Source organism: Scyliorhinus torazame, chromosome 15 (assembly GCF_047496885.1).
Source record: "Scyliorhinus torazame isolate Kashiwa2021f chromosome 15, sScyTor2.1, whole genome shotgun sequence".
NCBI classification, from domain to species: Eukaryota; Metazoa; Chordata; class Chondrichthyes; order Carcharhiniformes; family Scyliorhinidae; genus Scyliorhinus; species Scyliorhinus torazame.
The window spans coordinates 103,129,149-103,417,506 of NC_092721.1; the positions used below are offsets into that span (position 1 = coordinate 103,129,149).

The 288,358-nt window shown below is 46.6% G+C and overlaps 1 protein-coding gene across 16 annotated transcripts; it reads left to right on the top strand.

Annotated features, from left to right (window-relative positions):
- The first annotated feature begins 24,189 nt into the window (after positions 1-24,189).
- On the top strand, positions 24,190-242,236 carry sytl2a (synaptotagmin-like 2a). 16 transcript variants are annotated; one of them, XM_072476505.1, is made up of 20 exons: positions 52,974-53,101; positions 82,766-83,189; positions 108,403-108,554; positions 113,856-113,976; positions 124,519-124,594; positions 156,847-156,955; positions 172,287-173,162; positions 175,635-177,881; positions 177,972-178,397; positions 184,791-184,889; positions 193,115-193,168; positions 195,565-195,653; positions 199,138-199,251; positions 204,235-204,404; positions 207,180-207,282; positions 210,912-211,073; positions 213,781-213,856; positions 213,938-214,028; positions 215,086-215,291; positions 239,988-242,236. In XM_072476505.1, exons 2-20 carry the CDS (start codon positions 83,089-83,091, stop codon positions 240,134-240,136), a joined length of 5,421 nt encoding a protein of 1,806 aa, XP_072332606.1. In that variant the 5' UTR covers positions 52,974-53,101; positions 82,766-83,088; the 3' UTR covers positions 240,137-242,236. The 16 variants fall into 16 exon arrangements, with proteins under 16 accessions (XP_072332603.1, XP_072332606.1, XP_072332610.1 ...); XM_072476509.1 differs by having other exon boundaries at positions 175,635-175,706; XM_072476510.1 differs by having other exon boundaries at positions 175,635-175,706; positions 184,794-184,889.
- The last annotated feature ends 46,122 nt before the right edge of the window (positions 242,237-288,358 follow it).

Below are 288,358 nucleotides of genomic sequence, written 5' to 3' on the forward strand. Positions count from 1 at the left end.
GGGACATGACACCCGCAAATCCCTCCCAGTACCCCCTAAGCTTAGGGCATGCCCAAAACATGTGAGTGTGGTTCGCTGGTCCTCCCGCGCATCTAGCGCACTTGTCCTCTACCCCAAAGAATTTGCTCATCTGAGCCACCGAATTTGCTCATCTGAGCCACTGAGTGGGCCCGGTGAATGACCTTAAATTGAATCAGGCCAAGCCTGGCACATGTTGCGGTTGAGTTTACCCTACTCAGAGTTTCCGCCCATACCCCGCCCTCCATCTCCCCGCCAAGTTCCTTCTCCCATTTGAGTTTTAGTTCCTCCGTCTAGGACTCTTTCCCCTTCATGAGCACCTTGTAAATATCCGAGACTCTACCCTCTCCTCCTTCTCCTCTAGAGACTATTCTGTCCTGGATCCCTATTGGCGGGAGGCGTGGGAAGGATGGGACCTGTCTGTGTATAAAGTCCCGCACTTGTACGTACCTGAAGTAATTTCCCCTTATCAGCCCAAATTTCTCCTCCAAAGCCCTCATGCTCGCAAAGCTCCCCTCCAGGAACATATCAACCACCCTCCTCACCCCCGCCCGCCGCCATGTTCGAAACCCACCAACCATGTACCCGGGGGCGAATCGATGGTTATCACATATCGGAGCCCAGAACGATGCACCCACGTCCCCTACTTGTTTCCTCCACTGGCCCCATATCCACAGGGCCGCCCCCACTGGTGGAGTACCTGGCCGTCGAAAGCGTTGGGGAGCCGTGACCAGGGCTGCCAGGCTGGTGCCCCTGCACGAAACCGCCTCCACCCGCTCCCAAATAGACCCCGTACCCACCATCCATTTCCTTATCATGGCTATGTTAGCCGCCCAGTAATAATTGATCAGATTCGGCAACGCCAGTCCCCCCTCGCTGCGGTTCCTTTCAAGCATCGCCTTCCTAACCCGTGGGGATTTTCCCGCCCAGACAAAGCACATAATAATGTTGCTGGTCCTTTTAAAGAAGGACTGCGGGATAAAGATTGGGAGGCACTGAAAAATGAACAGGAATCTTGGGAGGATTGTCATGTTTACCATCTGCACCCTCCCCGCAAGTGATAGTGGGAGTGCATCCCATCTCCGAAACTCCCTCTTCATTTGTTCCACCACTCTAGTCAAATTTAACTTATGCAACCTGCCCCAGTCTCGTGCCACCTGTATCCCCAAGTACCGGAAACTTTCCTCCACCAGCCTAAATGGCAGCTCCTTCAGCCTATTCTCCTGGCCCCTTGCCTGCACCACAAACATCTCACTCTTGGTCATATTTAATTTGTACCCTGAGAACCGGCCAAACTTTCTCAATGTTTCCAGTATATTGTCCATCCCGGCCAGTGGGTCCGACACGTACAGGAGCAAGTCGTCTGCATAGAGAGAGACCTTGTGCTCCACCCCCGCCATCCCCTAGTCATTCCCTTCCACCCCTTCGCAGCTCTCAGGGCAATCGCCAACGGTCCTAGGGCCAGCGCGAACAGCAACGGGGTAAGTGGGCATCCCTGTCTTGTCCCGCGGTGTAGTCTGAAATAGTCTGACGTTGTCCTGTTCGTCCTTAAAAGTGATGTCTTGATGAGAAAATGGAGACCTTTACATATGCAAGCGGATGAAAAGTGGGCAGAAGTTCATCAAGTAGTATTGCCGGTAGCGTATAGAAAGGAGGTGTTGCGAGTTGCACATGAGGTACCAGTGGGAGGTCATTTGGGAAGAAAGAAAACTCAAGCTAAAATCCAGAAACATTTTTATTGGCCCGGACTACATAAAGATGTAGTTAAATTTTGTCAATCATGTCACACATGTCAAGTGATAGGGAAACCTCATGCAGTGATAAAACCAGCATACTTAATACCCAGTCCAGCATTTGAGGAACCTTTTACACGGGTCCTAATTGATTGCGTAGGACCGCTTCCTAAAACAAAAAGTGGGAATCAATATCTTCTGACTATAATGGATGTGTCTACTAGGTTTCCAGAGGCCATTCCAGTACGTAATATTACAGCTAAAAAGATTGTGGAGGAGTTACTTAAATTCTTTACTAGATATGGACTACCCACAGAAATACAATCGGATCAAGGATCAAGTTTTACCTCGAGGTTATTCAAAGAAGTTATGGATAGCTTCGGAATAAAACAATTCAAATCAACTGCGTACCATTCAGAATCGCAGGGAGCGTTAGAAAGGTGGCACCAGACATTAAAGACAATGTTGAGGCCTTATTGTCATGATTATCCAGAGGATTGGGATAAAGGAATTCCATTCGTACTGTTTGCAATTAGGGATGCACCTAATGAGTCAACCAATTTTAGTCCTTTTGAACTAATTTTTGGTCATGAGGTAAGAGGACCACTTAAATTGATTAAGGAAAAATTGGTGAGTGAGAAATCGGAAATTACTTAATTGGATTAAGTGTCAAATTTTAGGGAACGATTAAATAGAGCAGGTGAATTGGCTGGACAACATTTAAAAGTTGCACAAAATGTGATGGGATGATAGCGGACAGGAAATCCAAAGTTCATAGTTTTTGCCAGTGGAAATAAAGTTTGAGTGTTGTTACTAGTGGCAGGTGAACCCTTAAAAGCAAGGTTTTGTGGACCTTATCAGATTGAAAGGAAATTAAGTGAGGTGAATTATGTGATAAAAACACCAGATAGAAGGAAGACTCGCCGTGTGAATATGCTTAAAAGGTACTTTGAAAGGGAAGGAGAGGAAAAGGAGGAGGTTTTAATGATTCTAACTCAAAGTGACGAACCAAATCCAGATGACTGTGACTTTGACATACCTCAAATTAAATTGGAAAACGAGGATGTTCTTAAAAATTGGGATAAATTGTTGAGTTACCTTCCAGAGGAAAAACAGACTGACCTGAAAGAGTTATTGATATCACGTGGGCAAGTTTGTAGAGATAAATTGGGAAATACTAAAATGGTTATGCATGATGTAGATGTGGGAAATGCTGTTCCAATCAAACAACATCCATACAGACTTAACCCTTTAAAATTGGTACAGGTTAACAAAAAGATTGAGAGTGTGCTTAAAAATGGCATAATTGAAGTGGGTTGCAGCCAATGGAGCTCACCCATAGTGATGGTACCAAAACCAGACGGTACCCAACGGTTGTGTGTGGACTATAGAAAGGTTAATGCAGTTATAAGAACGGACTCTTATCCTATCCCACGTTTGGAGGATTGCATTGAGAAAGTGGGACAATCAGCTTTTATTTCCAAACTGGATTTACTTAAAGGTTACTGGCAGGTACCTTTATCCGAAAGGGTGAAGGAGATTTCAGCTTTTGTGACTCCAGATGATATATACCAATTCAAGGTCGTGCCATTTGGCATGAAAAACGCCCCAGCCACATTTCAACGGTTAACTAACAAAGTTGTTTCAGGATTACCCAATTGTGCGGTATACATCGACGATCTGGTAATTTTCAGCCAGACATGGAAAGAACATTTGAAACATCTGATGGAGTTATTCGATCGACTTCAGGAGGTGGGTTTGGTGATAAACCTAGCTAAAAGTGAATTTGGTCATACAATCGGACGGGGTCGAATGGTCCCACAGAATGTGAAAACAAAAGTTATTGGGGAGTTTCCGATTCCCTCGACACGATGGGATTTTACCGGAAATTTGTACCGAATTTCAGTAGCGTGGTCGCTCTACTGACGGACTTGCTCAAGAAGCGTAATACATTCCAGTGGACAGCAGAGTGTCAACAGGCATTTGACGGCCTGAAGGCTGTGTTAATCACTGCTCCTGTGTTAGCCATCCCAACTTATACAAAACCATTCAAAGCGGTGGTTGATGCGAGTGATGTGGGGGTAGGTGCGGTGCTTCTACAAGACGACGACGAAGGGCTAGAGCGGCCTATTGGTTATTTTTCAAAGAAATTGAATTCTCATCAGAAAAAGCATTCAATGAGTGAGAAGGAGACGTTGAGTTTGGTGCTAGCTTTGCAACATTTTCACATTTAGACAAAACTAAAACACACCCTGCAGCAAACAGCCTAAAATGAAAGTAAAAAACTGACAGCCAGCTCCACCCACACTCTGACATCACTGATAAACACCCATTTCTTAAAGGTACATTTCTTAAACACCCATTTCTTAAAGGTACTCTCACATGACACCACATGTGAGTGTCCTCCCCGTGTGTGCGTGGGTTTCCTGCGGGTGCTCCGGTTTCCTCCCACAGTCCAAAGATGTGCAGGTGAGGTGGATTGGCCATGATAAATTGCCCTTAGTGTCCAAAATTGCCCTTAGTGTTGGGTGGGGTTACTGGGTTATGGGGATAGGGTGGAGGTGTTGACCTTGGGTAGGGTGCTCTTTCCAAGAGCCGGTGCAGACTTGATGGGCCGAATGGCCTCCTTCTGCACTGTAAATTCTCTGAAATTCTATGAAATGTGATGTCTGACACCATTATATATACTGATCATAATCCATTAACATTTTTGGAGCGATTCTGGAATAACAATGCAAGGCTGTTTCGCTGGAGTTTATTGTTACAGCCATTTCATTTTAAAAAAGCACATGTGGCAGGATGAGAAAACGTGTTAGCCGATGCTTTGTCATGAATGTAATGAACAGAAGCAGTTTCAGTTGGAAGAAGAAGAACGAAAAACAATTGGACTATATTATTATACCTTTTTGCTTGTGTTGTTATTTTGAAACAGAAAAGTATATTTACTGTGTGCATTTCTTAAAGGATAGTGAAAAGGTGAAAAATGAAACCGTCTTGAAGTTGATGGTTTATTTTTTTTTCTTGGGGGCTGGTGTCATGTGAGAGTACCTTTCAGAAACGGGTGTTTAAGAAATGTACCTTTAAGAAATGGGTGTTTATTAGTGATGTCAGAGTGTGGGTGGAGCTGGGTTGTCTGTCAGCTTTTTACTTTTGTTTTAGGCTGTTTGCTGCAGGGTGTGTTTTAGTTTTGTTTTCAGAGCTGGATAGCTGCAGTCACAGCCAGAAGGGGTATTAGTCTCTCTCTCTGTAATCTAAAAACTGTAAATCGATCCTTTGGTGATTTAAAACTAATAAATGTTCTCAGTAGTGACTTTAACCTGATGTGCTTCTGTTAAAAGTTCTTTCTTAAGTCTTATGGATGTTAAAAGGACAGCTTAAGGATGACTTAGTGTTGTATTATTTGGGGGTTGCATTTGAATTAATGCTTGCTCAGATGTTCACTGTATGTTTTAAAAAGGTTAACTTGAGTTCATAGAATAAACATTGTTTTGCTTTAAAAAATACTTTTCCATTTCTGCTGTACTACACCTGCAGAGTGGGCCGTGTGCTCCCCATACCACAATCTATTAAAAGTTGTGGGTCAGGTGAACTTCATGATGCACTTTGGGGTTCTCTAAACTCTGGCCCATAACAGCAGGAGGAATTAATCTCTCTGCTACAGTGTGGGCCATTTTCTCTTTAGCTACATGGTAAGCTGCCATGTAAGAAGTTTTGTCGTTCAATGCAACATTTCTGCTGAGGACTTCAGCTGATGATTTAAGTCAATGTGGAAAAGTGTGAGGTTATGCACTTTGGAAGGAGGAATGGAGGCAGACTATTTTCTAAATGGGGAAATGCTTAGTAAATCAGAAGCACAAAGGGACTTGGGAGTCCTTGTTCAAGATTCTCTTATTAATGTGCAGGCTCAGTCGGCACTTAGGAAGGCAAATACAATGTTAGCATTCATGTTGAGAGGGCTAGAGTACACGACCAGGGATGTACTTCCGAGGCTGTATAAGGCTCTGGTCAGACCCCATTTGGAGTATTGTGAGCATTTTTGGGCCCGTATCTAAGGAAGGATATGCTGCCTTTGGAAAGGTCCAGAGGAGGTTCACAAGAATGATTCCTGGAATGAAGAGCTTGTCATATGAGGAACGGGTGAGGGCTCTGGGTTTGTACTCATTGGAGTTTAGAAGGATGAGGGGGGATCTTACTGAAACTTACAGGATACTGTGAGGCCTGGATAGAGTGAAAGTAGAGAGAATGTTTCCACTTGTTGGAAGAACTAGAAGCAGAGGACACAATCTCAGACTAAAGGGAGGATCCCTTAAAACAGAGATGAGGAGGAATTTCTTCGGCCAGAGGGTGGTGAATCTGTTGGACTCTTTGCCGCAGAAGGCTGTGGAGCCCAAATCAATGAGTATCTTTGAGACAGAGATGGGATAGGTTCTTGATTAATAAGGGGATCAGGGGTTATAGGGAGAAGTCTGGAGAATGGGGACGAGAAAAATATCAGCCATGATTGAATGGCGGAGCAGACTCGATTGGCCGAGTGGCCTAATTCTGCTCCTATGTCTTCTGGCCTAAGTTCTCGCTGCATCCTTTGAAAAAATTCAAGAGGTTGGCCCTCAAACTCTCCATGTGAGTCTTCAAATGTTTTGAGGGTTTTAAACATTCACCAGAGGCCCAGGAGCTCACACCAGCACTTCTTTGCCCTGCTGGGGATTCTCCTGAACAGCTCACACCACCACTGCTTTATCCTGCTATGGATTCTCTTGAGCCACTCACTCCAGCAAGTTTAGTTGTGAGATCCTGGCCTGTTGGTTTCTGGCCCTCTCTTCCTTATTACGAAACAATCCATTTTAAATTCTTCAGTCCTGATGCTTGTTTGCAGCTAACAAAATGGAGGAATTGCAATCGCACCCAAAGCACGTGACGTCAATGTTCGGGCTGCATGACCTGCTCTCTGCCGTCGCCTCAGGCAGGAAAACTGCATCGAATTTTTTTTAAAAATCTTCTTCTAAGTCAGCGCACTGACATCAGGAGGACGTGGTCTTTCTCATTGGGCCTGCGCACTGATGAGTGAGCACGCATGCGCAGCACAACCGACATTCTGAAAGCTGGTCGCACCTGGCATTCTTAAAAGCTGGCAGCTGTGGCCGTTGGCCATTAATTCCCCGATCGGGAAGGCCACGATGCATAGCTTCTTGACCCTCCGAACACCTGCCCACGACCCCACTATGGGTCACGACCCCGACTTTGAAAATGACTGCGATAGACGATTCTGGGTCTCTAACATACAGCAGCAAATCATCTGCATATAACGACACCCTGGGGACGATTCTCCGAGCCCGGAAAATTGAGGTGCGGAGAATCGGCGCCTTGCGCTGGCGCATTTGGTGCGGTGCCGGCCGCAGGCCGGAATTGGCGGGGCCGCCGATTCTCCGGCCCAGATGGGCCGAGCGGCCGCGCCGATATGACAGAGTCCCGCTGGCGCCATTCACCCCTGGTCGCTCCCTGCGGGAACCCTGCGGGGGGGGGGGGGAGGGGGGCTTCTTCACCGGGGGGGGGCCTCCGATGGGGTCTGGCCCACCGATCGGCGGGCCGACCTCTCCCCCCTCCCCTGGGCCTGCTTCCTGGCGCACCGGCCCCTGAACACCGACTCCATGTTGAGTTGGGGCCAGCATGCTAAAGAAGTCCCCCGCGCATGCGCGGCCCAACTGCACTTGCGTGGGTTGGCACGGCGCCCATTTGGTGCCGCGAAAGGAGGCTGGAGCGGGCTGAACCGCTCCAGTGCCGTGCTGGCCCTCTGTGGAGGTCAGAATCGGTAGTACCAGGGCCCGATTCACACCGTCATGAAATGCGACGGCATTCACGACGGCGCAAACACTTGGGCTCCATATCGGAGAATCGCCCCACCTATATTCCACCCCACTATCCTCACACAGCAGACCACGATTATGTGGGACACCCTCTGAGGAGAGCACTGCAGAGCCCCACCTGAGCCATGAGTACATCAGAAGTGCATCTTCAGGATACCAATCATCTGCTCAATGATGGATCGTGTCAACCTATGTGCTGTATTATACCTCTTCTAATCGTTCTGAGGACGAGGCACGGGTGTTATGAGCCATCATTTGAGCGAGTACCTCTTGTCCCCAAGCAGCCAGCCTGTAATCACCAAGGTCCTTCCAATATGTCAGTCAGGATGTTTGAGTCATGCGAACTTCCAGGGTATCTGGCACAAATGTGCTTCTGATGATCACACACCTGTTGAATGTTCAAGGAGTGCAATCTTTTCTTGTTAATGAACATCAGGGGTTGCTGCCATAGAGCCCTCAAAGCCACACTTGTGCAATCGATTACACCTTGTACCCTAGGGAAGCTTGATTTAGCCACACACCTCACAAATCTAACAGCTTGGCCAGCTTCATTGAATGCGAACTTCACATTATGATGACCCTTCTATAGAGGGCATCTGCCATTGACTTAATACATGTATGTGCAAACAGTCAGCCAATGTTATGCCATAGAGCTACATCTGCATTACTAGTTTTTCGCTGATACAGCCTTGCTGTTGAGGTGCATATCCTCAGTTCTAGGTGACCAAGATGCCACCATGATAGTTGACATCTCAATCCCACAGAAGTTAGAAGAGTTTAGAACACGTTCATGAAATATGCCACCGTATGAACATACAAAGGTATGAACATACAAAATACGAGTAGGCAATTCAGCCCCAAGAGCCAGCTCCATATTCAATAAGTTCATGGCTGATTGGATTGTGCTGAGTTCCACATTCCCCATCGACCAATAATCTTTGATTCCCTTACATAACAAGAATCGATCTACCTCCACCTTAAAAATATTCAGTGTTCCCACTTTCACAGCCTTCTGAGGAAGAGTTCCAAAGTCGTGCAACCCTCGGAGAGAAAAAATTCTCCTCATCTCTGTCCGATTAGGGGGACCCGAATTTTAAATCAGTAAGTTATACACTTACCCACAAGAGGAAACATCCTTTCAATACCATTCACGATGTTATATACTTCAATCAAGTCCCCTCAATCCTCTAAACACTAATGGAAACAAATCCATCCTTTCCAACCTATCCTCATAAAACAACCATTCATTCCAGGTATCAATCTAGTAAACACCCTCTGAAATGCCTCCTATGTATTTACATCCTTCCTTAAATAAGGAGACCAAAACTGCACACAGTATTTGAGATACGGTCTCACCAACGTCCTCTATATCTGAAGCATAACATCCTTACTTTTATTTTGAATTCCTCTTGTAATAAAGGGTAGCATTCCATTAGCCTTTAAAAAAAATAAATATGTTCATTCAAATTTTTCCAACAAAATGTTTTAGCAAACAAGCCCCCCCCCCCCCCCCCCCCATAACATAAAGAAGAAAGAACACAAACACCACAATCAAAAATAATAAACGACATATACATTGGGTTTCTCCCGCATATATTAACCCCCCCATATGACATTCAAAAGTACCCTTGGGGAAACCCCCCTCCCCCCACCCGCCCAAATACCCCCCCGAAAGAGACACCCCCCCTCCCCCACCCCCCGGGTTGCTGCTGCTGACCTCCTCCTAGCACTCCCCGAGATAGTCTAGGAACGGTTGCCACCGCCTGAAGAACCCCTGCACAGAGCCTCGTAAGGCAAACTTTATCCTCGCCAGCTTAATGAACCCTGCCATGTCGTTTATCCAGGCTTCCACACTGGGGGGCTTCGCATCCTTCCATACTAACAAGATCCTCCGCCGGGCTACCAGGGACGCAAAGGCCAGGATACCGGCCTCTTTCGCCTCCTGCACTCCCGGCTCTTCCGTTACCCCAAATAGTGCCAACCCTCAACTCGGCTTGACCTGGACTTTCACCACCTTGGACATAGTCCTCGCGAAACCCCTCCAGAACCCATCCAGCGCCGGGCACGACCAGAACATGTGGACGTGGTTCGCCGGGCTTCCCGAGCACCTCCCACATCTATCCTCCACCCCAAAGAACCTACTCATCCTCGCCCCTGTCATATGCGCTCTGTGAACAAGCTTGAATTGTATTAGGCTGAGCCTGGCGCAAGAGGAGGAAGAATTAACCCTACTCAGGGCATCAGCCCACAGACCCTCATCAATCTCCTACCCAAGCTCCTCCTCCCACTTGCCCTTTAGCTCCTCTACCGAAACCTGCTCCTCTTTTTTCATCTCTTGATAGATCACCAAAACCTTGCCTTCTCCGGCCCATACACCCAAAATCACCCTGTCCTGAATCCTCTGTGCCGGGAGCAACGGGAATTCCCTCACCTGCCGCCTCACAAACGCCCTCACTTGCATATACCTGAACGCATTTCCCGGGGGTAACCCAAACTTCTCCTCCAGCGCCCCTAGGCTCGCAAACGTCCCATCTATAAACAGGTCCCCCATTCTTCTGATCCCTGCCCGATGCCAGCTCCGAAACCCCCCATCCATCCTTCCCGGGATGAACCGATGGTTCTCCCGAATCGGGGACCAAACCGAGGCTCCCATCTCGCCCCTATGCCGTTTCCACTGCCCCCAGATCTTCAACGTTGTCACCACCAACGGACTCGTGCCCCTGCAGGACGCCATCTCTAACCTCTTCCACGCCGCCCCCTCTCCCTCTGTTACCCACTTACGGATCATCGCCACGTTGGCTGCCCAATAGTAGCCGCACAGATTCGTCAGCGCAAGCCCTCCCTGTCCCTGCTATGCTCCAGAAACACCCTCTTTACCCTCGGGGTCTTATTTGCCCACACGAAACCCATGATGCTCCTACCTACCCGTTTTAAAAAGGCCTTGGTAATCACAATGGGAAGGCACTGGAAGACAAAGAGAAACCTCAGGAGGACCATCATTTTAACCGACTGTACCCTGCCCGCTAGCGAGAGTGGCAGCACATCCCATCTTTTGACATCCTCCTCCATCTGCTCCACCAACCGCGTCAAATTGAGCTTGTACAGGGCCCCCCAGCTCCCAGCCACCTGGATCCCCAAGTACCGAAAGTTCCTTTCCGCCCTCTTCAATGGTAGGTCGTCTATCCCCCTTCTCTGGTCCCCTGGATGCAGCACAAAGAGCTCACTTTTCCCTACGTTGAGCTTATAGCCCGAGAAGTCCCCAAACTCCCTTAGTATCCGCATGACCTCCACCATCCCGTCCACTGGATCTGCCACATACAGCAACAGGTCGTCCGCATACAGCGACACCCGATGTTCCTCTTCCCCCGGACCAGTCCCCTCCATTTCCTGGACTCCCTTAGTGCCATGGCCAAAGCTCAATTGCCAATGCAAACAACAAGGGGGCCAGGGGGCACCCCTGCCTCGTCCCTCGGTACAGCCGAAAGTGCTCCGACCTCCGCCGATTCGTAGCCACACTCGCCACCTGGGCTCTATATAGGAACCTGACCCAACTGATAAACCCCTCCCCGAACCGAAACCTCCGCAGCACTTCCCAAAGATACTCCCACTCCACCCGGTCGAAGGCCTTCTCTGCGTCCATAGCTGCCACTACCTCCGCCTCTCCCTCCACCGATGGCATCATAATCACGTTGAGGAGCCTCCGCACATTAGTGTTTAGCTGCCTGCCCTTTACAAATCCCGTCTGGTCCTCATGAATCACCCCAGGGGCACAGTCCTCAATTCTCGTAGCCAGCACTTTTGCCAGCAACTTAGCATCCACATGAAGGAGCGAGATCGGTCTATACGACCCACATTGCAGCGGGTCCTTCTCCCGCTTCAGAATCAGTGAGATCAGCGCCCCGGACATTGTCGGGGGCAGGGTCCCCCTCTCCCTTGCCTCATTGAAGGGGGCAGCACAGTAGCATTGTGGATAGCACAATTGCTTCACAGCTCCAGGGTCCCAGGTTCGATTCCGGCTTGGGACACTGTCTGTGCGGAGTCTGCACATCCTCCCCGTGTGTGCGTGGGTTTCCTCCGGGTACTCCGGTTTCCTCCCACAGTCCAAAGATGTGCGGGTTAGGTGGATTGGCCATGATAAATTACCCATAGTGTCCAAAATTGCCCTTAGTGTTGGGTGGGGTTACTGGGTTATGGGGATGGGGTGGAGGTGTTGATCTTGGGTGGGGTGCTCTTTCCAAGAGCCGGTGTGGACTCGATGGGCCGAATGGCCACTTTCTGCACTGTAAATTCTATGATGATTGAAAGTCCTCACTAACAACGGGCCTAGCAGGTCCACATATTTCCCATAAAATTTGACCGGGAACCCATCCGGCCCCGGGGCCTTCCCCGCCTGTATGTTCCCCAATCCTTTAACCAGCTCCTCCAACCCAATTGGCACCCCTAAACTAGCCACCTCCTGCTCCTCCACCCTCGGGTACCTCAGTTGATCCAAAAATCGTTGCATCCCCTCTTCCCCCGCTGGGGGCTCAGATCTGTACAGCTCCTCATAGAAGTCTTTAAATACCTCATTTACTCTCACCGCACTCCGCACCGTATTCCCGCTGCTATCCTTAACTGCACCTATCTCCCTCGCTGCCACCCTCTTACGGAGCTGGTGTGCCAGCATCCGGCTCGCCTTCTCCCCATACTCGTACGTCGCCCTCTGTGCTTTCCTCCACTGTGCCTCTGCTTTCACTGTGGTCAACAGGTCAAACTCCGTCTGGAGGCTTCGCCGCTCCCTAAGTAGTCCCTCCTCGGGGGCCTCTGCATATCTCCTATCCACCCTTAATATCTCCCCCACCAATCTCTCCCTCTCCCTGCCCTCTCTCTTCTCCCTGTGGGCCCTAATGGAGATTAACTCTCCCCTGACCACCGCCTTCAATGCCTCCCAGACTACCCCCACCTGCACCTCTCCATTGTCATTGGCCTCCAAGTATCTCTCAATGCACCCCCAGACCCTCCCACACACCTCCTCATCCGCCAGTAATCCCACATCAAGACGCCACAGCGGGTGCTGGTCCCTCTCCTCTCCTAACTCCAGCTCCACCCAGTGCGGGGCGTGGTCTGAGATGGCTATGGCTGAATACTCCGTTCCTTCCACTTTCGGGATAGCGCCCTACTCAAAACAAAAAAATCTATCCGGGAGTAGGCTCTATGTACATGGGAAAAGAATGAGAATTCCCTGGCCAGGGGCCTAGCAAACCTCCATGGATCCACTCCCCCCATCTGGTCCATAAACCCCCTAAGCACCTTGGCCGCAGCCGGCCTCTTCCCCATCTTGGATCTGGAGCGATCTTATGCTGGATCCAGCACCGTGTTGAAACCCCCCCCCCCATTTTCAAGCTTCCTGCCTCCAGGTCCGGAAACCGACCCAGCATAAGACCATAAGACCATAAGACATAGGAGCGGAAGTAAGGAATTCAGCCCATCGAGTCCACTCCACCATTCAATCATGGCTGATTTCAACTCCATTTACCCGCTCTCTCTCCATAGCCCTTAATTCCTCGAGAGATCAAGAATTTATCAACTTCTGTCTTAAAGACACTCAACGTCCTGGCCTCCACCGCCCTCTGTGGCAATGAATTCCACAGACCCACCACTCTCTGGCTGAAGAAATTTCTCCTCATCTCTGTTCTAAAGTGACTCCCTTTTATTCTAAGGCTGTGCCCCCGGGTCCTAGTCTCCCCTGCTAATGGAAACAACTTTCCTACATCCACCCTATCTAAGCCATTCATTATCTTGTAAGTTTCTATTAGATCTCCCCTCAACCTCCTAAACTCCAATGAATATAATCCCAGGATCCTCAGACGTTCATCGTATGTTACCATTCCTGGGATCATCCGTGTGAATCTCCGCTGGACCCGCTCCAGTGCCAGTATGTCCTTCCTGAGGTGTGGGGCCCAAAATTGCTCACAGTATTCTAAATGAGGCCTAACTAATGCTTTATAAAGCTTCAGAAGTACATCCCTGCTTTTATATTCCAAGCCTCTTGAGATGAATGACAACATTGCATTTGCTTTCTTAATTACGGACTCAACCTGCAAGTTTACCTTCAGAGAATCCTGGACTAGGACTCCCAAGTCCCTTTGCACTTCAGCATTATGAATTTTGTCACCGTTTAGAAAATAGTCCATGCCTCTATTCTTTTTTCCAAAGTGCAAGACCTCGCACTTGCCACGTTGAATTTCATCAACCATTTCTTGGACCACTCTCCTAAACTGTCTAAATCTTTCTGCAGCCTCCCCACCTCCTCCATACTACCTGCCCCTCCACCTATCTTTGTATCATCAGCAAACTTAGCCAGAATGCCCCCAGTCCCGGCATCTAGATCGTTAATATATAAAGAGAACAGCTGTGGCCCCAACACTGAACCCTGCGGGACACCACTCGTCACCGGTTGCCATTCCGAAAAAGAACCTTTTATCCCAACTCTCTGTCATCTGCCTGACAGCCAATCGTCAATCCATGTTAGTACCTTGCCTCGAATACCATGGGCCCTTATTTTACTCAGCAATCTCCCGTGAGGCACCTTATCAAAGGCCTTTTGGATGTCAAGATAGATAACACCCATTGGCTCTCCTTGGTCTAACCTATTTGTTATCTCTTCAAAGAACTCTAACAGGTTTGTCAGGCACGACCTCCCCTTACTAAATCCATGCTGACTTGTCCTAATCCGACCCTGCACTTCCAAGAATTTAGAAATCTCATCCTTAACAATGGATTCCAGAATCTTGCCAACAACTGAGGTTAGGCTAATTGGCCTATAATGTTCCATCTTTTTCCTTGTTACCTTCTTGAACAGGGGGGTTACAACAGCGATTTTCAAATCCTCTGGGACTTTCCCTGACTCCAGTGACTTTTGAAAGATCAGAACTAACGCCTCCACTATTTCTTCAGCTATCTCCTTTAGAACTCTAGGATGTAGCCCATCTGGACCAGGAGATTTATCAATTTTTAGACCTCTTAGTTTCTCTAGCACTTTCTCCTTTGTGATGGCTACCATATTCAACTCTGCCCCCTGACTCTCCTGAATTGTTGGGATATTACTCATGTCTTCTACTGTGAAGACTGACGCAAAGTACTTATTTAGTTCCTCAGCTATTTCCTCGTCTCCCATCACTAGATTACCAGTGTCATTTTGGAGCGGCCCAATGTCAACTTTTGCCTCCCGTTTGTTTTTAATGTATTTAAAGAAACTTTTACTATCATTCCTAATGTTACTGGCTAGCCTACCTTCATAATTGATCCTCTCTTTCCTTCTTTCTCTCTTTGTTATCCTCTGTTTGTTTTTGTAGCCTTCCCAATCTTCTGACTTCCCACTACTCTTTGCCACATTATAGGCTTTCTCTTTTGCTTTGATGCATTCCCTAACTTCCTTTGTCAGCCATGGCTGCCTAATCCCCCCTCTGATAACCTTTCTTTTCTTTGGGATGAACCTCTGTACTGTGTCCTCAATTACTCTCAGAAACTCCTGCCATTGCTGTTCTACTGTCTTTCCCACTAGGCTCTGCTCCCAGTCGATTTTCGTCAGTTCCTCCCTCATGCCCTTGTAGTTACCTTTATTTAACTGTAACACCTTTACATCTGATTCTACCTTCTTTCTTTCAAATTGGAGATTGAATTCTACCATATTATGATCACTGCCTCCTAAGTGTTCCCTTACTTTAAGATCTTTAATCAAGTCTGGCTCATTACATAACACTAAGTCCAGAATGGCCTGTTCCCTCATGGGCTCCATCACAAGCTGTTCCAAAAAGCCCTCCTGTAAACATTCAATGAATTCCCTTTCCTTGGGTCCACTGGCAGCATTATTTACCCAGTCCACCTGCATATTGAAGTCCCCCATGATCACTGTGACCTTGCCTCTCTGACATGCACTTTCTATTTTGTGGTGCATTTTGTGCCCCCGGTCCTGACCACTGTTAGGAGGCCTGTACATAACTCCCATTGTGGTGTTTTTGCCTTTGTGGTTCCTCAACTCTACCCACACAGACTCCACATCATCTGACCCTATGTCGTTTAGTGCTATTGATTTAATTTCATTCCTAATTAACAAGGCAACCCCGCCCCCTCTGCCCACCTCTCTGTCTTTTCGATAGGTTGTGAATCCCTGGATGTTTAAATGCCAGTCCTGAACCCCCTGCAACCATGTCTCTGTGATGCCTACCACATCATACCTGCCAGTCACAATCTGGGCCACAAGCTCATCTACCTTGTTCCGTACACTGCGCGCATTTAAATATAGCACCTTTAATTCTCTATTGACCGTCCCTTTTTGTTTTCTTAGTGTGGTGGACCTTGGTTTACTGAGCCTTTCCATACACTGTGTCATATTTTGTGGGATGGGGACTATCGTAACCTCTCCTGAGTTTTGTCTTTTCGTGCTTTATTGTATTCCTAAGCAGCTACGCTTCCCACTGATTACTTCACCTCTTGGTTCCCTGACTTTCCCTTCCCCCCCAATCTCTAGTTTAAAGTCCTATTGACCACCCTATTTACTCTTTTCGCCAGAACACTGGTCCCAGCTCGGTTCAGATGGAGACCATCCCAACGGTATAGGCCCCCCCTGTCCCAAAACTGATGCCAGTGTCCCATGAAAAGGAACCCCTCTTTCCCACACCACTCTTTCAGCCACGTGTTAACTTCTCTTATTCTTGCCTCCCTATGCCAATTTGCACGTGGCTCGGGCAGTAATCCGGAGATTATGACCCTTGAGGACCTGTTTTTTAATTTGAATCCTAGCTCTTTATAATCTCTAAACAGGTCCTCTTTCCTAGACTTGCCTATGTTGTTGGTACCGACATGGACCACAACAACTGGATCCTCCCTCTCCAGTATCCTTTCAAGCCGGTCAGAAATGTCCCGCACCCTAGCACCGGGCAGGCAACATACCATGCGGGACTCTTTATCCTGCTCACAAAGGATACTATCTATCCCCCTGATAATAGAATCCCCTACAACTACAACTTGCCTATTTACTCCCTCCCCTTGAATGGCCTGCTGAACCATGGTGCCTTTGTCAGCTGACTCATCCTTCCTGCAGCCCTGTTCGCCATCCACACAGGGAGTAAGTGCCTCATACCTGTTGGACAGGGTCAAGGGCTGAGGCTCCTGAGTTCCTGACTGCTGGTTCCCTTTACCTGCCTGACTTGCAGTCACACCCTGCTGTCCCTGGCCACTGGCAGGATTTAAATTACTTACTCAGACAGGTGTGACTGCCTGCTGAAACACAGTGTCCAGGTAAGTCTCCCCCTCCCGGATGTGCCTCAGTGTTTGAAGCTCAGACTCCAGCTCATCAACTCTGAGCCGGAACTCTTCGAGCAGCCAACACTTACTGCAGATGTGGTCGCTGCAGCTTGCAATGGGATCTGCCAGCTCCCACATCAAGCAGCTCAAGCACATCGCCTGACCAGCCATCATTAATGAATTAATTAGTTTAATTTAAGTTTACGAGCTTAGCTGTGTTTTTTTAAAATTTGGGGCAGATTTGCTATCAACCAATCAGATCACAGCTTCCCTCTGACGTCACTTTTGAAAAAAAAACTGGAAAACAGGAAGTTACCGTTAGGTTTTTATACTCACAGAGACTGCTCCTCCTCCTCCGAACGGCTCCCGAAATTAGGCCCGAAGAAAGAGAGAGAACAAAACAGTCGGGAAAAAGCACCTTCTCCCACTCTTCACCGAATTACCTCACTGCACCAAATTACCAAATTCTCACTCTGTCTGTGTCTCACTCACTCAGGCTGTGTCTCCTTGACCTGTGCAATGCTTACTAATGTGCGCTTTCTGTCTGTCTTTTATACAGCATGCGCTTCATAAATCCGGCATTATCCCAGTTCGGGGCGTATACGTTTACCAGTACCACCCACACCCCCTGCAACCTACCGCTCACCATCACATATCGACCTCCATTATCCACTACAATATTCTTGGCCTCAAACAACACCCGCTTCCCCACCAGTATTGCCACCCCTCTTTGCATCCAGCCCCGAATGGAATACCTGTCCTACCCATCCCTTTCTCAACCTGACCTGGTCTGCCACCTTCAAATGTGTCTCCTGAAGCATGACCACGTCTGCCTTCAGTCCCTTTAAGTGCGCGAACACTCGTGCCCCCTTAACCGGCCTATTCAGGCCCCTCACATTCCAAGTTATCAGCCGGATTGGGGGGCCTCTCACCCCCCCCCCCCCCCCCCCCGCTGACTAGCCATCTCCTTTTCTAGGCCAGTCACGTGCCCGCGCCTCCCGCACCCTCCAGTCCCCCAGACGGCGGACCCCCGCCCCGACCACCTCTCCTATTTCCAGTTCCCCATTGGCCAATGCAGCAGCAACCCTATACCCCCCTCCCCCCTCCCCCCACTAGACCCATGTCCAGCTCTTTTGCTCCCCCCATAACACTCCCGTAAGTCAGCTGACTCCTGCTGACCCCGGCCTCTCCCGCCTTCCCATCGACCCCCCCAGTGTGGGAATTCCCCCACTCCCTCCTCCCTAGCAGTCAGTGTGCGCTCCTCCGACCCCCGCCGTCCTTCCCTAGCGCGGGAAAAAGCCCGCGTATTCCTGAGCCGGCCCTGCTCCCTCTGGCGCAGCTCCTTTTGCGGCCTTATCTCAATTCTCCCATCCCCGGGCCTCCCCTCCCTCCAACACCGGTGCCCACACTCTCCCCATCAAATCCCTTCACCCATCCCCATCCAGCACCCAACCAAGGGAACATTCCCTACACGTAGTTAAAACCATATATACAGCAGACATCCCCCCCACAACCACAGACCCTCAATTTGAGTCCAACTTTTCAGTCTGTATAAAGCTCCAAGCCTCCTCAGGCGTTTCGAAATAGTGGTGCCAATCTTGGAATGTGACCCACAATCGCGCTGGCTGCAGCATACCGAACTTCACCCCCTTCCGATGGAGCACCGCCTTGGCCCGATTAAAGCCAGCTCTCTTCTTGGTCACCTCCTGGTAGATTCGGATCTCCGTGTTCTCCCACCTGCTGCTACGCTCTTTCTTGGCCCATCTCAGGACACACTCTCTATCCATAAAGCAGTGAAACCTCACCACTACAGCCCTTGGCGGCTCGTTGGCCTTGGGTCTCCTTGCCAGGACCCGATGAGCCCCATTTAGCTCCAGGGGCCTCGGGAAAGCTCCCGCGCCCATCAGCGAATTGAGCATGGTGCTCACATATGCCCCGGTATCGGGCCCCTCAACTCCTTCAGGGAGACCCAGAATCCGAAGATTCTTCCTCCTCGACCTATTCTCCAGGTCCTCAAATCTTTCCGCCCACCTCTTGTGCAGCACCTCGTGTGCCCCACCTTCACTGCCAGGCCCATGATCTCATCCTCGTTCTCCGAGGCTTTCTGCCGCACCTCCCGGATCGCCGCCCCCTGGGCCCTCTGGGTCTCCACTAACTTCTCAATCGCCGCCTTCATTGGTGCCAGCATTTCTGTCTTCAGCTCCTCAAAGCAGCGTTTAAGAAACTCCTGCTGCTCCTGCGACCACTGCGCCCATGCTGCTTGGTCTCCACCCGTCGCCATCTTGCTTTTTCTCCCTCTCACTTTTTGCTGCTCCAAGATGCCTTTTTTCACCGCTCCACTCCTGGTCCAATCCATATACTGTCGGGGGGACCTTGCTGTCACCTTCCCACACTGGAAGCCGTCGAACAAGTGCCATTGGGGCCCCTCTAGAGATCCCTAAAGTCGGTTCCCGGCGGGAGCTGATGAACGTGCGACCTATTCAGGCATGGCCGCAACCGGAAGTTCTCCCATTAGCCTTCTTGATTACATGCTGCACCTGCATACTCACCTTTTGTGACTCACGCATGAAAAACAAAGGCTCTCCTGCAATCTCTGATCTGGATGCTGATCAAGCTCAATTTGTACTTCATCAATGACTGGGTGCCTTTTGGCTTGTCATCCATGCCATTGGAGATTGCAATTTGGAGGTTTCCATTTATGACCTGGCAGACATGCAGCAGCTGCACATTCTTAATTGTTGCCTACATTTTCATTCTTGCTGACCTCACTGTTAATTCTCAAATAGAGCGACAATATTGCAAAATCAATTACTCCTGCAGTCTCTTGTTAAAGTGAACCTAAATGCAATGGCTCCAATTGCACCTTGTTGAGGAAGTCTTCATCTTTTCCCTCTGCTCTGATTCTATTTAAACATTGAAACCCTAAGGAATTTGAGGGTGCCTCCTGAAAGGTCCCACAGTCCAACTGTGGACTCCTCTCTCGCTGCCTCAGACACTTTTCTAGTTTCGATTTCTAACGAAGCAACAACTTTCGGTTTTCAAGATGGTGGTGTTGCATTTTTATTTTGAGACCTACTTCAACCCTTTCATTGTTCAGGTCCCAACAATCTTTCTGGAACCCCAGGTGGCAGGGTGGCACTACAGGAGCATGGTGGCACAGTGGTTAACACTGCTGCCTCACAGTGTCAGTGCCTGGGTACGATTCCAGCCTTGGGTCACTGTCTGTGCAGAGTCTGTACGTTCTCCCTGTGTCTGTGTGGGTTTCCTCCGGGTGCTCCGGTTTTCTTCCACAGTCCAAAGATGTGCAGGTTATGGAGTTATGGGGATAGGGTGTTGGAGTGGGCCGAGGTCTTTCAGGGGTTGGTTCAGACTCGTTAGGCCGAATGGCCTCCTTCTGCATTGTAGAATTCTATGGATTCTATGTGCTGGTTGACCTCCCTCCGGTTTTTTCTCAGTCTCTCTCTGTATCCTAGGGAGGACTGGGTTCCGACTGACTCTTCCTTGAGGTTGAGTTTCTACTTTGGGTCTCTCTCTTTATTCCTCTTTGGAGCTATTGGAATGAGTAGAGTCAATAATGGTGCTCGCTGAGGTAAGGCTGAGTAATCTGTGGTTGTTTTGTTGTGGAGAGGGATTGTTCTTGGTATCCTCTCTGTGATGAAGGATGGTGTGGGGTGGTAGTGTATGGTTCTGGGTCAGTTCGGGCGCACCTCCCTTGGGGTTTTTTCTCTCTTTTTTTCCTCAACCGGGTGATCCGGTCCGATGGTTTGTGGCAGGTTCCCCTGGTCGTACCGGGTAGGAGAGAATCGGACCTCCATCCCAGGGCCCCCAATTGTTGGGTGTCTTGATGGTAATTCTTCTCCTTGGGATGGGGTCTCCTTGGTTTGGGCTGGCGTAATTATCCTTTTCTTCCTAGTATAAGTGGGGATGGTGCATTGCCCCAGATGGGGTGGGAGAGGTGTGGGTTTGGCTGGGGTGCGGGTTTTGGGGTGGGATGTGCTGGAGGTTCTTGGGAATAGTTTCCTGTGTGTCGGGATTTACTGGGCTGGGCCAAGTTTGGTGCTATGGCTGATATCCTGTTCCCCCTGGGGGCTTGGGCTCAAAGGCACTTCATAGGGACATCCTGAGAGGTTGGGTTTTGCATCTTCGGTGCTCTGGGGCCTCGGAATGAGCCACGTCCTGTGGTTTGGTGGACATCCTGCTGGCCCACTGGATGGGGCTATGGGGGCGGCTGAGAGAGACTGGTCAATAAGGGCAGAGAGAGAATAACTTGAAGGAACAGTGAGGCATGTAAGTGTGTATGTGTGAGAGAGAGAGGTGAGTGTGTTTGTGTGAGAAAGGTGAGTTTGTGCGTGTGAGAGAGAGGTGAGTGTGTCTGAGGGGTGAGTGTGTGTGTTCATATGAGAGAGGTTAGAGTATGTGTGTGTGAGAGAGAGAGAGGTGAGTGTGTTTGTGTGAGAAAGGTGAGTATGTGCGTGTGAGAGAGAGGTGAGTGTGTCTGAGGGGTGAGTGTGTGTGTTCATATGAGAGAGGTTAGAGTATGTGTGTGTGAGAGAGAGAGAGGTGAGTGTGTTTGTGAGAGAAAGGTTAGTGTGTGTGTGTGAGAGAGAGAAGCGAGCATGTGAGAGCGAAATGCGAGTATTTGTGTGTGTGAGAGGTGTGTGTGAGAGAGAGAGCGAGAGAGGTTAGTGTGTCTGTGAGGAGAGAGAGAGGTTAGTGTGTGTGAGAGAGAGAGGTGAGTGTGTGTGAGTGTGAGCGATAGAGGTGAGTGTGCGTGTGTGAGAGAAGTGAGCGTGTGAGAGCGAAATGCGAGTATTTGTGTGTGTGAGGTGTGTGTGTGAGGTGTGTGTGTGAGGTGTGTGTGTGTGAGAGGTGTGTGTGTGTGTGTGAGAGGTGTGTGTGTGAGAGGTGTGTGTGTGAGAGGTGTGTGTGTGAGAGGTGTGTGTGTGAGGTGTGTGTGTGAGAGGTGTGTGTGTGAGAGGTGTGTGTGTGTGAGAGGTGTGTGTGAGAGCTGTGTGTGTGTGTGTGTGTGTGAGAGGTGTGTGTGTGTGAGGTGTGAGAGGTGTGTGTGTGAGAGGTGTGTGTGTGAGAGGTGTGTGTGTGAGAGGTGTGTGTGTGAGAGGTGTGTGAGTGAGAGGTGTGTGTGTGAGAGGTGTGTGTGTGTGAGAGGTGTGTGTGTGTGTGAGGTGCGTGTGTGTGTGAGAGATGTGTGTGCGTGTGTGTGAGAGGTGTGTGTGTGTGAGGTGTGCGTGTGAGAGGTGTGTGTGTGAGAGAGGTGCATGTGTGAGAGAGGTGCGTGTGTGAGAGAGGTGTGTGTGTGTGAGAAGTGAGAGAGAGGTGAGTGTGTGTGAGAGGTGTGTGAGGTGAGAGATGTATGTGTGAGGTGAGAGGTGTGTGTGTGAGGTGAGTGTGTGTGAGGTGAGTGTGTGTGAGAGGTGAGAGGTGTGTGTGAGGTGAGTGTGAGGTGAGGTAGAATTTCATAGAATTTACAGTGCAGAAGGAGGCCATTCGGCCCATCGAGTCTGCACCGGCTCTTGGAAAGAGCACCCTACCCAAGGTCAACACCTCCCCCCTATCCCCATAACCCAGTACCCCCTCCCAACACTAAGGGCAATTTTGGACACTAAGGGCAATTTATCACGGCCAATCCACCTAACCTGCACATCTTTGGACTGTGGGAGGAAACCGGAGCACCCGGAGGAAACCCACGCACACACGGGGAGGATGTGCAGACTCCGCACAGACAGTGACCCAAGCCGGAATCGAACCTGGGACCCTGGTGCTGTGAAGCAATTGTGCTATCCACAATGCTACCATGCTGCCCGTGTGTGAGGTGAGAGGTGTGTGTTTGAGGTGAGAGGCGTGTGTGTGTGTGTGAGAGGGGTGTGTGTGTGAGAGGTGAGAGAGAGGTGAGTGTGTGTGAGAGGTGAGAGAAGTGTGTATAGAAATACCCCACAGCAGGTTCCATAGCTGGAAACATTTCGTGAGAAATACCCCACAGCAGGTTCCATAGCTGGAAACATTTCGTGAGAAATGCTGTGGGATATTTCTATACATGAGACACCAAATAAATGCAAGCTGTTATTGTTGCATCCTTTCTCTTTAAACCACACCAGCCTTTGAGAGACTTTTTGTCCAGGCTCAGTGCTGGATGTCTGTTTCTATTTGTTATCATTATGACATAGGCCAATGCGATGTGAAGATGTTGTTGTGGAGTTATATTGGAAACCTTTCAGAGTGCAGAGGTTGAGTAAGGCCTAGCAGAAAACCAAAGACAACCATTAGAGAATACTGGAACTTGAGGCCAGTGGTTGCCTGTGTTTTCTGGTGCAAGGCAAATCTCAAGTTAAAATACAATTATTTACATTGATGTGTCATCCTGAGTAATATACTGAAACTAGACATTAGAATGTAATCCTATTGGATGTATGACCAAGGAAATTTAAATGAGTATTGCTTTCCTTAAGAGACTATCAAAAAGTATGATCCTAGGTACAATATTTGTGGCTTTTTTGCTGCGTTGAAAATTATTTCCAAGAACTGTATTTGCATGCAGTATGAGATAATCAAATTCCTAAGATAACTAAATCTTCACCAAGCCCAGCTTTGTTTTTTTGGAATTCATGGGGCATTCCTGTATGTGCAGTTCTGGTTTGAACACATTTTTGTCTGACCCAACCCTTCAGGTACAACAAGATTCCACTGTACGTTTCAGAGGTAACAAGTACTACTTTTTGTCAGTCTATGGAAGCCGGTGCATTCTTTTGTTTTCCAGCATAAGTTTTGGAACATTCATGATACATTTAACATTAAGAAATATGTTTCATTATGTAAGTAGGGCAACAAAACATTGATGCATGTTATCTCTGAACGTTTTTAAAGTTGAATTTTATATGACTCCTCCTTTTGCAAATTTTTTTTGTTTTGGCTTGCACTATCTACTTAAGCCACACCTAGAAATATCAACACATCCAAATACCTTTGAATCAACAAACATACAATTTATGTCACCTTTATACAAGGTGCTAACAAATTGTATTTAACTATAGCATGTTCTAATATTAACAGGTATCGGTTTTGACTTTAATGTATTGCTCCATTGGAATGTTTGCAGGTTTTCATGGGAATTAAATGCATAACTTCCTGTTTGCAAAACCTGTTCATCCTTTCAGGGACTGACCTGAGGGTAATAATGTGGTACTAGTGCAATGGCAGCATGACACCTGCTTTTTGAAACCAGTGTACACCTGTAGTATCTTTAGCATTGTTTAATTATTTAATTATAATTTTTGCACAGATGCATTGGGCCCTTGTCCACGGCCTGAAGGACGTCAAATACTGCACTGCATATGCGCAACCTGTTCCATGTACGGAATTCCCGAGGCTCGTCGGGACTTGGATTCGCTGCCCCCACTGGGGAACAAGGTAAGCTTGGCCTTCCTATAGGTTAACCAAGCCTCAAGTCATGCCAATATATTACCGTAAATTCCAAGCTCTTTACCTTGCATATTAACCTTTTGAGTGGCAACATATCGAAATCCAAATATACTTCATCTACTGCCTTTCTCTTAACTATGCTAGTAGTTACATCTTTAAAAACTCTAATAAATATTTTAAATACGACTTTCCATTAATTTAACTATGATGGCTTTGCCTGATGTTACTATGATTTTCTAAGTACATTGTTAATAGTCCAGTTGCGGCGATGACTAGCTAAGCCGCACGTTTCGGCGGCTCCAGCTCCAACGGACCTTCGGGCTCTTTTAAGAGCCCCAACGGGAAATTTTCGCGCGACGAAACCCGGTGTGGGGTGAGTGAGTAGGGAGTCCCCCCCCCCAACAAAAGAGGAAAATATCGGCAGCGGCGGCTGCAGCGCGAGGAATCCTCGACGAGAGGGACAGAAAGGGAGAAGACAAGATGGCGGCGGAGAAAGCCCAGGCGGCATGAGGGCCCGAGCAAGATGAAATCTTGAGACGGTGTGTGGAGCTACTAAAGAGGGAGGTGCTGACCCCGATGCTACAGGCAATTGAGGGGCTCAAGGAGGCACAAAGGACCCAGGAGACAGAGCTCCGCGTGGTGGAGCAGAAGGTGACGGATAATGAGGACGAGATCCTGGGCCTGGCGGTCAAAACACAGACGCACGAGGCGCTCCACAAAAGATGCATTGAAAGGATTGAGGCCATAGAAAACAGAGCGCGAAGGAAGAACCTTCGGATACTGGGTCTCCCTGAGGGAGTGGAAGGAGCGGATTGCGGGGCTTATGTAAGCACGATGCTAAGCTCGTTGATGGGAGCTGAGGCCCCTGCGGGCCCCTTAGAGGTGGAGGGGGCACATCGGATCCCGGCGAGAAGACCAAAAGCGGGAGAACCACCTAGGGCGACAATCGTGCGATTTCACCGCTTTAAAGACAGAGAAGAGGTCCTGAGATGGGCTAAAAAAGTACGGAGTAGCAGATGGGAGAATGCAGTGGTACGGGTGTACCAGGATTGGAGTGCGGAGGTGGCGAGAAGGAGGGCGAGTTTTAACCGAGCCAAGGAGGTGTTACACAAAAAGAAGGTGAAGTTCGGGATGCTGCAGCCGGCACGACTATGGGTCACGTACCAGGAGAGACATCACTATTTTGAAACGGCGGAAGAAGCATGGACCTTTATTAAAGAGGAGAAATTGGATCGGAACTGAGGGACTGATACTGTAGGGAATGTTATTGTCGATGTAAATAGAGAAGTTAATTGGGAAGGGGGGAGACACTAAGAAATGTGGGCGCCGGTGAGGGGGGAAAGAAGGGACATAGGCGGAGAATGAGGAATGGGAGTGGGAGGGGAAGGGAGCTGCGCCACAAAAGGCGGGTCAGATAAAGGGATGTTTCCGCGCCAGAAAGATAATGGCGGGAAGACAGGCGCAAGGCAGATGGGAGTTCCCCTCACGGGGGGGGTCAAGGAGGGAGCAAGAGTAGCCGGGGTCAGTTGAAGTCAGCTGACTTGCGGAAGTAATATGGGGGGAGCAATCACGCTAGAAGGGGATCTAGCGGGGGGGGGGGGGGGGGGGAGGGGGGGGAGAGGGGGGGATAACTGGGTTGCTGCTGCGGAAATCAAAGAGGAAATGGCTAAAGAGTGGGTGGATGGGGATGGAATGCGACGCCTGGGGAGCGAGTGGGAGCGCGGAGGAGGGATACGGGACTGGCCTAGAGAAGGTGATGGCTAGTCGCCACGGGAAGGGGGCAGGTAGCCCCCTAGTGAGGCTGATCACGTGGAACGTGAGAGGCCTGAATGGACCGATTAAAAGGGCCCGAGTGCTTGCGCATTTGAAAGGACTAAGGGCAGACGTGGCTATGCTCCAGGAGACGCACCTGAAGGTGGCGGACCAAGTTAGGTTAAGGAAAGGATGGGTGGGACAGGTGTTCCACTCAGGACTAGATGTGAAGTATAGAGGGGTGGCCATATTGGTGGGGAAACGGGTAGCATTTGAAGCAAGGAGCACTGTAGCAGATAGCGGAGGTAGATATGTAATGGTGAGTGGCAGGCTGGAGGGAATGGAGGTCGTGCTGGTTAATGAGGAGGGACTGTACAGGGAGAGGAGACGACTCCAGACGGAGTTTGACCTCCTGACCACCAGAAAGGCGGAGGTGCTGTGGAGGAAGGCACAGGGGAGGAGGTATGAATATGGGGAAAAGGCTAGTCGCCTGCTGGCCCATCAGCTGCGAAAGAGGACAGCGGCGAGGGAGATAGGGGGAATTAGAGACGAAAAGGGAGCTATGGTGCGGAGAGCAGGGAAGATAAACGAGGTGTTCAAGACCTTTTATGAGGGACTGTATAGGTCCCAACCCCCGGAGGGAGAGGAGGGGATGCGGCAGTTCCTGGATCAATTGAGGTTTCCGAGGGTGGAGGAGCAGGAGGTGGAAGGCCTGGGGGCACCGATTGGGGTGGACGAGGTTATTAAGGGGCTGGGGAATATGCAGGCAGGGAAGGCTCTGGGACCAGACGGGTTCCCGGTGGAATTTTATAGAAAGTACGTGGACGTGTTGGCCCCGCTGTTGGTGAGGACGTTTAATGAGGCCAGGGAAGGAGGGACTTTACCCTCGACAATGTCGGAGGCGACGATATTGCTAATTCTGAAGCGGGATAAAGATCCGTTGCAGTGCGGGTCCTATAGACCTATTTCATTATTGAATGTGGACGCCAAATTGCTGGCAAAGGTACTGGCATCGAGGATAGAGGACTGTGTCCCAGGGGTGGTGCGCGAAGACCAGACAGGGTTCGTAAAGGGGAGACAACTGAATGTCAACGTGCGACGACTATTAGGGGTGATAATGATGCCCCCAGTGGAGGGGGAGGCAGAGATAGTGGCGGCAATGGATGCAGAGAAGGCATTTGATAGGGTGGAGTGGGAGTACTTATGGGAGGTGCTAAGGAGGTTTGGGTTCGGGAATGGGTTTATTAGCTGGGTCAAACTCCTTTATGGGGCCCCAACGGCAAGTGTGGTCACGGGTCGGCAAAGATCGGAGTATTTCCGACTATATAGGGGAACAAGACAGGGATGCCCGCTATCTCCATTGTTGTTCGCGTTGGCAATTGAACCTCTGGCCATGGCGTTGACTCCAGGAAATGGAGAGGGGTGATTAGAGGGGGAGAAGAACACCGAGTGTCGCTATACGCAGATGACCTACTGTTGTATGTGACGGACCCAGTGGGGGGGATGACAGAGGTCATGCAGATATTGAGGGAGTTCAGAGATTTCTCGGGATATAGGCTTAACATGGGGAAGAGTGAACTATTCGTGATACACCCTGGGGACCAGAGTAGAGAGATAGAAGGCCTGCCTCTAAGGAAAGTGGAAAGAAACTTCCGATACCTGGGGATTCGGATCGCTAGGAGCTGGGGAACCTTACACAGACTTAATCTGACACGATTGGTAGAACAAATGGAGGAGGACTTCAAGAGGTGGGACATGCAGCCTCTGTCGTTGGCGGGCAGGGTGCAGGCAATTAAGGTGATGGTCCTCCCGAGGTTCTTATTTGTATTTCAATGTCTCCCTATACTAATCACTAAGACCTTTTTTAAAAAAAATAGACAGGACCATCACGAGCTTCGTGTGGGCAGGGAAAGTCCCGAGGGTAAGAAGGGGGTTCCTACAACGTAGCAGAGACAGAGGAGGATTGGCGCTACCGAATTTGGGCGCCTACTATTGGGCCGCCAATGTGGCGATGATTCGTAAATGGATGATGGAGGGAGAGGGAGCGGCGTGGAAAAGACTGGAGAGAAAGTCCTGTAAAGGGACGAGCCTAGAGGCGCTGGTGACGGCGCCGCTACCGCTCTCACCAAAAAAGTTTACCACGAACCCAGTGGTGGCGGCAACATTGAATATTTGGGGACAATGGAGGAGACAGAGAGGTGCGCGGGGAGCCCTAGTGGGGTTCCCAATCAGGAACAACCACAGGTTTGCCCCAGGAAGGATGGATGGAGGATTTCAGAGCTGGCACCAGTTGGGAATTAGGAGGGTGGGAGATTTATTTATAGATGGGACGTTTGCGAGCTTGGGAGCATTGGAGGAAAAGTATAAGTTGCACGGGGAAACTTCCTTAGATATATGCAGGTGAGGGTGTTCACAAGGCAACAGGTGAGGGAATTTCCACTGCTCCCGGCACAGGGGATCCAGGACAGAGTGCTTTAGGGGGTGTGGGTCGGGGAGGGCAAGGTGTCAGAGATATACCGAGAGATGAGGGAAGAGGGGGAGGAGCTGGTGGGCGAGTTAAAAGGAAAGTGGGAAGAGCTAGGGGAGGAGATAGAGGAGGGTATGTGGGCGGATGCCCGAAGCAGGGTAAATTCCTCTTCCTCGTGCACCAGGCTTAGCCTGATTCAATTCAAGGTGCTACATAGAGCACACATAACGGGAGAAAGATTGAGCAGGTTCTTTGGAGTGGAGGACAAGTGTGGGAGGTGCGGCGGAAGCCCGGCAAACCACGCACATATGTTTTGGTCGTGCCCGGCACTGGAGGGGTATTGGAAGGGAGTGACGGGAGTGATCTCGAAGGTGGTGAAGATCCGGGTCAAACCAGGCTGGGGGCTAGCTTTATTTGGAGTTGCGGATGAGCCGGGAGTGCAGGAGGCGAAAGAGGCCGACGTTGTGGCCTTTGCGTCCCTAGTAGCCCGGCGTAGGAATTTACTCATGTGGAAGGAAGCAAAACCCCCCGGACTGGAGGCCTGGATAAACGATATGGCGGGGTTCATAAAATTGGAGCAGATGAAGTTTGCGCTGAGAGGATCGGCTCAAGGGTTCACCAGGCGGTGGCAGCCATTCCTCGACGCTCCTAGGGGAACGTAAGAGGGAAGACAAATGACCAGCAGCAGCAACCCAGGGGGGAGGGGGGGAGTGGGGGGGGGGGGGGATGGAAAGTTTTAGTTTATGTTAAATGATTAGTTTACCATGTTGATTAGACATTTGTTCACTGTTAAATTTTCTTTTTTGTTATGTTTGATTTGTAAGGGGAAAAAATTGTGATCGAAAAATTTTCAATAAAATATATTTTTAAAAAAAGACTTCCTTAATAATACATTCCAGCATTTTCCCAATTACTGATGTCAGCTTAACTGGCCAGCAGTTCCCTCTTTTCTCCCTCCCTTCTTTCTTGAATAGTGGTGTTACATTTATTAACTGCTAATCTACTGGGACAGTTGTAGAATCTTGGGAATTTTAGGAATTTGTAACCAGCGCATCTATTTTCGCTACAGCTATCAGCTTTAGGAGCAGCACAGCAGCACAATGGGTAGCACTGTTACTTCACCATGCCAGGGTCCCAGGTTCGATTCCCCGCTTGGGTCACTGTCTGTACGGAGTCTGCACGTTTTCCCTGTGTCTGCGTGGGTTTCTTCGGGTGCTCCAGTTTCCTCCCACAAGTCCCGCAAGACATGCTGTTAAGCGAATTGGACATTCTGAATTCTCCCTCTGTATCAGAACAGGTGGCGACTAGGGACTTTTCACAGTCGCTTCATTGCAGTGTTAATGTAAGCCTACTTGTGACAATAAAGATTATTAAAAGATCACTTTTAGAACCCTTGGATGTAGGTCATCAAGTCCTGCAAATTTTTCAGATATTATCCCCTTAAAGTTCTCCATTACTTTTTCTCTGCTGATATTAATTACTTCCATTTACCCACTCTTATTAGCCTCTTGGTTTTCCTCTATTTCTGGTATGTAATTTGCTCTTCAATTGTGTCTTCTTTTTGTTCAATGTCTCTACCATTTCCTGATTTCCCAAGATAATTTCTCTTGTCTTTGCTCTGAGGTACCAACATTTACTTTAGCTACTCTCCTCCTTTTGATATACTTTTTGAACAATGTATTTAAATGTTTACCACTATTTAGTTATAACCATTCCCTTCAGTCTATTTACTCAAGAAACCCTAGCCAACTCTCCCCTCATATCTATGTAATTCACTTAATTTAAGTTTAAATTTCCAGTTTGGATTATGCCACTTTCGAAATTAAAATGGAATCCTGTTGCATTAGGATCATGGATCTTTTACTATGAGATTAGTCGTTAACCTTGCCTCAGTGCCCAATACTAGACCTAGAGTGGGTGAGATAGCTTTATCACTATTTGGTTCCACAACATATTGTTCCTGACAGAAAGGATAGCAAACCCGTCCTTCCCCAAAGGAGATTTGGTTTCTCCTGTGATTTGGCACAGCAGTCTGGAGCTGTTCACTGCTCCTCTCGACATCTCACGTACATCTACATGTAGGAGTCCTGCTCCCTCAGAAAACCATCAGCAGTCAGCAATGGGTATTGCTTCTCTCAGCAAAAGACTAGCTAAGTGCAGGTGATGGCCTCCATATTCTAGACATTGCTCTGTGTGAATCTGCCAGCCCAAAATAGTTTTGAAAAGGATAAGTTTGCTGTGGGTACCTCATACCCATGATGGAAACCTCAAAAAGTGGGCCGAGGTGTTTCTGATATAGTCAAATAGCACAGAAACCTTATCTCCCACGACAAAGTTGTCAACCTCTGCCATCTACAACCGTTTTCTTTCGTGAAAAATCTAACCAGTAGTAAAATCATTGACCGGAAAGCATTCAAAGTTTTTATTTCTTTTCAAACACGCAATAAAAAAATCAATGAATTAAATGTAAATTAGGAAAAATGTTTAAATATTTGCATTAGACTTTAAATTCCCCTTTAGGAAATTTCTTCCATGTGTGCCCCACAGATATCTATCTCTGGCATAACGGAAGGCCTGCTGACTTGCACCACATCATCAGGCTAGTGCATAGTGCATGATGCTCTGGGAGTGTACCCATGCAGTGTATCCAGGTCAGTGGCAAAGCCCAATATCCATCCTGAAAACAGCATCTGATAATATCCTACATCAAACAGCAACAACAATGCATTCATTCAGGAGGTTCACTGTAGTTGCAGAAGGGTGCAATGGTGAATCACTGAGTGTGACTGAGCAGAAAAAAAACAAAATTGACAGTTAAGCAGGTGCAACTTGTTTGCCAGAGAGCTGCTGAGTGTTTGGACTTCAGACAGGTTACCTACAAATAACTTGCCATCACTCATTTGATGATGTGCCAAGCAGCCTATAACATTTGTGATATATATTGAGGAGTCCACAATGTTAAACTGTGCAAAGATTCACAATAATCTCACCAGACTACAGAGTCTTCCTGGACAATCTGCAATGGAGCTTTCTCCTTGCCTGAGACCCTCAGTTCAGGCTTAGTGTCCATAAAAACTCTGACTGGGGTTGCACAGATCATGTGTTCTCATCTACAGCAGCACCATGTTGAGCAATCAGGTTAAAAGAACCATCATACAGAATTTCAACAACCTTATTATTGCCTAGTAGTCCATCCCCTCACAGTACTCTAGCCATACTCAGCCGTTCCTAGCAAAAGGGAGGGCAGAAACTGGGAAAGATGCTGTCTTGCATGGTGACTCCGAATCTGTGCCACCCATCTGTATCACTGAAATTGCCTTAGAAATCATGCGGGCCCAGGTAGGCATACAGCAATACCCCAAATCCCATGTAGTTGCAGGGTTATCCACTAATCCAGCACAAGATATTACTGGACCATTTCATTCCATTAAAGTGGCTATTATGCAACTGCCAACCACATTAATTCCTCTTGCCTTAGGGAAGCACTTGTATGAAGTACAGGATTAAGAAGTAGAAGACACACCACATATTATTGTCACTAGAGTCACATTGAACAGATATGCACCAGAAAATATTATAATAAATAAAATTTGGATTGACTGCCACTTGGAGTTCATTTGGGATGAGAAAGAATAAGTTGATATTTCATTGATTTTAATGAATGATTCAGGATATTTGCAGGGATCTAATATTGCGGCAGAGCACCAGGCACATGTGCAGATAACTATTGTGCATTGTATAATTCAGCCACTTGACCAACAGTGCAGCAAAAACAGTGCAGGATAAATGGAACGGCTGTGTAGTTATCACGTATGGCTACAATTTGAGATCCTCTTCTGCCATTTTTCTGAGGCTGGCTCTCCTATATTACCTGTTCCATTCTAATACCCATTTCAGGATGAAGTATTGTAAAGTGAAGCTGGCTATAAGAATTTTGGTAATTTAGTAGCACAAGACTTCCCTCATGTGTGATCTCTTGCTGTATAGTGGTTAGCATTATGGCTTCACAGTGCCAGGGTCCCAGGTTCGATTCCCGGCTTGGGACGGTCTGTGCGGACGGTTTGCATGTTCTCCCCGTGTCTACGTGGGTTTCCTCCGGGTGCTCCAGCTTCCTCCCACAAGACCCGAAAGACGTGCTGTTAGGTGGATTGGACATTCTGAATTCTCCCTCTGTGTACCCAAATAGGTGCAGTAATGTGGCGACTAGGGGCTTTTGTCAGTAACTTCATTGCAGTGTTAATGTAAGCCTATTTGTGACAATAAAGATTATTATTATAATGATCTGTTGCACTAAGAGTCTGGCAATTCTATGTAGCTCATTTTATCTTTCTTCAGATGTCGTCCACTGATGTTTTAAAGAAAGAACAGGCCAGAGTTCCAGTGAATAACATTAGTCCACTAGCAGCAATCTGTCCATTCATTCTTCCTGGCCTTTGAAGTAATGGCCGCACCTAAAATATATTAGCAGAAACTTGAGTATTGGACATTAATTTGTACCTACAACCACCAATATTTGCACATTCATGGAGTCGAAACATTTTTGTTCATGAAAGGAAATTATATTATTATAGGAAGCCATATGCAACAGATTAGTAATGCTCTGTACTTTGAGGAATCCAACCTAAAGGTAAATGCACAAGTTACTTCATGTTACCACAGAAGTTACTGAAATCCCTGATCAAGGCAAACAATCCATTTGGCACCTGCCTGATGCAGCAGGCCATTGCCAATTCTAAGAATGGAAGATATCCCCTGCTGTTGTTTGGAAAGAATCAGTCGCAAAATAAATTCAAGCAGTACTCAACTTGAAAACCGCTGACAGTTCTGCCCCTTTCCATGACGTTCGCCTTTTGGTGCACACCATCCAATCCTGCATTGTGGATGCATGACGCACAGCCGGAAACAAAGCGAGTCCAGCGCCCTCCATCGCCACAGTTGTTGGAGGATTCTTTGAACTTTGGGGAGGAAAAGGATATCATAACCCGCACCGGACTTACAAAATGGCAATGAATAAACTCCCTGTGAGCCTCGCTGAATATGAGCTCCCCTGTTATAGGGCATTCCTAAACCATGTGTAGCTAAAGTTCTGTCTAAAGTCGGCCAGTTTGGGTACCAACATAGAGGAGAGACCCGGTTGGCATCTTTCGTGCTGTGTAAATAATAGTTATTGTAATAAAACTTTATTTATTTTGACAATTCGGTGTGGACTTCCTTCGTGGTCTTCCAAAGTGCCACTATCCATATTGCCTCTCCCCTGAGTGCCTTTATTATGTCTGCCTTTGCCTGTCCCAGTGTTCCTACATAGTGCTACCCTGGTAGATTCAACATAGCTGGTGGAATCTGCTGACTTTCAGTGGAGGACACTGCAATCGGCTTTGGAAAATGACTTTGAGCAACTCTGACCATCAAGTTACAGACTTCACCATCTCAGCAGTGAGTGATTGACAGGCTACTGCAAGAGCACTGGAAATATGGCAAGGGTGAGAGGACAAAGGTTGTCATCCTGAGAGAGTATGGCAGCTTCATGCTCCATGGAAACCACTGCCACTTTCAGGGGTCATTGCCTCAGTAACCCTAGTATTCTACTGGAGGACAAACTTCTGGAATGCTGTGACATTGTGGCAGCTCCTTTCCATATTGGAATCCACAGTTATGGTGGCAGTAACCTGGCAAGTCCGAATAGCAGGCAAACAGGACCACCAGCTGATCACAAAGAAGACAGCAAAAGCAAGGTGGGTACTGGACTGGTCAGTTGGCACACTCCAATACTCTTTTACAGGTCTTGGTCATTGTGATGGTCCATAATATAGCCCTGCAGAGAAGTGCAGACTTTGAGGATAGTTAGGCTGTGGAGAATGACAACTAATTGAGAGAGAAGGGAGGAGACAACAGAGAAGGAGGAAGGGAGGAGACAACAGAGAAGGAGGAAGTGAAGGTGGAGAGAGATGATGCTGAACAAAGAAATTCCTGACTGCACAAAAAGGTTGCCAGGCATGTTTGGGTTGTGAAGGGCTCATGAGGATACCATGAATGTCCGGGATCTCCTGATTCAGGGAGATATTGTGAGACCCTCTGATCCTGGTTGAGGAGGCAGGGAAAGGAGTCTGAGCTATTTGTGCCAACACATGCGTGCAAAACACAGCCGGGACCATCTACTCATTTACCACCAATAAAAGAAGCAAATATAACCCAGAGGTTTTGTCCTCATTGTGGAGGATCCCATTATGTTTTTCACCACCTCATACCATTCGTCTTGCTACAACCACAATAAGAGGAGTCCGAGACATTTGACTTAATATATCATCATTTCTAACATTCAAAGGGAGGAAAATAATGCACAGTAACAGTAAGAAGACTAGTGACACATTCAAATGCTCCATACGGTGCAATGGCCTCCATACTCAACCATTCCTATGTGCTGCTTCCCTTGTGGCCTCGGAGGGAATGGAGGCAGTCTGCTCATTTGTCTCTGTTATTGGTTGAGACGCATGGCTCGATTTGACCGGGAAATAGTCTTCCTGTCAATTAAGGACTTGTCCTGTGAAAATCGTAACTTTAATAAATTTCTTCCTGGAGGCAGGTTTCTGACCCAAAATCCAGCATGGCTCCAGTTTCCCACCTCCATGGCCAAACTTTCCAGACCGTAGGATTAACTTTCACAAACTAAACCAAGCATGACCCTGAACTGATCAATAAGGTAATTTGGATTGATACAAGAAAGAAAACATACTTTCCAAAATATTTTTGGGAACACTACAGGAAGAGTGGGTTGGCAGATGGGGAAGAGGGAGAACCATCCCTGCAGATGTTAAACATAGCAGCGAGAACCTTTTCCTGAGTTGTAATGGTACAATGACTTCAGGGAAGATGTGAGAACCATAAAGGATGTAACTGAATATGAGCTTTAAATAGTTAACATATCCAATGCGTATTTCCTTTAGGTTGAATTAGGTTAAATTGAAAAGACTCCAGTGGCTTGGCTTTTTGTGTCACTTGACTATCCAACTTAGTTTCCAGCATTTTCTGTTTTAGTTTTAAATGTTGACTATCAGCCTGTGACACACCTCCTGCGGAGAGAGAAATAGAGTTGACATGTCAAGACAACGCCTTTTCAGCAAAACTGATGAACCAAGTGAACATAGCTAGACTTGTCTGTGAGCTCACTGTATAATATCTTATTGTCTCGATTTACTCGAATAGAGTGATCACCTGTGTGAGTGGCATCCCATGAATCATCACATATTCAGAAAAGAGGTAAGGAAGGGAAAAAACATTATTGGATTCCGGAAGGTTTATACGCCATTATTATTTGCTGTACGCGAAGGATCTTGCTAATGTGGAAGGAGGCGAAGCCCCCCAGCGTGGAGGCCTGGATAAATGATATGGCTGGGTTTATCAAGTTGGAAAGGATAAAGTTTGCTTTGAGAGGGTCTGCGCAGGGGTTCTACGGGCGGTGGCAACCGTTCCTAGACCATCTCGCGGAGCGTTAGATGAAGGTCGGACAGTAGCAGTAGCAACCTGGGGTGGGGGGGGGGAGGGGGGGACATCGTTCGTGGGGCGGGGGGGGGGGGGGGAGGGGAGGGAGTGGGGGGGGTTTCTTTGGGGGGCATTTGAGCAAGGAAACACATGAATGATCCGGAAACTGACATGTACGGGATGAATCCAATGTACAAAGTTCTGTATCTTATTGACGTGCCATGTTCATGTCTTGCCACGCGAGTTCTCTTTCTTTTTTTTTGTTACGGGGGGGGGGGGGCGGTTTTCTTTGTAAGGTGGAAAATATTGTTGAAATTTTTTTAATAAAAACATATTAAAAAAAATAAAAATAAAAATTATTTGCTGTACATTTTAAAACAGATTGACAAAAAAAATATTCAAATTCAACGAGGCTACTTCCGTTTCCCCACAAATAACATTAGTGGGAGATTGGTAGGACCCCAGGGAAATGCCATAAATGGCCATTTTCTCCATTCCCTGCTAATTCTGGGAGTCTCTTGCTGGAGTCCAGTAGTACTTCAGTGGAATCACAGGGCCATTCTTTGATTTTTAGAAAGAGATGATTCACACCCAACTAACCTAAAAGGCTTATCCAGTGAAAACGATGCTGACTAGGAAGGTCCCAGGTTTTATTTCTGTTCTGTGCTGAGTTAGTTCAAGAGTGTGGTGAAGGGACTACAATTAATCTTGTTTTGCGCCTTCCAGTGGGTGTGATGAAGTGCTCTCCACTTGTCTGATGATTGCCATTTCAACAACACATAAGAAGCTCAAAAGCATCCAGGACAGAGCAGCCTGCTTAATTGGCATCCCATCCACCACCATAAACATTCATTCCCTCCACCACTGGTGCATCATGGCAATGTGTATTAATCACAACACGCACTGCAGCAATTCACTACGTTTCCTTTGACAGCACTTTGCAAACCTGTGACCGTTGCCACCTAGAAGAACAAGGGCAACAGCCACATGGGAACACCATTACCTGCAAGTTATCCTCTTAGCGGCATACCATCCTGAATTGGAAATAAAGCACTGATCCTTCACTGCTTTTGGTGATTGTTCTTTTTAGGGCAATACAGCAGAGTAAGGGTTACCAGGTTTGGGTGACCAATTGAGACTCCATGGGGAATTACCCCAGTGGAAGGAGTTCTCCTTGCAGAGGTACTTTGGAATTAGCTACAAACATGCGGCACTTGAAGATCACGTTGTTCCACTAATGAAGTCTCTGAGAGTGCATCATTACACTACTGCTGGGTCAAAAACCTGGAACCCCAACTCCCTCCCTAACAGTACCTGCAGTAGTAGGCCTGCAATGGTTGAAAAAAGTGGCACACCACCAGCTTCTCAATGGCATTTAGGGATAGGTAATAAATGCTGATCTTGTCAGAAATGGCCACATCCCATGAATGGATTAAAAAAATCTGATGAATTTCCATGAATTTGCAAATAGCAAAAGTGAAGCTTATATTTCTGAAGAATAGTTTCGTATTAATGAGGATTACAAGTACTGGCAAGTAGAATTAAGTGGCATAATTACAGATTTCATATTACTGAGCGAAACTTTCATCTGATTGTTTATTCTGCATTGCAACCATAACTCATTACGTCTCTGATTGCGGAAGGAGAATGTTTCGCTTTCATTACATGGGGGTGGAGTATATATATACTTCTTTAAAATGGGACATGGGTATCTGCTGATAACAATGCACAATTATAATATGAAGTTATGGTGTTTGGCATTTAATATAAATGAGTACATATTTAATTATTTTTTACATAAAAACTGTTCATGAAAAGCCCTAATAGAAAAATGGTCTTATTTTTCTCCTTTTCTCTGAGGCATTGCTTTTAACTGCCGTACTGTTCATCAGAGCTGTTTGTCCTCTGCTGTACAAAAGGATCTGGGTGTCCTTGTATATAAATCACAAAAAGACAGGATGCAGATACACCAATTAATTGGAAAGGCAAATTAAATGTTGGGCTTTATTGCAAGGAGTATGGAGCATAAAAGTAGGAAAGTCTTGCCACAACTGTACAGCGCATTGATTTACCAATTTTGGTTGTCTTACATAAAGAGGGACATACTTGCATTGGAAGCAGTTCAGAGCAGGTTCACTAGGCTGATTCGTGGGATGAGGGCTTGTTTTATGAGGAATGATTGAGCAGGTTGGGACTATATATAAACGTTTTGAAGAATGATCTTATTGAAACAAAAGATGCTAAGGGGTATTGACAGGATGGATACTGTGGGGATGAGCATGATCCTCTGGCCACTCTGTGCCGGAAAAGCAGCTCGCCGCGCGCAGCTTGGCTGGTGAAAGCCGGAAGACCCTGCTCCTGGGATCTACCCGGCTCGCAACATTTCGTGAAATTCAATGCAATCTCGTGAGATCTTGCAAGGGGAATCCTGCCCACAATGGGCTGGATCACTTTTTAGCAAATCCGCATATTAGAGCAAGGCAGTAAGCCTTACTCTGTTGTGCAGATTCCTGACGTACCTGAGGTTTTGTGATTCAATCCCTTTGCCTCGGGAACCTCGGTCAAGCGCCGTTTGGTACTGCTCTACAAACGTGCACCAGACGGAACAGCACTCATGGGGGTCTCCAAGGGGATCGGAGGCCCTCAGCTGCATGCCCTTTGGGAAGGCACTGCTGGTGCCACATGGGTGCCAGCCTGGCACTGCCATGGTGCCCAGGTGGCACTGCCATCTGGCAAGGGCACTGCCAGGGTGCCAGGTTGGCACTGCCAAGCTGGAATTCTTTGTGCACGTGCGTTCGGGCCGGGATTGCCCATTGTAGGTGTTGAGGGGTGTGGGAGGGGTGGAACGGGGAACTCTCCCATGTTGCGTTTGGGCTGCGGGTGAGGTCAGGGATTCTTTTCCAGGCCTCGAGGATCAGGACGAAACAGTGTTCCGGCGGGCGGAGCTCTTCATTGTAAAAACTGGGCCTATGTGCCGCCTCGGCCGTGATGCACTATCAATTACCACAAAGACGAGAGTAGTGGAATAATCGAGGCTTTATTGAGCAAAGATGTTGTGCCTCCTGTAGCTGCCACCAGAATGGCTGCAGCACCGGCGAGCACACACATTTATACACCGTCTACTGGGCGGAGCCAGCAGGCAGGGATTTACCCATGTACCTCTAATATACGTGTCTTACCGTAATACTTATAATACTGCTAGTGGTGACTGCCACATTCACCCTCTGTTAAAAAAAGAGTCCGGCGGGGGTGGTGGAAAAAGAATTACAAGTTCAGTCTGTCGGGGGCCTTGACCCTCCTCTGCGATCGCCTCAGTTCTGGTGGTGATGTGGGCGCCGACTTGGTCACCTGTGACTCCAGGAGCGTGTTGTCCTTGTCTTCGTCACCCCTGAGTGGAACCAATGGGAGGACGGATCCTCCTGGGGCGGGGGCTGCGGTGAGGTTCGCTGGGGGGAGGGGGAGTGGCGCAGTGGTGAATGAGGCAACCGGGGGGGTGGCGGTGTCAGGTCTGGGGCCGTGGGTGGGGATCCAGCGGGTGCCAGATCCCGGAGGGAGACTGTGTCCTGGCGCCCGTCGGGGTGTGCCACGTAGGCGTACTGCGGGTTCGCATGTAGGAGGTGGACCCTTTTGACCAAAGGGTCCGACTTATGGGTCCGCACATGCTTGCGAAGGAGGACGGTTCCGGGAACTGTCAGCAATGTTGGGAGCGAGACCCCAGAGTTGGACTTCCTGGGGAAGGCAAAGAGACGTTCATGAGGGGTCTCGTTAGTCGCGGTGCAGAGGAGCGATCGGATGGAGTGGAGCGCGTCGGGGAGGACCTTCTGCCAGCGGGAGACCGGGAGATTTTTAGACCGCGAAGCCAGCAGGAAGGCCTTCCAGACTATCCCATTCTCCCTCTCCACCTGTCCACTGTCCGATACATCGCTCTCGACCTGAAAGTCGGAGTCGTCGACTGCGTGCATCGTGGCCTTGGCGATGTCTGCCTTGATGTGGTTGAAGGCCTGGCGGGCCTCAGCCATCAGGGGAAAAACTGTGGACTGAATGAGTGGGCAGGCCTTGTCCGCATAATTAGGGGCCCACTGGGCAAAGTAGGAGAAAAACCCCAGGCATCAATTCAGGGCCTTGGGGCAGTGGGGGAGGGGGAGTTCCATGAGGGGGCGCATGCGGTCGGGGTCAGGCCCTAGAACTTCATTTTCCACGACATAACCAAGGATGGCTAAGCAGTTGGTGCGGAACACGCATTTCTCCTTATTGTACGTGAGGTGAAGGAGTTTGGCGGTCTGGAGGACTTTTTGGAGGTTAGCGTTGTTGTCCTGCTGATCGTGGCCGCAGATGGTGACGTTATCTAGGTACGGGAAGGTGGCCCGCAGTCCGTACCGGTCAACCATTCGGTCCATCTCACGTTGGAAGATCGAGACCCCATTAGTGACGCCAAAGAGAACACTTAGGAAGTGATAGAGGCGGCCATCTTCTTCGAACGCAGTGTATTGGCGGTCCTCCGGGCAGATGGGGAGCTGGTGGTAGGTGGACTTCAGGTCCACTGTGGAAAAGACCTGATACTGCGCAATCTGACTGACCATGTCAGATATGCGTGGGAGGGGGTACGTGTCGAGCTGCGTGTACCGATTGATGATCTGACTGTAGTGAATGACCATCCTGTGCTTCTCCCCAGTCTTCACTGCTACCACTTGAGCTCTCCAGGGGCTGTTGCTGGCCTTAATGACCCCTTCCCGCAGAAGCCGTTGGACCTCCGACCTGATGAAGGTCCTGACCTGGGCACTGTACCGTCTGCTCCTGGTGGCGACGGGTTTGCAATCCGGGGCGAGGTTCACAAACAAGGAAGGTGGATTGACCTTAAGGGTCGTGAGGCCGCACATGGTGAGGGGGGTAGGGGTCCGCCGAATTTTAAGGTTAAGCTTTGGAGGTGGTACTGGAAGTCCAGGCCGACTAACTGGGCAGCGCAGAGGTGGGGGAGGACCTAGAGCCGGAAGTTGCAAAACTCTACACCTTGGACGGTGAGGATCGCGATGCAATACCCCCGGATTTCCATGGAATGGGATTCGGGTAACGGGTGTACCGCGAGGGAGCAGCGCCTTACAGTCGTTGGGTGGATGAAGCTCTCTGTGTTCCCGGAGTCAAAAAGACAGGTCATCTCGTGCCCATCGATTTTCACCGTCGTTGTTGCCGTCGCGAGGTTGCAGGGCCGGGACTGATCCAAGGTGATCGAGGTGAGCCGCGGCAGATGCTGGGAGGTCCCGGGCTTGTCAGCGGTGGTGGAGGTAACGGCAGGCGATGAACGGCCAGACGAGCAGGGATCCTGAGGCGCCGTCCAAAATGATGCTGAAGATGGCGGCGCACATGGGGCGTACATGGTGGACGGCATCAAAGATGGCGGCGCCCATGGGCCGCACGTGGCCTGCGGAGAAGAAGATGGCGGCGCCCACGGGCTGTACGTGGCTTGCGAGGAGGAAAATGGCGGCACCCCTGGGTCGCACGTGGGGGTGCAGGAACGCGGGCCTGGAAACAGCGGCGACCGATCGGGCCTGGCAAACAGAAACAAAGTGTCCCTTCTTTCCACATCCATTGCAGGTCGCGTTCCGCGCTGGGCAGCACTGCCGGGGGTGTTTGTGCTGCCCACAAAAATAGCACTTGGGCCCCCCAGGGTTGGCTGGATGCCGCGCGGCGCAGGCTTGCGGTGAGCTGCAGTCGGCAGCTGGTGGGGCCCACGATGCCCAAGAGGGTGCCGCGCGGTCAGGGGCTTACGACTGGGCGTCAAGGGAGGCCACTTCTAACGAGTTTGCGAGCTGCCTAATTCCCGCAAGATCAAGTGTACCCCCTTCCAGTAGGTGCTAGCGGCCGTACGCAGACCTCATGCCCGTAACGAAGGCGTCTCGGATTAACAATTCTGTGTGCTGGACTGCCGAAATTGCCTGGCAGTCACAGTTCCTCCCCAGCATATGCAGGGCATGCCAGAAATCGTCCAGAGACTCACCGGGGAGTTGCTGTCTCATGGAGAGGAGGTGGCTGGCGTATAGTTGGTTGACTGGCCGAATGTAATGTCCATCCAGGAGCTCCATCGCTTCGGAGTATGTGGGCACATCCCGGATGAGAGGAAAAATGTCAGGGCTCACCCGTGAATAAAGGACTTGGAGCTTCTGCACGTCCGAGGGTTCCTCAGCAGATGTTCGGAGGTAGCTTTCGAAGCAGGCTAGCCAGTGGTCAAAAGTGGATGTAGCATTGGCTGCTTGAGGGCTCAGCTGCAGGCGATCAGGCTTGATGCGAAAATCCATCGTTTTAAAAATCTTTGCTCAATAAATCGATGCACTATCAATTACCACAAAGACGAGAGTAGTGGAATAATCGAGGCTTTATTGAGCAAAGATGTTGTGCCTTCTGTAGCTGGAACCAGAATGGCTGCAGCACCGGCGAGCACACACATTTATACACCGCCTACTGGGCGGAGCCAGCAGGCAGGGATTTACCCATGTACCTCTAATATACGGGCCTTACCGTAATACATATAATACTGCTCGTGGTGACTACCACAGGCCGTGCATTCCCTGTTCAGGCCCCTTATTCAAAGCGAGTCGCGTTGAATAGCCATGTGTCTCTCGGCACTGCGAGTGCTGGGAAACACGCAGCTAAATATGCCCACTCGGGGACTTTGTTCCCTTTTGGAAAGATCCGATGTTTCCTCCCATCAGGAGAATCTAGAACTAGGAGGCACAGTTTAAAAATAAGGCATCTCCCATTTAAGATCGCGATGAGGAAGAACTTCTTCTCTCAGAGTGTCATCAGGGTTTGGAAGTTTCTTCCCCAGTGAACAGTGGTGGCTGGTTCACTGAATACATACTAGGCTGATTTAAAAAGAATTTTGGTTGACAAAAGATCAAAGGATATGGCAGGCAGGGAAGTGGAGTAAAGGTCACAATCAGATCAGCTATGATCACACTGAGTGGCGGAGCAGGCTCGAGAGACCAAATGGCCTACTCCAACTCCTATTACTCATGTTCACTTACTGCTACTCTCGTTGAAATCAGCTAAGAAACCATTGGCTACAAATTGCACATGAGCCATTCTGGTGTACAGCTCAGTGACATCAAATTTTCTCACATTTTATAACAATCTGTAGTTTTAGCTACAGAAATTGAGGTAAGGTAACATTACAACCCCAAATTCAACCTGCCTGCCCAATACAAATGTTTGTCGTAGCTGTTAAAATGATAGTTTGTCACTAAACATCATGGGCGGGATTCTCCCAGGCCCACGCCGGGCCGGAGAATCTCCGCGAACGGGCCACGCCGCCCCGATTCCGGCGTGGTTAGCGCGGCGCCGCTCTACATGGCCGGCCTGCCGATTCTCCGGCCCCGATGGGCCGAGCGGCCGTATGAAAGGAGCCAAGTCCTGCCAGCGCCGTTCTAACCGGCGCAACTGCGCATGCGCGGATCCCGCGGAGCCCAGTTCGCGTCGGGATCTGCAGCTGGAGCGACACGGACCGCACCAACGCCGTGCTGGCTCCCTGTAGGGGCCAGAATTAGATGTGGGAGTGGCCCGTTCACGCCGTTGTAAAACCCGACGGTGTTTACGACGGCGTGGACACTCTGCCGCGGGATTGGAGAATCTCGCCCCATGTTCCTACAATGTTTGCAGCCTTGTCATATAAAAAATTGGCATATTTCCAGATCCACAGTACAATCTGCGGCCAGAATTTGCCTAGTTTTGTTCAATGTTATTTTAAGGTTTCTTTTTAGGGTCAGTGACATAAGAGTGCTTCCCTTGGCTTCAACCTTGGCCATCCTCTGCTTAGGGCTTCCCTCCCTCCACTGACTTTGATTGGCACAACAACCCCCATCTCCCAGTCACTAATTTTTCCAAAACACGTTTCCTTAGCCCTGCATTATATCTATTTCCCACTCTCATCCATCGGCCTCAAAATCATCCCCATCAGCTTTGGGCAAGAGTCAGCATCAAGATATTTCAAATGAAATTGGAGTGTAAAATTCTTCCAGGTTTCATGCTGGTGTTTTCGAAGGCACTTCCCTCTCAACCAGGCTCCTGCATCCTGCCTTCAAGCACTGGTTAACCAGTATTAGCTTCGGTATTAGCAAAGAGCATTGGAGCAGCTAATTGGGGAATAGGCATTATATGATGGGATGGAACCAACAATGTTTCGGGTATGAAAGACCATTCCTGTGATGGATTCACTCATTTTTAATTTTGTTTTAGAAAATATTTTATTGAAGCATTTGTAATTTTCACAGTTTATCACATTAACATTTCTTAAACAACCACGCGGGCCGACACATGCAAAACACCTAAGTGAACAAAAAACAGAAAACAACGTCCCCGACTACCCCCACCCTATTCCTTAATTACCCGTATACTAAGTTCCCTGTCCTTATCTAACATTGCCATGCCTCCTGTTTTCCTCCCCCCCCCCCCCTCCCTTCCCCTCCCCTCTTACTGCTGACGTTCAATTTTCCTTGAAGACATGGATGAACGGTTGCCATCTCCAGGCGAACCCCTGAGTTGATCCTCTCAAGGCGGACTTCAATTTTTCCAGGCTGAGAAACCCGGCCATGTCGCTGACCCACACTCCTGCCTTCGGGGGCTCAGAGTCCCTCCATCCCAGCAAAATCTGTCTCTGGGCCACTAGGGAGGAGAAGGTCAGGACACTCTCTTTCACCCTCCTTCATCTCGTTTCACTCTCTTTCACCCTCCTTCGTCTCGTTTCACTCTCTTTCACCCTCCTTCATCTCGTTTCACTCTCTTTAACCCTCCTTCATCTCGTTTCACTCTCTTGGCCCCTGGATCTTCCGATACCCCAAATATTGCCAGTTCTGGACTTGGAGTTACCCTCCCCTCCAGGACTTCTGACATAACGCCCGCAAATCCCTGCCAGAAAGAATCCCCTCAATTTCGGACATGCCCAGAACATATGTACATGGTTAGCCAGGCTAGCCCCACACCGCCCACATCTGTCCTCCACCTCCTCAAAGAACCTGCTCATCTGGGCTACCGTCATGTGGGCCTGTGGACCACCTTGAACTGGATCAAGCTAAGTCTGGCACATGACGAGAATGAATCGACTCTCTTCAAGGCTTTTTCCCACAGTTCAATTTCCAGCTCTCTTCCCAGCTCCTCTTCCCACTTCCTCTTCACCTCTCTGATAGGGGCCCCTGCCCACTCCATCAACTCCTTGTATATCTCCGAAACCCTCCCCTCTCCAACCCCTGTTTTTGACAATACCTTGGCCTGAAGTCCCCTCAGGGGGAGGCGAGGAAAGCTTCGAACCTGCCTCCGTACAAAGATCCGTCACCTGTAGGTACCGAAACCCGTTCCCAACCGGCAACTCAAACTCCTCCTCTAAGGCCTCCAGGCTCGGGAAACCCTCCTGAATGAAGAGATGCTCAAATCTCTCAATCCCTGCCCGCTGCCATCTCTTAAAGCCCCCATCCAGCCCCCCCCGGGGCAAACCGGTGGTTGTCACAAATCGGTGACCACACTGACGTCCCCTCCAATCTCATGTGCTGCAATCCCAACACCCTCAGGGCCTCCACCACTACAGGGCTTGTAGAGTACCGAGCCGGCGAGAACGGCAGAGGCGCCGTTAGTAAAGCCTCCAAACCCGTACCCTTGCAGGATGCCGCTTCCACTCTCTCCCAAACCGACATCTCCCCCACTTCCTGACCATCGATAAGTTGGCCGCCCAGTAATAGTTAATAAAGCTCGGGAGAGCCAAGCCCCCCTCTCCGCCACCCCGTTCCAGGAGTGCCTTCTTTACACTCGGGGTTTTACCCGCCCACACACAACCCGATATGATGGATTCACTCATTATGTCATTGTGAACTTTTATTTATTTAATTCACAAATCATTAGATTCTACTTTGACAAAGGGTCATCTGAGCTCAAAACATTAGCTCTTTTCTCTCCCTACAGATGCTGTAGACCTGTTGAGATTTTCCAGCATTTTCTCTTTGGTATTAAATTCTACTTTGCAGGTATTACTCATTTGAGTAAATATTATTCCACATTGCTATCCATGTAGCTTTCGAGATACCAGAACCCACAATGTTGTGGAGGTGCTAATTATGTCTGTGGGATCCTCAAGCCTTACTTTCTCTAATAATGAAAGAATAAATGTGATACATTGTGACATTCAATAATGCTATTTTATTGATCTTAATAACAATAAATATAGTGTTTTCTTTTTAACATTAAAACAAAATACTGGAAATCTGAAATATAACCAGAAAATGCTGGAAATACTCAGTAGGTCTGGCAGCAGGAGTGAAGAAACACAATGGGAGCGATTTTTCAGTCCAGTTCGACGTGCGTGCAAATCCTGTAAATACCGTTATGGCTGCTAACTTGTGAGAGGACAATAATGGGATTTGCAGTGGCGAGATCTCAGTTTGAGATCTTCCACCCCCCCTCCTCCCAACCAGTTTTATTACTAACAATAACAACATCTGTAAACTGGTGACTGTGGTTCGTTCATTACCCTCTAACCTGTGGACCTAGCCCTAACACGATCTTGGAGAAGCACTCAGCACATGGTGGATGTCTGAGTGGCTTGCTGTGAGCTCTGTGCCCTGAGCTGTCTCCTGCTGGAATGAGCGGGAAGTGTGTTCCCCGTTTTATAGTGTGTATACTCTTGCCTGTGATTGGCTGTGATGTTGTGTGTGTATTGATTGGTCCGTTGATCTGTCCATCAGTGTGTATGTATGTTTGCACCATGATGTTTATCTGAATATCATGACAGGACCCTGGCGCTGTGTAGCAACAGTGCTAACCATTGTGCTACTGAGCCGCCCAGGTAATCGCCTCTCCTCCCCCAGCTGGCTGTGTAATCGCATCTCCTCCCCCAGCTGATTGTGTAATCGCCTCTCCTCCCCCAGATGACTGTGTAATCGCCCCTCCTCCCCCATCTGACTGTGTAATTGCCCCTCCTCCCCCAGCTGGCTGTGTATTCGCACCTCCTCCCCCTGCTGGCTGTGTAATCGCCCCTCCTCTTCGCACAGCTGGCTGTGTATTTGCCCCTCCTCTTCGCCCAACTGGCTGTGTAATTGCCTCTCCTCGCCCTGCTGGCTGTGTAATCGCCCCTCCTCTTCGCCCAGCTTGCTGTGTAATCGCCCCTCCTCCTCGCCCTGCTGGCTGTGTAATCGGTCCTCCTCCTCGCCCCGCTGGCTGTGTAATCGCCCCCCCTCCCCCAGCTGATTGTATAGTCGCCTCTCCTCCTCGCCCTGCTGGTTGTGTAATCGCCCCTCCTCTTCGCCCAGCTGGCTGTATTCGCCCCTCCTCCTCGCCCAGCTGGCTGTGTAATTGCCCCTCCTCGCCCTGCTGGTTGTGTAATCGCCCCTCCTCCTCGCCCTGCTGGCTGTGTAATCGCCCCTCCTCTTCGCCCACCTGGCTATATTCGCCCCATCTCCTCGCCCAACTGGCTGTGTCATTGCCCCTCCTCCTCCACCTGCTGGCTGTGTAATCGCACCTCCTCCCCCTGCTGGCTGTGTAATTGCCCCTCCTCTTTGATCAGCTGGCTGTGTAATCAGCCCTCCTCCTCACCTATCTGGCTGTGTAATCGCCCCTCCTCTCCCCACTGGCTGTGTAATTGCCCCTCCTTGCCCAGATGGCTGGGTAATCGTCCCTCCTCCTCCCCCAGCTGATTGTATAATTGCCCCTTCTCTTCGCCCAGCTGGCTGTGTAATCGCCCCTCCTCCCCAAGCTGGCTGTGTAATTGTCCCTCCTTTTCGCCCAGCTGTCTGTGTAATCGCCCCTCCTCCTCGCCCAGCTGGCTGTGTAATCTCCCCTCCTCGCCTGCTGACTGTATAATCACCCCCCCTCCTCGCCCAGCTGGCTGTGTAATCGCCCCTCCTCCCCAAGCTGGCTGTGTAATCACCCCTCCTCCTCGCCCAACTGGCTGTGTGATCACCCCTCCTCCTCGCCCAGCTGGCTGTGTAATCGCCCCTCCTCCTCTCCCAGCTGGCTGTGTAATCGCCCCTCCTCCCCAAGCTGGATGTGTAATCGCCCCTCCTTGCCTTGCTGATTGTGTAATCGTCCCTCCTCCTCTCCCAGCTGGTTGTGTAATCTCCCCTCCTCGCCCGGTGGCTGTGTAATCTCCCCTCCTCGCCAAAATGGCTGTGTAATCCCCCCTCCTCTTCACCCAGCTTGCTGTGTAAACGCCCCTCCTCTTCGCCCAGCTGGCTGTGTAATCGCCCCTCCTCTTCACCCAGCTGGCTGTGTAATCGCCCCTCCTCTTCGCCCAGCTGGCTGTGTAATCGCCCCTCCTCTTCGCCCAGCTGGCTGTGTAATCTCCCCTTCTCGCCCTGCTGGCTGTGTAATTGTGGTAAACACCACTGGTAACACATTGCATGTATTACGGCACTGCCCGTGTATTACAGGTACCACAGTAAATCCCAGCCTGCTGGCTCCTCCCAGCAGGCGGCGTATAAAAATGTATGCTCTCCTGCGCTGATCCCATTCTGGTTCCAGCTGCAGGAGGCTCAACACCTTGTGCAATAAAGCCTCAATACTTCACCATTCTTGTCTTGTGGTAATTGACGGTACATCAATTTATTGCACAAGATTTTAAAAGTTGAACATCTTAATCAAGCCTGATTGCCTGGAGCTGAGCCCTCACGCAACCAACGCCACGTCCACCTTCGACCACTGGCTAGCCTGCTTCGAAGGCTACCTCAGGACAGCCGCTGAAGAACTCTCGGACCCACAGAAGCTCCAAGTCCTCTACTCACGGGTGAACCCTCAACTTTTTCTCCTCATCCGGGATGCGCCCATCTACACAGAAGCGATGACGCTACTAAAGGGACACTACATTAAGTCGGTGTATCAAGTGTACGCCAGGCACCTCCTGGCCACGAGACGGCAACTCCCGGGGGAAACTCTGGATGATTTCTTGCGGGCTCTACAGATTCTGGGTCAGAACTGTGACTGCCAGGCAGTTTCGGCAGTCCATCACACCGAACTACTAATCAGAAACGCTTATGTCACGAGCATCAATTCTACGTACGTTCGCCAGCGACTATTGGAAGGGGGAAACGCTCGATCTTGCAGGGACTGTGCAACTTGCTAATTCCCTAGAAGTGGTCTCCGGTAATCTGGAGGCCTCCACCTCCGACCGCGCGGCACCCTCGTGGGTATAGTGGGCCCCACCAGCTGCCGATTCGAGTACACCGCATGCCTGCGCCGCGCGGCAGCCAGCCAACTCCGGGGGGCCCAAATGTTACTTTTGTGGCCAGAGCAAACACCCCAGGCAGCGCTGCCCGGCGCAGAGCACAACCTGCAACGGGTGCGGGAAGAAGGGCCACTTTGTTTCCATTTGCCAGGCCCGGTCGGTCGCCGCTGTTTCCAGGCCCGGCATTATTACACCCCCACGTGCGATCCAGGGGCGCCGCCATCTTCTCCACCACAGGCCACATGCGGCATCTTTGATGCCGCCCGCCATTTGCGCCCCGTGGGCACCGCCATCTACGGTGCCATTTTGGACCACGCCTCAGGACCCCTGCTCGTCTGGCCGTTCGCTGCCCGCTGATACCTCCGCCACCGCTGATTAGCCCGGGACCTCCCAACATCTTCCGCAGCTCGACTCCATCACCCTTGATCAGTCTCGGCCCCGCAACCTCGCGACCGCTACGACGACGGTAAAGATCAACGGGCACGAGCCGACCTGCCTCTTTGACTCCGGGAGCACAGAGAGTTTCACCCACCCTGCTACGGTAAGGCGCTGCTCTTCCGGTACTCCCCGTCACCCAGAAAATCTCCCTGGCCTCCGGATCCCATTCCGTGCAAATCTGGGGGTATGTGTCGCGATCCTCACCGTTGAGGGCGTAGAGTACAGCAACTTCAGGCTCTACCTCCTCCCCCATCTGTGCGCGGCCTTGTTACTAGGTCTTGATTTTCAATGCCACCTCCAAAGCCTCACTTTGAAATTCGGCGGACCCCTGCCCCCCTCACCATCTGCGGCCTCATGACCCTTAAGGTCGATCCACCTTCACTTTTTGCAAGCCTCACCCTGGACTGTAAGCCCTTCGCCACCAGGAGCAGACGGTACAGTGCCCAGGACAGGACCTTCATCAGGTCGGAGGTCCAACGGCTTCTGTGGGAGGGGATCATTGAGGCCAGCAACAGCCCTTGGAGAGCTCAAGTGATGGCAGTGAAAACTGGGGAGAAGCACAGGATGGTCATTGACTACAGTCAAGACCACCAACCGATACACGCAGCTCAACGCGTATCCCCTCCCACGCATATCTGACATGGTCAATCAGATTGCGCAGTATCGAGTCTTCTCCACAGTAGACTTGAAGTCCGCCTACCACCAGCTCCCCATCTGCCTGGAGGACCGCCAATACACTGCGTTCGAAGCAGATGGCCGCCTCTATCATTTCCTTAGAGTTCCCTTCGGCATCGCCAATGGGGTCTCGGTCTTCCAGCGAGAGATGGACCGAATGGTTGACCACTATGGGCTGCGGGCCACCTTCCCGTACCTAGATAATGTCACCATCTGCGGCCACGACCAGCAGGACCACGACGCAAACCTCCAAAAATTCCTCCATACCGCCAAACTCCTTAACCTCACCTACAATAAGGAGAAATGCGTGTTCCGCACCAACCGCTTAGCCATCCTTGGCTACGTAGTGGAAAATTGAGTCCTAGGGCCCGACCCTGACCACATGCGCCCGCTCCTGGAACTCCCTCTCCCCCACTGCCCCAAGACCCTGAAACGATGCCTGGGTTCTTTTTCATATTATGCCCAGTGAGTCCCTAATTATGCGGACAAGGCCCGCCCACTCATCAAGTCCACAGTTTTTCTCCTGACGGCTGAGGCCCGCCAGGCCTTCAACCGCATCAAGGCGGACATCGCCAAGGCCACGATGCACGCAGTCGATGAGACCCCCCCCCTTTCAGGTGGAGAGCGATGCATCAGACGTAGCTCTGGCCGCCACCCTCAACCAGGCGAGCAGACCCGTGGTTTTCTTTTCCCGCACCCTCCATGCCTCTGAAATCCGGCACTCCTCTGTCGAAAAGGAGGCCCAAGCCATTGTGGAAGCTGTGCATCATTGGCGGCATTACCTGGCCGGCAGGAGATTCACTCTCCTCACTGACCAATGGTCGGTTGCCTTCATGTTTAACAATACACAGCGGGGCAAGATCAAAAATGACAAGATCTTGAGGTGGAGGATCGAGCTCTCCACCTATAACTATGAGATCTTGTATCGCCCGGGGAAGCTTAATGAGCCCCCAGATGCCCTGTCACGCGGTACATGTGCCAGCGCACAAGTGGACTGACTCCGGGCACTCCACAATGACCTCTGCCAACCAGGGGTCACCCGGTTCTTCCATTTTGTCAATGCCCGCAACCTGCCCTACTCCATTGAGGCGGTCAGGACCGTAACCAGAGACTGCCAAGTCTGCGCAGAGTGCAAGCCGCACTTCTACCGGCCAGATAGAGCGCACCTGGTGAAGGCCTCCCGCCCATTTGAGTGCCTCAGCATGGACTTCAAAGGGCCCCTCCCCTCCACCGACCGCAACGTGTACTTCCTCAATGTAATTGATGAGTACTCCCGGTTCCCTTTCGCCATCCCATGCCCCGACATGACTTCTGCCACGGTCATCAAGGCCCTGCACAGCATTTTCACTCTGTTTGGTTTCCCCACCTACATCCACAGCGATCGGGGATCCTCTTTCATGAGTGATGAGCTGCGCCAGTTCCTGCTCAGTAAAGGCATCGCCTCGATCAGGACGACCAGCTACAATCCCCAGGGAAACGGGCAGGTGGAGAGGGAGAACGGGACGGACTGGAAGGCTGTCCTGCTGGCCCTTCGGTCTAGAAATCTCCTGGTCTCCTGCTGGCAGGAGGTCCTGCCAGATGTGCTCCACTCCATCCGGTCGCTCCTGTGCACCGCTACTAATGAGACCCCTCACGAACGTATAAAAGTGTAAGCTCTCCTGCGCTGCTCCCATTCTGGTTCCAGCTGCAGGAGGCACAACATCTTGTGCAATAAAGCCTCGATTGTTTCACCATTCTCATCTTGTGGTAATTGACGGTACATCAGTAATCGCCCCTCCGCTTCGCCCAGCTGGCTGTGTAATTGCGCCACCTCATCTGAAGGTCCTCCTGCTTCTTGGACGTAGCCCAATTCCTGTGGTGCAGTGTTTGCATATCAAACCGGTCATGGTCAAGGTTTGAAGCCATATCCTGTTGCTAATCTGGATTGTGTCAAATGGTGAGGCCCACAGCAATGGAGAGAGATCCTACTAGGGAAAATAGAAGGGTTACACACCTGAAGGTTACATGGGGCATTGGCAAAGGCTCTGACTGATCTTGTATCCCTCCCTATTGTAAAAAAAAAGGGAAGAAATTCAGTTTGGGGGTCTTTGTCTGTGGTTTCCTTTACATTTATCTGTGAAAAGCTTTGGACTTTTGTTTACAGTAAAGGTGTATTCAAGATGCAGACTATTGGAGCAGAATGAAGTGGGGATTGACACTTGCTGGTAAAACGAGCTAGGGAGTGCTTGATGCAGGCAATCCTAAAAGTGGAAGTTGAGAGCTCTTGTATTTTAACAATCATGAAAACATTTGGAGGAATACAACAACAGGCCTTCGAGATTCAACGTTTGACTGTAACTCGCCGAATTGATCCGTTACAACTCATCGGGGAAGAAAGATTCGAACCAAATAATCGTCAGTTTCGATAATCGATGTGAAACAAGTTGTGGGGAATAAACTGAAATACTAATGGGATGTTTTCCGCGGGGAAGAGCCATTACCAGTCCGCTATGTAAATGCTGTTTCATCATCTCCGAACTGTTTATTTACCTGAGTTTGTTTGGGGATCAGGCATTAGGTGGAGAATCCAGGTCAGAATCCATTTCAGTTATTGCATGCGACCGTGCCTAGTTGGGTGTGAGTGTCATAGGAATGCGGTGTGTTAATTAGTCTGTAGGGTGGAGACTGCAGATTGGTTAGCCCTTGCTGAATGCACTTAGATTTGTTTTTGCTTCAACATCCTCTTGACAAGTTCACGGAGGGTTTCTTGTTGCTCGCTGGCTTTGAGAAGGTAAATGTTTAGCGCAGGCACCAGCTTAAACGTTTCTGATGTGTTATCTGTGACTTGTGATGTTTTTCTTTGGACGAAGTTTGTATTGGTGAGTCAAGTGTGCTTGTTTGATCATGAAAAGTGTTAATGTTGGATGGGTAATACTCGCGGCAGGTTAGTACGCATATGGGTTTACGGATTAACAGTGACGGGAGCAACAACATGTGAAAATTAGCTTTTGACTAACTTGTTTAAAGGCACATTTATACATGGAACTTGTATGTTTACAATCGAAATGCGCACAATCTAACAGTCACTGTTCATCCAGGAAGCAAGAGGACCTACATTAGAAATAACTTTTGGAAAGAACTGCCCCTTTCTACAAGTACTTTTCCAAACCACCCACATCGTTTTTGCGTAAAGTAAGATTGTTCGCTGTGAAACTGACACCATTTGTATATTTCTTTTTAATGAAAGTGAAACAGTTTCATTTTTAACTTAATGCATCAGAGTAAGCTATTTTAACCATGAATTTAATAATTCTTATCTGTTTCAAATGTTGAATCTGTAATGACATGCCTCATTCATTCTGGAATACTGTGCGATATTGGGTTACATTATTGTTGGTTCCCTTTTAAACTAGGGTCCTTTCTGCCTTTCCAACTAGTTGCTTGCCACTGGGAGTTCTCCAGATTTCCTTGCCCTGGCCAAGGCCACCAAAAAAAAATCTTTTATAAAAAATAAAAAAAAATTTGTTTTAGAGTACCCAATTATTTTTTCCAATTAAGGGCAATTTAGCGTGGCCAATCCACCCAACCTGCACATCTTTGGGTTGTGGGGATGAAACCCACGCAGACATGGGGAGAATGTGCAAACCCCACACAGACAGTGACTCAGGGCTGGGATTGAACCCGGGTCCTCTGCACCGTAGGCAGCAGTGTTAATTGCTGCGCCACCGTGTCGTACAAATCTTGAACTTTTTTATTTGTTCTTGGGATGTGTATTTCTGGTAAACACTAATTACCCTTGAGAAAGTAGTGGTGAGCTGCCTCCTTGAACTGCTGCAGTCCATCTAGTTTGGGGTCACCCACAGTACTGTTAGGTTGGGAGTTCCTAGGTTTTTTTGAGCTACTGACAACAAAGGAATGACTATGATTTGTCTAGGTGGTATGTGGCTTGCAGCAGAATTTGTGTCTGGTGGCATTCCTATCTGCCTGCTGCCCTTGCTCTTGTGGAGGTTGTAGGTTTAGAAGGTGCTGTTGAAGGAGACTTGGCAAGTTGCTACAGTGCCTCTTTAGATAACAGAGTAAGCTTGATTTGATTTGATTTATTATTGTCACATGTGTTAGTATACAGTGAAAAGTATTGTTTCTTGCATGCTATGCAGACAACGCATACCGTTCATAGGGAAGGAAGGAGAGACTACAGAATATAATGTTACAGTATTGGCTAGGGTGTAGAGAATAGATCAACTTAATACGAGGTAGGTCCATTCAAAAGTCTGATGGCAGCAGGGAAGAAGGTGTTCTTGAGTTGGTTGATACGTGACCTCAAACTTTTGTATCTTTTTCCTGACGGAAGAAGGTGGAAGAGAGTATGATAGGGGTGTGTGGGGTCCTTAATTATGCTGGTTGCCTTTCCGAGGCAGCAGGAATTATCGACAGAGTCAATGGATGGGAGGCTGGTTTGCGTGATAGACTGGGTTACATTCACAATCTTTTGCAGTTTCCTGCGGTCTTGGGCAGAGCAGGAACCATACCAAGCTGTAATACAACAAGAAAGAATGCTTTCTATGGTGCATCTGTAAAAGCTGGTGAGAGTTCTAACTAACATGCCAAATTTCCTTAGTCTTCTGAGAAAGTAGAGTCGTTGGTGGGCTTTCTTAACTATAGTGTCGGCATGGGAGGACCAGGGCAGGTTGTTGGTAATCTGGACACCTAAAAACCTGAAGCCCCCGACCCTTTCTACTTCGTTCCCAATTGATGTAGACATAGGCATGTCCTCCACTACTTTTCCTGAAGTCGATGACAATCTCCTGCCACTGTGCTAGTGGTGAAAGGAGTAAATGTTATATGTCAACCACTGTGTGGCATGAATGTTACTTGTCACTTAGCAGTTGCAAAATCCCTGAGCTTTGACAAAGGGTCATCTGGTCTCGAAACGTTACCTCTCTTCTCTCCTTACAGATGCTGCCAGACCTGCTGAGAATTTCCAGCGTTTTCTCTTTTGGTTGCAATAATGGAATTATGCTGTGTGCAATTTTGCTCTCTTTACTAAGGAAGGACACACTTGCCTTGGAGGGATTGCAATGCTGGTTTGCTAAACTGATTCCTGGGCTGGGGGGATTGCCCCATGAGGGATTCAGCAGTTTAGGCTTGTAGTCTCTCTAGAGTTTAGAATTTTATCTCACTGAAACATGCAACATTCTTCAGGAACTTGATGGTGGATGCTTCCCCTGTTTGGGTGTCCAGGACTAGAGATAACAGTCTTCGAGAAAGGGGTCAGCTATTTAGAACTGAGGTGAGAGAAATTTCTTCATTCAAGAGATTGTAAGTCTTTAAATTCTTTATCCTAGAAAGCAGTAGATGCTTAGTTGTTGAGTATATTCAAGTCAGAGATTGAAAATTAAGAAACCTCGGTAAAAAGAATGAAATAGATCAAAAGCTGTAGCTTGGGTGTTAAATTGGGGTTTTAAAATATCTGTAGATTGTGAAATTGCGTGCTTTGAATTGTTATGCACTGAAACTGCAGGTTTCTGTTTGGATTTCCAAACAATTGTATTGTTGATCGGATGACTAATGCCTTCATCGTACACTGACTCAGTCATATATGCGAGCATGAAAATTAAATTTGCAACTATGTTTCAAGTTATGCAAAACTAATTGAGCCTTAACTAAGATTGCCAAAACCTAGTGTAAGAATCTCTGCTGATGATAAACGCAAGGGTAACCTAGAATGCCAGTTCTTAGTTTTTTTTCCCCCCATTTTGGTAAAATGTGAGGATGGATTTGCAAACAAAGGTTCAGTCTTGTTGTAATTTCTAAAATAAAATAAAATTTATTAACAGTAAAATGCACAACAAGAAAGGTCACGATACAAAACAAAGGTCCACTTAACTAGAATAATGGCTGCACTCACTATATTCTGGGATTAACCCCATTCCCATCTATCTATGCTCCTAAACTCAGAAATATCCCTTGTCCCAAAGCAATCATCCCATATAGTATGACCTAAATCCAGCAAGTAGTTAACACCCACGAGTTATCTTTACAATTCGGAAGCTGTCTTTGCTTCAATGTAGTTTGAGGTTTTCAAATGAGCAGCTTTTAGCCTGATTTCTGCTTTCCAGCTGCATGTGGCAGTGATTACATCTGCTTTTCCAGCTGCTTCTTTCTCCTTTCCACCTCTCCTGTCAGTACAGATTTACACAGCTACCAATGTACCATATTTCCCCATTGATCTACTCCTATCTAAGTAACTTGCTTTAGAAACCAGGTTTTTAGGTGCATACTTGTGAACTGTATCCTCATGTCTCCACTTTGAATACCTAAAATTCTATACTTTTGTTCCCCACTTCACTTGAGTATCTATTTACCTTCTAAGCGAAGTCGCGTATCAATAACCCTTCAGCCAGTTGCACTCTTATCCATGCCTCTTTTTATCCATTCTTCAAACTCTATTTTAGCCAAACTTCTTTACTGTATCCCATTCTTAAAACTTTACTTTATTCAAGCTCTTGACATTGTTTCCAGTAGAAACAAGCCATCCAGGTTTGGAACCTGTGCAAAGGTTTGCAAGTTGCAAATTCTGTAGAATCCTATGGAAGGTATTAACAATTTTAAATGTGAATCATTTAAGGAATATTTTATTGATTAAATCATACCACTGTCTGTCAAAAAGATGTTAGATTTAATTATTTCTGTTATTTTTCAAACTTGCATAAGTGATATTTCTGCCCACCCTGTGCCAAACATTTCAATTCATTGTTTTACATGTATTGCAAAGCATGCTCGAACATTTTCTTCAGCAAGAAACACATCAGTACTGAAATTAAGGTCTTGTCAAACTAGAATATGTAAATACAAAACAATTTGTTGTCTGGAGCTCAACTACTTTTGATTTTGTGATGGTGTGCCTTGAATGAGATCTGAAACCAACTACATTAGGATCACGACACAATTTGGTGATGACATTCTGCAACAAAAGTGGAGATGTGCCATTTTTCAACTGACTCAATTACCTCAAACACAACAATTGTTCACGGAATACACATGGTAAGGTAAAGTCACCATAGTCCCGGATGACCATAGGCTGCATTCCCTTTTTTGAGGGGGAGAGCTGACTGGTGGTGATTTAACTTGAGAATCATCACGCCTCCGGCGAGGGGCAAGGTTGAGAAGGTGGGCTTTCATGAATAACCTCAGCCGGTAGATTTAGATTTATTGTCACGTGTACCGAGGTACAGTGAAAAGTATTGTTTTGCGTACAGTCCAGGCAGATCGCTCCATACCGAAAAACAAAAAACATATGATAAATACATGAGGATACACAATGAAAATACATAAATATAGACAACGGGTGAAGTATACGGTACCAGATGTGATTGTCTTTTTTGGATTAGACTGAACTTGCTAGATTATCTTCTATCCAAAATCCTGGGATGTTTGTACTTGCTGACAGGTGTAATGGATTTTGTTTATTGTATAATGTACCGAGGTACAAGAGCATAGAACATACAATGCAGAAGGAGGCCATTCGGCCCATTGAGTCTGCACTGACCCACTTAAGCCCTCACTTCCACCCTATCCCCATAACCCAATAACCCCTCTTAACCTTTTTGGTCACTAAAGGCAATTTATCATGGCCAATCCACCTAACCTGCACTTTGGACTGTGGGAGGAAACCCACGCAGACACTGGGAGAATGTGCAGACTCCGCACCGACAGTGACCCAGCAGGGAATCGAACCTGGGACCCTGGCGCTGTGAAGCCACAGTGCTACTCACTTGTGCTACCATGCTGCCCTACCGTACAGTGAAAAGTATTTTTCTGCAAGCAGCTCAACAGATCATTAAGTACATGAAAATAAAATACATAATAGGGCAACACAAGATACACCATGTAACTACGTAAACACTGGCATCGGGTGAAGCATATAGGGGTGTAGTGTTAATCGAGTCAGCCCATAAGAGCGTCGTTTAGGAGTCTGGTAACAGCGGGGAAGAAGCTGTTTTTGAGTTTGTTCATGCATGTTCTCAGACTTTTGTATCTCCTGCCCGATGGAAGAAGTTAGAAGAATGAGTAAGCCGGGTGGGAGGGGTCTATGATTATGCTGTCCGCTATCCCCAGGCAGTGGGAGGTGTAGATGGAGTCCATGGATGGGAGGCAGGTTTGTGTGATGGATTGAGCTGTGTTCATGACTCTGAAGTTTCTTGTGGTCTTGGGCCGAGCAGTTGCCATACCAGGCTGCGATGCAGCCAGATAGGATGCTTTCTATGGTGCATCTGTAAAAGTTGGTAAGAGTTGATGTGGACATGCCGAATTTCCATAGTTTCCTGAGGAAGTATAGGTGCTGTTGTGCTTTCTTGGTGGTAGTGTTGAGGTGGGTGGACCAGGACAGATTTTTGGAGATGTGTATCCCTAGGAATTTGAAACTGCTAACCATGTGGGCAGCACGGTAGCCTTGTGGATAGCACAATTGCTTCACAGCTCCAGGGTCCCAGGTTCGATTCTGGCTTGGGTCACTGTCTGTGCGGAGTCTGCACATCCTCCCCGTGTGTGCGTGGGTTTCCTCCGGGTGCTCCGGTTTCCTCCCACAGTCCAAAGATGTGCGGGTTAGGTGGATTGGCCATGATAAATTGCCCTTAGTGTCCAAAATTGCCCTTCGTGTTGGGTGGGGTTACTGGGTTATGGGGATAGGGTGGCGGTGTTGACCTTGGGTAGGGTGCTCTTTCTAAGAGCAGGTGCAGACTCGATGGGCTGAATGGCCTCCTTCTGCACTGTAAATTCTATGATAAATAAAGTCTATGATCTCCACCTCTGCCCCGTTGATGTTGACAGGGGTATGTGCAGTACTTTGCTTCCTGAAGTCAATGACCATCTCTTTAGTTTAGCTGGCATTGAGGGATAGATTGTTGTCACTGCACTATTCCACTAGGTTCTCTATCTCCCTCCTGTATTCTGACTCATCGTTATTCGAGATCCGGCCCACTATGGTCATATCGTCAGCAAACTTGTAGATGGAGTTGGAACCAAATTTTGCCACTCAGTTGTGTGTGTACAGGGAGTAGTCTGGGGCTAAGTACATAGCCTTGCGGGGCCCTGGTATTTATGACTATTGTGGAGGAGGTGTTGTTTATTCTTACTGATTATGGTCTGTGGGTCAGAAAGTCGAGGATCCAGTTGCAGAGTGAGGAGCCAAGTTCCAGGTTTTAGAGCTTTGATATGAGCTTGGCTGTGATTATGGTGTTGAAGGCAGAACTGTAGTCAACAAATAGGAGTCTGATGTAGGAGTCCTTGTTGTCGAGATGCTCTAGGGATGAATGTAGGGCTAGGGAGGTGGCCCGGTTGCGGTGGTCTGCTGTGGAATGCGGCGGTATGCGAATTGCAATGGATCGAGGCAGTCTGGGAGTATGGAGGCGATGAGCTTCATGACCAACCTCTCGAAGCACTTCATTATGACTGAAGTCAGGGCCACCAGGTGGTAGTCATTGAGGCACATTGCCTGGTTCTTCTTCGGCACTGGTATGATGGTGGTCTTTTTGAAGCAGGTGGGGACCTCGGAGCGGAGTAGGGACAGTTTAAAGATGTCTGCGAACACATCTTCCAGCTGTGTAAACCTAATTTTAAAAGGAATTGGGTCAGTGGGGTGGCAGCAATTGAATATTGTTGCATATCACAACTTTGTGTATCAAAGGATAAATTGAAATATTCTCTGTAATTTCTGCTCAGCAGACATAATGATGAATTAGCAATGAACGAGATAATTGTAGCTTCCTTCCAATTACTCCATCATTCTAGTACAAAAATCAAATATTTGAGTTGTTTGGCATATTTATGTTCAAGCATTTTGCCGACACACCCTTTTTAAGATGCGCTGTTAAATACATTCTTGGAGCCGTGTCTCGTAAATGGCTATCTCTTTGTTGATGACAAGCTGCAAATTCTTGTGTTGTCATGGTAGCTGTGAAACATATTTTAATATTACTTTCAAGTGGAACATCATTTTGAAGTATCAAAAAAAATTGAATTAATGCAGGGGGAGAAAACATTGGAAGTTTTGCAAGCAGATTAACAAATGGTGTTCTCTTGAAGGCATACAAATACTTGATAGTGTAGAAAAGGTTACTCTGTGTAAGGCGGCGCAGTGGTTATCACTGCTGCCTCATGGCGCTGAGGTCTCGGGTTCGACCCTGGCCCTGGGTCACTCTCCATGTGGAGTTTGCACATTCTCCCCGTGTTTGTATGGGTCTCACCCCCACAACCCAATAGAAGCGCAGGCTAGGTGGATTGGCCACGCTAAATTGCCCCGTAATTTGGGGGGAAAAAAAGAATTGAGTACGCTAAGTTTATTTTTTTTTAAAAAACCACCTATTTGTATTTAAAATCATGACTGTAGGAAAGAAGGCAATGGTACATAGTGGTAAAATGTTAATTAAGGTCTGTAGACAGGAAGTGCTTATACAAGATAAGATTAGGAAAGCAAAACTGAATCGCTCGAAGCAGTTGCATGCTGTGATGAGACCAATGATTTCTATAAAAGGATAACCGAGATGAGCTAAATAACCTCCATTATCTGTATGTGTCTTTGCAATTGCACTATCCCATTGTAGTCAACATATCTCCTTCCCACTTCTGCGCAAACTCCTCAATTTTTCAATCTATTGTCCTTCTCTTCCTGATCTACATATAGTTTAAAAGTAAAGTCGCCGTAGTCCCAGAGGACCATAGGCTGCTTCTCCTTTGAGGGAGAGAGCTGACTGGTGGTGATTTGACCCGTGGTTCAACGGAACCTTCGACGAGGGACAAGGTTGAGAAGGCGGAGCCTTCATGAATAACACCAGCCGGTACGGGAATTAAAACCATGCTGTTGGCCTTGTTCAGCATTGCAGCTGTCCAGCCAACTGAACTAAACCGGTCTTTATTTCCAATCGATTTCTGAACATGCAATGCTTTGAGATGCGCTCTGGTGAAAGATGGTAATGGTTTTTGTAAGCTGATCTGCTGTGCAGGTCAGGTGAGAAATAAATAATTAATTCTTATACAAGGACACTCCAAACATACCAGTTGAAAAAGATGATGAAGCAAAAATGATCTGTTGCAGATGGGGTGGGGGGTGGGTTGCGATGGTTGTTGGTGTTAATTTAAACCTGATTCCTCCTCTTGCCACCGTCCATAAACAGAAAGGCATTTGGATTTTCTTTTCTATTTCTGAGTGGTGCCGTGTTTCCCAAACCCACAATTTTAGTGTGATCCAGTTTTAAAAAAATTCATAACCCCACAGCAAACTGGAGAAAGATTAACTCAAAGGTTTTGTTTATTTACATACACTCAAAAATGTGGGAGGGGAGGTTGCTACATAGCCCCCTGGGCACTTGTACAATAAAAGAGAGGTGCAGAGGGAAAGATTTGTCGAGCAAAGATCATGTCATAGAATTTACAGTGCAGAAGGAGGCCATTCAGCCCATCGAGTCTGTACCGGCTCTTGGAAAGAGCACCCTACCCAAGGTCCAACAACTCCACCCTATCCCGATAACCCAGTAACCCCACCCAACGCTAAGGGCAATTTTGGACACTAAGGGCAATTTATCATGGCCAATCCACCTAACCTGCACATCTTTGGACTGTGGGAGGAAACCGGAGCACCCGGAGGAAACCCACGCACACACTGGGAGGATGTGCAGACTCCGCACAGACAGTGACCCAAGCCGGAATCGAACCTGGGACCCTGGAGCTGTGAAACAATTGTGCTATCCACAATGCTACCGTGCTGCCGTGGAGCAAGGAATTATTGTTTTGCTTGTGTGTCCAAAGCCCAGAATCAAAATCCAGATCACGGAGGTTCCACAATTAAAACTGGTACTGGATAATTCACTATTCCAGTAGAGTTGACTTCCCACAATGAGATGAATTGGTCTTCTTGGCAATGGTACGGTGGTTCCATCAGAAAACTGTCTATTGTGTGTTGCCTGGGCCGAGCCCCTTTTTCTGTGCTGGGTGGATGGGAAAATAGCAGATTGAGGCTTCTTAGTAGCACAAGGCAGTGTTGCTGGTTTCACCAGTTACGAGGTTCATGTCACATGATGTGCACCTCCTCCACTCTGCATTTTGGCAAAGGATGTGCATCCCTTTGTCTAGGTTCCTGACTGTTAATGTTACAACCATTAATTGTAAAGGGAGGTTCACACGTTGGGATTTGGACTACATAGTTTAAACTTTCCTTCAAGGAGAGAGATAGCAAGAGTGCACATTTACTGGATTTGAGTACAACATTGTACCTTATTTCTGTCAGGGATGTAAACTGATTCTTAGAATCATAGAATTTACAGTGCAGAAGGGGGCCATTTGTCCCATCGAGTCTGCACCGGCTCTTGGAAAGAGCACCCTACCCAAGCCCACACCTCCACCCTATCCCCATAACCCAGCAACCCTACCCAACAGGGCAATTTAGCATGGCCATTCCACCTAACCTGCACATCTTTGGACTGTGGGAGGAAACCGGAGCACCTGGAGGAAACCCACGCACACACTGGGAGAACGTGCAGACCCCGCACAGACGGTGACCCAAACCGGGAATCAAACCTGGGACCCTGGAGCTGTGAAGCAATTGTGCTAACCACTATGCTGCCATGCTGCCCCTGACTGATTGATGTATTTGCATCTTTGGAGCAATATAACAGCTTCTGTTCTCCTTTGTATTTACTGATGATCTGTGGATTGGTGAGGAGAAAATGTTCTGGGAAACCGAGCAATCCGTCAGATTCCTCCTTTTTAGAACTATCCAAACTCCCACAATGTGTCTGTGTCAGTTGAAGATTGGGTTAGTGGTGTTGCCCATCACAATAAACAAAATATAATGGGCGGGATTTTCCTTCCCCTCAACAGTGTGTTCTGCAGTGGCAGAAGGCAGCTTGCCAGTGGCTGGGTGTGGATATTCTGGTCCCGCCGCTGTCAACGGGTTTCCCATGAAACTCTCCCCATCCCACTGTGTAACCTGCGGCGGGGATGTGCCATCGGCAGCACCGTAAGATCCTGCCAGCATGAATGCCAGAAAATCCTGTATTCCTGCATGAAGGTTGGCCACTTGACGAGAGATTCCAGAAGTGTGCTGGTGGGATAGTATGCAAGTTTTCTTTTTTTGGAAAACCCCTGCAGTGCAGAAGGAGGCTATTCAGCCCATCGATTCTACACCATACCTCTGAAAGAGCACTCTACTAGGCCCATTATCCCACCCTAACCCATAACCCCGCACTGATCATGGCCAATCCACCTAACCTGCACATCTTTGGACTGTGGAAGGAAACCGGAGCACCCAGAGGAAATCCACGCAGACGCGGGGAGAACGTGCAAACTCCGCACAGCCATTGAACCAGGGTAACTGGTGCTGAGAGGCAACAGTGCTGAGCACTGTGCCACTATGCTGCCCCATTTTAACGTTCTTTGAGAGGGCAATTGTTTTACTTGTTGGCTACTAGTAGTCATGCTTTCCTAGAATGCATTCAAAACTGGTACTACCACATTGGCTGTGATCTCATTTAATTCACACAGCTTTAGCGTATAAAACAAATCTCGGTCTGGTTTTGATAATGGTACAGAGGTCCTTTTGCACCTTGCATGAGTCTGAAAGGTCATCCTAGCATGCTCAGGAAATATCCCATCTCTGTTTTTAACATGCCTTTTAAGTGTGACACACGAGACAATAAGGATATTATCAAACAGGAAGACCATTTATTTGCATACATTCTTTCTTTCAAAATGCTGCTTGTTTTGTCCTATGTTTTGATTTTGCTCAAAACTTTAAATAGGGGAAATGTTAAATAGCTGAGGTTGTCAATCTTTTTGATTGCCATCAAAGTTGCAAGATGTTTGTGGAGTTGGTAATTTATTAAATCCGCGATGATGAGGTGCTAGCTTTCCATGGATAAAACATACTGCCAATGGTCAGACCTTTTTTAAAATTTAAATTTCAGTAAAATAATTCTGTGGTTTTATGTATATTTAGTAATCACAAGGATATTGGGAGTGTGCATTGTATGCCAATGCATGTATTTGATCAACTTTAGCAGCTTTGTCTGGTACTTTTTTTGAACTGCCTCCATACTTATTGTGTAATATTCAATAGTTTTTACATTTTGTGTCAAGGAGAGGTAAAGTCTATTTTTTATACAGTGGAGGGAGAGCATATTTTGGAGGTAGGAATAGGTACCATTCAGAAAATTGGGTGGAATTCCATTAGCCTTCAGAAAATTGGGAGGAATTCCCATGTCCTCACTCTTGACTTTTTTTTTTTAACCCAGCATGAAGAATGGGCTATTGGTTGGTTCCAATCCTTTGGTTCATGTCATACCAGCCACTCTTGTGTTATATATGAGCAAGCACCAGCCACTCTTGTGTTATATATGAGCAGCCGGGGCTAACAGCCTATCTAATGTTTTTTGTGTGTATACATCTAGTTGTTCCAATAAAGTTTCAAAATTACACTCTACTTTTATGCACAAGGTCTAAGTGCCACTCTTGTGGTCTTATAAAGTGGTGAACAGATGCACCTTCTCCATTCTATGCAGTACCACATTCATGATACTGTTTTCTATTTTTTGGATGTTAGTGAAAGGCTATATTTATTGCCTGACCCTGAAAATGAGGTGAAATGGTGCTTCTGTGGTGGTATTGGGTGTGAAATTCTACGATTATCAAGCAGTGGTGAATAAATGATGTCTGACCTGGAGGGAAATTGAGGTGAGAGTGTTCTCTGGGAATGCAGCCTTTGTCCATTATTGCAGGGAAAGAGAGACTGTTGAATGGACTTGAGTTGTTGAAGTGTGTCCAACAGGTCTTTAACATTGCATCTCCCTTGTGTGCTTGTAATGCAGGACTTTCTTGTAGCATCAGTGGCAGGAGCATCAGTTCAGTGAATTGTTCAATTCTGCATGGCATTGGATTGAGTGTTGCTTTTGCTTCTTCCATCCAGGTGAATGACGAGTATTCCATTCCTTGATTTTTGAATGGCGTACTTTGTGAGGTCAGGAGGGGAACCTTTGTCATAGATTATCTATTCTCTGCCATGATCTTGTGGCCAAGGCTCTGATTATGACTGTTCCAGTTAAACATCTGATGACATTGTTTTCAGTTATGTAGGTTTGCCAACCTTTCACTCTTCTTTTAAAGTCCACTTCTTTCACCTCTTTTAAGATATCCTTTTAGATCAGCATCTATTTTTGATTATGTCTCTGAACTGCCTTTGAATGTCTTTCTACACTGCAGGTGATATACAAATGTTTGTTTTCTTGAAGGAGGTTTTACATGAGTGAGCTGCTGGGGAGAGCGAATAGAGCTATTGGCAAAGGAGCAAAGTTTATGGCAGGAATTCAGAATTGTTTTAAGAATCTGTAACCCTTTGAAAAAATATTTGGGTACTGCAAATTTTTTTTAATCAACCTAACCAGCACATCTTTGGGTTGTGGGGGTGAAACCCACGCAGACACGGGGAGAATGTGCAAACTCCGCACGGACAGTGACCCAGGGTCAGGATTAGAACCCGGTCCTCAGCGCCGCAGTCCCAGTGCTAACCACTGCGTTGCGTGCCGCCCCAGAATCTGTAACCCTTGCGTGACTTAATAGCATTGAGTCAGGAGAGTTTGGAAAAGTAAAGTTGACATCCGCACCCATGTGGATGCTAATGTCATTGAGACCAAGGCTTGGGCAGAAACTACATTACTGATGATGAATTGGTGAGATTTGGGTAGGGTATGATTAGAACCTTAACTTGGAGCTGTGTTGTTGAGGAGGAATGTGTAATCAAATGTATCCAATTAAGCAGAGGAGTTGAGGAAGGCATGAACTCGTGACTTTGTCCCAAAACTGTGATTAGGTATATTCTAGGCTGGAGGGATTCAAAAAGGGAATGTAAGAGTTCGATGGACCCCCAAAGACGTTGCAGAGGGCAGTATGTTTAGAAATGGATTGGTGGTTTTACAGCACAGATGGATGTAGGATGACCCTTTTTGAATACAACTGGTTTATCCCACCTCCTTTCAATACCTGAGAAAAGGAAGCCTTGGCATGCAGGCAAGGAGGGGAAGCTAAGTAATGAGGAGTGAAGCGAGAAGTACGATAAGCAGGATAGAAATGGGAGGAAAACTAAGGGGAGAATATGGTGGAGTGAGGGAGAGGAAGGGCGGAAACAGATGCACGAATGACCCCCATCCTGGAAGCAAAGAACTCATGAGCTTTTTGTACTTTGAATAAAGATGGGGGCGGGATTCTCCCAGCCATCGCGCCAAAATTGCGATCGACGCCGAAATCCGGCGCGACGCTGCGACCGGAGAATTTCTGCGAATCACGCCGTGCGGTCTACACACCGTGGGTAGGGGCCCATTGACCGAGGCCCCCGCGGCATTCTCCAGCTGTAACTGGCCGAGTTCCTGACTGCATGGTTGTGTCATGGTTCCACGTGTCCGAGAACTCGGCCCGCGGCCGCCCTGGTGGGGGATCCTTCCCCCGGGGACGGCCAGGCTATCGATCAGGCCACCACTGTTTGGTGCCGGTCCGCGGTGTGCGTCCGCCATGTCGCACGGGGCGGCCGACGCAGGTCCCTCCACGCGCATGCGCGGACCTCCGACCGGAAGTGCAGGGCCCCGTATCGGCAGCCGTAGATGCGAGGACTACTCCGGGGCCCTGCTAGCCCCCTCCAGGTAGAAGAATCACACTGGACTTTCTTCAGGAAAGTGTGATTTGCATGTGTTTTCAAGCTGGAGTGGGGACATTATTGGAGAATCCCACCCAGAGTATAAAGATATGGGTAAGGATAGAGATTGGAGGAAATATTTAGTCAAGGATTGCCCATGTGCTCCAGGATAAATCTGAAATAGTAGGACTCCTGTCCAACACATTTTATGAAGACAATGATTTGGAATTTATGGTTGGAGGTGAACCAAGAGAGTTCGCACTGACGTGGAAGAAAGCTGCTGTGGCATGGATTTTGCCTTTTCAACGTTGCTTTTATGGCAGAATCCAGCAACAGTGCCATTCAGTAGGCTAAACAGTCAAGCACATTAGGGAGGCGATGGTGAGTGGTTTGTTGTAGGTTAATAATCCAGATACCCAGCGTAATGTTCTGGGAACCTAGATTCCAATCTCACTGTAGATCAATCATCTCCGTTCCAGGACATCCCTGCAGGAGCTCCTCTGGGTAGTCCTAGGCCCAACCATCTTCAGCTGCTTCATAAATGACCTTCGTTCCATTATAAGGTCAGAAATGGGCTGTTCACTTCTGATTGCACAAAGTTCAGTATCATTGAAATGCAGCCAGACCAGGACAACATTCAGGCTAGGGCTGATGAGTGGCAATTAACAGTACTTCCATACCAGTGTCAATCTCTTAGAATCTAACCATCAAACCTTCACATTCAATAGCATTACCAGCACTGAATCTCCCACTATCAACACCCTGGGTGGTTACCATTGACCAGAAACTCAACTATAAATACTGTGATTACAAGAGCAGGTCAGAGGCTCCAAATATTGTGGCAAGTAACTCTTCTCCTAACTCCCCAAAGCCTGTCCATTATCTACAAAATGCAGGAGTGTGATGGAATACTCCCCTTGCCTGGATGAGTGAAGCCTCAAGGAGCTTAACACCATCCAGGACAAAGCAACCCACTTGATTTGCACCACATGCACAAACGGTCCCTCTACCACTGACGCACAGTAGCAACCATGTGCACCATCTACAAGATGCACTGCAGAAACTCACCAAGGCTCCATAGGCAGCACCTTCTAAACCCACAACCTCTATCATCTAGAAGGACAAGGGAAACAGGTACATGGAAACTTTGCCACCTGGAAGTTCTCCTCCATGCCATGCTGGCTTGGAAATATATTGTCGGTCCTTCATGAAGGCAACTCACCACTTCGAGGGCCATTGGGAATGGGCCGTAAGTGCTGGCCTGGCCAGTGAAGCCCATGTACCTTCAATGAAATTTAAAAAGAATTCTCAGACTGATACTGAGGAAGTAAATATTTTTTTTTCCAAACTGCACAATAAGGTTTGGGTCATATCCAAGAGATTAGGGTAGAAGATGAGTTATTATAAACTTTAAAACATAATTGATCAGAGTGGAGAAATTAGTGATGTCCTAAATAATTATGAACTTAATACACTTTTTAAAATCTCAGTTACACCTTGATCAACAAGACTCAAGTTTTCATTCCAAGACATTTTATGGTGAGACTAGACCAAAAGTGGAAATATGGATCAATCTGCGATTTCAAAAGATAACAGCAAGAACCTCTCTACCGTGGAGAAACAAGTAATCGCTGACCGCATTTAATGGCACATGCGTACCTCAAGGTGCTGTCAGCTTTACAGTTGTGAGGGTGAATGCTGATAGTTCTGTCGTCTTTGCGATCTCAAAATTTGGCCCATTTGAGTACAAATAAATGTGGATTTTATTTTTAAAGAGCCATGAAGTGGAGTAATGGACCCTGATTTGATTAAATCCTGTCCAACCTTATGACTGCTAAATTATCTTATTTTTCTCGAGACTAACTTAATTATTGAAGTTAAATTTTAGATAACTGAGTCTTTGACGTAAATAGCCATTGGTTTATACTTAGTTTATTAAAAGCTTTGAAGCATTTTTTCATTTGAGCATCTCAGACTATGAATAACATTTTGGTATTGCACGCAAAGTTGCTTACCATTTTCCTTCACAATTTTGAAAAATTTGATCATAAATGTTTCTTGTTTCACTGCAATACTTGATGATTCAATTGCTGTCAATGTTTTCTCTTCAGAACATTATAGCTGATCTTGGGTATTATTGAGTAGGGAAGGATAAAATTGGATTGGGTCCTACTTCAGTTTGTTTATCAATCAGCCCTATCAGAAGGTGAATGAAAATTGAGAACAGCATTTGGGCTCTGCAACAATTGATTTCCTTATTAACAAGTCATTGACGTTTGCCGTGACACCTAGCTAGTTAAATCCTGGGATCAGAATCTGTGATGTAGAAAGGCTCAAGAAGGATAAGTTGGAGGAACCAGAGTGAGTCGAAAGTCAGGGGCATGGCACAGCCGTGTCGCACCAGGCAGCAATCCGAGTGGGCCGGTTGGAATGCAGGAGAGTCCAAAATCGGGAACCGTGCCAGGTGCTGATCGGTTTCTGATCCAACTGACCTGCTCCTGTTGGCAAAATCTGGATCCTGCCACAATGTGGGGAGAAACCAATAAGCACCTAGTTTCCATCCCATTAAAGGGTAGGATCCCCTATCTAATGGCCTCCCCTGATCTAACCGGCTCCCCAGTGAGCATTCATGCAGATGCTCTTTAGCACACCTATTTACAAATGTGAAGCTAGCGCAATGGCTGCTGTGGGGATCAGAGGTGAGTAGCCATCTTGAAAATCAGGCAATCAGGGCACCGGAGGAAGAGAATGGGGTGGGGGGTGGGTAACGAGCCTTGTCCGGGGGGGAGAAAGAGCGGTATTGGGCCTGGTTTGGGAGAGTCGGCCGCCATCGGATGGGGGTCACCCCTGGGCTGGGGGTGAGGGACTCATTGCCCAACGGTCCAACAAGCCCCCTCTCCCCTGGATAATGTATACCAATAATGGGGGCAACTCCAGCTGCTGCCTGTCCGCCCTGCCGAACACTGCAGGATAGAGCCCCGTCTGTGGTAATATGGCGAAGGCCACTTTAACTCCCACTGACTGTGGCAGTCAATCGTGAATGGAGAATTGGCAATATTAGTAATGTGAGCACTTCACAGCTTCCAAGTGTATTACTGTGGGTAGACCTGCATGTCGCAGTTGGGATACTACTGCCTCGCATTCCAATCAGATCATGAGGTCTGGACACTTTGCCTCAACACCAGAGGCATCAACACCACTGAGGCAGCAGCCAACAAACAAACGCCCAAGAGCTGCGTGGAGGTTGTTTAGTGTTTTGCAGCACTGGGTGGCAGTCGTCCTTGTGACACCCGCACTGCCAACTGCTTCTACTACCTCTCGGGCGGTATTGGCTGCCCTGTGGCAGACCCTCCGATACTCTCTGAGGAACAGGGTATCCCTTCTGGGCTCCACCACATCCAACAGCCTGGCCAGATCGGCATCTCCGAATTGTGGAATGGGTGTGCCTGTCGGCATGGCTATGTTCTGTCTGGTGTTTGCTCTGCAGGATCGGTTTAAGAACTGCTCCCCCTTGTTAGTGTGGTGCTGCCGGATGGGGTCCAGACGAATCAGCCAGCGGGACAGTCACTTCCCACGTGAAGCCAGCGGGAATTGCCGGGTTGGCCATTGGGAAGCACCCGGCAATTCCCGCTCACTACCATATTTAGAAGCTTTTCCGTTAGATCGGAACGATGATTATTTATCTATACATGTCCTTGGCATTACTGTCCTATCTGGAACAGAGTTGTAACATTTTAAAAAAGCTGTTTTTAACCTGGTCTGTATTATTCTTGGTCTTGTGACGATATAGAATATTTAGAGTCTGCTGGGGTAAGGAAAATGTTCACTTTATTTGGACACCACAACCTGCAGGCTCTATCACACCACCAGGTCTACAAAGGTGAGCACAAATATTGAAATATTAGCTATCACGTATTACCCCCAAGTCTGACTTTTTCTGCAGACAACTATTGTGATGGTTTCAGAAATGTACCTGAATGTGCTCGCAGGTCCTTTTTTATTCTTTGGAGGCAATTGGTGATTCGAATACTGTGTGTGATCTCTTAGGCTCTGCTAGGCGGAAGGAGAATTTGTAGATGACTCTAACTCACCATCCTGGTTGTCTCTGGTCTGTTTTGTACAAAATTGAGGACCCAATTATTTTTTTCCAATTAAGGGGCAATTTAGTGTGGCCAATCCACCCTGCGCATCTTTGGGCTGTGGGGTGAAACCCATGCAGACACTGGGAGAATATGCAGATTCCACACAGACAGGGGGCCGGGATCGAACCCGGGTCCTCGGTGCCGTAGGCAGCAGTGCTAACCACTACGCCACAAACTATTTCTGTTCGATTGTGTAGATGACTGGATAAGGTAGAACCCTGGATTTGGTATCTATTCAACCACTTGTCCATAGCTGAACTTGGTCTCGGTCTCTGGAACAAACTGGCTGTCCTGATTGGAGGCCTGGTATGTTGCATAGTTTGTGACATCTGGCTGGAATTGTGTGCATGGTGTTTGTGTGCGTGTGTGATTGGTGTGGCTCAGAAGTGCAAGTTGGCCACCTGGGAATGCATTTCGCTACATGCAAGTGAAGGCATTTGTGAGGCAACAGGTGAGGGAATTTCCGCAGCTCCCGGCGCAAGAGATCCAGGACAGAGTGATTTCGGGGGCATGGGTGGGTAATGGCAGGGTGTCAGATATATATATATATATATATATATATAGGGAAATGAGAGACGAGGGGGAGACGATGGTAGAGGAGCTGAAGGGAAAATGGGAGGAGGAGCTGGGGGAAGAGATTGAGGAGGGGCTGTGGACAGATGCCCTAAGTAGGGTAAACTCTTCGTCCTCGTGTGCCAGGCTCCGCCTGATACAATTCAAGGTTCTACACAGGGCGCATATGACTGGAGCAAGGCTGAGTAGATTTTTTGGAGTGGAGGATAGGTGCGGGAGATGCGCGGGAAGCCCGGCGAACCACACCCACATGTTTTGGTCATGTCCGGTATTGCATGGGTTCTGGGTGGGTGTGGCAAAAGTGATTTCAAAGGTGGTGGGGTCTGGGTCGAACCAGGCTGGGGGTTGGCTATATTTGGGGTTGCAGATGAGCCGGGAGTGCAGGAGGCGAGAGAGGCCGATGTTTTGGCCTTTGCGTCCCTAGTAGCCCGGCAAAGGATTCTACTTGTGTGGAAAGAAGCTAAACCCCCGGGCGTGGAGGCCTGGATAAACGACATGGCAGGGTTCATAAAATTGGAGCGAATAAAGTACGCACTAAGAGGTTCGGCTCAAGGGTTCACCAGGCGGTGGCAATCGTTCCTCGACTATCTCGCAGAGCGATAAGGGAAAATAGGAAAGGTAGCAGCAGCAACCCAGGGGGGAGGGGGGGGGAGGGAGGACTCATTTGAGTCCTCAGGGGTTTTTATGTGTGTGTTTATATATTAGTTATTTATATTAGATTTTACGAAGTTACTATTTTAGTTACTATTTCTGCTGTTTCTTATTTTGTTGTTGGCAGTTGCCGTTAGTTAGCGTATTATTTATTTCAAAAACGATCAATGTATATATTATTACAAAGTTGTACAATGGGAAGTTTTTGTTTGATCGAAAAACTTTAATAAAATATATTTAAAAAAAAAAAAGAAGTGCAAGTTGGATGTCATTGTGCTTCTTCAGCAATGCTTTCACTGTATGCACTCGTTTGAGGGTTTGTAGTATGAGTAAATCCATAAGATGCCATTTGGCTTTCAGTCTGTTGCGGTGAGAATCGGGCACCACGTGACCTCCCTGACTGAGGCCTCGGCAAAACCTGAGGCACGTGACGCCCAGGTCAATGAGGACAAAGCGCATGCAATTTCAGCTGCCTGGGGGCCTTTAAAACTCACAGACTCAGCCTGGACTGAGAGGAGTGTGGAGTCATTGGCTGGTAATATGTGTAAATATATGTAGTTTGTAAATAATTCCTGCCTGTAAATAACTTTGCTGCTTCTTCACCACAGGAGATCACTTGGAGCCCCATTATTACATGGTCTATTACCTGAGATAAGCTCTGGGATTCCATGTGTGCCAAATATCAGATTCAGTGAAGTATAATCGATGCTTCAGAAGTGTGACCCTGCAGCTGTTTGACTTTCATCTATCTTGCCTAGTTGTCTGTCTTTGCATCAAATCACACCATCCTCCGTCTGAATCATTGTACTTCTGGAGGCATTTTTTGCTAACACCTTAAGATGGTCACTGTGTTGTGTCTCCATCTTGAAATAGAGACCAAGAACATAATCTGCAAACTATTCGTAAACCCATTTAACAGCTGATGCTTCTTTCTTGATCTCTGCACATCTCTGTTCATTCTGTAAGTGAATGGGATGTGTAATAAACTGGTCAGCACTTTCTATCCATTGAAATCTGAAAAGACTGCAGCTATTAATCCTGTAGAAAATGCACATGCATGTTAGCATCTCGGCCTTCTCCCAGCACCATATTGACTTTTTGGCTCATTGACAACAGTTGAGTTGGGCAGAAACATCTCACTTGGTTTAGCAAACCCATGAATCACTGGACCTTAAGTACATTCGGAGGAGCTGGAAACTGCTTGAATGCTCGTCTTCTGTGGATCAAATCTGACACTGGATGTATCCACAATGTGCCCAAGAAACATGACCGTCGACTCTGAGAATTCACCCTGGTTGTTAGTGTAAGTCCTCCATGAAGGCTTTGCAGCATTGCTCCTGTTGCAGTGTTCATGTTCTGCCTGAGTGGATCCATGGATCAGCGCATCATTCATGTGACATATGACTCCATTGTCTAGGATACTTGACATCATCCTCTTGAAGATTTTTGATGCTGAGGGGTAATTTGAAGTAAAACATTCCAAACTGTGTAATAAAAGTTGTGAGCAACGTAGACTCTGCTACAAGGGGCAGTTGCCAAAAAACACTTTGTATCTAGTTTCATCAAGGTTGAACCCTTTCCCAATTTTTGCTAAGCTCTTGTCCATAGATTGCACAGTATGAACTTTGCATTCCACTGCTTTGTTGAGTAGTGTAATTCCTACACAAATTCTGATAGAATAGATGAGGTTTTGGCACTGAGATCTTCCCTGAGCATCAGCTTGCTGGTCCTATTACGGGTGAAATAACCCCTTGTTTCACCATAGTGAATTGTTGCTTCACTTTTTTTTGGCAAGAATGGATGCAAAACACTTTTCTGTATGTAAACTGACACGCTGGCTTCATTTCTGCATAGAGAGTACACTCCTTTTAAAGTTTTTAGGCAAATATTTATTGACTTTCCAGTTCTCCCATTCTGCAAATCAGGTGCAAGTCAATACAGGATTTCCTGCTTAAAAGAGTGAACAGCTCTGGTTCAGGATCACCTAGGTTTGTGATTTTCTTTCTCTTGAAAGGTTGCATTCCTATGGCCTTGAATTCCATATCTCCTGACCCATTTAGGTTTTTTTCATGATTGCTAAAGAGGACTTTAACTCCAGCCACAGGTCAACATAGCGATGTTCAATTTAAGTCGTGTCTTGTTCCCCTTTGCTAGGATATCAACATTCCAGTAGCTTGGTTCCTAAATCTCTAGGCATCTCAATAACAACACAAATGTCATCTAGTTTTGTGGATCTTGTCTCTTTTTCCTTATTCTATACAGGCTTTTTGCTTTAACATATGGCCTGAAAGTGGCCCTTCTTTCTGCACAAATGACATTCTGTTTCTTTTGAGACATTTTGGGGCTGTTTTGTTTCCCTTGTCACCGCACCAATTACTGTTAGCTGGGGTAGTTGACCAATGCACTTCTTTGCTGCCATTCCGCTGCTGGCCAATGGGGCAAAGGTAACCCTTTTTGGAACAGTTCTAATCAATGTAGCCAAACTTCTGCTAGTAAGTTGATGTTTGTGTGTACTTGGGAACCTCAGAAGGCGAGATTGAAACCCTGTGACATGGGTGTTCTGAAGCTGGAGTTGGAGTGACCTTTGGAGAGAATTTGAAGATGAGATCTTCAACAGTGAAGATATAACCCTCCAGAAGGGAGTTTCAGTGAGATTGGTTGACGAGTCAACCGAACATCTGGGTGGGTTGTTGAGAAATCTATGGAATCTGTTTTGGCCACATTTGTCATTTTATTGTGTCGTATGGTGCATCCAACCTCCAAGTCATAGAATTGTACAGTGCAGAAAAGGCCTTTCGGGTCTGCACTGACCATAACAACCCCAGTCTCATGCTAATACCATTTGCCAGTGCTTGGCCCGTATCCTTGAATGTGATGATGTTTCAAGTGCTTTATAGGTTGAGGTTTCCAGGTTCTCATACCTTCCCAGGCAGTGCATTCCAGATTCTTAGCACTCTCCTTCCTCATCACCCTCTTGAGTGAAATTATTTTTTTCTCAAATCCCTTCGGAATCTCCTGCCCCTCGCCCTAAAACTATGCCCCTTGTGATTGATCCTTCAACCAAGGGAAATGGCTGCTTCCTATTTACCCTGTCTAAGCCCCTCTTAATTTTATACACCTCAATCATATGCCCCCTGAGACTTCTCTACTCTAAAGAAAACATCCAAGCCTGTCCAGTCTCTCCTTGTAGCTCAGATGCTCCATCCCAGGCAACATCCTGGTGAATCACCTCCGTACCTCCTCCAGTGCAATCACCTCCTTCTATAGTGAGGTGACCAGAACTGCTCACAGTAATCCAGCTGTAGCTTAAGCAACGTTCTGTACAGCTCCAACATAACCTTCTTGCTTTTATATTCTATGCCACAACTGATAAAGGCAAGTGTCCCAAATACCTTAACTATTCTATTCACCTGCTCTGCTGCCTTGTGGGATCTGTGAACAAGTACCCCAAGATCCATCTGTTTCTATGAGCTTCCTATTGTCCTGCCATTCATTTTTAAAAAGTGAATTTTATTACCAACATGTATCAAAACAGGTTACAACACACAAACACCCCAGGAAACACACTTCCCAGCATTCCTGTCATTCATTACATATTCTCTTGTCCTGCTTCTTCTTTCAAAGTGCATCACCGTGTACGTATCAGGGTTAAATGCCATCTTCCACTGCTCTGCCCATCTGAGCAGCCCAACTATATCTTCCTGTACCCTACAACCCTTTTCTTCACTGCTAACCACCTACCAGTGCCAAGTTTCAGGCATCTCGACAGGTTTCCTTGAATTCCATGTGCTTCAGCCTTCTCAGTCATTCTCCCGCTTCCCCAAACAGTCTCCTATGTGGGACCTTGTCAAAGGCTTTGCTAAAATCTATAAAAACTACATCAACTGCACTTCCTTCCTCCACACTCTCTATCACTTTATCAAAAATGTCTATCAAATTTGTTGGGCAAGATCTTCCCCTGACAAAGTCATGCTGACTATCCCTAATCGACCCATACCTTTCCAAGTGGAACTTAATTTTCACCAATAGTTTCCCTACACTGACGTGAGACTCACCACTCTGTAATTCCCTGGTTTATCTCTACCACCCTTCTTGAAAAGTGGAACAACATTAGCTGTTCTCCAGTCCTCTGGCACTTCCCATGTAGTCTAGGAGGAATTAAAAAACTTGTCTCAGAGCCCCTACAATTTCCTACATCACCTCCCACAGCAGCTTGGGATGCAATTCATCCGGGCCTGGGGATTTGTCTATTTTTAAGCCGGTCAAACCTTCTCTCTTCCTATCTCAAACTCAAGGTCTTCACGGTTCTGTTTCCTGAATCCTGTCATCCTCCTGAGTAAAGACCAATGATAAATATTAATTTAACACACCAGCAATGACCTGTGGCTTCACGACATTTCCCCCTATAGGGAACATGTTGGACCTGTACCCCATTTCTTTTTTGAATGCCCTCCACGGCTCCACTATAGACTTTCCCTACATGCAGTCAAAGTTGGGCAAACCCTGCCTTATTTTGGTGAAATCTGCCTTGCCCCAATCCAAAACAGCCTTTTGCAGGTCATATCTTTTTCCTTGTCCATACGTAACGTGTTGTGGTCCTATCACTAAAATGCTTCTCCACTACCAAATTGAACACTTGTCTGACTTCATTCCTCATAACCAGATCCAGCACTGCTCCATCTCTTGTTGGGTCTTGTACATATTGATACAAATAACTCTCCTGAATACATTTCAAGAAATTCAACTCTTTACACTAACGCTATGACTATCTCAATTTATGTTGGGGAAGTTGAAATCCTGTAGTAAAATTACCTGCTAGAATCATAGAATCCCTATTGTGCAGAAGGAGGCCATTCAGCCCATCGAGTCTGCATTGACCCGCTGAAAGGATTACTCCACCAGGCAGAATTGGCAGGAGGTCACATCCTCCATTTTTACCTTGAAAAGGCAGTTTAAAAGCTTGTGTCTTAAAACCTCACATGTAACAGTTTCTCCTGGAGTGCAGGAGATTAATGGGTGATCTGATTGAGATGTTTAAAATGTAAAAAATTGTGGGGTAGTTTCCTCTAGTGGATAAAATGATATGGAAAAACAATTCCTCTTGAGTGTGGGAATTATGGACAGAACTGAATCTAGTTTTGTATTTGGAGCTAAGGTACTAAGCTACTTAAAATTGCAATTGAGGGTAGGGGCAATTTGGATCTGTTTCCATCTCTTCTCTTTCCCCCCCCCACCCACACACACACAAACACACCACTGATATTGCTGTGGACGCTGGGACAATTGGAGATTTGAAGACTTTAAAAAAAATTTTAGGCAAGGGGAATGGAGCCAAAAAGTTGGAAAAGGAGTAGTCAAGCATGATCTAATTCAAAGTTTTCAAAGTGCAGGGGGTGGGTGTCAGGAGGGTCGCACAGCAAACAGTCGCACCATTCCTGCGATAGTCCTGATCGCAGGAGAAGCACGCAGCAGTCGCTATGAGCTTTTACCTTTTCTAATAAATTTAGAATGCCAATTTTTCAGTTAAGGGGCAATATAGCATGGCCAATCCACCTAACCTGCAACTCTTTGGGTTGCGGGGGTGAGACCCACACAGACACGGGGAGACTGTGGAAACGCCACATGGACAGTAACCTGGAGCCGGAATCGAACCCGGGTCCTTGGCGCCATGAGACAGCAATGCTAACCACTCTGCCACTGTGCTCCCCATGCTATCAGCTTTTACATCAAGAATGGAGGCCGCTGCCATCTCGTAGATGGAAATAAATTGGGCTAGAACTGTAGAATTCCAAAATTGCAGAAGGAGGCCATATAGCCCATCGAGTCTTGAAAGAGCGCCCTACTCGGGCCAAAGTTCCCACCCTATCCCTGTAACCCCATCTAACTTCCTCATCCTCTGAAATGCCACCATATCCTTCTTCAAATAGGGAGACAAAAACTGGATACAACACTCCCGAACATCCTATACAATTGCAACAACACTCCAGTCCTTTTGCAACAAACGCTAAAATTCCATTTGCCTTTTTTATTACATGCTGCACCTGCATGCCAACTTTCTGCGATTCATGAACAAAGACACCCAGATCCCTCTGCCCAGATGCATTATGAATCTGCTTTCCACTTCGATAATAATTTGCCTTTCTAGATTTTCAGCAAAAATTTCTGATTTTAAAAAAAATAAATAAAATAAAATAAAAAATAAAAAAAAATAGCGGGTTATAGGGATAAGGGGGAACAAGCAGGGAGATGGCTCTGAGACCAGGAAGAGATCAGCCATGATCCGATGGAATGGCCGAGCAGGCTCGAAGGGCTGAATTGCTTCCTTCCTATGTTAATGGATACAACACATCCAATCCAAAATTGTGACTTTTAATCTTGCTGCTTTCTAAACAAGCTGATGTGACCAGCATGTTGCCAATGGTCTGTAGCTCTTTGCAAACAGCAAGTGCTAAGTATAAATAACTCCGAAAGCTAGTGACATCGAAACAAACCTGTTGGACTTTAACCTGGTGTTGTAAGACTTCTTACTGTGCTCACCCCAGTCCAACGCCGGCATCTCCACATCAAGTCTAAATAAGACGTAGGTAGATGGGGCCTTTTTCTACATTTCATGAAATTGGGGATGGGGCAGGGGGAGGGGTGGAGTGGTGTAATGGGTAATAGACAACAGCAGCTAAGCAGAAGTAACATTCAGAATATGCAGCAAAATGCCTCTCTCAAAATATAAAAATGCATTTATGCAAATGTGTGCAACCTGAGTAATGTTAATAGCCAACTATAGAACTGGAATTTCCACTTAAAGGTCACTAGCTTCATTTGTGTTTGCAAAACACCTACAGCTAGAAGTTATCCCTTTACATGCTGATTCTGCAAGTGCCATTATTACTGTGAGGACATGCAAGTGCTAAGATTATAATTTATACCTTTTGTGTGTTGCATATAAGCCTTGAGGATAGGAGCCTGATTTTTAGTTGTTATTGGTTAAAAGCCATGAGAATATTTAACTGTCCTTGTAGCTTGCCATAACTGAGAACACGAAGTGTTCTCAATTTGACAACAAATTCAGAAATTGTGAATATCTGCAAGTAAATGATATTGTGGCAGGTTTTATGCTGTAAAGCCTTTGCACCCAATAGATAACTCTCATCCAAATGAGAACTAGGCTCTGTCACATCATGAGCACTCCAATTTTGGAATTAGCAGTGTATTGAATTTTGACTTGCTTTCTTTATGACTTCGTCTTCTTTGCACCTGCCACTCACTCTGTTTGTTTTTTAAAAAAAATCAACCGAGATCCCAGGTTCGATCCCGGCTCTGGGTCACTGTCCGTGTGGAATTTGCACATTCCCCCTGTGTTTGCGTGGGTTTCACCCCCACAATCCAAAGATGTGCAGGGTAGGTGTATTGGCCACGCTAAATTGCCCCTTAATTGGAAAAAATGAATTGGGTACTCTAAATTTAAAAAAGAAAGAAAAAAAATCAAGTTATTGATTCAGAAATGGTCGAAATTTTTTAAAATTTGGAATATTGTTTTTTCCTGTTCACTGATTTTCCAGCAGTAACAACAATATTGATTGTTTGAATAAGTTTTGAGAAGTCCAAGATCATAATGTAGTTTGGCAAATATTTTTGAGATCATGGGCTTTTGTGTTTTATAATTTGAGCCTGCTAAGCTGGATAGCAATTGATTCTTGAATTTTTAACAAAGTTGGAGATGCCCACTCATGGCAAGGTTCTCTCCCTCTTTTTTTTTTTTTTTTTTCTTCCTTCCATCTATCTCCCCACCTTTTTCCACAATACACTTCCTTTCTCTCTTCTCCACCCATTCTCCAATTCCTTAAGTTTTTCTTCTGGGCCAAGGCTGAGGTAGTGTTGATTCACCTAGAAAATTGTGGCAGATGGCCCGAGAGGGCATTTGTTTTAGGTGAGGGGGGAAAGATACAAAAGGGTCCAGAGGGGCAATTTTTTCACAGGGGTCGGTGAGTGCCTGGAACGAACTGCCAGAGGCAGTAATAAAGGTGGGTACAAATTTGTATTTTAAAGAACATTGAGACAGTTATATGAGTAAGGTGGGAATAGAGGGCTATGGGCCAAATATGGGCAATTGGACTAGCATAGTGGTTAAAAACTGGGTGGCATGGAAAGGTTGGGCCAAAGAGCCTGTTCCATGCTGTAAACTTATATGTCTCTGTGACTCCAAATCCATTTCCATACTTTTTTTAACCAAATGTTTTGTTCTCTTGCAGTATATTAAATCTCTCCCGCTGTAATTTCACAATCTTTTCTCTGTCCCCTCATCCTGTTCATCCAGCTTATGGATGGGAATTTCCCAATCTGATGGGAAGAAGCGGTTCTAAGGAAGAATGCCAGGTTAGGTTATACTGCAGAAATGTTAGTCTACCCGATGGGTTGTACCTGTAATCTGCAAATTTTGAGTTGAAAATATTCTAACAAGTGGTCGATGCTGGCAGAAGTTTCTCTTTCCCAAAAAGCCGCAGCAAGATACAGCCAATGGCATCACTAAGGAAATGTCAGTCCCTAACCACCTAATGTCAGATGATTGCTTGGAAACACTCTACTCTCAGTGGCATTACTTAAAAGAGAAGATCTAACAGTGTTATTTCATTTGGAGGTGCCTGCTAAGATATCACCAGCTATTTTCAAACAACTTAGTAAGTCTACCTGGCAATAAGTGGGGTTACTGGGTTACGGGGATAGGGTGGAGGTGTGGGCCTGGGTAGGGTGCTCTTTCCAAGGGCCGGTGCAGACCCAATGGGCCGAATGGTCTCCTTATGCACTGTAAATTCTATGAATGGCTGTTTTCAGCATAGAGATGTAGTTCTGTACTACCTGCTCCAAGGACACAATGTTAATGGTTAACTGTTACTTGACAGACATGGTGTGGCACTGACCTTTTTGTGCATGGATATCCTGTATACCCACTCCCCGTGAAGCATCATCTGCGCAGCCACCAAATCGGGCCAAGTGCTGGTTTGGTCTCTTGCTTGCCGAATTGTATCTATAACCTGGATTTCCTTTTCCTTTTTTGCCTCTCTCTTGGTCACCTGTCTCTTCCTTAACAAAAGATGCTAAGGGGTTCAGATATTTTCCGAGGCTATCATGACATTTTTTGTAATATTTCCGATGAACCACCTCCAATCTTTTTTAAGGTGCAGTTCTGCCAGATATGGATTGATGATCCAAAGTTGAACGCAAACTGTTCCTATCCCTCCAAATCTGTCTAATAACACGCCTCTAGCCAACTGCTGCCCCCCCCCCCCCCCCAAACTGGTGCTTGGGCAGCAGAACACAAATTGGTGAAAATTTGACTAAGATTTGTCTATTTGCAATTTACTTTTTTACTTGCTGATTTTTAACAACACAGCATTTAGAACAGAATTTCACTGGGATAACATAGTTCAGTTCCTGATGAGCAGGAGGAAGCAGCTATTCATATGTGTGAATCGATACGATTATGGACTAAATTGAAGCTGAAGACAAAATGGAAAAGCTCAGCCTTTTTTCAGGTGTTTATTGAGCCAAATCTCCTGTCCAAGTCAGTGGGGCTCTGAATCCACCTTTTTACCAAAGCACCCAGCTCTGGTATTTTTGGGCACTGTCTGTCTCTGTTCCCAATCTTTGCAGTGCCTGAAAAGTCAGCCCAATATAACTGACAGATTTTAGTAACCTTGCTAACTGAGGAAAATAAATCCTGTACAATGGGGGAATAACCAGCAGAATTGTGACTTTGGGATAAACATGTATTTCCATCACCTTTTGTGGAGTTTCATTATGATTCCTGCCACCTTACCATTGATCACATGATGAGGAGCTGGTTTAGCTCACTGGGCTAAATCGCTGGCTTTTAAAGCAGACCAAGGCAGGCCAGCAGCACAGTTCAATTCCCGTACCAGCCTCCCCGAACAGGCGCCGGAATGTGGCGACTAGGGGCTTTTCACAGTAACTTCATTTGAAGCCTACTTGTGACAATAAGCGATTTTCATTTTTTCATTTCATTTTCAGTTTGTCCAATTTCCATCCTGCTGTAGTGTTTTTCCCCCCTTTTTATGTTCAAATGAAGGAGATCATGGTTCTAGCTCAGACTTCAATGATCATGAAAGAGTAATGCTTAATTTTCTTGTTCTTTTTATTTGGATGATAGCATATGGTCCAGAAAGACCTAGAGTTCTTTTTGCATGGGAATTTTTCAAATATAGCATATTTGTAACACTACTTTGAATTGATTTAAGTAAATTTGTAAGGAATATTACTTTTGAAAATCATAATATGTTGTTGAATCTACAACTTAATAGCTAAGTGCCCTTTGAGGTTATTTGATCCAAATGAACCATTCTTTCATACCCTATAATTAAACTTGAATTGAATGACAACACTTCTGCCTTTTTTTCTGTTTCAGGTCCTCTTGAATATTATTGAAAATCAAGATGCACGGTGCAACCGAGGGAGAAATATGCCAGGAACCTCTGGCCTGAACAAAGGAAGTGAAACTTTCGTGATTTTATTGAATAGCAGAGGACGTGAAGTTCACCTTAATTCAAGATTAGCCTAACTTTCCTGAAGCGTTAGAAGCCATCCAGTCACCTGGGCAGTATTAATTACTATTAATTTTCAGCTCAACTATTGAAATGTGAAATTGAAATCCCTCTTTTTCAAAGAATATGCAGCTGAATCAATTATTTTGAAGTTAAATTGAGTAACTAATCTGACTTAGCAGACAAGATGATTGATTTAAGTCACCTGACAGAGGAGGAGCAGGTGACCATTATGAGGGTGTTGCGGAGGGATGCAGATCTGCGAAAAGCTGAAGAAAAGAGAGCTCGGTAAGATTTTGTTAAAATAACACATTCGCTTGTACTTGCAGCATACTGTTAAATTAAAATATTTGATTTTTTTCAGGAGCAAGTTCTTTTAAGCATTTATAGGTACAATAATAACTGAGTGAGCACCAATACTAATACAGTGTGAATCCAGAAGGAAGAGGGTGTTCTCTGACCAACATTTTTTCCTTTAACTTCTCTCACGTCCTGTAAGTAAAAGGTGTGGCTATGGGTACCTGCATGGGGCCCCGGTTATGCCTGTATTTTTGTAGGGTATATGGAACATTCCTTCCAGTTATACTTGGGGGCCATTCCCACACTCTTCCTCCATTACATCAATGACTATTGGTGCTGCTTCATGCTCTCTCATCTGGACCTGGAAAAATGTATCTTTTTTTTTTTTTTGCTTTCAATTTTCATCCTTCTCTCACCTTCACATCTACCTCTGACACTTCCTCACCCTTCCTTGACACCTCTGTCTCCATTTCTGGTGAGTGACTGACCGCCAATATTAATAACAAACCCACCGATTCACATCTCAACTACAACACCTCAAACCTCCCTGAAAGACTGCATCCCATTCTCCCAGTTTCTGTGCCTCCACCCTATCGATGCCACCTTTGAAAACAGCACATCTGACATGCCTGTCTTTTTCATCAATCAAGGACGCCCACCCAACCCCCCACTCTGGCTGTCAGGGCACTCCACTGTGTCCAACTCATCTGTTGCAACTCTTGCCCTTATGCCTTCCCCTCCCTCCCATAGTGATGATAGGGTCCTTCTTGTCCTCATTTTTTCAGCCTACCAGCCTCAAAGGATCACCCGCCACCATTTCTGCCAACTCCAGCATGATGCCACCACTAAACACGCCTTCCCCTCAAACCCTGCTGTCAGCATTCTGCGGGGACCACTACCTCCATGACACCCTAGTCCACTCTTGTATTGCCCCATCCCTTCATCACTTCCCATGGCACCTTCACTTCATCTGCCTCAATTTGGACTACAGTATTTGCTGCTCCCAATGAGATGATCTCTGCATTGGAGAGACTAAATGCAGACTGGGTGACCACTTTGTGGAACATCTTTGCTCCATCTGCAAGTATGACCTTAACTTTCTGGTTGCTTACCATTTCAACTCGACACCTTTCTGTCATGCCCATATATCCGTCCTTGGCCTGCTACAATGTTCCAGTCATGGCCAGTGCAAACCGGCAGAACAACACCTCATCTTCCAATTGAGGCAGCTTCTGGACTGACTGGCTGTCACCTGCTCGACCAGCATTTATTGCCTATATCTTGTTGCCCTTGACAAGGTGGCGCTGAGCTGCCTTCTTGAACCACTGCAGTCCCTGAGGTGAAGGTATACCGACAGTGCTGTTAGGGAGGGAATTTTAAAGATTTTGACTCTGCAACAGTGAGGGAACGGTGATATATTTCCATGTCAGGATGATTAGTGACTTGGAGGGGATCCTCTAGGTGGTGGTGATCCCAGGTATCTGCCGTCCTTTTCCTTCTAGATGATGCCAATTGTGGGTTTGGAATGTGCTGCCTAATGGACCATTGGCGAGTTCCTGCAGCGCATCTTGTAGATGGTGCACGTGGCTGCCACTGTTCGTTGGCGGTGGAGAGGTTGAATGTTTATGGAAGGGGGAACATTCAAGCGGGCTGCTTTGTCCTGGATGGTGTTGAGCTTCTTGTGTGTTGGAGCTGCACTCATCCAGGCAAATAGAGAGTATTCCATTACACTCCTGACTTGTGCCTTGTAAATCATGCACAGGCTTTGGGGAGTCGGGAGGCGAGTTAATCGCTGCAGTAGCCACAGTATTTATATGGTTGTTCCATTTCTGTGCCTAAAAGTAGCCTACTGATGATAATTCTGACCCATGAATTTGTTATGGATCAAATTAGGATATACTCTGGATATAAGGTGCCATTTGGATTTACATTTGTTCCTTTTTTTTTGCCAAAAAGGGAAAGTTCAGGCATTGTACCTGCAATAAATACTGTGAACAGTTTTGGTTCCCTTCACAGAATAATACATGCGGAAAAGGATCTTCAGCCCATCGGGTCTGCTCTGACGCATGAAAGATATCTGACATGCCTAGCTAATCCCATTTGCCAGCACTTGGCCAATAGCCTTCGCCCTTATTCTAAGGAAAGATATACTGGCATTGGAAGAGATCCAGAGAAGGTTCATCAGTTCACCGAATCTGGAGAGATTTTCTTATGAGGAAAGATTGGGCCTATACTCATTGGAGTTATGAAGAATGAGAGGTCACCACAGTGGCACACTGCTGCCTCACAGCACCAGGGTCCACCAGGTTCAATTCCAGCCTTTGGGTGACTGTGGAGTTTGCACATTCTCCCGTGTGAGCAAAGGGTTTCGTCCCTCAGTCGAAAGATGTGCTAATTAGGTGGATTGGCCCTTTGTGTTCAGGTTAGGTGGGGTTAAAGGGATAGGGCAGGGGAGTGAGCCTAGTTAGGGTGCTGTTTTGGAGTGTCGGTGCAGACTCGATAGGCCGAATGGCCTCCTTCTGCACTGTATGGATTCTATGACCTTATTGAGACATATAGGATTCTCGGGGACTTGACCGGGTAGATGCGGAGAGGATGTGGGAGAGTCGAGGAGCAGAGGGCATAATCAAAGAATAAGGGGTTGTCTGTTAGCGATGAGGAGGAATTTCCTCTCTGAGGGTAATAACTCTGTAGAATTCTTTCCTGCATAGGGCTGTCGAGGCTGGGCTGTTAAGTGTGTTCAAAGGTAATCGAGCGTTATGGGGAAAAGGCGGGAAAGTGGAGTTGAGGATTATCATCAGATCAGTCGTGATCTCCTTGAAATGGTGGAACAGATTTGATGGAATAACCCACTTCTGTTTGTACGTCTTATGGTCTAATCTCTGAAATTTGTCTGACGTAAGGATTGTAAAAAGAAAAATGTACTTGATTTTCATTCTATTCAATTAAAAAATGATCAAAAGCAGTGAACAGGACAGCAATTGTTGCATAGTCATCAACATAATAAAGACTATCATGAAAGCCATGGTCTCAGTTATTATGTGACATCCTCATGATTTGGCCAAATTGAATTGAGAGGAATGGACAGTATTACTACATTACAACCCATGACCATGTTTTTATTGTATATTAATGTTAACTAACACTCCATGTTACACAGTATATTTTCCTCACTTCTCATTCTCCAATTCTCTGCTGACAACCAATTTTATTCTCTTTCCTGAAAAACTGACTCTATCGAGCACCCTAGAGTTCCGTTTGTATGCAAGAGTCATAGAATTTAGGCCATTCGGCCTATCGAGTCTCCCCCGGCCCTTGGAAAGAGCACCCTACTTAAGCCCTCACCTCCACTCTATCCTGTAACCCAGTAACCCCACCTACTCTTTTGGATACTTCAGGGGCAATTTAACATGGTCAATCTACCTAACCTGCACATCTTTGGACTGTGGGAGGAAACCGGAGCACCCGGAGGAAACCCAAGCAGACACTGGGAGAAAGTTCAAACTCCACACAGACAGCCACCCAAGGCCGGAATTGAACTCTGGTCCCTGGAGCTGTGAGGCAGCAGTGCTAGCCACTGTGCTGAATTGTCGCCTTTGCAGAAATAAGTCCAAAGTTATTCCCCTGCTTCCAACAGGCTTGCTTATTCCCATTTCACTTGAGTCATAACATTCGGGGTCCTTTAAAGTTTTTAGTTTCCTTCGGTTTGGGAATTCTCAGAAGACTGACCTAGGAATCACTACTGACACCTCCTGGCCATGCCAAGTCAAATCTTCCAGTGCCCCGAAATCGCAAAGATCCCATCTCTTAAATCAGAGAATGCACTCCCACCTACCATTCTGCCTGGTGTCCCTTGCTCTCTGCGAAATCTGGCACTTGGTGTCAATAGAACATAACCCTAACTCCCAGTCCCTGGCAGCCAGGTCACGTAGGCTTGTCATTGGCCAGACCTTTTTTTTTTAATAAACATTTTATTGAGGTATTTATGGTTTTACAACAAAATCAACAATGTACATTAATTTATAAACATAGTGTAAAAGCTGCCTTCCTCCCATACAGGTCCCACCTTTACTAACCCCCCCTCTACTCCACACTAAGCTAACCCCCAGCACCCCCCCCCCCCCCCCGCCTTCTGCTGACGGTTATTTTTCCCAAAAGGAGTCTACGAATGGCTGCCACCTCCGGGCGAACCCGAATATTGACCCTCAAGGCGAACTTGATTTTCTCCAAGCAGAGAAAGCCAGCCATGTCAGATAGCCAGGTCTCCGACTTCAGGGGCTTTGAGTCCCTCCAAGCTATCCGTCTCCCGGCTACCAGGGAAGCAAAGGCCAGAACATCTGCCACTTTCTCCTCCTGGATTCCCGGATCTCCCGACGCTCCGAAAGCCGCCACCTCTGGACTCGGTGCCACCCTTGTTTTTAACACCGTGGACATGACATCCGCAAACCCCTGCCAGAATCCCCTCAGCTTTGGGCATGTCCAGAACATGTGGACATGGTTCGTTGGCCCTTGCGCACACCTTGTGCACCTGTCTTCTACCCCAAAGAACCTGCTCATCTGGGCCATTGACATGTGAGCCTGGTGAACGACCTTGAATTGTATCAGGCTGAGCCTGGCATATGTTGTAGATGTTGATTCTACTCGACGTGTCCGCCCAGAGACCATCCTCTATCTCTTTTCCCAACTCCTCTTCCCACCTGCACTTCAGCTCCTCAGTCTGTTCTCCTCTGACCCCATGAGTTCCTTGTAAATGTCAGAGACCCTCTCTTCTCCCACCCACACTCTAGAAACCTGTCCCGTATCCCCCTTGGTAGTAGGAAGGCTGAAACCTGCCTGCGTAGGAAGTCCCGCACCTGCAGGTACCTAAGTTTGTTTCCCCTCGCCAATCCAAATTTCTCCTCCAGCTCCCTCAGGCTAGGAAAGCTCCCCTCTATAAACGTATCCCCCATCCTCTCAATCCCTGCTCTCTGCCATTTCCGAAAACCTCCATCCATCCTTCCCGGGGCAAACCGGTGATTATTACAGATTGGAGACCACACCGATGCTCCCTCCGCTCCCACGTGCCTCCTCCATTGCCCCCAGACACTCAGGGCTGTCACCACCACAGGGCTGGTGGAGTACCGTGCCGGCGGGAACAGCAGAGGCGCTGTTAACAACGCCCCCAAACTGGTGCCCTTGCATGAAGCCGCCTCCACATGTTCCCACATCGACCCTCCCCCCACCACCCACTTCCTGATCATAGCTATTTTCACCGCCCAATAATAGTTACTGAAGTTTGGCAGTGCCAGCCTGCCCTCTCCCCGGCTCTGCTCAAGCATCCCGTTTTTTACTCGCGGGGTCTTGCCCGCCCATACAAAGCCAGTGATTACCTTATTGACCCGTTTAAAAAAGGACCACGGAATAAAAATTGGGAGACACTGAAACACACCAGGAATCTCGGGAGGACCATCATTTTCACTGTCTGCACCCTCTCAGCTAGTGACAACGGGAGCGCGTCCCATCTCCGACAATCGTCCTTCATTTGATCTACTAGTCGGACCAGATTTAACTTGTGCAGCCGTTCCCATTCCCGCGCCACCTGGATGCATGGGTACCGATAGCTTCCCGCTACCACTCTAAATGGCAGTTCCTCCAGTCGCCTCTCCTGCCGCCTTGCCTGGACCGCAAACACCTCGCTTTCCCCCATATTTAGTTCATACCCCCAAAATCGGCCAAATTCCCCCAGACTCCTCATAATTCCTTCCATCCCCCTAATGGGTCCGATACATAACAGGAGCAGGTCGTCTGCGTAAAGCGAGACTGTGTTCCACTTTTCCCCCCCCCCGGACCAGCCCCTTCCAGTCCCTTGAGGCTCTCCGTGTAATTGCCAGTGGCTCTATGGCTAACGTGAACAACAGTGGGGAGAGGGGGCATTCCTATCTCGTCGCCCAATGCAGCCGCAAATAGTCCGATGTTGTCCTATTCGTCCATATGCTCGCAACAGGAGCCTGATACAACAACCTGACCCAGTCAATAAAGTCCCGCCCAAATCCGAACCGTCCCAGTACCTCCCACAGATATTCACATTCTACCCGATCAAAAGCCTTTTCTGCATCCATTGCGATCACTACCTCCACCTCCCTACCTTCCAGGGGCATCATGATCACATTTAACAACCTTCTTACATTGGCCACCAACTGCCTTCCCTTAACAAACCCCATCTGGTCCTCCCCAATAACGTCTGGAACACCATCCTCAATCCTACAGGCCAAGATTTTGGCCAGCAGTTTGGTGTCCACATTCACAAATAACATGCCAGTGACTGATGGAAATGGGGCTATGACAGGTGAGGACCTTGAGATGACTGTTATCACTAAGGAGGTAGTGATGGGCAAGCTAATGAGGCTAAAGGTAGACCAGTCTCCTGGCCCTGATGGAATGCATCCCAGAGTGCTAAAAGAGATGGCTAGGGAAATTGCAAATGCACTAGTGATAATTTACCAAAATTCACTAGACTCTGGGGTGGTCCCGGCAGATTGGAAATTAGCAAACGTGACACCACTGTTTAAAAAAGGAGGTAGGCAGAATGTGGGTAATTATAGGCCAGTTAGCTTAACTTTGGTAGTAGGGAAGATGCTGGAATCTATCATCAAGGAAGAAATAGTGAGGCATCTGGATGGAAATTGTCCCATTGGGCAGACGCAGCATGGGTTCATAAAGGGCAGGTCGTGCCTAACTAATTTAGTGGAATTTTTTGAGGACATTAACAGTGTGGTAGATAACGGGGAGCCAATGGATGTGGTATATCTGGATTTCCAGAAAGCTTTTGACGAGATGCCACACAAAAGGTTGCTGCATAAGATAAAGATGCATAGCATTAAGGGTAAAGTAGTAGCATGAATAGAGGATTGGTTAATTAATAGGAAGCAAAGAGTGGGGATTAGTGGGTGTTTCTCTGGTTGGCAATCAGTAGCTAATGGTGTCCCTCAGGGATCAGTGTTGGGCCCACAATTGTTCACAATTTACATAGATGATTTGGAGTTGGGGACTAAGAGCAATGTGTCCATGTTTGCAGACAATAAGATGAGTGGTAAAGCAAAAAATGCAGAAGATACTCCGCGGAAGTCTGCAGAGGGATTTGGATAGGTTAAGTGAATGGGCTAGGGTCTGGCAGATGGAATATAATGTTGACAAATGTGAGGTTATCCATTTTGGTAGGAATAACAGCAAAAGGGATTATTATTTAAATAAAATATTAAAACATGCTGCTGTGCAGAGAGACCTGGGTGTGCTAGTGCATGAGTCGCAAAACGTTGGTTTACAGGTGCAACAGGTGATTAAGAAGGCAAATGGAGTTTTGTCCTACATTGCTGGAGGGATGGAGTTTAAGACGAGGGAGGTTACGCTGCAATTGTATAAGGTGTTCGTGAGGCCACACCTGGAGTATTGTGTTCAGTTTTGGCCTTCTTACCTGAGAAAGGATGTACTGGCGCTGAAGGGTGTGCAGAGGAGATTCACTAGGTTAATCCCAGAGCTGAAGGGGTTGGATTACGAGGAGAGGTTGAGTAGACTGGGACTGTACTCATTGGAATTTAGAAGGAGGCAGGGGGGATCTTATAGAAACATATAAAATTATGAAGGGAGTATATAGGATAGATGCGGGCAGGTTGTTTCCACTGGTCGGGGAAAGCAGAACTAGGGGGCATAGCCTCAAAATAAGGGGAGGTAGATTTAGGACGGAGTGTAGGAGGAACTTCTTCACCCAAAAGGTTGTGAATCTCTGGAATTCCTTGCCCAGTGAAGCAGTTGAGGCTCCTTCTTTAAACATTTTTAAGAAAAAGATAGATGCCTTTCTAAAGAATAAAGGGATTCGGGGATATGGTGTACGGGCCGGAGAGTGGAGCTGAGTCCATAAAGATCAGCCATGATCTCATTGAATGGCGGAGCAGGCTCGAGGGACCAGATGGCCTACGCCTGCTCCTAGTTCTTATGTTCTTATGTTCTAATAGAGATATCGGCCTATAGGACCCACACAGCTCCGGGTCCTTGTCCTGCTTCAGGATCAATGTGATTGTGGCCTGTGACATCGTCGGGGGAAGCACCCCACGCTCCCATGCCTCATTGAATGTCCTCACCAACAGCGGCCCCAATATCCCAGAGAACATTTTATAGAACTCCACTGGGTACCCGTCCGGCCCCGGGGCTTTACCTGACTGCATGGCCTTCAGGCTCTCCGCTATCTCTTCCAACCCGATCGGGGCCCATAGCCCTTCTACCAACCTCCCGTCCATATTTGGGGAAATTTAGCCCCCCTAAGAAGTGCCTCATCTCCTCTGGCCCCGCTGGGGGTTCCGACCCATACAGCCTACTGTAAAACTCCTTGAACGCCTTATTCACCCCTGCTGAGTCTCCAACCAGGTTCCCGTCCCCATCCTTTACTTTTCCTATCTCCCTAGCTGCCTCCCTCTTTCTAAGCTGGAGCAAACATTCTGCTGGCCTTCTCCCCATGCTCATAGGTCGCGCCCCTCGCCTTCCTCCGTTGCTCTACCGCCCTCCCTGAAGTTAACGAGCCAAACTCCGTCTGTAGCCTCTGTCGTTCCCTTAAAAGCCCTGCACCTGGGGTCTCCGCATACCTCCTGTTGACCTGCAATATCTTCTTTATCAGTCGTTCCGTCTCTGCTCTGCCTACCTTCTCCGTGTGGGCCCGTATGGAGATCAGCTCCCCTCTAACAATCGCCTTCAATGCCTCCCAGAACACCGCCGCCGAAACTTCACCCGTGTCGTTGACTTCCAGGTAGTTCTGAATACATTTCCTCAGCCGCCTGCACACCTCTTCGTCAGCTAAAAATCCCACGTCCAGCCTCCAGTACGGGTGCTGGCTACTCTCCTTGCTAACCTGTAGGTCAACCCAGTGCAGGACATGAGATTGTGATCGCCGAATACCCCGTGTCCACCACCCCCGTCAGTAGAGCCATGTTCAAAATTTAAAAAAATCAATCCGGGAGTACGCTTTATGCACGTGTGAGTAGAAGGAGAACTCCTTCACCCTCGGCTGTCCAAATCTCCATGGGTTCACCCCCCCCCCCCCCCCCCCCCCCCATCTGCTCCATGAACCCCTTTAGCTCCTTTGCCATTGCTGGCACCCTGCCCGTCTTTGAGCTTCACCGGTCTAAGCCAGGGTCAATAACTGTGTTGAAGTCCCCTCCCATGATCAACTTATGCGAATCCAGGTCCGGGATCTCCCCCAACATCCTCTTTATAAACTCCACATCATCTCAATTTGGCGCATACACATTTACTAGTACCACCTGCACCCCCTCCAGTTTCCCACTGACCATAATGTACCGGCCTCCCACATCCGAGACTATCCTACCCGCCTCAAACACCACCCGCTTATTGATCAGGATCACGACCCCTCTAGTCTCCGAATCCAGCGCCGAGTGGAAAAACCTGTCCGACCCATCCCTTTCTTAATCTGATCTGGTCAGCTACTCTAAGGTGTGTCTCCTGTAGCATTACCACGTCCGCCTTCAGTCCCCTCGGATGCGCGAACACGTGTGACCTCTTAACCGGCTCATTTAGTCCTCTTGCATTCCAGGTGATCAGCCTAGTTGGGGGGCTCATCGCCCCCCCCCCCTCGCTGATCAGTCATCACCTTTCTTGGGCCAGTCTCCAGCCTGCCCCCCATGCTTCCACCAGCCCCCCCCCAGGCAGCCTCCGCCCCCGACCTCCTTTCTGTACCTCAGCAACAGTCCCTCCCTCATTAGCAGAACATCTCCCCCTTTTCCCCCCCCCCCCTCCTAGTAACAGCACAATGTAAACCGACCCCTTCGACAAGCATAACATCTGCTCACCCCCCCACTGCGCTTCCATGTGCTAGCCCACCCAGCTAGCTTGGTGACCCCAGCCCATGTCGCCAGACATTCTCCCACCTATTGTTCGCCCCCCCCCCCCCAGCTCATACACACATACTCAAACGAAAAACCAGTCCCAACACAATTACCCTCGCAAAAAAAATGATAAACAAAGAAAAGATCAAACAGAAGATCCAGCATCTAACAAACACACCTCCATCCCCCATCAGTGCAAATGTAAACTTTAACTCACTCAGCTCTGCAACTGGCCCCATATCAATACAGAAGGCATTACAGATAACGTCCGAAAAACAAGAAACTTTTTTAACGTGAACATTGCAGCAAAGTTCAAAGTCCTCAGTCCGCCACCAGTCCTTTCCCTTTCACGAAGTCCCATCGCTTCCTCGGGCGACTCAAAATAAAAATGTTGCTGCTCATACGTGACCCAGAGACTGGCCGGATACATCAGTCCAAGCTTCACCTTTTTCTTAAAAACGGTCAACTTTATCTGATTGAACCCCGCTCTTCTCCTGGCCACCTCTGCACTCAGATCCTGATAGATCCGCAGGATACTGTTTTCCCATTTACAACTCCATGTCTGCCTGGCCCACTGTAAAATACACTCCTTGTCCAAGTACCTGTGGAATCTCACCACCATTGCCCTTGGGGGAGGGGGGGGGCAGCTTCCTCGCGAGCGCTCTGTGAGCTCTGTCCGCTCCAAGGGTCGGGAGAACGTCCCATCCCCCAGCAACTTCTCGAACATGCCCGCTATGTATGCCCCAGCGTGCGCTCCTTCGGACCCCTCTGGGAGACCGACGATTCTCAGGTTCTGCCGGCGGGATCTATTCTCTAATTTCCTCCACCTTCTCCAAAACCTCCAACTCCACCGCAGTTTGATGTTCCTCCTGCTCCGCCAGCGTATTCTCTACTTTCTGGCTCGCCCGATCTTGGGCATCCAATTTGAGTTCCAGCCGCGCAATTGATTCTTTAATTGGGTCCAAGCATTCCTGATTCTGCTTGGCGAAGCCCTCCTGGATAAACTACATCAGCTGCCCTGTTGACCGCTGGGACTCTGGTCATCCGCCATGCTTTCCCCGGCTGCAGCTTCTGCCCAAGCCTTCTCTGTTCGTCTGTTTCTTCCTTTGTGAGCACTTCTAGTCCGCCTCTCCATGCACCGATGTGGGAATCCAATCAACAATTGCCTCGACCATCAATTTTCCAAATCAAGTCCGGTAAAAAATCGGGGGAAAGGTCCAAAGGTCCGACCCGAGCGGGAGCCACCAAATGTGCTTCATAGCCGCCACTGGACTCGTTGGGCAGAACTATTGGGTCACATGCTTGGTTACTGGCCCCATTTTATCTTGAATTAAAAAATACAGTTTAAAATCTCACATTTGCAACCAGAACTGTAACACAATTTGTATTGTCGTTCAAGCATTTGACTTGGACCTCATTTTAGAGTGCCTCATTATTTGTGAATACCTCTGGTAGGATAGAACTCTGAAATCATGAGTTCAGATCTCACCATGGCAAGGTGCAGCTTGGGACGTTTACAACACAAACAGGCCCCAACAGGTATTCAAGTGGTTATGTTTCACATGACCCTCTTTCCCCTCTCGAGCATAAATTGCCGCCTTCCTTTTTAAATAATTACACACTTCATTTCAACCACTCTTGTGGTAGCAAGTTCCACATTTCCACCACTCTTGAGGTTTCTCCTTGATTGCTTATTGAATTTGTCCTGTTTATAATACATCTTTATTACTGTCACAAGTAGGCTTACATTAACATGGCAATGAAGTTCCTGTGAAAATCATAGCCTCTAATTTGGATTCTACTGCAGCTAGAAAGATATTGCATATCACTTTTTAGCTTGGTTTCTGTCTGAGGACCAAGGTGAGGTGTAATAAATAATTAGAATTGATCAAGTAAACACTTTTGGGTTGGGGGCAGGGTCAAGGGAAATGCCGATTCGGGGGAACCACAGATTTGAGCCAGGGAAGTGGGACGGAAATTTTTGGAAATGGGAGAAGGGCATTCAGGCACTAAAAGATTTGTTTCTTGGGGGTCGATTTGCAGGATTGAAGGAGCGGGGAGCGAAGTATGGGCTGGAGCAGGGGGAGATGTTTAGATACATGCAGGTTCGAGATTTTGCCAGGAAGGAGATAAAGATGTTATGGGTCAGGGTTTAGAGAACCCCAATGTGTATCATGGAGTTCACCTGACCCACAGCTTTTAATAGATTGTGGTTATGGGGAGCACAAGGGCCTACTTTACAGGTGTGATGCAACAGAGATCTAAAGTACTTTTAAAACAAAGCCATGTTTATTTATGAATCCACTTTATAAACCCACAGTAAACATCTTAACAACTATCAACAACAATAATCCCCACAGATACAATATTCTATAAGTAACCCTTCATAACTTTCCTAATAACATCCATATATTAAACCCTTGCAGGTTTAAATTCTCTACAGAAACCGGTATTTGAAATCCTCAAATAAGCTGAAGACAGTCTGTAGCTTGTAGAGAGTGATCATCATACAGCTGCTTGCTTTGCCTGCAGTTATCCAGCTCCAAAAACAAAACTAAAACACATTGTAGCTGCCTGCTCAAAAACGAAAGTGAAAGACAGCCAGCCCAGCTCCACCCACACTTTGACATCACTGCAGCTATTTGATAAACACCCTTTCCTTAAAGGTATATCCACTACAGCAATTTGATAAACACCCAATTCTTAAAGGTACTCTCACATGACACAGCTTCCTGGTGGAGCCGGCCTCCTGCATTGCTGGAGGAGGTGCCGACGACAGGGGGACTGGAGAAGGGGGTAGTGTCAGTGGTTACGGGGCTATTTTGGAACAGGAGAAGGCACCACAAGGAGGGATCCATGCAAAGTGGGAGGAAAGGTTGGGACAGGGTATGGAGGAGGGGTTCTGGTGTGAGGTGCTCCGGAGAGTGAACACCTCCACCTCGTGCGTGAGGTTGGGGCTGGTGCAGCTGAAGGTGATGTAGAGCACACCTCACAAGGGTGAGGATGAGACGGCTCTTTCAGGGGGTAGAAGATGTGTGTGAACTTTGTGAGGGGGGCCCCAGCAAATCACGTTCATATGTTTTGGTCCTGTCCAAAGCTGGAGGATTACTGGGAGGAGGTTTTTAGGGTAATCTCTAAAGTGGTGCCTGTGAGACTGGACCCGGGCCCTCGGGGGGCCATATTAGAACATAGAACATACAGTGCAGAAGGAGGCCATTCGGCCCATCGAGTCTGCACCGACCAACTTAAGCCCTCACTTCTACCCTATCCCCATAACCCCTACTAACCTTTTTTGGTCACTAAGGGCAATTTATCATGGCCAACCCACCTAACCTGCACATCTTTGGACGTATTTGGTGTGTCGGACCAGCCGGGGTTGGAAACGGGTGCGGAGGCAGATGTTGTAGCCTTCGCCTCGTTGATCGCCCAAAGGCAGATCCTGATGGGATGGAGAGCAACCTCTCCACCCTGTGCCCTGGCTTGGCGGGGGTCCTGTTGGAATTCTTGACTCCTGTGAAGGTTAAGTATGAACTGAGGAGAAGGATGGAGGGGTTCTACAATTCGTGGGCATTATTCATTATGCACTTTCAAGAATTAGATAACATCGAACATTAGTTGGGGGGAGGGGGACTGTATGCATTAATGGTGACTATGGGTGATTCCTGATTCCCTTTTGTTATTTGTTTATGTTAACATGCGGGCAGTTCTTTGGGGGTTGGTGGGTGTATGGGATTGTTGTTATTGATATGGGGATTGACATTATATTTATTACTGCTTATTGTTTATTGTTGGTGGGTGCAAATTTGGGAGAAAATGTGAAAAAGGAGGAGAATAAAAATATAAAAAAATAAAAATAAAAAAAAATAATTGATCAAGTAAGAATACAGTAAGAAATAGTATGGCATTGAGTAGCGTAATAGGGAATGTGGAGTGTGGTAAATCAGGTTAGTGAGCTTCAGGCATCCACATGGAATAGGATGCTGTGGCCATAATGATGACCTGACGCAAAAAAAAGGACAGGATCACGTACTCTATATTTCTGGATACGAAACGTTCTGCAAAGTGTTAGAGAAGGAATGAAAGCCGGAATGATGGTATTGCTTTTAAGTATAATATATTCTTGAAAGAGCTGATGCCGGAGGGGTCAAGGACATAATCTATTTGGTTAGAGGTACCAATACACCGCTAGGTGTGTATTAGAGGCCACCAGTTAGTGGTATAAATAAGAGAAGGTGATTAGAGGTATAAGATGTGTAGAAAAGTAGATAGTGTGGGGCTTTACTATCTCATTCTAAATTGGGATGGTTGTATTGAAAGGACAGAGGAGTTTCTAGACCGTTCAGAAGGATTCTCTACATCTGTATGTTTCCAGTCCAATGAGGAGGAAGTCATTGCTGAATCTGGTTCTGAGGAATGGAACAGGGACAAGTGAATCCAGTGTCACAAGCTAACGTTAACTTATGGGAAAAGGACCAGGAGCAATCTAGAGTGAACATAATTAATTCAAGGAGGGCCAACTTCAGTGGGATGAGAATGGATCTTGCCTTGGCAGGCAAACTGTAATTTAACAATGGGTTGCCTTTACAGAGGAGATGCATTGCCAGTAGCGGGTACAGTCGAGTTTCATTTCCAGTAAGGGGGAAAGTAGGATAAACCAAACTACAGAGCAAAAGAGTAAGGTAAAACAGGAAAATAGTGCTTTTTAAATATAAGGTGGTTAATACAAATGTGAATTCGGCTGAATGTAGAAGGTTCAGAGATGTGCGGGGGAAAAAAACAAGCAAAGAGAATGGGAAGAGACAAGACTGATGACGAGTTTAGGAGGGGACCCAAAAGTCTTTGGTAGGCATATAACTAGTAAAAGGATGGTAAAAAGAATAGGGCTAATTTGGGGACCCCAAAAGACAATTTGTGTATGGAAACAATAGCAAAATGAAAGGTTGTAGCGAAAGTGGAGGGGTAGTTGAGGAAGTGGGTGATCAGAAATTTGCGGAAGAGGTGGTATTAGAAAGGCTGTCTATAATTAATCTTAATAAGTCATTAGGAGCAGATCCGAAATATCTGAGGATGCTGAGGAAAGTGAGGGAAAATTGCAGTGTGCTGGCTGTAGGAGCATTTTCAGAGACTGAGTATTGAGCTGGCTTTTATGTAGGGGATCTCCCCTCGTAATTATGGCTCAGCTAACACACAGACTCGCTGAGACAACAACTCTGGTTAAGACGGCTTTACTTTCCAAGCTTGGTCAACGTACGAGGGAGAGTGATTTGGATAAGCATCAAAACCAACTCTGCTTTGCGTTGCTTTAGGTTCAACAGCTGTGCAATTTCCAAAAATCAGTAGCCCTGCCTCAGCTGGACTCGGTCCAATCCTTGTAGCTATAGATTATACCTTGACCAATGAATTTCACTTTTGGTAGCATGGTAACTGTGTGACCAGCTCATGATGTAGTCATGTCCTGTCCCCTGGCCATCTGTTGATTTCCAAGACATGCCCCCACCCACCCATCCACTGTCCTTCGCTCCGCCTCATTCCCATTTCTTCTTATCATAGTGTGGTTCCTAGCTGTACCGTTGCCTGTCTGTGTACGGGATGTCTGGGGTTGCTGATAAGAACTGCTTCCTTTGGATGTGTTTCTGCTGACGACATTATTTCTATATAATTCTGTCTTTCTCATGAATGTGGTCCAGATAGCTAGCTTAAATCCAGTCATATATTGCCGCCACTACTATTAGCAAGAGTTTAAATGCTTGTTACTGTGATGTCCTGTCTTCTTCCCCCCCCCCCCCCCCCCTCTCCCTTAAACTGGCCATGATCATCCAATCCTCTTTAAATACAGGAGTGGCAACAGCAGGGACTGGGGAATTGCAAATGTTGCACTCTTGTATAAGGATAAAACCAGCAAATACTGAACAATTTGAAATGTTAACCTGGAAGAAAATTAACAGTTGCTTTACAAATGTGGATTAATTAAGGAAAGCCAACACAGATAGTTTTAAAGGCAAATCATAGTTAACTAATCTGATTTGACTCCGAGGTTTGATCAGAGTATTGTGGCATACATTGACTTCCAAAAGTCACTTCATCAAGTACCATGTAAAAGGCTTGAATAAAATTGAAATCCACGTGAAAATGGATTATGGCCACATAGATACTGAGTAAAACTGAGGCATACTGATGAACGATTGTTTTGTCGACCAGAGGTCCGTATTAGCTTTACCTGATCTGTATTGATGATTTGGACTTGGGTGTACAGGACACAACTTAAAATTTGCAGGTGACACAAAACTTGCCAAGTGCTGTGAACTGTGAGGAGGAGACTGGTTGGACACGGAGACTAGGCCCACACTGGCAGAAATTTCATCTGGTGAAGTCTGAGGTGATGCATTTTGATAAGAAGAAGAATGAGGATGATGATCTAAAATATGCAATTTGAATAGGGGTAGGAGGAGCAGTGGGGCCTAGGGTATTGTTGAAGGTGGTGAGACAGGCTAAGAAAGCCATTAAGAAGTCATGGGAGATCTGATTAGAGGCACAGGGAAGCAATGGGGGCCTCAGCTGCCAGTTGGAAAACCAGTGAAAGGCCTGCATTCCACCTAGAAGATGGCCTGCCACATTCTTTTGCCTCCTAGGCACTTATTAGGCCAGCAGATGGTGTGCCAGGAATGTTTTAGCTGATATTGGTAATACACCTTTGTGAGTTCCTGGGGAGAGGAAAGGTGGGGTGGTGAGGATATGTAAGGGTGCAGGGTGTGGGGAGATTGGAATGCTGTCATCTTCCTGCCATCTTGCCACTTTACCAGTATCAGGTAGGCCCTCTGCTTGAGGAAACAATGGGGGAGGCAGGGGCATCATTTTCAGGCCCTCTCTGATCTCCGGAAGGACCGCTGGCATAATTTGCTTCCCCCACAATAATGGCATTGTCTGCCCTCACCAAGCCCAATTGGCCTGCCTGACCCCGGCGTCCCCAATTGTGACCCCTCATTTCTGACCGTGGCCATTGTTCTAAGTGATGCTGGTGTGCTGTCAGCCAGTGCATTGCCAAGCTGCTCCTGGGGATGGGTGGCCATTCTTTTAAAAGGACAACAGGCCTGATGGAAACCAGCCTGACCCTGTAAAATGCAGATGGGGACTCTCTCAAACCTTTGAGGTGTGGGTGCCCTGGGTTTCGGGCCATTTGTGCCAAGGTGATGAGATTCACCCCACCTATCCAATTCTGGGAATCACACATTAGGACGGATGAAGGCATTTGGGTAAATGCTGAAAAGATTTACGCAAATGGTTCCAGGACTTCAGTTATGTAGATAGATTGCCGATACTGGGGCGTCTTTAGAGAAGGGGAGGTTTGGAGGAGACTTGATAAAGGTATTCAAATTCATCAGGGGCCTAGACAGTAGATGGGGATAAACTGTTCCCAATTGATTGAACCTTGGATAACTAATTTAAGGTGATTGACAAAAGAACCAGAGGTGATATTAGTCGAAACATATTTGTGTGAGTAGTTAGAATCTAGAATGCTCTGAGTGTGAAGTCAAGTTCAAAAGGGAATTAGCTAATTATCTGAAAGAGAGACGACTTGGAGGCCTGTGGGGGAAAAGGTGGTGAATGAACTAGCTGAGGTGCTCTTGCAGAGAGCTGACATGGACACAAGTGAACAAATAGTTTCCTCTGCGCTAAATATTCTATGACTGCTTGATTCTAGCATTTTCCTTTTTTGTTCAATTAATTTTGTAGTTCTACCATTAACAAAGGCCTTATTAAAGTCTATGCATATTTCATACACCATGTTACCTATAGCTACTCATGTTGTGGCCAGAAAGAATTCAATAAGGCTGGTCAAAATTGACTTTGCTTTTGAAGTCTGTACTATTTCTGTTGCAAGATTTTTCTTTTTTTCTTTTTATTTGCATCGTTGATTAAGAACTTCATTACCTCTGTTGCCACTGCTGCAAAATAAACTGGTGTATAATTGCTGGGATTTGATCATAAGCAGGAACAGCAATAGGCCATTCAGCCCATCAAGTCTGTTCTGTCATTGAATAAGATAATGCCTAATCTGATTGCACCCTTAATTCCACCTTTTACCTGTTTCTCCCATAACCCTCGATTCCTTAATCAATCAAAAATCTGTCTAACTCAACCTTGGATAGATTTAATAGCCTCCACTGCTGAGGTAGGGAATTCTAAAGACCAACAGCTCTGAGAAAATTTCTCCTCATCTCTGTCTTAAACAAGAGATCTTATTTTGAAACTGTGGGTCCAAGTTCTAGATTCCACCATGAGGAAACATCCTCTGAAGAGCTACCCTGTTGAGCCCCCTCAACCTTTTCCGTTTTAATATGATCACTTCTTCATCTTCTAAATCTCAACCTACTCAATGTTCCTTAATAATAAAACCCATTGGTGTGAGGTAAGTACCATATTGTATTATTATTATTATTTTAAATTTTTTTTAAATTTAGTTGCTAGCCAGACCTTGGTAGAAAGTTAGAGGGATGGCAGGGAAGGGAGTGCAATGTTCTTCCTGCAGGACGTTTGAGGTGAGGGATGCCGTTAGTGTCCCTGCTGATTTTACCTGCAGGAAGTGCTGCCATCTCCAGCTCCTCCAAGACCGAGTTAGGGAACTGGAGCTGGAGCTGGAAGAACTTCGGATCATTCGGGAGGCAGAGGGGGTCATAGATAGCAGCTTCAGGGAATTAGTTACACCAAAGATTGGAGATAGATGGGTAACTGTAAGAGGGACTGGGAAGAAGCAGTCAGTGCAGGGATCCCCTGCGGCCGTTCCCCTGAGAAACAAGTATACCGCTTTGGATACTTGTGGGGGGGGGGGGACTTACCAGGGGTAAGCCATGGGGTACGGGCCTCTGGCACGGAGTCTGTCCCTGTTGCTCAGAAGGGAAGGGGGAGAGGAGCAGAGCATTAGTAATTGGGGACTCGATAGTCAGGGGCACAGATAGGAGATTTTGTGGGAGCGTGAGAGACTCACGTTTGGTATGTTGCCTCCCAGGTGCAAGGGTACGTGATGTCTCGGATCGTGTTTTCCGGGTCCTTAAGGGGGAGGGGGAGCAGCCCCAAGTCGTGGTCCACATTGGCACTAACGACATAGGTAGGAAAGGGGACAAGGATGTCAGGCAGGCTTTCAGGGAGCTAGGATGGAAGCTCAGAACTAGAACGAACAGAGTTGTTATCTCTGGGTTGTTGCCCGTGCCACGTGATAGTGAGATGAGGAATAGGGAGAGAGAGCAATTAAACACGTGGCTACAGGGATGGTGCAGGCGGGAGGGATTCAGATTTCTGGATAACTGGGGCTCTTTCTGGGGAAGGTGGGACCAATACAGACAGGATGGTCTACATCTGAACCTGAGGGGCACAAATATCCTGGGGGGGAGATTTGTTAGTGCTCTTTGGGGGGGTTTAAACTAATGCAGCAGGGGCATGGGAACCTGGATTGTAGTTTTAGGGTAAGGGAGAATGAGAGTATAAAGGTCAGGAGCACAGATTTGACGTCGCAGGAGGGGGCCAGTGTTCAGGTAGGTGGTTTGAAGTGTGTCTACTTCAATGCCAGGAGTATACGAAATAAGGTAGGGGAACTGGCAGCATGGATTGGTACCTGGGACTTCGATGTTGTGGCCATTTCGGAGACATGGATAGAGCAGGGACAGGAATGGATGTTGCAGGTTCCGGGGTTTAGGTGTTTTAGTAAGCTCAGAGAAGGAGGCAAAAGAGGGGGAGGTGTGGCGCTGCTAGTCAAGAGCAGTATTACGGTGGCGGAGAGGATGCTAGATGGGGACTCGTCTTCCGAGGTAGTATGGGCTGAGGTTAGAAACAGGAAAGGAGAGGTCACCCTGTTGGGAGTTTTCTATAGGTCTCCAAATAGTTCTAGGGATGTAGAGGAAAGGATGGCGAGGATGTTTCTGGATAAGAGCGAAAGTAACAGGGTAGTTGTTATGGGAGACTTTAACTTTCCAAATATTGACTGGAAAAGATATAGTTCGAGTACATTAGATGGGTCGATTTTGTATAGTGTGTGCAGGAGGGTTTCCTGACACAATATGTTGACAGGCCAACAAGAGGCGAGGCCACGTTGTATTTGGTTTTGGGTAATGAACCAGGCCAGGTGTTGGATTTGGAGGTAGGAGAGCACTTTGGGGACAGTGACCACAATTCGGTGACGTTTACGTTAATGATGGAAAGGGATAAGTATACAACGCAGGGCAAGAGTTATAGCTGGGGGAAGGGCAATTATGATGCCATTAGACGTGACTTGGGGGGGGGGGGGGATAAGGTGGAGAAGTAGGCTGCAAGTGTTGGGCACACTGGATAAGTGGAGCTTGTTCAAGGATCAGCTACTGCGTGTTCTTGATATGTATGTACCGGTCAGGCAGGGAGGAAGGCGTAGAGCGAGGGAACCGTGGTTTACCAAAGAAGTGGAATCTCTTGTTAAGAGGAAGAAGGAGGCCTATGTGAAGATGAGGTGTGAAGTTTCAGTTGGGGTGATGGATAGTTATAAGGTAGCGAGGAAGGATCTAAAGAGAGAGCTAAGACGAGCAAGGAGGGGACATGGGCAGTATTTGGCAGGTTGGATCAAGGAAAACCCAAAAGCTTTCTATAGGTATGTCAGGAATAAGCGAATGACTAGGGAAAGAGTAGGACCAGTCAAGGACAGGGATGGGAAGTTGTGCGTGGAGCCTGAAGAGATGGGAGAGATACTAAATGAATATTTTTCGTCCGTATTCACTCTGGAAAAAGATAATGTTGTGGAGGAGAATGCTGAGACCCAGGCTATTAGAATAGATGGCATTGAGGTACGTTGGGAAGAGGTGTTGGCAATTCTGGACAGGCTGAAAATAGATAAGTCCCTGGGGCCTGATGGGATTTATCCTAGGATTCTCTGGGAGGCCAGGGAAGAGATTGCTGGACCTTTGGCTTTGATTTTTATGTCATCATTGGCTACAGGAATAGTGCCAGAGGACTGGAGGATAGCAAATGTGGTCCCTTTGTTCAAAAAGGGGAGCAGAGACAACCCCGGCAACAATAGACCGGTGAGCCTCACGTCTGTAGTAGGTAAAGTCTTGGAGGGGATTATAAGAGACAAGATTTATAATCATCTAGATAGGAATAATATGATCAGGGATAGTCAGCATGGCTTTGTGAAGGGTAGGTCATGCCTCACAAACCTTATGGATGTTGCAATAAATCCTATTTTACGATTGACAATCGTTTATGCCTCTAATGCTGCCTTATCAGATGTCACTTACACCCTTGCTCCCTCAATAGGCACCTGGTGTAGGGGTAGGCAGAGATTTATCATTCCTCAGCTTGTCAGTGCTCTTGGTGCAGCTGGATGCTAGGCCATGATGTGTGATAGGAAGGAGGTGATACCTGGTCTAACATAAAGCTGTGTCCTTTTTACACAAGCATTGAAAGGGTGTCATGGTTGCAGCAAGTAGGCATGAATGGGATTTAGAGACACTGGGGAGGTTTGAGACAATGCCCACACCCTTCAGTGCAAGGGCCTCATCCTATGTGCCGGCTAAGGCTCCTCCAAGAAGAAGGATGTGGAGGAGGAAGATTGACGATCAATCATATCCTTCTGATGTAAGGCCTCCCTCCTTAAGCACCAGATTGTGCAATGTATGGCAGATTACCACAAAATAGGAACAAAGGAAACACTCACTAGGGATCAACTAGATCTTGGCAACAGAACCTTCTCTTTCATCATGCGAGTGGCTGAGTGGCAGGTATTGTACCTCTCCTATACTGCAGAACAATGGTTTCTCTCAGGTGTAAGTAGCCATGAATACAGTGGCTAATCCTTGTCCCTCCCAGGATCCATTCCTGAAGATGTGGGGGCCAGAAGAGCCCTGGTACCTGGGCATCAAAGTATATAGACATTGTGAGAACTAGGCACGCATCTGCAGGATGCACTTTTGGTGGTCACAGATCAGTTGAACCTTGGTGGAATGAAATCCTTCCTGTTTATGAAGGCCACTGACTGGGAGCCTTGGTGGTCACATGCGTGCAGTTGATGACACTTTACACCGGGGGAATCTAGTGATGGCCCTTTCTGCCATAGTCTCCAGCCCTCTTGAACAAGGCATCAGTTACCTCCTTGATGAAGTGATGGGCTGCTCCCTTGGAGACCCCACACATATCCCCAGTAGATGTCTGGAAAGAGTTGGATGGTTCAATGTGATGCTATTAGGGCCACGGACATTGGGTGTCTACGGAAGCTCCCTCAACTCCTCCTGTAACATGACACAAGTTGGTGATGACCACTCTTGACAGCTACAGTCTTAATTGACAGTATCGCTCACACATCTGTAGATAATTTGGGGATACAGTCTTAGCCACGTGTGGGTACTTCTTGGCACAACCATTTGCTGCTGATATCTGTGACATTATGTATAATGTTTAGCACATTAAGGGTTAATGTAATACTCTTACCAACCACTAGATGGAGCTGGGATGCAGACCAAAAAGAGGAATGCCTCTCCGGCTTCTGGGAGAGTGTAGAGAGCACGAGAGAATAGAAGCAGGGAACAATTTAAGATAGAGTGCATGAAACAGGTGTTAGTATAGTTTGGTTGTAGTTTAGTTATAATATTGCTTGTTTTAACAATAGTGATCGCATTGTGTAATAAGTAATGTGATAAATTTAGCTTTGTTTATTAGACTTGATTTTTTGTGGTCTTTGCGTACATTACGAAATCCGTCCTGAGTAACAGCAGTACAAAGTGTCTCACACACTTCAACAATGTGCCCAGCCAGAGGCTGTCCCTCTTGCTGCTGCAGTGGAGCTTTTGACACCTAGTCCTTCCTTTGCCCTGCACCTTTGTCCCCTATACAGGATTCCAGAAAGCCTAGGTATACAAGTCTCATAGCTATTGGTGTCTCCCTCTCCCATCTGTGCACAGCTCTTTGGAAAGTTGACCTCTCCTGGGACCATTCTCTTGTTATGATCCCTTGAACCAGCAGCAATGGCCCGCTTCATCCCTTGCTGAGAATTCACCATCACAATCTGTTCTCACTGTTTCTGAGAGCCCAACAGCAGACTAATGTGCCCCCACCTTTTAGAGGTCTGCCACTGCAGTATAGCAATGGCTTCCTCCCTTCTCTCACTTCCAACGTCAGAGACAAATGTAGGAACTCAATCTCAATATGGCTGAATTACAGTGTAGAATCATTAATTAGAACCCATGACCAATTTTACTGACAACCTTTTGTGATACTTCCTCTGTATCTTGATTAAATGTAATGCATTTTACTGTTCCAGTCCTATGTGACAGCATTGATATTTGTTCCATGACTATTACACAGCGTGGGTATCTGAGGTTCATAACCCCCATGTGTCACTTGTTAAATCATAAACTCTGCTCATAATTGCAGATTTGTTGCATTTGTGAATCTAAAATGCCTGCTCAACGAGCTCCATTTCCTTTTCATCGCATTGTAGCTGCTCGGAACATTCCTGCTGCTGTTAGAATGCCGAACTGAAGCCTGAGTCCTCGTCCAGCATGCTCACCCACCCTCCCGAGGGCCCCATTGTACTTTGCACTTAGTGACCAGTATTGGATATTATTTTGGGAAATGGTCCGTCAAGAATTGTGGCTACAACTTCCTGTGACTAATGTTGTTGTGTCTCTACAATTCAGTAGTTTCTGATTCTTGCTGTGTATTGGCTGGACATGATTAATGTTGAATCGACGTAAGATTCCCAAATCTCTTTCAACTTCATCTTTGGTTGTTGCGAGACTATTCATGGAGAATGTCAGCCATTTTTTCCTCCATTTGTACAACACTTTAATTCGTCTGACATTAAATGGCACTAATCATTGTTCTACCCACTTCCATTTTTAATTCTCTTTCATTTCATGGCTCTTCTAAAACCCCTGCTCCTCATAGTTTGTAAACCACTTTGCACTGATTTTCTGAATCTAGGTCATTTAAATTAAAAACCATAGTCTGCCCAGAGTCCGCTGGCACAATTCAGTGCTTCTCCTTTCTCTTCCCTGCTCCTCCCAACAAATCTTTTAATACAACTTTTTTTTTTAAAGTAGCCATTGTTTCCAGCTCTTCAACCAGTTTTTCATCAATTTCCAAAGTTCAGCTTGAACCCCTCCATAGCTTTTTGTAAGATACCGTAACTAAAACTTTGTATCACAATGGAAATTTCCACAGTCCACTTGGATTGCCACCTCTCCAAATTACTGACATCCAAGCAACATCTTTCTCCATTATGTTAACATACTCTCCTGATAATTAATTGCATTATTTCACATGGAATGGAAGTAATACTAATAGATCTGTCATTGCTTATGTCTGTTTTATAATCCATTTTGAATATTGTATACTAGGTTAGTCAGTTTCCAATTTACTGCTCGAGTATCCTCATAATTGTTAGTTTCTTGATTTCTTCAAGGAGAATTGGGAGGTCAGCAAGGGGGAGGGGGTTAAGACGGCTAAAATGGGATCGGTGAGACATGGCGGGGTGTTGGGGGCAGGGGTTGGAGGTTTGTGGTTGTTTTTTGGATTGAGGTGTCGTTCTTCTGATATTCTGTGTATATATGTTAAATGCTTTGAATAACAATTAAAAAAAAAAAAAAAAAAAAATCATTAGTTTCTCTGAATTCTCTCCCAAGTCTCTTGACTTTCCAGGGTAAATATTTTAATTGTTTAGACCCCTTTCATCTTTCCAAGACTTCCATTGATTTTACTTGGGATATTGTTGAGAATGCACATGCGTTGCTTTACAAATACTTTGAGGAAGTAGTTATTCATGATGGGTATTATATTGCACTTATTCTACGGTTTGGGACCGTACATGTTCATTTAGTTCCACTCGTTCTTTGGCTGCTCTTATACTGTTGAGCTATTGGATTTTTGTTTGTGCTTTTTTTTTTTTGTAGAGGTCTTTTTGCCCTCTGATCAGCCTTGTGTTTCTTGCATATTGCTGGTGAAAATCTTTTTCTTTAACCCCCAACAAGATTTGAGGAGGTTGATTCTGATCTTTCAGTCTTGCTGTTTTAAAATGTGATTATTCATTCATTTGGGGACATGTTTGTTCAGTCTTAGCTTGTTGATTTTTATTATGTATTTTGCATGTTTAGCATTATCCTTTTAAAGGTGTTCAATAGCATTTTAGTGGAAGACCATAGTAGAACCTTTCCTATTTTATTTGTTTTCGTTATTTCCTAATTTTATTGAATTCGGCTTATACCTATTAATTCCTGAAATGGCACTTGATCTGGAGACAGAAATATAGGGAAAAATTAAAAAGGATTTCATAACCTTGAAAATAATAATGAGTTCTTCGACATTTTATTTCTCCTTAGACATTTGCAAGAATCAGTTGAAAATGAAATTCGACGCAAGAATATGACTGGCGAGTGGTTTTATAATGCCAAGGCAAAGAGGCATAAAGACACACTGCATGGATCTGAGCTAATCCAAGCATCAATGCGGAAGAAGAAACCCATGACTATATGTAGGTTTCCTTGATTTGGTGTAGAGTATCTTGCCTGTTAAGACACCCATGTCCTGTAAAATAATTAAAAAGAAATTCTACTGAACCCCCTTGAGAGTTCATTCAATGGATGTAATAAGGTTCCCAAATGTGATATGAATTTGCCATAGTAATTCACTTTTCGGTTTACTGGGGCAAGAAAATTGGGGGAGTGTTTCACTCATGTCTGAGCCTGTTTCAGTCAAAAATATCACCCTTTTCTTCCACTGCCTGATGGCAGCTGAATTATCAGTTATAAGGATCATTGAGAATGTTATTAACAATGAAAAAGATGCTCCACGTATGCACCAAAACACTCAACCATGGCTATACGCCCAACCGTTGCCAATAATATCAGTTGATGGAGGCATTTTTGAAAGTCCATTCACCCACAAACAGCCGAAGATTTGATTTTTAAGCCCATTTGTCAGCAATAAACAAAACCTCTCCGTTCCTCTGCTGGTTTGTTGGAAACCTCTCCAGCCAAATTTGTTCAGCTGGTGAATTCACAATTCTAAGCTTGTTGCTAAACCTGTGATATCTTGCAGGACAAATACAGTATCCCACATGGCAGTCAAATACCCACCTAAACTGGTTTATTCTAGTTTGCCTAAATGCATACACACACAAATGGACACTGGAGTGTTATTACAACAGGACTTCTCGTTTAGGAGCTTGGGCTGACTGACTAGCATTTACGCTTTTTACATTGACTTTTTTGGGGGGGAGGGAGGGGGGGGGGGGGGGGTGCGGAGGGCTGCTCCGAGCAGGCGCAGAGTTCCAGGCCATTACCACTTTTTTAAAGTTCTTCCTCAGACCACCTCCAAATCTCTTGACAAAGCAAAGCTAAAAACATACATTTTTTTTTAATACATAATGAAAGATTATTAAAAGTTAGAGTAAATGGTTATTGTGTGTTTGAAGTGCTTTGTGTGAAAACAGCCAGGTAACAATATAACAATGTAATGAAAGGCCATTTGATGAAATAATTTAATTATTAGTGCTATTCCTCATATGGTACTTGATGGTCAATATTAAGCTGGATTCTCTGGTTCCCCAGCCACATGTTCCTCGGCCGCAAGCTGTTTGCTGGCAGAGAGATTCTGTCTTCCCGCCGCTTGTCAATGGGATTTCCCATTGTAACCACCCCATGCCGCCGTGGGAACCCGTGGATGGGGGGTGCGCTGTTGACGGGGAAAATGAATCGCTATGACCGGAAAAATCTCGCCACTGTGCACTTTTTGGACACTCTCATTGCTTTTACCTCCCTCCATCCTGTTGCTCTTATTAGCCTTAGTTTTATTAGCTCTAATTCTGTCACCTTTGCTCACGAGTCGCCAGGTATCTTTCTGATACCGCCACGTGGTTCAAGCTCAAGTAATGATTAATAATGCAGCACACCGCTTAGTAAAAGTTAAATCAACGATCATTTATTATATACAGCAATAAATACTTATACAATAATCCTACTTCTAGACTATTACCTACCATTAAAGGCCAATACTTAACTTTGGTGATGGCCCACCAGGTCAGGGAAACAAATGGTCTATCGAATTGGGTCTGGCCTGCGGGATTCAAAAAGGCTGGTACGAGTCGATAGTCTGGAGCACCTACCTGGTAGCGATCGCTGGAGTAACACTTACTTGTTTCTTCGTCGAAGGGTCTCGAAGGTTGCGAGCAGGAGAAGAAAGGGTCGATCTGAACTTGGCCCCTTATTTTTATAGTTCCCAGGGGCTTCCTGCCTCTCGGGGCGGACCTTGACCCTGGTTCCAAGTGATTGGACTTGGCCCCAATCACTTGGTTCGATATGCTCCAATATTGGGGCGATTCCTTGATCGGGGGGTGGTCGTCCACCTTTCTTTGTCTCAGCCACTGCTGGCGCCGAAAAGTTTGGATCGGCTTTATGTTGCTAATGTGTAGCAATTGTTCCCAGGGATGGCTGCTTGGTATGCAGATGGCTGGGTTGATGTGCTGTTAATGGTTGCAGGTATCTGTCTGGGCCGACTTCCTCAGAGCCGAATACACTGTTTTGCCTGCAGCTGTCTGTTTGAGTCCTGTTGGCTGATTTTCCCATCAGCCTCTTTCGTTCACCAGTTTAGATCGGGGTTTGACCATTTTACTCGGGAATCAGCCATTTTAGGTGGCTACAATCCACTTCCTCTCCAATGATAATTTTTCAATGATTGGGAAGGATTCATTTGGGTTATGGCACAGTCGCAACATTCACAGCGCAGTTCAAATATTTGCCAGTCCTGGCCTACAAAAACAAGTTGTTTATTTTTCTTTGCCCCTGAGAAAAGTTACAGTTACTGATTGGCCAGGATCAAGTATTCATGTAGAGAACAAAAGTTAAAGGAGGAAATCATGCCCTTCCCCAGCTAATTACTTGAATGGAAATTACTTCATGACAAGGATTTGTAAATTACATTGTCTGAAAATAATAACAGCTGTTTTGGGGCCATGGTTAGTAAAATGCTGTACATGTCTGTATGGTCAGCACGGATAGCACTATGGCTTCACAGCGCCAGGGTCCCAGGTTCGATTTCCGGCTTGGGTCACTGTGTGCGGAATCTGCACATTCTCCCCGTGTCTGCGTGGGTTTCCTCCAGGTGCTCCGTATTCCTCGCACAAGTCCAAAAAGACGTGCTATTAGGTAATTTGGACGTTCTGAATTCTCCCTCTGTGTACCCGAACAGGCACCGGAATGTGGGGACTAGGGGCTCTTCACAGTAGCTTCATTGCAGTGTTAATGTAAGCCTACTTGTGACAATAAAGATTATTATTATTATTATTATGACTCCATTTAAGATCAATGTAGTTTTGCTTCTATCGGAGGAATAGTTAAATATGGATACTGACTTTTAGAATACATAGAGTAATTGTTTTCCCGTGTTAAATGAATAACCTCCAGTTCCTGGCTGTTTTAATGCTGAATTTTGTTTCATGATTTAGTTTTAGCATGAAAAGGTTTATTATAATTCAGCCAAATTTATATTTTAAAGATCAAAATATTGTATTGCAATTAATGTCCAGCATCTTTCCACCTTTGAAACATTATGGGCATGTAGAAAGTTGATCCATTTCGGGTGAGGTATCTTCATATGGCACACCCTTGCTAGTGGCTGAAGAGACCAATCTTTGAGAGGCAGGCAAGTGCCGCACATGAAGCTGTCTAGTGTCATTTTTGGCATTGGTGTCTGTTGCCAAAGCCTTGTAGCCTCTGGTCATTGTGGTAGTGTACACCAGCCCACAGAAGGCGTTGCCATTTTTCACAGTTAGTGACCCCCAAGTACAATAATTGATGTCTGCAGCCTTCCCATTATGCTTGCAAGCATTCTTGGAGTGGAAATTTAGATGTCTTACTGATTGTCTGGCTCCAGCTACCTCCACACAAAGGGGGCGATTCTCCAATATGGAGCCCATGTGTTCGCGCCGTTGTGAATGCTATCGCGAACCGGGCCCGGATGCGACCGATTCTGGCCCCCACAGGGGGCCAGCACGGCGCTGGAGCGGTTCATGCCGTTCCAGCCTCCCTCCTTTTGCGGCGCCAAATGGGCACTGCGCCAACATGCGCATGCACAGTTGGGCCGCGCCAACCTGCGCATGCACGGGGCACTTCTTTAGCGTGCCGCCCCGACTCAACATGGGGTCGGTGTTCAGTGGCCGGTCGCACCAGAAAGTAGGCCCGGAGGGGGGGGGAGGAGGGAGGAGGGGGGGAGAGGCCGGCCCGCCGATCGGTGGGCCCCGATCACGGGCCAGACCCCATCGGAGGCCGAGACCCGACCATTCCCGCAGAGCTCCCGCTGGCAACGACCAGGGGTGAACGGCGCCGGTGGGACTCTGTCGTATCGGCGCGGCTGCTCAGCCCATTCGGGCCGGAGAATCGGCGGCCCTGCCGATTCCAGTGGCCGGCGCCGTGCCAAACGCGCTGGTGCAAATGACGCCGATTCTCCGCACCTTGGGAGAATCGCACGCCGGCGTCCGGGCGTCATGGTGTGGTTGTGGCGATTCTCCGGCTCGGCATGGGGCTCGGAGAATCGCCCCCAAAGTCCTTGGGTATGCAACTATCTCTAAGAATGCAATATTTTGACCATAGTCCAGTTTTTGAAGCAGCCATTGCTGCTACTGTAGTCACAATGTCTGATAATGCATAGTGAAACAGCACAGATAAATCTAATGTATTTCACATGTGCAGAAACCAAGTAGATGGCAGGTGGCTTGCAAAAATAAAACAAGAACATTAAGAATAAATTCAGTTTGCAAGGTGGCATGTTTTGTTCAACTGTGCAGCTTTGTGCAATTTCAAAGTTTTTTTGACCAAGCAATAAAATAGTTGCTTACACCACTGGAAAACAAATATCATACCATGGGCTTTTGGAGTTTAAACATCAGCATGTGTTGTATGGATAGCAAGTGCCAAAAGGAAAGGATCCCACTACTGACTAGCTGGCCTGCCATCAGTGGACCTAGGTAAGCTTATTAATTACAGGAGCAAAGTCTACTAGAAGGAACTATCCCTGCTTATTTCTTGTGTGCGACTGTTGGTACATGACATCAATTAACAAAGTAGATGATCCCTTGTCTCCAATCCACTGAAATCAACTGAAAACCCACATGATTCTTTCTTTATGCTTCTGAATTCTAAATAGTCCAGTGGGAGAGAAATAAAAAATGAACTTGAATTTGCAAAGTACCTTTCATGACTTTTCCTCTGGGCTTACAACATACTTCTTTCAAAGTATATACTGTTATTATGGAGACAAATGTAGTAGTCAATAAGGTCCCAAAAAGTGGAGTAATTTCATGAAATAAATTTAGCCCAACCATCTGTTGTAATTGATCTATGAACAGTCGTGTATGTGTACATGCACGGGGGCGGGGTGGGGGGAGGAGGAAAGGTGAAGAAAAATGCAACCTTCAATTTTTAGTTTAAAAGTCTGCAATCTATGTTTTGAAGTATGTTATGCTTGATTTTGTTACAGATGTCAAAATGTTTTCAGAGCAAGTTGTTGGAGGTGGATTGTCCTGGATCCTCCTCAATGAGATGGAAGCTCTTAATAAAGATTTATGGTTTCACCTTTGTAGTTAGAGCATCAAACTGGCAGGAAAAGGCCTCAATTACGAGCTGCATAATTGTAATAATGTTTGGTTATCGTCATGGTAGAGGAATGCACCCTACTGCGAGCTCCCTTCACTTGATAATGTGTTTATCCTGAGCTTACTACTTAACCAAGCCAAGCTGTCATTATATTTCACTTAATAAATGCTAATCTCCATTTGCAGATGAACGTCTCCAAACTAAGGAGCCAAAGGAGAAATCCAAGAATCTCGCAAATAATATCTATGTACCTCCTGAACTTTCTGTTTTCCTAGAAGACCCAAAGGTGGAAGAACCTGAGACAAGGTATTGTCACAATTGGATGCAAACTAACTTATCTAGATGTGATGGACTTGTGCAGATGTAGAGATGCACTGTAGAGATGCACTGTAGTGAACTTGCAATTTCTAAAATATTTTTCATTGCTTTTCCTTACGATGTAGAAATGCCAGGTATTGTTTTTGAACACAAAGTACACTTGAAAATGATCAGTTTCAGGCCAAGTGGCGAGATCTCCCATTTCCAGATCTCGTAGGTTTTCCTACTTTTGTGTTCCTTTGGTAGGACGTATTCGGATGTACTTTCAAAATGATTTAGATTGCTTGGGTATTAATATTTTAAAGTTATACTCTGTATGAAGAGCACTGAATCTCTCATGCACTGTCCCAGATAGGACTCTTGCCGCTTGAGGTTTTCGAGGTGTAAAATTAAATCTCAACCCTTTGCGGTCCATTATTGTGGAAGACTAAATAGTTGTGAGGAGCGGGGAATAGTTGATGATGTGTATTGAGAACAGCAGACCAGGATTAAATTATAAAAAGTGGGACGAGGGATATTCTTGGTTTGCATCTGGGATTTTAAAAAGTTAAGCAGTTAGTCAATGTATGTGTGTGGGCATGATTCATTTATTGTCTAGAAGTTCCTATCGGCTAGTGGTGATTTCACATTGACATTGATAGATAATGTTTCCAATCTGCCTGTCAAACCACCAGGAAATCCGTACCTCTGAATTCACTCTTACACTGAGTAAAAATTAAATCGTGAGTCAAATCTGATACCATTTAAGTAGAATTGAGCAGCCCAGAGGTAGGAAGAAATTGTTTGAAAAATTTGGTTTTCAAAACCAAAATTTGAAAAATGGCCATTTGCACAAAAATAGTTTTAATGTTGCAAGTTGGGAACATGTTGAAATTCTTATGATATGGAGCATGATTTTTCAGGTCCATTCGATGTGCACGCAAGTCCTGTTATGGCCGCTAAATCGCGTGAGATGGCCATAACACTCTTTGCGTTGGCAAGATCTGTTTGAAATCTTTCCTGCCCTTTGCCGGTGACATGATCAGGTTCATGCCCAAAAAGCATGCACCTGATTTAAATTTAAATATAATTAAATGGCTTTACACCATAGCTTCTAGCCCTGTGATATCATCTCTTCCCCACCATACGCGCGCGCGCACACACACACACAAACACACACCATGTCATCTTGCCGGCCTGATTTGCTACTGGTTTTTGAAATCAAATCTGCCTTGATGACCATGCCGAGAGTGCAGAGGTGCCTGGCAGCCCTAGGGTTTCGGGCAGAGGCTGGGGCAGTGCCAGGAAGCAGTGACTCCAAAGGGAGAGGACAGGCCGAGAGGAGTGCCCCTCCCCATTGTTCTGTGGTGGTGGGGGTGATCTCCTGAAGCTTGTGGGGGGAAGGGGGGTGGTGTTGGGTAGGAGTAAGTTCAGTTTTCTCTCTGATCGGGGTGATCTTTAAAGTTGGTATCCCGATCTCTATGTAGCCAGGCTTGCTGGCTCTGATGCTTCGCCCCACCAGAGTCATGGTGCAAAATGCACCCACCAATGTTTTTTCTCTGACAAAAGTGTCAGACGATCTCGACAGAAAACCTGGTTGTGTTTCCAGGAGAAACATGCTGGTTTTCAGTCAGAACCTGAAACGTGCAATTTTTTCAGAAAATTCTACCCGAAACAGACTTTTAATAAAAACTTAAATTTCAAGTGAATTGCAATGGGTTAACTGAACATTTCAACTTGAGGTTTTTATTATTGAAGCAGAATGTTCTTGTTTATGTGGGGTGGTAGCTGAAATCAATCAGCAGCTGACACCTAAGCCTATATAGAAATGATTATCACAAGATGTTTGACAGATTTTGGGTTGGGTTTATTAAGACCAGAACAAGCTGCTATGTTTGAGTAAAAGTGGGTGTATTGTATGGGTCAAGTACCGAAGATATACAGCACACATTTTGAAGTAAGTGAATATGCAAAGAAATAGGCAAAATGTAAGTATTTTATGAATAGGAACTAGGAGAGGGAAAAGAGGTATGTGGAGCCCAGACTTGAACATAATATTCCAGTTGGTCTAGTCAAAACAATTTTGCATAATTTCCTTCCTGATGTACCTGATATATTTAATTATAAAGCCATAAGGTCCTTAAACATTTTCTTTTAACTGCCTCTCAACTTCAAAGATTTGTGAATGTGAACCCCCAGGTCTATCTGTTTTTGCACCCCCTTTAAACTTGTTCATATTACCTTTTCCCATTCGTGCTACCACAATGAATCACTTCACATCTCCTGTCTATCCATTTCGCCAGTGTGGTGTTCTTTGTGCTGCCATTACTCGGGATGGATTTCGTAGTGTACACAAAGACCACAAAAAGTGAAGTCTAATATACAAAGCTAAATTTATTACACTACTAATTATACAGTTTGATCACTATTCTTAAAACAAGCAATATTATAATTAAACTACAATCTACACTATACTAACACCTGACTCCTGCACTCTATCATAAATTGTCCTCTGCTCTGCTCCTATTCTTTCTAGCTCTCTCTGCACACTCCTCTCTCTCACTCCAGAAGTCTGGAGGTTCTTAACTATTCCGACACCTTTTTTGGCTTTTCCATTTGACTGTGGGTACAATCAACTTGATGTGATGTGCTGGAAGTTATAGCAGTTGGCAAACTCAGACCACTCCCAACAACTAAAACAGGGACCATTATCCGTCATGACCTTTAGGGGTATGCCATGTTGTGCGAACATGGATTTCATGGCTCTGATGACTGATTGAACAGTCAAATCTTTGAGAGTGACTACTTCCGTACAATTTGAATAGGAGTCGATTATAATCAGGTAATCTTTTCCACAAAAATAGAATAAGTCTATTCAGACTTTTGACCATGGGATAGTGATATGTTCACTAGATGTGAAAGTTTCTTTTTGCCATGACGACTGATGCGTCCGGCAGTCATTACAATCCTGTACAAAATGTTCCACATCATGATTTATACCTGGCCAATAGACCGATTGCCTTGCACTTCTGTTCATTTTTCCATACCTTGATGTCCTTCATGGATATGAGCTAATATCCTTCTTCTCATGGATGATGGAATGACAATTCTGTCATTTTTCAGTAGAAAACCATTCACAACAAGGTCATCGTTTACACATCGAAAACTGTTGCAGCTGCCATTGGGCCATCCTTCTGTCAAGTGATTCACACGCTGAAGGATTCCATCTTTTGCTGTTTCTTCTCGTATTAGGTTAAGTTGTGCATCAGACACTGGTAGCATGTCTGCTATGAACTTGGCTTGAGCTTCCAGATTTAAAATAACCTCTGATTTTGTCTCATAAGTATTACTAATGGCATGTGACAGAGCATCTGCCACAGCCAGATCTTTGATTGGAGTATATGATAAAGTAAAATTATATCTACAAAGTTTCATCAACATCCTTTGTAATCATGGCGACATGTCATTAAGATCTTTGCTCATTATGTTCACTGAAGGACGATGATCGGTTTTCAACTGTGAAATGCGGCAGTCCAAACACTTAATAATGGAACTTGATTGTGACCATTAGTAAACCTAGACATTCCTTTTCTATTTGTGCGTATCTCTGTTCGATTGTACGAGAAGCATATGCTATAGGTTTCCATATGTTGTCCTCTGATTTCTGCAGTAATACAGCTCCATTCTGTTGCATCAATGGAAATCTTAATTTCTTTGATGGAATCAAAAAACACTAAGACCGGGGTTATGGTCAATGACTACTAATGTCTTGCCATTCAGCTTCATGCTGAGATGTCCACACGAATGATACATTCTTCTTGATCATATTTTTTAAGGCTGTTGTTCTGGTCGATTAAATTGGGAATGAATTTGCACATAAAATTCACAACACCAAGCATTCTTAGAATCGATTTTTTAAATCTTTTAGAATTGGTATTTGACCAATTGCAGTTATTTTATCTTGATCCGATTGTACTCCTTCTTTTGAAATTACGAAACCAAGAAACTTCAATTTCGCTACACCAAATCGGAATTTGACTTTGTTTCATTTCGGGCCATACGACTGAACTTTTGTCATTACTTGCATTAGTCTCGACCAGTGTTCTTCAGGTGTAATGGACCAGATGATCACATCATCAACATAGACTCGAACACCAGGTATCCCTTCAGTTATTGTCTCCAACGCCCGCAGAGATTATCCCAAAAGGTAGCCTGTTAAAACAGTACCTTCCAAACGGTGTGTTGAAAGTGCACAGCTTTCTGCTTTGTCTATCCAACTGGAGCTGCCAAAATCATTTCGAGGCATCCAGTTTGGTAAAGTATTTGGCATTGGCCATCTCTGCAGTGATTTCTTCTCTCTTCGGGATCGGGTAGTGTTCCCTTTTGATATTATTATTGAGATCTTTTGGATCAATGCATATGCATAAGTGACCATTTGGTTTGTGAACACAAACCATTGAGCTCACCCAGTTGGTTGGTTCAGTTACTTTGGATATGATCTTACACTGCAACATCCTGTCCAGTTCATCCTTCAGACAGTCTCGTAAAAGAAGTGCTGCGAGGTGGATGTATTACCGGCTTAAGCGTCATTCTTTAGCTGAATGGTAACGTGACTATTCCATTGAACACATCCAGGAATTTGCTCAGGATCTCTTCTATCTCATCACTGAGAGAACCATTGAATATACAGGCAGTATGGATTCTCTGCACTAGATTTAGTTGGATGCAAGTATCCACATCTATTAGTGATTTTGGTGAGTCAACTATTTCAAGCTCCAAGGGAATGCATATCTCATGGTTCTTTACTGTGATGCAGCGTGCACCTCTTGTGATTTTTTTTTTTTTTTCATTGGAGTCATTTAGACGACATTTGGACAACTTGATCTTTGGAGATTTCTTTCTTAATTTCAGATCAGCATCTGTAATTAATATAGCATGAGCACCTGTTTCAAGCTTAAAAGAAAACATCTGAACCATTTACGTTCAAAGGAACAGTCTCGTCCTTCTGATCTGTAATTCAAAATTTTTCATTTTTATCAGTGTTCAATTTATTAGCCGTGGTAACTGCACCAACCAAAGAAGTTGGTATACGTGGGTGCATCTAAATTTGAATTCACAATTGTTTCTTCACTTTTGTTTTGCACACTCTGTACTTTCTTATTGAATTTGTACGATTTTTATTAGTCTTTCACTGGTTTCAGTGATGTTGAACAGCATACGGAGGCAAATTATTCGATTTACTGCATTGCGAGCATTTTTTCCCAAGTGCAGGGCAATTTTTTTCTAAAATGGGCGTGTCCACAATGCCTACACATCATCACGCTGCTTGTCGCATTCAAAATGGCTGCCTGCAGTGGCACACTGACTTCTAAATTGCATCACTGAGTTAATGGCCGTGGCCACGTTTTCCGTTTTTGCGTCCTTTTCCTGAGCTTTAAACTCTGCATATTAATTTGTAGCTTGTTCGCTAGCCTTACGAGATTTATTGCTTCATCTTAGGACAGAATTGCATGATGTAGCAAATGTCCCCACAACTTCTCATCATTAATGCCAAAAACAATTTGATCACAGATCATTGAATCCTTTACTGACGAAATATTAAACATTTGAGATCAGAGTCTGAGACTAGTAAGAAATGAATCGATCGATTCGCCTTGTAGCTGCATCCTTTTCTTATACATGTAGCGATCATAAGTTTCATTTACTTGTGCTAAACAATGGACGTCAAATTTTTTCATTACTTACCAGCTCTAATTTGTTTTTATCAATCACTGTATCAAATTGGAAAGAATTATACAGCTCGGTTGCTTGTGGTCCAGCTAAAGTTAGGAGAAGTGAAATTTTACGCTGATTCCAGCAAGTAGGCAGCTAAATATAGTTCAGACTTGTTTGAAGATACGCCAATTTGAGTACGTCAATTTGAGTTTACCAGTCGTCTTGAAGTGCCTCTGCTTTTGTAGACCTTCCATCTTGCAGACTGACTACGAGATCTGATTAGTAGTGTGATGGTGGTTCTTATCTTTTAAACTAATCTCACTTGCTAAACTATTTACTATGCTTTTAAGAACCAGACCTGGTACCATGTGGTGTTCTTTGTGCTGCTATTGCTCAGGATAGATTTTGTAGTGTACACAATGACCACAAAACGCTAAGTCTAATATACAAAGCTAAATTTATTACACCACTAATTATACAGTTTGCTCACTATTCTTAAACCAAACAAGATTATAATTAAACTACAATCTACGCTATACTGACGACTGTCTCATGCACTCTATCAAATTGTTCTGCTCTGCTCCTATTCTCTCCAGCTCTCTACACTCTCCTTACACAATCTCCCAGAAGCCTGAGAGGCATTCCTTTTTGTAGGTGCAACCTGAAATATTCCGAACGCTCCCGGTTCGTTCGTACACTCTCAAACTGCCGCCCGGTACAACAACCGGACCCAATCCATAAGTCCCTGCCCAAACCCAAACAGCCCCAACACCTCCTACAGATAATCCCACTCCACCCGGTTGAAGGCTTTCTCCGCATCCATGGTACCCACCACCTGAATGAAATGAAAATGAAAAGAAAATCGCTTCTTGTCACAAGTAGGCTTCAAATGAAGTTACTGTGAAAAGCCCCTAGTCGCCACATTCCGGCACCTGTTCGGGGAGGCTGTTCACACTTCATCCTCTGGGGGCATCATTATAACATTTAGCAACCGCCTGATGTTGACTGACCAGTGCCTCCCCTTACCAAACTCCGTCTGGTCCTCACCTATCATCCCCAGTGCACAGTCCTCAATCCTTGAGGCCAAGATCTTGGCCAGCAAATTGGCGTCCACAATTAACAGCAGAATTGGCCTGTAGGACCCACACTGCTCTGGATCCTTATCCCTTTATTAAATTAAGGAGATAGAGGTCTGTGATAACGTTGGGGGGAGATCACCCCCTGCTCCCTCGCCTAATTAAACGCTCTTACCAGCTGGGGCCCCACATCCCCCGAAAACCTTTTGTAGAATTCCACTGGTAACCCTCCTGCATCGCCCCAATACCCTCTACCAGCCCAATGGGGGCTCCCAATCCATCCACCAGGTCCTCCTCCACCCTAGGAAACTCCAACCCATAAAAATGCCTCATCCCTTCATACCTGCCGAGGGCACTGACGCGCGCACTCTCTTATAAAAGTCCACGAACACCCCATTCACCCCCACCGAATCCGAGCGTGTTTCCCCCACCCCCTCTACCCTTACCTTTCTGATCTCCCTCGCCGCCTACTGCTTCCTCGATTGATGCGGCAACATCCTACTTGCCTTTTTCCCCCATATTCCTAGAAAGCCCCTTTAGCTCTCCTCAACTGCCCTACCACCTAATCTGTGGATATCAGCCCAAACTCCATCTGAAGTTTGTCGCTATCTCAACACCCCTGCCTCCAAGGCCCCCAAATACCTCCTATCCACTGCAAAACCTCCTCCACTATACCAGCCACAACGTGGCGGTCGAGACCTCACCCGTGTCATTCAGCTCCACATATCCCCGAATAGCAGCCTTCCCCCTCTCACAAACCTCCTCATCTGCCAACAGTCCACATCCAGCGTCCACTGCGGGCGCTGTTTCCCCCCTCCCATGATTCACCTGCAAGTCCACCCAATGCGGCGCATGGTCTCAAACCACAATTGCCGAATGCTCCTAACCGACCACACCCACCAACAACGTCCGGTCCAACACTGAATAGTCAATGCGGGAGTACACCCTATGCACACGGGAGAAAAATTAGAATTCCTCCGCCCACTAAACCTCTATAGGTCCACCCCCCACCTCCATAAACCCCCTCCGTTCCCTCACCGCCTCTGATACGCTCCCCGACCTTGGACTTGACCGATCCAACTTCAGCTCCAGAACAGTGTTAAAATTCCCCCATCATCAACCGGTGCGAGTCCAGGTCCAGGATCTTCCTCAGCACCCGCCTCAAACTCTACATCGCCCCAGTTTGGGGCATAAACATTCACCAATACCACCGGCATCTCCTCCATTTCCCACTTGCCATAACAAACCTCCCCCCGGAGTCCGCCACTATGCTCCCCACTTCAAAAGCTACCAGTTTATGTATCAAGATCGCCACCCACCTCGCCTTCAAATCCAGCCCAGAATGGAAGACTTGCCCGACCCACCCTTTCCTGAGCCTAGTCTGATTCGTGATCTTCAGGTGCATTTCCTGTAAAAATACCATTTCCACCTTTAAACTTCTCAAATGCGCGAACACTCGGGACCTCTTGACCGGCCCATTCAGCCTTCTCACGTTCCATGGGATCAGCCTGGTTGGGACCCCCCCCACTTCCCCGCCGATTATCCATAGCCCCTCTTGGGCCAGCCTCCAGCCCGTATCTTGCACCTTCTCAGGCCCGCCCTCAGATGTCCACCGTCATCGACCACCCCCCCCCCCCCCCCATACCACATTTCAAAAACCCCTCCTCTGTCAGCAGTCTCTTTTTTCTCCCCCCCCCCCCCACAAAATATCAATCCCAACCCCCCATCAACCTTCTAATCACCTACTCACCCCCCCCCCCCCACTGCGCTTCTGTGAACGAGCCCACCCTGCTACCCTGGCAGCCCCCACCCATGACGCCTAGCATCCTACCCCCCACTGATTTCTTTCCCCCCCCCCCCCCCCCCGGCACCAACATTCTCTTCTGGTGCAAAAAGCAACTTCAACATTCAAAGACCACAACAACCCCTCAACTCCCACAGAAGAACAAAGGACAGTGGCCTCAGAGAGAAAAAACCCACCAAGTTCAATGTCCTCCTTCTTCTGCTAGACTTTTAGTCCGTTTTATGTGAGTCTTTCAAGCCGCTACCTCTCCAGGAAAAGGAACTTTCTGAAGTATCAAAACCTGCCCTAATGAATGTTATAGCCTCAAATAGAAACCGATCGCAAGGATGGCCAAAAATAGTATCTATAGGCTTCAGTATGATGTGAAACTTTCAGGGTAAAAAACTTTGGTCTGAGTCAACTGTAGCATAATTGAATTTTCTTGGAAGTTCATTATTCAAACAAATCTGAAATATGATTCTGTGGTTCAAACCTATAGCTTCCTGAGCTGCTGTAGAAATGCTGTCCAATTTGCAATTGTTTGTTTGTTTGTCTGTGATAAGTCATTCGTGAACAGGCACTTTCCAGTGTGAACCAATTGGCTTTTATCAAAATTAACAAATTATCTTTGTGGCTTGCCTGCAGCTTATCATGGGTGCAATGCAGAGTGTAACTGATTGATATGTATATTTGAGACCAGAGTATATAATTACATGTCTTTTGAGGTTAGAGGTTGCACCTGTGTTTTTAATGGGCATGCCAGTTGCACCCGTGTTTTTAATGGGCATGCCAGTTGCACCCGTGTTTTTAATGGACATGCCGGTTGCACCCGTGTTTTTAATGGACATGCCGGTTGCACCCGTGTTTTTAATGGGCATGCCAGTTGCACCCGTGTTTTTAATGGGCATGCCAGTTGCACCCGTGTTTTTAATGGGCATGCCATTTTGCATGGGAAGGGTTTGAGGCTACATCAATTCTTTTATTTTTTCTGTGACCTTTCACATTGATGCATAGATCTTGGAAATGACAGCCTGTGAGCTTTAAGCTTGGTTGGACCATAATTGCAACTCCTTGGTTAAATAATGTTTGCTTGCTTTCCCTGATCATACCAAACACGTTACATGAGCTAATTGTTCATATTGGATATGATCTCATGACTGCGTATTTGAACAGAACTCCCAGTAAACATGTTTTTATTGGCCAAATACAAATGAGGAATGATATCAATGACAGCATCATTGTCTTTGTGTGTTATTGAGCTTTAAAGCATAAGTAATAAGTACATTGTGGGAATTGGCCAGGGATTTTCTTTCCTTTCCTAATCTTGTCCTCAGTACCTCATTTGTTGAATAATAGAGTGAAATTCTCTGTTTTGCCATGGTGTGTTTCTCATCGGTGGGCGGGGCTTGCCTTTGGCTGGTGGTGAGATCTTCTGGGATTTCCCATTCAATCCGCTCCATGGCACTGGGAAAATTGCAATGGGGTGCACCATCGCCGTCCATAATGTCATCACTGATGGAAAGTGGCTGTCGGCTGAGGATTAGATCCAGGTTTGCCGTAATAGTCCGAAGACGTGCAGGTTAGGTGGATTGGCCATGATAAATTGCCCTTAGTGACCAAAAAAGTTAGGAGGGGTTATGGGGATAGGGTGGAAGTGAGGGCTTAAGTGGGTCGGTGCAGACTCGATGGGCCGAATGGCCTCCTGCACTGTATGTTCTATGTAGATGACTGAATATCCTAATGACATTGTTTGATTATGGTCATTCAGAACAATAGCTATTTGGAGATGGTATTAGGTGTCCATGAAACTATACTCCAGCAGAAATCACTGACTGAAAGTGAGAAGAATTGAGAGGAGGAAATGGGGTAAATAGCTCTTTTTTTTGGATAAGGTTTTAAACTGAATCGTGGTGTTCAATTTGGAGTTGGGTCTTTGCGGACTGATTTTTGGTGATGCATAAACTTTTTCCTTTGCAGTACAACTTCACAAAAAAATAACACAGCTCCTGAACAGCAACGGACACCAACGCAGAACACGCTTTCACCGGGAAAGGTATGTTTGATGAAAATGGCTTAAAGACTCACTTTGTTGCTTCAAATTTGGTATGTGTGGAAAAAAGGCATTGACTTCATGGAACACTATTGCAACTCAACTGTAAAAAAACAAACAAAAAACAGCATTATATTGAATCTGAATAGCAGATATTCAACATTTCAACACCATCATTCTTCTGCTTAATAAATACAGATACTCAGAATTTAAATTTTGGACAATATTCGCTGAACTTCATGTAATACTATAATAGTTGAAAGGATGAAATATCTGTCAACCAAAGGAGGTGAAAAATGTATTTTCCTTTTGGATTGAATAACCCAATATGGGGGCCAGAATAGGTCGTGCCCGGGCCCTGTTCATGCCGACGTGAAACGCGACGACGGCGCGAACACTTGGCCTCCATATTGGAGAATCGCCCCCGTTATTTTTAGTAGCAGTGAACTAGAGGACCAACAGCTTTCTAACCATACAGACAACGTATTGAGTGCTACTGGAAAAGGGATTCATGAAGTAGGGAAAATGGGGATATCAGTTAGATTATGATCTTTTTTCCTTAAAATAAACAACAAACGCTGGAATTCTGAAATAAAAATGAAAATTGTTGACTATCCATTGTGAATTGTGAGTATTAGGGTGTTTGGAACTAGGAAACAGTATCACCCAGATTATGATATAGAGAGTCACATGGAAGTAGTGGAGGATAGCAGTGAGACTCGTAGAAGTCAACATATATGTATGCATATGCATGGATTAATGATAAATGTTATTATTAACCTAACAAGCTGCTACACCGAGTCATGAGAGAATATAAAACCTTGTGTAATGGTGGCAGCAGGTGAAAGACCCTAAAATCCCTTAAGAAGGAAGAAAATGAAGTGTAACCCGAGAGAAGTGCGTAAAATTTGAAGACCTTGAATATGCAGCGTGATATTGCCTCAGAAGCTCCATTACGGGTATGGAACCTGAAGAGCAGAAGGAAGAATCACTATGCAGTTTAAAAAGACTCCATCGGAGCAGGTAGAGGCTTGTTGGGAAATTGGATTGAAAAAGGAGTCAAACAGCCTATCCAGATGGCAAAAGGGTGAGCAAACTCCAAAGGAAAAGCCTGAGATAAGCTTTTAAATTTAGCACAATCATTCGGCACTGGCAGAGCAATTGTTTTAATGAGTGCAGCTTGAAAATGCTACAGCTTGGATCCAGTGTTAGTGCCATAAGACATGGGCAGCACGGTAGCACAGTGGTTAGCACAGTTGCTTCGCAGCTCCAGAGTCCCAGGATCGATTCCCCTATATTGAAAATAGCCATGGATTATAAATAAAAATTGCCAGACCCATGAAGAGCCAGACCAGGTGCAAAATTGGGTGTTATGGAAAAGAAGATTTTGAAAAATATATGATAGTGTCAGGCTTGAATATGAAAACAAAAGCTGAATAAACTCTTATATTGACTAGGTCTAATAATTGACAACATAATTGTCAAACAAGGAGGGAATGAATCTTCCAAGGTCGTGAAGTCCTTTGACACGGCTTTAACCTAAGAAGCAATTAAACCTTGGAGTGAGCAAAATTTAGTTCAAAACCCTGGGGAACTCATACTCTTTCATAAATTAGTTATATGTATTAGCTTATGGTTATCCTAGTTGGATATCAGAATACAAGTGAAACTGGCTGCTGATGTACTCCAATCTAAAGATCTGACTTTGGAAAGAGCCAATGAAATCCCCATACAATTGGAAATCCACCAGTAAAACTGATCCATTTGAGTGGCAAAGTTGGACAGTCACACAAACCAACCCCAACAGTCCAGTTCATAAAGCAACTATAGGGCAAAGAGAATCCAGGGTGGGGAAAGCAATACCCAAACAAAGCACAGGATGGGGGCAGGCCATGTCAGGGCTGTGGCACCAAAAGACCTCACCAGCCCGAGCAGTGTCCAGCAATTATGGTGCAGTGTCGCAACCTCCTGGGACACTTTGCAAAGATGTGTGGTCCGACACCTCCAAGACATTCGGTAGATACCAAATGACTCCATGAGATAGATGAGCCACACCAAAAAGAAGTCCAACAATGCTTCTTGGGAGAAATTCAGAATCCCAAATTTGTATTTTGGATTGTTGACCTATCTGCAGATGGTCACACCATGAATTTCAAGTTGGATGCAGGAGACAGTGTGACGGTCCTTTTGGATCAAGAACTATCACCGAAAGACCTCTGACTACGGAGGACCAACACCTACGGAGGACCAACACCGCTGTATGGTCCTGGAGGAATTCAACTACTGGTCGTGAGGCATGATTCATCAAGCACTCCACTATTGCAAATAATTGAACTTCTGCTGCCGTCAGCGATTAACCTTTTCCTCTCAGGAGCTGCGTTGCCTCAGCCTCAATCTCCTCAAAAATGGCAGTAGGAGAGAAGCGAACACCCACTCACCAAGCCAAACCTCAGAGACTCGAGTGCATATGAAGAATCCAAGCGCAGCATTAGAAGCCAAACAGGAGGTTGAGCTCCAAGGTAGCAGAGTGGTTAGCACTGTTGCTTCACAACAATCCCGAAAGACGTGATTACACTGGAGGGGGTGCATGCAGAGATGATTCGCCAAGATGTTGCCTGAGATAGAACATTTAAGTTAAGAGAGGAGGCTGGATAGACTTGGGTTGTTTTCACTGGAGCACAGAAGACTGAGGGGCGACCTGATCGAGATGTACAACATTGAGGAGCATGAATAAGATGAATAGGGAGCAACTGGGTCCCTTTGTTGAAGGGTCAGTTACGAGGGGAGACAAGTTCAAGGTCAGAGACAGGAGGCTTGGGGGGATTTGAGGAAAAAAAATCTCCAGACGGTGGTAACTGCCTGGAATTCACTGCTTGGGAGGTTGGTAGATGTGGATTGCCTCACCTCCTTTTAAAAAGTACCTGGATGAGTGCTTGGCAAGTCATAGCATTCAAGGCTATGGGCCAAGTGCTGGCAAATGGGATTAAGTGGACGGGTCAGGTGTTTTTCATGTGTCTGTGCAGACATGATTAGTCGAAGGGCCTAGCCTGTGCTGTATTATTCTGTAATTCTGATTTTGCGATTCACACCAAGTACTAAAATGTCAATCCCAGACCAACAAAGCCAGTCCAAAGCAGTTGAGACTGCCACTCAAAACCTGAAAATAACGAAAACTGGAAAAGTTGTAAAGCCTCTAGACCATCGAAATCTGTGAAGTTGGAGACTTAGGACCCACCCCCCTGCCTAAGATGTGTCTATTATTGTAAATGCCTTTGGCTAAAACCAGCAGGAGGTGTCGAATTGGTGGGTTCAGGACTGTAAGACTTGATGTGGGACTGAGGAAACAATACTGCTCACATTATGATGCAATACTACTCCCATTATGATGCAATACTACTCATGTTATGATGCAAAGAGTCACATGGGCACAGTAGAGGGCTACAGTGTCTCTGGTAAAGGTCAGCATGGAAATACCACCTGGTCCATACTGTATCCTATATGTATAAAGTTGTTTATTAATAAAGTTCTTGTTCAACCATACTAGCCTCTAGACACCTTCCGAAGACGACATACAACCTTGCAACAGATTGATCACAATCTGAAACATACAAATGTTGCCATGTTCTAGATTAAACCTTTGAATACCAACATTACAAATGAGGTATAGTTTTAAATGGGTTCAATTTAATGTTTCTGTACCTGGAAAGGTGAAATGGATTAATGCTAAACAAAGATGTTATGTATGGGAGTTGGTTAAATTCCAACGGTCCTTCTAACAAATAAAAGGCACCGGCATGTATGTGTTGTTTAGCAACAGGAGACCACTTTGAGGAGGGGGTGGGGGGGGTGGCGGGGGAGGTTGCTTTCCTTTGTTTTAACTGCAAGCCTGGAGAGTTGGAGACCGGACACTGGGGAGTGAACAACTCTTGACTCTGTCAGGAGAAGCTAGGCAGGACAAGGGATTTGCAAAGGTGCAAGCTTCCTAAGGAACAAGATACAATCCAGATTACCAGAAAAATGTTCAATATGACGTTAAGTGAACAGAGACCAACGTATTGTTCAGAAAGAATTCAAGAAATCACCTACAGCTATCTAGGTTAGAAAGTTATCCTCATTGCTGCCTGAAAAATTCCCCAGTTCCAGATTCACCTATAAGGGGAAATATCCTCTCTGAACCTACACTGTCAGGTTCCTGAAAACTCTTATGTTTGAGATCACCTCTCATTCTTCTAAACTTTGTTGAGAACATGCCTCAACCCTGCACAACATTTCTTTTTCATAATGCAACCCCTTCAACCTATGCATTAATCTAGTGAATCTTCTCTGAACTGCCTCCAATGCAAGTGTATTTTTCCTTAAAGGAGACCAAAATCGTATGCAGTACTCCAGGTGTGGTCTCCCCTCCTTTCAAAAAGTACCTGGATGAGCACTTGGTGCGCGCCATAACAATGATAAATTTGTAGCAAGCTTTCCCTACTTTTTATAATTGATCTCCTTTACCCTAAAGGCCAATATTTTATTTGCCTTCCAAAGTGCTTGCTGTATTTGCATGCTAACCATTTGTTTTATGTACGAACATGCCCAGATGCTTCTTTATTACAGCATTATGTACTCTATTAAATAATGTTCAGCTTCCTACCAAAGAGGGTAATCTTACATTTTTACACATTCTAATTCATCATTGCATTATTTTGGACTTGAATGGGGAGGTCAAGCGGAAGACTCTGATGTTTGGGAAACCCAGGGTCTCCATAAGTTTTGCCCATACGGGCACCCTGGAGAGATCACTCCAGCTTTACTGCAGAGCATTAACACTTTAACCAGTACCTATCACCTGTCCAGTTATCTATTGCATTTTATTTAACTATTTGGGCTTTCAAATATCTCCATTCTTATAACTTTTTAAAAATCGAGGTATTAACTTTGTTTAGTATGAAATTTGGGTGTATGTTTTAAGTCTTCTCTATAACTTGCCTAATGACATGCCAGGGTAACTGGTTTTCCTTTTCTGTTTTCTATCGTCCTCATTTCTTGAATTGAGCTGTTATATTTACTTTTTTCCAATCTGCTGGGAGCTTTCCAGAATCTGGGGAATTTTGGGAGATCACAACCATTGCGCCACTCCCTCTGCAACCACTTTTAAGACATTAGGAGGCAGGACATCAAGTCGTCAGCCTTCAGCCCCATGAGTTTTCCTAGTACATTTCCTCTTGTGAATGTGATTTGTTTTGAATTATTCTTCCTTTTGCCCCTTGATTTTCTACTTCACTTGGTGTTTTTTTGTGTCTTCTCTTGTGAAGATGGATTAAAACAATACATGTTCAAAATCTCTGCCAATTCCACATTTCCCATTATTACTTTTCCAGCCTCATCCCCAACTGGACTATGTTTACTTAGTTGCTCCTATTTTTATATACTTCTAAAAGCTCTAATTTTGTGTTTCTTGCTAAGTTTCTCTCTCACTCCAACTTATCTCTTCTGAACCAAGATTATATCTCATTGGAGCTATCAAACCTTTTTTCCTATCTGCCTATCTTTCCAAAATGTCAAGTACCCTTAAAGTTCCCAGCCTTTGTCACCTTGCAACCATGGGCAGGATTGTTCTGCAGGCTTATGAGCCCCACAATTGGAGGTCAGAAGTCTGTACTTGTGCAAAGCTGTCACTCTTCTTTTGATTTTTTTTTAATACCTTTTAGTTAGCTAAATAATGGCCACAAAGTGGGCTTGCTGACCAGTTAAGCTTGTTAGGAGGGATTTGCTAAGCTCGATGCCAACAGAGGCCCACCAGCTTTAAAGCAGCAGCAAGATACTATAGCAGTTAAGTGGGAGGAATTGGAGGTACCCTCCCCAAACTTTTAAGTTCAATTTTTAAAAAATCAGCAGCCTGATGTCCACCATTGTCAGGAGGCAGGCTCTCCAGAGGGACTACAGCTGCTGCTGAATCCAGGTAAGGAGGGCCTCCAAGGTTGCCTGGGGAACTGACTTCCAGCTCTTCTGCTGACTGGCTACCTCCAGACAGTTAAATTAACCCCTGCCAGCCTCCAACAATTTGCCTAATGTGGCCATTAATTGGCTGAATCGACAACTTTCTGCCGTACCTATCCACCTCTGTTCGTGGCCCTGGTGTGGCCTCAAAATCCTTCTCCTTTTTCCTGTAATGGCTCAGATCAGACTAATTTACTTCTAATTGTGCCATCAATTTGTTTATCCTGGTGTGTGCATTCAAATACAAAATCTTTAATTTGATCTTAATTCATTTTTCCCTATTCTGACTCTTTGCTTGGTTTTATGATCTGTCACGCTCTGGTCATTGTTGCCCATATTGCAAACTTGCACTAATGCCTTGTCCTTTTCCTTTAATGCTTATTTTTCCTTCCCTGGAACCTTTCTCCTGACTATTGTCCTGGATATTTGATTTGTCAGGACAGGTCCCAGCATGATTCAAAGCTGTCTCAATGGAACAGCTCTTTTCCTAGTTCTGGTGCCATGCCTCACAATTTGAAACCAATTTCTCTCGCACCAATCTTTTGAGCCACACATTGACTGATTTAATTGATCCTATGCTAGTTTATATCTCTGAGTAATCCAGAGATTATTACTTTTGCTATTGGTTTTAATTTAGCCCGTAGCTACTGATGCTCCCTCTCCAGAACCTCTTGTTGGGACCTGCGTAGACCGCAACAACTGGATCTTCTCCTCTCACTCCAGCCCCAAGAAGATATCCCCAACTCTGGCACAGGGCATGCAGTATAGCCTTTGAAAGTCCTTCTCTGGGCTGCAGGAAACCGTATCGATCCCCTTAACTATGCCATTCATTTCACTCCCTGTGCCATGGTGTTGTGATCAATTTGCTTATCCGCCCTGTCGATCCTCCTTTTGTCTACACAGGCAGCAAGAACCTTGTACCTGTTGGACAAATGCATGGTCTGAGGCTCCTCCAATGCTATCTTCTGGATCCCCATATCTGCCCCCCTCGTGGTCACAATCTCCAGTCCCTGACTGTGGATCAAATCTGAAGAAATTAACCTGGAACTCTGTTTCCAGTTAATTTTATTCCTCCCTGCTGCATATTGTGTCTGAAGCTTGGGTTCCAGCTCATCAAGTCAGAGCTAAAGCTCCTCTACATGCAGATACTAAAGATGTAGTTGTTCTGGATGACACTCATGCCCTACCAGCTCTCCCACACTATAACCAGTACATATCACCTGTCCCGTTATCTGTTGCATTTTATTTAATTAATTGGGCTTTCAAATATCTCCATTTTTATAACTTTTTAAAAATCGAGGTAATAACTTTGTTTAATTTATGAAATTTGGGTATATGTTTTAAGTCTTTAACTTACACTAAAATCGTAGGTTAATTTGTCCATTTGTTTTTGTCTATATATCGAGCAGTACCTCTGAGCTCCACTGTATCAATTTCACACACTCCCCAAATTCCCTTGAACCTGATAAAATCTGTATTTGGGTGAAGCTTCTCTGCATTAATACTTAATTTCTGGGGCGGCATGGTGGCACAGTGGTTAGCATTGCTGCCTCACAGTGCTGAAGTCCCGGACTCGATCCCGGCCTCTGGTCACTGTCTGTGTGGAGTCCGCACATCCACCTCGTATCTGTGTGGGTATGACCCCCACAACATAAAAATGTGCAAGGTAGGTGGATTGGCCACGTTAAATTGCCCCTTAAATAGAAAAAAATAATTGGGCACTCTAAATTTAAAAACAAAAGAAAAACAAACTTAACTTCTTTACCGTTTTACTGCGCTGAAATTTTTAATTTCCCAGCTCCTTGTTTAACTTCCATGCACTAGTTCAGAGAAAGGATCAAAAAACAATACTCTTTAACCAACCACTTAGCTGCTGGTATGGATATTCATTTTGAACCCTTTTTTCAAATCTCTCTCGCTCTCCCGGACAAGTAAGCCATCAGACTCTGTAATGGGCTCATGGTTGGTCAGACAGGTGTGTCACGAAGGACAATGGATCTGGGGCATCCTGTGTATTTCCACTAACTAGATTTAAGTCTGACTGGGACAATGTAACTCGGCCAGGTGTGGGCATATCATTCTGACACTGTGCCAGCAGGTTTTCTCCCCTCAGTCTCTTCGACACCTAAATTTCCTGGAATTCAGTTCCTGGAGCAGGCCACAGGCTGCAGGGTTGCTGGGAGAGGTGAGTGCATATTTAAAAGGGACTTCAGTTCCTGGAGCAGGCCACAGGCTGCAGGGTTGCTGGGAGAGGCGAGTGCATATTTAAAAGAGCTTGTTTGCAGGTCGAGTGGCAGTTGGGGAGTCCAGTTCCTGGAGCGGGCCTATTGGCTCATTGGAAATCAGGAAGGGTACAAAAGGTGTGGCAGGAGTGCCTTTAGTCACCGAGTGCTGATTGAAACAGAGTGCATCTGAGTTTAGGTGAGTGACTGAGTTCGGGTGAGTGGCGAGAGAGGGCTGTGTTTTTGTTGGTGTTCGGGTTTATCCTTGAGGTTCTACAAAATTTTTTTTTTTTTTTAATTATTTAAATTAATTAACTAGTTGAATATGGCTGGACAGGTGATGTGCTGTTGCTGTATGATGATGGAACTGGTGGATCCCATTGAGACCGTCAGTGACCACATCTGCAGCAAGTGTTGGCTGCTCGAGGAACTTCGGCTCAGAATTGATGAGCTGGAGACCGAGCTGCACACACTGCGGCACATCAGGGAGGGGGAAAATTACCTGGACACTTTGTTTCAGGAGGCAGTCACATCCGGTAGAATAAGTACTGTTAATTCGGTCAGTGGTCAGGGACAGAGTGGTGTGACTGCAAGGGAGGCAGGTAGGGGGATCCTGAGTTTAGGAGTTGAGGAGCCTCAGCCCTTGACCTTGTCCAACAGGTATGAGGTACTTGCTCCCTGTGTGGATGAAGAAGAGGGCTGTAGGGAGGATGCGTTGACTGACCACTACACTGTGGTACAGGAAGCCCTTCAAGAGGGGGGAGCAAAAAGATAAGTGGTAGTTGTAGGGGATTCTGTAATTAGGGGGATTGATGGCATCCTTTGTAAGCCAGATCGTGAGTCCCGCATGGTATGTTGCCTGCCCGGTGCCAGGGTGAGGGACATCTCTGATCGGCTTGAAAGGATTTTGGAGAGGGAGGGGGAGGATCCAGTTGTTGTGGTCCACGTTGGGACTAACAACATAGGTAAGACTAGGAAAGAGGACCTGTTTGGGGATTATCAAACACTAGGGACTAAATTAAAGAACAGGTCCTCCAGGTTATAATCTCTGGATTACTACCCGAGCCACGTGCCAATTGGCATAGGGTTGAGAAAAGTAGGGAAGTTAACACGTGGCTAAAGGAACAGTGCGGGAAAGAGGGATTCTATTTCATGGGGCATTGGCATCAGTACTGGGGCAGGAGGGACCTGTACCGTTGGGACGGTCTTCACCTGAACCATTCTGGGACCAGTGTTCTAGCGAATAGGAAAAATAGGTTGGTCACAAGGACTTTAAACTAGCAAGTTGGGGGGAAGGGAAGGGTAAAGCTATGGACAGTATAATGGTTAATGGAGAGCAAGGCAGCAGGTTACGTGACAGGTTATTATGTAGAGATATGGGTTCAAAGACCAGGAAAATTAGGAGAAAGGGCAAGGGGAAAAATAATTTGCGAAAAGTTACTGATCAAGGTGTTAGGATTCAAAACAAAGACATAAAAAACAGCATAAGTGTACTTTACCTGAATGCTCGTAGTATACGAAATAAGGTAAATGAGTTGATGGCGCAAATCATCGTGAATGACTATGATTTAGTGACCATTACTGAAACATGATTAAAAGATGGTCACGACTGGGAGTTAAATATCCAAGGGTATCAGACTATACAAAAGGAGAGAATGGACGGTAAGGGCGGTGGTGTAGCTTTGTTGTTTAAGGATGGCATCCGGGCAATAGTAAGGGATGATATTGGTGCTATGGAGGACAAGGTTGAATCAATTTGGGTGGAAATCAGGAACAGTAAGGCGAAAAGGTCACTGATAGGAGTAGTCTATAGGCCACCAAATAGTAACAGGACGGTAGGGCAGGCAATAAGCAAAGAAATAACGGATGCATGTAGAAATGGTACAGCGGTTATCATGGGAGATTTTAATCTGCATGTCGATCGGTTTAACCAGGTTGGTAAAGGCAGCCTTGAGGAGGAGTTTATAGAATGTGTCCGGGATAATTTCCTGGAACAGTATGAAATGGAACCTACAAGGGAACAAGCGGTCCTAGATCTGGTCCTGTGTAATGAGGCAGGATTGATTAATGATCTCATAGTTCGGGATCCTCTTGGAAGGAGCGACCACAATATGGTGGAATTTAAAATACAGTTGGAGGATGACAAGGTAAAATCAAACACTAGTGTTTTGTGCTTAAACAAAGGCGATTACAATGGGATGAGAGAAGAACTAGCTAAGGTATACTGGGAGCAAAGACTTCATGGTGAAGCAGTTGAGGAACAGTGGAGAACCTTCCAAGCGATCTTTCATAGTGTTCAGGAAAGGTTCATACCGACAAAAAAGAAAGATGGTAGAAAGTGGAAAAATCGACCGTGGATATCTAAGGAGGTGAGGGAGAGTATCAAATTGAAGGAAAAAACATACAAAGTGGCAAAAATTAGTGGGAGACTAGAGGACTGGGAAGTCTTTAGGGGACAACAGAAAGCTACTAAAAAAGCTATAAAGAAGAGTAAGATAGACTATGAAAGTAAACTTGCTCAGAACATGAAAAACAGATAGTAAAAGCTTCTACAAATATATAAGACAAAAAAGAGTGGCTAAGGTAAATATTGGTCCTTTGGAAGATGAGAAGAGAGATTTAATAATAGGAGTCGTGGAAATGGCTGAGGAGCTGAACAGGTTTTTTGGGTCAGTCTTCACCGTGGAAGACACAAATAACATGCCAGTGACTGATGGAAATAAAGATATGAAAGGTGAGGACCTTGAGATGATTGTAATCACTAAGGAGGCAGTATTGGGCAAGCTAATGGGGCTAAAGGTAGACAAGTCTCCTGGCCCTGATGGGATGCATCCCAGAGTGTTAAAAGAGATGGCTAGGGAAATTGTAAACGCACTAGTGATAATTTATCAAAATTCACTAGACTCTGGGGTGGTCCCAGAGGATTGGAAAGTAGCAAACGTGACACCACTGTTTAAAAAAGGAGGTCGGAGGAAAGCGGGTAATTATAGGCCGGTAAGCTTAACTTCGGTTGTAGGGAAAATGCTGGAATCTATCATTAATAGCAGGGCACCTGGAGGGAAATTGTTCCATTGGGCAGGCGCAGCATGGGTTCATAAAGGGTAGGTCGTGTCTGACTAATTTGGTAGAATTTTTTGAGGACGTTACCAGTGCAGTAGATAACGGGGAGCCAATGGATGTGGTATATCTGGATTTCGAGAGAGCTTTTGACAAGGTGCCACACAAAAGGTTGCTGCATAAACTAAAGATGCATGGCATTGAGGGTAAAGTGGTAGCATGGGTAGAGGATTGGTTAACTAACAGAAAGCAGAGAGTGGGGATAAATGGGTGTTTATCTGGTTGGCAACCTGTAACTAGTGGGGTCCCTCAAGGATCAGTGCTGGGCCTGCAGTTGTTCACAATTTTGGAGTTGGGGACCAAGTGCAATGTGTCAAAGTTTTCAGACGACACTAAGATGAGTGGTAAAGCAAAAAGTGCAGAGGATACCGGAAGTCTGCAGAAGGGTTTGGATAGGTTAGGTGAATGGGCTAGGGTCTGGTAGATGGAATTCAATGTTGCCAAGTGTGAGGCTATCCATATTGGGAGGAATAACAGCAGAATGGTTTATTATTTAAACGGTAAGATGTTAAAACATGCTGCTGTGCAGAGGGACCTGGGTGTGCTGGTGCACGAGTCGCAAAAAGTTGGTGTACAGGTGCAACAGGTGATTAAGAAGGCTAATCGAGTTTTGTCTTTCATTGCTAGAGGGATGGAGTTCAAGACTAGGGAGGTTATGCTGCAATTGTATAAGGTGTTGGTGAGGCCACATCTGGAGTATTGTGTTCAGTTTTGGTCTCCTTACCTGAGGAAGGACATATTGGCACTGGAGGGAGTGCAGAGGAGATTCACTAGGTTGATCACAGAGTTGAGGGGATTAGATTATGACGGGAGGTTGAGTAGACTGGGACTGTACTCATTGGAGTTTAGAATGATGCGGGGGGATCTTATTGAGATATATAAAATTATGAAGGGAATAGATAGGATAGATGCGGGCAGGTTGTTTTCACTGGTCGGGGAAAGCAGAACTAGGGGGCATAGCCTCAAAATAAGGGGAGGTAGATTTAGGACTGAGTGTAGGAGGAACTTCTTCACCCAAAAGGTTGTGAATCTCTGGAATTCCTTGCCCAGTGAAGCAGTTGAGGCTCCTTCTTTAAACGTTTTTTAAGAAAAAGATAGATGCCTTTCTAAAGAATAAAGGGATTCGGGGATATGGTGTACGGGCCGGAGAGTGGAGCTGAGTCCATAAAGATCAGCCATGATCTCATTGAATGGCGGAGCAGGCTCGAGGGGCCAAATGGCCTACTCCTGTTCCTAGTTCTTATGTTATTATGTTCCTACCAAATCGGGGTCTCATTTCTGGACCCAATTTCCTCGCGTGACACCTGTGATAGCACACATTTTTTTCACAAGTTTTATTGAAGTCTTGATTTGAATGTGGTCCAACTGAGCTCTTTATATCCTGCTCCAGTTCTCCTCAACTCCCACTCCTCATCTCGGGCTTTCTCGACTGCCTCTCATTATATTCTCGCCCCTCTTGCTTAGCTCCTGCTCCCTCGGGCTGTCGTCCTCACACAAAATTCCAAAGTAGAATGCCTCCTCTAGCTAAATTGGAATGAATTCATTTTCTTAAGGATTGAGGTATTTTGTCAGTCTGAGCAAACGGGGCGGGAGAAAAAAAACACTTCCTTGTGAGATCCGATTCGCAGACTTTCTGTTTTTATTTAAAATCTTTTCTGTTTCCTTGTTCTTAGTGAATTATAAAACATAAAAGCAGTGTTCTCCTGATAGTTTAAATGGATAAACAAAGAACACATTAGAATAATCATTAAACAAACATTCCATTTTATTAACGATTTTATTTTCTGTGGCGAATTTCTTGTGCACTCTGTTACTGTTCAGCACAATTTGTTCCTCTGACTTAATGATTTATGAGAGTATTTCTTTCCCCCAGATGCTTTTATATGGTGTCAGTTTTGGCTCAATCATTGCAATCTTGCCTCCGAGGTATTTGGCTGTGGGTTCAAGCTCATGGCCTAAACTGCATGCCTAAACTTGACCAACACTTTAATGCAGTAAAGGAATGAAGAAGTGTCAGAGGAGCTATATGTCTTAATGTTAAACTAAGGCCCCCTCTGAAGTTAAATAAGGATTGCGACTTCTGGTTGCGACCATGGAGTGAGTGGTTGCACATAAGCTGCCTCCTCCCTGGCGCTGGACAATTTGGTCTTTTCTGCCCAATTTACGGTGGTGTTGAAGAAAGTATGCCCAGTACAGAGCAAGATCTTCTCCTTTGGGTGATGTCAAGGACTTGTCAAGGAGTGTGTCAAATAAGGGGCACTTTTCGGACCAAGAGGACACACATGCCACAGCAGAGGAAAAGATGGAGTGACCTAGGCACGCTGCCCACACAGTTGTCAACAGAGCAGTTGGTCCAATTTCTCTCTGCCGAATTCGAGCAAAAGAGGCTGGTGGGCTCAGAGGATTTGGTGAGAGTGGTGGACCCTGAGGTGGACAAAGGAGGCTCGCAAATGTACTTGGGAACGGCATACAGTCCACATCTACCCGGACTTTGGCACGGAGCTGGCGAAGAGAAAGGCCGGGTTTAACCAGATCAAGGCAGCTCCCTTCAGAGGCAAGATGCAATTTGAGATTATAGATCATAGAATTTACAGTGCAGAAGGAGGTCACTCGGCCCATTGAGTGCACCGGCTCTTGGAAAGAGCACCCCACTTAAGCCCACAATTCCACCCTGTCCCTGTAATCCCACCTAACCTAAGGGCAATTTAGTATGGCCAAGCCACATAACCTGCCCATCTTTGGATTGTGGGAGGAAATCAGAGCACCTGGAGGAAACCCACACAGACACTGGGAGAACATGCAAACTCCGCACAGTCAGTGACCCAAGCCGGAAATTGAATCTGGGACCCTGGAGTTGTGAAGCAACTGTGCTAACCACTGTGCTACTGTGTCTCCTAGCTCACTTGCGGGTCACACATCGGGGAAAGCAGTTCTACTTCGACACATCAGACCAGGTGAATGACTTTTTAAGGGGACATGGACTGGGGGATGTTTGAGGACGGGTTTTTTCTGGGGTGGGGGGGGAAGCGATAAGGGGGTTTTGATACAAGGCTCTTTGTCTCTGGTGGGGGCCACCTAGCTAGCGCTTGGCTGCTTGGATGAGGAAGGGTTCTTTTTTTTGGTTTTACTAGTTTCTTTGTTTCTAATGTGGGTTGGGAAACCGAGCCTGGGGCGGTGGAGTTTTCCTTGTTTGGTTTGCGGGGTGCGGGTGGGGTAGCTTGCTGATATAGAAGGTTTCTTTATGGAGTAGTTGGAGGAGGGGGGGTGGCGGCAGCGGCTAACTTGGGGAGGACCCGGGATGAGGGCAAGATGGGGGCCTGCTGGAGTCCATTCACACTTGGATATGGTTGACCGGGGGGGGGGGGGGGGGGGGGGGGGGGGGGATCGAGGTGGGTGTGGATTTTATGCAGGAGACTCCACTGAGGGTTAAAGATCAGAAGCTGAAGAACGAGTGGGTGGGACAAGTGTTCCATTTGGGGTAGGACATGAAGACGAGGGGGGAAATGGTGCTGATTAGTAAGAGGGTTGCTTTCTTGGCAGTAACATAGGGGGCCAAGGGAGTAGACATATGATGGTTAGAGGGTGCGCCCGTGGTTTTGGTGAATGCATACACCCCTAACTAGGATGACGTGGGCTTCATGAAGAACGTCATAGCAAGGATACCGGATTTGGATACGGACTGGTTAATTATGATTTAGTTTTATTGTCATGTGTACCGAGGTACAGTAAAAAGTATTGTTCTGCTTACAGTTCAGACAGATCGTTCCATACATGAAAAACATAGGACATATGACGTATGATAAATGCACAATGTAAATACATAGACATCGGGTGAAGCATATGGAGTGTAGTGGTACACAGTAGAGAAGATGCATGGAGACATCAATTCAGTCCATAAGAGGGTCTGCAGGGAAGAAGCTGCTTTTCAAGCTGTTAGTGCATGTTTGCGTGTTCTCAAACTTTTGTATCTTCTGCCAGATGGAAGAAGCGGGGAGAGAGAATAACCCGGGTTGGGGGGGGGTCTTTGATTATGCTGCTCGCTTTTCCAAGGCAGCAGGAGGTGTAGACAGTCAATGGATGGAAGCCGAGTTTGTGTGATGGACTGGGCGGTGTTCGCAACTCTCTATAGTTTCCTACGGTCTTGACCGAGCAGTTGCCATACCAGGCTGTGATGCAGCCAGATAGGATGCTTTCCATGGTGCATCTGTAAAAATTGGTAAGAGTCTATGTTGACATGTTGAATTTTCTTAGTTTCCTGAGGAAGTATAGGCGCTGTTGTGCTTTCTTGGTTGTAGCGTCGACATGGGTGGACCAAGACAGATTGTTGGTGATGTGTACACCTAAGAATTAGGAGCTGTCAACCATCCCCACCTCAGCCCCTGATGCAGACAGGTGTGTGTAAAATACTTTGCTTCCTGAAGTTAATGACTAGCTCTTTCGTTTTGCTGACATTGAGGGAGAGATTGTTGTCGCTCCCGCCTGTACTCTGACTCCTCTTTGAAATCCGACCCACTGTGGTTGGGTCATCAGTAAACTTGTAGATGGTGTCGGAGCCAAATTTTGCCATAGTCGCCTGTGTTTAGGGAGTACAATAGGGGGCTAAGTAAAGCCTTGAGGGGTCTTGGTATTGAGGTCTATTGTGGAGAATGCATTGAGTTTATTGGGGAGGGGTGCTCTGTTACCAGAGATTCTACTCTGCTTTGCTTTGTAGCCTGTTATATTGTTTAAGCCTTTCCACAACCGATGAGAGTCTGTGTCTTTAGTCTGTGACTCTAGCTTAGGCTGGCATTGTCTCTTGGCGTCCCTATAGTTTTACGGAGGTAATACCTAGATTTCTTGTTATGTCAGGGCTGCCTGTCTTGATCGTCTCAGACCTGGCCTTCAACAGGGAGTCGATCTCCCGGTTAAACCATGGTTTCCAGTTGGGAACGCATGAATACCCTTCTTTAGCAAGCAATTTTCTACACACTTACTGATGAAGTCTGTAACGGTCGTGACATATTCATTGAGGCTGGCTGTGGTTGGGGATGGAACAGTAGGCATCCTTGATGTTTGTGTAGCAGTGGTCAAGGATGTTGGGGCCCCTGGTGGGACAGGGGATGTGTTGGTGGAATTTTGGCAATATACACTTGAGGTGGGCCTGGTTGAAGTCCCCAGCTACGATGAACAATGCCCCTGGGAATTCTGTTTCATTGTTATTTATAGCGTTGTACAACTAATCAAGCGCTGCCTTCATTCCGCCTGGAGTGGACTGTAGACTGCCATGATGATGGCAGAAATGAATTCCCGTGAGAGGTAGTAGGGGCGGCACTTCATAGTCAGGTATTCCAGGTCTGGGGAGTAGTAGTTCGCCAGGGTCGCCAAGTCTGAGCACAAGGAGGAGTTGAGGAGGCAAAACCATCCACCCTTCGCTTTGCCCGATGACTCTGTTCAGTCCATCCAGTTTATTGAGAAGCCGTCGGGTTGTATGGCACAGTCTGGTGAGGCAGGAGTGAGCCATGTCTCTGTGAAACAGAGCACACAGCAGTCACTTACTTCAATGTTAAGCTCGTCCAGCTCATGTTCAATCGCTTTGACGTTTGCCAGGAGTATGTTGGGGAGAGGAGACATGAAACCACGATGTTTAAGTCTTCCCTGCAGACCGCCGCATTTCCCTTGCTTCCTAGGTCGGCGGCTACTTCTGGATGGTCTCACGATCTGATGGGACATGTCTGACCTTGTGGAAGGTAAGTGGTAGCATCTGGCGGTGTCCCGGGCGATGGTTAAGATTTTGGGGTGGCCCGGGGGGGGGGGGGGGGGGCGGTGTCGTCCTGTTCATGTCCAGTCGGGTCACGGGGTTTTGTGAGGACCGGTCTACCTTTCAGTGTGCTCGGGTCCTCACGTAGGGTCTTCGCTGTTTTGGGGGTGCTCAGTCTGGGTTTGGGTCGCTAGCGGGGTCTTTCTGGGTCAGGTTGGGCTGGGTCACATGTTTGGTTCCAGTGTTGGCGGTCGGGTCAGGAGTTCCTGAGATCGGGCCTCCATGTCAATTCTCCTCTTCTCCATCTTTTGGTTGGTCAGACCTCTCCGGGTCGAGTCTTGTGGTCGGGGCTGGGGCACTTCCTAGGCCGGGTCAGGCTCTCTGGGAGCCGGGTCGATTCCTACGCGGGGTCGGGACTCTTGCGCTTCCTGGTCAACGTCATGGTAGAGTCGCTGGAGGCGTCTTGCCGGGTTGGGTCATGTTGGCTCACGTGGGCCGGTCCATGGATGTCGGAAGATGTCCAGACCTGGTAAGTAAACATAAAAGAATGCGGTTAGAGGTAATCTTAGGCGTTAGAATTACGTTTTCAAAGGTTAGTATGATAATAGATGTAGGAAGAGAATCTGTGGGGGAGCGCTCAGAGAGTCGCCACGCTGCTTCGCCATCTTGCTTTGTGGGGGGAGATTTTAACACTGTTCTTGATCTTCGATTGGATTAGCCATGCCCCAAGTCCTTGAGGGTATCTGGAGTGGCAGAGGAATTGTGCTGGCGTTCGTGGAGAGAATGAGGGTTTGGGCACCTGGGGGGCACAGGAATTTTCTTCATTTTCATAAGTGCATTGTGTGTACTCCCGTATTGGCTTTTTTGTTATGGACGTTGCTGGCGGGTGTGGTGGGTTCGGAGGATTCGGCGATTGTTGTCGGATCATGTCCCGCTTTTTGTGGACTTGAGTGTAGAGAAGGGCTCCCAGCAGCTGCAATGGAGGTTGGACATGGGGCTCTTGCCGGTCAAGGTGGCGGATAAGGGGGTATGTGAGAGATTGGGGCCAGCGGTAGGCACCCTATGCCGAGCTTAATAAGAGTGAGGAGCTCCCTCCAATGGTGATTTGAAAGTATTTGAAGGTGGTGATCAGGTGGGAGGTCATTTTGATTAAGGCGCGGAGGGGTAAGGAAGGTCGATTGGAGAGGCAGTGGTTGGTGGAGGCCATTTTAGCAATGGATGAGCGGTACTTGACAGCCCCTGGAGAGGGGTTGTTGAAGGAAGTAACTCCAGATGAAGTTTGATCTTGTGTCAACAGAAACGGTGGTGGGTCAGCTACTCCGGGTTAGGGGGGAGTTCTTTGAGCATGGGGATGAGGATCCAGTAGGTTATTAAAAAAAAAACACATTCATTTATGGCATGTCGGTGTCGCTGGTTCGGCCAGCATTCATTGCTCATCCCGAGTTGCCCTTCATCAGGTGGTGGAGAGTTGTCTTCTTGAACCACTGCAGTCCTTGAGGTGCTGTTAGGGAGGGGGTTCTGACAATATTAAATTCTTTACCCGTCAGTCTGGCCTCAATAAAACTCTAGATGGATTTGTAGATATAGTATTTATTTTAACCAACTTGCAAGTCTGACTCTCTTCACAGAGACTCTGAACACAGAAACTGTCTCCTGGACCCCTCTGAAACGAATGAGGTCGGAGACAAAGAGATCGCTGCAAATACATTTAAATGGCATCAAGTTTCACATACAAGATTCCCATAGGCCATCCTATACACCTCCTGACCTGACCATATATCCTGATTGGCTCACTTCTCATTCCTTAGCCCTGGGCCTCTTGTTACCCAGCATCCTTTTCCCATCCTCCACCAGACACCCCTCCCCCTTCCTTGCCATGCTTTCTGAAATCCTTTGTCTGTGAACTCACTACTATTAGACTGATCACATCCACATTACTGTAACTAATGATTGAACTAACTATTTTATATCCCATTCGTTTGTTCAATTCCTCAGTTCCAGGATGTTGCCCCAGTGACTGAAGGAACGACGATATATTTCTAAGTCAGGGTGGTGAGTGACTTGGAGGGGAACCTCCAGGTGGTGGTGTTTCCAGGTATCTGTTGCTTTAGATGGTAGTGGTTATGGGTTTGGAAGGTGCTGTCGAAGGAACCTTGGTGAGTTACTGCAGTGCATCTTGTAGATGGTACACACGGCTCCCACTGTTCGTCGGTGGTGGAGGGTTTGAATATTTGTGGAAGGGCGAGCCATCAAGTGGGCTGCTTTGTCCTGGATGGTGTTGAGCTTCTTGAGTGTTGTTGGAGCTGCACTCATCCAGGTAAGTGGAAAGTATTCCATCTCACTCCTGACTTGTACCTTGTAGATGGTGGACAGGCTTTTCGGGGGGGGGGGGGCGTGGTCAGGAGGTGAGTTACTCGCTGTAGGATTCCTTGTCTTTGATCTGCCCTGGTAGCCACAGCATTAATATCGCTAGTCCAGTTCAGTTTCTGATCAATGGTAACCCCAGGATGTTGATTGTGGGGAATTCAGTGATGGTCATGCCATTGAATGTCAAGGAGCGATGGTTAGATCCTCTCTTGTAGGAGATGGTCATTGTGTTCCTTGACTGTAACTTGCCACTTGTCAGCCCAATGGATATTGTCCAGGTCTGTGCTGCATTTGGACATGGACTGTTTCATTATCTGATGAGTCGCAAATGGTGCTGAACATTGTGCAGTTATCTGTGCACAACCTCACTTCTGACCTTCCATTCCTGAGATCACTCTTGTGAACCTCTACTGGACCCCACCTAAGGCCAACACATCCTTCCTTAGAGAGGGGCTCAAAACTGCTCTCTATATCCAAATGGGCTCTGAACAGAGCCTTGTACGTCCTCAGCAGTACATCCCTGCTCTTGTGTTCTGGTCCTGTTGAAATGAATGCATTTGCCTTCCTAACTGCCGACAGAACCTGCATGGTTAACCTTAAGAGAATCCTGAACTAGGATTCCTAAGTCCCTTTGTGCTTCAGATTTCCAAAGCCTTTCCCCATTTAGAAAATCTAGGCTTCTATTCTTCCTACCAAAATACATAACCTCTCACTTCTCCACAGTCTTTCCCAAAGCTGCAATGTACTAACACAGAATTTACATAAAACTTGCTAATTTGCTCTTGCTCTCTCCCTCCCATTGGCATAGCTTCCGACTTTGTAAAATGAGTGTTGTAACAGAGAAGGCAGTTGGTAGTTTGAAAATCATGGGCTGGATTCTCCGCAGCCCCGCGGCCAAATCGCGTTTGGTGCGGGGGCGGAGAATCCACTTTTACGACAGGATTGGACCCAGCGCCGCTCCCGCGATTCTCCAGTCCCCAGAGAATTGTTCACGCGTGAATTACACGGCGCGGCTGGAGGGGCCATTGCCAGCGGGCCTCCCAGCGATGCTCCGGTCCTGACAGGCCGATTTCCCGACGGCGTGGTTCTAACCTCGTCTGGACGATCGGGACTCTCGCACGGCGGCTGCGGACTCAGTCCGCGGCCGCCCTGGTGGGGGGCGGGGGATCAAGTGCCAGGGGGGTGGCCTTATGGGCGGCGATCGGGCGGAGTAGATTGAATGGCGTGGGGCAGATCGTTGGGACCTTTGTTGGTCCAGGTCCGTCGGCTGAGTCTGTCATCGTGGTCGGCGCGGCCGCTGCAATCCACCACCGTGCGCATGCACGGACTCTCAACCAGAAGCCCGGGGGTCCGTATCCGCAGCCGAAGCTGCGAGAAGCACTCCGGGGCACTGCCAGCCCCCTGCAGGTGGGTGAATAAGGAAAGTCTGGCCTGAAATGCCAACGTTTATCCGCCAGCGTGGGGACATAGCCCCATTTTTGGAGAATCCAGCCTCATTAGTTTTAGTGTGACTATCATTTTGTAGTTTGAATTAATATGTTCTCAGCTGAAACTGATGGAAGCCATTTTTTTTAATACACATTTTATTGAGGTATCTTTTGGTATTATAACAACAACACAATAAACAATATACATGAAACTATAAACATAGTGCAAAAGCCGTCTTCCTCCCTTACTAAACTAACCCCCTCCCCCCACCCTTCTGCTGACGATTAATTTTCTGCGAACAAGTCGACGAATGGCTGCCACCTCCGGGTGAACCCTAACATTGACCCTTTCAAGGCGAACTTGATTTTCTCCAAACGGAGAAAGCTGGCCATGTCCGATAGCCAGGTCTCCGACTTCGGAGGCTTTGAGTCCCTCCAAGCTAATAGTATCCGTCTCCGGGCTACCAGGGAAGCAAAAGCCAGAACGTCTGCCTCTTTCTCCTCCTGGATTCTCGGGTCTTCCGACACCCCGAAAATTGCCACCTGTGGTCCCAGCGCCACCGTTGTTTATAACACCTTGGACATGACATCTGCAAACCCATGCCACAATCCACGAAGCTTCGAACATGCCCAGAACATGTGGACATGGTTCGCTGGTCTGTCGTGTTATGTATTCTGGGATAACACAGGCTGCAACTGGATGCAGCTTTAACCAAAAGATACTCCAGACCTTGAAGTTAGTTCAATCTGATTTATTGAACCGTTAGCACAGTTTTCTGAGTTCGACTCTCTGCGAACCTCAGTGTGGTTACTCTGTCTGACTGAACCAGACTAGCTCTTAGCAACGTACTGCAGGTGTTATACTGTACATACACCCTGACTCACTCTGTAGATGTTCATCAGTGGAAAGAGGCAGAGTGTAAGTGCCTCGTGCCTTTTATAGTGAGATATCACTCCTGAGCGTCCTGCCTGCTCATTGGTCATGTCCTGTTCTCTGTTTTCATTAGCTGGCTGTCTGTATATTATTATCTGCACATCATGACCGTCCTCCCGCATGTTTTGCACACCTGTCTTCCACCCCAAAGAATCTGCTCATCCGGGCCACTGTCATGTGAGCCCGGTGAACGACCTTAAATTGTATCAGGCTGAACCTGGCACATGTTGCGGACACGTTGACTCTACTCAACGCGTGAGCCCATAGACCATCCTCTATCTCTCCTCCCAGCTCCTCCTCCCACTTGCGCTTCAGCTCCTCCGTCTGCGTCTCCTCTGACGCCATAAGTTCCTTGTAAATGTCCGAGACCTTCCCTTCTCCTACCCACCCTCTGGAAACTACCCTGTCCTGAATCCCCCTTAGTGGTAGGAGCGGAAAGGTTGACACCTGTTTACGCAAGAAATCCCGAACCTGCAGATACCTGAATTTAGTTCCCCTCTCCACCCAAACTTCTCCTCCAGCACCCTCATACTCGGAAAGCTCCCCTCTATAAACCTATCCCCCATCCTCTCAATCCCTGCTCTCCTCCATATCCGGAAACCCCCATTCATACTTCCCGGGGCAAACCGGTGATTATTACAGATTGGGGACCAGACCGATGCTCCCTCTGCTCCCACATGTCTCCTCCATTGCCGCCAGGCTCTCAGGACCGCCACCACCACTGGGCAGGTGGAGTACCGTGCCGGCGGGAACGGCCTAGGCGCAGTTACCAATGCCCCCAAACTGGTACCCTTGCATGAACCCGCCTCCATACGCACCCATGCCGACCACTCCTACCCCCTACCCCCCTGCCCCTGTCTCTTTCCCCCCCCCCCCCCAACCCCACCCCCCCCACCCCACCACCCACTTCCTGATCATGGCTATATTCAACGCCCAGTAATAGTTACTAAAATTTGGCAGCGGCAGCTCTCTTCCCGACTCCACTCAAGCATTACCTTCCTTATCCGAGGGGTCTTGCCCGCCCAGACAAAGCCGGAGGTCACTTTGTTGACCCGTTTAAAAAAGGACTGCGGAATAAAGATGGGGAGACATTGAAACAAGAACAGGAACCTTGGGAGGACCGTCATCTTCACCGTCTGCACCCTCCCAGCTAATGACAACGGAAACGCGTCCCATCTCCGAAAGTCGTCCTTCATTTGGTCCACGAGCTGGGCCAGATTTAATTTATGCAGCCGGTCCCATTCTCGCAACACTTGAATGCCTCGGTACCTGAAGCTTCCCCCTACTAATCTAAACGGCAGCTCCCCCAATCGCCTCTCCTGTCCCCTCGCCTGGCCCACAAACATCTTGCTTTTCCCCATATTTAGCTTATACCCCGAAAACCGGCCAAATTCCCCTAGAATCCTCATGATTTCTTGCAATCCCCCCCCCCTCCCCCCCCCCCCCCCAAGACCAGCCCTTTGAGGCTCTCCGAGCAATTGTCAACGGCTCTATAGCTAGCGCGAACAACAGTGGGGAGAGGGGGCATCCCTATCTCGTCCTCCGGTGCAGTCTACAATAGTCTGATGTTGTCCTATTCGTCCGTACACTTGCCACAGGAGCCTGACGCAGCAACCTGACCCAGTCAATAAAGCCTCGCCCAAATCCGAACAGTCGCAGTACCTCCCACAGATATTCCCATTCCACCCGATCAAAAGCCTTTTCTGCATCCATTGCGATCACTACCTCCACCTCCCTACCTTCCGGGGGCATCATGATCACATTTAACAACCTTCTTACATTGGCCACCAACTGCCTACCCTTAACAAACCCCGTCTGGTCCTCCCAAATAACGTCCGGAACACAATCCTCAATCCTGGAGGACAAAATTTGGGCCAGCAGTTTGGCGTACCGACCTCTACAGCCTACTGTAGAAATCCCTAAATGCCTTATTTACCCCTGCTGAATCTCCAACCAGGTTCCCATCTTCATCATTTACTTTCCCTACTTTCGTGGGTGAGGGCGGCTACTGTGGGGCTTGCCAGATTGAGGCCTAATAAATATACAATACCTTTCATGGGCCGTCCGGTCATGAGAGTGTGGGGGGTGAAACCTGTGGAACTGGAAACGGTGTTCCGATTAAACATGAGAGCAAATGGGAGGACTGTGTCCCACGTGGTATTGTTCTGTTGCACCATCTTCCTAATGGTCGCTTTTAAAGTTCGATTCATTCTCTCGACAATGCCACTGGATTGGGGGTGATATGCCATAGGGAATTTCTGCCTGATCCCAAAAATCATTAAAACATTTTGCATGACTCTGCCGGTGAAGTGGGAACCTTGGTCTGACTCAATGCTGCGGGGGAGACCCCAGCTTGTGAATATCTGTTGGGTCAAAATCTTAGTGGCGGCCTTTGCTGTATTTGTCCATGAGGAAAATGCTTCTACCCATTTAGTAAAGGTGTCGATTACAACCGGCACGTACTTGAAACCGTTTCTGCAAGGGGGAAGGGGACCAATGTAGTCGATTTGCAAATTTGTCCAAGGGCCATTCACAGGTCGGGTGTGATGTAATTGTCCTTTATTTGAGTAACTTTTGGGATTGTTCTGTGCACAGATAAGGCAATTCTTGACATAATGGGTTACATCACTTTTTGAATCGGGCCACCAACACAAAGGTCTTAAATGGGCAATGGTATTGTCTATCCCCTGATGTCCGTGCCCATCATGAAATTGGTAAATGAGCTGGTTTCTGTCCTGGGTGGGGACCACATGGATTCCGTTTCTTAAAAACTATGCCATCCTGTACAGTCAGTGCGTCCTTCCATTTGTCATAGGGGGCTGGGAAGTTGTCGTCTAAAACCTGTTTGAGGGTGTCGTCTGCTTTTTGGTCCTGGGATAGATCCTCAATATTGGTCTGGGAAACCTGGACTGAGTGTATCGGTTCGCTTTCGGGTGGCTGCCAGAAGTGACCATGGCGTGATCCTGCTTTGGCTAAGGCGTCTGCCTTTACATTACCGGGTGGGGACGAGCGATGATGGCTTCTTACTTTAATGATACCATACGTGTGGTCTGAGGCTGTCTTGAGAATGTGCTTTAACAATGAGGCAGAGGGTAGGGGTTTTCCATCGGCTGTAACAAAACCTCGAGATTCCCACAGGGCAGGAATTCTGTTAAGCTGTTGCACACATACAGGCTGTCCGAGTGTATGTCTGCAGGGGTTGGAAAAGAGTCGGGGTGCTGAACTACATAGGCTATGGCTGCGAGTTCTGCTGCTTGTGAACCTAGGTGGCCGGGCAATTTTAAAGAGATCTCTTCTAATGGACGTCCCTGCGCGTCTTCCACGTAAATTCCACAACCAGTAATTCTAACTCCATTTTCGAGTGTGGGGGAACCGTTTACATAAATATTTAAACCAGTGGTTTGGGAATCCTGTGTTTTACTGCTTGCTCGTGGGTGTAGTGACTTTGGGATAAAGGGTCCTGTGTGGTGCAGGGCTGCTATAATCTGGTACTTGTGGGGTCCCTGCATATTGGAGATTATCGGCCAGAAATGTGTGGGTCTTGGTGCGTTTTACCGTAATGTCCCTGCCTTGTAACAGTAGTGTCCAGCGAGCTGTTCTGATTTGGCTGACTGAGCCGTCCTTTAATCTACCGTCTAGTAATAGTTGCGTGGGGACGGGCTCGGTCAAGATCGTGACTGGGTTGAGGGCTGTGATATACGCAAAATGCTGCACTGCCAAAAAGACTGCAAGCAAGTGCTGTTCACAGGCCTTGCTCTACGGGGTCTAATACTCTTGAGGCATAGGCTACGGGTCCTAAGTGATCATGTCATTCTTGCAGGAGTACTGCTGATAGGGTTCGGTCGGTGGTTGCTACTACGAAGGCACAGGGCAAGTCTGGGTCTGGAACTTGTAAAGCGGGGGCTGTGCCTAGGGTGCGTTTTAAATCCTCAATGGCGTCTGTGTGCTGTGGAAGCCATTCCCATGGGGCGTTCTTTTTAAGGAGCCCTGAGAGTGGGGCTGTTTCAGTGGCAAAACCATCTATGATTTCTGCAATATCCTAACAAACCTAGGAATGACTGGAGTGCAGTGACATTTTGGGGCAGGGGCAATTTAACGATGGACTCAATCCGTTTTTGCTCAATTTCTCTCTTCCCGTGGGTGATGATGGTGCCTAAATAAAGAACTTTTTCCTTTAAAATCTGGGCCTTTTTGGGGTTGAGCTTGCATCCGATGGATTGCAGTAGGCCCAGTAATTCCGATAAGAGCTCTACGTGTTCCTCTTTTGTGACCGTTTGCAGGAGCAGATCGTCTACATATTGTATAAGGCACTCTGGTCGGGAAAATTTAGAACGTCCGTTGGCCAATTGTCGGTGGAAAATGGACAGGGAGTTATGGAATCCTTGTGGGAGGCATGTCCACGAGTACTGCTGCCCTTGAAACGTAAATGCGAACTTATACTGGCAGGCCTTGTCTAATGGGATGGACCAAAAGCCATTGCTGATGTCCAGCGCTGTGAAATATTTTGCCTGTACTCCCTGTTTGAGCATGGTCTCGGGACTCGTGGCAACGGTGGGGGCTGCTAAAGGGGTTAACTTGTTATTGTCTCGGTAGTCGATAGTTAGTTGCCATGAACCGTCTGGCTTCTTTACAGGCCAAATTGGGGCATTATTTGTGGACGCTACGGGTCAAATAACTCCTTGGTCTAACAAACTGTTAATAACTTTCAAAATCTCACCCTCGGCTTGTTGTGGGAAACTGTATTGCTTTTGCGGCCTTGGATTGGGACCTGAAATCTTTATTGTACCTGGGATCTTCCCACAATCATGTTTGTGCTGTGTGAACAAAGCTTTGTGTTTTATGAGGACCTCTCTAATCGTCTGGTCTGCATTAATTGTTTGTGGATTAAACCAATAGTCCCCTACTGAGCAAATCCTGTTTTCATGATCCCCTACTGAGAGTGTAGCGGGAGCCCTAGCTGTTTTGGCCATTCGCCAGACACATTTGTTTACTGGGTCAAACGAAAGGTTATGGGAGCTCATAAAATCAATGCCTGAAATCTGCTCTGCTGTTTGGGGTAAGTCAACTAAAATGACGGGGTGTCTGGTGCTAATGTTCCCTATCTGAATGGGTACGGGAGCTGTGATATATCCTTGCTGTATGTGGCCAATGAATCCATTCAGGGTGATGGTGTCTGCGGTGGACCATTTGACACGTTGAAACATGGTGGAGGTGTTTAAAGTGGTGTGGGATCCTCCTGTGTCCCAAAGAAAATCGACTATGTCCCCGGACTGTGCTTGTAACTACTGGTCTGCCTGATTTGTCCCAGCGTGTGTCACAGACCCAAGTTGGGGAGTCCGAACACTGTCAATCTGTGGAATTAAACCCTAAATAGTCTGAACGGGCGCTAACATAATGCATGGGCCTAACATTGTCCCTAGGTGGGGGGTTTGGGTGTTGGTATCGTTGCTGGTTTGGGGGATTTTGTCGGCAATCGCGGGCATAATGTCCTATGTGGCCACAATTGTAACAACCTTGTGGTGCCTGTGCTCTGGGGTGCTGTTCCTCGTGTCTACCCTCGTTTATCTATTGTGCGTGCGTGCGTGCCGCAGTGGGCTGGAATGGACTAATTTCCGTGCAAGCTTCTCTTAGTTGGGTTATGGATAGTGGGGTGGTGTAAACGATATCCCGCTCATCCTGATCCGATGCCTTGCGTTGTGTGGTAACCGGATTCATAGGGTCGAATTGTGAGTGGGGGTATGTACTGCCTGTGCAGTCGATGCTGCGGGTGCTTTTCTTTTCGGGAGGGTGGGGGGCTCGATTTTGATTTCCTGTGTGCTCTATGTATCTTTGGGTGATTTTGTTTAACTCTTGCCAATCGGGAGCATCTTCCTCATCTAAATCCTGCCTTAAAGTGTACCTGAAGCCACTCTGTACTGAGAGTAGCGACTGTAACTTTTCTATCTTCTGTCGGCATTTAGCATGGTCAACGGTACTCTGCCTCTGTTCCTTGGTGGAGTTGTGGAGCGCTCTCAAAGCTGCTTTTAAATCTACACATTTGCTAGTTAGCTGGGCGACCTGTTCTGTTTCCTCTCTTATCAGGACTGCGTGCTGTGTATCTTGGTAGGCTTTATCATACTGGGTCTGAAAGCTACTAAGGTGAACTGTGCAACATTGATGTGCACCTTTCACATTGGCCATTTCTTTATCTTTAGCTGCTAACTGTTCCTGGAGTTGCTCAATTATCTTCTCGCTTTTGTTACTGTTTCCCTTGTTCTTTTCTTCCTTCTCAATTAATTGCCTACGGAACGTCTTCGCGACCTCCTCTGTGCTTCGTAACTGTGCCAAACAGGACACTAATGCAATCGGCAATCTGACTTTGCCTACATTTTTCTTGTGGACCTCGCTTAGGTTCTCCCACCAAGTTTGTCCTATCTTTCCTGGACCTGACTCATCATTAGCACAAAAATTTGACCAAAGGGGCCATCCTTTCCCCTTTAAGTATTTCCTTAACTCTCCCTCCCATATGGGGCATTGCTCTGCTCTGTTGGTCGCTGCGACCTCGGGTTCCTGTGGATTCAACAATCTTTCCATTGCTTTAATGGCCATTATTTCTCATATCTCTTTCTCTACTTTTAATTTGGGACAGGGGAATAAGGCGGCGATTTGAACAGCGGGTATGGCTTAAGCTATCGTCCGGCTCACAATCCCTTGATAGTTGTACACAATTCCAACGAGTTTACCTTACTCTTCCTGTTGGGTATGCATTCGGCTCAGTACACACTTCCGAAATTCGGTTATTTGGTCGATATGGGACTTGCACTTGTGGTTCTTTCTCTTTCTCACAATTGGATTCAAAGTTTGTGGGTTGTCTCTGAGTGACAAAGTCTCTTCTAATCGAGTCCCATCTAGGTCGGCAATAAATGTTGCTCATTATCGATCCCAACAGCATCGCCAATACTGTTGCTAATATTAATGATAATGTTGGTGAACCACAAGCCTTCCCTTATCGATCAAATGACCACACAACCAGTTAGTTAGTTCAAAAGATGGTTTATTTGCATACATGAGAGTTACCTCGACCTGCAAACACAATATCTACTACGAGTTAAACTACACCTATCAGCTAAAATAACCTATACTATTCTTCAGGGCGACCGGCACTGTGCAAATGGATGAGGCCTTTATCTGGATTTCACTTGGCTGGTTCGAAGAAAGTGGCTCTGTCTCTGCTGGGCTCATCCATCAGGTAGCGATCGTTGGTCTTGAACTTGGCTGGCTGTTCCTGCTACAGTTGGGCTGGCACAGGCCGGATCCAAAAGAGACCGAACACATGGCTGCGCTCTCTTTTATCCCTCTGGGATTTTGCGCTCTTTGCGGCGGTCCTTAACCTTAGACCCAATAGTTCGACAGGGCTCTGATCACGGTCTTCGATTTCGGCCAATAAAGGGGCGGGTGCCTTGGTAGCTGGGCGGGTCCTTAGCAGTTATTGACCTTGGCAGTTGGGCTCTCTGAGTAAAGGGAGTGGCGCCGATTAGTCTGTGGATGTACCGGTTTCTTGATTGTAGTTCTATTGTTCTGGGAAAATGGGCCATTGAAATGCAAACGAGCGGGTGTTTCGATCAGGATTGGTTACCTGCGTTTCAAATACATAAGCTCTGTATCTGTCTGAGCCCTGGATTGGCCATAATCCCCATGGTCCTTTGCAGGTGGCCATCTTAGATGGCTGCACTATATCCTTTGCACAATTTTCCACCTTCAAGGAAACATTTTTGTTGACCAAAATTGCTACCTCCCTGCTGCTCATGGAAAACGAGGCAAAAAAGACTTGACCCACCCATTCCCGCTTTAACATTTAACTGCTCATCGTCACCCAAATAAGCCTCCTGTAACAAGGCTATATCCGCCTACTATTTCTTAAGAAAAAAATATTTGGCATCCTTGTTGCGTCCAACTTGGTGTCGGGATGAAGCAGTTGAATCTTGCAAGAGGCATCTCGCGAGATTTGTGACGCTCAAAGCCTCACAGGATTTAACGATACCTCGCGTGATGTTGCAATCTGGATCTCTTCCTCACTGGGCGTGACCCAAATCTGCATAGGTAAATGAGCCATTAGACCCCTAACGGCCGCACGTGGGCGACCTTGCCAGGGTGCTGCTGAGTACTGGTTTCCACAAACCAGTCCTAATGGCACCTGGCAGGGAACCCCAGGCCATTAGAGACCCCCAGGTGGTCGGGTGTTGGGAAGGGTGGCACCATGGCACTCCCTCTGGTACCTGGACACCTTGGAACTGCCAGCCTGACACCCAGGCAGTGCCACCATCCAGGGCGTTACTACCGGGTTGGCAGTGCAAGGGTGTCTGGATGGCAGGTTGGTGCTGCCAGGGGGCCTTACCAGGCTGGGAGGAGTGAGGGAGGGGCGTGAGGGGGTGTTCCCAGAGGCCTCCCTATGGTGGGGGGGGGGGGGGTGGGGGGGAGGGGAAAGAAAGATTGGTGCAGCCAGTGGGGAGAAGTTCTCTGAGCCCCCAAAGAATGGCAGTGTCATTGAATAGCGGGATGTTTCTTGGCATTGCAGGCTCTGAGAAACTTCCCGTTAAATGCACCCAGAACCGGACATAGAGTTTTTTCCTGTTGAATCGCGCCCAGGATATTTTTCCCTTTGATAGGATGATGATGAAATCCCGGCACATTCCAGGAACGTAGTTTAAAATTAGTCATTGCCATTGCACAGACCAAATTACACCAAAGGCAACAGAATGTCCCTAAAGCATCTAGTATCGGGACAAAAGACCTGTCAGTACCAATACAGGATTTAGTCAACAACATACAAACCCCAACACTTCAACAATATAAAAGAATCATGACCACACAAGTTGCAAGGAGACATTCAGCAACATAGGTGAGGACCCATAAGGCTAATCCTCCATCCGTACTATCATTATCGTCGGATGACAAGCTCTTCACAGGGAGAAGCAGAAAAAGCCAACAAGAGAATGAGAGCCAAATGCTCCTCCCGCATTTTGAACTCGCCCATGAAGATCCAGGCCTTCCACCCACCTCCCGGCAATGATGCCACTCGATTCTGTAATGATTAAAGAGAGGATACCAAACAGTCAGTATTGCCATCATAAAAATACGGACAAGAAATAAAAGACAACTGGTAATTAACATGAGCCACAGCTACCATGAATGAAAGTCCCTGAGGATTCTTGGGAATGAGGATAAGACATTCATTTCTGCTCACATGTTAACACCACTGAATAAACAGCACATATGACAATATAAAATCAGACAAAGAAGCAATATGACGGGGAAAGTTCAAATTTACATGAGCTGCAGACTCAGTCCAAGTCCTTGGCTTCTATGGACTTAACTAATGGAAACCAAGGCACTCATTATATTATTAAGATTTAACGGAGTCTTCAAGTATCACCCTCGGGGTCGCAGGATAAAGCAGGGCATAATTCATTCCAGTTGCCTTGAGCTGTTTTGAACTTCATCGAAGCCTCAACGCTTCAGGTGTGTCGATGCCGACAAGTCCTGGAAAAAGGAGATCGTTGCCCCTTCATGCAGCCAGGCCCCGCCCCATCTCACCACCTCCCAAAAACCTCTGGTGATCTTTGAAAGTTCTGAATCAAATGATTGTGGGCCTGGGATGTTGATTGTCCCAAGGCCTCAAAGACAATTTGGTGCCCCCTTTCCAACTTGAAAATCCAGCTGAAGGAAACGTGGTAGCCAGCTCGAGCTCAACAGGCGTTTTACCCTCCACTCCTTATGGCAGGCAAGCTGACGACCCGGACATTTCTCTCTCCAGCCTTGCTTCTCCAAATCTTCCAGGATTTCTGACATGCCATCTAGCTGGTTTTCCAAGGATTGAATGAGAACTTTAGCTGAGGAAGCAACATTTTCAATGTTCAGGATTCTTTTGTCAAGCTTTTTATTAGTATTCTGCAGCTTGGTCTCATAAGCACTCAAATTTTGCATCAACAAGCCGAGTCTTCCAACTATTATTCTGATAACGTTCTTGGGCGTCATTTTCAGCAGCTTCAAAAGCGTCTGTTCGTGAAACCGCTCAAGCGTCAAATTGCTATATTGAAAAGAAGGCTCCACCCCATTGGATCTGACTGCTCCCTTTTTATCACCAGATTTTTTTGAATTCCTGAGAATTTTCTCTCAAATCTTCTAGGGACATTAATTCTCGGTAAGCATATGCCGTGCAAACAGGATGAAAGAGGAATAATCCAGAGAGTGGTGCCAGACTCCACAGAAAAACTGCTATTCCTGCTCCTGCATTATAGGGTCCCACCCCCTCCATTTTTTTAAAGAATTGAACTGATACAATTTGGCCCTCTGGATATTTGCAAATAGTTTATCTATAAGCACACTGAATTTCTGCTGCTGTCAGCACCATTTGATACCTTGCATGTTTTTGTTGTGTCACTTATGACTCATTTAACACTCTTAAATTTGTTGCAATTATATTCCAGCAAAGAGAAAACCCTTTCAACAAATCATATTTGGAAGATATTCCAAATGCAGGAGAAAGACCACTGCTATCTGCTGGAACAGAGTCAACGTCTCCGACTCCTGTGGCAGGTAATTACCAATAAATATTTATGCTGTTGAGTACATATTCTCTTTCAAATTGCAATGTGTTATCTTTGGATGGACCTTGGGTATGTATTTCACAATTTGGTAGCAATATTTTATCTGAATTAGATGCTTGACATCCATATTTAATGATGTGAGCTGGGTGACAAACCGTGGCAGATATTCTATAAATGCAAATGGCAGTCATAGTGCCATTAATATCAGGGTCTTTTAAATATAGTAACATTACTTGGAGTGAGTATGATTCCCTTCCGCATTTTAAGTAAGAAACCACCCATCTCTTTTGTTTGGTTTTCAAATTTCCCTCAAGTTTCTTCATAGAATCATAGGAAATAGGACCAGGAGTCGGCCAATTCAATAAGATCAGGCCTGATCTGATTGTCGTCTGAACACTTTAGTGTCTGCACCATGATTCCCTTTTGTTTAAAAATCTGTCTATCACAACCTTGAATGTATTCAACAATCCAGCCTCCACGGCTCTGGGGTGGAGAATTGCAAAGACTTGTAACTCTGAGAGAAGAAATTCCTCCTCATCTCCATCTTAAATGGGAGAATCCTTATTTTAAAATTGTGCTCCCTTGTTCTAGATCCCCATGAGGGGAAACGTCCTCTCAGCATCTACCCTATCTGACCCCCTCAGAATCATTGGCGGGATTCTCTGCCGGCAGGATTCTATGTTTTGCCGGCGCCTGGGGGTTTCCCGACGGCGTGGGGCTGCCCCACAATGGGAAACCCCATGGGAAATCCGGCCGGCGTAACGGAGAATCCCGCTGGCAGGTCGGGGCAGAAAAGTGGCGGGGCGGAGAATCACGCCCCATATGTATCAATAAGATAATCCATCATTCTTCTAAACTCAAATGGCTATAGGCCCAACCTCCTCCAGCTTTCCTCATCAGATGTCCATGCATCCGCTGAATCAATCTAGTGAATCGTCTCTAAAGTCCATCCAATGCAAGTTTATCCTTCCTTAAGTAAAATCTGCAAACAGCACTGTGGGTGTGGTCTTACTAGTTGCAGCAAGAATCCTACTTTAATAGGGGAGAAGGTGCTATGTTGTGTATGTCACAGGACTGGTAATCCAGAGGCCCAGGCTAATATTCTGGTAGCTGATGGAATTTAAATCCAAATAATCACCTGGAATTGAAAAGTTAGCGACCAAAGCAGTGACGATTGTCAGTTGAACCCATCTGTCCTTTTAATGAAGGAAATCTGCCCTCCTTTCATGGTCCAGCCTATGTGTGATCCCTGACCCACAGCAATGTGGTTGACTCTTAACTGCCCCCTGAAAGCAAAGGGCCACAAATGCTGGCTTTGCCAGCAACACCCATATCCCATGATAGCCCAAGGATAAATTAACAACAAATTCCATTGCCCTTGCAAGAAGGATCGTTATATTGAATGTTCAATGGGCTAACTGAAAGATGACCAGTTTTTCAAAATGTAATTCCCAATCTTACTTTTATTGTAATCCAATAAATTCTCCTATATTCGGTGGTTACTGCATGCCACATAACATGGAAAGTTTTAGCCCTATTTAAACACAATCTTTTAGCTATTCTGAATCCAAAGGTTTGCTTAAGTGAGTGCTATTTTCCTTCCGCACCTTCAAACAATAACTTGCAATAGATGTAGTGCATTTGGATTTCCAAAATGCATTAGGTAAGGTGCCACATACTGCACAAGATATGAGCTTCGATATATATATATTAATGACTTGGATGAAGGAGCAGAATAGTGTGGCTAAGTTTGGTCATGATACAAAGATAGGATGGAAAGCAAGTTGTGAGGAGGATACAGAGAGTCTGCCAAGGAATATAGATAAGTTGAGTTCGGAAACGTTTGTCAGATGCAATATGAGAAAATGTGACATTTTGCACTCACCATGAAGAATGGAAAATGAGAATAATATTTAAATAGAGAGACTGCATAATGCTGTGATACAGGGGGATCTGGGTGCCCAAGTACACGAATCACAAAAATTAGCATGCAGGTATGCCAAGTAATTAGGATGCATTTTGCATGTTGGTTTTATTGCAAAAGGGTGGAGCAGAAAAATAAGGAACTCTTGCTACAACAGTAGAGCATTTTTGCGACTTCAATCGGAATACTATATACTGTTTTGGACTTGCTTAAGGAGATATATTTGCATTGAAAGCAGTTCACAGAAGGATCACCAGGATGATTCCTGGGATAAAGAGGAAAGCTAGAGCAGGTTGGGCCCATACTCATTGGAGTTTAGAGTGAGGTAATCTTATTGAAAAAGATTCTGAGGGGACACAGGAGAGATGCTTAAAATCTGTTTCCCCTTGTGGAGAATTTAGAATTAGCGGGCACAGTTTCAAAAAAGAGGTCTCCTATATAAGTCGGGATAAGAAGGAATTCCACTTTTCAGAGGGTATTTAGTCTTTGGCATTCTCTTCCGTAGACAGCCGTGAAGGCTGTGTCATTGAATGTATTCAAGGCCAAGTTCGACTGATTTTAAGTGACAAAGGAGTGGGGTTATGAGTGCTGGCATGAAAGTGGAGTTAATGCCACAATCAAGTTGGTCTTTGGCGGCACGGTAGCACAGTGGTTAGCACTGTTGCTTCACAGCTCCCGGGACTCGGGTTTGTTTTCCGTCTTAGGTCACTGTCTGCGCGGAGTCTGCACGTTCTCCCCATGTCTGCGTGGGTTTCCTCCGGGTGCTCCGGTTTCCTCCTACAAATCCCGAAAGACGTGCTTCTTAGGTGACTTGGACATTCTGAATTCTCCCTCAGTGTGGCCACTACGGGCTTTTCACAGTAACTTCATTGCAGTGTTAATATATGTCTACTTGTGACACTAATAAAGATTATTATTGAATGGCAGATCAGGCTTGAAGGGCTGACTGGCTCATTCCTGCTCCTATTTCTTATGATTCTTATGATCCTACCTTGAGGGCAAAAGGTTAATAAAAACTATTCCCTCAATTCAGCGACCATGTTCATTGGGATTAAGCTTTATGGGGGGATGCTTTATATGTAACCAGAAGGGGAGTGGATTTGTTTCAAAACTTGGAATAGTTTTTGTGCCTAAAGTTTCTTATCAATGAAAGTTTAAAAAAATATTTTTGATACGTCTTGCACTTACCAGGATGAAGAATGTTCCTGTTGAGGAATGGAATGCTTTTACATGTTTTAAATAATAATAATCGCTAATTGTCCAATATCCCAATATTTTAAACTTTAAACAAGATGCATGCATAGAAATGAATCCAAGTTTTAAAAAAATGTCCACTCTTTTTAAAGGATATCAACATAATTGTCCACATTAAATGCATCGAAACCTGGTCTAGCAGAGTTAGATGCAGAGTAAGCTCCCTCTTAAATAATGAATGATATCTTCTCCCAAGTGAACTCAAATGGACATCCCTTAACAGTCACCATAAAAACACACTCATTCTCAGCAGTAACAATTGCTGAATGAATCTACCAAAAAACAGATTCTTATCCCACAAGTAATATTTGATTTTATATAGGTCCAAAGATTCTTGGGCTGTAATTCCCGACAGTTCCACCAGGATCATGCCTGCTGGTGCCTTTTAGCATTAGCCCTGGTGGAGAATCCAGATTATTTTGGAGGGCATCCTGTGCCTGTGCAAGTGTGGGTGCATTTTGAGCACTTGCTTTTTCCACGTTCCTGTTTATGACAAAGCTAATGAAGAATTATTAAACTGAGTGAAGAACATAACTGGAGTAAAATTGACTTAAAAAAAAAAGAACACTGATAACACATTATAAATGTACGCAGTCGAAAAAAGTCGCTACTTTTAGAAAAATAGAAAGTATGTCTTATGTTCTTAACGCATGTCAGAACATAAATTTGATGAGTTAGATGGTAAGATGATTTGAGCCAGGAGGCTTAAAATTTCTGCTACAGGGCTGGCTGCTATTCAGATATTTCAGCCATGCTTAGAATTTGCCAACTTGTGTCTACCCTCCAGATTTCGAGATTAAAATTATATTTTGTTATGTAATGATAGACTAGCATTGCAATTGCAGTGGTGTTCAATCTAAATTGCTGTGGTGTTCAATCAAGTTAAATATGTGTAATAAACTGATTCATTTTATAATAGTACGTAAAAGGGCAGCACGGTGGAGCAGTAGTTAGCACTGTTGCCTCAAGGCGCCGAGGTTCCAGGTTCGATCCCGGAACTGGGTCACTGATGGTGTGGAGTTTGCACATTCTCTCCGTGTTTGCGTGGGTTTCGCTTCCACAACCCCAAGATGTGCAGGGTAGGTGGATTGGCCACGCTAAATTGACCCTTAATTGGAAAAAATGAATTGGGTACTCTTAAAATTATTTTTAAAAATAATAATTGTACGTAAACTTAAAAAAATAATAATTGTACGTAAACTTAAAATAATAATTGTACGTAAAAGAAAAAGGTTAGAGCGGAATCAGTAATTGGATTTAAAGATTTCTCTAAAGGTTTATTACTTGCTCAACTATTTAAAATTATCCTGATGTTTTTTGTTCTATGTTTGCAAAATTTAAGCAGCATCATCACCTCATTCATATGTTTTGCTTTCCAATTCATCCATTTTCAAAATTGTCTTTTATAGAACCATTTGTTTTCCATTCTCCTTCCCAACTATCATAGCACCTCTTTTATGTTGTGTTATATTCTTTGCAGGAAATGTTCTTGGGAACGAGAATTGTTTGGGTTCATAAAATAGTATTGATCAATGATTTGGGTGATTTGTCTTTGAACCATTGCCTTTTTGTCATGTCACTAACTATGCTATCTCAAATCCTCAGTCATTTAAAAATTGAAACATTTGAAATACATAGCAGCGAGACATTAATTAAAAAAGAGTGTCCATATTTTCATTTTTTCCCCCCCATCCTTGTTCAAGGTCAGAACCAGAAATTAGGAACCATTGTATTATCACATGTGGCCTAGTATTGCAGGTTTTGAGGCTCACTCCAGAGACCTTTACACACAAATCTAGGCAGACACTAGGTACAGTACTGAGTGCTAAACTGTTAGATGAGCCGTTAAACTTGTTGTATGATGATTGTGACTGGCTAAGGAAGGTTCTGGAGACATAGGTATGTCTGAACAAAAACTGTTCATTGGACAAACATAATTATTTTACAAGATATGCAAGACTACATGATTTGCTCATCTAAACCATGAGCTTTCTCCTGTTAAACTCTTGGTCAAATGACTCCCTCTTACATCATGATGATGTGATGCATAATAACAGAGAAGGTAAGAATTATGGACTGTTGATGACTGGGAAAATTGGAACAGTGTTATCGTCTCTCACTCAAGTAGGTTAGTGTAGTTTGATTTCTTTTGGCTTTTGGGACAATTCTATAATGTTTGCTTTCCATAGTTGTTTCAAGTTGCAAATTACTTTTTCCGGCCTGTCGATGTTTCTCCACAAACCAATTTCTGCTCAACAGAAGTACATTAGTGGTAAGTCTTCCCATGGAGTGCAGCATGACTGGGGGAATTGGAGACCACTGAGAGCAGGGCTAGCTACTAGAATTGGCAGTAGGAGGAACAAGAGAAAGGCAGCCGGCAATTGAAACAGCCCCTTTCTGCCCGGCTGTATATGGAGAACTACTTTGAGTGAGATACCGGGAGCACTATTCCAATTTCCCCAGTCATCAATCCACACCTCTTCCTTTTCTACTGTTGTGCATCACATCACCGTCCTGGTCACAGTGCAAAAATGAAATCCTTACTACAAGTATTTCAAACTAGATTTACAAATGAAATCAAGCTTTATTGCATTCTGCATTATGTCCTCCATTTTCTTTTGCTTGTCTGGTTGCTCTACACAATGCACTCCAGTGGCTGTAGCCTGGGTGATAGAGGGCTGTTGACTTTATGTGGAGGAGATTGCCAATGGCCTTGGGAGATGACCACAGGCCCAGAAGACCTGGCTTAGACTGCACCATCTTGACATGGGCTGCAGCAGTTTGACCTGACTGGCTGATGGGCTAGAGCAAGGGCACTTGCAAATTAGCAAGGGTGGGTGCAGTAATACTGTGATCCTGGAAGAGGTCAGCGGATTCATATTCCATGGATCTACTGTTGCTGAGGGGTAATGCTTCACCAATGCTAGTAATATGAAGGGGAGCCATTACTAGACTGCTGTGATACCCTGCAAATCCTTTGCACACTGTAATCCACAGCCAAGATGGCAGCAGTCTGAGCTTGCATGGCAGCAGGCTAACCTTTCTTGCCAACAGTTTGGGCTTCCAATGCAACATTCAGACATAACGTGGCTGCTGCCGTGGTGCTGCGCTTGGAAGCTGAGATATTAGCTTTCAAACACTACACAATTGCACTTATATTGAGTTGACCATCACTTGCATGCAGGAAAGAATGGGCTATGCATAAAACCCTGTGGCAGTTGGAGCTGGAGTCCTCTATACTCCTTCACATTGAGCACAGGCTTTCAATTAAAGGTTTCAAGGTGCATACACCTCTGCATTCTTCTGTCACCTTCTCCATTGAAGTCCTCATTCGAGTCCTTTGGGAAGAACTCCTCAGGGTCACCTCCCTCTGGTGTGCTGGCACTAGCTGTAGGCCACTTGTGTCATGCACCTCGCCACATGTAGACCCTGCCTACTGTGGTATCCTCAAATTATGCAAAGGGTCAGTATCTGAGCTGGTGGCTGAGTGTGTGGAATTGAGTGGTGTACAGTTATCTTCGTTACCATTTTGTTGTTCCTCCACTGTTCAGTAAAGTTACATTTGTTGTGTATCGGAAAGGAGAATGGCACAAGTGGCAGGAGGAGGGAGAAGTGTTGCTAACTTCTGGTTGGTTCAGTTGGCTCTGTTTTATAACCTTTGCTCTCGAGTCGCCAGGTATCTTTATGATACTGCCACGAGGTTCAAGTAATGATCAATAACTCAACACACCAGTTAGTAAGATTCAAATCAAAGCACATTTATTTTACACAGTAATCGCTACTCATGCACAAATTCTACTTCTAAGCGACTTCTACAACTAACAGGCCTATACTTGGCTTCGGACTGGCCCACCAGGTCAGGGGAACAAATGGCCTTTCGTTCGGATTCTGAAACTGCGGGATTCAAAGCCGGTATGGACTGGTAGATAGGAACGCCTATCTCGTAGCGAGCGTCGACTTGAGACTTACCTCAGTGATGCGGCAGCTGCACAGTTCACTCTCAAGGGTTGGTTCGCGTTGCTGAGTGACCCTGTCAAGAAGAACGATTTGAACTTGGGGGCTTAACTTTATAGTCCCCAGGGGCTTTCCGCCTTTCGTTCTAGGTGATTGGGCTTCGTTCCAATCGTTTGGTTCGATTTCTCCAATACTGGAGCGGTTCCCTGATCGATGGGCGGTCTTGAGGTGTCCGTTAACCTCTTTTGTGTTGGCTGCTGCTGGCGCCGGGGAGTCTGACTTGGCTTTGTTTATCTCAAATGTTGAGATTGTTCCCGGGGATTGCTCATTAGTATGTAGATTGCTGCTACATTATTATGCCGATGGTCACTGGTATCGATGCTGTCTGGGCTTTTGCAGAGTTTAATACACAGTAACTTGCACCTGCCAGTTTCTGCCTGTATTGGCTGAATTTCCCTTCAGCCTTTGCTGTTCTCCATTTTAAATCGGGACTTGGCCAACTCGGGTAGCTATAGAAGTCAGAAAGGAGGCAGTGTGATGAGAGGGAAGATTAAGTAAAAGGATTGTGATGGCTTGAGACATACACTGGAGGGTTCCAGTGCTTAACAAAGGGGTTTATTGAAGAAAGGCAAAGGCTGTAAAATAACAGACACAGAACACAATACAACAGGTCTTAACACTTCAGCTCCCTGGACAACACTACCTGGGACCCTGCTCTCGGGGCCCCGCACACAAACTCCCTATTGGCCGGGTTCGTGCACACCTGTGGGTTTGGCCACAATTCACGTGGTCTGGCACCCTAAGGGGCCACGCTACCACATCCCTACCCTGTTTCCCTACAATAGGCTCCGCACCCTTCTGGGCAATTGAATTGTCAACAATCTGTGTCACTTCAGGAGGAGGCACCACCTCAATGACAGGCGAACTGGCCTCATCGGCCTTGACCAGTGCGGCTGGTTGAGCAGAATCAGGAGTCCATGGCTTCCCTTACCTAGATCGAGTTCCAGGCGTGTTCACTATGCTGGTGGGACTTGTTGACTCCAGGTTGGTGTCGCTACCCACGACTCCTTAAGTGGTCGATGTGCTTTTTAAAAAATTGAGTACCCAATTTATTTTTTCCAATTAAGGGGCAATTTAGTGTGGCCAATCCACCTACCCTGCACATCTTTGGGTTGTGGGGGTGAAACCCATGCAAACACAGGGAGAATGTGCAAAATCCACACCGACAATTACCCAGAGCAGGGATTGAATCTGGGACCTCAGTGCCATGAGGCAGCAATGCTAACCACTGCGCACAATACAACAGGTCTTAACACTTCAGCTCCCTGGACAACGCCACCGAGCTGCCCACAATCGATGTGCTTTCTGACGGTCTTCCCATTAAGGTTGACCACACAAGATACCAGTCATGACTGGGCCATAACTTGTCCTGCTAACGAAGGCAGACCTGAAGTTTCATGTACCAAAACCGGGTCTCCCACCCAGAATACCCTGTTGCCCCTCTGCTCTGATGCTGACTCTTCTGGGAGGCCTCATGTGCCTCTACCCTCCCCTTAAATTTGGAAATACAAGATCCAACTGGATTCTCAACCCGACAGCCCATGAGCAGTCAAGCAGGTTTGACCCCTGTGGTGGAATGAGGGGTTAGTTGTACAAGAACAAAACTTTACCAACTGCGGGAAAAGTGGTTTACCCGACTGCATTCTCCTCGCGTTCTAGAAAGTCTGAATGGCCCTCTCAACCAGACTGTTTGGGGCTAGGTGGCAAGGGGCTGTCCTTGTGTGACGTATGCCATTTGCTCACACAAAAACCTGGCAATCATCGCAGTAAAGGGGGTGGTATTGTCCAAAACGATTGATTCTAGAAGCCCATGAATGGCAAACGTTTATTGAAAGACATCCACCATGACCACCAAGGTCTTGGTCCCCATCTTTCAAACCAATAACTACTTGAAGTGAGCATCCAGCAGGGCTAAAACATCTTTCCCATAAAAGGGCCCGCGTAGTCAACATGGATCCTGGTCCAAGGGTGACCTAGCTATTCCCAAGGGCGAAGAGTGGTGGACAGCAACAAGGATTGTTGAATTTGGCAAGAGTGACTGTGTTGCACTAATTCTTCAAAGGCTTTATCTATGCCTGGTCACCAGACATAGCTGCGTGGCAGCATCTTCATTTTTGACTGCCCTGGGTGGGTGCTATGTAACTCTTGAAGAAGGGGACTCCCTGGTTGGAGGTGGGAAAACCAGTCATGATCCGCACAGAATAATGTCATCTTCACGTGTCAGCTCATCCTGGTGGGTGAAGTGGAATCTCAGCAGTTCAGACTTCTCGTAATGCCACCCAGTCTGTATGATTTTAACCTTTGAAAGAATAGGGTTTCTTTGGGTCCAGTTGCAGATGTGCCGAGCGGACACTGTCTAGGAAGTTTAAACCCAAAATGATCTCCTGGGGTGCTGTGGTGGCGGAATGCTCTTTGGTAGGAGCAGGCAACTAGATGCATCCCTATTAGTAATTTGTGTCCCAGGCCGGTGCTGTAATGCTGCCAGTAGTAAGGCCCAATGTTGCACCCTGAGGCTATAGGCAGTATGAGCTTATCTTCCCTTAAAAGACCCAGCAATGGTTATGTTGAACTGTCAACCATACACATATTGATGCAATTTCTTCACACTGTGTGTAACCGTTAAGCCCTCCTCCTTAATCTGGGCATTGTTTCATTCTGCTCTGAAAGGGCCCTTGAGGCAAAGGCAATGGGGTTCTCTGAACCATCTCCCATTTTGTGGGCTAAAACTGCCTCTATATTGTAAGGGGATGCATCATATGTACACCTGATTGGTGGGCAGCACGGTGGCACAGTGGTTAGCTCTGTGCATTACGGCGCCGAGGTCTCCGGACCCATCCCGGCTCTGGGTCACTGTCAGTGTGGAGCTTGCACATTCTCCCCATGTTAACATGGGTTCCGCTTCCACAACCCAAAGATGAGCAAGGTAGGTGGATTGGCCATGTTAAACTGCCCCTTAATTGGAAAAAAATGAATTGGCTACTCTAACTTTCTAAAACAAAAGAAAGCGGGTCAAAATGCAATAGGAGATTTGAAGACTGTAATGCTTGCTTCACAAGTGGGAAGGCTCCCACTTGGGGCTCGCTCCATTGTCATTGCTAATTCTTCCTGAATAGCTGGTTTAATGATGCCAATGTTGTGGCTAAACTTGAAACGTTATCCATCAGAGTTTCAGCATGGTTTTAGGAAGGGTAAATCATGTTTGACTAATTTGCTTAGAGTTCTTTGAAGATGTAACAAGCAAAGTGGATAATGGGGATCCTGTAGAAGTAGTTTATCTGGACTTCCGGAAGGAGTTTGATAAGGTCCCTCACAGGAGGTTAATTCACGGTTAGATCACATGGGATTAGGGGTAATTTATTAGCTTGGATCGAAGACTGGCTGACAGACAAAAGACCAAGTCGGGGTAAATGGGTCTTTTTCTGGATGGCAAGATGTAAATAGTGGGGTGCCACAGGGTTCGGTTCCTTGGGCCCCAGCTATTTACAATCTATATTAACGACTTGGATACAGGGATAGAAGGTTCCATAGCCAAATTTGCAGACAACACAACAGCTGAGACAGTAAGTTGCAATGAGGAAATGAGAACCTTATAAATGGATGTATATAGGTTAGGAGATTGGGCCAAAATGTGGCAGATGGAGTTCAACGTGAATAAATGTGTGGTTATGCGCTTTGGTCAGACAAATGGGAAGGCAACATATTACCTAATCGGGAAGAGACTTTGGAGTGCTCAGTTGCATAGGGATCTGGGGGTCTTTGTTCATGAGTCTCTGAAAACTAGCATACAGGTGCAGCAGATAATAAAGAAAGTGAATGGAATGTTGGCATTTATAGCTAAAGGAATAGAGTATAAAGGTAAGGAAGTGTTGTTGCAACTGTACAAAATATTGGTGAGGCCGCACCTGGAGTATTGTGCACAGTTTTGGTCCCCTTATTTCAGGAAAGATGTAGTGGCATTGGAGGCAGCTCAGAGGAGGTTCACTTCGTTGATTCCAGAGATGAGGGGTTTTGTCCAATGAAGAGAGATTCAACAATTTAGGCATATACTGTCCAGAATTTAGAAGAATGAGGGAGATCAAATTGTGGTATATAAGATGATAAAAGGTATGGATAAAGTAGCCATGGAGCGGATGCGTCCTCTTATGGGGCATTCTAGAATGAGAGATCATAGTCTTAGGATAAGAGGTAGCAAATTTAAAACGGAGTTGAGGAGAAACTACTTTTCCCAAAGAGTTGAGTCTATGGAATTCTCTACCCCAGAATGGGTGGATGCTGGTACAGTGAGTAAATCTAAGGAGGAGTTAGACAGATTTTTGATTAATGGGTTGAAGGGTTATGGAGAACAGGCTGGGATGCTGGAGTTAAGGCCAGGATGAGATCAGCCATGATCGAATGGCGGAGCAGACTCGATGGGCCAAATGGCTAAATTCTTCTTCTATATCTTATGAACTTATGAAATGAGCCTTCCATAATAGTTGAACACACCAAGGAAGGACTTAAACTCGCTGCCATTTTTGGGTGTGAGGATATCCCGTATGACGTGGGTTTTTCTTCGGTGGTGCAACCCGTCGCATAAATGCAAAATCCTAGATACGTCAATTCTGAGGCATGAAAGGTGCATTTTCATGTTCTAGGCACACCCCTGCATCCTGAAACTTCTTTAATACTGCCTCTAGGCATGTGATCTACGGGTGTTGTGCCAGTGACTAGCATGTCAACAAGGTAAACCATCTCCTGGGAATTCTCCATGAAAAGAGATTTTTCATCATCCGCTGGAAAATAGTGCATGGTGAAGCGAAGTAGAACAGCAGACTGGTATACTGGAAGACGCCTTTTTGGATATTGCTTGTAGCAAACTTCAGACTCCTCGTCCAACTCTAGTTGCTGGTAGGCGTGGCAGAGGTCCAGTATTGATTGGATAAGGCCGCCCGCCAGCTTAGAGTAGAGGTCTTCGATTGGGGGAATCGGATACCAATCGACCTGGGCAGCCTGATTTATGGTCAGCTGATAGTCCCTGTCATTAGACCCCAGATCATTTGATAAGGATTTGTGGGGACTATCAGTGCTGCCCACTCTGAAAAATGTACCGACTTGATTATTCCCGGCTCTTCCAATCTCTTTGGCTCTGCTTCAACCTTCTGTTGCAATGTGTATGGCACTAGTCGAGCTCTCTGGACTTGGGCGTCAAATCCGGATTGACACACATCTTGACTTTTGAAGCCTATAATCCGGCCCAGTTCCTTAAGGAAGATTCGTACATCGTTAGGAAATCTTGGAGGTTGCGGGTGGATATTTTGAAGATTTTCAGCCAGTTGAGCAGAATCTCCTGTCACTTCCCATCAGATTGGGTCCATGCCATGCCATGACAACCAAAGGCTGAATGGCCTCGTGACCTCTGCAGGCCACTGGGGTATTAGCTGTCCCGAGGAACTTGTTCAAAGTTTGGCTGGAGTACTCTTCAAGCTTTCCCATAACAGCCTCCCCGAACAGGCGCCGGAATGTGGCGACTAGGGGCTTTTCAGCGTAACTTCATTTGAAGCCTACTTGTGACAATAAGCAATTTCATTTCATAGCATTCCCGCACAAAGGTATTGGAAAGTCTGCTCCCCACTACAGTTACTGAAGCTCCGGTGTCAACTTCCATTTTAAGGTGTTTACCCTTAAGACACTTTCAAATGGGGCCATCTTATTCAATTGGACTGAATTCAACTGATACATTGCTTGCTCTTTAGAGCTGTTCTCCAATATGTTCAGAGGTGCTGTGGACTACTGCGGCTGCTGTTCCTTTTTCATTGGCTGCTGTTTCATTTACATTGCCATGCGAGGCAAAGTGTGCCAATGTGCTTGAATGTGCCCCCTTCAGTTGCATTGAAAGCACATGAGAAACATGACCGGTCTCCAGGGGATGGTATCCCCTGTAGCGGTCCACCATGGACTTGGGTTGACGCGGTGACACCCTCCCAATCCTTGGGTTCCAGTCCAGTGCCGAAGACTGTGTCTGGTTCTCTGTGCTTGTTGATCCTGCCGCTCCAAATGTGATTAACATCACCTTCAACCATGCTTTAGAACTCAGTGGCACCTTTTTTGGTGCACTCCAATGCCTGAGCTATCTCTAGTCACTTTTCCAATGTCATTGCAGTCTTCACCAGAAGCTTCTTCTGGATATTAAGGTTATAGATCCCATAAACCTGACGATCGGGCAACGTGTCACTAAGTGTAGTCCCAAACTCTGTGCTCGGCAAGCTGGAGAAGCCTGGCTATGAAGGCTGCGATGGACTCTTCATGGTCCCTGACAGCAGATTTAAATTTAAGACATTGAGGATAATCGAGGGCAATCATTAAAACACTCTTTTTAACAGATTTCATCTAGTCAAAGGTTTTCAAGTCGGGTGCCTTTGGGGACATGAGGGTCCTAATCAAATTATACATTTGGGGCCTGCAAACAGTGTGGTAGTATGCATTAGGGCTCATGTGGGACTGTGAAGCCGCGATGTCATTGGCTGACAGATCCCGGGTCCTGGTTGGCTGTTGACCTCTAGCTCCGCCCTGAAGGCGGAGTATAAGAACCAGGAGTTCTCCCCCGCAGGCCAGTCTGCTACTGAACTGCGGGGAACAAGTCACGCTTAATAAAGCCTCATCGACTTCATCTCTATTCGTCTCTCGTGAGTCTTTGTGCGCTACAAACAGTTAGAAGTATCACCTTCTGCATGTCTTCGCCTATAATCCCGTTCACAGTAAAGAAATAACGGAGCTGTTCGATGCACTGACTCCAACCCACAGCCCCTTGGTCAAACGGATCTAGGTTCCCGATCATAGGCATTTTCATTCACCATTTAAATGATTCTGACTCTTACTGGAGCTTCTCTATTTTCTTAGCTGTTCCTTCTTCACTGCCTCAATTCGCGACGCATGTCAGCTGCGATCAATAATTTTTACCTCATCACCAAGGTGGTGGCCCAAGACATTCACTGGAGACTTCCAGTAGTTAACAAAGGGGTTTATTGATGAAAGGCAAAGGCAGTCAAGTAACCCTGGTCCACCCTTCCTGGGGTCCTGCTTCCAGAACCCCGCGCAAACTCTCTCGTTTGTGGTTCACATATACCCGTGGATTGGCCCCAAGCCGGTCATGTCGTCTGTGGAACCCAAGGATGTTCAGTGGTTTCAGTCCCGCTGCTGGCCATGAGCTAAGCAATTGTCACTTCCAGTACTGTCATTTCCAGATGGTGCCTGCATCTGCATGTTGTGCATCACCTTGTGCTGCAAGAGAGGGAAGTGTGGATGTGTACCACTGACTGTCTTCTAATCTATTTGGCTGATCTAGCTGACATAGTTGAATAGCTGGCATTACATTCATGCTCTGAGATATGGATGTTTGCATAAATTCCAAGAATGAGAGTACAGGGAAGCCTATGTCAGGTATGAGTCATGATTGAAAAGGATTGTTGGAGGTAAGTGAAGGGGTGTGGTGAATTTAACTTTCAGTCAATGGGTGCAGAGTAATTAGCTATCACTCCTTGCACCTATTTTTCAGGGCTATCCAAACTGTCCCTTAAAGTGTTTCACTTTATAACCCCAATGTTTTATTTTCCCAGTTTTCATACAAATATTGTCTATTTTATAAATGAGCCACTTTTAAGTGTGCAATTTAATTGAATGTTTGTCTAAATGTCTATTGGTCATTCAAGTAACTGAAGTTTTGAAATGGAAATTAGACAATATTTCATGAAATTTTCCAGTTTCAAATACTAATTCATTGTTGCATTTCCCACCGACATTAACAGTTGGAGGTAATGCATGATTAGAAAGAATGATTTCATTTCTTTATATAGCTGCTGTAACGTTTTACATTTTTTTTTTTTTACATTTTCTGCATGGTTTTAATTGATTGCCATTGATTAATTTGGACTGACATTTATCCCTTCTCGCTGAATTTTGGGTTGAGGAAAATTCTGTTTTACGATGTAGTTTTTAAAAAAAACATGTGTGGATTTTAAATGTACATATTAACCTTGATGTACAATTGTTTTAATCTCTTAAAAATTTAGCCATTTGGATGTAACTTAGTTTCTATACTGTAGTTGTTGAAATTGTTTTATCCTTGCCCTTGTATACCCTTGTTTTCTTCCAGAGAAGTTATCTCATCCAAAGGATAATGTTTCCAGATTACATTCTCCCTCAATTGAATTTCTTGAAATTAAGAAACCATCTTCTGCAGTGGATGATAATTGTTCGGAAAGACAGAAAGTGCCATCGCAAAGGACGAATTCATCCAAACTGCAAGAGTCTGTGACGAAAAGTGATCAACTTCATACTGCATCAGGTCGGAAAAATTGGAATGGTTTTAATGGCAACTCCACAACCCCTAAAAGCATCTTGAAACGTAGCCCAAGTTCAAGCTCCAATGACTCTGAAATTCTACACATCAGTGTTCAGGATTCAAAGAGCAAGATACCTGTCTCTCCGCAAACCATTCCAGAAGGACAAACCAAGACTAATACAGCTGTGAAAAATGAAGATTTCTTTACACCCAATAGTCTTGAAAGGTCGAAGCAAGTCCGATTCTCTCCAAATGTGGATGAAAAGAAGATATCCCAGTCACTAGAGCCTCATAATGCAAATGGAGCTTCCAAAGACTCTTTTCTGGACACTGATTATTTAGAGGAAACAGATAAAGAAAATACAGACAGAATGAGCAATGCAGAAGAAGATGAAAATCCACATAAGGCCAATGTGTTTTCTGATTTGCATCGTTTATCTTCTCCTTTACAAACAAACCCATTATACCTGAACCAAGGTGATGATAACATTATGTCCAACTTGGACTTTCAGTCCATCCCAGCAACAAAATCAAATACAATAAATGATACAAATAGTCACTTATCAAGTAACGGCTCTGGTTTGCTTACTAATCAAGTCCCTGAAATGGGCACAGGTGAGATACTAATGGAAAAGGAAGCCAACAGAAGATTGAATCCTGCACCAAATCCATCCTTTCACAATGTTGGTAAGATGGCTATTAAGGAAAGAAAATATTGCCAATCAGAATTGTACCAATCATTCTGTTTTCTACTGGTGGTATGATTACATATTGATTTTTATCTGTTCAAACTACAACGTTCTTCTTTTAGCTTCACCACATCTAATATTCTAGGTAATTGTTCTGCAATCATTTTTGGGGGGAGAAAATGTAATACAAAATATGTCCATTGCAACTTATTTCTTTGAGGACAGTGAGAATACCATGATAGTTTCTAAATAAACTCCTCTATTAGGATATCCTGCATAAACATTTAATCACTTGACCAACAACTTTCATTTGCTAATCACTAGTTATTTAGGCTACATTTAAAAAGAAATAGACAGTGGAGCTTGAAGGAAATAAATCTTAAAATAGACATAAGAAGGAAGTTAATGTTAAATCACTTAATCTCCATCTTTTGCACATATTTAAACAGAATTTGCATATGAATTAGAGCGGCTCAATATTTTTGGAACAGTATGATAGACCAGGCAGAAAAAACTCATAGGACTTGGGGGGCCCCCAAAGATTGCATTGCTTATCTGGAAACTGACTTTTGGGACCAGCAATGAAGTACATTCTGCATGCACCTTCAATCTGAGATGAAACCTTTGTCTGGCTAGGCTCAAGCTGAATGGCAGACTTTGCATGTAAAGCTAATCTTGTCCATGTTTTGTATCCAGTTAAATGAGAGACTTAGTTTATCACTGGCTATGGAACTGTAGTGAATAATGAGGCAATATGCTGGAGTTGGGGAAATTTTGCATACCCTGATTTAAATGCAAGCTTGTAGTTTTATGGACACCTTAAAACACTTTTTGTTTGTTTTATGTACTTTATGCTTGGGGCAGGATTCTCTACGCAATATGCAGCAGAAGAGGCAGCCCACCATTGGCTGACGGCGTGGTCTTCTGGTCCCCTCGTTGTCATTTCCCATTGAATGCAGCCCTTGCCACTGGGAAACCCGCGGTCCCAACAGCATAAATGGTGGCCAGAAAACTCCAGCCTATCCTTTTCATGTTTATTTTAAAATTAATTTCTCCAATTTAGATTCTTGCATTTGCCACTAGCAGCAACTTTCAGCAATAACCCTGACATGGTTCTTTTTCTGAGAAAAACTCTAGATTGCTAAAACCTTGCTGCCTGAAACCTGATGCAAGTGGCTGCAGGTGCATATTGCAGAGCTGCTACCATTATATTATTACAATTAATTGAGCCCTGGTGAGACAACAATTCATCTCAGTTTGACACTGGAGATCAGTTGAATCTTTCTGCTTTTTCTCATTCAGCTCAGCATCTATCGGTTAAAGTTCAGATGGAAATACTTCAAACAAACTATGGTTTTGGAAGTTTCGTATTTGGCAACATCTTTATATTGATGATACAAAATTTTGTTAAGCCGCTGTTCCTCTTTATCAGAATGTGCACCTGGAAATAATATAAAATACTTGTATTACAGATTGTTTGCTCATGGCCATGTGACACAAAGGACACGTTTGGTTTTTCTCTTCTCCAAACAAAAAAGGATTGTTGGACAGTTTTTCCTTTTTGGTCAAGATGACATTTCTCTAAAACGTAAATTCTCCTCCCCAACAACTTTAATTTTGTCCATTATCTGTAGCAGCACAAGTGCTTTCTTAATTACAGTTGCCGGATAGTGAACTGTAGTTGATAGCTAGCCTCAAATGGTTTCTTGTAACAGTGCTAACCAAATGTACTTATCTTGAGGTATTATTCCTGGGCCATTAAAATAATCCTGGCATTTAATTATTTACAATAATGAAGTTATGTTACAACTTGAAGAAATCCAAATAAAGCAATCCTTTTATGTTAACCTGCGGTGATGCTTAAGCACATGAAAGCGTTTAATTTCTTGATTAATATTTCAGGTGTAAACTTATGATATTTTATTTTCAGATATCATAAAATTAAGTCATATACTTCAACAATAACCTCAAATTTGCCTTTTTTTAAAGTAGCTCAGAATCCGCATTGAGAGACTTCTATTCCAATTAGTTTTGGTCATTTCTGTTGTCTATTATTTAGCATGTTTTGTAGTTTATTAAAATTGAACAACAGATACTCGATAATATAAACCACAAATTTAGAAAGTTATATATTGTCCTATGATTTAATATAAATACAAGTTAGTTGGTCTATTTAGAAGAACTGTTTTGGAAAACTGCACCTGTCGAATGGCAGCTAACAATATATAAACCGATGAATGCTTAACTCCTGCCTTGTTAACCAAAGTTTTTTACCCATTTAAAGTAAATGGGTCATTGTCTCTTAATGGATAGATGATTACCAACATGTTGAGCATTCATCTGCTAGAAGCAACTTTAATCTTTAGTCTCATGCTAGGTAATTGGAAGTGTCACCATTTGAAATGCAATTATTTGGTTACCAACCTCGCGAGGAAGAATAAACAAAGTATTTCTATTTATTTCATTACAGATGAGAGGAAACTTCACACTGACTTTGAGTCTCCTCAGGTGTCTAACCAGCAGCCTACAAAAATATCCCAAGGTAAGCACGTTAACTTTGCGGTGCCTCTCTTCAAGACTGCAGCAACAGAACAAAGACATGAGGCTCATTCTTCACAGTCCCAAATGCTTGATAAATATACTGCTGAACACATGAAGGCAGCTGATGAATCCATATCAAAGGTGTTAGATTGGTTCACCAGAAGTGAAGCTGTGTCATCGGTAAATACAGAGGCAATGAAAACTCCACCTGACCCAATAGTGGAGTACAAGCCTAAAGCTGTGATAACAGTAAATTCAAAGCCTAATGCTGAGTTTTCACACAGTGAAGCTGATATATTTACAAAAAAACCCCAAAAGCTGCCAAACATGAACCATGAAATCCAAGCACAAGGAGAACAAGAAATCCAATTGCAGGAAGTTCAAACTCCGATAAAAGAGAATATTTTTGATAAATCTTTAATTCCCGAACCATTACTTCTGGAGGAGAAAAATAAAACTAGAACAAAAAATGATTCTGAGATTACTTATCCACTTTCTGAGAACATATTCCAATCTTTGAATGATGAACAGCAGCACATCAAACTGGAGCAAGATGAAGAGTCGAAACAAGAACCATCAGTTTTAAAATACTTCCCTGAGAAAGGGAGAGCTGGAGCAAATGAACATGCAAATAGAGAACCAGAAAGCGCTCAAGCAATTTCAGAAGATACCGACTTTTTCCTTGCTACTGATAAAAATAGTGCGCAAGAAACTAAATCAGGACCAGAAAGTACTGGCTGGAATGTAGAAGAATTAAAAACCTTACCAACAATTAGTACCAAAAGTACCACAGAGCAAGCGCTTCCCACTTTCCAAAAACATTCACCAAACCCCACAACTTCAGGCCAAGAAAATGCTTTTGCAAATATGGTGTTTGGAAAGTCAGCCAGGAGGGAAAGTGCCATTGATATTGAATCATCTAATTACAAGTTGGAAAACGAAGGAACTAATTTAGTGACTACTGAAAGTTTGTATCCTGTATTCCTCAAAAATGTAGTAGTACAAGACTTGGACAACACCAAAATCGAAAAAGAGCCACACAATGATGAAATAAGCCAACTAAAGAGAGATGGACAATGTCATGTAACTACAACACGTGAGAAGCCTTTCTTGGAAAAAGTAATGCAAAGAACAAAAGAAAATGTGCATGCACCTGTATATGATCAGTCAGCTACAACAAAAAACATAGCTTTTCGCAAAATGGATTCAAAAAGTCTGTTTCCGAAGCGGAATGAACAAGAAATCAATGCTTTACAAGGAAAAAGATTTATTGATGTCCCAGATTTGGGACAGACGTTGAGTAATGAGGAAAAGAAAACCGAGGTGGATTTCCACTTGGAGAACAATACAGATGCATTTCCTGTAAATGCAAAGCTGGAACAAACATTGAGCGATAAGGAAAATAAAACTGAGGCGGATCTCCAATTGAAGGAGAATGGCGCAAATGTAATTCCTGTAAAGGACCAGCCTTTCACTATAGTTTCAATCAAGAAAAGAATATGTAACATATCAGATAATCCTTCTATCAATCAAGCAGAATTCAAAAACTTGAGAAACTTTTGGGCTAAGGAAACTAAAATAGATGTTGGTGATGATGCTCAATCGGTGGTGGCAAACACGCCAGATGGCAAACGCCGAATGATCCTGAAAATGCCAACAAGCACTGAACCGGAAATGTTACTGGAAGCAACATCTTTGGTGACAAAGAAACCTGTATTTATCCAGAGAGCTCAAACTCCTTCAAACTCTCATACACCTGATGAACTCTCCGAAAATGAAAGTAAGAAAGTCCAGCTATATAGTGGACCAAGTGTCCAAGAAAGAATGCAACAGATACGTCAACACAGAGAAACTCAAACTGAGAAGAAAAAATTGAACACCAAATATTTCCCCAAAGTTCTCCCTACAGAACCTGAAGAAATCATAAACTTGAAGAAAGCACGAAAGTCAAATGAAAATAAACTTCAGTCCAGTGATTTCCAGAATCACTCCTCTGAAGTAGAGCTTAGTGACCATGAACCAGTTAATAGAAGAATAGTCAATTCACAAGAAGACATAAACCTAAGAAACTCAACAAGTAGACCAAGCACTTCCGACAAAATCAGAAATAATGACGTGGAAAATATTCCAGAAAAGAGATCTCACAGCCGAATCCCGAGTGTTCTAAAACCAGCTGGTATATCTTATCAAGATAAAAATTCATCAATTGGACAAAGTTCCTCCAGTGAAGTGAGCAATAATGAAGAAAATCTTACTTTGTTTGCAGGACTATCCCTGGTTGTAGAAGAAAATGACATCCTCCAGAAGAAACTGAGCAAATATGAGCCATTGGACAATGCGATCCAGAGTAGTCTGAAGTTGGATGACTTATCTTTTGATGAAGAGAATCTATCACCTGTTAAAACTGATAAACACTCCAAGTATGATGAAGATCTAGGAGTAGCTTTAGACAAGGATCAGAGAGGTTTTGACTTCGAAGACCAATTCAAATCTGATTTGAATCTTCCATCTGGAATTACCAAGAAGAGTAACTTCAAGGAAATTTACGCTAGTCCCATCAAACAATCCGGAGAAAGGTTCAAGTCAGATATACCTTATAATCCATATCAAGATGTTTCACCTAAAAATGTATTGTCAAACTATTCAGGAGGAAATGACCACTTGCGTGCTGAATCCCGAAGGCGATCCCTCAGTGAGCATCAGCATGAATTTATTTTTGCTGGCATAGTGGGTTATTCTGTTCCTTTTTTCTCTTGTTGATTGGTTTCCATTTTCTATCCACTTTTTTGATTTTGAATGTAGTTGATTATACATTTCCACCAATCATCATCATGATTTTGTATAGATACTGGATTTAACTATGGGTGCTCTGTGTGGCAATATCAAACTTCAAAAACACTTCCATGCTGGCCTGCTTCCAGAATCTGAATAATCACACTTTCTTGATGGTTTTCCATGGTGGTACAGAAGTTCAATTGTTTCCTTCTGTTAAGTGGGTGCGAAATACTTCTACTACAAATCATAATGATGCTGGTTCTTAAAAATATTAACCTTTTTTTCTACAATTGTTGCAGCCAGAGTGTTGGTGCATGGGACTGACTCACTTAGTACTACTTTTGCACCTGGATGAGAAGGTTGCCGGGTCAAGCCTATTCCCAAGACTTGACCTCTTAATCTAGGATGGCACTGCAGTGCAAAACTTGGGTGATACTCTTCAGGTGTTGCCCTCATACAAGATGATAAACTGAATACCTATCTTACTTGTGTCTCATAGAATCCGTACTGTGCAGAAGGAGGCCAGTCGGCCCATTGAGTCTGCATTGACCCTCCAGAAAACCACCACCCCCACGCCCCACCCCATGCCCATAATCCCACCTAACATTTTGGACACTTAAGGGGCAATTTAGCAGGGCCAATCCACATTTTTGGACTGTGGCAGGAAACTGGAGTTCCTGGAGAGAATCCACACAGACACTGGGAGAAAGTGCGTACTCCACATAGACATTCACCCAAGGTCAGAATTTAACCCGGGTCGCTGGCACTGTGAGGCAGCAGTGCTAACCATTGTGCCACCACTCCGCCATTGTTTCAAGTAGACTTTAAAAATCCCATGGCAGTAGTATAAAAAGAACAGATTATTCTGTTTTTCAGCTAACCTGGTTTGAAGGACCAATCATTAATTTTAAAAATCAGCTTATCATTATCAAACTTTCTAATGGGATATTGATATTGCAGATGTAAAACAACAGTGCACTCCAAAATATTTGTCTTTGAAGCACTTAATTGAGATATTTGAGAATGTTGAAGTGTTGGACAAATGCAACTATTTTCTTGAAGTTTGTTCAGTAAAAAACATTTTAATGCTGCATCTCTTTAAGACCTGTACATGGGAATATTGTGAAGGAGTGGTAGTGTGTTAGCTGCTTAACATAGTTACAATCATGCTGCATTTGCAATAATGGTTTCAAGTATCAGAGGTAGGAAATCTGACTTCAGCATATTTGTGGATGTTATGGTAACTTTTTGACCAAGCTCAGATATTTTTCCACATTTCCATACTAAAAAACACATTTTGGAAAATGAGAAAGTAAATATGAAAAACTATATGTGTATGTGGACATACAACACTAACCTTGCCTGAGTATACTTGGGCTACCATGAAAATAATTTGGGGGTCTCTGGCTTTTATAATTAAACATCTTCTACTTGGAACTAAGAGTCACAAGTGCAATGGGTAAATATGCAGATGATATGAAACTAATGTAGGTGGTACTATAAACAGGATAAACTATGAGAAGATTTGTGTGTTCCTGGGAATTGGGCAGACAGGTGAGAGTTGAAATTCAGTGTGGAAAAATGCAAAGTGCTACTTGTGGGAGCAAAAGATCAAAAAAGCATCTATTGATTAAATGGAAAGAAAATTGTGATTGAAATTGATCTAGGGGTCCTGATTGGCAATAAATGGAAGCTTTCAGAGCAGTGCTTGGCAACGGTGAGTAAAGCAGATGAGCTCTTGAGGTGCAGTAAAAGGCCAATATTGAATTGAAATAGTGAGGTGATTTTGCCATTTCATGGCCCAGATTTTGGGTTGCTAATAACCGTAAAATTCGGTGTTCACCATTAATCTTGTGAAATCGTCAGCAACCTGTGGAGTCCACGCCATAAACAGTGAGATGTGGAAATCCAGAAGTTGCTGCCAGTGATTTGATGCTGCTGGGGACCCCACAAAATATCATCAATTAGCATCATTGAACTGAGGAGAATGTCCACTGTTATATTATTAGACTCCTTGAAAGGGCTGCACCTTGTTGACTGAGGTGTAACTGGATTTTTAACAGCATTCTAATTACTGCTCAAAAACCTCCTCTCTGAGAATAATTTCATTTGTTCAGTCTCAAATTTCTCCATTTATAATCAGCCGTCACTAAATTTTGCTTTATAGCACTTTTGGTGTTGCAAGTGCCATTTTGGTACTGAAATGACATCGGTGCTGTGCACACTCACTTAGGCGAGGCCTGCATCAAACACCATTTGAGTGCAGGTGTTCCGAGCATGCACGCGAAGTATGCAGAGTTGGCAGATCATGAAGTCATGCTGATTTAATACCAGCATTGTCATTTTGGATATGGCCACTCTAGATAATCCATTTTCTTAAATATGCATTCAGCCATAGGAAGAATCTTCCATCATTGCTACTTAATTGTATTGTCAATAACTTGCAAGTTAGTTGCTGATTACTTCTATTGATCCTGTTCGGCTTTATGGAAGAGCTTGATGTTTTGAGGAGCTGGTTCCTATTGAAGGGTTTGGTGCCTCTTGTGAAGAAGGGGTTGTTTGAAACTGCTAGGACTCTGGGCATGTCACTTGCTCCCAGTCATGAATGCATTAGTTGCAATTCAGTCATGGGCGGCATGGTGGCACATTGGATAGCACTGCTACCTCAAAGCTCCAGGGGCCCGGGTTCAATTCCATCCTCGGTGACTGTCTGTGTGGAGTTTGCACTTTGTCTGCATGGGTTTCCTCCGGGTGCTCCGATTTGCTCCTACAGTCCAAAGATGTGCAGGTTAAGTGGATTGGCCATGCTAAATTGCCTCTTAGTGTCCAAAGGTTAGGTGGGGTTCCTGGGCTTAAGTAGGGTGTTCTTTCAAGGGCTGATGTGGACTCGATGGGCCAAATGGCCTGCACTGTAAATTCCATGCCCAATCCCCCTTTTGCTGTAGATGAGATGGAACTAGCAATAGCAGGGCAACAAATTAGAGGACAAGCTGATCAGAGGAGGACTCTCTGCTTGAAGCCTCACTCACTTAGGGTCTTCCAGGAGTACTTCTGTGACTTTGAACTAAGACAGGAGCAGTGTGTGCATCATATGAACCTTACTACAGAGGTGCTCACAGAACTCTGCCAACTCCTGGAAACAAACCTTCAATCTTACAGGAGGGCAAAACAGCTCGGCCAGTGGCTGTAATTTCTTTGTGTTGGAATCCTTCCAGGATTCAACAGGCTGCATTGTTAACATCTCCCAGTTCACTATCCACTGATCCATCAGAGATGGAAGACTCTTGAAGCCAGGTTCAAGCCTAGTACAGTCATATGATATTACAAACTTAAAGTCAATACTCTCTGCAAATAATGTGATTTTTGGCATTTGGACTATGGACAGTATCTGGTTAAATATGAACATAGTTGAGGGTTCCGCACAGCTTTTTGTGGCATTCACACTTCCCATTGTTTAAGGCTGGGCCAATACCTGAAGAATATGGAGTTTCCAGACTACTTGCCTACAAACTAAAAGGAAGATTGAAACTCTGTGGTCACCATCAACTTTCCATTGTATCATGATGGCCTCCCTCAACCAAATAGACTGGGTGGACCATCCAGTCTCCCCACTGAAAGTCCTCATTTGTGGTCTCAGCCCCATTGCTGGCGATAGCCTCTGAAGGTCATTCCAATTGTAGTGATAACAACATGGAGGTGATGCCAGACAGCGTGCAGGACCTCACCAGTTAGCTACTGCTGCCTCTGGTTGTGTGCCACCTTGATGTGCAAAGGAGACAAAAATGTGTTTTGCTGATGTGGCTGCCATTGCTGAATAGCTTGCCGTGTGTGCACGCTGTGATTGAGAGGCTTGCAGCAATGCTAGTTGTGAGGATGAGGTGAAGTCATGAGCATTGTTTTTAGTTGTTGGTAGGTGAGAAATATAGTCATGGTGCATTGGGCTAGTGATGCAATTGTAAAGATATGGGCCTGCCTTTCCCTTTTGAGGTGAGAATCATGAGTCCGGAATTTCCTGATGTTGCGATCCCACCTCCAGTCCAGCAGTACCTGCCTATGCTATTTTCATAGTAGGGTGTGGGGATAGGCTGGAGTTGGAGCCACCATTTCCTGAAACGGAACCGTGGTGGGAACAGAGATAGATGGATGCTAAGGCAGGCAAGTTAGTGACCCACCTCTTATTTAGAAGTCGGTGATAGAAGGACCTTGTCCTCTCACACCACCCCAGGAGTTTCATCTGATTACTATTAAGTACAACTGAGATGACCTCGTGATGTACATTCTCAAACAAGTTCCTATCCGGGCACTGCACCAAAAGGCCACCCTGGGATCCAGTATGGATTTGGGGCACTTTAAGGGCTTCCTAGTGGTTGTAGTTGTAGCTCCAGGGGTTGAAGTTAATGCGATAATGTGTGTGGTTGTGGAAGGGTATTTGGGACACTCTCTCCATCTGCCTTACTCCATCTATATTTGCATCTATTATTCCCGGACACATTTCCCAGCTCATTTGTTTGATGCTTGGGGAATCTGAGGTTGTGTTGTCAGTTATTACGCCTGATGTATATATACAATATCAAACATTCATTCCTGACCCTTGATGTGCCGCCATGAAAGGTCAGGAACCAAAGATTTTTTTTCCATCCCCTTTACTCAAAAGCTTCCAAAGGTACGTTGCGTGATTTGTTATCCCATTTCCAACTCTCCTGGGCTACATCCTGGGCATGCCAATTTGTTAACATGATATTTAAGCATTCCTGATCATAGTCGGCATTGCTCGCGCTCTTGTAGAATGGGCCTGGTGTCAACCCCTGAGGAAAAAAATATATCTCCTCATCTCTGTTAAAAGGTGATCCCTTATTTTTAAACAGTGACTCCTAGTTCTAGTTTCTCTCCCAAAAGGAAACATCCTTTTCTACATCCATCCTGTCAAGACCCCACAGGATCTTGAATCTTTCAATCAAGTTGCCTCTTACTCTTCCAAATTCCAGTAGGTAGGTTGCCTGTTCAACTCTTCCTCAGAAGACAACCCTCCCATTCCTGCTATTGATCCATTAAACCTTCTCTGAATTGCTTCCAATGCATCATTCCTTAAATAAGGAGACTAATATTGTACTCCAGATGTGGCCCCACTAAAGCCCTTATAACTGAAGCACAACTCCCTACTTTTGTATTCCATTCGCCTTGCAATACGCAGTAAACATTCTATTAGCTTTCCTAATTATTTGCTGTACAATAATACTAACCTTTAACAATTCATGCACTGGGACATCCAGATCCTTCTGCATCTTAGACCTGTACAATCTCTCACCATTAATTCTTCCTGTCAAGGGCAGCACGGTGGCACAGTGGTAGCACTGCAGTCTCATGGCGCCGAGGTCCCAGGTTCGATCCCGGCTCTGGGGCACTGTCTGTATGGAGTTTGCACATTCTCCCTGTGTTTGTGTGGGTTTCGCCCCCACAACCCAAAGATGTGCACGGTAGGTGGATTGAACATGCTAAATTGCCCCTTAATTGGAAAAAATGAACTGGGTACTCTAAATTTTTTTTTTTTTAATTCTTCCTGTTAAAATGGACAAATCCACATTTTACCACATTATACTCCCATTTGGCAGATCTTTACTCACTCAATCTATTTATATATTTTTGTAGCCTTACTATGCCCTCTTCTCAACTTACTTTCCTACATATCTTTGTGTCATCCAACAATCCTTCTGTCCCTTCATCCAAGTCATTTAAATTTTAAAAAGTTGAGGCCCCATAACAGATCACTACTGGTTCCATCTTGTTAACCAGAAAATTACCCATTGATGCCTATCCTCTGTTTCCTGTTAGCGAGCCAATCTTCTGTCCATGCTAATATGTTACCCCCGATATCCTGACCTTTTATTTTCTGCAATAATCTTTGGTTCAACACCTTGCAAATGCCTTCTGGAAATCTTGGCACAGGGCACCCTTTATCCACAGAAAATGCTACTTCAAAGAACTCTAGTTTGGTCAAACATGATTTCCAAATGAATAAGCTCTGCATGCATATTCCACCTTTTGTGAATTACTGCTAGTAGTTGCTATCCAAGTGACAACGAATAGAAACTTTGGGAGAATAAAGTTGAAAAATCTTTTGTACTCTGAAACCAAATAATATTGTACCTGACCAATCAGTGCCATTCGGTCCAAAGTGGGCAAATGTTTTGTCACAGAGTACAGAAATTCCAACATGGTGACTAAATCATATCTTGATTATTCTTAATTAGGCACTGATTAAGTGACTCTTTAAATGTAGTATTTTTCAATTGTCAAGATGTTCCCTTTCCAGCAGGTGAGGAAGAAGAGATGTCTGCTTTGGCTTTGAAAAGAAACTCTCGTTTAAATGAAACTTACAAAAGTCTACAGGATATCAATGCCACCTCCTCAAGTGAGTACATGAATTAATCAACTGCCTAATCCTTCCTTTCAAAGCCATAAGTGTCATGATATCCAAACACACACATCATGATAGACACACCAACAGACAAATCAGAACACACAACACCACAACCAATCACAGACAAGGACAGGGGCAGTATAAAAGGACAAACACGACACCTGGTGGCCAGTATTAGCTGGAGACCAGGACAAGGACCGATCTGTTACACGACACACTCAGGGAGACACAACGTGCAGAGTATCCAGACCGAATTGTATATAGAAGTTGAAATAAAATAGAGTGTACCATATACAACTGTGTTGGTTCATCTGTGCATCAGAGCACCCAACACCACATGGTACAGGAGTGGATCGATACCTGCCGACATACCTCAGTGTACAGAGACAACCAGCAGTACCCAGGCAAGATGTATTGGCTCCCGGTTCCGCAGCCGTTCCAGTGCCAAGGCGATCTCCGCGAAAACTGGCGCCGATTCCGGCAAGCGTTTGAATTGTTCCTGGTGGCAGCTGAACTCAAAGACCTGGATGATAATGAAAAAATTGAATTTCTCCTCACCATCGCCGGTGCAAGGGCAAAAGAAATCTTCACAAGGTTCAAATTCTTCAGGAGGCAACAAAGGTACGATTACCAGGCAATCCTGGACAAATTCGCCAAGTACTGTGAGGAATACGCACTCCAATCGGCAAGTAAAGGTAAGAAAAGCGGCAGTACTCACCTCGTGGCCGGGATCCCGGAGGCCGAATTCCCAGAGGCCGAAATCCTGGGCCTGAGAGAGAGTTGGGTCGAGGTCGGCGGCCATCTTGCTAAAGGTATCACGCTAGCACAGTTGCGCGAGCAGTGCGCAGAACCGGAAGTTTCGTTTGCGCATGCGCAGTCAAGAAAACGGCCATCGGTAAAGGAACAGCGATCTGCGCATGCGCAGTCGCTTACTACGTGCTACATACCGAGCGTCAGGATGTCAGAGGCCCCAGACCGCACCAATTTAAAGGGGAAACGTCCCAAATCCAATTTAAAAGGGAAACGTCCAAAAACAAAAAAACAAAAATCTGTTAAAGCAGTAAAACAACCTTCCCTCACCTGGAATGACAGCACATTGCCGCAAATTGACCCAGGAGATGAATTTGACCTCCGAAGAACCCTGCAACAAGCAGTTACCTCCGCACAAGCCGATGATTCTGACCTTGAATACTTCGATACCGATCTTTACATTTTTTCTGGACCTCGCGAGCCCAATGACAGCTCCATGGTCCTAGACGACTACGACTCGGATGGACCTTTCGTGTTGCACATTGGCGATCCTCACATTGAATCCGATGCAGATGCAGATTCATTTTTCGGATTTGAAGATTTTCAACCCAGCAGATATGACGTCTCAACTTATCAGTACCGGATGATGCTGCAGCCTGACATTAACAGACAGGGAGTGGTGCAAGCACATGGAGAGCGCCCTGCTGTCACACAGAGCATGGTCCACGTCCCGCTCAGCGTTCCCGACTCTATGAAAGAAGACATGCAAGACTCCACAGCAAGCTCGTGGACAGACTCCACGATAGAAGAAACGCTTGACTCCGATGCGCAGTCCTTGCAGGAACAAGACGATGAGGGTCTAGCAACCTCTCCTGACCAACCAGCGGCAGACGATGCAAGTCTGCCATGCTCACGTGAACAGCAAGAAGGCTATAACAGCCTACCATGCTCACCTGCACAGCAGCATGACCATGACGGTCTCTCATGCTACAATGAAGTACGAAGTCTTACAACACCAGGTTAAAGTCCAACAGGTTTGTTTCGATGTCACTAGCTTTCGGAGCGCTGCTCCTTCCTCAGGTGAATAAAGAGGTATGTTCCAGAAACATATATAGACAAATTCAAAGATGCCAAACAATGTTTGGAATGCGAGCATTAGCAGGTGATTAAATCTTTACAGATCCAGAGATGGGGTAACCCCAGGTTAAAGAGGTGTGAATTACATCAAGCCAGGACAGTTGGTAGGATTTCGCAGGCCAGGTGGTGGGGGATGAATGTAATGCGACATGAATCCCAGGTCCCGGTTGAGGCCGCACTCATGTGTGCAGAACTTGGCTATAAGCTTCTGCTCGGCGATTCTGCGTTGTTGCACGTCCTGAAGGCCGCCTTGGAGAACGCTTACCCGGAGATCAGAGGCTGAATGCCCTTGACTGGTGAAGTGTTCTCCGACTGGAAGGGAACATTCCTGCCTGGTGATTGTTGCGCGATGTCCGTTCATTCGTTGTCGCAGCGTCTGCATGGTCTCGCCAATGTACCATGCTTCGGGACATCTTTTCCTGCAGCGTATGAGGTAGACCACGTTGGCCGAGTCGCACGAGAACTTACCGCGCACCTGGTGGGTGGTGTTCTCACGTGTAATAGTGGTATCCATGTCAATGATCTGGCACGTCTTGCAGAGATTGCCATGGCAGGGTTGTGTGGTGTCGTGGTCACTGTTCTGAAGACTGGGTAGTTTGCTGCAAACAATGGTTCGTTTGAGGTTGCGCGGTTGTTTGAAGGCAAATAGTGGGGGTGTGGGGACGACCTTGGCAAGATGTTCATCGTCATCAATGACGTGTTGAAGGCTGTGAAGAAGATGACGTAGTTTCTCCGCTCCGGGGAAGTACTGGACGACGAAGGGTATTCTGTCGGTTGTGTCCCATGTTTGTCTTCTGAGGAGGTCGGTGCGGTTTTTCGCTGTGGTGCGTTGGAACTGTCGATCGATGAGTCGAGTGCCATATCCCATTCGTATGAGTGCATCTTTCAACGTCTGTAGATGTCTGTTACGCTCCTCCTCGTCTGAGCAGATCCTGTGTATACGGAGCGCTTGTCCATAGGGGATGGCTTCTTTAATGTGTTTCGGGTGGAAGCTGGAGAAGTTGAGCATCACGAGGTTATCCGTGGGTTTGTGGTAAAGCGAAGTGCTGAGCTGACCATCCTTGATGGAGACGAGTGTGTCCAAGAATGCAACTGATTTTGGAGAGTAGTCCATGGTGAGTCTGATGGTTGGATGGAACTTGTTAATGTCATCGTGTAGTCGTTTCAGTGATTCTTCGCCGTGGGTCCAAAGGAAAAAAATGGCATCGATGTATCTGGTGTATAACGTCGGTTGAAGGTCCTGTGCGGTGAGTAGGTCCTGTTCAAACTTGTGCATGAAGATGTTGGCGTATTGGGGTGCGAATTTGGTCCCCATGGCTGTTCCGTGCGTCTGGATGAAGAACTTGTTGTCGAAGGTGAAGACGTTGTGATCCAGAATGAAGCGGATGAGTTGCAGAATTGTCTGGAGATTGGCAGTTGTCGGTGTTGAGTACTGAGGCTGTTGCAGCAATGCCGTCGTCATGGGGGATGCTGGTGTAGAGTGCCGAGACGTCCATTGTGACGAGGAATGTTCCTGGTTCAACTGGTCCATGGGTGCTGAGTTTCTGTGGGAAGTCCGTCGTGTCGCGACAGAAGCTGGGCGTACCTTGTACAATGGGTTTCAAGATGCCCTCGATGTAGCCAGAGTGGTTCTCACACAGGGTCCCATTGCCTGAAACGATAGGGCGGCCTGGTGTGTTGGCCTTATGTATTTTTGGGAGGCAGTAGAGATCTCCAATGCGGCGAGTACGTAGGATGAGAGCACGTAGGGTGCTCTGAAGATCTGGATCCAAGGTCTTGATCAGTCTGTTAAGATCTTCCATGTCAATGGTATACACAGGATCTGCTCAGACGAGGAGGAGCGTAACAGACATCTACAGACGTTGAAAGATGCACTCATACGAATGGGATATGGCACTCGACTCATCGATCAACAGTTCCAACGTGCCACAGCGAAAAACCGCACCGACCTCCTCGGAAGACAAACATGGGACACAACCGACAGAATACCCTTCGTCGTCCAGTACTTCCCCGGAGCGGAGAAACTACGTCATCTTCTTCACAGCCTTCAACACGTCATTGATGACTATGTACATCTTGCCAAGGTCATCCCCACACCCCCACTACTTGCCTTCAAACAACCGCACAACCTCAAACAAACCATTGTTTGCAGCAAACTACCCAGCCTTCAGAACAGTGACCATGACACCACACAACCCTGCCATGGCAATCTCTGCAAGACGTGCCAGATCATTGACATGGATACCACTATTACACGTGAGAACACCACCCACCAGGTACGCGGTAAGTTCTCGTGCGACTCGGCCAACGTTGTCTACCTCATACGCTGCAGGAAAGGATGTCCCGAAGCATGGTACATTGGCGAGACCATGCAGACGCTGCGACAACGAATGAACGGACATCGCGCAACAATCACCAGGCAGGAATGTTCACTTCCAGTCGGAGAACACTTCAGCAGTCAAGGGCATTCAGCCTCTGATCTCCGGGTAAGGGTTCTCCAAGCCGGCCTTCAGGACGTGCGACAACGCAGAATCGCCGAGCAGAAACTTATAGCCAAGTTCCGCACACATGAGTGCGGCCTCAACCGGGACCTGGGATTCATGTCGCATTACATTCATCCCCCACCACCTGGCCTGCGAAATCCTACCAACTGTCCTGGCTTGATGTAATTCACACCTCTTTAACCTGGGGTTACCCCATCTCTGGATCTGTAAAGATTTAATCACCTGCTAATGGTCGCATTCCAAACATTGTTTGGCATCTTTGAATTTGTCTATACATGTGTTTCTGGAACATACCTCTTCATTCACCTGAGGAAGGAACAGCGCTCCGAAAGCTAGCGACATCGAAACAAACCTGTTGGACTTTAACCTGGTGTTGTAAGACTTCGTACTGTGCTCACCCCAGTCCAACGCCGGCATCTCCACATCATGGCTACAATGAAGGGCACAGCGCTGATGACTGTTCAAGCCCAACTGAAGACAAGCCAAAGGGATCGCCTCCTCCAAGCCCGAAGGAAAAAGGTTTATGCGCTGACCTTCAGGATCATTATAGCCGAACAGAGATTAATAATGCTGCACGGTCACAGAAGGATGCTGAGGATTTGCTAAAGAAATTACTTGTATGTTTAACTTGCAAGGAGCAGACTGAGAATTGCCAGTGTTTTAGTACGGATAAAAAAAATGGACAAGACATTGATCCTCAGTTAATGGAAATAACACAACCTGAATCATACCTACAGCAGGGACAAATGTCTCCCTTCAACACAACACTGCAAAGTCCCAACTTCGGAGACCAGCAGTTAGTCAGTAATGACTCTTCAAATCTTGAGGGGAACATTAACTGCATTGAATCTATACACACTCCACTGATAAATGAGCAGAACATTGGAGCAAGAATCCTGAGGACACCGACATTGAGTAGCCAGATAAAGAACTTAAAACCCGCAGCAGTTTCAAGTGAACCAAGTGTGCTTTCCACTAATGGTGAAGATGCAGATAAGGTCGACCCGATTATCCATTGTACCACACTAACCCCAGAGATTAAGCAGTTATGTCTGGGGAGTATAATGTGGGCAATTGAGAACAGTAAAAGAGAGACTGTGACTATGCCAGTCCGAGCAAAATCAGACCCAGAGACTATGAAGGCATGTACATTAGACAAAGATACATATGGGGTAACTGAGAAGAAAATTGAAACGGAATGTTCTTTGGAAAATAGTACAATGTCGAAAGAAACATTGGATCCTACATTCAAGGCCATACATATGGGAAAATTTGAGGGTAATAAACAAGGTTCTGCAATGTCTGGGGGAAGATTTAAAATTCCAAAGCAGAAAAGCCCAAATGAAGGACAACAGCAAGGCAATGACAGTCCACCGACATGGTGTGCACCACCAGATGAAAACTCTGACAATTTACCCAACCCTAGTGAACAGCAAGCTGCTAATGAGGATCTATCCACGGGATGTGAGACGAGTGACGACAGCATCCCACTCCCCATGCAAAAGGTGCAAGGTGACAGACCTCACCTAGTGCGTACAGAGGCACTCGACGATCACGGTGGGACCACTGACGGCTGCGGTGGCACCGCACCGCTTCTACACTTGATGGCTCGAGCCTCTCCACTGGTCGGTGCATTCCTGCATGTTCCGACTCCAGAAGTGCAGCTTCAGGGAATCTCGGCTGCCTTCAGTGAACCTGTTGGGACTCCAGATGGGGAGCAGCCAAGCGCCGACTCTGATTCGCGTACGCCAGACTTTGCTCCGGACGGGCAGTGTTGCGGCCTCGGTGATGGCACGCTCAGGGTGACGGCGGATGCCACGGCTACAGGGAATGGATCGCGTGGCAGTCACACTGGGTCGGCAGTGGCGACCAGCACCGGCGGTCCAAGACGGATACACCAATTCGCGCCATTGCCAGACGTTGATGCGAGCAGCAATTCTCTCTCCAAGGCAACATGCTTCGACGTTTCTCTGCGGAGTCGCCCTTCCAGCACAGCATGTGGCCGGAACCAGCGTGCACGGTCACGGCCGACTTCAACATCTGGCACATTCATCGCCTTGCATGATATTAGTGATGGTGTCTCTTCAATGGCAATGACCCATCGGCTACAAGATGCCGTCCAGCGGAACAACCACAAACATCAAAAGAAAACAGACTCCACCTCGTTCCTGGTATGCAGGGCGGATGGATTGGTGCGTAGGTGCAATCGGCAAGCCTTGCGCCGCTTTCCACGCTCGCAACTGAACCGTGCACACACGCCGGATCCTCCACTGGTTCCCAAGGATGACGTCGTGGAGCTGCCACGGATCATGCCCCTTCCATCGCCACCCGTGGCCAGGCTTGCACATCAGCCGGTGGTTCTTGACCCACCCTTGAGGCGATTAACCCGAAGTCGTCACACACCTATTAGACTGGACTTATAACACTCTTCATACGTTTAAACGTTAAACACTGCTGTAATATAACCTGTTGTTGTTTCATCGTTCCAGATATCGTTTGACCAGACCACTAGTCAAAGTTTTTTTTGCATTCATGTTTTGTTACGGTACAACCTCATTAGCATGACGCACCCGACATCGCCCCATGTATATAGTTATGTCGTATGCACAGGCGGTAAATAACACACACATACTCTTGGATGCACACACGACACGATTATATTTATAACCAAGTAGGCACAGATCTTTGTAAAAAGAGGGGATGTCATGATATTCAAACACACACATCATGATAGACACACCAACAGACAAATCAGAACACACAACACCACAACCAATCACAGACAAGGACAGGGACAGTATAAAAGGACAAACACGACACCTGGTGGCCAGTATTAGCTGGAGACTAGGACAAGGACAGACCTGTAACACGACACACTCAGGGAGACACAACGTGCAGAGTATCCAGACCAAATTGTATATAGAAGTTGAAATAAAATAGAGTTGTACCAAATACAACTGTGTTGGTTCATCTGTGCATCAGAGCACCCAACACCACAATAAGTACATTAATCCAACCTTTCTCTAACCTATTTAGCTTGTCACACAAAGCTGAAAATTTAATGCAGATCGTTAAATAGGTTTCATTTAATTGTATATGTTTAATCAAGTGTATATATTTCTCTTTGGATTGAGGCAAGTTTTCCTGTTTCTATTTTCCCTTGTTTAAAATAGCAAATTTTAGAAACATTTTAGTTGGGAAGTGGGAGCAATTTAACTTCCAAAATATGCATGTTTGATTTAATTTGTAATCATGAATTTTAATTGTTTATAACAAAGGAGGGAAAAAAAGTATTTTTAATGTGAGATTCTGTGATCCTGAGTGATAATTGTGCTAGAAAGGAAAGATAGAATCGTAACTAAATATAGCAACACTCCAAACTACTGTTCCATTGAAAGAATAAGGTCACTGGAACATCTTAACACTTTTTTTGCTTTTTTCACTTTAACATCACAAAGTGGTGGAGATTGGAGGTGAGGCAGTGAGCAGAGCCGAGGTACTGCCTGTCACAGTACCAGTTACTGAAAACCTGTTCAATAACCTCAATGCAAATTCTATTTTAAAATAAGATTTGTGTGGGTGGTGCCACCTAGAATTGTAAACTAGAAGTACATTTCAGTAAAAGGGGTTCTTCTCCTGCATAAACTTACTAATGTAAATGTCTCCTGCATCGACTGATGAAATAGGATAATTTTTATGAGGACCGAGAACTGTAATTCATTCTGTTGCTTTAAGTTTTAATGATTTTCTTAACTTGCCTACTTGGTTGCATTGTTACAAATATCAGTGACTTAAATACAGTATCCTTTTATTTTTGTCATACAGGGTCAAATACCTTGGATTCTGCAAACAAAGAAATGATCCTCAGCGCTGACAATGGTAAATATATTTGGTGGAGTCTGAACCATATTTCTTCTCGGTGTCAGATTCAGACTGAAAACTAGTGTGTAGCTTTCCACTTGCACAGATCAGTTTTCTCTCAGGTGTTGAGCTTCTTTAAAGGAAAACGATGAATGGGTGTGGTTTATGCTGTCACTCTGGCAGGGCGAGGCCTGAGAGAGCTGATATCTGGCTCCACAGAGATCGGGGAATCATTGGAATTATCTTTAAAGGGCGCCACAATCAGAACTAAGTGTTAACTGTTATGTATCTGGGAATACGTTCTTGCTGGATCTGCACCAAGTGATGTGTAGTGATGCCAGCAGAATGTTTGCGCAGGCTTTGAGCAGATCAACATCCTGATTGTATTGAGTGACATCCTTAAGCAAACTCTCATTATTTTTTGCACAAATCCAGAGTATGGGTACCTCCATACCTTCTACCTCTCATACATACTAATATATTCACTAAGTTATCCATAAGGAACATCAGTGTATTTTCAGACTTCGAAGACTTTAATACTTAAATCTAAGTATTTAAAATTAGAATAAGTGCTTGAAGTGGTGTCAAGTGTTATGGGCAGGAATTTAAATGTATTTTAAACACCACCGATTTCTCCCCTCACCACTTGTGGTAGTCTGTGTTAGAAGGATTACGGTACCTGGTAATGCCGGAATACCATTGGTGGAGAATGTACTTGTTCCCATTGGTTAAGCCTGCATGTTAACTCCGCCCTTCAAGGTGGGGTATAAGAGCCCGTGCCGCCCCAGCAGCTTTCTTCTGTACCTACGCTGCTGAGGGAAACATCTAGCGTATTAAAGCCTTCAATTGTCTCCAATCTCACTTCTGGAGTTATTGATCGTGCATCAACCACCCATCCGTAAACAAAAGTGTTATAAATGATAATGTATTCTCCCTCCATTTTGATGTGGTCCAACTTTGGTTAGAAAAACCCACAGCAAACTTGAGATGGGATTAATTTATTTGCACAGATTCAAATTCAGGAAGTAGAAGGGTTTGTTGCTACATAACCCCTGGTAAATTTGTATAATAAACTAGGGATAGAAAAAAAAGGTACAGGGCAAACACCACAGAATAAATAATTATTGTTTCACATGAGACCAGAATGAAAAGTCCAGTGGTGTATTTTTTCCACACGCGTTGACAAGCTGCACACTGATGCTGGATAATTCACTTTCTTGATGAGATGATGTTCACGCAGAGATGGGCACGTAGAGATGAATTAGTCTTGTAGGCCCTGATTCAGAAGTTCCAGTAGATACAGTGTCGACAGGGGTCAGACATTCGCCTGGACCAAGCTCTTGTTCTGAGTTGCTGTATGGTTGATCGAGATGCTTGTCTTAGTTTTGCAGTCCACAAGGCAGGCAAACTGGTTTTAGCAGTAGACAAAGGATGTGTGTTCCTTTGTCTGGGTTCACGAGATGGATTGAGCATTGATAATTTCAAAAGAGGTGTTTCAGGGAAACCTATCAGACTTGTTATTTCATAGAAAGTTTTCATAGAATTTACAGTGCAGAAGGAGGCCATTCGGCCCATCGAGTCTGCACTGGCTCTTGGAAAGAGCACCCTACCCAATGTCCACACCTCCACCCTATCCCCATAACCCAGTAACCCCACCCAACACTAAGGGCAATTTTTGGACACTAAGGGCAATTTATCATGGCCAATCCACCTAACCTGCACATCTTTGGACTGTGGGAGGAAACCGGAGCACCCGGAGGAAACCCACGCACACACGGGGAGGATGTGCAGACTCCGCACAGACAGTGACCCAAGCCGGAATCGAACCTGGGACCTTGGAGCTGTGAAGCAATTGTGCTATTCACAATGCTACCGTGCTGCCCGTGGCCAGGCCTTAGTTGTAGAAATGTAAATGGTATTTAGACAGTTCTCATGGATTTGATCTCTCTAGTCACGGGTTATTCGCATCACTTCGGAGGTAACTAGATGGCAACTATGCCAAATGCCAGGAGGTTTATTTTGTTTTGAGTGAAAGCCAGCAATGACTTTAATCATTTAGAAGCCTTTGTCCAGTTTTTCAAATTTATTAATCTATATATAATATATATATATATAAATTAGCCACCTTGATTATATTTTTAGAAAAATTATATACAAATGAGACCTTAGCTCTGAGACAAAAAGGAGTTTGGATTTGCAGAAGCAGAGGTTACATGGAGATCAACAGGGATGGAATAGATTACAGGAGTAACGACTGCTGCCTCTAAGCAATCGGAAACTCCTTCACTGTAGTTTAATCAATTATATTAGTATGCTGTAGAATCTATTGTTTGTGAAATTATTTTGTATGTTGTTGCATTAAATTAATTTTCTTCAGTATTTTTGACCAAAAAGCTATGTTTATATTTGTTTAGTTTACACTATTCCAATATCACCAGAAAACACATCTTTACAGTCAAAAAGAATGAAACGATTGAGTAAGTCGGTACCTGCGTTTCCCGAGGTAAGGAAAACATGGTTAAGAACGTCAGTATTTTTATTGAGTCATTTGACTTCCATGAATCTGAATTTCATAAACATTTCATCTGACATTCTGCCACAACTGTTGATGTAGTCATGTACAGTAAAGTTCTTATGAATTGTGATGTGGGTCCAATGACGTGTACACACGGTGCTTCAGTATTGCACCCCAGCCCCATCACAACAGGTGGGAAGGATTAAAGTGTTGCTTTACAGCTCCAGGGTCCCAGGTTCGATTCTTAGCTTGGGTCACTGTCTGTGTGGTGTCTGCATGTTCTCCGGGGGTCTGCATGTTCTCCCTGTGTCTGCTCGAGTCTCCTCCAGGTGCTCCGGTTTCTTCCCACAAGTCCCGAAAGACGTGCTGTTAGGTAATTTAGACATTCTGAATTCACTCTGTGTACCCGAACAGGCGTCGGAATGTGGCGACTAGGGGCTTTTCACTGTAACTTCATTGCAATGTTAATGTAAGCCTACTTTTGACAATGACGATTATTAAAGACTATGAGAAATTCTCCCAACCAGGGCTGGGGGTGTGGAGTGTTTCCTATTGCAGAGACCGGTGGGAAACCATGCCATATCTTCCGATCCCGATCTCATTGATTATGCAACTGGGTGTTTTGTGCCATATTGCCCACTGGCACAGCAGGCATGATGGCGCATAGTTCATCGTTGTCTCCATATTGAAAAGATGCCCAACATCACTGACCCACTCGTGAAGAAAGAAGAGCGACCTTCTGAAAATGAGGATGGATCTCAGGGGACAATATGATGGACCTCAATGACACTGACTCTGGAAGCTCCACCTGTAGATGCTTCCCCCACCCACTGTTGTGGGTCTCGGGGTCCAGAATTGCTGGTGGCCTCTGTTCCAAACTCCGGAGATAGTCCCAGATATCATTCAGTCTTCACATCTGCATGCCACTTTATTTCAGATGCGTTTTGGAAAGGCATGTTTTCCTACTGGCATCACTGAGAATCAGGCATGGGTGGAAGATTCTGGTCAGATCTTTATCTGTATCCCATTAGTGGGATGCAAATCCATTTCATTTCAGCCTCTCCTGGGAGAGGTACGTAGGGGGTGAGAGGGGGGGAGGGTGTGAGGGAAAGTGATGCGGCCCCATCAGGAGTGGGGCGCTGTATGACACCTGTGACACATTAAACACACTTGGGCACAACCAGTATGATGCCTCTGGCACTTTCTTCCGTAATGTGGGCCAACCTCCGAACCATTGGCCCATCTCTCCAGGCAGCTCCCCTTCCCGTAGCACTCACCCACCCTCTGGCCGTGGACATGTCCCTGGAACTGTGTCCTATCCCCTGGGTGTTCGGATGTTGGCTGCTGCGTGTGTGGTGTTGCCTCCCCCAGTGTTCAGGTACACTGTCCATCCATATTGAAAAGGTGCCCAACATCACTGATCCACTAGTGAAGAAAGAAGAGCAACCTTCTGAAAATGAGGATGGATCTCTGGGTACAATGTAGATAGAAATGGCTGCCTCAAGACTTGCATAAGAAACAATTACAACAGGAATTTACTTCAAGTCCTCCAACTGGAGATGAAGATGGAATTAGGTTGCTGTTGATTGTTACAGCCTGCATCAGTTCACACTTGGAAACAAATAACTTCTCAACTCCATACGTTTCATGACCTGTGTCCAACTTGTTTTTGTTTAATTCATTTTTAGATGTTTTAAAACTTTCAAGTTTGGAAACTGGCATTGATTTTCAATTAAATCTCCCTTGCAATCGGAGACTGAATTGGATATCATTCCAAAAGCAGGATCACAAGGCAATGACTCCCACATGCTACATGGCCCGTCCACCCACGGGAATACACGAGTTGTGTGAAATGCTCACTTAAACACGATTGCCAATTCCCTATTCGCAATAGCCTAATTAGGGAATAGCCAACAGCTGCATGGCCAGAGGCCTCAGCAGTCTGTGGGGGTTTTGGGTGGTTGGTGGGGCAGACGGGCAGGGGCTAGGGTTGTCCCCAGAATGGATGCACACGATCCAGGGGTTGGCATGGTGGTGCCTCATGCAGTTGTCCTCCCAGCGCCTCTCCCGCCTGTCTCCCCCATGACGGCCCAGCCCACAGGAGGCTGGTCCCCCATCCCCCGCCGAGCAGGGAGCGGCAAGCCCAGCACCGGGTTCATTGCCTGTGAGCAAAGATGGCTACTCACCTCCTCTGCTCCATGCAGAAGCCCTTCCGCCAGGTTCACGTTTTTCAAAATGAGTACTAATCGGCACCAGCGTGACCACTTGTTGGGGAGACCGTTGGAAATGGGGTAGCTCCTGTTTATTGTTAATTGTATGGAAATAGGACTTAAGTGGTGATAATTGGTTTCTCGCCACACTACGGCGAGATCCTGATTTCGCCGACGGGAGCATGCTGGTTGCATTGCAAACTGTTTCAACTCCATCTCCCTTGCAAATGTAGACTGAATTGGATATCCTTCCAAAAGCAAGATGACGACAAAAAAAAAGGCAGTGATCTGCTGACATGTACATTGTACAAAATTAATAACTATTTCCTTCTTTTGAAGCAAATTGGTGCACCCCCTCTCCATCCCAAAGTCGCAAGGGCGGTCTCTCCACCTGGTGACATTCCCTCCTACAATTAATAAAATGTTGATGAGGGTGGGAAGTGGCCCTTCATTGGCCATTTAATTGCTGAAGTTCCCATCACTGAGAATATTTTATGTTGGTGGGAAGATGTCGGGCTCCTATTCTGAGGCCTTCCACCACCATTTTGAGGCCTTTTGCCTTTCAGCCCTTTTCCAGAAGCTGGTAAAATCTAGCCTGGGATGTTTAGAGGTGCTGGAAGCTGCAGGGCTATGGGTTGTGTGCAGGAAGATGGGATTAAATAGGGCACCTTTGTGCCTTTGGGTAAGTATGAACAAGATAGGCCGAATGGCCCTCTTCTGTGCTGTATCACTTCTATGGTTCTAAGTGAAATACTAAACTTGTACAATTAAAATGAGAGCTATTGTTGTAAATTAATGACCTGAGGTTAATGAAAATTATGTATGTGCATGGGCAATGAATCATTGTTGTTTTATTTTAATCAATATTTGAATATAATGATATATTTGATTCTTGAAAATTCATGGGATGAAGCTGTGCTTAGTTCTGAGCACTCCAATGTCAAATAATGTCCTAAGGGAATGAAATGCAGGTAGTCAGAAGGGTTTTACAAATAGTGAGGATTTGGCTCTTTTTTAATAATAAACTTCCAATTAGCTTGAATAATACTAATTATTTATGTAATTAGTGTAATAATCATTTATAATTTTTAGTTTGTAATATATGATTTTTCCATACTGAGATTAAACAAAAACATAACTGGAACTTCAGCATTGTTGTTCAGTAATACAGAACAAAATCTGGTAGCATATTTGGCACATTACTGATTATGTTGCTATTAAAAAGCAGTTGACAACACATGATTTATTATGGCATTCTATAGAATGATGATGCAGACTCCATGTCGGAGAGCAGTTTCCAGATGGACAGGCATGGGACAGTTGCAAGTTCTCTAACAAACATTAGCAGCTCTTCTGGCATGGCATCAAGATCCTCTGTATGTAAAACATTTTTGTTACTCCATTGTAACGCTTTTACTAACCTCGTCTCAACAATGTTATTTGTATGTTCGTCCCAACCTCACCCTCCCTCCCCATTCCTATAAATTGATAGCACTGTTGGTTGTTGTCTGCATGAACTGCATTTCAAACTAAACATTGCGTGGAAGTTAATGTAGTCCGTTGGAGTGGGCATGATGGCAGTGGGGCTGGGACAATTGGTTGGGTGTACTGTATTGGATTCCTGGCATCGGGAAACCTGGCAATTAAGTTGGGGACAGGAAGAAATTGACATAGGAATCCCGCCTGCTGATGGCAGGATGCCAATTACGCATCCTGCCAACTTTTGTGGTGGTTCAGGGATTTAATGAGACTCTCACGGATCTCCCAAAAGCTGGCCAGCAAGCTCTGATTGGTTTGCCTGTGGCCTCGTGGGGAGAGATCAATCTAATTTAATTTTTGATGAAGAATTTAAGTTAATTTTTGATGAAATAACAAGAGAATATTGATCTTGCCTGTATGATTTTAAGAGTGAATTTCATGAAGCACAACATCGAAGGTTGGTTAACAAATTAAGGCTCATAGGGGGGTCCGTATCAGTGTGGATAAGAAATTGTCTTAAGGCCATGAGCTGTGGCAGATGATTGTTTTTCAGATTAGAGGAAGGTGCAATCTTAGATGTGGCAAACGGTGAGGATGATATCAATTGACAGCAAAGGTCATAGAAGAGAATGAGCAGACAAATGACAGATGCAATTTAATACAGAAAAATGTGATGGAACATAACATAGAACACACTGCAGAAGGAGAGCCATTCGGCCCATCAAATCTGCACCGTCCCACTTAAGGCCTCACTTCCATACTATCCCCATAACCCAATAACCCCATCTAACCTCTTTGGTCACTAAGGGCAATTTGTCATGGCCATTCCACCTAACCTGCACGTCTTTGGACTGTGGGAGGAAACCGGAGCACCCTGAGGAAATCCACGCAGGCACTGGGAGAACGTGCAGACTCCATACAGACAGTGACCCAGCGGGGAATCAAACCTGGGACCCTGGCGCTGTGAAGCCACAGTGCTATCCACTTGTGCTACCGTGCTGATGTGATGTATTTTGACAGAAGTAATAGAAAGAAGCAATATAAACCTAATAGCACTGTTCTGAAATGTGTGGTGGGATAGAGAAACCTGAGGAGTTCATGTGCATAGATATTTTGAAGGTGGCAGGATATATTGAGAGAATTAGCAAAGAATATTGGATCCTGTGTGTCATAAATAGGGGTATTGACTGTAAAAGCAAAGAATTCATGCCAAAGCTTTATATTGCACTGGTAAGGGTACAACTGAAGGATTGTGCCCAGTTCTCCATAGAATCTCTACAGTGCAGAAGCAAGCCATTCAGCTCATCAAATCATTGCACTCACCCTCCGAAAGAGCACTCTTACCTCGGTCTACTCCCCGCCCACTCCTGAAACCTAACCTGCACATCCCTGGACACTAAGGGACAATTTATCACGGACAATCCACCTAACCCACACGTCTGTGGACTGTGAGCAGAAACCAGAGCACCCAGAGGAAACCCACACAGACACTGGGAGAATATGCAAACTCCACACAGTCACCCAAGGCTATAATTGAACCCATGTCTCTGGCGCTGTGAAGCAGCAATACTAACCACTGTGCCACCATGCTGCCATTTGGCACATCGAATCTGCACCGACCCTCTGAAAGAGCACTCTACCGAGACCCTCTTTCCCCCACCTTATCCCCGTAACCCCACCTGGTCAGTGCATTTTAGGAAAGATGTGAAGGTACTTGAGAGGGTGCAGAGGAGATTTACTAGGGCTGGGATTTTAGCTACAAGGTTAAGTTGGAGAAGCTGAGGTTGTTCTGTGTGGAGAAAAGGCGATTGAGGTGAGATTTCTTATATGAATTTATGAAGATTTGATAGAGATGTATAGGATTATGACCAGTTTAGATAAGGCACACCAGATAAAATATTCGCATTAGCTGTGAGTACAAGGATTGGCAGACAGATTTCAAGTTTTGAGCAAGATATGCAGGGTGGATGCAAGGAAGAACCTCTTTCAGCACTGTCGGAGACAGCGATTTTGAGGTGGAAACCGAGACAATTAATGATTTCAAAACATTATCGGATGAGTATTTGAGGGAAGTAAACTTGCAGGGTAACGGGATAACGCAAGTGAATGGGAATGACGGGATTATTCTACAGAGCTGGTATTGATTTGATGGGTCAAATCCCCTCCTCCTGTGCCATATGACTCTGACTCATCCTTTCATTTATGGCTTTTTCTTCAGGTTTAATTTTGCCCGTGCCACTATCATCATTATTGTTTCATCATTGACTAGAGTGATCTTATTTTTAATGGAATATATTTCTCCTGAACTGTTTTGGTCCGTGTTTTAAATAGTTCCCACCACTTTTCTATGTCTTTGCTTGCCAGATTTCTTGTTTCCATTCCTTGTAATTTCCTTAGTATAATTTTCATTGCCTCAAAACTTAGTTTTCCTGTAGTACATTACTTTGATCTTTGTCTTGATTATGCCTTTCTCAATCATTTTCACCTTATTATGTTATGATCACAGTGCCAAGTTTTCCCTTCATGATTACTTCCCTTATCACGTACAGGAAACAGGCCTTCTTTCAGTATTCGGTCCGAGTACTGGTGTCAGTGTTCCCACATTGAGCCCCTGCTTTCCCCTCCGTCTTTTAGCCATGCATTCATTTTCCTGATCTGTCTATCCCTGTTAGCCCAATTATCATGACTTGAGTTGTTAATCTTGAGATTACAACCCATGCTGTTTTTTTAAATGATTCCTAGCTGCTGATATTCCCTCCGATGGACTGCCGTCCTTTTCTACCCTATGCCATTGACCCCAACGTGGATCATGACAACAGGATCTTCCCCATCCATTCCAAGTTCTTCTCTAGTTGCTCCGGAATACTCTGTACCCTTGTGCCATTGTTGCAGAAGGACATTGGCAGAAATCTGTTTGCTTGCTTCTTGGAATTTGGGGAGAGGTGGGTGAAGGGTGCTATGTGCTAGAAGAGATCTAGTTGCCAGAACAAAAATGTATTTATATTTAGTATATCAAATTTGTAATTCTAATTCTTTCATACCCGCAATAGTTTTATTCTAAGGATATGAAGATTTTCTCCCACCAGTCCTGAACCATTGATTGTGCATTAGAGATTGAGGCTTCCAGGCCCCACTCGATGCATCTTTCAACTGGCCAGTAGGAGGCATATGACACTGGATCATACATGTCTAGTCATCTGATTCTCTTTTATGCCTTCCCCTTAGCACTTACCAGCACTAATTTGGCAGCATGGAGGATTAAACTTGCAGTTTTGTATGCCGTTTGCACTTTGTGCTATAACAAATGGCACTGTCAAGAGGTCTTTCTGACTTTAAATATTTTTTAACCTACTCTGTACATTTTTGGGTTGTGGGGGTGACACCCATGCAGTTACAGGGCTTCTGACTGTTGCAACTATTTGCATGAACTTCTTGTGCATCTCATTTGCAGTTGTGTTTACTAACCTTGCAGGACAACGGCTGTCATGTTTTGAAAAAATCGCCAAAAGAAGGGGGAAAAATGAACAGATAGTGCATTAAAGTCACATACAGTGTTGTGAGATTTAATTTTAAGAATCAATGAATGGCAGTGGTAAAACATAATAACACGCTAAATAAATGCCTTCCGTAGCTTTGCTTCAGAGATGGGAGTTTCAAGAAGTTGCATTCCTTTTAAGTTAATATGGTCAAACCTAAAACTCCGCAATGCAGCCTATTGTTTAAAAAAAATCAATACACCAAACTGGAGGAATTTAAGCCCGATTCTTCCCCATTTAGATCAGTCAGCCCCTTTCCCTAATAGAATTTTTAAAAATAATTAGTTCATGGGATATGGACATTGCTACCTGATTGACTTTCAAATCTAGGAATTAAATTTAAATGTTCTGTAATTGGAATTTGGAGTGAAGGAGTGGAGTAAGGGAACTACAAATTGATTTTCTAAACAGGAACCAGCAGAATTGTTTTCCTGCTGCCCTGTTAAGAGCTTGAATTTGAAAGTAATTTTTAAAAACTCCGCAATGCAGCCTATTGTTTAAAAACAATCACTCTGCTCAGAGCAGCACAGTCTGTACTATTTGGAAAGTAATGCCAGACTCTGAAAGGGAGACATTTTAGCCTCTTGGCAATCAGTTTCAAATTCAAGCTCTTAACAGGGCAGCAGGAAAACAATTCTGCTGGTTCCTGTTTAGAAAATCAATTTGTAGTTCCCTTACTCCACTCCTTCTCTCAATTCCAATTACAGAACATTTAAATTTAATTCCTAGATTTGAAAGTCAATCAGGTAGCAATGTCCATATCCCATGAACTAATTATTTTTTTAAAATTCTATTAGGGAAAGGGGCTGACTGATCGAAATGGGGAAGAATCGGACTTAAATTCCTCCAGTTCTGTGTATTTATTTATTTTCCTGGCAGAATGGCATTTTCTTCTCTTGAATATAAAAAGCCTTTTTTTTTCTCAACTGTTCAAGATTGTAATTTGCCTTAAACTTATTTGACATGTATTTTACAACTTGCCAACCCTGTTGTGCTTTCCATGGTGGTACTGGTAGCAATGATTCAGAAGCCACACTTTGGAGCGTTTTTTCTGCTCTCCACATAATTATTGAATCTCTCTTAATTTCAAGATCGAGTAAAATAGATTATGTCTGGTGATCAGTCATTCAGCATTTTTTGAGCAACTCTAAAGGCAACTGAATCTGAAAGAAATATTTGAAGAAAAACCAAAGTTATAGCAAAATTGTAAATTGGCGCTGCTCCAGGAATAATGGGTGAATGATCTGAAAAAATGTACACTCTATTTTCAACAATCTAAATAACCAATTTTCTTGATGCATAGTGTACAGATATTTAATTTTTGAACTATTTGAATGCTCATAGGTTAGTGGAAGTACAATGAGCATCTACAGTGGTGACTTTGGAAATATTGATGTCAGAGGGAAGATGCAGTTTTCATTGGATTATGTTGACAAGTTGAAGGAGTTCCATATTTTTGTAGTACGCTGCTCAGACCTAGCTGCTGCTGAAGAGAAGAAAAATCGATCTGATCCGTTAGTAAATTTTTAAAAAATATATTAATCTACACCGTATCTATTTTTGTATGCATGGATCTTATTTCTAACTTAGTGCTCAGCTTCCATGATAGTCTATTGATATTATCCAGTATGTAGTTGACCCATACAGACAAAGAACTCTGGTTCGACCGAAGATCTGTACTGCGTTAACTGACCTTGAGTGTCATCGTTCAGCGAGGAATCCATTTCAAGAATTTGAAGAAATCACTATTCCAAGTCTTAGTGCATGACTAACTGACCACAAATATGATCATCTGGAGTCTGCCAGTTTGCTTGCAGTGTTTGGTGACTAGTGGGGATTCAGGACATCTCCTGCCTTATTGACGGTGATAAATAAACTGTTGCTTAATTTATACACACATGCTTTATTTGAATGGACTACTCATGTATTAGTCATGCATTTATTCTAGAATGAGGGAGCATTTGTGATTTGTCCTTTGGATTTTCAGTGTTCGCTGGAAGCAGATCTAAGTTAATCAAATAAATATTAGAGATGCAGAAACGATTAAATTCCAGTAATATTATCCAAGGCAAAAGTGCCGTTGCTTTAATAAGCGTAAAACCACACGACTGCTCAAACTCTAATCCCCTCTGCTGTAGCAATTCAAGAAACTTCAGAACAAGCCTGCCGTTTGCAGCTCAAGACTTTTTTGGTTTGACTGGATGGCTGATTCAAACTTTGCCTCCTAGCCCTAAACTGTTTCCATCAGGATGTTTCCTGGACAGCCAACAGCAAATCAGCTTAACATCTCTCCATGCGTATCCTTTCCCCCTTTCATCTTCGATTCCATTGTTCTCAGTGCTAGTTTGAACATGTCTGTCCTATTGCCCGCACTTTTGGGATCAAATAAAATTTAATAACCTTCCATTATTTACTTATTAAACCGTTGCAAGCTGTAAAACCCTTTTACTCCCTACACCCCTGTGAAATTAACAGCTGAAAATACAAAATCCCCCCTCTATCTCCTAATTCAAATTTTTTAACTTTGCTTATTTACTTATAGAAACACTTGACTGTATCTTCAGTATTAATGCATGCATTTAGCACCTTCGCTCATTTCATCCCTCAATTCTTCTGGACAAATGATCTCTGCTAAATGTTCCTCAGTTTAATTTAAAAACACCACATTGGCTCCCAACCTCTTTAAATGTACAAAAGTCCTTGCCCCCTTTACTGGTACCCCAGGCCTCGAACATTCCAGTTGACTAACCTTGTCGGGGACAATCCCAGCATCCGTGCCATGCTCCACCTTCCCTCCAATTACCATATCAATCCACCGTCTTTACCATCCCCAAAGACCGGGGGCGCGATTCTCCGATCTGGAGACTAAGTGCCGATGCCGGAGTGAAAACCGGAGTGTTTTACTCTGGCGTCGGAGGCCGTTCCCAGACCCCGATTCACACTCCCCCGGAGGGGCTGGGAGCGGTGCCACGTCACTTACGCGCGCCAGGCCTTGGTGCCGTGTAAAAGCAGCGCCGCGTAAATGACAGGGCCGGCGCCATGTAAATGACGTCGACTGCGCATGCGCGGGATAACCGGCGCCAACCCGTGCTTGCGCGGTTGACGTCCTCCCCACGGCCGCCCCGCAAGATGATGGCGGATCGATCTTGCGGGGCAACGGAGGAAAGGAGGTCCTCCTTCAGAGAGGCCGGCGCGCCGATCGGTGGGCACTGATCGCGGGACAGACTCCTTTTGAGCACCCTCCCAGTGCAGGAACCCCCCACAGGCCACCCCCCCCCCCCCCCCCCCCCCCCCCCCAGCGTTCCCATGGTGTTCACGCCGGGAGCGACCAGGTGTGGATGGCGCCGGCGTGAAGCTGTCGTTTTGGCAGGCCGCTTGGCCCATCTGGGCCAGAGAATATCGGGAGAGTGGAGAATCACTATTTTGGGGGTCCCGGGCGATTCTCTGGCCTGCGCCGCACAGACCTTGATGGGGCCGTTCTCGCCGCTGGGGTGAATCGCGGGAGGGCGTCGGACTGGCGTTGCAGGTAAAAATGGCGCCCCAGGCGATTCTCTGAAATGGCGTGGGAGCAGAGAATCGCGCCCCAGATTCTCAAGAAAAATCCTCCCGCTGACCTCCATTTAAAAAGAACACTACCATGACACCCTATATTGCAATATTTGCAAACAACGCGCCCTGACTTTCACATACAAAATCCCACAAGCAGTCCTCAAGCCATCCAAGTCCTTTATCCTTGATGAAGGCCTCCCTCTGCTTCGGCATGTCAAAGTAGCTGCTCTCGTATTGAGCCTTAAGTATCGATGGTGTCTTTCAATGACTCTTTAATCTCCTTTCCTTGCCACTCAAATTGCCGATCCACCTGCCTTCCAAAAGTCTCCAGCTCCTGCGCAATCACCCTCGTCAGCGTCTCTAATGTGATGGGTGTGCAGCACCTCCACCATCTTTTCTGCCCCAGATTCCTTTGTTGAGCTGCCGGGGGTTTCTTTCCCGTGGCCTTTTTCGGCAAAGCATTTGACATTCCTCTGTCAACTATCCATTCTCCACCCTAATCTCCACCTAAAAATCCCCGAAAAAACTGACAAAAGGGATCAAAATACAAGGACCCTGGCAGGAGCCACCTTTTGTGTAACTTGTTCTCATGTTGTCACCTGAAGCCAGCCACACACCATCTCCTTTACAGAATAGCACAACATTCCTTCAAAATATAAAAAAAATCATCCATTTTTACTACTCAAAAGATAACAAAAATCCACCCCTTCAATTATACCTCATAAGTCTTCTGTTTTTAGGTATGTGAAAAGTTACCTGCTTCCAGATAAAATTAAAATGGGTAAAAGGAAAACATCAGTGAAAAAGAAATCATTGCATCCGGTCTACAATGAAATACTAAGGGTAAGAGAGCTCATCATTTTCTTTCCATACTCTATTGTGTTTAGCTGTGAATAATGTTTTGCCAGTCTTTTTTATCATTTAATTTTCAAATGTAAGTCAATAAATAATGAACTTAAATTAAATTTTCAAATTCAACTTTATTAGTCTACTTGCTGGTGAATGGCCCTCTATTGATAACTTTTCAGCCTCATTAATTAATCAATTTATTTTACAACTGAAATACTCTGAGTAAGTATCATTGTGTTACAATAGTGATAGGACACCTTATAGACATTGCACTCTATGAAAGGTACTTTGGCCTCGGCAAGGTATAGTATAGCACAGTCACTAAAATGGTGCCTGGTCTTGAAGTTAAGTTATGAGGACAGCTTGCATGAAGTTGGTTTATATTTGTGAGGTGCTAAAAAATTATGAAGGGATGTGAAAGGGTAAATACAGAAAAACTGTTGGTACAGAAGGCAATTAGGAAGGCAAATGGTGTGTTACAAACATGTCACAGTACCAGAATAAGAAGGTATTTCTGCAACTATATAGGGATTTAGTAAGACCACACCTGGAATATTGTGTAGAGTTTTAATGTCCTTGCCCAAAGGAGGATTACTTGCAGTTTGAGGGGATTCAGTTACGGTTCATTAGATTAATTTGTTCTTTGAGGAGAGATTCACTGGAATTGCCCTATATTCTCTGGTGTTTAGAAGAATGAGAGGCAAATTATACGGTTCAATAACTTTCTGAGAGGGCCTGACCGGCTCAATGCTGAAAGGTTGTTTAGGGCCAGCACGTCGCACAGTGGGTAGCACTGTTGCTTCACAGCTCTAGGGTCCCAGGTTCGATTCCTGGCTTGGGTCACTGTCTGTGTGGAGTCTGCACGTTCTCCCCGTGTCTGCGTGGGTTTCCTCTGGGTGCTCCGGTTTCCTCCTACAAGTCCTGAAAGTTGTGCTTGTTAGGTGAATTGGACATTCTGAATTTTTCCTCTGTGTACCCGAAAATGCGCCGGAATGTGGTGACTGGGGGCTTTTCACAGTAACTTCATTGCAGTGTTAATGTAAGCCTATTTGTGACAATAAAGATTATTATTATTAAGATGGGCTGAAGAGTTTTAAGAAATAGAGGACATATCCTATATTGCCAAACCCTTATCCAGAGACTGAGACCCTCTTAATTAGAGGGTTGTGGAACTTTGGAATTCTCTACCTCAGTCATTGAGTATATATAAGACTGAAGTTGGATTATCGGACACTGAAGGATATGGGGATAGGGCGGTGAATGTTAAAGTTCAATCATAATCGTATCGAATGGCGGAGCACGCTTGAGGTGATGTGTGGCTATATTCATTCCCTATGCTCTTCAGACCAATCTTCAAATAAAAACTAGTTCAGGTAGGAGCGCAGTCCGGAAGCATTTTCTTCTGACGAGGGGTAGTGGAAATCTGGAGTAATTTCCCTCAAAAGGCTGGATGTTGGGTTCATTTAAATTTTCAAGATTGAATATCAGTGAAGCTTTGCTAGGTAAAACTATCAAGGTATATGGAACAAAGGCAGGTGCATTAAATTGAGATACAGATCAGCCATGACCCAATAAAAACATGGACCAGGATTTAGGGACTGAATGGTCTACTTTTGTTCCTACGGAGAATTCTACAAAGTTATTGCAATCCAGCTGTGAAGAATTAATAAGGGAGAGGAGATAAAAAGATCACCCAAGAGTGCTGTTGGCACAAATACTAGTGGTCCCTGATCCTACCGATTTTCCAATAACAGTTCAACCTCTGATGCCTCCAGGCCAGAACCAAGATCACCCCAAAATATATCATCGAGCTGCAGTACGCAGATGATGATGATGTGTGCACATACTCGGAGGCCAAGCTACAACGATTGCTGATGCATTCACCGAAGCATATGAGAGAATGGGCCTCAGATTAAACATCCAGAAAATAAAGGTTCACTACCAGCCCGCTCCTGCCACGCTCCCCGACCATCAAGATTCATGGTGATCCCCTGGACAATGTGGATCATTTCCCATAGCTTGTGAGCCTTTTCGCAGTGTAAGCAGACATCGAAGATGCTTAAGTAAGGTGCTCTTTCCAACCAATCTGCTGATGCAGATTCAATGGGCCGAATGTCCTCCTTCTGCACTGTAAATCTATGATTACCTTAGTTCCTGCTTCCAATTGGAAATACCAAGAGAAAGAGCTGAAGTTCCTGACAAAGCTGTGCTAAGGCTTGGATCAAGGCAGAGAGTCTTGCACCAATCTCCTTTTCCTTCAATTTGGTCCCCTTCGTTGCTGTTGTAGGTTTCAGTCTTTGGGACTCTTTCACCCTTCAAGTGCAGTGGCAAAAGTTTTCTGGCATTGCAGCGGTATCATTACTGTAGAACTGCTTGATTTCACTCTGTTTTAGTGACAGGTTATCTCTTTAAGTGGCAGTGTCTTACCTTGACCCTGCCCTGTATGACAACTTAACCACCACTCAGGAAAACAGGACAGGTAGGGTTAGAGAGACTGGCAGAAGTTCTGCTCTGTTGCTACCTCTCCAAAAAGGGGAGAACCCAGCCCAATATGTCTATTGTTCATGAAACTTCAAGGATATAGAAACAATATAAAAAATCTTTAAAAATTATTGGGGGTGATTCTCCGAGCCCCACGCCGGGCCGGAGAATCGTTGCAACCGCACGCCGAAGTGTGGATAATCGGCGCTATTTGCGCCGGCGCGTTTGACGCGGCGCCGGCCGCGTGGCTGCCGATTCTCCGGCCCAGATGGGCCGAGCGGCTGCGCGGATACGACAGAGTCCCGCCGGCGCCCACCCCTGGTCGCTGCTGGCGGGAACTCTGCGCGAAGGGCCGGGGGGGGGGGGGGGGGGGGGGGGGGGGGGGCCTGTGGGGCGAGGAAAAGCGCTCCTTCACCGGGGGGGGGGGGGCCTCCGATGGGGTCTGGCCTGCGATTGGGGCCCACCGATCGACGGGCCGGCCTCTTTTCCCCCCCCCACCCCCCCCCCCCCCCCCCCCCACCCCCCCGGGCCTACTTTGTTGCACGGCCGGCCCCTGAATCCCCACGCCATGTTGCGTAGGGGCCGGCGTGCTGAAGTCCCTCGCGCATGCGCAGGTTGGTGCAGCCCAACTGCGCATGCGCGGGTTGGCACGGGCACCGGGAAGGGAGGCTGGAGCGGCATGAACCGCTCCAGCGCTGTTCTGGCCCCCTGTGGGGGACAGAATCGGTCGTCCCCGTGACCATTTTGCGCCGTCGTGAAACGCGACGGCGTTCACAACGGCGCGAATACTTCGTCTCCATTTTGGAGAATTGCCCCCATTTTGCCATGGAGCATTTTGGACCATTGCTGTCATTAAGAAATATGTTATGTTATATTACATGCTTGCCTTTTTTCTGAATTCCTGACCATCTTCCGCAAATGAATTATTTTGGCTTCAGAATTGCAAATTTGAGTTGCGTAGGTTTGACCTAATTGGCAGGAAACCTGTAAATAGAGAAATATGAGAATGATTCATGTTTAGCCGAATGAAACATGATTAAGTGTCTGACTAATGTCTACAAATGATCCTTCAGGAAACATACACTATAGTGATCATATGTTTATCTTTTTTTGTTTCTAATCCTTCATCTCTTGATCCGCAGTATAAAATTGAAAAAGCAACCCTCCTGACTCAGACTCTGAACCTTTCTGTCTGGCACAACGATACATTTGGGCGGAACAGTTTTTTAGGTGAAGTGGAAATAGAGTTGAAAAAATGGGATTGGAGCAACAAGAAAATGGACTGGCACAACCTAAAACCAAGGGTAATTTCTAGTGAGATCTACAATATTAATAGCATAAATTAAAAGGGAAACAATTGTTGTAAATTTGAAATATTAACACAGAATGCTGAAATTACCCAACATCTCTGTCACTGTCTGTGAAGAAAAGGAAGGTAAAGTTAACATTTTGGGTATAAAACCTCATTAGAAATGATGAGTAAGATGAGCAAACATTTTAATAAGCCAAAGAAAAGAGATAGAAAAATTAGAGTGAAGGAACAGCTTACTCCACTCACTGAGAGGGGATGAATGTTTTGTTTGACTTGCAAAATCCTCAATGAAAATGCTATTAAATGATACAGAAGATCAACTTGGAGGCAACGGAACTGTATTAAAAGAACAGAAGAATAACAAAAGAAATTACTGAACAGAATGTTCAGAGCAGAACATGACAGAGTTACCAGGGAAAGTGATGAGATACTGTTTTATGAATTGCTGAGAGCAGTTTTGGAGGCCATAGATGGAATGATCATGATGGGAATGGGTGGAGCTGTTAATGTGCTGACCACAGGGAGCACAGTGTTGCACTTTTGGGAAGACTGAGAATGCCATAGAATTGCTCATCTAACGTGCTCAGCTTTCGCCAATGTTGAGGAAATTACATCCGAATAAAAAAAATTCTGTTTGGAACATTGAACAAAATTTTTAATGGATGGAGTGTTTTGGGCTTAAACAATGGTGCAGAACAAGGTAATGCGTGGGTCTTGTGTTGTATAATCCATCTGAGAAATATATGCTTCATCCATTTTACAGGACACCCCAGTATCCCCATCCTTGATCTTTCCTCTTCCCCACCCCATCACCAAACCCCTGGAAGGGGGGGGGAAGGTGTTTGCTGGTTAGGGTTAGATTAGATTAAACTTCTGTCAAAAATTCCTCTCCCAACCCTCAAAGATGATCAAACAGCTTGCAGAGACCCCATCCCATATGTTGTTATCTGATATCTTCCTTTCCTTCATCTGTGATCTTGTAGTTTTCCAGAATTGTGTTATAACATCATCTTGAAAGGCTGCAAGGATTTGATCCTTGCTATTGTGTTCGGAATGACAAGGTGGTCACCTTCCATAAGAAATAAAGTTTCAACTTATCCAGTTTCACTGTCTGCCTCAAATGGATGTCCCCATCAGCTCAAAACATATCTCCATCTGCATGATGGCTTTAATGTTAAGTCTTTACCTCTCCAGAGAATCCAAACCCAAGGCACAAAGCTCATTTCTGTAGCTCAGTGTACTTATGCTGTCAGTCATTGATATTACCCTTCCCTGTATCTTCTCCAGAGTCAAAATATTGTTAATATGGGGTCAACAGGGTACACAGTATTTGGCTGAGATCTTAGAAATAGCAAGTTATTTTAATTTTATATTGAACACTAACTCAAACAATGCAATCCAGGATGTGGAGATACCGGCGTTGGACTGGGGTGAGCACAGTAAGATGTCTTACAACAGGTTAAAGTCCAACAGGTTTGTTTCAAACACTAGCTTTCGGAGCACTGCTCCTTCTTCAGGTGAATGTTCCTCATTCACCTGAGGAAGGAGCAGTGCTCCGAAAGCTAGTGTTTGAAACAAACCTGTTGGACTTTAACCTGGTGTTGTAAGACTTCTTACAATACAATCCAGGACTATGTTCACTTTAGCTGCAGACATTTGACTTGTGTTTGCTAGATTTAAACACGTGGCCACTTGGTTTTAAAAAAAAAACCCATCATTTTGTACTTTCCCACACCTGTATCTGTCCCTTCTCTATGTGTTTGTTGCCGTCACATGAATGAGCGGCTAGAAATGGGGGAAACAGAGTTGGGGAGGAATTGATGTGATTGGCAATAAGACTATATTGTAGATGACGGAAGCTGACATGGCAAAGCTGAAGACAATTGGAACCTTGATATTTTTGAGAATGAAAGAGGAGTAAGAGAAATGGGCAGATATGGTGTACATAGAGAAATCCAGGAAGTGAAAAGCCAAAGGTACAAAAGTGAGGGATGGGTGAAAATTGGAAGAACAATTAAGGAAATTCTCAAGAATAAAAAGTATAAAAAGGAAACAGAACTAATGTCTGTCATAATATGCACCCACATCAGGAGGTAAAAGCAGGCAGTGACAGACACCCAGGTGAGCCAATCAACATACAGAACAGAACACGACCAATCACCATCCAGAACACCAGAGGGGGGCTTCCAACTATAAAACACACGCGGCATCAGCACTCTGGCTCTTTCCACTGGTGACAACTGTAGTGACAGTCAGGGTGTACAAATCATTCAACACCTTCTGCACGTGGATCAGAGCTAGCCTGGCCTAGATAGTTAATGTTAATTTACTTAGAGTAGTCGAGAGTCAACCCACAGGCAGCTGTGTGCTTCGTTACTGAAGTTCAATAAATCTTATTGAACCAACGCCTACGTGTGGTGTATGCTTGATCATTTAACTGCATCGTGTTGCAGTCTGTGTTACCCCAGGGTGAACAACACAACAATGTTATTCCTATTGTAACAGAAAGAAATCTAGGAGGGGACTTAACTTGTATGAGATCAGAGTGTCACACCTTCTGATGAAACTGTATTTGCATGCATAGTAGCTTTTAATAAGTTAGATGCTTATTTAAATAAAACAGATTTGCTATGTTATAGCAAAAATATTGCCAACAAAGCATTGACTAAATGATCTTTCTTGCTCATAACCTTTTGCAGACACATCGAATTAACAGACTGGAAGATAAAGGTAGCTTAAAAGTGGCTTTCCGCTACATTCCTCAGGGACATGGAGGTATTTTTTCCTTCATATTTAGTCATTATTTCTGGTTATTTCATGTTGTACCATCATGCTAATTGATATTTCTTCACACAGGAAAAAAAACAGGAGAAGTTCACATTTGGGTGAAGGAAGCCAGTAATTTACCACTGATTAGGCCAAATCGTTTGGATCCATTTGTTAAATGGTAATAGGATTACGTTACTACTTTACTACACACACAACTTTACATACATTTCCATGTTATACTTCACTATGAGTAGAATCCCCCAAATATGGCAAAGTGACGGGTTCTAACTGCAAACCTGCACGTTACTCTCCAGAAAGAGTCAGGTTTTCTGACTCGGTCTCCTGACGCTGACAAAATCAAGTCGGGGGTGGGAGGGGGGCATTTGCTCCGTCACTCTTGCAGGGCCTGATGGAGCTGGCAAACCTGGCTCCACCGAGATCGGACACCATCTTTAAAGAGCACCCCGTTCTGCAAGAAAGATCACCCCCCCCCCCACCCACCCCCCACAGCCATGGGGACCCAATCCCCCACGGATGTTTGGGGCACTCTAGTTCTTTACCTGGTACATCCCTTTACAATTCTTTCAAAACCTACCACTCTATCCATGCATTAGGTAAATTCCTGTAACCCTTCTCCAAACTCCAGTCTCTTTCACACATACTTCGCTGCATTATAGATTCTATGCAAAAATACCAGCTGATTGTCTAGTAAAACCCCTTTCCTAATAATATTCTCGGGTTTGTCCAAGACACAGTAGTTGGAGTAGTGGTTAAAGTACTCTTAACTAGTGAACTGGCAGATCAGCTGTGCAATGCCAGCATAATTTGGTAACATGAGGACTGTAAAATAAAAAAATTATAATGTCTTTTCATGTTGTGGGCCTTTCATTATTTTCCGAAATCCTTGCCAATAATTGAAAGCGTCAGTAATTCAAAATCCCACAATATTTTGTGCTGAGTTCTCCAATTTTTGTATTAAATATTTACTATTTTCAATTTTATTTTATCTTTATTTCTTTAACTATTTAGCAGCAGTATTTTACCGCTGAACCACATAAATAATATTTAATGCTTAACTTTTTGACTTGGTAATAACAAAGTTGAAGTTCTTGTCCGTGTCCTGGGGCACACATATGGCAAAGTCAATTATTTTTTTTTCAGTGAACTTAGGTGTTTGAGATTGGAGAAACTTTTTTGAGTCTGCTGTAAATGCATTTGTTTCTTCCTCCTGCAAGCTTCATTCTTCCAGACACGAGCAGAAAAAGTCGTCAGTCGACTCGAGTTGTTAAGAAGAACAGAAATCCCGTATTTAATCACACCATGGTTTATGACGGCTTCAGGCCTGAAGATCTTAAGGATGCATGTGTTGAACTTTCAGTCTGGGACCGTGACAAACTGATGAATCATTTTCTTGGAGGACTAAGGATTGGCCTTGGCACAGGTAATAAATAGCCTCTGAGACAGAACAGCTGAAAATAAAAGATTGAATTTCACTGTAATCTACTACAGTTGATTGGTAATTATTCTTGTTGGCAAATTCACACTCTTAAGCAAGTAAATTCCTGATACAACTCTACAAATAAAATTGCAATTTGTACCTTTTTTCAATGTTGGATGCAGTGCCAGTACATTCAAAATTGGACCACAATCCCCAGACAGGTGGCAACAAAATTTCCAATTAAATCTGTATGTTAATTGGAAAATTAGCATAATATAATTAGCTGTTTCAAACATGATAACTTCATTGTGTGACCAGATAAAGCTATTTGCTAATTGTTCCCACAGTGTCAGAGATGCAACCCCTTTTTCAATAAAGAATTTGTTTCTCAATGTTTGATCTCCATCTAGCATTTGGCTTAGCAGTTGGTGGACTTCCTGTTGATGAACCCCTGAGCCTAGCAGATGCATTGTGTACAAGTCCAGAACATACAAATTGCCATGGAAGATTCCTTTGACTGCTTGCTTATGTTTTAATCTCTGGTATTCGGACAGGTGATCACAGAAATATAAACAAACGACACCTATCAACTCGGTTGAGGTTTCAAACTGTTGGGCACATCGTGGTTTTATTGGGTTATAATTAAAAATTACGGTATATAGGACTTCCGGTGGCGGCTATGGAGGAGTAAGTCGCACATTTGGTGGCTCCCGCTCTGGTCAGAGTTTTGGATTTTTCCCCTGGACTTTTTTCTGGTTTTAAACGGTGGACTCGAAGGCTGAGGCAATTGGGCACCGTTTCCACGTATTAGTGTATGGAGCAAAGGACCAGAAGTGCATGAAAGGGCAGAAATAAGAAGTTAGCCATGAGCTGTGTTGAAGCTGCAGCGGGAGACAGTATGGCTGAAGACCGGATCCCTGGGGTGGCAGTGCAGCGACCAACTGATCCGGTGATGCAGGCCATCCAAGATGGTTTTGCCAGGCAGAAGCGGGAATGTTTGGACCCGATTAAAGAATCGATCGATCGGCTAGAGCGCAGATTGGACGCCCAGGATCGGGTGATTCAGAAGGTTGAGAAGGCGCTGGCTGAGCAGGAGGAACATCAAAAGGTGGTGGAGCTGGAGGTGGGGATGCTTCGGGAACAGCAGAAAAGGCTCCTGCATAAGAGGACCTTGAGAACCGGTCCCGCCGGCAGAAATTGAGAATTGTTGGGCTCCCGGAGGGGGCTGAGGGAGCAGACGCTGGGGCATACGTAGCGGGTAAGTTTTTAGAGTAGTGTTGCTGAGGGGGGGGGATGGGTTCTGCTGGCGAGAGAGGGACTTCGGTGGAGGGACACTGAGGAGGTCGGGAGTGGGGGCCACCGTGGGGCGGGCCGGAGGAGGTGCGGTGCAGGGGCTGGAGGCAGGCCCACGCAAGGGGATGGCTGATCGGCCCGGGGGGGGGCACTTTGCCCCCCCAACTAGGCTGATCACCTGGAATGTTCGGATGCTAAATGGGCCGGTAAAGAGGGCACGTGTGTTTGCGCACCTGAGGGGACTGAAGGCGGACATGGTAATGTTGCAGGAGATGCACCTTAGAGTATTGGACCAGGTCAGGTTGAGGAAAGGCTGGATTAGTCAGGTTTTCCACTCTGGGCTGGATACAAAGACTTAGAGGGGTTGCGATCTTGGTTAACAAGCGGGTGATATTTGAGGTGGGAAGAATAGTCTCGGATGTGGGAGGTTGATATGTCATGCTTTGTGGCAAGCTGCCGGGGATGAAGGTAGTGCTGGACAATGTATATGCGCCAAATTGGGATGACGCGGATTTTATGAAGGGGGTGCTAGGGAAGATTCCGGTCCTGGACACTCAAGCTGATCATGGGAGAGGATTTTAATACGGTTATTGATCCTGGCCTGGACCGGTCATGCTCGAGAATGGGCAGGGTGCCAGCAATGGCAAAGGAGCTGAAAGGGTTCATGGAGCAGATTGGGGGGTGGGGGGGTGGATCCATGGAGATTTAGGCAGCCGAGAGCGAAGGAATTTTCTTTTTACTCCCATGTACATAAGGTGTACTCCCGGTTCGATTTCTTTGTTTTGGGTCGGGCCCTACTGGCTGGTGTGGTGGACACTGGGTACTCGGCAATCACAATCTTGGACCATGCTCCGCACTGGGTGGACCAGATGAGTATGGATAGCAAGCAGCGCCCACAATGGAGGTTGGATGTAGGGCTATTAGCGGACAAAGCGGTGTGCGAGAGGCTGAGGAAGTGCTTGCTGAATTACCTGCAGGTAAATGATACGGGGGAGGTCTCCGCAGCGGTGGTCTGGGAAGCGCTGAAGGATGTGGCGAGAGGAGAGCTGATCTCGATCCGGGCTCACAGGGACAGGACGGATAGGGCAGAAACGGACCGACTGGTAAAAGATGATTTGACAGGAGGTATGCGGAGGCTCCAGAGGCAGGGCTCTTAAGGGAACGCCGGAGGCTACAGGCGGAATTTGGTTTGTTAACCACAGGAGGGCAGTGGAACAGCTCAGTAAGGCGAAGGGGGCGATCTACGAGCATGGTTACAAGGCCAGCAGGATGCTTGTACAGCAGCTCAGAAAGAGGGAGGCAGCTAGAGAAATCGGGAAAGTTATTGACTGGGATGGGAACTTAGTTGGGGACTCGGCAGGGGTGAATAATAATCTCCGGTATATTGGGGCCGGTGCTGATGAAGGTCTTTAACGAGGCTAAGGAAAGAGGGGATCCGCCCAAAACGATGTCACAGGCCATGATCTCGCTCATCCTGAAATGGGACAAGGACCCAGAGCGATGTGTGTCTTACAGGCCGATTTCCTTGTTGAACGTAGATGCCAAACTTCTGGCCAAAATTATGTCCTCCAGGATTGAGGACTGTGTACCGGACGTTATTGTGGAGGATCAGATGGGGTTCGGTAAGGGTAGGCAGCTGGTTGCCAATGTAAGAAGGCTGTTAAACGTGATCATGATGCCCCGGAATGTAGTGAGGTTGAGGTAGTGGTCGCGATGGATGCGGAGAAAGCCTTTGACCCGGTTGAGTGGGATTATTTATGGGAGGCGCTGGAGTGGTTTGGTTTTGGGAGGGGCTTTATTGACTGGGTTAGGTTGCTGTACCGGGCTCCGGTTGCAAGTATACGGACAAACAGGACGACTTCGGACTATTTCAGACTGCACCGGGGGATGAGACAGGGATGCCACCTCTCCCCACTGCTATTTGCGCTGGCAATAGAGTTGCCGGCAATTGCTCTGAGGGCCTCGAGGGGCTCGAAGGGGCTGGTCCAGCGGGGGGGGGTGGAGCACAGGGTCTCGCTGTATGAGGATGACCTACTGTTGTATGTCTCAGACCCAATGGAGGGGATGGATGAAATTATGGGCATTTTAGGGGAATTCAGCCGGTTTTCGGGGTATAAGCTCAATATGGGGAAGAGCGAGATGTTTGTGGTCCAGACGAGAGGTCAGGAGAGGCGACTTGGGGAATTGCCGTTCAGAGTGGTAGGGGACAGTTTCGGGTACCTGGGTATCCAAGTGGCGAGGGATTGGGACAGGCTACATAAATTGAACTTGGCCAGGCTGGTGGAGCAGATGAAGGAGGATTTCCGGAGTTGCAATGCGCTCCCGTTGACTCTGGCGGGCAGAGTTCAATCGGTAAAAATGACGGTCCTCCCGAGATTCTTATTCGTTTTCCAATGCCTCCCCATCTTCATCCTACGGTCCTTTTTTAAGCGGATCAATAAAGTTATTGTGGGCTTTGTGTGGGGAGGCAAGTCCCCGCGTGTGAAGAGGGCAATGCTCGAGCAGAGTCAGGGGGAGGGTGGGCTGGCGCTGCCGAATTTCAGCAATTATTACTGGGCGGCTAATATAGCCATGGTGAGGAGGTGGCTGGTGGGGGGTGGGGGGGGGGGGGGGGGGGGTGGGTGGGGGGGGGGGGGGGGGGAGAAAGCCGGCGTGGGTGCGCATGGAGGTGGCTTTTTGTAAGGGCACATGTCTGGGGGTGTTGGTAATGAGTTTTGATACCTGCAGGTGCGGGACTTTCTGCGGTGGCAGGTACCAACATTCCCACTCCTGCCGCTAAGGGGGATTCAGGATGGGGTGGTTTCTAGAGGATGGATAGGAGAGGGGAGCGTCTCGGACATATGTAGAGAGCTTATGGGGCCGGAGGAGACGCAGACTGAGGAGCTGAAGCGAAAGTGGGAGGAGGAGCTGGAGGGAGAGATAGAGGAGGGCCTTTGGGTGGACGCGTTGGGTTGGATCAACGCAACCGCAACATGTGCCAGGCTCAGCCTGACCCAATTTAAGGTAGTTCATCAGGCTCACATGACAGTGGCCTGGATGAGCATATTCTTCGGGGTGGAGGACAGGTGTGCGAAGTGTGTGTGTGGGGGGGGGGGGGCGAACCATGTCCACATGTTCTGGGCATGTCCAAAACTGAGGGGATTTTGGCAGGGGTTTACCGACGCCATGTCCAAGGTATTAAATACGAGGGTGGCAAGGAGTCCAGAGGTGGAGATTTTCGGGGTGTCGCAGGATCCGGGAATCCAGGAAAGAGGCAGATGTTCTGGCCTTTGCTTCCCTGGTAGCCCGGAGGCGGATACTATTAGCATGGAGGGACACAAAGCCCCCGAAGTCGGAGACCTGGCTATCGGACATGGCTGGCTTCCACTGCCTGGAGAAAATTAAGTTCGCCTTGGTGAGGGTCTCTGTTAGGGTTCGCCCGGAGGTGGCAACCATTCGTCGACTTCTTCGCAGAGAATTAATCGTCAGCAGAGGGGGGGCGGGGGGGATTAGGCTAGCATAGCCTAGGGGGGTAAGTAATGGTGGGACCTGTGGGAGAGGGGGTTGGTATTTGCACTGTTAGTATTTTCCTTGTTCTGTACATTGTTGATTTTGTTGCTGTTACAATGCCAAAGAAATACCTCAATAAAATGTTTATTAAAAAAAATAAATTACAGTATATCTTTAATTCGCATGTATTTTGTACAGTTTGTCTTAATTAATTGTGCTCTACTTTAGGTCAGTGTTTATAAATGTCCTGTAGCTGTTGGCTTGCTTGACACCGTGCCATCAGCCTGAACAAAAGAGGATTTTCACTGGTTTGAGAGCATAGTAGTAGTTCCTGTACTGAGAGAGCTTGTCAATCTTGTGAGGAAAGTGCACCAAGTGGCGAGTTCTTTTTCTGTTATTTGGTCTCAGGAGTTGAACATCATTGGCAAGGTCAGCATTTACTGCCCATTCCTTATTGCCCTTGAGAAGGTGGCAGTGAGTCACTGTCTTAACCCGCTGCAGTCCTTGTGGTGTAAGTATGCCCACAGTGCAGGGAAGGATTACTACGAATTTGACCCAGTGGCAGTGAAGGAACAGAAGAAGGATTATATATGACTCAGGGGTCTTGTAAGTGGTGGTGTTCCTATACATCTGCTGCCTTTGCTCTTCTAGGTGATAGACGTTGCAGGTTTGGAAGATGCTCGGTTAGTAGCTGCGATGTATCTTGGAGATTGTGCACGCTGCTAACACTTGCGTTCCAGTGGTGTCTTTTAGTACTGAATGGCGTGCTAATCAAGATGGTTGCAGTGTCATGGATGATGTTGTGTTTCTTAAGTTCCTCTGTCTCTATTGCATCAGTTCTGATGATGCAGCCATCCACAACAGTGCTTCTGAGATATCTTTTTTCCTCATTTCCTGCACTTCTCCTCTCACTCCTTCCTCTCCCTTTCAGAACCATGACAGGATTCACTTATCCTCACCTTCCATCCTATCAGCTTCCATTTTCGATGGATAATTTTCCACCATTTTGATCACCTTCGGCATTACACCATCACCAAACACATCTTCCCTTCTCTTTCAGCATTCTAAAGGGACTGTTCCTTCCGTGATCCATTTCTCAGTCATTCCCAACATCCCATCCCCTTCCCACATGCCCTTCTTATCATCCTCTTTTCTCACTGCCCAAAGCCCCAACACAATCCAGGTGAAGCAGCAATTTGCATGTATTTCTTTCAACTTGGTTCACTGTATTTGCAACTCACAATGTGGTCTCCTCTACATTAGGAAGATGTACAGACGCAGATTGGGTGACCACTATTCACAAGAATGATCCTTCTTCTGGTGGGCTTGTCATTTTAAGTCTCCGGCATGCTCTCCTCCTGGCATTTCTGTCCTTGGCCTATTGCACTGCCACAGTGAGGTTCAAAGTAAACTTCAGGAACAGCACCTTGTCTTTCACTTGAGCACTTTTATAGCCTTCTGGACTCAACATTGTGTTCAACAATTCCAGATCGTAAACTTTGTCCCCATTTTGTTCCCTTGATATTTTTTTTTCCCCTTACTGTCACCATCACACCATCTCTAGGCACTTTTTTGTTTCTTTCCTTGCCACATCTCCATTCCCTTTTGCTCTAGAAGACCTATTTTCTGTAATTCAATCTGTCTTGTCTTCCATGCTATCACAGACCTTCCTTTTGTTCTTGTCCTTGTCTCACTCACGTCTTACTCTAAAACTACTATATCTTTAACTTTTCCCAGTTCTGATGCAAGGTCACTACAGAGAAGCTGAGTAACCTGCTGAGGTTTATTTCTGCTTCTATTTCATGATGGGTGTTTTCAATGTGAAGACAGGACTCCGTCTCCGCAAGGAGTCTGTGGTGGTTACTCCTACCAGTAATGTCATGGACAGATGCATATACAACAGATAAATTGGTGAGGGTGAGGTTCTTCCCTCATGTTGGTTCACTCACCACTTTTGGTTCACTCATCACTTTCTACAAGCCTGCTGCAAGATCAGGAATCTGCCAATTTGATCGGAAGTGGTGCTACTGAACCAATCTTAGTGATGGACATTGAAGTCCTTCACCTAGAGTACATTCTGTGCTTGCAAGGGTGCTCAACATAGAGGAGCCCTGAGTCACCAATTGAGAACGAGCAGGAGGTTTCCTTGTCCATGTTTGATCTGATGCCATGAGAATTTCTGGTGGCAGGAGAAGTATTGAGGACTCCCAGGGCCAGTCCCTTCTGTTACGAGGGTTTCACACCTAGTGCCATTCACTCCCCAACTGACCAGATGACACTCCGTTTCAGTTCAAGAACTTTATTCAAGCCATAGCAAGGGAGCTAAATATACACGAGGTGGCTTACCAGCTCCCCGATCGCAGAAAATCCAGAGCAATTATATATTTTCTTCTGTTTCAGGTAATTAATATACACCAATCAAAGAAAACCATATGTTTAGAAATTATCTAAGTCTCAATTCACAATTAATAATTAGGATTACATAATGCGTAACGTATGAGCATAATTACCAATCAAATTCAAGGCAACTACATAATATATCACCAAGCACATATTTGTCTCTAATTATCTCTCAGCTGCCAGGCATATATGAGATAAAATGTATGCATGATCTGTCGTATCTCTACTCCCATCCCATTGTTCCTTGCTTTGTAAGACCCACATGGGCAAGAACTTCATGATCAATTGAATTTTTGTGTGCAAGCTTGTACATCTACATCCTTGCTGAAATTAAAAATCCTTGAATGCTTATCTGTTGCTCCAGCAACTGGCCTCTGCTAACTTGTTTCTGTCTGTGGAAATTCAAACTCCACAACTATAGCAGGCAGCAGTCCATGTGAGCGCTTAGGTTTTATTTTAAACGCTGTATAGGTTTTATATATAACTGTATGATTGAATGTAGCAACCCTTTCACCTTCTAACTCTTTAACGCATTGAGCCACCACCTCTGGTGGATCTGCCTGTGGGATGGGACAGGGCTTACTGAGGGATAGTGATGGAGGAGTCTGGGACTTTGAATATAAGGCATGATTCAATAAGTTTTGACTATGAAAGACTGTTGCTTTACTAATCTATAGGGCAGCTCTCCCTACCTTTTTGCACCAATCCCCAGATGCTTGTGAGGAGAGCTTTGCAGGATAAACTGGGTAGGGTGTGTCTTTGTTGTATCCGTTGTTGAGTATGATGCCAGTTAGTCTATCTGGCTTTGTTCCTGCTCAACTTTACTGCAGTGGTTTATTACAATGGAGTGACTTACTAAGCCATTTCAGAGGGCAATTAAAGGTTAACTACATCGCTGTGCGTCTGGAGTTGTGTAGGCCAAATTTTTAAGGACATCAGATTTTCACCCCTCGAAGACATTAGTGAACCAGATAGGTTTTTACAACAGTGCAGTGGTTTGATGGTCATTGTTAACGTGACTAGCATCTTCCAAATTTATTTGTTGGTTGTATTTAAGTTCTCTCCGCTCTCATGTTGGGATGTGAACTATGTCTCCAGAATATCCCTTTTACTCTGATCCGGTAACATTACCATCATGCGCTCATTCTCCCTCTTACCTCTGCGCTACCTATCCCAATACTTTACAGTTTCCCAGGTTTCAGTGACTCTTCAAGCTCCACAGTTGACTTAACAATTTTTGTCCTTGCTTTCAACTTCTTTGATAGTTTTTGATAGTTTTATATCACCATATGTTAATGATGATCTCCAACTACATTCTAACTCTGGATTTATCTTGTTCTTTGAGGGAGTCTTAAGTTGCTGTGGCAACATGCATATTTTATATCATGTTGTAGTTTGGAGCTATGAATAGTGATGGGAGAGGCTACAACATTCTTTCCATTTCATGACTGACCAGGAATCTCTCCCACTTATTGGCTGTCATTGGCATGCATTGGAAGGATTTGCAGGTTCATGATTACTACCCGAGCCATGTGCAAATTGGCACAGGGATGAGCAAATTAGTGAAGTAAACACGTGGCGAAAGGAGTGGTGTGGGAAAGAGGGGCTCCATTTCATGAGCACTGGTATCAATATTGGGACAGGAGGGCTCTGTACCATTGGGTCGGGCTCCACCTGAACCGATCTGGGACCAGTGTTCTAGTGGAAGGGATAAATAAGTGGTCACAAGGACTTTAAACTAGCAAATGTGGGGGGGGGGGGGGGGAGAAAGGGGGAAGGGAGGGAAGGGTACAACTACAAGAATTATAATGGTTAGCAAGGGAACCAAAGCAGCAGGTTAGCATGAGGAGAAGGTAGACGTTCATAGGATGAACAGGCAGGACCAGTCTAACGACTATGGAGGGGCAAAGAAATGTAAAATATCTAAATGGAAGGTGGCTGTGGGAGTGAAAGGTGGGGGTGAGGCTGTGTTATCAGAGATTAATAAAGGAGGTCAGAATGTTTGAAAAGCGTAGTGCTCAAGAAAATCCTGCAAGGGAAAGACAAATCAGAAGGACATATTTAAAACAGTTCCTAAATGCACACAGTATTTAGAATAAGGCCAATGAGCTGACTGCACAAATAGAGACAAATGGGTTTGACTTGGTGAGGATTACTCAAACATGGTTGCATGAGGACCGGGACTGGGAGTTGATAGTCTAAGGGTAGATAGTCCAGTAGTTCGAAAGGATAGACGGGATGGAAAAGGAGGAGGAGTTGTTTTATTAGTTAAAGGTGACATCAAAGCAGGACTTGCGGTGGCAGCATGTAGGAAGAAGTCCCACGTTGGGCAGCTCCTGCACAAGGCTTGATTTTTTTAGAATTTAATGCCTGGTGACGGGGCTAATTTTTCAACAAATAAGTGCAGGAAGACTCGGGGGAGTGTCCAAAAACCAAAAGAAAGCTGCTGTGAAGAAGGGGGCAAGTGAAGGTTCGCTGTCGAGCGAAAGGGTCAGCTCGGCAACTGGAAAGATGGTGGAGGCTGGGTTGCTGTGTGCGGCCACACTGCTTACGGCAGAAAAGATGACCGAGGTGATGGCTGTGGAATTCGAGAAACAGTTTGCAAAGCACATGGGAGGTGATGGGGAAGGGGATGATGGCAGCACTGAAGGTGCTGGTGGAGGAAGCGATTGCCCCGGTGTCGGCCGAGGTGCGGGAGCAGGGTGAGAAACTGAAGGGAGGAATGATCAGCCCACCTCGATGGGTGAGGAGCTGCAGAGGTTGGTCGAGGCCAACAAAGGTTTGCGAACCAAGGTGGAGGACCTGGAAAACAGATCTAGGTGGCAAAATCTGAGGATCTTGGGCTAGCCCGAAGGGGTGGAAGGCACGAGGCCAACTGAGTACTTTGCCAAGATGTTGGGGAAGGGGGAAGATCCCTCATGTAATGAACTGGATCGCGCTCATCGGTCGTTGAGGCCCAAGGCAAAGGCAAATGAGCCGCCAAGAGCGCTGGCTATTTGTTTCCACAGGTACCACATCAAGGAGAACATCCTGAGTTGGGCAAAGCAGAAGCGGTATGTGCAGTAGGCTGGAGCTAGTATACGGGTATACCAGGACTTAACGTGGAGTCGGCGAAGAGGCGGGCGGCCTTCGGACGAGTGAAGACGGCACTGTATAACTGCGGTGTGCGGTTAGTCGTAGTGTACCCAGCTAAGTTGAGAATGATCTACAACTGTAAAGACTTTTCTTTTGAGACGGTGGAAGCGGCGGATGCATCTGTGAAGGTAGAAGGACTGGGGCAGAAGTGAGAAATGGGATTGGTCTTGGACCGAGGGGGTGGTGGGAGGGGTGGAAGATTGTATATAGTTCTGTTTTTTATTTCACACATTGTTATATGTGCTAAATGGGGTGAAGTTGAGATTTTTGGTCATGACGGATTTCTGGGTTTGTGTGTTTGCACTGGGTTTCTTTGTTTGAAGGGGATTTCTTTGTTTTCCGGGGATTGGTGGGGAGTCAGGCTTGAGCAGGGGCCTCTACGCTAGCAAGCTCAAGTTTAGCTAGTGAACGGAGGTGTGGTGGGGGGAGGGGCTGCAGTCATTGGAGCCTGGTCGAACAGGTTTCAATGGGCGTAGGAGGTGTGAAAAATGGGGGGGGGCGATACTGGGTGAGGTGTTTTCGAGAGGAAGTGGATGGGGGCGGGTGCAGTCTGGGAGGTGGAGAGGGGTTTCATGGCAGCAGTGGGATGGGGCGGGCCAAGCCCAGAAGGCAAGGCCCGAAGTTGTGATGATGGCAGATAGGAGGGGGCGGGGTTGCGATGAGAGATCCCCGGTCAGGATTATGTGGAACATGAGGGGTTTGGGGGGGGCCAGTGAAGAGGTTGTGGGTGTTTGCGCACCTAAAAAGCTTAAAGGCCAATGTTGTTGTGCTGCAGAACACTTATTTGAGTGTGAAAGATCAAGTGAGGCTCAGGGAAGTGCTGGACAAGCCAAGTATTTCATTCCGAGTTTGACAGCAAGGTGCAGGGGGTAACAGTTTTGGTTGGTAAGAGAGTGAGGTTCCAGATGGAGAAGGTGGCGGCCGAACAGTGGGGTAGATATGTGGTAGTACAGGGGAATTAGAGGTGACGTCGGAGGCATTGGGAAGTGTGTATGGCCCAAACTGGGATGATGCAGGGTTTGTGAGAAAGGTTTTTTGGGCCATTCCGGACTTGGATTCACATGAACTAATAGTGGGATGGGATTGGAACTTGGTGCAAGAGCCAAGGTTGGATGGGTCACAGCCGCACTCGCTCGCCCGGTCGGGGTGGGAGAGGGTGAAGGTGCTGACTGGGCTTGAGGGAGATGTGAGGGGTGGACCCATGGAGGTTCTTGCACCCGAGGGAGCGGGAGTATTCGTTTTTCTCCTCGGTTCACAAGGTTTATTCAAGGTAGACTTATTTTGTAGTAGGGAAGGCGCTGTTGACTGGGGTTAGGGGATCGAGCATTCGGCAATAGCGATCTCAGATCATGTGCAGCTTTGGGTGCACATGGTCTTGGAGAATGGGACAGTGCAGAGAACGGGCTGTAGAATGGACGTGCTTAGGGACCGGAGTTTTTGTGAGAAAATCGGGAGGGTGATTGAGGAGTACGTGGGCTTTAACTGTACAGGGGAAGTATCACAGGCAGTGGTATGGGAGGCCCTGAAGGCGGTAGTGAGGGGGGGACGTGATATCGTTTGAGGCCAAAGTGGATAAAGAGGAGAGGGAAGAGTGTCAAAGGCTGATGGATGAGATGTTGCAGGTGGACAGGAGGTACGCAGGGGATGCAGGTTCAGCACTTTTGGACAGAAGGAGCTACAAGCTAGCTTTGATCGGTTGTCCATGGGGTAGGCGGTGTACCAACTTGAGGCGGGTTTGTGGTGTGAGGTACTCCGGAGGGTGAACGCCTCAACATCATGCGCGATGTTGGAGCTGATACAGCTGAAGGTTGTGCATAGGGTGCACCTTGCGATGGGCGAGGATGAGCCAACTCTTTCAGAGAGTGGAGGATATATGTGAGCACAGTGGAAGGAGCCCCGCAAACCACTTGCATATGTTTTGGTCCAGTCTGAAGCATATGTTTTGGTCCAGTCCGAAGCTGGAGAAGTGTTGGAGGGAGGTTTTCAGTGTCATCTCAGGGACCGTGCACGTGAACCTGGAGCCAGGGCCCCTGGAAGCCATTTTCGGGGTGTCTGACCAGCCCGGGTGGGTGCGGGGTAGATGTTTTAGCCTTCCCCTCGCTGATTGTCCAGAGGCGTGTCCTGTTGGGGTGGAGGTCAGCTTCTCTGCCCTGTGCCTTAGCTTGGCGGGGGGATCTACTGGAATTTCTGACTCTTGAGAAGGTGAAGTTTGAGCTGAGGGGGATGAAGGATGGAAGGGTTCTACAATTCATGGGGACAGTTTATTATGCACTTTCGAGAATTGGTTGCCATCGAACATTGTGGGGGGAGGGGGGAGGTTGTTCTTGATTACATTGTTTACTGATTGACTGTTAATTTTCTTTTCTCCTTGGAATGTACGGGTGATGTTTTGGTCTGTATACTGAATGGGATGGTGTTTGGGGGATTGGTATTATTTGTTTTTCTTTGTTTTCTTTTGTTGTTTATTTGATGAAAATGTTGAAAATGAGGAGAAAAAGATTTTTCAAAAAGATGACAAGACTGTATTAAGAAATGATATTGGCACTAAGGACCAATATGTTGAATCGATCTGGGTGGAAATAAAAAATAAGGGAAAAAGCTCCTTGGTAGGAGTAATTTGCAGGCCCCAAGCAATACTTCCAATGTGGGGCACAGTATAAACCAAGAAATAATGAGGGCTTGTGAGAAGGGCGCAACAGTAATCATGGGTGATTTTAACATGCACATTGACTAGATTAATCAAATTGGCACGAGTCGCCTTGAGGGGGATTTCAGAGAGTGTATGAGGGATTGTTCCTTGAAGCAATATGTTGTGGAGATAACCAGGAAGCACGCCACTTTAGATTTAGTATTATGTAATGAAGAAGGGTTGATCAATAACCTTGTCATTAAAGATCCTCTTTGAAGGAGTGATCACACCATGCTAGAATTTCAAATTCCGATTGAGCGAGAGAAGACAGAGTACCATACTAGAGGTTTGGGCAGAGGTAATTATACGGGCCTGAGGGAGTTGGCCCAAGTCGGCTGGGCACAAATAATTGAGGGTAGGACAGTTGAGGAACAATGGCGGATGTTCAGGGAGATATTAAATACATCTCAATTAAAGTATATTCCTGAGAGGAAGAGGAATTGTAAATGGGCTAAACTTGCAAAAAGAAGTCAAGGAAGACATAAAGGCAAAAACTAGGGCATACCATACTGCAAAAGCTAGTGGTAAGCTGGAGGATTGGGAGAACTTTAAGGTTCAGCAAAAGGCTACGAAAAATAAAATCAAGAGCGAAGGTGAACAATGAAAGGAAACTAGCAGAAAACATAAACACTGATACCAAAAACTTCTATAAGTATATGAAGAGAAAGAGAATAGCTAAAGTAAATGTTGGTCCTTTAGAGGACGCTACTGGTGAGGAAAAAATGGAGAACACAGAGATGGCGGACACATTGAACCAATATTTTGCCTCTGCCTTCACGATAGAGGATAACAAAAATGTTTAAAAAACTGGGGCGAAATTCTCCGTTATCGGCGGAAACTCCGCCGATCGGCGCAAAAAACGGCGCAAATCCCACTTGCGTCACGTCATAAAAATGGGCCGATAGTCTGCGGCCCGAAATGGGCTAGCAGCGACGTAACGGGATCCGCGCTTGCGCAGTGGTTCACGCCGTGCAGCGTCATACGCGCTGCACGGCGTGACGGCTCATAAGGCCGCGCAGCTCCCCCCCACCCGACCGGAACAGCCGACCGCAACACCCGACTTGATGGCTGGCCGTCGCTCAGCCCCGAGGTTCGAGTCACGCGATGTGGAGGCGCTCCTGGATGCGGTGGAGCAGAGGAGGGACGCCCTGTATCCCGGGCACGGCCGCAGAGTTGCCCCACGCCACAGCCGGCGTCTGTGGAGGGAGGTGGCAGAGGCCGTCACCGCTGTGGCCCTAACACCACGGACAGGCACCCAGTGCCACAAGAAGGTGAACGACCTCGTCAGAGCAGGCAGGGTGAGCGTCCCCCCATATCCCCCATATCCCCCATATCCCCCCTCCCCCATATCCCCCCCTCCCCCATATCCCCCCCTCCCCCATATCCCCCATATCCCCCCTCCCCCATATCCCCCCTCCCCCATATCCCCCCTCCCCCATATCCCCCCCTCCCCCATATCCCCCCTCCCCCATATCCCCCCCTCCCCCATATCCCCCCCTCCCCCATATCCCCCCATCCCCATATCCCCCCTCCCCCATATCCCCCCTCCCCCATATCCCCCCTCCCCCATATCCCCCATATCCCCCCTCCCCCATATTCCCCCCTCCCCCATATTCCCCCCTCCCCCATATTCCCCCCTCCCCCATATTCCCCCCTCCCCCATATCCCCCCTCCCCCATATCCCCCCTCCCCCATATCCCCCCTCCCCCATATCCCCCCTCCCCCATATCCCCCCTCCCCCATATCCCCCCTCCCCCATATCCCCCCTCCCCCATATCCCCCATATCCCCCCATCCCCCATATCCCCCCCTCCCCCATATCGCCCCTCCCCATATCCCCCCTCCCCATATCCCCCATATTCCCCCATCCCCCATATCCCCCCATCCCCCATATCCCCCCCTCCCCCATATCCCCCCTCCCCCATATCCCCCATATCCCCCCTCCCCCATATCCCCCATATCCCCCCTCCCCCATATCCCCCCCTCCCCATATCCCCCCTCCCCCATATTCCCCATATCCCCCCCTCCCCCATATCCCCCATATCCCCCCTCCCCCATATCCCCCCTCCCCCATATCCCCCCTCCCCCATATTCCCCATATCCCCCCTCCACCATATCCCCCATATTCCCCCCTCCCCATATCCCCCATATCCCCAAGTGAATCCAGCCCTAACCTTAACCTCTGCAATGCACGCGCAACCGATGGCGTGCATTCATATACCTGCCTAACACTGTTGCCTTTTACCCCTGCCACCACCCCCCCCCCCCCCCCAGGAGAAGCGCGCACACAACAATAGGGAGCATGTGAGGACTGGAGGAGGGCCCGCTGATGAGAGGCCACTGACCGTACACGAGGAAAGGGCCCTGGAACTGGCTGGCGGACCTGAGGACCGGGAGGTTGCTGATGCAGAGGTCGGGGCCCCACGAGCAAGTGAGCCACCAACAGCCCGTCCCCATATCCCCCCTCCCCTATATCCCCCTCTCCCGTATCACCTGATCACTGCCTGATGTCTAACCATGCATGCTTCATTGTGTATCGCAGGACCAAACGTCCAGGCACCCATCCCCGCAGATGCAGACCGCCCGCAGGATGCCCCTCGGAGACCACTGGAGACGGAGAGACCCGCACCCTCCAGCATGCGACGCCCGCAGGATGCCCCTCCGAGACCACGGGAGACGGAGAGACCCGCACCCTCCAGCATGCGACGCCCGCAGGATGCCCCTCGGAGACCACGGGTGACGGAGAGACCCGGACCCGGACCCTCCAGCATGCGACGCCCGCAGGATGCCCCTCGGAGACCACAGGAGACGGAGAGACCCGCACCCTCCAGCATGCGACGCCCGCAGGATGCCCCTCGGAGACCACGGGAGACGGAGAGACCCGAACCCTCCAGCATGCGACGCCCGCAGGATGCCCCTCGGAGACCACGGGAAACGGAGAGACCCGAACCCTCCAGCATGCGACGCCCGCAGGATGCCCCTCGGAGACCACGGGAGACGGAGAGACCTGGAGCAACAGGGAGACGACACCCCCGTCACGTGCGGGAGCGACCACCCAGCGATGAGGGGGGCAGCCACAGGCCCCCGTCACATCCGAGCCAGGACACCACTACCCGGGACAGCACTACCCGGGACAGCACTACCCGGGACAGCACTACCCGGGACAGCACTACCCGGGACAGCACTACCCGGGACAGCACTACCCGGGACAGCACTACCCGGGACAGCACTACCCGGGACAGCACTACCCGGGACAGCACTACCCGGGACAGCACTACCCGGGACAGCACTACCCAGGACACCCCTACCCGGGAAGACGAAAGACCGGACAGTGACTCAGAGTGGATGGGTGGAGACGAACCCCCACCCCAAAGTGCCATGGACTCAGAGTGGGACGAAGAGCACGACACAACGCCACTGCTGTCACCAACACCCTCCACCATCGCAGAAACACTCACCACGGTTGGGCACTTTAGTGATGAGGCGTCTGGTACACTCACTGGTGCGCACAACACAGCCGTCCCGGTACAGCAGGTGGAGGTAGGAGCAGCAGAGGGACCGGGCGGTCGGAGGGCAGCCCAGGCCAAGCGAACATCTGCCGCCCAGATGGATCCCGGGTTCCTGCAGTTACCACACCCACACATAGATCCGATGCAACCACCGACACGGAGACGAGCGAATAGGGTGACGGGTGGCTTGCGGCGGCTGCGGTCGCAGGTGGAGGAGTCCACCCGCGTCCAGGAGCTGGGAGTGGTCCCGGTCATGCGTGCCACCCAGGCTGACACCGCACGGGTGGCGTCCGCGGTGGAGGCAATGGGTGCGACGGTGTCAGACATGGGGAACGGTTTGCGAGGCCTGGGGCCTTCCGTGCAGGCGGCGTCTGTGGCCCAGGAAATGGCTGCCCTCTCACAGGAGGCCATGAGCCAGTGCCAGCGCCAGATGGCAGAGGCGCTCAATGCCATAGCCCAGTCTCAGCAGGCCATGGCCCAGTCTCAGCAGGCCATAGCCCAGTCTCTGCAGGCCATGGCCCAGTCTCTGCAGGCCATGGCCCAGTCTCAGCAGGCCATCGCTGAGGGCATCGGCGCCAGTGGCCATGTGCGAGCTGGCGTCGCACTGTCGCAGACAGGGTTCGACAACCCCCTGGGCTCCATGGCTGCAAACCTGCAGACCCCTGTCGATACCAGCACGGGCCTCCAGGACTGGCAGCGCCAGATGTCGGGGGCGCGTCGGATGGCCAGTCCGTTCGCATCCCCCACCCATGTAGAGGCCTGGGGGCCATCGGGCACCCCAAGGGAGGAGGAGGTGGTGTGGTCCGTCCCGGCTCCCTCTGTAGGGGAGGTCCCGGTACACCGCGACACCTCGGACTCCCCCCCCCTTCCGTCCCAGGTGCATCGGGTGGGCAACGGGCAGGACAGGCTGGCAGCTCGCCATCCCAGTCGCCCGGGCCGCAGCCTGGCCCATCTAGGCCAGGACGCCCCAGGAAACGGCCGCCAAAGGGATCCAGTGTCAGAGGGCAGGAATCACAGGAGTCCACCTCCAGTTCTGCTGTACCGTCTGGGGAACCACGTAGACGTAGTCAAAGGGCCCGTAAGGCCAAACAATTAGACACTGAGTAAGTTGGCACGGGTGCAGGGCACAGATGAGTTTTAGGCGCTAGGGCACGTGCATGAACTCCTTTGGTTATTAAAGTCAATGTTACACCTACCGAAGCTGCCTTTGTGCTCTGTCCAAAGTGTGCGGGGGTGTCATGTACGTTGAGCGCAAGTGTGTGTGTGAGGGGTGGTCTTACCTCAGCCCCAGGTGAGTCTGCCCCCTTCCCCCTGGGCCGCCATCAACATCCCCCGGGCAGAGGACGGGACCGTGCGCTGCAGTGTCACAGCCGCATGCAGGGATGGTCCGGGTGGATGGTGGTACTGTGGCCATGGGTCAGACATAGTCCAACGATGTAGAGCCAGGAGCTCATCGGAGGCGGGTTGTCATCATTCTCCATGGCCTGCGATAGACACGCGTCCACCCGCAACTGGGTGAGCCCGGCCCGTTGTGCCGCCGGTGGATCGGCAATTGGGAGTGGGGGGGTGGTGTGCATGCGGGTGGGGTGTGTGGGGTTGGGGAGGGGGGTGATGGTGCTGGGTGGATGGATGGGTGGGGGGTGTGGGTGGTCGGCTGTTGTCATGGTGTGCGGTCTGTGGCCATACTACCCGATTCCCACGCCCATCTAGTCAGTGAAGCGGGCGTCTATCAGTCTGTCCCGTGCCCGCTGGGCCAGCCGGTAACGGTGGACAGCCACCCGTCTGTGTCTACCCCGTCTGCCCTGACCATTGCCCCCATCCCCCTCATCTGGGGAGGACTGGGCCTCTTCCTGCTGCTCCTCCACTCCGCCCTCCTCTGCCTGCGGCACATCGCCCCTCTGCTGGGCTATGTTGTGCAGGACGCAGCACACCACAATGATGCGGCCGACCCTATCTGACCGATACTGGAGGGCGCCCCCAGAGAGGTCCAGGCACCTGAAACGCATCTTCAGCACGCCAAAGCACCTCTCGATCACTCCTCTTGTCGCTACATGGGCATCATTGTAGCGGTTCTCCGCCTCATTGCGTGGCCTCCGTATAGGCGTCATCAGCCACGATCGCAATGGGTAGCCCCTGTCGCCCAGCAACCAGCCCCTCAGCCGGGGATGGCGTCCCTCGTACATGCCGGGGATGGATGACCGCGACAACACGAATGAGTCGTGTACACTGCCTGGGTAACGGGCGCAGACGTGCAGGATCATCATGCGGTGGTCGCAGACCACCTGTACGTTCATCGAATAGGTCCCCTTCCTATTAGTGAACACGGCCCTGTTATCTGCAGGTGGCCGCACGGCGACGTGCATCCCATCGATCGCGCCCTGGACCATGGGGAACCCGGCAATGGCAGAGAAGCCCACGGCCCGGGCATCTTGGCTGGCCCGGTCCACGGGGAAGCGGATGTAGCGGTGCGCCATGGCATAAAGGGCATCTGTCACTGCCCGGATGCACCGATGCACCGATGTCTGCGATATGCCGGACAGGTCCCCACTCGGTGCCTGGAATGACCCCGTTGCATAAAAGTTCAGGGCCACCGTAACCTTGACGGACACGGGGAGAGGGTGTCCCCCGCCAGTGCCACGCGGTGACAGGTGTGCCAGCAGGTGGCAGATGTGTGCCACGGTTTCCCGGCTCATCCGGAGTCTCCTCCTGCATTCCCGGTCCGTGAGGTCCTGGTATGACTGCCGGGGCCGGTACACACGGGGCGCCCTCGGGTGCCTCCGTTGCCGTGGGGCCGCGACGTCCTCCTCCCCCTCCTCGTCCTGTCGGTCAGGTGTCCCTCCAGCCTGGGCGGCTGCCGCCTGCCCCTCTGCGGCAGCCTGCGCCGCCTCTCTGGCACGCTCCTCCTCCTCCTCCTCCTCCTCCTCATCCAGGGCAACATAGACATGAGCGGCTGCCACCACGGCGGCCAACATCGCTGGATGATCTGAAAACATGACGACCTGGTGGGGGGGAGGGGAACGACGACATGTCATCATTGCCCATATCCCCTCCTCCCCCCAGCCAGGTGGCATGGACCGCATGGGTCCAACTGTTGGAGGCTGGCACCTGGCCAGGTGGACCAACTCATTTGCCCTCCCATCACCCACCCCGGCACGGACCCCCAACCTCCACCCCGGCACGGACCCCCTCCCCAACCCCCAACCTCCACCCCAGCACGGACCCCCCCCCCAACCTCCACCCCGGCACGGAACCCCTCCCCAACCCCCAACCTCCACCCCGGCACGGACCCCCCCCCCCAACCTCCACCCCGGCACGGACCCCCTCCACAACCCCCAACCTCCACCCCGGCACGGACCCCCTCCCCAACCTCCACCCCGGCACGGACCCCCCCCCCCAACCTCCACCCCGGCACGGACCCCCTCCCCAACCCCCAACCTCCACCCCAGCACGGACCCCCCCCCAACCTCCACCCCGGCACGGAACCCCTCCCCAACCCCCAACCTCCACCCCAGCACGGACCCCCCCCCCCCAACCTCCACCCCGGCACGGAACCCCTCCCCAACCCCCAACCTCCACCCCGGCACGGACCCCCCCCCCCCAACCTCCACCCCGGCACGGACCCCCTCCACAACCCCCAACCTCCACCCCGGCACGGACCCCCTCCCCAACCTCCACCCCGGCACGGACCCCCTCCCCAACCTCCACCCCGGCACGGACCCCCCCCCCAACCTCCACCCCGGCACGGACCCCCTCCCCAACCCCCAACCTCCACCCCAGCACGGACCCCCCCCCCAACCTCCACCCCGGCACGGAACCCCTCCCCAACCCCCAACCTCCACCCCAGCACGGACCCCCCCCCCCCAACCTCCACCCCGGCACGGACCCCCTCCCCAACCTCCACCCCGGCACGGACCCCCCCCCAACCTCCACCCCGGCACGGACCCCCTCCACAACCCCCAACCTCCACCCCGGCACGGACCCCCTCCCCAACCTCCACCCCAGCACGGACCCCCCCCCCCAACCTCCACCCCGGCACGGACCCCCTCCCCAACCCCCAACCTCCACCCCGGCACGGACCCCCTCCCCAACCCCCAACCTCCACCCCAGCACGGACCCCCCCCAACCTCCACCCCGGCACGGAACCCCTCCCCAACCCCCAACCTCCACCCCGGCACGGACCCCCCCCCCCCAACCTCCACCCCGGCACGGCCCCCCCCCCCCAACCTCCACCCCGGCACGGACCCCCTCCCCAACCTCCACCCCGGCACGGACCCCCTCCCCAACCTCCACCCCGGCACGGACCCCCCCAACCTCCACCCCGGCACGGACCCCCTCCCCAACCCCCAACCTCCACCCCGGCACGGACCCCCTCCCGGCACTCCCCCGGAGCCCAGCCTACTCTAACCACCCCCCCCCCCCCCCCCCCCCCCCCCCGCCGCACACACACACAAGCCGAGACACACCTCTCCTCAGGCAATCAGTCTGCGGCCACGCCATTTCCTGCCCAGAGCCAACCCCCCAGGCCGTCACTCACCTCCTCGCTGGTCGGCGTGAGCCTGGAGCACCGGGTCACGCCGATGAAAAGGAGGTTTGATTGACGTCGACGTGAACGGTCATCACGTCGACGGGACTTCGGCCCATCCGGAAGGGAGAATATCGGCAGGCCGAAAATCGGCTGCCTTGCGCAGACCCGTGACATTCTCCGCGGCAGCGGCGCCATTAACGCCCCGCCGACTTTTCTCCCTTCGGAGACTTTGGCGGGGGCGGGGGCGGGATTCACGGCGGCCAACGGCCATTCTCCGACCCGGCGGGGGGTCGGAGAATGACGCCCCTGAAGTTAATGCAGAGGAACATGGGTGCAATAATCATCACTAGGGAGACGGTATTGAATAAACTAATGGGATTAAAGGCAGATAAGTCTCCGGGGCCTGATGGCTTGCATCCTGGGTTATAAAGGGAGGTGGCAGTGGAGATAGTAGATGCATTGGTTATGATATTTCAAAATTCCCTGGATTCCGGAAGCGTCCCAGTGGATTGGAAACTCACTAATGTGACGCCCCTATTCAAAAAGGGAGAGAGGGAAAAAGTAGAAACTATAGACTGGTTAGCTTGACCTCTGGTTTAAAAAAAAAAAAAAGTTGCTGGAATCAATCATTAAGGAGGTGATGACAGAACATTTGGAAAGACAAAGCTCAATCAGCCATTGTCAGCTTAGGTTTTTGAAGGGTAAGTCATGCTTGATAAACGTGTTTGAGTTCTTTGAGGATGAGGACCAGCAAGGTGGATAATGGAAAACTAGACTTCCAGAAGGCGTTTGACAAGGTGCAGCATAAAAGACTGATCCAGAAGATGAGGTCAAAGGAGACTGGGGGTAAAGTAGTAGCTTGGATTGACGATTGGCTGACTGACAGAAAGCAGAGGGTCAGGATAAATGGGTCCTTCTCTGGATGATGAACCTTAACCAGCGGGGTGCCGCAGGGTCAGTCCTCGGAACTGAACTTTTTACAATCTATATAAATGTAAGCAGGGACAGGGTGTAACATAGCAAAATTTGGGGATGATACTAAAATAGGTGGGAAAGCAGACAGTGAAGAGGACATTTTACAGACAGATATAGATAGACTAGGAGATTGGGCGGGCCAAAATTTGGCAGATGGAGTTTATGTGGATAAGTGTGAGGTTATCCATTTCGGCAGAAACAATAGAAAGGCAAATTATTATCTAAATGGAAAGCAGATCCAAAATGCGCCTGGGCAGAGGGATCTCGGTGCTTTTGTTCATGAATCGCAGAAATGCAGGTACAGCATGTAATTAAAAAGGTAAATGGAATGTTATTGTAAAAGGACTGGAGTGTAAAAGTAGAGAAGTATTCTTACAGTTGTATAGGGTGTTGGTGAGACCACATTTGGAGTGTTGTGTCCAGTTTTGGTCTCCTTATTTGAGGAAGGATTGGAGGTAGTTCAGCGAAGGTTCACTAGATTGATTCTGGGGATGAAAGGGTTGACGTATGAGGAGAGATTGAACAGTTTGGACTTGTACTGGAGTTGAGAAGGAAGAGAGGGGATCTGATCAAGGTATATAAAATACTAAAAGGGATTCATAAAGTAAACGTAGGCCAAATATTGCCGCTTGTGGGGCAATCCAGAATGAGAGGTCACCGATATACGGCACGATTCAACTAATTGGGAATGAAGTCCCATTGCGAGCGCTGAGAAACACATGGCTTTTCATCGCAGCTCACGTTGTATAAGGGGCCTCAGCGGGGAATGCGTGGCCAAGGCCGCACATAATCCCGTTTTATACACTGAGGAGCTCCGCTCGCTGGAACTCCCCAGTGTAGTGGGAGACGTGATGCCATTTTAAATGGCTGGCTGATCTCTGAGGCCCCTGAAGTGACCCCCCACCCCCTCCCCAGCCCGAACACACAGAGGGTACCCGATCATGTGCACGCACAAAATGCCAGCTGAGCACCTTGGTCAGTGTGCCAGGATGAGGGTGCTGGGCTGGCACTGCCAGGGTGCCCAAGTAGCACCAGCAGTGCCAGGACACTGCCCTGCCGAAAGGGCATGCAGATGGGGGCCCCCGATCCCCTGGGAGACCCCCACAAGTGCTGCCCCGTCTGGTCCCCATTTGTGGAGGTCCCTGCGTTGGATCTCGTGAGGCGTTGTGAGCTGGATAATCCCGGGAGCGAGGTTTCCCGGCTTTTATCGGCCATGCTGTGCCGCAGTGAGCTCAATTTCAGTGGCAATTGGATCGTGCCTATAGGTTGAGGGGTGGTAGATTTAAAACTGAGATGAGGAGGAACGACTTCCTGCAGAGGGTAGTGAATTTGTGGAACTACCTGTCCCATAGTGCGGTGAAGTCTGAGTCATTAAATGGTTTCAAGAAGGAGATGGATGTATTTTTGATTTTCAAAAAAACAGGTTAAAGGGATACGGAGAACGGGTAGATAGGTGGATTTGAGACCAGGAAGAGATCAGCCATGATCTGATTGAATGGCTGAGCAGCCGACATCTGCTCCTTGTTCCTACGTTCCTGTTTGGTTGTGTTATGAACGCATCGCCCTTGGATACCAACTCCTAGGGTGAGATTCAAACCCCTGCTTCTGACTCGGGGACGTTACCCATTGCACCATGAGACCTCATGAGACTTGCATTTGTAAAGCACTTTTCACCAACACTGTAGAGCCAATGAAGTAATTTTGAAGTACGGTCTCTGCTGAAATGTAGTAAACACAAGTCAGGTGTTGCTTAGCAAACTCCTAGAAACAGATGGTGTTTCTTTCGTGAGGTTGAATGATGGATAAATAATGGTCAAGACACCAGGGATAATTTCTCTACTCTTCAAAATAGTGCTATTCAATCTTTTCCATCACCTAAGCAGGCACATTGGGCCTCAGTTTAACATCTACTTGGAAGGACTCTATTCTGTATTCCCTCAGTGCTGCATTGGAGTGTCCGCCTTGCTTTTTGTGCTTAAGTCCTATAACAGGTCTTGAAACCAGACCAACTCTGACCTGGCTAACCCTGAATGCTTCCATTCTATCTTGTTCCTTGTTCAGCCACCACAATCATCTATTCTGAAGTTGTTTATCTTGTCATGTCTCTCCCAACTCAAATTTTGTGCATCTCACTATAATAATCTTAATTTTCTCCTTCCGCTGGCATTTGCTTCTATTTATTTTGTGTAAAGTCTCAATGGGAGGAGTTATCATAGATAATCATAGAATTTACAGTGCAGAAGGAGGCCATCATGTCTGCACCGGCTCTTGGAAAGAGCATCCTACCCAAGCCCAACCTCCACCCTATCCCCATAACCCATTAACTCCAGCTAATCTTTTTTTTTGAACACTTGAGGGTAATTTTATCATGACCAATCCACCTAACCTGCACATCTTTGGACTGTGGGAGGAAACCGGAGCACCCGGAGGAAATCCACGCAGTCACGGGGAGAACATGCAGACTCTACACAGACAGCGACCCAAGCCGGGAATCGAACCTGGGACCCTGGAGCTGTGAAGCAACTGTGCTAACCATCGTCCTACCTTGCTCCCCTATGAAAGTGCTCTATCATTGATGTCCCAATAAGTGGGGCAATCGTCTTTTAGTCATGTCATTAATATGAAGTGTGTTTTTAATCAAAGTTAAACTGTAATATCCCATTAACCATTCTTTTTATTGTATAGGTAAAAGTTATGGACTGGCAGTAGACTGGATGGATTCTACAGAAGAAGAAGTATCTGTATGGGATAAAATGATTACCCATCCAACTATTTGGATCGAGAATGTGCTTCCTCTGAGAATGTTGATGCTTAGCAAAATGTCAGCAAACTAAATGAACATTTTATACAACTGACCAGAGTAGTTTTATAAATTGGTACATCAAAAATCTTACTATTTCTGGTAATGTGTATTTTTTTTGTGGCCAGTTATTTACCAAATGCAGTTTATTAAAGGAAAAGCCAAAGCTATATGTTGCCAACTGAAATTAAAATTTTCAATGCTGGGATATAATATTTCAGTTTGAATGGACTTTAAAATTGAAGATTCAAATTAACTTCTTCGGTCAGATGCCAATTTATTATATTGATGCTGCAAAACATTTAGCTACTAACAAACCAATCTTTACTTTGTTTATATACATTGCGGGGGGGGGGGGGGGGGGGAAATCTATGTTTACTTTGTTTATATGCTATGTGAACCTAAATATCAACAGGGAGGAAATCTATGCAGTGATTGTTTTCTAAGTGATACAATATAAAATAGTGTCTTGAACAATTCTCATTGATTATGAAGTTAGGAAAGTATTAATAGCAAATGAAGAAAAGTTTTAAACCTTCTTCATGAACTGTTACAAATGCATCACTGCAGACTGTTAGAAATATCCATGTAACAATGTAATAATAAAGACAGAAACAATTGTTGATATATTATTTAAGTGAGCATTACCTATGAACTGATTGTCAAATGGTGGTACTGCATGTGGCTTTTTTATTCATTCAGGAGATGTGGGTGTCGCAGGCTGCCCATCCCTAATTGCCCTTGATGGGGCAGAATCAACCATATTGCTGTGGGTCTGGAGTCACGTAGTCTAGACCCGGTAAGGGCAGCATATTTCCTCCCCTAAAGGACATTAGTGAACCATATGGGTTTTCATGACAATCGTTTCATGGTCCTCATTAGACTTCTATTTCCAGATTTTCATTGAATTCCAATGTCACCATCTGCAGTGGGATTTGAACCTGGGACCCCGGAGCATTACTCTGGGTCTCTGGTTTATTAGTCCAGTGACAATACCACTACACCACCGCCTCCCCATAAGTGCTAGTGCAACAGATGCAGTTAATCTATATTATGGAAGCTTTCACCTGTAATTCTCATGCAAGGCATGTTTGCAATTTCTGTTTCTCTCTCTCTCTCTCTCTCTCTCTCTCTCTCTCTCTCTCTCTCTCTCTCTCTCCTGTCTTCTCTTTCTTCTTCTGTTCTCTCTCTCTTCTCTCTCATCCCCACGTTTCCCAATGTCAGGAACGTCATAATAAATTTGCATACCCTGGAATCCTACCCTCATGTCAAATTTAACTCCCATGATGATGTCATGTACAACTGGAATCAATAAGTGTGCACCTTGTGAGCAGAACTCTGAGGGAAGCTCGAAGGGAGTGTACTCCAGCTGGAGCAGCACCACGTCTTGTGGGTGGAGCAGAGTCACAGGCAACTCTACACACCTGTATTTTCATTGCTGCCTTGTGGTGCTGGGACATGAATTTCAGTGAGGGACTGAAGAATGGGAAGGGAACCCCAGAGCAGTATGCTTCCTTGGTTTGAATGTTTTGACTTGCTGTATGCAGGGGTGGCTTTTAAATATGGCACCTAGATTATTCAGGCGCTGAGATGATGGGGTGGGTGAATCAGAGACCGCCTACCCAGCAATACGACGTGAAACCTACGACATGAAACCTGTGCCTCTGCTTTTATACAAAGTGAGGTCAAACGCCACTTTACCCTCCCAAATCGGACTTTCCACTCCCAAATTCGGACTGATCTCTGGGATGATTCTGCTCATATAGTCAGGAAGTGGCAAGGATGTGTAAACTGCCAGGATCAGAACTTGTCTGCCTGTATGTGTGGGACTGGAGGGCGGTTGGGAGTAAGTGAGGAGGGATGCAAGCAGGGATGCTTTCAATTTTGGAAAGTGAGGGAAACTTCTCAGATCCATGCTAATTTCCCTTGTAATGTTCCCATGGCAATCGGTGAGCTCCAATTGCTGCAACTCACTGAGATGAAATCATTCATAACCATGTTGTCGATGTGTTAACTTTAATGAATTGTACCTGTGTGGATGTTGCTTAATAGAATAGGATTTCCTGTATCTACATCATGCATAATTACTTTTGTACTTCCCAATTTGTTTTCACATTAAACTCTGTGACTGTAATTCTTTTAGGTCATTCTGATTTTCCTCCAGAGGGTAATTCAATAATTTATCCCAATTTTTTAATACTTCCTCATTATTAAATTTAGTTTGAGGAATATCAAATTCAGAATCATCTTCTCCCTGAGTTACAATGACTAACTCTTCTTTTCTTCTCTATCAAAATACCTTTTGAGCATATTAACATGACAGAGTTTTCCTTCTGTCTGGTGTCCGTATCAAATAATTCACCTTGCTCAATTTCCTTTCAATTTGATGAGGCCCACTATAACTTGCTTTTAATTTTTCCCCTATCATTGGTAATACTAGTGTTTTCTCCCACCAACAAAAATATAAATGTTTGATCTATCTGCCTATTTTCATCAATTCTCTGACAATTTTAAATGTTTCCGAACCAACTCTCCAGCCCTAGTTAGTCTCTCCCTAAAATTTGATACTTTGTTCAACAGCAAAGACTTTGACAGCTGTCTCACCAATTTCTCGTTGATCAATTTAAGTGGTCCTCTCACCTCGTGACCAAAAATCAAATCAAATGGACTGAATTTAGTTGATTCGTCAGGTGTAAATAGTACAAATGGATTTTCTTTATCCCAATCCTCTGGATAATCTTGACTTAGAGTTTAATGCCATCCTTCTAATGCCACTTGTGATTCCAGATGATATGTCGTTGAGTTAACATTCTTATTCCCAAGCTATCCATAACTTCCTTGAATAATTTTGACATAAAATTGGACCCCTGATCTGATTGAATTTCTTTTGGTAGTGCATATCTGGCAAAAAAAATTTGGTTCACTTCTCTGATAATCAAAAAGAGAGGGGAAGTACTCGAAGGGTTTAAATCCTTTAAAGCTGATAAGTCATCAGGGCCAGATAGATTGTTTTCAAGACGACTGAAAGAGGTCAGGGAGGTGATAGCAGAAGCTGAGGATGATTTTCCAATCCTCACTAGATACAGAGGAGGTACTGGAGACATACACACAAGGTTCCATTATTTAAAAAGGATCAAAGGAAATGCGAAACAATTATAGGCCCGTTAGTCTTATGTCGGTGGTGGGGAAATTAGTAGAATCAATCCAGAGAGATTAACTGTCATTTAGAAAGGCATGGGCTAGTCGACGATAATCAACATGGATTTGTTAAAGGAAAGTCTCGCCTCTCAAATTTGATTGAACTTTTGAGGAAATGACGAGAAGGGTTGATGAAGGTAGTGGCGTGGATGTTGTGTACAAGGCGTGTGACAAAGTGCCACATGGCAGATTGGTCAAGAAAGTGAAAGCCCATGGGATACAGGGCAATGTGACATGGGATGAAAAGTTGGCTGAGGAACAGGAAACAAAGGGTAATGGTCGATGGCTGCCCTTGCAATAGAAAAGCTGTTTAGAGTGGTGTCACACAAAGTTGGTGTTGGGGCCCTTACTGTTTGTGTTATATATTAAGGATTAAGGGTTATCGTGTTCGGGCCGGAAAGTGGAGCTGAGTCCACAAAAGATCAGCCATGATCTCATTGAATGGAGGAGCAGGCTCGAGGGGCCAGATGGCCTACTCCTGCTTCTAGTTCTTACGTTCTTATTTAAACATACACATGGGAGCACAATTGGGAAATTTGCAGATGTCAAAAGATTGACTGAATGGTGGACAGTGTAGAGGATAGCTACATCTCCAAAATGATATAGATGAGTTGGTGGAGTGGACAGAAAAGTGGCAGATGGAATTTGACAGAAGTGTGAGGTCATGCATTTAGGGAGGTCAAACAATTATAGGAAGTACACAATAAATGGGAATTAAGAGTGGTAGATGAAGGACGCGATCTTGGTGTACGAGTACACAGGTTCTTAAAGGCAGCAGTTCAAGTAGACAAGATTGTAAAGAACGCATATGGAATGCTCTCCTTCATTGGCAGCGATTGGATGTAATGTTGGAATTGTATCGAACACTGGTGAGGCCACAACTGGAGTATTGTGTGCAGTTCTGGTCACCACATTACAGGAAGGACATAATTGCTTTGGAGAGAATGTTGCCAGGGCTAGAAACGCAATGGATAGGCTGGGGTTATTTTCCTTGGAACAAAGAAGGCTGAGGGGTGACTTAATTGAGGTGTACAGAATTGAGGGGAAGAGATAGTGTGACAGGATAAAATGATTTCCCTTGGTGAAGAATTCTAAAGCCAAGGGACATAGATTTCAGATATGTGGCAGAAGGTGTAGAGGGGACGTGGGGAAGAACTTTTTTATGCAGAGGGTAGTGGAAGTCTGAAATTCGCTGCCCGAGTTGGTGGTGGAGGCAGAGACCCAAAAGTACCTGGATCTGCTCCTTCAGTGCTGTAAGTGACTTATTCCTGTATCCTTAAAGATTGTAATCTCCTTACCTACTCCACCTTGTATATACAAGTAAACCTCACCCTCACAAATCAAATCCTTAAAAAGTTCACGTGCCAGCTTATCCACTGACCTCTGAACAGTTTGTACATTCTGTTACACCTCTTTCACTGGGACAATGGTTTTTCCTCCCACTTCAATAAACGCCAATGGCTTATCCTGTTTTACCGAGTCTGTTTTCGCAGTACTTTTCTTTAGTCACCAACACTGCAACTTCACATGTCCAACTTTATTCCAATGAAAACACTTTTAGTTCTATATAGAATCATAGAGGTTACAGTGCAGAAGGAGGCCATCTGGCCCATCAAATCTGCACCGGCTCTTGGAAAGAGCACCCTACTTTAGCTCACACCGCCACCCTATCTCCATAACCCCAGCTAAAATTTGTTTGGACACTAAGGGAAATTTAGCATGGCCAATCTACATAACCTGCACATCTTTGGGCTGTGGGAGAAAAACAGAGCACCCGGAGGAAACCCACGCAGACACGGAGAACGTGCAGACTCCGCACAGACAGTGACCCAAGTTGGGAATAGAACCTGGAGCTGTGAAGCAACTGTGTTAATCACTGTGCTACCGTGCTTTACATTTCTCTTTAGCAGTATCATAGGTTTCCTTTTCACTCTGAGGTACACTCTCCTTAACATCAACTAAACCTCCCTTGCATTGATCACCTGTGAATTTCTCATTTCCCCAGTTTCTATCCTTCACAGATTGAAATTGATGTCAAAGCCAAACTTTGTTTTATGAACCAATTCAAAATCATTGGCCTTTTCTGCAGCCTGTGTAGCAGTTTTAACTCATTGCCCTTCCACATGAGTTCTCGCTACTGTGGGAAGTGACTCTAAATCCCTCCAAAATTGGTGGGCGGGATTTTCTGATCCTGAGGCTAAGCGTTGGATGCCGTCGGAAACGCTGTCGCATTTCTCGACGGCGTCAACATGGCCCCAGGATCAGCAATTCAGGCCCCTATAGGGGGCCAGCAGGGCACTGGAGCGGTTCACGCCACGATCGAGCCGGGTGATGCACGCATACGCAGCGGGTCCGGCGTGAACCCGCGCATGCGCAGTCCCACCGGCAAATCTCTGCACGTGCGCGGTGTCTCCCTTGTCCGCACTTGCCCCGACCCAACATGGCGCAGGAGTACAGATGCCGGCGCGGAAGAAAGGAGGCCGGCCCGCCGATCAGTGGGTTTTGATCGCGGGCCAGGCCACATTGGAGGCCCCTCCTGGGGTCGGACCCCCCCCCCCCCCCCCCCGTCCCCACAGACCGCCCCTGGACCCTTCAACGCCGAGGTCCCGCCGACAGAGAGCATGTTAGAATGGCACAGGACTCTTTTTATGGCCTCTCGGGCCAGAGATTCGTGGGGAGGGGACACCCCGTAGAGCGGCCCCTGACCGGCACCGTGCCAACACGCCGGCCCCAATGTCGCCGATTCAATGAGAATTGCGTCGGGGTGGCATGGCGCGATTCGCGCGGCCCACCGGCGATTCTCTGACCCAGCGCAGGGTCAGAGAATCCCGCCCGTTATTTCCCGAAGAGTGTTGTATGTTTGGTATATTTTTTATGCTCTTGCCTGCTGTGTTCGTTGTCTAGCAAGGAATCTACAGAACTGCTGGTGGCTTGTTCAAACCAGGATTTTTATTAACACACACATGGTAAGGTAATAATCAGATACAGAGCAAGTTATCATAGAGTTTCTTTAGACTCCCCTGGAACTACTTCAATGCACGACTGTCCTCATGTACGTCTTAAAATCTTCTGAGGATCACCGGATCTGCCCTGCTTATATCTGATGCTACCTGCTGGTGGGAGGCCCTACTGCTACATACATGGCCACCTGCTGGTGGGATGTCACTCTGCTGGAATATTATAATGGAATATTATCGACAGGCATATCACCACATTATCCACCTATCAAAATGATTTTGCTTAATTTTTTCAAATTCTATATATGTCCGACCTGATTCCGTAGATTTCTAAACTTCTGCCTGTAGGCTTCTGGAACTAGTTCATATGCACTTAATATGGTTTTCCTCACCTCATCATAATTCCTAGATACCTCCTCTGATAGTGATGCAAACCTTTCACTAGCTCTACCTACCAACTTTGTTTGAACCAACACTATCCACATGGTCTTTGGCCAATTCAATTGTTTAGCCATTTCAATTAGGTGAAAAAGGCTCCATAAGGCCATAAGACATAGGAGCGGAAGTAAGGCCATTCGGCCCATCGAGTCCACTCCACCATTCAATCATGGCTGATTTCAACTTCATTTACCCGCTCTCTCGCCATAGCCCTTAATTCCTCGAGAAATCAAGAATTTATCAACTTCTGTCTTAAAGACACTCAACGTCCCGGCCTCCACCAGTGGAGGGTCTGTGGCAATGAATTCCACAGACCCACCACTCTCTGGCTGAAGAAATTTCTCCTCATCTCTGTTCTTAAGTGACTCCCTCTTATTCTAAGGCTGTGCCCCGGGCCCTAGTCTCCCCTGCTAATGGAAACAACTTAGACAGGGTCCACCCTATCTAAGCCATTCATTATCTTGTAAGTTTCTATTAGATCTCCCCTCAACCTCCTAAACTCCAATGAATATAATTTCAGGATCTTCAGACATTCATCGTATGTTAGGCCTACCATTCCTGGGATCATCCATGTGAATCTCCGCTGGACCCGCTCCAGTGCCAGTGTGTCCTTCCTGAGGTATGGGGCCCAAAGTTTCTCACAGTATTCTAAATGGGGCCTAACTAATGCTTTATAAAGCTTCAGAAGTACATCCCTGCTTTTATATTCCAAGCCTCTTGAGATAAATGACAACATTGCATTTGCTTTCTTAATTACGGACTCAACTTGCAAGTTTACCTTTAGAGAATCTTGGACTAGGACTCCCAAGTCCCTTTGCACTTCAGCATTATGAATTTTGTCACCGCTTAGAAAATAGTCCATGCCTCTATTCTTTTTTCCAAAGTGCAAGACCTCGCACTTGCCCACGTTGAATTTCATCAGCCATTTCTTGGACCACTCTTCTAAACTGTCTAAATCTTTCTGCAGCCTCCCCACCTCCTCAATACTACCTGCCCCTCCACCTATCTTTGTATCATCGGCAAACTTAGCCAGAATTCCCCCAGTCCCGTCATCTAGATCGTTAATATATAAAGAGAACAGCTGTGGCCCCAACACTGAACCCTGCGGGACACCACTCGTCACCGGTTGCCATTCTGAAAAAGAAGCTTTTATCCCAACTCTCTGCCTTCTGCCTGACAACCAATCGTCAATCCATGTTAGTACCTTGCCTCGAATACCATGGGCCCTTATTTTACTCAGCAGTCTCCCGTGAGGCACCTTATCAAAGGCCTTTTGGAAGTCAAGATTTGTTATCTCTTCAAAGAACTCTATAACAGGTTTGTCAGGCACGACCTCCCCTTACTAAATCCATGCTGACTTGTCCTAATCCGACCCTGCACTTCCAAGAATTTAGAAATCTCATCCTTAACGATGGATTCTAGAATCTTGCCAACAACCGAGGTTAGGCTAATTAGCCTATAATTTTCCATCTTTTTCCTTGTTCCCTTCTTGAACAGGGGGTTACAACAGCGATTTTCCAATCCTCTGGGACTTTCCCTGACTCCAGTGACTTTTGAAAGATCATAACTAACGCCTCCACTATTTCTTCAGCTATCTCCTTTAGAACTCTAGGATGTAGCCCATCTGGGCCTGGAGATTTATCAATTTTTAGACCTCTTAGTTTCTCTATCATTTCTCCTTTGTGATGGCTACCATATTCAACTCTGCCACCTGACTCTCCTGAATTGTTGAGATATTACTCATGTCTTCTACTGTGAAGACTGTCGCAACGTACTTATTTAGTTCCTCAGCTAGTCTCCCATCACTAGATTACCAGCGTCATTTTGGAGCAGCCCAATGTCTACTTTTGCCTCCGGTTTGTTTTTAATGTATTTAAAGAAACTTTTACTATCATTCCTAATGTTACTGGCTAGCCTACCTTCATATTTGATCCTCTCCTTATTTCTCTCTTTGTTATCCTCTGTTTGTTTTTGTAGCCTTCCCAATCTTCTGTCTTCCCACTACTCTTTGCCACATTATAGGCTTTCTCTTTTGCTTTGATGCATTCCTTAACTTCCTTTGTCAGTCATGGCTGCCTAATCCCCCCTCTGATAACCCTTCTTTTCTTTGGGATGAACGTCTGTACTGTGTCCTCAATTACTCCCAGAAACTCCTGCCATTGCTGTTCTACTGTCTTTCCCACTAGCCTCTGCTCCCAGTCGATTTTCGTCAGTTCCTCCCTCATGCCCCTGTAGTTACCTTTATTTAACTGGAACACCTTTACATCTGATTCTACCTTCTTTCTTTCAAATTGGAGATTGAATTCTACCATATTATGATCACTGCCTCCTCAGTGTTCCCTTACTTTAAGATCTTTAATCAAGTCTGGCTCATTACATAACACTAAGTCCAGAATGGCCTGTTCCCTCGTGGGCTCCATCACAAGCTGTTCCAAAAAGCCCTCCTGTAAACATTCAATGAATTCCCTTTCCTTGGGTCCACTGGCAGCATTATTTACCCAGTCCACCTGCATATTGAAGTCCCCCATGATCACTGTGACCTTGCCTTTCTGACATGCACTTTCTATTTCGTGGTGCATTTTGTGCCCCTGGTCCTGACCACTGTTAGGAGGCCTGTACATAACTCCCATTATGGTTTTTTTGCCTTTGTGGTTCCTCAACTCTACCCACACAGACTCCACATCATCTAACCCTATGTCGTTTAGTGCTATTGATTTAGTTTCATTCCTAATTAACAAGGCAGCCCCGCCCCCTCTGCCCACCTCTCTGTCTTTTCGATAGGTTGTGAATCCCTGAATGTTTAAATGCCAGTCCTGAACCCCCTGCAACCACGTCTCTGCGATGCCTACCACATCATACCTGCCAGTCACAATCTGGGCCACAAGCTCATCTACCTTGTTCCGTACATAGATTCATAGATTATCATAGAATTTACAGTGCAGAAGGAGGCCATTCGGCCCATCAAGTCTGCACCAGTTCTTGGAAACAGCACCCTACCCAAGGTCAACACCTCCACCCTATCCCCATAACCCAGTAACCCCACCCAACACTAAGGGCAATTTTGGACACTAAGGGCAATTTATCATGGCCAATCCACCTAACCTGCACATCTTTGGGCTGTGGGAGGAAACCGGAGCACCCGGAGGAAACCTACGCACACACGGGGAGGATGTGCAGACACCGCACAGACAGTGACCCAAGCCGGAATCGAACTTGGGACCCTGGAGCTGTGAAGCAATTGTGCTATCCACAATGCTACCGTGCTGCCCGCATTTAAATATAGCACCTTTAATTCTCTATTGACCGTCCCTTTTTGCTTTCTTAGTGTGGTGGACCTCGGTTTACTGAGCCTTTCCATACACTGTGTCATATTTTGTGGGAAGGGGACTATCGTAACCTCTCCTGAGTTCTGTCTTTTTGTGCTTTTTTGTATTCCTAAGCAGCTACGCATCCCACTGATTACTTCACCTCTTGGTTCCCTGACTCCCCCCCCCCCCCCCCCCCCCCCAATCTCTAGTTTAAAGTCCTATTGACCACCCTATTTACTCTTTTCGCCAGAACACTGGTCCCAGCTCGGTTCAGGTGGAGACCATCCCAACGGTATCGGTCCCCCTGTCCCAAAACTGATGCCAGTGTCCCATGAAAAGAAACCCCTCTTTCCCAGACCACTCTTTCAGCTACGTGTTAACTTCCCTTATTCTTGCCTCCCTATGCCAATTTGCACGTGGCTCGGGCAGTAATCCGGAGATTATGACCCTTGAGGACCTGTTTTTTAATTTGAATCCTAGCTCTAAACAGGTCCTCTTTCCTAGACCTGCCTATGTTGTTGGTACCATCATGGACCACAACAACTGGATCCTCCCCCTCCCTCTCTAGTATCCTTTCAAGCCGGTCAGAGATGTCCCGCACCCTAGTACCGGGCAGGCAACATACCATGCGGGACTCTTTATCCTGCTCACAAAGGATACTATCTATCCCCCTGATAATAGAATCCCCTCCAACTACAACTTGCCTATTTACTCCCTCCCCTTGAATGGCCTGCTGAACCATGGTGCCTTCGTCAGCTGACTCATCTTTCCTGCAGCCTTGTTCGCCATCCACACAGGGAGCAAGTGCCTCATACCTGTTGGACAGGGTCAAGGGCTGAGGCTCCTGAGTTCCTGACTGCTGGTTCCCTTTACCTGCCTGACTTGCAGTCACACCCTGCTGTCCCTGGCCACTGGCAGGATTTAAACTACTTACTCTGACAGGTGTGACTGCCTCCTGAAACACCGTGTCCAGGTAAGTCTCCCTGCCCAGATGTGCCTCAGTGTTTGAAGCTCAGACTCCAGCTCATCAACTCTGAGCCGGAGCTCTTCGAGCGACCAACACTCACTGCAGATGTGGCAGCTGCAGCTCACAATGGGATCTGCCAGCTCCCACATCAAGCAGCTCAAGCACATCACCTAACCAGCCATCTCTAATTAATTGATTAGTTTAATTTAAGTTTACGAGTTTAGCTGTGTTTTTTTTTAAATTTGGGGCAGATTTGCTATCAACCAATCAGATCACAGCTTCCCTCTGACGTCACTTTTGGGGGAAAAAACTGGAAAACAGGAAGTTACCGTTAGGTTTTTATACTCACAGAGACTGCTCCTCCTCCTCCGAACAGCTCCCGAAACTAGGCCCGAAGAAAGAGAGAGAACAAAACAGTAGGGAAAAAGCACCTTCTCCCACTCTGCACCGAATTACCTCACTGCACCAAATTACCAAGTTTCAAATTCTCACTCTGACTGTGTCTCAGGCTGTGTCTCTTTGACCTGCGCAACGCTTACTGAGTGCGCTTTCTGTCTGTCTTTTATACAGACTTCAGGATGACTCACACTACTTAAACTTCAAAGAGAAGAATACAATGTATACCTTTGTGCCCCTAAACAGGCCTCAGGTGACTGCCAGATAACTGCCTCTCAGCAATTAGGGTGGGGGCAGCTTCAGCCAATCAGACACTAATCTACACTGCACTTTTAACTGAAAAACAGCATAATTAGATTAACCACTTACCTTTCCTGGTTACCTCACTGCACCAAATTACCAAGTTTCAAATTCTCACTCTGTCTGTGTCATAGAATTTACAGTGCGGAAGGAGGCCATTCGGCCCATCGAGTCTGCACCGGCTCTTGGAAAGAGCACCCTACCCAAGGTCAACACCTCCACCCTATCCCCATAACCCAGTAACCCCACCCAACACTAAGGGCAATTTTGGACACTAAGGGCAATTTATCATGGCCAATCCACCTAACCTGCACATCTTTGGGCTGTAGGAGGAAACCGGAGCACCTGGAGGAAACCTATGCACACATGGGGAGGATGCGCAGACACCGCACAGACAGTGACCCAAGCCGGAATCGAACTTGGGACCCTGGAGCTGTGAAGCAATTGTGCTATCCACAATGCTACCGTGCTGCCCCTCTCACTCACTCACGTGCTGTCTCACTCACTCAGGCTGTGTCTCCTTGACGAGCGCAACGCTCCAACATCATTCTCATCAAATCTTCCCAATGCTTGAATATATTTAAGCATATCCCTTCTTAAGTTTTTGATAATGTGGAGATGCCGGTGTTGGACTGGGGTGAGCACAGTAAGAAGTCTTCCAACACCAGGTTAAAGTCCAACAGGTTGTTTAGAATCACTAGCGTTCGGAGCACAGCTCCTTCCTCAGGTGAATGAAGAGGTGGGTTCCAGAAACATATATGTAGACAGTCAAAGATGCAAGACGATACTTTTGAATGTGAGACTTTGCGGGTAATTAAGTCTTTACAGGCCCAGACAGAGCAACTGGAGAGAGGGATAATCACAGGTTAAAGAGGTGTGAATTGTCTCAAGCCAGGACAGTTGGTAGGATTACGCAAGCCCAGGCCAGATGGTGGGGGGGGGGGTGTATGTGAATGTAATGCAACATGAATCCAAGGTCCTGGTTGAGGCTGCACTCGTGTGTGCGGAACTTGGCTATATCTGCTCGGCGATTCTACGTTGTCGCGCGTCCTGAAGGCCACCTAACAAGGGTGGGGTAGTGTGCCTCGATAGGGCACTGTTTCAGAGGTTTGGTGCGTACTCAGTGGGCTGAAATTTAAGCAACGGCTGTGTATATGTTTTTAAAAAAGGTATATGTATGTGCCACTTTTTGTAAACATCAGAGTTGTTTGTTGAACTATCTCTACAAGTGCCTGAATAAATGATTATAAACCTGCTCTGAGACCCCTGTCCTTTAGGGAATGGAACCTGTAGTCCTTACCTGGCCTGGCCTACCTGTGAATCAAGGCCCATGTGGTTGATCTTAAATGCCCTCAAGGATGGCAATAAATGCTGGCCCAGCCAGCGATGCCCACATCCCATGAAGAATTAAAAAAGCCTTGTTAATTGCATTCGAATACATGCATATTAGGTTCCCCCTGTTGCGGGACGGGAAGCCCATTATGGCCTGCAGGGAGGGACCTACTACCTGCCGCCATTCCCGTTTGTGTGCTGATGCGGGAGTCTCCACCTGATCAGAATTCCTGGGGATTCCTCAGAGAGAGGTCATGTGGCCCAGCTCTTGGGTGCAAAGAAAAAAATTGATTTTTGGACAGTCAGAGGCATTGCCATGGGACCTAATCCATCTTTCTTTATTCTTAAATCTCTGTGTGATTTGAAAGACCCATCAGAGGTCCTCAGTGCTGCAAGCTGGGAGTTCTTAAAGAAGAATTCTGAATCAACACCATTGACTTTAGTGAAATTCTGCAGACCAGCAGCTATCGTGGACCAGGGCCTTCAGCTGTGAACAAGCATCTGGACACTCTGTGAATGTTGTTTTCTGATTTTACTTGTTCCTTGGCCACGTTTAATATCTGATACTCCACAGAGTTTTACTTTTTTGCATGCTTGGGGGGATTGTATGAGTGTTGCTCTTGCATTTGATTTTAGTTGGACATATTTGAACTTTATAAACCGTTTTTATTAGTAATTTCTGCATATTTACCTAAGTGAGTTTTAGCAATAAAACTAACTACTTTTTACCTCAAGGAACCTGGCTGGTTTATTTTTTTGCAGCAAGCCATACACATTTAAATATATGTTAAATTGGCAATATCACCTCCCTTTTAAAATCAAACCTATTATAATAACTCAGGAATGGGACAAAAAGAGGAGTCTGTTTACCCTGTTAAACTTGTCAAAATAATAACCTGCTCCGTAGTTTGGTTCTTGGCATGACATATTGATTTAGAAATTGTTATATCCCTGAGTGCCGCAAAGTTAAAAGATATGGAGCCTTCACACACTTGAATTTCTTAACACGATGAAAGGTTTTATTAGGAGATGTTGCTCATACAATCTAAGATGGAGAACTGAAGCCCGCGCAAAACACTTTCGGCTGATGTCACTACAGATCACGTGATGTCCCACCAGCAGGGATGTAATACATTTGGTTTGCCAGTCCATATGAAAATTAGTGTTTCCTATGATTACTGTGTTACCATTATAACATGTACCTCTAATCTCCTGACTTATACTGTGTCCAACACTAATGTTAGGGTGCCAATAAATAACTTCCATCACCAGTTTCTGCCCCTTGGTGATTCTTAGTTTCACCCACCCTCATTCTAATTCTTGATTTTTTTTTTAGATGCTTTCTCTCTCCTGTCTTTGTGCCATTCTTTATTATCAGAGCTACCTCTCCTTTTTCCATTTTCTAAAAGTCATGCGTGCCATGTGAATATTTAGTTCCCATCCTTGGTCACTTTGCAACCATTTCTCTATAATGACTATTAGATGAAACCTATTTGTTCCCATCTGCATCATTAACGCATCAAATTTGTTGCAAATGTTTCATGCATTCAGATTTGGTACCTTTAGCTTTTGAATGGAATAGAATGGTTTTTGATTTTCGTTTTTCTGAATTGTCCCACTCTACTTCATTACTTTAAAACCCTGTTCATTGCCCTAGTTATTAAATTCTCCAGGACTGGTCCCAGCCCAGTTTACGTGGAGAATTCTGTATTTTTCCAGAATTGATGCTAGTGGCCAATGAACTGAAATCCCTGCTTCCCACTCCGTCAGCCACACATTTAACCTTTTGATCTGTTTTCCCTATGCCCATTGGTGCATGGCTCATGTTACAATCCAGTTTTTAAAAATTTGGATAATGATGTTCGCTCAGCTGAACATCATTTCTAGTTCTATCTCTAGGTTTCTGGTTCCAATGTGGACCAACACAACTGGACCCTCCCTCTTCTTTTCCAGCTGTAAGGAAATAGCTTTAGCCCTTGTAGCAGGCAAGCAACGCAGGCTTTAGAATTTCCAGAGGAATGGTCGCACAGTGGCAAGGTTACTTGCCTAGTAAGTCAGGGGTTGGAACCAATATTCCAGAGAGGGAGTTCAAATCCCACCACAGCAGCTGGCGTAAATTAAACTCAATTAATTAATAAATCTAAATAAATCATGAAATGCCCAGATTGCACCTAGTTCACTAATATCCATCAGGGAAGGACATCTGCCTACATGTGACTCCAGACTTATAACAATGTGATCATTCTTAACTGTCTTCTGAAATGGCCTGGCAAGCCATTCAGCTGTATCAAACTGCTACAGAGAAGTCAAATAAGAATAAAACTGGATTGATCAGCTAGGCACTGGAAGCGACATGGGTACCTTCCCCAGTCACCCTGCAAAACCCTCCTCACCAACATCTGGGGACTAATGCCGAAATTAGGAGAACTGCCCCACAGGCTAGTCAAGCCATGGCCTGACATAGTCATGCCCACTGAATCATACTTGATAGTCAATGTCGCAGACTCTTCCATCAGCATTTCTGGCTCTGAATTGCCCCCACAAAAGGACAGATCCACCAGAGGTTGTGGCGGCACAGTGGTATACAGTCAGGAGATAGTAGCCCTGGGAGTCCTCAACATGACAATGAACCTATTAAGTCTCATAGCATCAGGTCAAACATGGGCAAAGAAGCCACTTCAGCTGATGCACCTTCACATTGAACACCATTTGGAAAAAGCACTGAGGGTAACAAGGGCACAGAATATACTCCAAATGGGGACCTTCAATGTCCATCGACAAGAATGGCTTGATAGCACCAATACTGAGCAGGTAGGCAAATATCTGCAAATCTGGGCCTGTAGTAGGCGATGAGGGAACCAGCATGAGGGAAGAACCTACTTGGCCTTGTCCTCTGAAACCTACCTGTTGTAGGTGTCTCTGTCCATGACAGTGTTGGTAGGAGTGATCACTACACAATCCTTGTGGAAACAAAGTCTTGTGAACCTCTTCCATCATGTACGGCACTACCACCATTCTAAATGTGATAGACTCAGAACTGATATTGCAGCTCAAAACTGGGCATCCATGAGGGGGGTGGGCCATCAGCAGCGGAAGAATTGTAGTCAGCCACAATCGGTAACCTCATGACCCAGCCTATCCCATGCTCTACCATTACCATCAACCTAGGGGACCAAACTTGATTTAGTGAGGAATATGGGTGAGTATGCCAGGAGCAGCATCAGGCATGTCTAAAACTCAGGTGTCAACTTGATGAAGTTACAACACAGGACAATGGAGGCACCACACTATTGTTGCTGCAAACTTTAGCCTTAGTTTAATTGCTCTGTTCTATCATCTTTGCTCTTGAGTCGCCAGGTATCTTTCTGATACCGCCACTTGGTTCAAGTCCGAGTAATGATCAATAATCCAACACACCGCTTAGTAAGAGTTAAATCAACGCACATTTATTATATACAGTAATCAATACTCATGCATAAATTCTATGTCTAAGCTACTTCCTACAACTAACAGGCCAATACTTAACTTGGAAATGGCCCACCAGGTCAGGGAAACAAATGGCCTTTTGTTTGGGTTCTGAGCCTGCGGGATTCAAAGCTGGTACAGATCGATAGCTAGGAGCACCTATCTCGTAGCGAGCGTTGAAGTAAGACTTACGATTTGAGTGGCTGTTGCAGAAAGCTAGCAGAAGGGTCGCAGGAAGGTGCAGAAGGGGTAGCAGAAGGGTCGATTTGAACTTGGACTCTATTCTTATTGTCCCCAGGGGCTTCCCGCCTTTCGGGGTGGACCCTGTACCTGGTTCCAAGTGATTGGACTTTGTCCCAATCACTTGGTTCGATATTCTCCAATGCTGGAGCGATTCCTTGATCGATGGGCGGTCTTGAGGTGATCGTTCACCTCCCTTTGTATATGCTCCTGTTGGCGCCAAAAAGTCTGGGTTATCGTTGTGTCTAAAATGTTGCACACTGTTCCCGGGGATTGCTCATTAGTATTCAGATGGCTGGTGTTTTGTTGTGCTGATGGCTGCAGGTATCGATCCTGTCTGGCCTTTCCAGAGGTGAATACACAGTTTACCTGCAGCTGCTTGTTTTAGTCTTGTTGGCTGATTTTCCCATCAGCCTTTTCCATTCGCCATTTTAAATCGGGGTTAGCCATTCTAAATCGGGAGTTAGCCATTTTAACTGGCTACATTTCCTCCTTGTGATCCTAACGCGAAGCGTGAAGGATCACATCATTATGTTGCTTTCCATTCCCTGACCTGGGGGGGGCGGGGTCACTTCCTTCATGGCCTCTGCACTGACCATAGCTATGCACAAAAAATTTTAACTAACAATTCTAAGGGCGCTATGTCAGACAGGGACATGATTTACAAAACAATAAACTGGGAAGCTCTAACTTATTCTTAATATACTACACTCACTTAAACATTCCATTATCCTACTTTCCTCAATCATACAACAAAATCATAGCATTTCATACAGTCTTTCCTGGCTTGGCAGTCAAGCTCAGGATCATACAATTTGCTCATGAAAAAGTCCTTTACAGTCTTTATTTACAATAACAATAAACGCAGGTGAATGTACTTTATTATACATCGCGGGGGTCGGGGGTCTGGGCATAACCAAACATAGGGGATCTGATCCTATATACCGGGGTTCGAGCGCGGTAGGCTCTCCTTCTCCATTTAAGTAGACGCATAGTCTGCACGATGCAGCAGAGTATCGCCAATGCCAGTAGTGTTATGAACCTGGCACACCAAGATGATGTAGTGTCGCTGGTGACTGGGCTCTGGGTACTGCGGGAAAGTGAAACATTAACGGCTGGAGGTCTTGAAGTCATGGGGTTCGCGTTCACACGCAACCAAAAGTCCATAAACATTATGTTGATCCATATGAAGGAAGTCCTCATGACTGTTCTCTTTCCTTTTCTTTCTTTGTTTTCTCCGGTCCTGGAGCTTCTGGAGTTCTGTAGAAACAAGCATAGTGTCTGTAACTTTGTTTAATATCTGGTATGCTAGTGTGTCTGTCCTTTTGTGCCAATTATTCCCTTTATAATTGGTCACTATGTGTGACTCCCTCATTTTTTTCCAAAACAACACATTTTAGGAGAAGACACACTTCCCAATGATGAACCAGTGCTGATCTGGCATCCAAATGTTCCAGGATGTAAATAGCAGATGGCCGGAAACCTAAAGGTTACCTAAACAAACAAAACTTTTTGACCTGAAAAATGCCAAAATGAGGTGCGTATGGGCCGCGACGGGTACGATTTGGATGGAGTCCCCGGGTAGGACGGCTACCAATGGCATGTCTCTCCTACCCGAGCGTGATTGACCAGAGGGGGGGTTCCCAGGCAGGGCGGGTCTCAAACCGTTTCTCCACTGCCTGAGCAACCGACAAGAATGGGCAAAAATGTAGTCATCGTGGTGGGGCTGCCGTAGTGGTTCTATCCTTCTAACCAGAAGGGCAGTTACGAGCGGGCGTCTGGTACCCGAACAATTGTCTGCAGAAAAGCTAGTTCCTCTGAACTAGTGTCTGGCCACAGTAAGTCTCTGTAGGCAAGTCCTCAGAGGTTTCGGCCGAATAGGCGTGGGGCAGTGAGAAAAGATTCTCCTGTCGGACATACAACATTTAACAAACGTACACACAACATAAAACATTCTGCAGGTTCCATCAGAAAGGACAACACTTCTCCCAAGCCGTTCCTTTTAAAGCATCATCTGGACACCTCAGTTCTCGGTTGCGAACAGGGTCGCAAAGGGGTTGTCGGTTTGGGAGTCAGACCCAAGGTCGTCCTCTTCTCCCAGGTGCCAAACTCTGGAGTGGATTAGGGCTGAAAGGGCTGCATGGTGTGAGTTGGGGTTGCTCTCGTCGTTGCGGACGAGTCGGTATGAGTTGTCACGGTGCCAATAATTGGTGTCTAGTTGTGTGGGGACAAAATCGGGGTCGTCAGTGTGGTTCGGTGGTCGGTGGTGGGGCTTGTTCAGGAAAGTGATCAGGAAGGGATCACTTGGATCGTAGTTGGAGTCACTGGGTGTGGGTCCTGTTGCATGGGGATAGTAGGGAGGCGTGCTGTGGCTATCGTCCGAGTTACAGTCGCTGTCTCTGCAGTCTGTGGGCATTCCGGGGTGGAGTGTATATTTCGGGGGTGGAGGCGAGGTCGAGTCCGTGGCTGAGCTGGACGTGGTGGGGGTGGTAGGGTTACGTTGGCTGTGGGCGGGGTGTGGTCTGCTGCGTCGAGCATGACGTGGTGTGCGTGGTTCGACTGTGTTCCATAAGCCTTCAGCTGGTTTATATGAAACCACGCAGTCTTACCATTGGGGTACTTTATTTTATAAACGGAAGGGCTTACTTTATCCGCAATGGAATACGGACCCGAGTATTTTGGTGACAGGAATGTGCTGGGGTTATATACAGAGAGCATCACTTGCTGTCCGATACTGTACTCAGTTGCATGCACTGTCTTGTCGAAACAAGCCTTGCTCTGTTTCTTTCTGGTGCCCAATTTTACAGCGGCTGCTAGCTGAGCCGTTTTAACATTTGCAACTAATTGCTCCACGGCTTTCTCGTGTGTGAGGGCCGTCACTTCGGGGCTGGTCAAGTCCAAACCTAACAAATATTCTGTGCCTTTCATGGGGCGTCCGGTCATGAGGGTGTGTGGGGTGTAACCTGTGGAGGTAGGAATAGTGTTACGCAAAAACATCAGCATAAAAGGGAGGACTGAGTCCCAGGTGGTGTTGTTCTGCTAGACCATTTTTCTGACGGTAGTTTTTAGGGTCCGATTCATGCGATCCACGATACCACTCGACTGTGGGTGGTAACCTATGTGATGCCAAATATCGTGAGGACGTTCTGCATGACACGTCCCGTAAAATGGGAACCTTGGTCGGATTCAATGCTGCGGGGGAGTCTCCATCTTGTAAAGATGTGGTGGGTGTGAATCTTGGCTGTGGTTTTTGCAGTGTTTTTGCGGGCTGGGAATGCTTCCACCCATTTTGTAAATGTGTCTATGACCACAAGTACATATTTATAGCCATTCCTGCAAGGGGGCAATGGACCTATAAAGTCAATCTGGAGGTTAGTCCAGGGGCCATTAACGGGTCGGGTGTGGCTGAGTTGAGCCTTTTTGGCATATCTGTCCGGATTATTCTGCGCACAGATAAAACAGTTTTCTATGTAATGGTTTACATCTTCCTTCATATTCGGCCACCAACAAAGCTGCTTGAGATGGGCTGTAGTGGGATCGATTCCCTGATGTCCATGACCGTCATGGAACAAACAAATCAATTGATTCCTGTCCTGTTCAGGAACCACATAAAGGGTGTCCTTTAACACCAGACCGTTTTGTGTGGTCAGTGCATTTCTAAACCTCTCGTAGGATGCTGGATACTTCCCTTTTACAATCTCCGTGAGATTGCTGTCCTGCTTCTGAGCCTCTACTAGATCCTCGATCTTTGTCTGTGAGACCTGAACTGCACTCACTGGCACGCTTTCGGGGGGTTTCCAAAAATATCCGTGCCTGGAACCTGCTTTAGCCAGTGCGTCGGCTTTCACATTTCTGGGAGGGAGGAACGATGGTGGCTGCGGTCTTTGATGATGCCAAAAGTCCTGCTCTGGGCTCTTTCTAAAATATGGCGGAGCAATGGGGCTGAGGGGAGGGGTTTTCCATCTGCGGAAACAAATCCTCTTGCTTCCCACAGGGGCAGAAATTCCGTAAGGCTGTTACAGACATAGAGGCTGTCCGAGTATATGTCTGCTGGGTTGGGGAAGGAATCTGGGTGCTCAACTATACATGCGATGGCTGCAAGCTCTGCTGCCTGCGCGCCTAAGTGTCCGGGTAGTTTTAACGATATTTCCTCGAGGGTGCGTCCCTGTGCGTCCTCGACATATATACCGCAACCTGTTATGCGCTGCCCATCCAAGACTGTGGAAGATCCATCCACATAAATCTTTATGGGCTCACACGTGTCCATGTGCGGGGGGCTCTGAGTTGAATTACCTATCTTTCTGGGGTTGTTTTAGCGATAAAGGGGCCTGTGTTGTGGTGTGGAGAGATAATCTCACATTCATGGGGGGTTCTGGGGTACTGTAAATTGTCGGCTAAATAGGTGTGCGTCTTTGTCCTTTTCACAGTGATGTCCCGTCCCTGCAAGAGAAGGGTCCATCTAGCTGCTCTTATTTGACTGATGGTACTGTCCTTGAGTCGTCCGTCCAGTAAAAGTTGGGTGGGGGTGTGTTCTGTGAGAATTGTGATGGGGTTCAGCCCGGTAATATACGAAAAGTACTGGACTGCCCAGAAAACTGCGAGCAGGTGCCTCTCACAGGCTGAAAATCCCTGCTCCACAGCATCTAAAAGTCGGGAGGCGTCCCTGTACGGGCCTTAACTGGTCGTGCCGTTCCTGGAGGAACACGGCTGAAAGGTCTGTGGTCGCTACCTCTATGGCGTAAGGGGAAAGCGGGTCGGGAACTTGTAGTGCGGGGGCTGCTATGAGTGCCTGTTTTAAAGAGTCCACAGCCATTCCCAGGTGGCTCCTTTCTTTAGGAGGTCTGAGAGGGGTGCTGCCTTGCTGGCGAAACCGTCAATGTGGTTTCGGCAGTAGCCAACCAGTCCTAAAAACGACCAGAGGGCTGAAACGTTCTGGGGAAGGGGCAATTTAGCAATCGAGTCAATCCTTTTATGCTCGATCTCGCGTTTACCATGTGTGATAATTGTTCCCAAATATATCACTTTTTCTTCCAAAATCTGGGCCTTTTTGGGGTTGACTTTACAACCAATTGAATGTAATAGTTCCAGGAGTTCGGACAGAAGCTCAATGTGCTCTTCCTTAGTGTCTGTCTGCAGTAGTAGGTCGTCTACATACTGTACCAGACATTCGGGGCGAGAAAAGTTTGCTAAACCATTTGCCAGCTGTCGGTGGAAAATGGAGGGGGAGTTGTGGAATCCTTGTGGAAGGCATGTCCACGAGTACTGTTGGTTTTTAAAGGTGAAGGCAAATTTGTACTGGCACGCCTTTGCCAATGGAATGGACCTGAATCCACTACTGACGTCCAAAACCGTGAATTATCGGGAATTTAGTCCCTGCTTGAGCATGGTCTCGGGGTTTGTTGCTACGCTGGGGCTGCTGCGGGGGTGACTTTGTTGAGTTCCCGCTAATCGATGGTCAGTCGCCATGATCCATCGGGCTTTCTCACTGGCCAAATCGGGGCATTATTAGTGGAGGCTACTGATCTAAGTACGCCCTGCTCTAATAAGCTCTCGATTACTTTTGAGATTTATCCCTCTGCCTCTTGGGGAAATCCGTACTGTTTTTGGGGTCTAGGGTCAGGTCCTATTATTTGTACGGAGCCAGTCATCCGTTCACAGGCGTGCTTGTGGGTCGCGAATGCTGCCCTGCTTTTTTGCAGGACTGCCCTAACCTGCTTGTCCGTACTAAGCGTGGTCGGGTTGAACCAAAATTCGCCTACGGCGCTAATTTTGTTCATATACTCTCCTATGTTGAGCGTTGCTGGGGCTCTTGCAGATTTTGCCATCTTCCAGACACACTGGTTGACTGGATCGAATGATAAGTGGTGGGAATTGATGAAATCAATTCCAAGAATGTGTTCTGCTGTGTGGGGCAGGTCAACTAAAACCATGGGGTGCTTGGTGGTAATGTTACCAATTTGAATGGGTACAGGGGCTGTGATGTGTCCCTGATGTGAGTGGCCTGTAAAGCCGCTGAGGGTGATAGTGGCTGTAGTGGGCCACGTGTCCTTTTGGAACATGGCGGAGGAATTTATTGTGGTGTGGGACCCTCCTGTGTCCCAGAGAAATTCGATAGGCTGTCCCCGAATTTTTGCTGCAACTACCGGTCGTCCTGACCTATCCCAAAGGGTGTCGCAGACCCAACTGGGGGAGCCCGTACACCGTCAGTCCGTTCCGGTCAAGTCCATTGGATCCGAACGGGCGCTAACGCTATGAATGGGCTCTGTCTTTTTCTTAATCAGAGTGCCCGTCTGCTGGGCTCTCTGTGGCTTTTTAGGGGCATTGCACTCTTTTGCGAAGTGTCCCAACTGTCCGCAGTTGTAACACTCTTGTGACTTGGGTGGGGGGCTGTTCTTTCCCTCATTCACCCAAGCGGGGTTTTGGTGTGTTTTTACTGCCTGCAGATCTGCGCCGGCCTGCTTTTCCTCGCTATTCTTAACGGTGGGTTTACTTTGAACAGATTGTTCCCAAACGCGGGACAATCTCTTCACTACCCACTTCTCGTTATGGGCCTCCTCTGAGGGATCATAACTCGTACAAGCTTTCTGTCCTGTTTCTGTGGCATGGGAGATAAGGGTGCGGGTCCATTTGGCCATGTTGTCTGGGGGCAAATGGGCACGGTCTAAGTCTCCAAAGACTGCTGCAAAGTGAATCCACAGGTGTCCAGCGAACGCTGTGGGGTGCTCAGATTTCTTCTGCCTACATTTGTTGAGGCCATCTACGGGGTCACCCCGGTTATACCCGATCGCATCCAAGATCGCGGTATGCATTTCTGCAAGGGTGCCTCCTCCTACATTCTGTGGGTCGGGAAGGGCTGCTGTTACCGACGGATCTAAACTTAAAACTGTGAGCTTTACATGCTCTCTCTCATTCAGGCTGTATATGTGCGCCTGATGTCTAACTGCGGCAAAGAAATGGTGGGGGTCTGAGGTGGGGAGGAACGGTATGATCTTCTCGCACGCGTCCCGTAATTGGGTCACTGTTAAGGGGGTGGAATATAGATATTCCGCATTGTCCGATGTGGCTGTGCAGTAACGAGGAGGGAGCGTGAACTATCTGCTGTGTGGGGGGTTGGGGCACTTTTCTCTTTTGTGGCTTTCCCTGCGCTCATGTTCCCTGAACATATCTCTGCGCTGTTTCATTCAGTTCTTCCCAATCAGGGCAGTCTTCCTGATCTAACTTTTCCCCAAAGGTTTCGTGAAAACCCTTTTGAACAGAAAGCAGCGATTGCAGCTCTGCAATCTGCTTCCGGCACTTTGCGTGATCTAAGGTGCTTTGTCTTTGTTCTGTGGTGGCAGCACGGAGTGCTCTTAATGCTGCCTTGAGATCACTACACTGTTTCTGTAATGTCTCTACCTGTTTTTCTGTCTCCTCTCGTACCAGGATTGCACGTTGCGTGTCCTGATGGGCCTTTACGTATTGAGACTGAAAGCTGCTTAAATGCGCCAGACAAGACTGGTGAGCCCGTTTGGCGTCATCCACCTCTCCATTTTTTGCTGCCAATTTCCTCCTCAATTCTATATTCTCCTTTTCTACTTCGCTTACATCGACCTTACTCATCCAATGTATTCCCTCAACTTCTTTGCGGAGCGTCTTAACGACCTCCTCTGTGCCTCGCAATTGTGCCAAACAGGACACGATTGCCATCGGCTTGCGAGCTTTCCCCAAGGTCTTTTTGTGTATCTTGCTCAGGTTCGCCCACCAAGTATGTCCTATACTCCCGGGACCTGATTCCTCATTATCACAGAAATCATTCCAAAGGGGCCATCCTTTCCCTTTGAGATATTTCCTGATCTCTTCCTCCCAAATGGGACATTGTCCCACTCTACTTTTGCTGGTCGTTGCGACCGCAAATTCCTCAGGGTTCATGAGGCGCTGCATTGCCTGCATTGCCATCCTTCCTGTCGGAATGCTTCTTCTTTAAAATTTGGAACAGGGAGCTAAGGCAGTGCTGTAAATACGGGTACGCTTTCGCTACATTCCGATATACAAACTTCCGACAGTTTTGACGCAACAAAAATCTATCAGTTTTACCTTATAGCCCTGTTAGTTACGCATGCAGACACACACTTCCGAATTATGACTATTGATCAGAACTGCTTTAACACTTGTGGTTTTCTGTTTCCAATTGGATTTCTAATTCAAATTCTTGGGTTCTCCCGGAGTGGTTTTCCACTTCTAGATTGGGTCCCGTCAGGATGTCGCCAAATGTTGCTGCTAACTTTAGCCTTAGTTTAATTTCTCTGTTCTATCACCTTTGCTCTTGAGTCGCCAGGTATCTTTCTGATACCGCCACATGGTTCAAGTCCGAGTAATGATCAATAATCCAACACACTGCTTAGTAAGAGTTAAATCAACGCACATTTATTATATACAGTAATCAATACTCATGCATAAATTCTACGTCTAAGCTACTTCCTACAACTAACAGGCCAATACTTAACTTGGAAATGGCCCACCAGGTCAGGGAAACGAATGGCCTTTTGTTTGGGTTCTGAGCCTGCGGGATTCGAAGCTGGTACAGATCGATAGCTAGGAGCGCCTATCTCGTATCGAGCTTTGAAGTAAGACTTACGATTTGAGCGGCTGTTGCAGAAGGCTAGCAGAAGGGTCGCAGGAGGGTGCAGAAGGGGTAGCAGAAGGGTCGATTTGAACTTGGACTCTATTCTTATTGTCCCCAGGGGCTTCCCGCCTTTTAGGGCGGACCCTGTACCTGGTTCCAAGTGATTGGACTTTGTCCCAATCACTTGGTTCGATTTTAATCTACGCCGGCGGGACAGGCATTTTAGCGGCGGGACTTCGGCCCATCGGCGCCGGAGAATCGCGGGGGTGGGCCCGCCAACCGGTGCACCGCGATCCCAGTCCCTGCCGAATATCCAGTGGTGGAGAATTCGGCAATCAGCGGGGGCGGGATTCACGCCAGCCCCCGGCGATTCTCCGACCCGGCGGGGGGTCAGATAATCTCGCCCCTGAATTCCAGAAGTGAGGTAAGAGTCACTGGGCTCGATCCTCCGACCCCCCACCGGGTCGGAGAATTGCCGGGGGCTGGCATTAATCCCACCCCCGCCGGGTCCCGAATTCTCCGCCACCAGAGATTCGGCGGGGGCGGGAATCGCGCTGCTCCGGTCAGCGGGAATCGCGCCGTTCGGCGGGCCCACCCCTGGCGATTCTCAGGCCCGCGATGGGCCGAAGTCCCGCCGCTGTCAACCCTCTCCAGCCGGCGTGGAATGAGCCACCTTGTGAACGGCCGGACAAGGCGGCACGGGCGGGCACCAGGGTCCTGGGGGGGCGCGAGGTGATCTGGCCCCGGGGGGGTGCCGCCACGGTGGCCTGGCCCGCGATTGGGGCCCACCGATCAGCGGGCGTGCCTGTGCTGTGGTGGCACTCTTTTTCTTCCACCTTCGCCATGGTCTTCACGATGGCGGAGGCGGAAGAGACCCCCCTCCCCTGAGCACGTGCGGGAATGACGTCAGCAGCCACTGACGCTCCCGTGCATGCGTCGCCCGGCAAGTCCTTTCGGTGCCGGCTGGCATGGCGCCAAAGGCCTTTCCCGCCAGCCGGCGGAGCAGAAATCACTCCGGCGCGGGCCTAGCCCCTCAAGGTGAGGGCTTGGCCCCTAAAGGTGCGGAAAATTCCACACCTTTATTGACATATCAATAAAGAACAAAGAACAAAGAAATGTACAGCACAGGAACAGGCCCTTCGGCCCTCCAAGCCTGCACCGACCATGCTGCCCGTCCAAACTAAAATCTTCTGCACTTCCGGGTTCCGTATCCCTCTATTCTCATCCTATTCATGTATTTGTCAAGATGCCCCTTAAACGTCACTATTGTCCCTGCTTCCACCACCTCCTCTGGCAGTGAGTTCCAGGCACCCAATACCCTCTGTGTAAAAGACTTGCCTCATACATCTCCTCTAAACCTTGCCCCTTGCATCTTAAACCTATGCCCCCTAGTAATTGACCCCTCTACCCTGGGAAAAAGTCTGACTATCCACTCTGTCTATGCTGCTCATAATTTTGTAGACTTCTATTGGGTCACCCCTCAACCTCCTTCGTTCCAGTGAGAACAAACCAAGTTTATTCAACCTCTCCTTATAGCTAATGCCCTCCATACCAGGCAACATCCTGGTAAATCTCTTCTGAACCCTCTCTAAAGCCGCCACATCCTTCTGGTAGTGTGGCGACCAAAATTGAACACTCTACTCCAAGTGTGGTCGAACTAAGGTTCTATACAGTTGTAACAAGACTTGCCAGTTTTTATTCTCAATGCCCCGGCCAATGAAGGCAAGCATGCTGTATGCCTTCTTGACTACCTTCTCCACCTGTGTTGCCCCTTTCAATGACCTGTGGAGCTGTACACCTAGATCTCTCTGACTGTCAATACTCTTGAGGGTTCTACCATTCACTGTATATTCCCTACCTGTATTAGACCTTCCAAAATGCATTACCTCACATTTGTCCGGATGAAACTCCGTCTGCCATCTCACCGCCCAAGTCTCCAAACGATCTAAATCCTGCTGTATCCTCTGACAGTCCTGATCGCTAGCTGCAATTCCACCAACCTTGGTGTCGTCCGCAAACTTACTAATCAGACCAGTTACATTTTCCTCCAAATCATTGATATATACTACGAACAGCAAAGGTCCCAGCACTGATCCCTGCGGAACACCACTAGTCACAGCCCTCCAATTAGAAAAGCATCCTTCCATTGCTACTCTCTGCCTTCTATAGCCTAGCCAGCTTTGTATCCATCTTGCCAGCTCACTTCTGGTCCCATGTGACTTCACCTTTTGTACCAGTCTGCCATGAGGGACCATGTCAAAGGCCTTACTGAAGTCCATATAGACAACATCCACTGCCCTACCTGCATCAATCATCTTTGTGACCTCCTCGAATAAATCTATCAAGTTAGTGAGACAAGACCGCCCCTTCACAAAACTGTGTTGCCTCTTGCTAATACGATGCCTTGCTTCCAAATGGGAAGATCCTGTCTCGAAGAATTCTCTCCAGTAATTTCCCTACCACTGACGTAAGGCTCACCAGCCTGTAGTTCCCTGGATTATCCTTGCTACCCTTCTTAAACAAAGGAACAACATTGGCTATTCTCCAGTCCTCCGGGACATCACCTGAAGACAGTGAGGATCCAAAGATTTCTGTCAAAGCTTCAGCAATTTCCTATCTTGCCTCGTTCAGTATTCTGGGGTAGATCCCATCAGGCCCTGGGGACTTATCCATCTTAATATTTTACAAGACGCCCAACACCTCGTCTTTTGGATCTCACTATGATCCAGGCCATCTACACACCCTTCTCCAGACTCAACATCCACAATCAAGCCTCCTAAAAGCTAACATGAAAAAGCTATTTCTCTGACAGGTATTGAAGAATCCAGAGCAAATTCAAAATCTGGAACCATGTTCCACCACCGCTGGTACATCACACTTTTACCTTGGCTTCTTAAAATCACTGAAGTTCTTTTGAGACTTTGATGTAGGTGCTGGGATCATGAGAGAAGAATCAGCCTACATGTCTGCCAGGTGTGGAAGCAAATCAATTACCAACCACAGAGTGTACAGGCAAAAGACATCATGTGAAATGACGCCAGAGGAGATGTGTTCCAGGAGATTGCACAACTTTGCCCTTCACATGGACTGTGGCATCTGCCAGGGTATCTCGAACTTCCCTTGCATCACCTGAAACCTGGGCTTCCTTACCTGCTGCAAGAGATATGTCCACATCAGGCTCCATATTGCCCTCCTCTAGCTCCACCTTTGAACCCTCCACTCCTCCCCACCCCTCCCTTCCACCTCCCAACTCCCCCTCCCCTATTTATAAAATGACAAAGAACCATTATGTTGAAGTAACAATATATATTTTATTGATCGCTGTGTTAAAGTAAAAACATATATATTTTATTGCAAGAAATTTGGAAAAGGTGGGGTAGTTATTAAACTAAACGTCAGATCGCAGCTAAAATGTTAACGGTATCAAAGTTTTGTGATTATACGATTCTATTTGTCAATAAATGTTTTCCATTAAACTTTACAAACTTCTGTAAATGTCTCATTCAAATGTCAAAACACAACATTTAAAAATTAGATAATTATAACTGAATAACATATTTGAAGTAAACAAGACAGAAAATACTAATGGTAAACATCAATCAACAACAAAAAAATGTGGGGCGAAATTCTCCCCCAACGGCGCGATGTCCGCCGACTGGCGGCAAAAACGGCGCCAATCAGACGGGCATCGCGCCGGCCCAAAGGTGCGGAAAGCTCCGCATCTTTGGCGGCCTAGCCCCGACATTTTCGGGGCTAGGCCGACGCCGGAGGGATTTCAGCCCCGCCAGCTGGCGGAAATGGCGTTTGTTGCCCTGCCAGCTGGCGCGGAAATGCGGCGCATGCGCGGGAGCGTCAGCGCCCGCTGTCAGTTTCCCGCGCATGCGCAGTGGGGAGTCTCTTCCGCCTCCGCCATGGTAGAGGCCGTGGCGGAGGCGGAAGGGAAAGAGTGCCCCCCACGGCACAGGCCCGCCCGCGGATTGGTGGGCCCCGATCGCGGGCCAGGCCACCGTGGGGGCACCCCCCGGGTCAGATCACCCCGTGCCCCCCCCCAGGACCCCGGAGCCCGCCCACGCCGCCTGGTCCCGCCCGTAAATACCAGGTTTGATTTACGCCGGCGGGACAGCCAATTTCTGGGCGGGACTTCGGCCCATTCGGGCCGGAGAATCCAGGGGGGGTCCCGCCAACCGGCGCGGCCCGATTCCCGCCCCTGCCCAATCTCTGGTACCGGAGACTTCAGCGGGGGCGGGGGCGGGATTCACGGCGGCCAACGGCCATTCTCCGACCCGGCGGGGGGTCGGAGAATGACGCGATGTTTCAAAACACATTTTACATTAAGTCGGTGGCCACCTGCTCAGAACAATTATAAAAGGCGCATGCATGAGAAAAAGGGGTGGTATGCCAGACCCATCCAGTCAGTGAACGTTCCTGGCATTATGGGACTGTTTTGCCTGCAGAAAGAAATGGAAATGTCAAGCACAGAGATAGCCAAAAGCTTGTGCCCTCGGGGACTTTTTCCATTATAACACTTACAACCAGGTCAGAACCATCTCCAGAGCAGCATTTTATGACATCTCAGAAAGTTAGCAAGGAGAGAGTCTTATTTACACTGGATGGGATCATCCATAGCATAATCAATGTTACTGCATTTTTGACACCTTCAGAAAGTTAGCAATCATCAAACAGATATCATTGTGAGGGTTCAAGATTGCATTTGATACATCAAAAACGGAGTAGGCAGAACAACCTGGGTATTCCCTTTCTTAACTTTTACAGTCAGAAACTAGGATTTTACGTTTTAGCAAAAACTTTATTTAATAATATATATACATACCGTGTATCCAACTCATTGAAGTTCTGACTTCTCTTCTTCACGACTAAATTTTGAGTTGCCATATTCTAAATTAAATCATATAAATACTTTTAAGCACACCATAAAGTTAGATAATATATTGCCAATTTATATAGTAAAACCTGCATTCACTTATAAATATTGAATAATGATCTTTGATCATAAAAATTAAAAACTACATTTTAAATGAGTCAATAACAATAGCATTAATTGTTCAAAAGAAATAACAAAAAAAAACATTTAAAAACTTCAACATACCTTAATAATAGCAGGGAATCCTTTGGCTGTCTCTGTCTTCACTTTGAAACTGCTTTTCACATCATACCCTCAATAGGCGTTCCCTATCTGGCCCCGTCATAAGGGGCATGGCTAAACAACTCCTGTGCCACCCTGGGGCGTGCAAAGTTCCATCAGGATTTTTCAACGGAAGTAAGTATGCAATGAATCCTTCTATTTTCGGCGGCCCATGGCTTTCCACTGCTAGGTGGAAGTTACAAACCTTTATGTCTTACTATTGCTGAATCCCCCACCAACAGAATCCAATGCCTGGCGACTTAACTGGAACAGTCACATAAATACTCTTGGCTACGAGAGCAGGTCAGAAGCTTGGAATTCTGTGGTAAATATTTCACCTGCTGACTCCACATAGCCAATCCAGGATCTACAGGACACAAGTGGGGAGTATAATGATATATTCTCCACTTGCCTGGATAAATGTGGCTCCAACAACACTCAAGAAGCCTCATACCATCCAAAACAATGTAACCTGCTTGATCGGCACCCCATCCACTACCTTCAATATTCACTTCTTCCACCACCTCTGCACAATGAGTAACATCTACAAAATACAGCTCTTTCTACGGCACCTCCCAAACTGTGACCTCTACCAACTCAAAGGTCAAAGGTAGAAGATGCATGGGAACACAAATACCTGCAAGTTCCCCTACAAGACACTTACCATCCTGACTTGGGACTACATCAGTTCCTTCACTGTTGCGGGGTCAAACTCCCAGAACCTTTCCCTTTAACAGCACCATGTGTCTCCCTACACCAGATGGGGTGCACTGATTCAAGAAAGATATTCATCACCACGTTTTCAAAGGCAATGTGGGCAAAAAATGCCAACAACGGCCACATCCCAGAACTAATTAAAAACAAGTCAAGTATACAGGGAATAATCTATCTTCCCCACAAGATTGTGCACAATTATTACCACATTCCTTTTCACTCCTCTCATTTGAATGGCCTTCTGCACCAAGTTGTTATGGTCAGTTTGCCCATCAACTTCCCGTACCGGCCTTCCCGAACAGGCGCCGGAATGTGGCGACTAGGGTCTTTTCACAGTAACTTCATTTGAAGCCTACTTGTGACAATATGGGATTTTCATTTCATTTTCATTTCAACTCTGCAGTCCTTGGTCTCATCATGAGGGCAGAAGGTATCTCCGAACCATGCTGGTCAAAGTCAAGAGTTGAGGCTCCTCCAACACTACATCCTGGATCCCCATGCCTGACTGACTAACATCAGGTCCTCCTGTCCTGACAATTGACCAATTCTAAAGTTTTATTTAACCGAAGGGGTATGATTGCCACCTGAAACAAAGCCTTTAGGTAACTGTCCTCCTCCTTGATGCCCTGTAATATCTGCAGCTTGGACTCCATCTCAACAACTCGGAGTTAAAGTCATTTGAGTTGCAGACACGTAGCGCAGATGTAGGCCAGACAGTGCAAGGATGACAGATTTCCTTGTGAACCAGATGGACTTTTACAACAATCGATTGAATTGAATTTAAATTCCACCAGCTGCTGTGGTGGGGATTGAAAACATGGAGCATTCCGCACCTTTGGGGCGGCGCAATGCCCGTCTGATTTGCACCATTTTGGGCGCCAGTCGGCGGACATCGCGCCGTTTCCGGAGAATTTCGCCCATGTTTCTGGAGCATTAGCCTGGGCCTCTGGATTACTAGTCCAATGACATTACCGGTACATCACCATCTCACCAATTGGAGTTGGCAATGAGAGTTGAAAAATCTCAACCAAAGCTCAATCAAATTTCTGTGGCTGAATAAGTTGTGAATGGTCACAAGTGAAAGAAAGTCAGGCTGCAGGTGGGCCCAAGGATGTATTGGTGTGGCACTTTCAGTTTCCATATTTTGATAGCTGCCTCTGGTTGCTTGAGGTAACGACCACTTAGCACTGAGCAGAGTCAACAAACCAATAAAACAGTAATGAGTTAATCATTGTATTATTATGACTTTATTTTCATTATAAATAGTGCAATTATTTTCACAGATGCAAAGTAAGTGAAAGAAAAGGATTCATCATGTTGCATGAGATAAGGGCTTATGCGGTTGTATTAGCCTGAATAGAGAATTGGCTAAAAGATAGAAAACTGTCGGTCGGAATAAATGGTCGGGTGCCATAAAAACCAGCGATTTACAATCTACATTCTTAATAATAATTTAGAATGAATGGACCAAATGAAATGTTTCCAAGTTCAGCACATTAGTTTGCTGCTAATATTCCCAGCACTTTGGGAAATGCTGGTTCGCACATATACCCTTCTCCATGCAATTTCATTTTCTTCCGAGGACCTATTCCTGATTTCCCATGAGCTCCCTTTCAATAATTCCGTTCCCGATCCCCTGTCTATCTTTGAAACCTACTTTTGAGTTCCTAATTCTCATTCTCTTCCCTGATTTCTAAACCCCCACATCTCAATTTCTCCATCCATCTCCCCTTGAATCCCTTCCAAGTTAGTCTTCCTTCCTCCCCCTGCATTTAACGTGCTTTGACAAAGAGTCGTCCAGACTCGAAACGTTAGCTCCCTTTTCTCTCCACAGATGTTGTCAGACCTGCTGAGATTGTCCAGTATTTTCTGTTGTTTCAGATTCCAGCATCCACAGTAATTTCCTTTTATCCCATTTACCAGCTTCCCTCTTCTCGAGCTCCAATCCTAAGTTTCAATCTCTCTCCCTGAACCTTCCATTCCTCTATCTCCATCTTTCATTCCTGACTCAACACCCCATTTGCCAAGACGCTGTTTAAATATGTTGTTGTGGATTCCGGTTCCGCTTGTTGTTGGGCTTGTATTTGTTGTTTTTTGGAGGCCGCGCACGTGCTGGATGGTTAACGGCCGCACTGGCTGCCGCGACATCTGGTGGTCAGAGCGGCCCCTGGAAGAGACGGTTAGAAGAGGCCCGGAGCCCGGACGTTTGCCACAATAGGAAGCTGGGAAAGGAACTGTGTTTTTTGGGGAGCTCAGATCTTGACCTTTGGGACTTCAACTGGAACTTGGTTGAAATCGAGGACGGTGATCAGGACTTTCCGCGCTTGAACGGTTTCGCATTAAGGCCGCCATTGCCTGAAAAGAGCCACCCTTTGGCAGCCAGTGGGGCTGAGATGATCCCCATCTCGGGGCCTGCGGACGGGACAGCTGCCGGCCCCCAGGAGCAGCCGCCCCGCCACAATTCACCTGTGAGGAACAGGAACGCGGCGGCGACGGCGGCCCGCTTAAACCGGCTGAAGAAGAAGGAGTATGTGACCGGCCTGGAGCAGCGCACCAGCGGCCTGCAGGCGGAGAACCTGGAGCTTCTGGCCGAGAACCAGAGGTTGAGCCAGAGGCTGGACGAGCTGCAGGGGGAGGCCCGTTACCTCCTGTGGTGAAACCACTGTGTTGTATTGTGCTGCCACAGTATTACGTGTTGTACATTATTGCCACTATATTACATGTTGTACGGTTTTGGCTCTGCCTGTGGCTCCTCCCCCTAGGGCCTGGGTATATAGGCTGCCGACCTTTCACACTGCCTCATTCTGCGGCACACTGCCAGCTCTGTTGTAAGTCAATTAAAGCAATAGTTAATTCACTCTGCGTTCTCCACCTTAATTGATGGCATATCACCTCCGAGCTGTGCTCGCCAACCAGAGCAGCTTGGCACGGCTGCCGAACAGGCTGAGCGGCCTGGACGGTATGAAGCTGAGCTCGTCCCTCTGCAGAGATACCCAAGGGGAGAACCATGACTACACGATTCCCGGGAAATGGCTGAAATCCGAAGAGGAAGACAGCGCTGCGGGAGGAGTTTGTCTGCATGTGGATCAGGGAGACGTCTCGATTGAATACTGTTCCAGTTGTGCACAAAGTGCATCTTCATCGCTCAAAATGTAGGGTCAAGTTGCTGCCATTTAACTACATTATTTTGTTTACCCTTCCCTTTTGACGATCAGTTAACAGGAACAAAGGACCAGTGTAATGTATTTTGCTTAAAAGAAACGTAAACGGGGGACATAAATATTGGACAGTGCAAAGAGCAACTTTTTTCTTATTAATGATGTTTATTTCATTAATGCATTTTTTAAAGCATACAAACTCGAACGTGTTGGCAATGTTGAAATTACAAGTTACTGCTTACATTTTTTTGAGTTTCTTTTCAAGGTGTTTCCCTGCCATACTGGATGGTTGGGTTTGAAATGGATTAACATAACCTCTTCACAATGTGGTAAGGATCATCGTAATTTGTATATTCAAATGTTAAAATAATTAAGGATGTTAATGTTGAATAGATGCAAATATGTTTCTTTGAGGGATTGATGTGACCAAGTACCTGAAAATGGTTTGATTTTGTATTTGTCTAACATTGAATTAGTCCTTTTTGTTCCTATTGTAAATTGTAATATGACAAGAGTAAACAATTGTGTTTAAAACGCATTGCATTATAAAACATGATTCGTCTTAGAGAACGTTGCTGTATGGTTCATCTGCTCTGTGAAATATCACTTATTACCAAATACATTTTATTCAGCACCCTTATTTTTTTTTAATGCTTAAGTGAATACTTCTCTGGGAGTTGAAGAGTGATGGAACCAGCTGTTGGCCTCATTCCCCCTTTATATTAAAGGTACAAAGAACAAAGAACAAAGAAACGTACAGCACAGGAACAGGCCCTTCGGCCCTCCAAGCCCGTGCCGACCATGCTGCCCGACTAAACTACAATCATCTACACTTCCTGAGTCCGTATCCCTCTATTCCCACCCTAATCATGTATTTGTCAAGATGCCTCTTAAATGTCACTATCGTCCCTGCTTCCAACACCTCCTCCGGTAGCGAGTTCCAGGCACCCACTACCCTCTGTGTAAAACAACTTGCCTCGTACATCTACTCTAAACCTTGCCCCTTGCACCTTAAACCTATGCCCCCTAGTAATTGACCCCGCTACCCTGGGGAAAAGCCTCTGACTATCCATGCTGTCTATGCCCCTCATAATTTTGTAGACCTCTATCAGGTCGCCCCTCATCCTCCGTCGTTCCAGTGAGAACAAACCGAGTTTATCAACTGTTCCTCATAGCTAATGCCCTCCATACCAGGCAACATCCTGGTAAATCTCTTCTGCACCCTCTCTAAAGACTACACATCCTTCTGGTAGTGTGACGACCAGAATTATGCTCCAAGTGTGGCCTAACTAAGGTTCTATACAGCTGCAACATGACTTGCCAATTCTTATACTCAATGCCCCGGCCAATGAAGGCAAGCATGCTGTATGCCTTCTTGACTACCTTCTCCACCTATGTTGCCCCTTTCAGTGACCTGTGGACCTGTACACCTAGATCTCTCTGACTTTCAATACTCTTGAGGGTTCTACCATTCACTGTATATTCCCCAACTGCATCAGACCTTCCAAAATGCATTACCTCACATTTGTCCGGATTAAACTCCATCTGCCATCTCTCCGCCCAAGTCTCCAAACAATCTAAATCCTGCTGTATCCTCTGACAGTCCTCATCGCTATCCGCAATTCCACCGACCTTTGTGTCGTCTGCAAACTTACTAATCAGACCAGTTACACTTTCCTCCAAATCATTTGTATATACTACAAACAGCAAAGGTCCCAGCACTGATCCCTGCGGAACACCACTAGTCACAGCCCTCCAATTAGAAAAGCATTCTTCCATTGCTACTCTCTGCCTTCTATGACCTAGCCAGTTTTGTATCCACCTTGCCAGCTCACCCCTGATCCCGTGTGACTTCACCTTTTGTACCAGTCTACCATGAGGGAACTTGTCAAAGGCCGTACTGAAGTCCATATAGACACCATCCACTGCCCTACCTGCATCAATCATCTTAGTGACCTCCTCGAAAAACTCTATCAAGTTAGTGAGACACGACCTCCCCTTCACAAAACCATGCTGCCTCTCACTAATACGTCCATTTGCTTCCAAATGGGAGTAGATCCTGTCTCGAAGAATTCTCTCCAGTAATTTCCCTACCACTGACGTAAGGCTCACCGGCCTGTAGTTCTCTGGATTATCCTTGCTACCCTTCTTAAATAGAGGAACAACATTGGCTATTCTCCAGTCCTTCGGGACATCACCTGAAGACAGTGAGGCTCCAAAGATTTCTGTCAAGGCCTCAGCAATTTCCTCTCTAGCCTCCTTCAGTATTCTGGGGTAGATCCCATCAGACCCTGGGGACTTATGTACCTTAATATTTTTCAAGGCGTCCAACACCTCTTCTTTTTGGATCTCAATGTGACTCACCCTTCTCCAGACTCAACATCTACTAATTCCTTCTCTTTGGTGAATACTGATGCAAAGTATTCATTTCGTACCTCGCCCATTTCCTCTGGCTCCACACATAGATGCCCTTGCCTATCCTTCAGTGGGCCAACCCTTTCCCTGGCTACCCTCTTGCTTTTTATGTACGTGGAAAAAGCCTTGGGATTTTCCTTAACCCTATTTGCCAATGACTTTTTGTGACCCCTTCTAGCCCTCCTGACTCCTTGCTTAAGTTCCTTCCTACTTTCCTTATATTCCACATAGTCTTCGTCTGTTCCCAGCCTTTTAGCCCTGACAAATGCTTCCTTTTTCTTTTTGACGAGGTCTACAATATCTCTCGTTATCCAAGGTTCCCGAAAATTGCCGTATTTATCCTTCTTCCTCACAGGAACATGCCGGTCCTGAATTCCATTCAACTGACACTTGAAAGCCTCCCACATGTCAGATGTTGATTTACCGTTAAACATCCGCCCCCAATCTAGATTCTTCAGTTCGCGCCTAATATTGTTATAATTAGCCTTCCCCCAATTTAGCACATTCACCCTAGGACCACTCTTATCCTTGTCCACCAGCACTTTAAAACTTACTGAATTGTGGTCACTGTTCTCGAAATGCTCCCCTACTGAAACCTCTACCACCTGGCCGGGCTCATTCCCCAATACCAGGTCTAGTACAGCTCCTTTCCTAGTTGGACTGTCTACATATTGTTTTAAGAAGCCCTGGATGCTCCTTACAAACTCTGCCCCGTCCAAGCCCCTGGCACTAAGTGAGTCCCAGTCAATATTGGGGAAGTTGAAGTCTCTCATCAGCACAACCCTGTTGTTTTTACTCTTTACCAAAATTTGTCTACCTATTTGCTCCTCTATCTCCCGTTGGCTGTTGGGAGGCCTGTAGTAAACCCCCAACATGTGATTGCACCCTTCTTATTCCTGATCTCTACTCTTATAGCCTCACTGCCCTCTGAGGTGTCCTCCGGTAGTACAGCTGTGATATTCTCCCTAACCAGTAGCGCAACTCCGCCACCCCTTTTACATCCCCCTCTATCCCGCCTGAAACATCTAAATCCTGGAACGTTTAGCTGCCAATCCTGCTTTTCCCTCAACCAGGTCTCTGTAATGGCAACAACATCATAGTTCCAAGTACTAATCCAAGCTCTAAGTTCATCTGCCTTACCCGTAATACTTCTTGCATTAAAACATACGCGCTTCAGGCCACCAGACCTGCTGTGTTCAGCAACTTCACCCTGTCTGCTCTGCCTCAGAGCCATACTGTCCCTATTCCCTAGTTCTTCCTCAATGATCTCACCTTTTGACCTATTGCTCCCGTGCCCACCCCCTGCCATACTAGTTTAAACCCTCCCGTGTGACACTAGCAAACCTCGCGGCCAGGATATTTATGCCTCTCCAGTTTAGATGCAGCCCGTCCTTCTTATATAGGTCACACCTGCCACAGAAGAGCTCCCAGTGGTCCAGATAACGGAAACACTCCCTCCTACACCAGCTGTTTAGCCACGTGTTTATCTGCTCTATCTTCCTATTTCTAGCCTCACTGGCACGTGGCACAGGGAGTAATCCCGAGATTACAACCCTAGAGGTCCTGTCTTTGAACTTTCTGCCTCGCTCCCTGAACTCCTGCTGCAGGACCTCATGCCCCTTCCTGCCTATGTTGTTACATTATTAGTATGTAATATGTACAATGACCTCTGCCTGTTTGCCCTCCCCCTTCAGGATGCCCTCTACCCGTTCGGAGACATCCTGGACCCTGGCACCAGGGAGGCAACATACCATCCTGGAGTCTCTTTCACGTCCACAGAAGCGCCTATCTGTGCCCCTGACTATAGAGTCCCCTATGACTATTGCTCTTCTGCGCTTTGACCCTCCCTTCTGAACATCAGAGCCAGCCGTGGTGCCACTGCTCTGGCTGCTGCTGTTTTCCCCTGATAGGTTATCCACCCCGACAGTATCCAAAGGGGTATACCAGTTCGAGAGGGAGACAACCACAGGGGATTCCTGCATTGACTGCCTGCCCTTTCCGGTGGTCACCCATTTCTCTGCCTGCACCTTGGGTGTGACCACATTTATATAACTGCTATCTATGATGCTTTCCGCCACCTGCATGCTCCTATGTGCATCCAACTGCTGCTCCAACCGAACCATGCGGTCTGTGATGAGCTCCAGTTGGGTGCACTTTCTGCAGATGAAGCCATCCGGGACGCTGGAAGCCTGCCACATCTCACAGTCAGAGCACTGCACCCCTCTAACTGACATTGCATCAATTAATTAGTAAATTAAAGTTAAAAGCGTTTAAAAAAAAGTTACTGTTAACTATATGTTTCTTAGCACTAGATTTCTACTACAAATGTTAAAGCTAAATACAGTACTCTCCGATCTCTGGCTTAGATATCCCTCTAAATTATAATTAAGTAATTATGTTTAATTTGTTTACCAATGCTTAATTTTTTTAATTTAGTGTAGATTCGCAACCAGCCAATCAGGTCACAGCTTTTCTGTGATATCACTTCAGTCCCCCCCCCCCCCCCCCACACACACAATTTAAAAAGGTAATAAAAGTAAAAATGAGTAAAAAGCAATTACTTATCTTTTGAGGGTCTCAGATGCTCTCAGGTTCTCTCCCTGCTGATTAAAAGTTACAGGCCAGAAGAAAGAGAGAGAACAAACAGTAGGGACAAAGCACCTTCTCCCACTCTGCACCGAATTACCTCACTGCACCAAATTACCAAGTTTCAAATTCCCACTCTGGATGTGTCTCAGGCTGTGTCTCTTTGACCTGCGCAACGCTTACTGAGTGCGCTTTCTGTCTGTCTTTTATACAGACTTCAGGATGACTCACACCACTTAAACTTCAAAGAGAAGAATACAATGTGTACCTTTGTGCCCCTAAACAGGCCTCACGTGACTGCCAGATAACTGCCTCTCAGCAATTAGGGTGGGGGCAGCTTCAGCCAGTCAGACACTAATCTGCAGTATAGATTAGTATAAGAAATAATGGATTATATGCTAATTAATGTATCAGTTTGAAATTTACAATTAGTAAACATTTTCATGCAACACAATGTATATATGTTGTAATTTTGTTTCTATGGAGTACTCTGAATGTTCTCATGTCGATGATTCTGTTGAAATTCTGTTTTTGTTGCAAACATGATTGATATTTAAAGTTCTTTCTGTTTAGTGCTTCAAGATGACCTTCACTGGTAGAGTATACAATATTACAATTGGAAGTTTTAAATGCATTAGCCTTTGGAGAAATGTTCAATATATAGTTCATTTGCTGAAGTGTGGTATCTTATAGGAAATAACTTGGCAAATTGTGACCCACTTTGCTTTGGATAGGTAAGAGTTCAGTGCAAAAGTCTTTGAATGTAATATTCAACAAATGATACATTACAGAAGCAGAAAATGCTGGATAAACTCTGTGGAGAGAGGAAATAGAGTTTAATGTTTTGAGTCTGTATGACGCTTCTTCAGATAGATTACTCTTATTTTCATTTTTGTCAGTATACACACATCTTGCATATTACATAGAATTTACAGTGCAGAAGGAGGCCATTCAGCCCATCGAGCCTGCACCGGCCCTTGGAAAGAGCACCCCCATTTTAAGCCCAGAACTCCGCCCCATACCCGTAACCCAGCAACCCCACCCAACCGCTTTGGACAAAAAGGGCAATTTAGCATGGCCAATCCACCTAACCTGCACGTCTTTGGGAGGAAACTGGAGCGCCCGGAGAAAACCCACACACACACGGGGAGAACGTGCAGACTCCACACAGACAGTGACCCAAGCCGGGAATCGAACCTGGGACCCTGGAGCTGTGAAGCGACAATGCTAACCACTGTGCTACCGTGCCGCCCTTGCAGATTAACTTGAATCATGACCGAGATGAGTTATTCACTACACCAAATGTGTAGCAGATTACTTTCGACAGTTATAAGATTTTATTCAATAAAAAAATACTAGTACTTAATTTTCCATAATATCTAGCTGATTAAACTTGCTATCTAGTACAAGTTTAAATGGATTGTATATCCAATTAATAGTTATAACTAAGTGCCATGTTGTCTCTGGAGTTGTATAATATATTTTTTTTTAAATCTCAAATGCTGTGAAAATAAAAGGAGCTCCTTATTCCTAGGTATGTTTCCCATTAATTTTAATTATTTTTAAATGCTTTGTTTAATCCATGTTTTAAAAACTGATATTTAGAGCATTGATAGCAACGTTTGGTTGCCTAACGTCTTTGTATATTTGTTTTTGGGATGTGGGCATTACTGGGAAGGCAGCATTTCTTCTCTATCTCCGGTTGCCCTGACAGCATTAAGAATCAACCTTGCAATACACGTGAATAGACTGGTTCACCTCGCCTATCCCATGTGGTTGTGTTTGCTGTGTTCATCATGATAGTAACACTCCCTCCCCTCCCCACCTGCAGCTGCATGATCTTCCTAGAAAGGTGAAAATCCAAGTAAAGCTCAGGCTTGGTGGCTGGTAGGAGCATGGAATCTAGAAACTTCCATTCTGAATCTACTGGACAAGCAGGAGTAGACCAGCAGATTACATTGGCCCTGATTAATATCGCAGGGGTGTATATATTGCGTGCACTGGACCTCAATTGCAATTTAACACTGTTACCTCCTGACTGAGGTGGTATTCAACCACAAATTAATCCATCTCTCCTGAAGGATTACAGTGAGCCAACATTCATCACACGAGTTGATAATTTGTTTCACCGGTCCACTAATCTCTGGCAAAGAAGAATTATCTAGCATACAACATACTTAACATAACCTGTAAGCATACAGTATGGGACTGGAGTCATATGAGGTCAAACTGGGTATGGATGGCCCTTTTCTTCCCTGATGGGCTTTAGTGAAACACTTGGATTTTTTACAATGAGCTTTCACCGCTGTAGCATTTTTATTCAATTCAATTTCTCAGAATGTTTCTAGGTTGCTTATCCAATACCATAATTAGTGGGCTCCTATTGTTGTCATCATCTTGATTTTTTTCCAACCTTCATAGCCAGCAGATTTTTGTATAACTATCTAGTCAAGCAGGGACACTTGCTTATGAATATGAAATAGCAGCTTATGCTCTTAAAGAGAAATGTCCTTTGCTATCCAACTTGACTGTATGGAATTTTGAGCTATTAGTAAATCTCCCATCTATGGAAGAGAGCTTTTTAGTGATTCAGGCAAGTTTATCCTGAATTACCTTTTTTTTTAACAAACAATTTTATTGAGGTATTTTTTGGCATTGTAAACAGTACTTCAATCAAACCATACTGCACATGCCCGCTCCTCTCCCCTAGACACTACCCGCTTATTTTTCCCTCCTACTCTACTCTAATCTCCCCCCTCCACCCCCAAAACATGTGAACATGGTTCGCTGGTCCTCACGCGCATCTAGCCTCTACCCCAAAGAATTTGCTTATCCGAGCTATCGTCATGTGGGCCCGGTGAACGACCTTAAATTGAATCAGGCCGAGCCTGGCACATGTTGCGGTTGAGTTTACCCTACACAGGGCTTCCGCCCACAGCCGGCCTCCATCTCCCCGCCAAGCTCCTCCTCCCATTTGAGTTTCAGTTCCTCCGTCTGGGACTCTTCCCCCTTCATGAGCACCTTGTAGACATCCGAGACTCTACCCTCTCCTCCTTCTCCTCTGGAGACTATTCTGTCCTGGATCCCTATTGGCAGGCGGCGTGGGAAGGATGGGACCTGTCTGCGTACAAAGTCCCGCATCTGTAAGTACCTAAAGTAATTTCCCCTTACCAGCCCAAATTTCTCCTCCAAGCCCCGCAAACTCGCAAAGCTCCCCTCCAGGAACATATCGTCCACCCTCCCCATCCCCGCCCACCGCCATGTTCGAAACCCTCCATCCATGTTCCCGCGGGCGAATCGATGGTTATCACATATTGGAGCCCAGACAGACACACCCATCCCCCCCACATGCCTCCTCCACTGGCTCCATATCCGCAGGGCCGCCCCGACTACCGGGCTGGTGGAGTATCTGGCCGGTGACAGCGGTAGGGGAGCCGTGACCAGAGCTGCCAAACTGGTGCCCCTGCACGAAGCCGCCTCCACTTGCTCCCAGCTAGACCCCGTACCCACCATCCACTTCCTTATCATGGCTATGTTAGCCACCCAGTAGTAGTTGATCAGGCTCGGCAATGCCAGTCCCCCCTCGCTGCGGCTCCTTTCAAGCATTGCCTTCTTCACCCGCGGGGATTTTACCGCCCAGACAAAGCTCATGATGATTTTGCCAGTCCTTTTGAAGAAGGACCGTGGGATAAAGATCGGGATGCACTGGAAGATGAACAGAAATCTAGGGAGGATTGTCATCTTTACAGTCTGCACCCTCCCTGCCAGTGACAGCGGGAGTGCATCCCATCTCCGAAACTCCCTCTTCATTTGTTCCACCACTCTAGTCAAATTTAATTTATGCAACCTGCCCCAGTCTCGTGCCACCTGTATCCCCAAGTACCGGAAACGTTCCTGCACCAGCCTAAATGGCAGCTCCTTCAGTCTATTCTCCTGGCCCCTTGCCTGCACCACAAACATCTCACTCTTGGACATATTTAATTTGCACCCTGAAAACCGGCCGAACCTCCTCAATGTTTCCAGTATATTTTCCATCCCGGCCAGTGGGTCCGACACGTACAGGAGCAGGTCGTCCGCATAGACAGAGACCCTATGTTCGACCCCCCCCACCCCCCACTAGTCATTCCTTCCACCCCTTCACAGCTCTCAACGCCATTGCCAACGGCTCTATGGCCAGCGCGAACAGCAACGGGGAGAGTGGGCACCCCTGCCTGGTCCCGCGATGTAGTCTGAAATAATCTGACATTATCCTGTTCGTCCTAACGCTAGCTTTTGGGGCCTGGTACAATAGTCTGACCCAATTAGCCAGTCCCTCCCTGAACCCAAACTGTCCAAGCACCTCCCACAAATAGCCCCACTCCACCCGGTCGAAGGCCTTCTCAGCGTCTATCGCCACCACTACCTCCACCTCTTTGCCCGTCGGGGGCATCATGATCACATTCAGCAATCTTCTCAAGTTAGCTGTCAGCTGCCTGCCTTTCACAAACCCTGTCTGATGTCCCCAATCACCTCTGGTACGCAGTCCTCAATTCTAATCGCCAGGACCTTAGCCAGGAGCTTGGCATCCACATTGATCAGGGAGATTGGCCTGTATGACCCGCAGGATTCCGGGTCCTTGTCCCACTTCAATATCAGCGAGATGGTGGCTTGCGACATCGTCGGTGGCAGGGTCCCTCTGTCCCTTGCCTCATTAAAAACCCTTGTCAGGACCGGTCCCACTATCTCCGATAACTTCTTGTAAAACTCCACTGGATATCCATCCTGTCCCGGGGCTTTCCCCGACTGCATGGCCTTTAGGCCCCCCAATACCTCCTCCGCTCTAATCGGGGCCCCCAGCCCGTCCACTAGTCCCCTGCCTACTTTTGGGAAGGTTCGTCCATCCAGGAACCTTTTCATCTCCTCCGGCTCTTCCGGGGGTTCTGAAGTGTACAGCTTACTATAGAAGTCCCGAAATACTTTATTCAGTCCTGCCGGGTCCTCCACTCTGCTCCCCTCCCCATCAACCACTCTACTTATTTCCCTGGCCGCCTCCCTCTTCCTGAGTTGCTGCGCTAGCAATCTGCTGGCCTTCTCCCCATACACCACTCCCCTCGCCTTCCTAAGTTGTTCCACGGCCCTACTCGTGGATAGCACCCCCAGTTCCGCCTGCAATCTCCGTCTCTCCCTGAGTAGGTCCTCCCCCGGGGAGCCCGCATGCTCCTCGTCTATCCGGTGAATTTCCCTAACCAATCTGTCCATTTCTGCTCTGTCCACCCTGACCCTGTGAGCCTGAATTGAGATCAGCTCCCCCCTCACTACTGCCTTCAGTGCCTCCCACAGGGTCGCTGCTGAAATCTCTCCCCGTATCATTCACCTGCAAGTAATTTTGCATACACTTCCAAAGTCACTCACATATCCCCTCATCCAACAACAGTCCTACGTCTAACCTCCATTGCGGGCGTTGGTAATTCGCCCCCCCCGACCTGCAGGTTCACCCAGTACGGGGCTTGGTCCGAGATAGTGATTGCCGAGTATTCCGTATTCTTTACCTCCCCTACACAGTCCCTCTCACGATAAAAAAATCAATCCTAGAATATACTTTATGAACATGCGAATAAAACAAGTAGCCCCTTCCCATCAGCTGTCTGGCTCTCCATGGGTCCATAGCCCCCGTTTGCTCCAAGAACCCTTTCAGCTCCCTTGCCATTGCTCGGAGTCTGCCGGTTCTGGGACATGGCCGGTCCAGCCCTGGGTCAAGGACCATATTAAAATCCCCCCCCCCATTATCAACTTATGTGAGTCTAGGTCTGGGATCTTCCCCAGCACTCTTTTGATAAAGTCAACATCGTCCCAGTTCGCCGCATATATGTTCACCAGCACCACTCTTCTCCCCTCCAGCTTGCCCCTTACCATAAGGAATCTGCCCCCGCCGTCTGCGACTATGCCCTCCGCCTCAAATTGAACCTGCTTATTGATCATAATTGCTACCCCCCTGGACTTAGAATCCAAGTCCGAGTGGAAGACCTGGCTGATCCAGCCCTTCCTTAGCCTAGTCTGGTCGACACTTTCAGATGTGTCTCCTGCAATATAATTACGTCCGCCTTTAGAGCCCGCAAATGCGCGAACACGCATGCCCTTTTAACTGGCCCATTTAGTCCCCTGACATTCCAGGTGACCAGCCTGGTTGGGGGCACAACCGCCACCCCCCCCCCCGCCGGTCAGCCATTACCTTTCTTGGGCCCGGCCCATGTGCCGTGCCATTCCTGGCCTCTTGGCTGCCTCCACCCCCGGCCTCCTTTCCATTACCTACTTCAGATCCCCCCCCACGTCAGCAAAATAACTCCCCTCCCCAGCAACAACCCCCGATAACCCCACCCCTGCCATTCACTGGCTGTATTCTGCCCCGCCACCTGACTCCCTTGACTAGCCAATCTGCTAGCCCGGTGACTCATCGCTCCGGCGCCCCCTTGTCTCACTTCCATTGTTTTCCCGACCTCATCTCCCCACTCGCCAGCACACCATCCCCCACTCCGACCCACTGGAGCAGTCTCACTAAGATGGGAAAGATCAAACAAGATGTAAACATCAAACAGCAACGCGAGGCTGCTCCAGGTACAATACAGTTCCAGCTGTGTACACAGAGAAGTGTTAACCCACGTCCCTTTCTGAGCACCAAAAAATATATATATATATATAACACCGCAATAACCCAGTACCCGTACATCCCCCATCCGAAACAAACAGAAAAACCATAGACATAAATGAAACAAAAGCCCCCAACCAACATCTTTAATCCCCATTGCTGACCGGCCACCCTTTTGTTACAATACAGGCTCCAGCGCACTCAGAGAGCCCAACAAAAGGTACCCACCACAACAGAAGAAAAAAAAAGGAGAGAAAAGAAAACAACAGAAAAAAGGAAAAAGACCATTCGCGATGGGGGGGGGGAATACCTTCCCCCACATCCCCCACAGGCAAAAGCTGCCCATAAAAAATACTCCACAAGGCACCTTTAAAGCAGTAAACAGTCGACCTGCAGTCCAGGCACAGTAGGCGTCCCTTCAACCAGTAATTCTCGGACCCTAGCTTGCGTCCATGGGTCCTTTTTTCAAGACCAGCCCCTGATCCCTCACAAAGTCCATCACTTCTTCAGGCTCGGAGAAGTAGTGGTGTTGGCCCTGATGCGTAACCCAAAGACGGGCCGGGAAGAGCAGACCAAACTTCATGTGATTTTTGAACAACACCTCCTTAACTTGTTTAAAGGCTGCTCGCCGCCTGGCCACCTCCTGGCTTAGGTCCTGGTAAATGCGAAGGACACTGTTATTCCACGTGCTGCTCTTAGCGCTCTTTGCCCACTGCAGCACCCGCTCCTTCTCCACAAACCTGTGGAACCTAATCACCATCGGATGGCCCCCCGGACGGACCTGTCTCGCCTGTACTCTGTGTGCCCCCTCCAGCTCCGGCGGTCTTGGACAGGCTTCAGCCCCCATCAGCTGCATCAACAGGTCCGCCACGAACACTGTGGCATCAGCTCCCTCCGCCCCCTCCGGGAGGCCGATGATCCTCAGATTTTGTCTACGGGCTCTCTTTTCCAGCTCCTCTACTCTGTCCAGCAGTCTTCTCGGTCTCTCCTTCAACCCGTCGACTTCGAGCGCAGCAATCGTCTGCGCGTCCGCCTGCTCCTCCACCGCTTCCCCCAGCTCCTTAACTTTTTCGTCCTGGGCATCCAGTCTCTGGTTCAGCTGATCCACTGTCTTCTTAAGTGGGTCCAAGTTATCCCGCTTCAACGACTCAAAACTGGGGCGCGATTCTCCCACCCCCCACCGGGTCGGAGAATCGCCGGGGGCCGGCGTGAATCCCGCTCCCGCCGTGTCCCGAATTCTCCGCCACCGGAGATTCGGCGGGCGCGGGAATCGCACCGCGACTGTCGGTGGAAATCGCGCCGGTCGGTGGGCCCACCCCAGGCGATTCTCCGGTCCGCGATGGGCCGAAGTCCCGCCGCTGTCAACCCACGCTAGCCGGCGTGGATTGAACCATCTTTCGAACGGCGGGACAAGGCGGCACGGGCGGGCTCCGGGGTCCTGGGGGGGGGGGGGCGCGTGGGGCGATCTGGCTCCTGGGGGGGGGGGGCGCCCACGGTGGCCTGGCCCGCGATCAGGGCCCACTGATCCGCGGGCGGGCCTGTGCCGTGGGGGGTGGGTGCACTCTTTTCCTTCCGTCTTCGCCATGGTCTTCACTATGGCGGAGGTGGAAGAGACCCCCTCCACTCCGCATGCGCTTGGATGCCGTGAGCGGCCGCTGACGCTCCCGCGTATGCGTCGCGCGGCAAAGTCATTTCCGCGCCAGCTGGCGGGGCGCCAAAGGCCTTTTCCGCCAGTCGGCGGGGCGGAAATCAGTCCGGAGAATTCCGCTCCTTTGGGGCGGCGCGATGCCGGACTGATTCGCGCCGTTTTTGGCGCTGGTCGGCGGACATCGCGCCGATTACGGAGAATCCCGCCCATACTCTTTATCACCTGCAGCATGCTTTCCAGCGCCTGCTGGATCGCCGGGTCCGAGGTCCGCAGGTCCGCCATCTTTGCTCCTGGGTCAGCTTCCCTTGCACCTTGCCTTTGTCCTTTTCTCTCCCGTTTGCGCTGCTTTCTGCTCTCCCGCAGTTCCATGCAGCTCTGCTCGCCCCTTAGCCCCCCCCGTGGCCGTCCTTTCACAGCCCCGCAAAACCGGGGAACCAGGTCCTCAAATCAGGCCGGAGTGAGAGCCCCCGAATGTGCGGCTCACTCACTCATTGCTGCCACCGGAAGTCCACCCTTAATTACTTTTAATTAGATGTTCACAACTAGCATGGTAATTTGAACTTAATTACTGTTTAATATTGTTATGTATAATTTATTGTCAGGTGCAATTTAATCTCAGGTGCTTTTTAATTATAGAATGCACCAGTAATTTCAATTTACGATTCTTATAACTGGTGCAATATCCAGAATTATCTGTTTGCCGGCAATTTATTTCAAAATGTTAGCATGTAAGTTTTTCCAAATTACCCCCCCCCCCCCACCAAGAG

Excerpts from the sequence above, each read along its gene's own strand:
- sytl2a (XM_072476502.1), top strand. The coding sequence starts at position 83,089 with ATGATTGATTTAAGTCACCTGACAGAGGAGGAGCAGGTGACCATTATG. Across the intron at positions 207,283-210,911 it reads TCTACAATGAAATACTAAGG|TATAAAATTGAAAAAGCAAC; the intron begins GTAAGAGAGCTC and ends CTTGATCCGCAG. Across the intron at positions 214,029-215,085 it reads TTGGATCCATTTGTTAAATG|CTTCATTCTTCCAGACACGA; the intron begins GTAATAGGATTA and ends TCCTCCTGCAAG.